This window comes from Nelumbo nucifera, chromosome 5 (genome assembly GCF_055504915.1).
Source record: "Nelumbo nucifera cultivar China Antique chromosome 5, China Antique-T2T, whole genome shotgun sequence".
Lineage (NCBI taxonomy): Eukaryota > Viridiplantae > Streptophyta > Magnoliopsida > Proteales > Nelumbonaceae > Nelumbo > Nelumbo nucifera.
The window spans coordinates 12,766,621-13,010,622 of record NC_142653.1 but is presented as its reverse complement, the minus strand read 5'-3'; the positions used below and the strand labels follow the sequence as shown (position 1 = coordinate 13,010,622).

The 244,002-nt window shown below is 37.7% G+C and overlaps 16 protein-coding genes, 1 long non-coding RNA gene, 5 other non-coding genes and 2 pseudogenes across 37 annotated transcripts; 13 read left to right on the top strand and 11 right to left on the bottom strand.

Moving 5' to 3' along the window:
• Positions 1 to 4,840: 4,840 nt before the first annotated feature.
• Positions 4,841 to 12,442, bottom strand: LOC104605339 (SNARE-like superfamily protein). The gene is made up of 6 exons (XM_010270066.3): positions 12,148 to 12,442; positions 11,958 to 12,056; positions 11,778 to 11,828; positions 9,646 to 9,819; positions 5,947 to 6,006; positions 4,841 to 5,003 (listed from the first exon to the last, which is right to left on the bottom strand). Exons 1-6 carry the CDS (start codon positions 12,148 to 12,150, stop codon positions 4,962 to 4,964), a joined length of 429 nt encoding a protein of 142 aa, XP_010268368.1. The 5' UTR covers positions 12,151 to 12,442; the 3' UTR covers positions 4,841 to 4,961.
• LOC104591190 (granule-bound starch synthase 2, chloroplastic/amyloplastic pseudogene) lies at positions 6,146 to 8,802 on the top strand (annotated as a pseudogene). The gene has a single exon (XR_016076143.1). The product of XR_016076143.1 is annotated as a granule-bound starch synthase 2, chloroplastic/amyloplastic pseudogene (transcript).
• Positions 12,443 to 14,333: 1,891 nt separating the features above from the next.
• Positions 14,334 to 20,446, bottom strand: HXK3 (hexokinase 3). Of its 2 annotated transcripts, none has more exons than XM_088887425.1 (11): positions 20,353 to 20,446; positions 19,806 to 20,170; positions 19,354 to 19,641; positions 18,701 to 18,851; positions 18,405 to 18,608; positions 17,645 to 17,719; positions 17,400 to 17,555; positions 17,037 to 17,132; positions 16,722 to 16,852; positions 14,824 to 14,905; positions 14,334 to 14,730 (listed from the first exon to the last, which is right to left on the bottom strand). In XM_088887425.1, the coding sequence occupies exons 3-11, from the start codon at positions 19,620 to 19,622 to the stop codon at positions 14,398 to 14,400; spliced, it is 1,497 nt and encodes a 498-aa protein (XP_088743551.1). In that variant the 5' UTR covers positions 19,623 to 19,641; positions 19,806 to 20,170; positions 20,353 to 20,446; the 3' UTR covers positions 14,334 to 14,397. The 2 variants fall into 2 exon arrangements, with proteins under 2 accessions (XP_088743551.1, XP_010268380.1); XM_010270078.3 differs by having other exon boundaries at positions 18,426 to 18,608.
• A 4,451-nt stretch (positions 20,447 to 24,897) lies between these two features.
• Positions 24,898 to 27,256, top strand: LOC104605356 (WEB family protein (DUF827)). Its single transcript, XM_010270090.3, has 2 exons — positions 24,898 to 25,401; positions 26,449 to 27,256. Exons 1-2 carry the CDS (start codon positions 25,249 to 25,251, stop codon positions 26,956 to 26,958), a joined length of 663 nt encoding a protein of 220 aa, XP_010268392.1. The 5' UTR covers positions 24,898 to 25,248; the 3' UTR covers positions 26,959 to 27,256.
• Positions 27,257 to 41,274: 14,018 nt separating this feature from the next.
• On the bottom strand, positions 41,275 to 46,143 carry LOC104605364 (putative LRR receptor-like serine/threonine-protein kinase At1g51880). 2 transcript variants are annotated; one of them, XM_088887360.1, is made up of 9 exons: positions 45,884 to 46,143; positions 45,264 to 45,755; positions 43,121 to 43,593; positions 42,888 to 43,020; positions 42,337 to 42,405; positions 42,162 to 42,233; positions 41,962 to 42,033; positions 41,695 to 41,859; positions 41,275 to 41,598 (listed from the first exon to the last, which is right to left on the bottom strand). In XM_088887360.1, exons 2-8 carry the CDS (start codon positions 45,461 to 45,463, stop codon positions 41,700 to 41,702), a joined length of 1,179 nt encoding a protein of 392 aa, XP_088743486.1. In that variant the 5' UTR covers positions 45,464 to 45,755; positions 45,884 to 46,143; the 3' UTR covers positions 41,275 to 41,598; positions 41,695 to 41,699. The 2 variants fall into 2 exon arrangements, with proteins under 2 accessions (XP_088743486.1, XP_088743485.1); XM_088887359.1 differs by having other exon boundaries at positions 41,275 to 41,601; positions 45,884 to 46,141.
• Positions 46,144 to 46,832: 689 nt separating this feature from the next.
• LOC104605373 (uncharacterized protein At1g24485-like) lies at positions 46,833 to 52,152 on the top strand. 3 transcript variants are annotated; one of them, XM_088888726.1, is made up of 9 exons: positions 46,833 to 46,984; positions 47,113 to 47,632; positions 47,834 to 48,303; positions 48,417 to 48,549; positions 48,935 to 49,003; positions 49,112 to 49,183; positions 49,323 to 49,394; positions 49,493 to 49,666; positions 51,866 to 52,152. In XM_088888726.1, exons 1-8 carry the CDS (start codon positions 46,909 to 46,911, stop codon positions 49,659 to 49,661), a joined length of 1,581 nt encoding a protein of 526 aa, XP_088744852.1. In that variant the 5' UTR covers positions 46,833 to 46,908; the 3' UTR covers positions 49,662 to 49,666; positions 51,866 to 52,152. The 3 variants fall into 3 exon arrangements, with proteins under 3 accessions (XP_088744852.1, XP_088744853.1, XP_010268416.2); XM_088888727.1 differs by lacking the exon at positions 51,866 to 52,152 and adding an exon at positions 50,459 to 50,969 and having other exon boundaries at positions 47,113 to 47,560; XM_010270114.2 differs by lacking the exon at positions 51,866 to 52,152 and adding an exon at positions 50,459 to 50,969.
• Positions 52,153 to 52,546: 394 nt separating this feature from the next.
• LOC104609516 (uncharacterized protein At1g24485-like) lies at positions 52,547 to 56,107 on the bottom strand. The gene is made up of 8 exons (XM_088886937.1): positions 55,941 to 56,107; positions 55,297 to 55,816; positions 54,622 to 55,088; positions 54,389 to 54,521; positions 53,578 to 53,646; positions 53,408 to 53,479; positions 53,230 to 53,301; positions 52,547 to 53,127 (listed from the first exon to the last, which is right to left on the bottom strand). The coding sequence occupies exons 1-8, from the start codon at positions 56,014 to 56,016 to the stop codon at positions 52,974 to 52,976; spliced, it is 1,563 nt and encodes a 520-aa protein (XP_088743063.1). The 5' UTR covers positions 56,017 to 56,107; the 3' UTR covers positions 52,547 to 52,973.
• A 7,713-nt stretch (positions 56,108 to 63,820) lies between these two features.
• Positions 63,821 to 66,204, bottom strand: LOC104605392 (uncharacterized). The gene is made up of 3 exons (XM_010270134.3): positions 65,522 to 66,204; positions 65,327 to 65,427; positions 63,821 to 64,832 (listed from the first exon to the last, which is right to left on the bottom strand). The coding sequence occupies exons 1-3, from the start codon at positions 66,031 to 66,033 to the stop codon at positions 64,195 to 64,197; spliced, it is 1,251 nt and encodes a 416-aa protein (XP_010268436.1). The 5' UTR covers positions 66,034 to 66,204; the 3' UTR covers positions 63,821 to 64,194.
• Positions 66,205 to 72,093: 5,889 nt separating this feature from the next.
• Positions 72,094 to 80,674, bottom strand: LOC104605397 (uncharacterized). Of its 6 annotated transcripts, XR_016076272.1 has the most exons (9): positions 79,935 to 80,618; positions 78,292 to 78,585; positions 77,783 to 78,001; positions 75,022 to 75,150; positions 74,463 to 74,727; positions 73,403 to 73,541; positions 73,220 to 73,299; positions 72,332 to 72,447; positions 72,094 to 72,243 (listed from the first exon to the last, which is right to left on the bottom strand). XR_016076272.1 is itself a non-coding variant. In XM_010270163.3 (6 exons), exons 1-5 carry the CDS (start codon positions 80,187 to 80,189, stop codon positions 74,509 to 74,511), a joined length of 1,116 nt encoding a protein of 371 aa, XP_010268465.1. In that variant the 5' UTR covers positions 80,190 to 80,618; the 3' UTR covers positions 73,072 to 73,541; positions 74,463 to 74,508. The 6 variants fall into 6 exon arrangements, 2 of the variants coding, with proteins under 2 accessions (XP_010268465.1, XP_010268448.1); XR_016076271.1 differs by having other exon boundaries at positions 72,094 to 72,447; XR_736615.3 differs by lacking the exons at positions 72,094 to 72,243; positions 72,332 to 72,447 and adding an exon at positions 72,906 to 73,083.
• A 5,270-nt stretch (positions 80,675 to 85,944) lies between these two features.
• LOC104605415 (2-oxoglutarate (2OG) and Fe(II)-dependent oxygenase superfamily protein) lies at positions 85,945 to 106,452 on the bottom strand. The gene is made up of 6 exons (XM_010270174.3): positions 105,912 to 106,452; positions 105,093 to 105,677; positions 89,669 to 89,754; positions 86,732 to 87,042; positions 86,522 to 86,593; positions 85,945 to 86,414 (listed from the first exon to the last, which is right to left on the bottom strand). The coding sequence occupies exons 1-6, from the start codon at positions 106,078 to 106,080 to the stop codon at positions 86,126 to 86,128; spliced, it is 1,512 nt and encodes a 503-aa protein (XP_010268476.1). The 5' UTR covers positions 106,081 to 106,452; the 3' UTR covers positions 85,945 to 86,125.
• Positions 106,453 to 121,322: 14,870 nt separating this feature from the next.
• On the top strand, positions 121,323 to 123,244 carry LOC104605423 (peroxidase 10-like). Its single transcript, XM_010270189.2, has 4 exons — positions 121,323 to 121,598; positions 121,750 to 121,941; positions 122,087 to 122,252; positions 122,583 to 123,244. The coding sequence occupies exons 1-4, from the start codon at positions 121,383 to 121,385 to the stop codon at positions 122,990 to 122,992; spliced, it is 984 nt and encodes a 327-aa protein (XP_010268491.2). The 5' UTR covers positions 121,323 to 121,382; the 3' UTR covers positions 122,993 to 123,244.
• LOC104605427 (Peroxidase superfamily protein) lies at positions 123,116 to 125,199 on the bottom strand. Its single transcript, XM_010270202.3, has 4 exons — positions 124,857 to 125,199; positions 124,445 to 124,636; positions 123,959 to 124,124; positions 123,116 to 123,730 (listed from the first exon to the last, which is right to left on the bottom strand). Exons 1-4 carry the CDS (start codon positions 125,082 to 125,084, stop codon positions 123,324 to 123,326), a joined length of 993 nt encoding a protein of 330 aa, XP_010268504.1. The 5' UTR covers positions 125,085 to 125,199; the 3' UTR covers positions 123,116 to 123,323.
• Positions 125,200 to 133,368: 8,169 nt separating this feature from the next.
• LOC148791241 (uncharacterized) lies at positions 133,369 to 133,787 on the top strand. Its single transcript, XR_016076167.1, has 2 exons — positions 133,369 to 133,475; positions 133,575 to 133,787. It is a non-coding gene; the product is annotated as an uncharacterized LOC148791241 (long non-coding RNA).
• An 8,992-nt stretch (positions 133,788 to 142,779) lies between these two features.
• On the top strand, positions 142,780 to 145,457 carry LOC104605435 (uncharacterized). The gene is made up of 2 exons (XR_002023144.2): positions 142,780 to 145,222; positions 145,355 to 145,457. It is a non-coding gene; the product is annotated as an uncharacterized LOC104605435 (transcript).
• Positions 145,458 to 149,739: 4,282 nt separating this feature from the next.
• Positions 149,740 to 160,639, bottom strand: LOC104605448 (Thioredoxin superfamily protein). 5 transcript variants are annotated; one of them, XM_088888861.1, is made up of 3 exons: positions 160,071 to 160,591; positions 154,489 to 155,456; positions 149,740 to 150,186 (listed from the first exon to the last, which is right to left on the bottom strand). In XM_088888861.1, the coding sequence occupies exons 2-3, from the start codon at positions 154,958 to 154,960 to the stop codon at positions 150,173 to 150,175; spliced, it is 486 nt and encodes a 161-aa protein (XP_088744987.1). In that variant the 5' UTR covers positions 154,961 to 155,456; positions 160,071 to 160,591; the 3' UTR covers positions 149,740 to 150,172. The 5 variants fall into 5 exon arrangements, with proteins under 5 accessions (XP_088744987.1, XP_010268532.1, XP_010268535.2 ...); XM_010270230.3 differs by lacking the exon at positions 154,489 to 155,456 and having other exon boundaries at positions 160,071 to 160,622; XM_010270233.3 differs by lacking the exons at positions 149,740 to 150,186; positions 154,489 to 155,456 and adding an exon at positions 155,692 to 156,172 and having other exon boundaries at positions 160,071 to 160,636.
• Positions 160,640 to 174,366: 13,727 nt separating this feature from the next.
• SQN (peptidyl-prolyl cis-trans isomerase / cyclophilin-40 (CYP40) / rotamase) lies at positions 174,367 to 190,890 on the top strand. 2 transcript variants are annotated; one of them, XR_736620.3, is made up of 10 exons: positions 174,367 to 174,735; positions 177,384 to 177,884; positions 178,253 to 178,340; positions 178,489 to 178,541; positions 188,704 to 188,808; positions 189,315 to 189,390; positions 189,798 to 189,835; positions 189,920 to 189,992; positions 190,141 to 190,171; positions 190,651 to 190,890. XR_736620.3 is itself a non-coding variant. In XM_010270252.3 (9 exons), the coding sequence occupies exons 1-8, from the start codon at positions 174,565 to 174,567 to the stop codon at positions 189,971 to 189,973; spliced, it is 1,086 nt and encodes a 361-aa protein (XP_010268554.1). In that variant the 5' UTR covers positions 174,367 to 174,564; the 3' UTR covers positions 189,974 to 189,992; positions 190,651 to 190,890. The 2 variants fall into 2 exon arrangements, 1 of the variants encoding a protein (XP_010268554.1); XM_010270252.3 differs by lacking the exon at positions 190,141 to 190,171.
• A 4,896-nt stretch (positions 190,891 to 195,786) lies between these two features.
• On the bottom strand, positions 195,787 to 203,131 carry LOC104605479 (ARM repeat superfamily protein). Its single transcript, XM_010270261.3, has 8 exons — positions 202,860 to 203,131; positions 202,412 to 202,738; positions 200,682 to 200,965; positions 200,219 to 200,347; positions 197,772 to 197,894; positions 197,319 to 197,426; positions 196,636 to 196,814; positions 195,787 to 196,120 (listed from the first exon to the last, which is right to left on the bottom strand). Exons 1-8 carry the CDS (start codon positions 203,005 to 203,007, stop codon positions 195,997 to 195,999), a joined length of 1,422 nt encoding a protein of 473 aa, XP_010268563.1. The 5' UTR covers positions 203,008 to 203,131; the 3' UTR covers positions 195,787 to 195,996.
• A 5,213-nt stretch (positions 203,132 to 208,344) lies between these two features.
• On the top strand, positions 208,345 to 208,913 carry LOC104605487 (blue copper protein 1b-like). Its single transcript, XM_010270268.2, has 2 exons — positions 208,345 to 208,558; positions 208,654 to 208,913. The coding sequence occupies exons 1-2, from the start codon at positions 208,345 to 208,347 to the stop codon at positions 208,911 to 208,913; spliced, it is 474 nt and encodes a 157-aa protein (XP_010268570.1).
• A 2,470-nt stretch (positions 208,914 to 211,383) lies between these two features.
• Positions 211,384 to 211,465, top strand: TRNAS-AGA (transfer RNA serine (anticodon AGA)). The gene has a single exon. It is a non-coding gene; the product is annotated as a tRNA-Ser (tRNA).
• A 445-nt stretch (positions 211,466 to 211,910) lies between these two features.
• TRNAS-AGA (transfer RNA serine (anticodon AGA)) lies at positions 211,911 to 211,992 on the top strand. The gene has a single exon. It is a non-coding gene; the product is annotated as a tRNA-Ser (tRNA).
• A 278-nt stretch (positions 211,993 to 212,270) lies between these two features.
• TRNAS-AGA (transfer RNA serine (anticodon AGA)) lies at positions 212,271 to 212,352 on the top strand. Its single transcript has one exon. It is a non-coding gene; the product is annotated as a tRNA-Ser (tRNA).
• Position 212,353: 1 nt separating this feature from the next.
• LOC104605495 (organic cation/carnitine transporter 3 pseudogene) lies at positions 212,354 to 214,641 on the bottom strand (annotated as a pseudogene).
• Positions 214,575 to 214,656, top strand: TRNAS-AGA (transfer RNA serine (anticodon AGA)). Its single transcript has one exon. It is a non-coding gene; the product is annotated as a tRNA-Ser (tRNA).
• A 10,667-nt stretch (positions 214,657 to 225,323) lies between these two features.
• Positions 225,324 to 225,868, top strand: LOC104605502 (blue copper protein 1a-like). Its single transcript, XM_010270295.3, has 2 exons — positions 225,324 to 225,501; positions 225,609 to 225,868. Exons 1-2 carry the CDS (start codon positions 225,324 to 225,326, stop codon positions 225,866 to 225,868), a joined length of 438 nt encoding a protein of 145 aa, XP_010268597.1.
• The last annotated feature ends 18,134 nt before the right edge of the window (positions 225,869 to 244,002 follow it).

Sequence of the window (244,002 nt, the reverse complement as noted above, 5' to 3'; positions counted from 1 at the left end):
ACAAAGCAGATATGGGTTAGAATTGACTTGGTTTGAACTTTGAAGATCCGATTGGATTAGGGAACGAGTTGAGGCCTTGAGGGCCTTGAGGCTTTAAATTTTAAAACATTGGATTGGGCGGAACCCGAATCAACCTGGCCCGAGTTGCATCTCCCCACATAAATCAGACTCGTTTCATCTCTCCAATTAAGCGGGCATTTTCCAACGTTAAGTACTTAAGTCGTTAATTGTTTTCTTTATTGCAGTGGAAGGAAATACTTGGTTTCTCTGTTGTGATTTTAAGAATATTGGCACCTCAATTAGTTGAGTAATATTGTTTTCATAAAAAAAAAAATACAAAAAACAAACAATCCATTTTAAAACTTTGACATTGCCAATCGGAGTCTAAAACCCGATTCAGCAAGATTTTAAGTAGAATAGTTGGTCCAGTTGACATTTTTACTCAATACTCGGTATTGGAAATCACTATCTTGTATGGGGTGCCAATGAATACAATTAGGAACCAGCACCACCACCTCCATCATAGTCCAAACTACATTTGCATCCCTAAAAAATATCCCATCCCATAAAAACAACTATTATAATATCACATCTCCGTGAAGTGTTAACACCTGTGAAGGTTTGATACTATTAGGGCTGTAAATGGATTAGTTCCACCCGACTACCTCAATAAAACCAAAGTGAGTATATCGGTTATGGTTTTATGATTTTGTTCCTACTAATAATTGGGTTAGTTCTAATTTTGCTTGTTCAAAAAGATTCAAACCTGAATCCATTATTTTTTTAATAATATCTAAATTTTTCTTAGTTTCCTTGTAAATTTTATTATACTTTATGTCTAAAAGGGTGATAACACAGTAATTTTCGTTAAAAGCACTTGTAATTTATTAACATATAAGTAATTTACTATTTTATTGTCATTTTATTAGATTATATTATCAAAAATCAAGTTTTAAGTTATCATTTACATAATTATAGATTTGAGTATAATTGGATTTAGGTCTAATTGGGACAGACCCGATTATCCCAAATAATATTTGGGACAATTTTGGGTCTATGGTTTTGCCTCGATTAATAATCAGTTTGGGGATATACAAGCTATCTCGAACCAGACCTGATCTGTTGGCAGCCCTAGTAACTATGGAGCATGGAACTGGGTCAAACAACTAACGCCTACTATGAAAGAAAAGTGAGTTCAACCTGATACTGAAAGACTAATAACCAATCAACCGGTATTGTAAAGGTGGTAATCAATCAGGTGGTATTCATCAAAATTCATTGGGGGTGTTTCAATTGATCAAAGTTCTTCCAGTACATTTCTGGTATTATGGATATACGGAGAAAAATATAGGTAAATTACAAGTAGGCACACTATACTTGAGGGGTGGTAATATTTAGCCCCCACCCCTGAAGTTCTAGATTCCATCACAATGTCCTTGGCCCACTGATGGCATTGACAATGAAATAAAATTGCTAAATTGCCCATTCAATATTCTAAGGATTCACAATAAATATCAAAATGATGAAAATAACCATTTTAAAGCATGAATTGTTCTCAAGGTTGTTTAAGAATTAATCATTCTTAAGTCATTCTCAAGATGAATTTTGTCAAAAGAAAGTTGAGAGAAACATGATATGTATAATACAAATATAAATATGTTTACCCCAAACAAAGCTATAGAAAAGCAAAGTAAAAAATGCAAAATGGCATCATTATGACATAATGGTAGTTTGGGGTTTTAATAATGTCAAATAAAATATTCTATGAAATTACCACATAGTATACCAATGATGAGGGCAAAGTGTTGGAATCCAAAAGTTTGGAGGGTCTTTGTGGCAAAACAGAAAGTTGAGGGAGCTAAGGCCATGTTTGAGAGTGCTTAAAAACTAGTGTTTATTTGGGCCAGAACCACACCGTTAAGCACTTATTGGTGTTTAGAAAATAAGCTCAAAATAAGTGTTTATTTAAAAAAAATGTTTATTTTTTAAGCCCAATTTTTCAGTTTTTTTGAGTGCTTATACAATAAGCACTTATTCAAATTTTTCTTCCAAAATGATCCCTAGTTAAATTTTAATATGCCACTTATAAAATTATTCCTAGTTGAATTTTATAAAAGTGCATTCATAAAAGTATTTTTATAAAAGTATATTCATAAAAGTATTTATTGGAGAAAAAGACTACCAAACACCTAATATGAAATAAGTACTTATTTTTTAAAATAAACACTTAAAAAAATTGGATGTCAAATGCAAATTAGTACTTATTTGACTAAGCACTTAGAGTTCCACCAAATCAATTTTTTGAACAAAACCAGACCATTGACTAGGTGAGTGAAAATATTGCAACCGAAAACTTTTTCGCTCCTTGCAACAGTGAAAACTTTCAACCAAACGGGAAATGACATTTCTTCCGCAATAAACTAGATGACATATGCATCTGAGTTATCTAGAACCAAGCAAATTCAGTCAGCTACTCAGCTCAGCTAGCTGACTTGAGCAAATATCGTCAAGAGTTCAATTTTAGTTGACAACCAAGAATCTCGCACACGCATTTCATCGAATAACTTGCAATATTTAATGGAGATGGAGAACCCACTTATAAGTAATTTTCCGATCTGTGGGCAACAGTCAGCCCCATTTGGTGTGTCTTTCTATGCGACTTGTTGGCTGTTTAGAAGTTTGGGAGTCTTTATTTCGGTCTTTTCTTGTTTATACCCCAAAAAGATGCATAAAGCCCGTTTTAGGCTATTTTTAGGAAGTTCTAAATGGAGTTTTTTGACTTTTTTTATTATATCTTTGTGCAGAAAGGCGCACTTTAACCAAACAGTCTTCAAACTGTTAGGATCTTAATGGAAATCTCACATCATCTTTTGACCATCAAGTCTGGCAGAAGATCTTTAAAAAAAGACTAGCCAAACAGCACCTTAGTTTTAGCATAACATGTTGTTTGACTTTTTGAAAAATCATACTGACAGTAATCTTGAGATGTATGGTTCAGAGTGGTCCAAAACTTGACATGTAGCATTAGTTAGGCATGAAAAACGATAGAATGAATTAAAATAATTTTTTGCAAAAATATTAATTTCTAATTATTATAAAGTACCAAAACTTGAGAAATCAGAAAAAATAATTTTGGAGGATAGGGGTGTCTGTCTAGAATAGGAGGATCCACATTGAGAGATAGATTTTAATTTTAGGCTCAGTTTGGAAAGAGTACAAATACAAATATATATAGTGCAAATGCATATAAAATAATACAAAATACAAGGTTTTGCACTTTACAAATTTGTATTTGTACTCCTTCCAAACTGAGCCTTAACATTTTTAGTGAAAAGAATAAAAGAAAGCCAACTCCTTGTGCAAATATAGGGAAGATTAGCGCTCAATTCATTTGGCTGGACCAACAACAAAAGCTCAAAAATGATCAGAAGGCAACTCTAAGTTAATGATGTAGACCAACTACATGGTTTTGCGATAGGTACATGGGACCAAGGTTCAAAATATCGATAAGCCCGATACGCTGGTATGGGCGTATCAGGCGAATCGATACAGGTTTTGATGCCTTCTTTTTTTTTATTTTTTTCGCAACCGGTTCAAGGGGGCCGGTTTAGGGCTCCTCCACCCCCTGAACCGGTCAGACCCTCGATACACCCACCGTAGGGGCGTATCAGAGGGGTCTCAGAACAATACGTATCGACCAATACAGGTCAATACGTGTTGATACTTTGAACCTTGCATGGGACTGACAACCCGCAGGCTACCAAGACACAAGAATGCCTAGAGCCTTTTTTACCAAAAGAGGAAAAATAAGTAAATGAAGTCATTTGACACAAATAACCCATGAAAACTTAGTTCAAGCACCAAAAACAGATATTCGTTTTGGCAATTGGCACCATGTTTGATTCACTTCTTTGGGCCTCATTCTCTTAATTCTTGCTCATTCTAGACAAGAATGAATAACATTAGAGTGTTTGGTTACAAAAGTCTTGCCAAGGGCCACATCATTTTTAGAATGAAAAATCAACTTCATAGCACAAATATTGAGTAGCTTGCAGCATGAAAAATAATCATGCCCCATCTTGCTCATTTCATTCTTTGAGGAAACTCTGCCTACAAAATTGTTGCCATAAATGTTAAATTTTGCAAAAGTACTTTTACATGAAAGCACTTTTATGAAAGTACTTTTTTTGGAAGTGCTTTTACAAAAGTACTTATATAAAAGCACTTTTGCGAAAGTACTTTTCAAAAGCACTTTTACGAAACCATTTTATAAAAGTACTTTACTAACACTTTTATGAAAGTACTTGTATAAAAACACTTTTATGAAAGCACTTTTATAAAAGGACTTTTACAAAAGCACTTTTATGGAAATACTTTTACGGAAGCACTTTTATGGAAGTACTTTTACAAAAACACTTTTAAGAAAGTATTTTTACTTTTGCGAAAGTACTTTTACAAAACATCTATGCCAAGTGGTAAACATTGACTATTGGAGACCTAGGCTAGAAGTTTGTGAATATCGACAGCATTCTTTTTTTTTTTTTTTTGAAGAATGAAAATGAGCAACATAAGGACATTTGTTAGTATGGCAAGAATTCACTTTCAAGAAAAAGTGTTTGGTTCATAGCAATATTTTCTCATTCTGCCTATTTTTACCAATTCTTTTCCATTTTAGAAATTCATCTTGGGTAAGAATGAGAAAGAATGAGCTACAGACAAATTACAAAAAATCCTTCCGCAATAACAAACTAACCTCAACTTCAGCACACATACATATATGCAACCACTCCCATGTATTGCCCCTCGCACCTCTCACTGCCGATAAGAAAAGAATGAAAAATTTTGCACATATTTCTGAAATGACGAGACTGATATAGCAGGGAAGTTGGATGAATAACTGGGCAATGAAGAAACAAGGCCAAACAAGCTCCTGAATATCCTTCTCTACATAATGAACCCTCTCATTCTTGTTTTTCCAGCTCCCCCATTCTCTCTATGATTGCCTGCAAGGTTTAACAATACATTCGATGACTTTATATAATTCCACATTATTCAAAATTATCACTCCAACTTGGAAAATATAATGCTGCCATAGACCCAGGGGTACATAAAGCCTAAAACAAGCTTTTGACTTTGGAGCCATTAAGTCATTGATCAAAAGTGGAAATAAGTTATACTGGCTCTAGTCGCATGGCAATTACATCCCAAGGTTACAGCATGATTTACCCTTCACAAATAATGAAAGTAAATTGTTTTTTTTTTTTTTTTGGATGACTAAAGGTGTTTTCGACAACATGGTTGTTTTTGAAGGCCCCTAACAAACATATATATATATATATATAAATTAATTTAGAGAAATGAAAAGCCTGTATACGTACAAGTGCTGTGTCTAGTCTAGAGGTAAGGAGTCATATCTCTACCCTTTAAGTTTCCTTTTATATTTCTTACAACTGAGCCCAAAACATTTGTTCCCTCTCCACCTCTTACTTTGCTAAAGCATCAGCCTAGCTATTAGCTTCCCTTGGAATCCACTTAACTCTCACCTTCAGATTTCTAGTTAACCATTTTAACTTTTTAACTTCATTACTGTAGCACCATAAAACATCCTCTTTCTTTTGCAGCCACCCTACCACCAATTTTGAATCTCCTTCGATAACCAGCTTCTCCATGTTCATCCCCATTGCCCCATTCAATCCTTCCATCGCATCCAACACTTCAACCTTTAAAGAGTCTCCTGCATCAATCAAGACCCACAAAGCCACAATATTCCCTTCTTCATTCCTGAAAATCCCCTCTCCCCTCCTGATAACCCTGGGTTACCCCTATTTCTACCATCAAAGTCGGAATTAACCTAAATTGTTGCTCTTGCATTATCAAGCAGTACGGATTTTTAGAAGTAAAACAAACAACTCCATACTAGTGAATACTGGAAAAAAGCTTAAATACCTTCTTGCTTGTTTCTTGAAGCTCCCCAGCAAGAATGAATTCATCGAGTATCAAATAAACCTGCCAAAGACATGGAGAAAAATAAACAAAAGAAATTAGCTGATGAAAGAACAAAAAAGTAGACAAATTGTTTACATGTCAGAAAGATGTCAGTAATAGATCCAATATAATTCTTAGTAAAAAGATAAGATATTCCAATTAGAAAAATGTAAAGAATGTCAGCATCCATGTTGCCCAGATGTGGAGAAGACACCACCAGGAAACAAAACATTTTCTTAACTAGATTGAATGAATGGGGAAGCTCATTGTGACCTCATAATGAGAACAGGCAAAATTGATGTGTTCTGATTTCCAAATTGGCATCTTATAGTCCTTTGGGTATGCATGTCCTATATGTTGTAACAAATACAGGCATGTGCCATGAAAGGCAACAAAGTCAAAGGCCCTTGTTTCACCATACAGTGTATATTCACCCAAAATTCTGTTATGGACACACCGACCGGCAGCGCACTACGGCGCAGTCATAGGCAGCAGCACGCGCAGCAGGCCGCACAGCAGCACGCACCGCCTGGCAGCACGCAGCACGCACCGCCCGGCAGCATGCAGCATGCAGCACACACCGCACGGTGGCAGCACCGCGAGATGCGCGCACCGCCCGGCAGCAGCAGTAGGGCGGGGCCCACATGACAGCTCATCAGGGTGGGTCCACACTTATCTTATCACATCAACTCTGCTCACCAACTCACCGTCAACTTCACCATCCCTTATCCCTTATCTTATCTTATCCTTATCTTATCTTAAGTAAGAGTTGTGTTACTATTAGGAGTAGGTAATTAGGAGTTTGAGTTTGACTTGGATTACCCTAGCCTAGCCGAATCCAACAAGGAATTACCTTCTGTAATCTCCTATTTAAGGAGCTACGAATTGAAATAAAGCATTCAGTTTTCCAGTCAAGAAAAGAGTGAGGAGAGTTCGGGTGGTCTCTTGGACAAATCACCCATTCGGTTTCCCACAATAGGGTTCTGCACGCAAGGGAAGGCGCAAGGGAAAGCAAGGCTTTCTCCCCGTGGACTGACCCGTGACAAGATCCTATTCCCGGGCCCATAACAACTTGGTATCATAGCCAAACGTCACGGGCGATATGGAGCAGCTATCATCCAAGGTCAACGAACTGGAACATAGGCCAGCAGAAACCAGCATGGAGGTTCGTGAAGTCAAGGAAGATGTCCGGGAGCTGCGACGCCGCCTGGAAGCATTCCTCTCCAACAAAGAAAGAAGTTCTGAGGGAATCGCCAACACAAACAATCGCCGTCCGGACTGGGTAGAGGCATCCAACGAACAGCAGATCGCTGCCCCTACAGCCGCAATTATTCCCAAGGATCAGCGCACGGAGGATGAAACTGTAAGGTCTCCTCCTTTGGCCGGGGACAATGTCACGAACATTATATTGGTACTTGCAGAATGCGCTCCTTTGTCGAAGATAGGTGGGCTTGCCGATGTTGCTGGGGCTTTACCGAAGGTTTTGGCTCGGCGTGGACATAGAGTTATGGTTGTGGCACCACGGTATGGTAACTATGCAGAAGCCCAAGAAACAGGAGTGCGCAAGAAATATAAGGTGGATGGGCAGGATATGGAGGTAACTTCCTTTCAAGCTTATATTGATGGCATGGATTTTGTGTTCATGGACAACCCTATGTTTCGCAATATTGAGAAAAATATATATGGGGGAGGCCGAGAGGATATTTTAAAACGCATGGTTCTCTTCGGTAAGGCTACTCTTGAGGTTCTCTTCTGTAAGTATACCCGGTGCGTTCCTGTGATCCACAACATAGCACACCGGGGTCGTGGTCCAGTACGCGATTTTCGTTATGTGGATCTTCCACAAAACTACTTCAAACTACATGACCCAGGAGGTGGGGAACACTTCAATGTCCTTGCAGCTGGCCTGAGAGCAGCAGATCGTGTAGTCACTGTAAGCCATGGTTACGCTTGGGAGCTGAAAACTAAAGAAGGTGGCTGGGGTCTGCATCAAATAATAAATGAGTGTGATTGGAAGCTGAAGGGCATCATGAATGGGATTGATTCAAACGAAGGGAACCCACAGTTAGATGTTTACCTGGCATCGGATGGCTACACCAATTACTCTGCGGAGACTCTTCAGACTGGCAAGCCTCAATGCAAAGCAACTCTACAAAGGGAGCTTGGTCTTCCTCTTCAGGAGAATGTTCCTCTGATTGGGTTCATTGGCAGGCTTGACCATCAGAAGGGTGTTGATCTCGTTGCTGAGTCCATTCCTTGGATGGTGGACTAGGATGTGCAACTAGTCATGTTGGGCACTGGGAGACCTGATCGGGAACAGCTCCTCAAACATTTTGAGAGTCAACACCATGACAAAGTCAGGGGTTGGGTTGGTTTCTTTGTGAAAATGGCCCATCGAATAACTGCTGGTGCAGACATCCTACTCATGCCTTCTAGATTTGAGCCATGTGGACTAAACCAGCTTTATGCACTGAGCTACGGGGCAGTCCCTGTTGTTCATGCTGTTGGTGAACTGAGAGATAGTGTGCAGCCGTTTGAACCATTGGCAGAGTTCCAAGCCACGTATCCGGAATTCAAGCTTGAGGACAAGCTCGTTGTCCAGGAGGGGTATGATGTTATGGACACACCGATCGACAGCGCACTGCGGCGCAGTCATAGGCAGTAGCACGCGCAGCAGGTCGCACAACAGCAGGCACCGCCCGGCAGCGCCGCATAGCAGCACGCAGCACGCACCGCACGACAGCAGCACCGCGAGACGTGCGCACCGCCCGACAGCAGCAGTAGGGCGGGGCCCACATGACATCTCATCAGGGTGGGTCCACACTTATCTTACCACATCAGCTCTGCTCACCAACTCGCCGCCAGCTTCACCATCCCTTATCCCTTATCTTATCTTAAGTAAGAGTTGTGTTACTATTAGGAGTAGGTAATTAGGAGTTTGAGTTAGATTACCCTAGCCTAACCGAATCCAACAAGGAATTCCCTTATGTAATCTCCTATTTAAGGAGCTACGAGTTGAAATAAAGCATTCAGTTTTCCAGTCAAGAAAAGAGTGAGGAGAGTTCGGGTGGTCTCTTGGACAAATCACCCATTTGGTTTCCCACAATAGGGTCTGCACGCAAGGGAAGGCGCAAGGGAAAGCAGGGCTTTCTCCCCGTGGACCGACCCGTGACGAGATCCTATTCCCGGGCCCATAACAAAGTCCCAGACTAAGTTGATCGATCTTTTTCTTTGTACTAGTGGAAACAGAGAAACACTTAAAATGTTGTATCTTGTTGTTGTTGTTGTTGTTTCGTTTTCTGTATTTAAATTACTTTATCAATTACAAATGGAAGATACACATGCATGCGTGCAAGCATTCAGCCACATGTGCATGAAATTCAATAGTTTTTTAAGTCCAAGGTCACATTAGAACAAGTTCAGGATGTACTACACTCATTACAGTACTGCATGGTATTTATTGCCTATGCCCTAATTTCTCCAAAGGGTCAAGTTCTATTATTTCAACATTAAGACTTAAAATGCTTACAACCTAGTTTTTTTTTTCCTTGGTGCATACAATCTAGTGATTTAATACTAAGCAAGAAAGCCCCTTCCACTTGAACAGATAAAAGAGAAGCACTCAGTGCAAAGCAACAGGAGTAGCACAAAGCCACAAACCTTGTGAAAATTGAACACCAAATCCAGCTCACACACATTGCTAAAGAAATGGTCCAAGATCTCCACAAACAAATGGATGCACTCCAAGTATGCTAGCTCATTATCTGTGATGTCGACACACATTGAGAAAAACAGTCCAGCATAACGCCTGTAGATGATCTTGTGTGTACGAAACTGCAAGAATAAGATTTACTCAAACTTAATGGTATCTTAGAAGAAATTCAAAAAAAAAATTGTTTGATAGTTAACTGAGGTATTTTTTGCATCGTGTAAAAGTAAGATATTTACAAATGCATCATCATCATCATCTAAATCTTATCCCAACTATATGGGGTAGGCCGCATGAACCCTGTTTCGCCAATCCATTCTATTTAATGCCATATCCATTGTTAAATTATGAGAGCTTAAATCATTTCATGCTACTTCAACCCATGTCCTTTTTGTCTAACCCTAGCCCTTCTATCCCCTTCAAGGCTTCAACTTGTAATAGATCACTTGTTCTTACAAGTGTTGTAAGTGGTCTTCTATGCACTTGACCACACCATCTTGGTATACTTTCTCACATTTTATCACCTATGGGGGGTATTCCTAGACTTTATTTCTGATCATATCCTTCTAGTTTTTTTCAGTCATCCATCTTAGCATATGCAATTTTTCCACACTCATTTTTTTTAGAATATTGTTTTTTGACTGCCCAACATTCTGTGGGTGGCATCCTCCTCAATCTCTCCCTTGTTATGAATTATTGATCCAAGGTAGCAGAAAAGGTCATATTGAGTTATCCCTTAGTTCCAACCTAAGTGTACAAATGTATCGTACATCCCAATATAGGTTGGAATGCTCCACCTATCCCGTTTTACACTAAACTTTACACTTGAGCTCAAAAGAACTGATCCCTTTTCATCCCTTGTTTGGCTAAGGGCTAAAACATCATCCAACCCATTTGCCAACCTTAATGCAAGAAAGATATACTCAAATTCATGATGTCTTAGTTAGCATGGGAAAAAAGAAACCCTTCATGATGTCTTAAGTAAATTCCAACAGGAGCATGAATCAGAACCTTGGTAACATTGTTGAATAAATCATCATCCAAGCCTTATCCCGACCATATGGGGTAGGATACATAAATCCTATTTTGCCATTCTGTTCTGTTTAATTCCATATCCATTACTAAATCGTGAGTGCTTATATATGCTATTACTTTAGAGGCAAATATGGGGCCATCTATTGTAAAAGAGGGAATCCATCAAATGATCAGTGGTAAAAAGGAGACAATTCTAAACAATGTTGCATAGGCATAACCAAAAAAGAACATACGTACATTTTTTTTTTCTGTTAAGTACTATTAAATACACTGTTAGAAAACAACAACAAAATTAAAGAATTCATAATTTGTGTTAGTATAACAATGTACAGTAGTGACTAAATATAGAAAGAGATTCACCACTCTATTCCATTTGTATTACATGAATGCAGATAGGAAATTGATAGGTATGAACACAAATCCACGTTCTTAAGCTAAATAAAACCATGTGAATCAATGTGATTTACAATGTACTAATGACCATGAAACATCAAAAAATAGCGAAAATTATTTTTTGGAAATAGTGAACCAACATGGGATCATATTTTCCATCAAGTAATAATGTAGGTGTTGCAATCTGCAAACAAAGGTACTTGTTTTAGCATCATCAGGGAAGAATTTAACAAAATGTAGCTCCTAAGGATTGCATTATTTGGAGATAAAATAACCAACACAGAACCTACCCAGTTGGTGAACTTTCACTCAATCAACTACATTTTTTCCTATAAAAATTTTGGTATGATAAAATAAAACTAAATAAATAAAATACTAAATTAACAATTCACAATATAACTTCATAAGAAGATACAAAAGCTGGAACCTAAACATTATAGGCATCACATCTTAATCCAAGAATTGTCAATGGATTACTGGATTTAGTGCAGAGTTTCTAGCAGATTCACACAAGTTTTTATTGTTTATTTCTAATTACACACTAATTCATCTGGCACAATAATTCCAGGTCACTGCTCTAGTCAAACGAAAAATCACAGGATTGTTATTAATTATTCTTTAAAAAGAAAAAAAAAAAGATGAAAAAAGTGCATACCTCCACAAAATTGGTAAATTTTGGATCCCTATTGACAACCAGCCGATGGACCTGAAAAGGAATCAAACACGGACCCCTGAATAGTTTTAGTAACTTCTTTTCGTATCAATGAAGACTTCAGAAAGAATTAGAAGGAAAAAGTCAACCAAAATGGTTAATGAACAATCAATACAATCCTACCTCGTACTCGACTTTGTGCTTCTCAGATTCCTCAAGAGGAACATAATACTTGGCAAGACGGGTCTTGCCCTGCCTGTTCTGGAGCAATATAAATCGGATCTGTCATTAAAGAGAAACAGAGCAGAATTTGAGACCTTTAAAAGCTTCTGAAAATCCCCTCCACAACCAAAAAGAACGGAATCGGGATTACCATTTCTGAGAAACAGACGGAAAAGGCAAAAACAACAACAGATGCCTGCAGCCTGCAGCGGACGAAGATCTAGGGCACGGAAGAAGAGCAAAGTTGACTATGGTTCTTATTTTGTTTGGTTTGGTCTCCTCTGTCAACGAAAACTCGTCACGCGCCTGCGCCTGACTATGGTCCGGAAAATCAATGTTGGCATGGATCGAATCATCGAATGGTTCTCTGATCAAGATATCAAGTCAATGCATTTACGGTCCAGAACCTCGGCTGGTGCATCCAACGGTTGATTTTAGTTTCAACAAGTTCCCTTCATGTTTCGGTTGAGTACATGTAAACCGAAGGAAAACGAATTTTCCCGAAAACGGCTGTTTTGTGGTGTTTGGTTGTAAATAAATTATAAAATGGGTGTGGCAATAAACAATTCCCCCTCCCCCCCCGCCCCCCGCGTTTGGATGCATGTAAAACAGAGGAAAATTAAATCATATACCTAATTTTTCTGTTATTTCACACAACTTGGAAAATAAATCTGACGCTGAAAAAATTAACAGCCGAGCTGAAAATTTGACTTCATGGTAAGGCCTGTTCGTTTGCTTTAAATCTGACATCTGAAAGTGTAATAATTACATTAAGAGATATATTAGTACTGGTGAATTTTTTTTTCTCTTAATTCTAAATGTAGAGAATGTTGCTCTTAATTATGAAAATGATCAAATATCCATTTTGCCCCCATATATGAGAGGTTTTGTTTGTCTTTTTGGAAGTATCATTGGAAAACAAAAAAGTTGTATGATTGAACTTTTAAGAAATAAGAGATAAGAATAAACGAATAACCAATTTTCTCTTAAAGTTAAAAGATTACTCTTAAGAGATAAGAGTTAAGAGGAAACGAACAAACCCTTAGTAATTTCTTTAGAGCCACTCAGTCTATACAACTCAATCAATGTTGAAACCCTCCCAAATGGGTCAAAAGTCATTCTATTATACCAACAAAGAGTATACAATTCCACAAATTTAGTATTGTGTCCTAAGTGGAGGGGCACCAAATGGCCATCTTGTCAAATGGATCATGGGCCATGGTGGGATCCAGTCTCATGGTGAGAAGTACGGTGTTAGATTTAGCATGTGTTTGATTCCGTTTATGTTTATTGAATAAATGTTTGTACTTTATTTGCTGGTAAAACCGAAAAATGCAATAGTTGCAACCGTTTATGACAAATAGGCGCCACTTCAGTGTAATAGTGAATAAACGCTTGGCCGATTGTGGAAACTTCAAAATATAACTTCTACAAACGGTTGGCATGCACATAAACCAAAATTTACTTTTTACATTTTCAATGTATGCAGCAGAGCAAGAGAGAGAAAACGATGAGATGGCACGCCTATGTGGCACCACCAATAAACGTAAACGGAACCAAACACCCTCTTAGTTGGTAGAGGGTTGGAATGTGTTTTGTTGGTAGAAGATCTCAACTATGCATGACTGGGCCAAGAGAATGGGATTGGCCTGTTAAGCAGATGGGTCGACTCCAAAATATGAAAATAATTTACCTATCAAAAGGACAAACCATTTTATGTTGTTTTCACTCTTAAGTCTAGATAAACCATTGTTTCTTTTCATGCTTTACTAGTTTGATTGAGCCTTCCATCCAATGAATACTGAACACAGTATCCATTGTAATCAATCATCACTCACATGGATCAATAACAACAATGGCCACTGTAATAGTTGCAACTTGCAAGCATTGTAATGGTAAGGAAGGTCTACCTTCATGAATGGCCTTGCTGTTGTTTCCAAACAGTGCAATATGCTAGAACCCATTGGATTCAAATCCACATAACACTCGATTCGCCTTTCTGTACATAATACACGCTCTGGTTGGATAGAAAACCAAATTTCAGAAATGCATTTCTTCTTGGCTTCTATAGGAGCAGCCTGAATTACATACACACTTCTCTTTCATATGTACATATTGAAGTTTCAGTTTGCTACTATAGAGGTGTGTCCTGCTTTAACCCATTTATTGGATTCGAATCCACTTAAATGTGCAACCATGCAATTACAAGATATCAAACTTTGCTGAACATGAACTCATGAATGAACTCACTGCATTATATTTCATTCTGTCTCAGTGGTAATTTATTGATGCTGTGCCTGATCAATTTCCAAAAGAATTTTGCTTGACAAGAAAAAAATGCATGGAAAACAATGAAAAGTAATACTTTATTTAATGACTTAGTTAATATTTGCACCTAGAATTAGTGTCCGTATTTGGAGTTTGAGGCAGCCAAAAGAGCTGCTCCAATTCCAGATCCATCTTTTGAGTGCTCTATGATTACATTCTTTGATATTTCAGACCCTAGAAGCTCTGTGACCGCATCTTGGAGATAGCTTCTATACTGAGGATAGTGCTCATACAAGCCTCCATCCATTGCCACCACTGTCCTTTTCCCAAAGACTACACCTTTGGAATCTTCTTCCATCTTTTGGAGAATGCCCACAATTCCTGCTCCAGCCAACCGCCCACCCCGCTTCACGATGGTGTCACAGACTTCCAAGACAACTTTCCTGGCATTTAAATTCGAAGCCACCTATTTGACAACCATAATATCCCATAATCAGTACATGTCTTAATGTAAGTATGTAGCTAGAGTCATAAAACTGAGGTAACTGTTTAGATTTACCCCAATGGTGTTGTTTAAGATCAATCCAACTGCTTCTAAATCATCAGAGCTGTCTTGTTGCATGGCACAAAGGTCGGGAGTCCTATATAGCAACATCAGTAAAATAGAGAGTTGGTGTAAGGAGGAACTTTGGCAATTCAACAGAGAATTAACCATAAGGAGAATAAGAAATTGTCACATAGTGGTTTTCATGCTTATATAATTTGGAGGTTCTTTTTTATTTGTTAAAATGTAAAAGAGTTGAAAATAAGATTTTATGGTCTTTTACTCCTTTTACATCAAAATAAACACACCTTAAAGGAATTTATAAAATTCAATGAGGACTTTATTATTATTTATTTATTTTTTAAACTCTGCGATTTAAACATGAAAACATGTTTCTGGTGTGGAAGGTTATCAACAAAAAATCAGGAAATATAAGAAGCAGCATTTTATAAAAAGTAGAGGAAATTTTAGCTTAAAGACTGGTGACCATGGATAGACAGCCTGCCATACTTTGTTATTGCGAAGGAAAAATAAAACATTTCCTTCTTAAGTTTTCTTTTGGTTTCTAAATCTACCACCAAAAACATATAATTGAATTTAAAATCCTAAGTTGTTGGCATTTTCATCAAATCAGATAATAGAACCATGTGGAGAGTAATGTATTTGATAAGCTCATAATGAATAAAACTAGTCGCCACTCCATTTTCTTCTTATATGGGTGGCTGTAATTGTTTAGCATCAGTCCCTTGGGCCCTGCCTTGACCTAATTCTCAAATAGACTTTGAAAGGACAGTGTGTCCTCTAAACTCATATCACTGTACACCAAAAAAATGACTTGCCCAATATAGAAGCAGAGAAAAGAAAAAGGAAATAAAGAAACAACTTGCAATAAATCCCTAACAAACTTTTTCATTTTGGATTGTTAGGAATTCTTTATATTAATCCGTTACCTCATTTCGCCTATATGAATGTAGTTAGTCAATTCTTGATCAATCTTTAAACAGGGTACATAAATTTGTGAAGAGTCTCCCAGTGTAGAAAATGAAACAAAACAAGTAAATAAAATATAGAAAAAATAGCATGAACCTTTGTATCCTTTTTTTAACTTTATGGTTAATAAATTCTTGATTTAACTTCTAACTATCATTACAGTAATGTCTATTTGATCATTAGTCAATTAAAATTTTATTCTTTACATGTGAAGCAATCTAACTTACCTGCCTCATATCAGGCTAGCATTTCCTGTTCATTCTAATAGAGGGGACCTCTTACATTTTATGTCCATTATTTAAGACCATGTATAAAGCACGTCCCTTCCTGCTTGTGGTATATAAAATATATGGTTCATTGGGAAAACAATTGGATGTGAATGCCACTGCCACATTAGATATGCGAGATATATATACGTTACTAACAATATAATAGAAAATCTAAGAATAATTATTAGTCACTAAAGGTTATTAAGTATGCCTTGTTTTAATTATCAGTTCCACAAAGATAATTATTTTATAGATTATTAATTATTACCTTACCACCTGTTATCTAATAGGGTGACTGTGTGATAGTTTTCCCTAGTAAAGGAAACAAGTCATCCACACAAGAAGTCAATTGTGACACTTGACAATATTATTCTGGTGAAACTGTTACAATGTGTCAAGAACTGGCTCTCTGATTTATGACTTCTCAAGACAAAACCAAGAACAACTTTCTTCTACTTGCTACAGCTGAATAATGCTGGTTATTCAAGGCTGACAGACATGCAATAGTGGTTTGCAAGTAACAAGCAACTTGACTCCAGTTGCATTTAATCTTGAGTGACAGAAGTCAACAATATGATACGATTCATCCGGATCCGCTAGATGATAATACTAACAAGTTATCCTCAAATAGAGTGAAATACTTTAGAAACTTACCTCAGTATGAAAGGTTTGGAGAATTTTTCTGGGATAGCATCACCAAATAAATCATCAGCTTTTGCCATCTTGTAAAGAATCCTTCTTACAATTTCACCAAGGTACATACCAGAGATTGTCTTCTCAAATATCTGTATTTTTAAAGAAGTCAAAACCATTAAGGTGGTGTCCTCTAATACGAATGATTTTGTTTTTTAAAACAAAACAACTGCCACATAAATAAAAACAACAAAAACAAAATCATGCACATTGGTGAACAGTCCTTATCTAAATTAGGCAAACTAGGAACATTAAGACTCAGAACATAACTTTTACCTGCTCACCAGGATTAATGCTTGCAGCGTCCATATCTCTGTCAAACTCTGTTAAAGGAAGCCCATTTGAAAATGCTCCCCACTCAGTATTGATAATCTGGGAGAAAATTCATCAAACAAAAGTTGAAGTTGAAAAAATCATTGAATGACCAAACCTCTAAGATGCGATAAACTGATGCTTTATCACAACCAGAACCAAGTAAGGCATGCATCGGGATGATCCAATACCCTTTGATATTATAGCATGACTCAATGGTCATATCAACTCAGTTGAATTGGCATAGTTGTTCCAACTGGGAAATGTTCTAATCCTGGCTATGGACTTCCTTGCAGATATACTGAAGGAAAAAAATTGCATACTCACAGTTCTTCTAGAATTCAGTGTCTGATCTGGCAGCTTTGGAATAGCATCCATCCGTTCCACATAGCATGCATTAGTTCCAGTGCCCAAAATAACAGCAACCATGGCATCATCATCCCAATACCTTGCTCCAGCAAGTGTTCCAACAGTATCATTGACCTGTGTTACAGGAAGTGGAATATATTGGCCTTTCTATGCATGGTTGAGTACTGGCCATTCTACCCAATGCTAACATGGTTAAAACTCACCAGGGCAGAAACTCTCATGTTTAATTCCTGCCTTTCCATAGCTTCATTCAAGCAAGCAACTACATCTTTTCCTGCCTGTCAAAAAAGGGAACCTATCTATCAGTTACATGGCAATAGAAGTTACAGTTCAGGAATATTAATTGAAATTCTAGCCATGAAAGAAAGCTAAAGTGACCTTGGCCACAAACATAATTGCAATTTTTTAGTGGATGACTGTAATCAAAATGGTAGATATAGCATCGTTTGAAATGCTAAGAACTCAATACTTTTGGTGTTTGGCCTCAAAAGGTATCACAGAACATTGCAACAATTAACCTCATGGGAATCCACTAAAACTTCATCAACCATTTGGAGCAGAGTTTCTCATCAAGTTGGCACATAAAATTTAAAATTTATTTTTATTCCCTACACAACTAGTTCATAAATCATGCTTCCTTGTACCCCATTCTTTTTTTTTGGTAAAATTCCTTATATTCCATTCAGAATAACTAATTATTGTGAATTCATAACCCATCAGGGATTTCTGTATTCTACTATAAGCAATGTAGCTAGATTTCTGTATTCTACTATTAAGTATTGGCACCTTTTCAGTTGTAAATAACACTAGGATCTAATTTTTTACTGCTACAAGTCCTCAATTTTCTTGTAATGCTACCATAAACAGATTTACCATGGCACACAATTAATATCAAGTATAACACTAAAAAAGGTTCAGAAAGCCATACTATGGCCCGATTGATTATTCATTTATATACATAACTATAAAGTTAGAATTACCAACAGTTCCAGAGACAGCGAAACCCTTGGTCCACTTGATTAATATGCCGGAATCAATGGATGTTTGTTTCACAGGAAAAGAAAATGTAAAACCAATCTCTCTTTTCCTCCCATGGGGCAGGCAGAATCTCCCACCTTCCTTTTCTACAAATCTCGCCAGCCGAGAGGCAATAAAATCGAACAACTCCTGCAGTTTAAAAAGCAAAATCTGCTAAAGGAAAAGGGAAAAAAGAAATCTGAACATGGAAAACAAGCAGAACAAAATGGCAAAGTACTGACCTCAGAGGTGCCAAACATCAGCTCTTCAGGAATCGATACTTGCTCAAATTCAGTGTCAATAACACGCTCCTCCTTTCCTCCTAATTGCACTCGTAACACCCGGAAGTTTGTACCACCAAGATCCAAAGCGTAAAACAAGCCCTTTTCGTTCCTTTTTTTTAATCCAAATAAAAAAAAAGTCGAAACAACATCACCATCAGATCTCTAACAAGTCGGAAATGCATCTCTCTTGGGTTTAGAGAAAGAAAACAAATTAGATCACTAATTTGTTAGCACTGAGAGCCAAGCTTTATCAAATTCGAATCTACCTCTACCATTTCTTGTCTTTCACAATTTATAAAACAATGTATTTTCTTGATCTTTCTTCGCAGGGAAGTCCTTTTATTCACTAAATTACAAGTATTGCTTGTTTTGTTTTCTATAAATCCTGACTTGCCTATAATCTTGTATTGCAGAGATTAAAATTACAAATCTTCTTTAAGATTCAATCGCAGAATAAGAAAGCAAAGAACTACAAGCACCAATATTAATAAAATTACAGATCTTCTTTCATAATTCAAGGAAAAAGATCCATCATGAAAAACTTAACTCTAAGAGGAGCAGAGAGGAAATAACTTGAACAAGAAAGAATGCACTCCAACAGTCTAACATACCCAGTGGGCAAACTATTAACGTAGCTGAGTATCATCTTAAGATCACTGCCGCCCTCAACGGCAAGCCCAGCTCGCATATCAGCAGCCATGGCGTCTGCAACGTGGCGCAAAACAGGTAGAGGCGTGGCGCAGTTCTTTTGTAGATCGGCAAGGATCGGGGTTACTGAGATGCCGCTAGATCGCAAGGCCATCCTTGGCCGGAGCCTTCCTGTCGGAGAGCGTGTGGGGGAGAAAGACCCCACGATGGTTGAAGTTGCAGCGATCGACATTGTAGCAGGTAGTTACAACCTATGGAAGAGAATGGACAGAGAAGAGAGAAGAGAGAAGAGAAGAGTAAAGAGAAAGTCTTTGAAAGTGACGTTGAAACTGAGAAAAAATTGTAAGGTTCCTCCTCATTTTTCCTCATTAAGGAAAAAGAAGTTAAATTTCAGTTAACGGATTCAGATTTTTACCGGTTTATTTCCCACTTTCTTCTCTCAATTTTTTTTTTTTTTTGAAATTCAGTACCACCGTCAGGACTCTGGAGGGGATTGAGCTTTGAAGTTCGAAACAGGGGACGATTGTGACAGCTCTGTTCTGTTCTTGTAATGTCCGAATCTAACCCAAGAAGGTGGTGGGGACGAGTTGCGCTCTTGATCTCAGCTCGACCTTGTCGCAAGCGGTTATCCTGAGTTTCCAAGGAGGCGACCTCTCTGCCGATTTCGCGGCTGAAGCCCAGAGGAATTGCAATTCAGCGCAAGAAGTATACTCTTATTACGATTTTTCAAGCTTTCTGTGATTCATTTTTTGTTGCGTTGGTACGTGATCTCACTGAAACCTAATGACAAATGTAGAATCACCAAATTGTTGTTTCTAGTTTCTACTTTTTACAGTCAAAAATTCAAAATCTCCTGTAAAAATGAAAAATTAGTTCTACTTTTATGATTTATATCCTATTTCGATAAATTTTTACCAACAACTATTGATTTTTTTTTTTAGAAAAAGCACGATCAAGCTTACCAAAAGAAATCAAGCGCCTGTATAAACTTTGCTAGCCACGATTACAGTCTAGAGATGAGCAGTTCTGTTATTCTTTGTATTTAATGGTAAAAAGAAACATTAATCTGCCAAGTTCTAAGTATATATAAATACTACGAATTAATACATGCATCCCGAAACAGTTGGACGACCCCCAAATGTCACCTAAGTGATGATTTAGAGTCCTACATCGTAGTTCGTCTTCGCTTCGACCTCACGATCTCTCTTTATCGTTGATTTAGCGACCTCGACCATAACTTAGGTCGGCTTGCAGCATCTCGTCCATGGTCGATTTGTAGCACCTCGTCACCGACCGAAGTAACCTCGATGTAAGGCATGACCTCTCTCGAGGGCTTATCGATCTAACTGAGGACCAGGCGGTGACCTGCGAGATGTGCTCGCCAATAAATTCGGCACGCATACCTCGACACTCCTAAGTTTCTTTGAAGTTGGCCCACGCACTGAATGTTCCGGAGGATGGTCAACGTGCATAGTGGTTACCTTCGAGGATTTCGGACCGGTAAGGCACAACCTCCCGAAAATCTCGGATGCAGTGCGCGAAACCTACACCAAACAATGCCTATATAAAGGCACCAACCGCAATGACACAGGGTACGCGTGATTATTCTACTCACTAGCACTCAAGTTCTCAAGCATTCAGCTCGCATTCACAGCATAAGTACTAAGCATCAGAGCGACCTTGCCAAGTTAGCTACCCCGGGTTCTCTGATCCATTGTTTTGTAGAATGATCCAACTCGTTATACGACTAAGGTCCAAATCATCTTCCAGCTAAGAGCTTCTAGATCATGCATCATCAGTACCCTTTCTAGATTTTTTTTTTGTCTTAAAAAGAATAGTCTATGTATAACCTTCCTCTAAGATCTAAATCATTCCATACTCAAATTTGTGTATTGCATATTTGCATGTATGGATACTTTTAATTTTAGAAGGAATTCCGATTAATCCTATTGCATATTTGCATGTATCGATATTTTTTAATTTTAGAAGGAATTCCGGTTAATCCTATGCTGCGATTATATATAAATATTCCCTTTATATGAAAGAGAATAGAAGGAATTCCGATTAATCCTATATATCTCCAACTCTCCATTTTCTTTCATATAAAGGGATCACTTCATTTTATTTCCTATCCTATTTTTTCAAAAACAAATAAGACGGTCAAATCAAAATCATAAAAAATAAATTCAGCTTATTTATCATGTTTTTTAAAATCGGATTGGATCAGATGGTTGAATCGGAAAAAACTGGGAACTGGTCAGGTGATTCGTTCCATTCTACTCTAGAACCATTATTTTGTCAAAAACCATTGATTTAGTCAATAAACCGCAGATCTAGGCAATCGAACCATTCAAACCGTCCAATGATTTGACCATTTATTTATTTATTTTTTGTTAAAATGAACTGTCCATTCGATTTAAACGATTGGACTGTTTGACCCGAAAACCGGACCCCTGACCAATTCAGTTTTAAAAACCTTGCTATTTACAATCCATGCATTTACGCCAATGCAAATGCAATTCGCACTAGAACCAAACTGAGCCTAAAAGGAAACTCTGTTTGGATCATTAAAGGGAGGTGGGTTTTATTTTGCCTTAATTTTGCAAAAGTTATATATTAAATCCGAATCCTAGGTAATGTTTTAGAGGATAGCTAAATGGGACCATCTGATGAACCAACTAAGGCCTGCTCGTTGGTGTATTAACTGATTTGTTCCAGCGTTTGTACGGAATCGAATCCTCTAACCAGGGGTAAGGAGGGTAGTTATTAATGGTGCATGGCACCGTATACCAAAAAAATCTGATGTATGTTTTTTTTTCTATTTTTGGTATGTTATACTCGTTTCAAAGTAAATGTTATAAAGTCATTTGTAAATCAAAATCTGGTAGATTTTTCATGTGTTTGGTTCTGTTTATGTTTATTGAGTAAACTGTGTCATATAGGCACTCCATCAACAACAGCCTCACTAATTGTTTTTATATGCCTCTTCCATTTCAGGAAGTTTCATTTTGGAGCTTAGGTAGGTATTTATTGGCACTTTGCTGATGTATAATAGTTTTTCTTGGTTTTGCAGCCACACAAGTACAAAGCGTTTATTCAATAAATGCAAATGGAACCAAATACCCTCTTTGTATATATAATTAAGATGCCCTTTTACATAGAATTGTCAATGTTGGATCTACCCGATAGAACAAAACCGACCATACCAATTATGTTGGTTTCCTAATTAATAATTGATTGAATCTTGCTGTTCTAAACCAATAAAGACCTCAATTGATTTTAAGCAGTATTTTTAATTTGCTATTTATCCAGTTGGGTGAACTATTTGAATCATCATCTAGTCGAGATTTTGGGTATGGTTTTAATAGAATTTGGAAATTGGTCAAAATTGTTGATCTAGTCAAAACTGTATAACCTGGGCGGTTGGGCCTTCAATCTGTTTGACCCTACGGCCAGGTCATGGGTTGCATACTAGATGTGTATGCAAACTTCTGGAAGCCATAACTTTGCGCTTCGATGTTTGATTGGGGTGAAAAAAAGCTTTTTTGGCCTCAAATCACAATTTTTTATATTTTTATAAATAAAAAAATTAAAATTAAAAAACATAAATTAAATATAAAAAATACATATATTACATGTAAAAATATAATTATATATTATTTATTAATAAAATACATGTTTATACATACCTATACACACATACATATTATTGATGTGACATGGTCTGAACTGGATGGTCGAAGCATGACCCACAACCTAGAGGCAAAAATGGTTCAACCTTCATGTTGGTTTTAAAACACTAATTATAAGGTCCCCTGATTTTTTTATAATTTTTGTTCTATTTTATGTTTACAATAATAAATTTCATAGACAAAATATAAGATAAATTTAATTAAGGTTATATTAGCAAAAATAAAGTATTAAGTTGTTATTATCATAAACACTTAAGTAATTATAGATGTTAAATATACCAAGTTTGGTGATCTGGTCAAACCCAATTGAGTTTGGATTTCTTGCTAATAAAATATGTTCCAACACCCAACCAACATGATCGGACTCCACACATTTTGAGTCTGTATCACCTGCCAATAGAACACATTCCAACCCTTTACCAACATGATCTCACACTGCACATCTCATACATGGTAGGTTCCACTTTTATGGTGGGTCATAGTCTCATGGTGAGATGTGTGGTGTTAGGTCAAGTTGGCATCTGTTTGGCATCGTTGTCGTTGCTCTAGAAAGTGGTGACACATCAGTGCCACAGCGTAAAAAATGATACTCTAGGAAACACTTGTTTATTTGGAACCATTTTTTTTATAAAAAACGGTGCTCTAAGTCACGCCTTAAAAAGTGAGAAGGCGTGGTTTGGAGTAACGCTAAATTTGGCGTTTCCTAGAGCTACAGTTTGTTGCTGCCAAAAAGGACATGAGGTGGCAGTGACAGAGACATAACGTGGCACTAGATAATAGGTACCGATGCTGAAAATGTTTCCTAAAGCATTGGTACCAAACAAAAAACGTTGCTGTTGCTCCAGGAAATGTCCTACCTAGCAGTAATGTTTCCAAACAAAAAAGGCACCGTTTTCTGAGAAGACGGTGCTTCCAACCCACATATCAGCAGCACCGTTTTCTCAGCATCGATGCCAAACATATACTTGGTAGAGGGTTGGAACGTGACTTATTGGCAGAACCCAATTTATGAGTTCGGCTTTAGTAAGGGCAAAGCCCATTCGAACAGCCTTTATTGCCTTGCATTGAGGAGATCGACTTCAGTCAGAGCAAAGCCTGTTCGAACAGCCTTTACAACCTTTCATCGGGAATATTTTCGTACTTTTGTGCTTTATTTCATGGGGAGATATTCCCAATGCAAGGCATTGATGGCTGTTCGAATGGTCTTTGCTCCGATTGAATCCGGTCTCTGCATTGAGAATATCTCCATACTTGTATGTTTTATTTCATAGAGAAATATTCCCAATACAAGGTTGCAAAATGCTGTTAGAACGGTGTGGGCACAAATTTGCCCTGATAGAAGCCGATTTGCCAATTTATACGTCTCATACATGACAGGTCCCATTTTTATAGTGGGTCCCAATATCTTGGTGAGATGTGTAGTGTGAGATAGGTTGGTTGGGTGTTGGAACGTATTTTGTTGGCAGGAGATCCCAGCAACTCGACCCTATTGCCCCAATTAATAATTGGTTGGGTTATGGGTGGTCTAATCTTGTAGAACACAGGAACCGATCGATGATTAATAATCAATCCATGACTGATCCATCCCCGTTCTCAACCAATTCCAATCCGTTTACGGCTCTACTTTTACATGTGCTGATCCGTCGATCACTTCTTTTAAGGCCGGGGAAGAATGAGCAAAGTGCTTTGCATTGACAGCCAACTTTAGAACTTAGCAAAGAATCTAAGCCCAAAGGACAGATGGGAAGAGAGCAGAGAACCTCAGAACCATAGACAGCATAGCTTAAAAAGCCAAATGAAAAAAAAAAAAAGAATATCGATTTCCGTCGGGCTTAGGTAACAAGTCTCTCTCTCTCCCACAGCACCTGTTCCCTGTTGGTGTTAAAAGTAGGCCCTCCGATATGTGGAATCGAGACCGTTTACCGACCGACTTCACCTTCAGTTAACAGAATTCCAGTGAAGTGGACGCGAAGAAACGAAGCCCATGATTCTATTTTGCCCCCTTACCCACATCACTAAGCTCCCACTTCTAACGACCCCTCCCTCTCTTCCTCTCTCTCGTCAACATATAAATAAAACCACCGATATCGCCATCTCCATTCTCTATCTCTCTGAGATAGTTGATGTTACAGTGACCAAGGACGGTCCTCTCTGTGCATCATTCATATGGCAGCGAACATGGAGAGCGAAGAGGGAGTGGTGGTGATCAGGCGGGCAGAGATCGATACGAGAGCACCATTTAGCTCTGTTAAGGAGGCCGTCATGTTGTTTGGAGAGAAAGTTTTAGCAGGGGAGGTCTATGGCAACAAGCTCAAAGGGGTAAAACACCAAAAACTCCTTAAATCAACCTTTACGCTTAACTAGTTTCAATTACTATATATCATGATTCATTGATTACTACACTCATTAAATACAATTGTGAATTTGTGATAGCGTTACTTGATGTCCATTTAATTCAATCCTTGCTCATACAGTGTGCTCCGTTCTTTGTAACAACTTTTCTTTTTCCTCTTCCTTCCCAAAACCCAATGAAATATAACACTTGGTGGTTTTGGTCGTAGGATTGGCCATTTCTGTTGATCTTCTTTTTCTTCTTCTTCTTCATATCCATTTGATCAAGCCAACTTGAGCTCACCTGCCATGAACCCAACAACAACATTCAGCCAATTTCAGGTCTGGGCTGGATTGAGATGTGTAAAATGTTATCCATAGTTTCTTCTACCTTAATACAAGCTTTCTTGTGGCAGAGCTCTGTACTTAATTTGTGATAGAAAAGTTATTGGGCCTTCCTTTATCATGTGATCTACAATCTACATCATGTGGTCCAACTTCCTTTTGTCTTTCACATAAATACCAGATGGTAAGTACTTTTCTAGAAGGTTTAATTGTACTTTAGCAAAGAATCAATGTCTTTGTCTGGCTTTGGATGAAAGAGACGCCAACCCACGTTACTTTGTTAGATGAAACACTTTTCTATCCTTGTAAGTTACGAGGAAATGTAACTTATTGGATCATGCACCCACATCAGGAAAGCAGTTTGAGTTTGGTTTGCCACTTCTTGACCCGAATTTTCAATATCAAATAATAGGCGAACTGGGTTCAGGCTAGTTTTCCTGACCCGCCCGTTTATACCAGGCCTGCAACTTAAACGGGCCTGGGTTGTTTAAAATTTAAAGGGCCCCAGGTCCAGGCCCAGGCCCATGCCCGATACAATGGAAATTCTTGATTTTGTTCATTCTTCTTTTAGCTTTCATGATCAGTCTCTTGGCAATGAACATGAACAATTTCCAAAATTTGAAATGAAAGCCCACACTGACAAATGAGTTTTCTTCTACGAGTATTTAATTACGAATGGTCTTTGTTAAGATGCATGATGGAGCAAGTGAGAGTGGTCATGGCCAATCAAGGCTTGGAACTGTCACGGCAGAGCTGGAGGAGACGAAGCAGAACCTCCAGAAAGCAAGAGAAGAAGGAATTCTAATGGCGACCTGCCTTTCATCCCTGAAAGAAGAGCTGGAACAGACAAGGAGAGAGCTGGAACAATTGAAGGCCAAGGAGTCCGAGAAGCCGCCCATCTACTTGGAAATGGAAGACCTCAAGTTTGTGGAAAATGCGACCAGGGTTGAAGTTGATACAGTACCACCACCAAGGAGAAAAGAAGAAGGAACAGAGTTCCACAAGAAGAGATATGTTAAGTTCGCCAACCCTCCTTCTTCAGTGGCTCATGTTATGGTCCCGGAGGTTGATCAAATACTGGAGAGACACCCATCTTTGAAGAAGAAGAAGAAGAAGCCATTGATCCCTTTAATAGGTGGTATTTTCTCTAAGAAGAAGGGAACCCAAGAAGGTGCATCGCCCAAAGCTCCACGCCCTTAATTAAGTACATAGGTATACTGGGGAAAAAGATTCAGGAAAAAGAGAAGAAGAGAAGAAACTCCAATAATTCTTCCATGGGAGAAATATTTTCTTTTCTTTTTTTCTCTTTTGCTATTACTATTTTGTTTTTTTTTTTTGATTAATTAGAGGATGGTTTACTTTAGATGGCCATAGTTTGGACTCAGAATGGGCCTTAGAAGTTAGAATGTACGCGAATATCCATGTTCACATGAAAGACGAGAAACTCGTTCAATAAAGTATGCTGCTACTGCAGAGTGCAGACAAGCTTCTTCTTCTACTTCTTCTTCTTCTTCTCCTGTGCGCGGGTCCTGGCTTGATTCACTGACTTAACTGGGCCTATAAACGTATTTCAAAAAGACCATCAGCTCATGGGCCCGCCTTTGTCCATCTCCAAGGCTCGACTATTCACTAATTACAATCAAAATCATCTGACAACTATGGATGTGGGTATGCATTTGCAAAATATAATAGTTCTATAGATCAAGCGGTTGTGAAATTGTGATCAAGAAATTTCCGAAATAAAATGAGCGGGAGAATATTGGAGAAATACACTCATGGAATAGCAGCATTACATTCTTTTTCTTTCCAGCTTAACAAGTTTACATACACAAAGATAACAAACAAAGGAAGCAAGCATTGAAGAACTAAGTAGTCCAAACTAAGCTCACACTTCTCAACCACTGTAAATAAAAATTAGGCATTGATTTGAATATCGTGATCAGTCATGAACATGCATTGTTTCAAACAAGTGAATCAGATTTTCTGCCACCCGCGATCCCCTCCTGTGATGATCTATTGAAGAACTCTATGCAGTCGGCAATGGCTTCGTGGTAATGCGAATTTGGCGAATAGTGATACGAGCTGAAGGATGTCTTTGGAGATTCAAATCGGTCTCCTGCACCTGCAGCAGCTCTTTGACGACGACGAACTCTAGAAGATGCCTGGGATGGGAAGGGATAAACGACGAAACACATTAGAATTTTCCGAAAGCGATCAAAGAGCTTCATGGCGGAGAGGTTCAGCTTTGACGAAACCCTAGCGTTGGGGACTTGAGCTTCACCCCTTATTTGTATGACAAAGCTCTCCCTTTGAGGCCTTCGCATCTCTATGAAACAAATTCTATCTGGGAACTGTAAGCCTGTGTAACGTTATCATGTCTGCCATCTGTTTATGAGGATATAAAACGAGGGAGGTTTTCCAAGCTGAATTAATTCTTAATTTCTTCATTAATTATATGAGAATGGAATAATTAGAAGACAAAACCCATATGCCCAAATCATTAATGCAGGCTTTACTTGTTCTTTCCCAACAGTTTGTTTACTAGCATTGTGGGTCATCTTCAATTAAAAGTCATAGAAGCTGATCTGCTTTGTCCCAGGATAACTAGTTGGGAATCTTAACCAAACTCTAGGTTTTATTAATTAAAGGAGTTGTTTGGATTAACCTTCTGGAAAGTTCTCTCTTTCTGTGAAGAAGCATTTGATTTTATCATTAGATATTGCATCATAAACTATTTGAGGTTATTATGAATTCAAAGGTCATCCATAAGCTTAGTCTCAGTTTGGAAGGAGTACAAATGCAAATATGTAAAGTATAAAACCATGTATTTTGTATGTATTTGTAATGTTTTTGTTGTTTTGGATTGATCAATGCAAATTCGTAAGATGTGATAATTTGAAACATTTTGGATTGATAGAAGTGACTCCCAATGTGATAATTTATGTTTCTCATCAAATTGTATTGTGTTTTAAGAGAGCAAGTGATTCCAAACGAATGGAAAACAAATGAAATGGAAAAGATAGATGAAAAAACGAATGAGTAGGAGAAAAAGAAGCATATATACAAAAAAAATTTTAACATAGAAAACCCTTTTAAACTTGAAAGGAAAAAAACAAATGACACTAGTTGGGGAAGCTTCAATTATCTCTTTCAATGGTGCGATGGAATTACAGCCTCTTTGATCTCTAATAGAGGATAATGTAGCAAGAAGATGAATTATTCTTCTTTTCTGTTGCAGAGGCTAAATAGTTGTCTCAAAACAAATCTAAATAGTTGATACAACCTGTTCTAAAAGAATGAGAAATATAAATAAATGGAGGACAGGAGGGTGACAGTCTATATATCTTCCAATGCTTCAATCATTGAAGAGTTGTGAGGTCCTCGAAAAATCAAGAGTCACGGGCTTACGGAATACCAAAAGGCAGGCCCAAAGAAGATAACAAGGTTAGGAGGAAAAGCTTGGTTATTTGTGAAGACAAAGGGATGAGACCGTCTTCTGATATGGCTGCAAGTCGAGCCGGGTTAGGTCAGGTTGAGGCCAATCCTACTTCAACCCTAAGTTCTAACCCCTCAACTCTAATCTTAACTCAACCCGACTAACTCAATCCAACCTTAATCCTAACTAAATTCCTTCAACTCTAACTCAACCCAATCCAATTGTCTTCTCATCTCTTAAAACTTCATAGAATTTATCGATTTTAGAACTTAACTCAACTTTCACTACATATATTAATCCTATGTTTCATTAGTATTTGTTTGTTGACGTGTTTTTTTTTTGTTCTTTTAGTACAAAATTTAGAAAAACAAGTGTTACACATGACTATAGTTTATTATGAGTTATGACTTATGATAGGTTTTTTATGATCAAAAGACAACAAAGAAGAGATGAAGAAAAAAATTTTCAAAAGACATAAAATAATGTTATTAAGATTTTAGTCTTTCTCATTAGGATTAAGTGAAGTGATTATTTTAAAAGAAATACATGATACTATGTGGTGGGGGTTACACAAATATCATGCATCTAAATAAATCAATGTATGTTATATATTACATATAACATATATTTATATATGACATGTACTATAGAGTCGGGTCGGGTTGCCTAAGGAGTCAACCCTAATCCAACCCGAAGTAAAGTCGGGTTCATGAATTTCAACCATAATCCTAACCCGAGCATCAACCCGACCTGACCTGACCTGGCCCAACTTTTTTTGAGTTGGGTTAGGGTTGGGTTTAGGCCAACCCGACCCAAGTTGTAGCCTTATCATTTGAGGGGCTGTGGAAGTTACCATCCCACGTAAAGGTGTCAATTGACCGGTTTTGGGTTGGACCCCGTCCAGTCTAAAATCAATTTGGACGGATTGGGCGGACCAACAAGACATATTGGATTGGACCAATTCGGTCCAAAATATTTATTGGGTTGGATTGGACTTGGTCCATCCGTAACAAATTTGTATCGGATTGGGTTGGATTAAGCCAATATCTAATCTATTGATACAAGATAAGAATATGTGTCAATGGACCAGGTTTGAGTTGAAATCAATCTAAATCAAAATGAACTTGAACAGATTGGATAGTCCCGAAATTGAATTGGACCGGTTTAAATTGTTCCAAAACATTCATTAGATTAGATTGGACTTGGTCCATTTATAATGGACTCACATTGAATTGGATCAGATTGGACCAAATCCAGTCCAATTGATAGCCCTTATCCCACGAGGTTGTGGGGCTGCCATTCTGCAGGGTTGCGAGGTTTTAAGGCCGTGGATCAGCAAAGCTGCAAAGCCATCAGATTGCGAGACTAAGAACAACAATTCATCTTTCACATGAGGAGAGAAATCAAATATATTGATCAATCAAAATTTGAGGTAAAAACATCAATTGTACTAAACACAACCTATATTTCATAATATTAAATAGGGAAAATTCCCGATAGGTACCCTGTACTTTAGGCTGAGTGCCAATTTAGTACCCGAACTTTAAAATGTGACAATCTAGTACTCGAACTTTCGAAATGCGATAATCTATTACCTGCTATTAACCAGCCGTTAAATGTAATGGAAAAAGACATAAATACCCTTCAAGTGTCATTTAATTATCTTTGTCAACTTCCTATTAACCAAACCAAGACTAGATTTCCTACACTCGTTTAGTATGCGTCAAGGTGCACTTCTAATGAGATTGGAACACGTTGATGTTCCATTTCTTCTTCTTTCTCCTTTGTTCCTCCCCTCCTCCCTCCTCCCTCCTCCCTCCTCTGAGAGAGTTTTCTACGTGGGCTATGGAATCATTATAAATACAAATAGTCAATCTGAGAAATGTTGCTTTGATGTCCTAAGCTTTCTTTGTGGGCTATGGGCTATGGGGGCGGTTCATTAGAAATACAAATAGTCAAACAGCAAGCCATTAGAAATACAAATAGAAAACTCAGGTTCTGACGAAGAATAAAGCTCAGGACATCAACTGAGGGGCGTTTGACTAACTGTGTCAAGAAGAAAACTGCAGTTTGTATTTCTAATGGCTTGCGTTTGACTAACTGCGTCAACTGAGGGGTGGTTCTGACGAAGCGCCTTGATGTTCCGAGGGGCGGTTCATTACAGAGAGTTTTCTTCTTCGTCAACTGCAAGCCCTTTCTGCTGCCTTCTTGTCCTGCTTCCTTGACATCATGCATCAAGTGTAGGACAACTGAACACAACCGATACAAGTGTAGGACCGGACCTCCATCTTCTTCCTCGTCTGCGTTCTCTTCCGCCTCATCTTCTACCTCCAGATTCTCAGGATTCAAGACTTTGCCCAAGTGTTCCTTTGTTCTATTTCATGGGCAACGAGCGCCCTTTTTTCACTTTCCTCTTCCACAGTTCCTGTTCCGCCTCCGCCGTAGTTTTCTTTCTCTCTCTTGATCAGGAGCGTTGAGTGGGCCATGGTGGCAGCTACGGTGGTGAACTGAGAACAACACCCCTCCTGCTGGCCAGCGACGAACCCTGGCTCTTGTGTTTTCATTGGTCTGGACTGTTGAGAGTTTGGCTTGGGCTCTGATTCATTTTTTTGAGAAAGAAGGATGAACAATGTGTTTTATTTTTAAGGGTAATTTTGATATTTTCAAAAATATTAAATCACACGTGAGGTCACATGACATGATATACATAACTGACGGTCTATACTAACTTGTCGCATTTCAAAAGTTTGGATAGTAGATTGTCACATTTTAAATTTTAGATACTAAATTGACACTCAACCTAAATTACAAGGTACCTATGGAGAATTTTCACTATTAAATATTGATGGAAGTCTCTCTTTTGTGGATTCTGGAACTGATGGAGGAGAACATAATACCAAGAAACTTCTCTTGATCCGTCGATCTGGAGATCTTCGGAATTTGTCGCAGGTTAATATAAATATATAATGCTTTTAGCAAATTAATGCAACTCCTACTGTGTAATGATTTTCGTTGATATTGTAGTCTTCTATTCGTTTTACTTTCACGAGACATGATTCACTTGGCATAATTACGTGTAATACTTTCAGTTCCGCTTTTTGTAGAGACGGTTTTCTATTACCACATTAATAAAAATGAGAATGGTTCATTGTTTTTTGGTAAAAATATCCTGATTTCATATTTCTATTTTTACCCTTATCATCAAAAGAAATATCCATTTTTACCCTTTATCAAAATATCAAAACACAGTGAGTTTATACATGTCAAAATGGCAGCAGAATAGGCGAACATGAGAACTACAAAATTTTCTTTTGGACACTTGTTAATGTAATGCAAAGTGTTCGTTCGATCTTGGATGATAATATTAGAAAGGGTTGATTATGCCAAGTCAATTGGTTTTGTTTCTTTCTCATCAAAATCGGTTTTATCGAAAGGCATAGTCGAATGATTTCCGGTCAGATAGGACAAGTAAGATGTCATTAACATGGTTCTGACATTCCAATAACATAAGGGTTAATCTAGCAAGTTAAGTATTCTACCTAATGTATTTTTAATTTTAATTATAATTTTTTTTTTCTAAAAATAAAGGAAGTTGTAGAAGTTATCCCATTAAACTTAGTCATGCATGTTTTTCTTTTTTTGAACAAGTATGGTTTGAATGCAAGACATTTTCCTTCGATTATGATAGTATTCTTTTTAAAAGACAAACTCTATATGTTAAATAATGTGTTTGTTCAATTTACTAACTGAAAAATCTAGATAAGGTGTAGATTGGGTGGTTACTAAAACGTACTCCATGCGTTTGCTTGATTGCTCCATAGACATTTTTCCATTGATTACCAATGTGGCAAAATAGAACTATTTACTTCAAATATCTAGTCCCAAATATCAATCCTCCAAAATTTGGAAGAATCTACTTTTTATTAACCAAATGGCACCTGATAATTTCCATCCACTGAAATATCATAAAAATAGAACTTTACAAGTTTTGGAACATATTTCAATCTCCTATGTGGTCCATGTTTCACAAGTTTTGTTGATCAATTTTTGCTCTATGGAGGGTAGCCCATTGTGATTGTTAAACGTGACTTAACTATAAAGCCAATTGTGGTTATTACTCCAAGGACGATGGTGGTATATGACTTATCTTCAAGTATGATAATAACTATAAGTAGATTAAAGGAATAGTAGTATTATAGGGAAAGTTACTTAAAGGGTAGGATTTTGAGATATACTCTTCATTGATATAATCTATTATTTTGCTACTAAGGCTTACTTTGAAATTCATATTATTTGACTTTGTAGATTTTAGGGGATTGCAGCCTTCTATTTTGTAAAACAAGGGATGAACCTAAATGGTTATTGTTTAAATTGGTTTTTCCATTTAAATTAATATTATCTATTTGAGTATGTTGATTTTAGGAAAATTTTGACTTCAACACTTTGAATTGATTACTTAGAGTTTATATTATTTGAGTTTGTGGATTTTATGAGACTATAATATCTTATTTTGTGAAACATAGTATGAATTGGTGTTTCAACATTCAAATTTATATTATATTATTTTTTAATTGACTACATGATTTTATCTTGCTTCAGGTTGAAAGGTTAGAAAGATCTCTTTTGCCTGTATTTTATTTTATTTTCTTTTATTCCATTGATGTGGACATTTCCTTTAATGCTTATTTCTTTCATGCTTATTCATAGGATCCAATAGGTTACTTCGCATTTATTTAATATGTTTTCCATTATAATTAATATGATTTAATCAGTCTTTATTTCTTTTATTTAATTTAGTTGATTTTATGATTGTTAGTTCATTATTAATATGCTAGGTCACTTAAATTATATAATTCCTTTAGAAGAATCTTTTTTAATTTCTACTAATTTGTATATTTGATTGGCTCCACAAAAGTTATATATATATATATATATATATATTTTATATTTTGAACATGAAATAAGAAACCAACTATGGAAAAATAATGCATGCATGTGGTCATCACTTAAATACAAGTTGTTATATCCATGCACTACTCCCTAACGCAATTAAACAAATTCAGTGTCATGTGCACCCAAATATGTGAATGTGCATATATTTACACATGCTTGGTCAAAATTTCAGAGGGATAAAGGCGTCAAAATTTAGTAAAGTAGAATTTAACATTGCATATATACCTCTTCCCATTCTTTTATATAGCCATTTGGTCATTAATTGGTTTGTGTCCTTTCTATCAAGTTAATTGTGGTTGATTTATTATAGTAGGTAGTAATTTGCTTTTTGTTTAGATAATTGTGGATTGATTAGTCTTAATGGCTTCCATTATTTTTTTTTTATCAATTAATGGCTTCTATGGATTATTCCTTCTATTTTGTAATTCTAAATCAAAATTCTTTCAGTAGAGTAGTTATTTCATTGTTTTTTTTTTTTTTTCCTAAAGACATCTCAATGTTGCCTACTTGAACAATAGGATGAGATGAAACTAAAACAAAAGATACTGTGTTGGGTATTTTTAGATCATAAGTGCCATTTGAAAGTGAAGTAATAGTTTGAAAAGAAATTGTTACATCCAGAAGTAAAATAGAAACAAATATTTGCATGTCCCATTGTTATGATTTGACACTAGAGGAGCCCATACCAGCAAGCAAGTGATATAGGGCTGCTCAAATCTTCAATGACCCAAAGGTTGTGAAGGAGGTCCCATGGTAAGTTCCTTATATTAGTAGAAAAATTTCTTAATATGAAGATCAATCGTTGTGCTTAGGAATTTTAGGCCCCATTTGGTTCATGCGAATGAATAGGGGTTTGGAATCGGAATCGGAATGAGGGCTATTCCAATTCCAACTGTGGTGGCAGGTCATGCTTTTGAGATCATCAGTTCGTGGAACATCAGATGGTGCGATATCATTGGTGTAAAAAACCCTGTTAATTTTACTTGATATGAAGTTCTATCACCGAATCACAAGTAGGAATGGCAACCGGGCGGGGATCATATTCCTTGTTTCCGATCCCGATTCTGAAATTAACCCCATTCCTGTCCCTAATCCATGTCAGGCATAAAATTTATCCTTCATCCTCAATCCCTAACGGGGATTCGAATTCTCGAGTTTTTTTAGATAATAGTGTTTTTTTTAAAACAAATTTACTTAAAATAAATAAAATGTTAAATTATAAATAATATTTTAAAAATGTTTTAATATATAATATAATAATATATTTAATATTTTAATATAAATAACATTTAATATATATAAAATTGGGATTGGGGCGGGGCATGGACCTCAATCCCCATCTCTAACCCCATCGAGTTGGGGAAGTCGAGTCCCTGTAGGGGATGAAGAAAATTTCCATCCCTAATCACAAGAGATTATCTAAGAAAGGATCAAAATCTCTACCTAAAAAGCATTTGGTTCAATTGGAAAAAGAAATGCTTCAGCTATCATCATTAGAATAACTATAGTATAGACGTGAAACAAATTAAATTATAACAATTGTCTCAAATCAATTCAATAATATCTCTATTGCCTTTTTTCTTATATGCCTTACAAATCGGGTCCGGATGTAGTAGGCACGTTAGGTAAGCACAATGAATGAGCACGTAATAGCTGTGTGACATATGTCATTGTTAATGTGCCTTTCATCCAAAAGTTTTTGTTCCGTTAGAAAAAAATATCTATTATGTTTTATTTTTTTATTGTTTTTTATTTTTAATTATTGACAAAGATAATAAAATAATGAATAATTTTTGTCTAACGGAGCAAAAACATTTGGACGAAAGGCACATTAATTGAGACATGTGTCATACAACTATTACGTGTTCACTCATTGTGCTTAGCTAACATGCCTACTACATCCGGACCCTTACAAATCATTTTAAAACCAAGCATTTGGCAACATTGTAATAGGTAGATAGAAACCACCGCCATGCTAGACCTTGCAACTGCATTGGGTGGGTCAGGTTTGGGTTGGGTCAAGACATTTTGAGTTGAATTTCGGTTTGGGTTAGCAAATGCTAGATCCTAACCCTAAATGTTTAGGTTAGGGTTAACCCATGGGTCAATTTGGGTCATCCTAAAAATAATTAAAAATTAAAAAATAAAGAAAAATACATGAAAAATGCCAAAATTAAAGAAATTAACCTTAAAATTTCAAACATAAAATAAAAACTTGAACTTTCAACAATTCAAAGGGTAAACGATAAAGAGCAAAGACTAAATAGTAAAGATTAAAAAGTGGAAATTTCTAATAACACAAATTGTCCTAATTAGACTTGGCAATTAGGTCAATGGGTTGACCCATGATCGAACTCAACCCAATCCAATTTTTTCAGGTTGGATCGGATCGGGTCATTTTCAACTCCAGGTCGCTAATTATAAAACCCTAACCCTGTTTTTTCGGGCTAGGTTGGATCGGGTTCATGGATTGGGTAAACTTTTTGCCAGGTCTAGCCATGCATCATAGCCAATGCTCACACCACTCCCTTGCAACCTCCAATAAAACACAGATAGGTCAACAATATTGATATTAAATTGGAAACATCACATAGAACATGACATCCAACCCTACATAGGGAATCTATTTCTCTCTCTCTCTCTCAATCTCTCTCTCTATATAATACGTGCACATGTAAATATTTAACATAAAATCAAAAGCCACAATGCATGCTTTAGGTGAGGTTGTTAATATATGTGTAGGCCAATTTTCAAAACTGGGCGACATAGCCCATATATATTTTTAACACATCACAGATTCCAGTCACAAGTCATGGGCCAATGGGTGGCACTAATACTGGGCCTTGTAGCTAGCAAGTTGCCAACTGCAACTGTGACATTTCATGTAATTAGATGCTGCAATAATGTACTATCACATGTAAAGAGAACATTTGCAACGCGACAAGGGCCGCCCCCTAAGCCCTTCCTTCAATCGATTAGCAGACTTGGGTCTCTGTCATTCGTGTTGAGTGGATTCTGATCTGATGGGCAAAAACCCTCCCTCCAAAGTATCTCCCAAGTCCTAAATATAATATCAGCCATAGATCGTTTTGCTATACTGCAATCTGTTATCTCCTTAGTGAGTGATGACTGATGGTGAGACCGTCTAACCTCGATGGGCAGAGTGCCGCCCATTTCATCCTTTTTTGAGACAACACGAGACTCTCATTTGAGACTGCACATAATAAATTGATCCACAAACAGGACAGCAAATTTAAATCGAGCGCGCAGTGGAGATTCACCTACACGACGTATCTCTGTCAAGCTATGTGCCACCAATCTTACTAACCCCCGGATTGCTCGCTTTCTCTCTGTCTCTCTGTCTCTCTCTCTCTCTTGTATCATTGTCTACCTATTTGCCACCCTTCTTTCTCAGTGATCTCTCTCTCTGTGACTCTGTGACTCTGTGTCTGTTTGTCTGTTTCTCTCTCTAAATAAGGCGTAAGCAGTAAACTAAATAAGTGTGGAATGCTCGACGTTCAACTGAGAGTAAATAACGGTTATTTTTTCGGTTGGTTGGTCGGTCGAATTGAATACAGGTATGGTGAAGGCCTGAATGCATTAATAGCTTATAACCATGCACATGTAAGCATGTGATTCTTATCTTATCAGTCGAGACAAATTGACCAAACATGCATCACTACCGTCCAACTACGCTTGATCATTAATGGCTATAGTGGCTTAATCGGCCTATATATATAAATATATAATGGTAGTAATGTCTCTCTCTGATCATGTCACAGTTTTAGTTCTATAACAAGTAGTACAAGAGAACACCCTTGTGAAGCCCAGCTGCAAAATTAAATTAAAAACTGAGTAATTACTAGTATGACAAGTTGGATTAATTGATGACGTTAATTACTGTCTTTATTTCAGTCATTCGATATGAGTCCAAACCCTTAATGCTTTCAGAATCCTTTTCTAAGGAGACGAAGAAGATGTAATGAGTTGACCAAGGATTGATGATTCTCTCTCTCTCTCTGTTTTTCGGTTTATTAATTTAAGATGTTTCTGCAGTTCGGTCGGGGCAGGTCCACACCCCCCAAAGCATTATTGATCCAAGATGCAGTTTTTTGGTCGGGCTGGGTTGGGTCAATCCGGATTGAGTCATAAACACTTGTAGAATAAGTCCCGACCCAGCAGGCAATATATTATTATTATAAGCACAAGCTAAGGGTTACGGAGTAGTACTGGTCTTAGATTCTTCCTACTTAAGGAGATAGAGGAGGAACCCAACCCACAACTAGCAGCTAGCTCAGTACTCCATCGTACAACTCCAATCTAGGAAGATGGAAGAAAAAAGGAGAATGGTGAAGAGTTCGGTCTGCATGCCTAGATTCAGTAGTCGACGCAGCAACAACAAAAGCAGCAGCAAACGGCCGCTGTCGCCCATTTCATTGTTGGAGCGATTTCGTGGAGCCGTCTTGCGTTTGATCATGCTGTCTTCCCTCTCCAATAAATCCACACAGCAAAGCGCACCAGCGGCAGCCAGTGCACCTCGGGCTCATTACTCGCACGACCCGCATCACAGCGAAGCCGTTGCAGACTGTATAGAGTTCATCAAGAGATCGGCGACGGCGACGGGAATATAGACTATCGTCATCAATCTATGTCTATGTTGTAGTGCCGTTGATATCACTGAGGTTGTGTTTTGATCCGCCTTTCCCAGCTGTTATGTGATGGCATTTGTGCATGAGAGATTTGTAGATAGAAGATAGAGTTATGAACGCCCATGAATTGTGAAATATTCGAGTAACTAATAAATCTCTTCTTCTTCTTCTTCTGGAACACATAATTTAAAGAAATTTAATCTAGTTTTTGATGTTTAATTCCTGTCTTTCCGTCGGAAACAAATGCCACAGATCAAACATCAACAACCCTGAATATTCTTTACGCCCCAGAGCTTTTCCAATTTGAATAAGAGGCAAATACCTCTGGCAACTCTATCAAACAGCATATGAGCAAATATATGCTACATATATGAATGGGAATTGTGTGTATAATTGAATGTACTACCTTGTAATTAACTTAATTAATATTTTTGTTCTATCTTTTCTATTTTCTTCCATGTATGTCTCACGGAGTTTTAGTAGCTAAATTACTAGGCATTTTGCTAATTGATTGGATCAAGTGGAAGATTCCTACTAACACATGCATAGATTGGTTTCATGGTGGTCCAAGCAGAAGGGTTTGGTTGGGTGAGCGGAGCTTGCCAATTTATTATGGACCTATTTGTTTGCAGTGCAAATTTATGGGAGTCCAATAGAGCTAGCCCAGTGCAAATTCTGCTGTACTGTCTTATTTATACCGGAGAATAAAAAATAAGAGGAAGCCTGTTTGTTTGAAAGGAGTAAAAATGGATAGTGATCCTTACTTTATATGATAGAGAATGAAGTTAGGAGGCAGGTGGTGCAGATTTTAGATTTTACATCAATTTTGGGTGATTCATAGCTATGAATCTCAGTTAAGGGTGAGATGCATAGCTACAAAAAAAGCCATATAAATCTGAATTGGGTGCAAATTTTGTATTTAATTTAGTGAACTTTGGTTGTTTGCACTAAAATTTGTCGGAAGTATAGGAGTGCAAATGAGTTGAGCCTGAATTTTGATTTAACTTTGTAATAAATTTTACTTTGTTTTGTTTGCTTGCAGTGTAAAGGGAGTAAAATAGAACCTGAAGCAAAATAATGTAAATTTCAAAACAAAAATAAACCAAACTTTGCAATTTATTCATTTGTACAAATTAAATTGCATTGCAAACAAACAGAGCAGATCAAATGAAGAGATGTTTATATGAGCCCACCACACATTGGGTACATGCATGTCAAATTCATGGGGAGATGTTCCCATTGGCGCCTGAATTCCCATGCTTTCATAGTGTGTGCAGAGTTTATGCTGGCAGAAAATGTCATTGCTATATATACGGTTTCTGACTTTGTGATATTCAAGGTTGAACACCGGCTAAATCTTTTTAACAAATGCAATAGAAAAGCAGGAGTCTGGACTGGGCTCAGACATATAATAACAGGCTGCTCCTAGTTCCGTCCTTTTAATTACTATGGGTTGGGCTAAGTTGTAAAATATTATAACACCATAAACATGTGAAACATACTCAAACAATTATAGACTATTGTGTTTGGCTAGAATCAACGCTCGAAAAATACAAGCCCAAACAATTTCGAAGTATGAGCATTATCAAGAAATATTAATATCAGGCTTATCAAAGCCTATTAACCTAACAAGCTAAACAGGGCCCAAATCATTTGCAAAACGGACCTTAAAACCAGAACTGGCCCCGGTTCACTGTTGAAAGATGAAGGCGAAAAATTGAAAGGTTTGTATGGTGTTTTCTCTCTTCTGTTCCAAATTTGTGCAGGTAAGAGATTAGGGGGAAAGAAAAGTATGGTATAGATGGAGTTTGCAAAAGAAAGCATTCAATTTAGACAGTTTAGATTAAGGAAGTGAAATCTGGGTTGAAATATTAGCAGAATAAAAAAAAAAAAATAGATGTGGACAGAAGACAGTCAAGAGGAGGAACCTCATGGCTCTTTTAATACAGGGATCTTTCAAAGGCTAGGAAAATTATCTGAATTGTCTAAGACTTCCTTTTAGGCATCTCAAAGAAGCCCCTAGAAAGTGCGGATCTGCTGACCACAAAACGCTGGTCACATCCGTGTGCACATAAAACCGCAGCTGCACAGTGGGAACATCTCCTTGTGAATGACAATAAAGACTTACCAACCTCACATCTAACCTGAACTAACATGAGAGTAGATCAGAGTTAGGTGTTGATGCATTGATGAGAATGGATTGTCCTGATCGACACTTGGGTTTTCACAACCACTAAGATGACCAAATAATTCAATGTTTAGATCTCGTGCAAACCAATTGACAACCAGATCAATGTAGTGCAATGCTTTGGGTAACCATTGTCTGTATCATAGGGCCTATTTGACACTTACCACTCATATCTCAGATTGGAAATGTAATATGATACATCAATGTGGTGGATCCAAAATAATCTAGGCATTAATTAATGTTCACATCATTCTGAGTCAACTCGGTAAGCTCTCTACTTCTATTTCGAGTTTTTGATTGGAATGGGGATTTTCACTTTATTCGTGCTTCTGTATAAATGAGTGTTTCCTTATCCTTACAGACTAGTGAAATGATTCGACAAAAACAAATTATAAAAAACAGAGTCACCTATAAACAGAATCCTATGAAAGCTGGGTTTTAATCTAAGCTTGATCCCCCTTGTATTTCTACAACATAATGACTATCTGAAGATAGTCTCTTCTGTTGAACCCCATTCAAGCCCATGCCAAATACATGTTAATCACCTCCTTATAGAAGCTTTGCTGGTGCCTCCTGCAGAAAGTGATTTGACTGACTCATCCTTCTTATTAGACCTGCTGGGGGAGGGGATCAAGTTTTCATTTCAGTAACTGTGATACGAGTTTATTTAAAAAAAAAAAAAAACATTCTGTGAAAGTAGAATTGCTGACCTTCTTTAAGCATAAACCATGAAGAAAATTGGAAATATGATTCCAAGGATTAGGAGCAAATTTTCACTCTTTATTCCCTGCCCACTGTTTGGAATAGGACTAGTATTATTCTGTGGACTTGAACATGACTTCCCCAACTCACATAAATCTGAATTGCCTGAAGTACTACAACAGGGGCATAAAATGAAAGTCAATTTACAACAATAAAAAGATGATTATGAGGATAGCGGTGACAACAATGGCTAGCAATAATGGCAATTCACTTACTAAAGCTGTATTGTGCTATTTCCTCCGAGCGACGAAGGTAATGATCCACTAAATTTGTTATTTGTCAAGTTCCTTTCACAAAAAAGGTCAGAATAATAGATCAGAAAATAAATCTATCTCTGATTTTGGACTTGCAAGGGAAAATTAACCCATAAAAATATATGTACAGAGGAAGCTTGCCCTTCTGTGTATATACTTACAACAGTGTCAAATGTGGAAAATTTCCAAGGAAATCAGGAATTTCTCCACTTAATTTGTTATTGCTCAAGTCTCTGCAAAAGGTACAAAGGGGAGCGAATTAGATAAAAGAAAATTAACTTTTCTGTTCCAGTTATTTATACTCTTAATAGTTCTTTGCTATTTAATTAGACTTACATTACTTGAAGAGCATCCATGGCACTGAAGTCTGGAAGAGGGCCTTGAAGTCCAAGGTTACCAAGAAGCTTGTGACAATTCACATTTCAGAAATCAAAAGCAAATCACAAACAGACAAACAGAGGTTTCAAATAATATTTTGGACCCAAATCCATGTCACTTGGTCCGGTTGCCTGAATTTACAAATAACATTTTGGACCCAAATCAGTCACCCTACCAAAATACTCTTATCATCTACCAAATAAGACATTAGCCAGAAATAGAATCCTTTTGGTAGCGGTAACTGGTAACAGGAGAGCTGGACAGGATTCCAATTCCATATTATAAAAGGGGCTTACTTGGGACATTTATCAATAACCTTGTGGCTGAAACATAACCACGAATTGAATATATAGAGAGGAACATATCGGGGCTTTTGCAAATGCCCCCCAAAAAATGATTCAGATTCTCCTAAACACAATTCGATAGGCAATAACTGTCGCCTAATACTAGCAGCAACGACAGTAGCAGTAAGGATTTCACGTTAGAGTTTGTGTAGAGTGAAGATTTACAGTTTTGATATTCGAGGCATCTTGTCGTTGCTACATTCCACCCAATCCCAAGTAAACGATTCCGGTAGACAGGGGTCACCCCTCCATTCTTGGAGCTTAGAAAAGGCACTCTGCAACAACGCTAGCGCTTTTACTGCAATCACCAAAGAAAAAAACAGCAGTTATAATGGGATTCCTATTGCATCTCATAAATTGAAGAACAGGGAGAGAGAGAGAGAGAGAAAGGGACCCACCGTCTGTGTCAAAGGTTCCATCAGTTAATTCAACATTTTTTTCGAAGAGCTCCATTGCATTGATTAATGGTGGCAAAGTTGAATCGCGGGTACGGGACAGAGAGAGCACTGTGGCAGAGGAAACGTTTATGTTGACGAAAACCTGGAGAGCAGATAGATAAGGTGGGATTATGGGCTGCTGGGAGAGAGGCACATTGTTGGTGTAAACGTTGAAGGATCGCTTCTGAGAGGAGTTGAGCTGAAGCAGTTCAGCGAAGTATAAATTGATGTAGAGCTCAGTTGAAGTATAATTTAATAATGAGATCCCATTCCCAGATGAATTTAGGATAGTCAATGCGGTTTGTAAAACAGATTGGGGAGGTTTGTCAGGCAGGTCTGCGGCTAATATTTGTGTGTCACTCCCAACTGAAATTGGCATAAGGTTGGTTCCTACTTCTGCTTCCCAATATCGATCATAAGGATCCTCTGGATACCTGTCATTTCCACCAAACTTTAATTTATCAGCACCGATTCTTTCTCACAATAATATTGCTTAAGCCATCCATGATCCATCCCCACGCTGTCTCCTTTAGGTTATCTTTGGTTTGAAGGAATATGCAGGGAAAGGTAAGGCTTGTACAGGTTTTCCTGTCTTTCCCTTCTTTTCCTTACCTTTTCCTGCAAACCAAACATAGCCTAATTGACGAAGGACACAAGCGTAACACGCGATTGATGGGCGCATAAAGCGTCATGATTTGAATTAAGCTACGGTGCAAGTCCTGGGCCGAGTTTAAGCTTTAACCCTAGCCCAATTTGTTAAATTTCGTCAAAAGGGTTGGATTTGGGTCTAGGCAGGCTTGAGCCCGATAGGAGTGGGGTTTGATCCCAGGTATGAGGTCTCCACTACAAATAGCCAGAAAACCTATCAACTGAGATTGCATCAGTTAGAAACACAAATGTATATCATAGGGTTGCCTTTAATACCTGGAAAGGCTGGGGTTGGGCTGCCCAAGTTGCGCCCCTAAAGTGGAATATGCTTTCTTTTCCAAGCTGACGTGATAAAAGGCTCATGTCTGTGTTCACAAGTGCAGTGTTTGGAAGGATGCTCAGGGTCTATTTGGGAGGGATTAATTAAAGATCCAGCTAAGCTATTCAGCTGCTCTCAAGCACTCCGGATAAGCTATTCTAAGAGGCTGAAGTGGACAGCCAATGACTGACCGGTTACAGTCAATTTGGTCTCTTTAAATTTTTCTCCAAATAAAGCTTATCTGTGTGGGGTCCACCTCGGAAAGCAGAATCCACTGTGATTAAGGATGTCAATGGGTTGAACCGGAATCGATCCGACAGGAAATACAAAAGACCCAGAACTGAACTAAATCCGATAGATCTAAATTTTAGACACAGAGTCGAACCGATTGATTCTTGGGACAATCGGGTCTGATCCGACGTACCCATTTATAATAAACCTGTTGATAATATTATATATAGTTTGGGTTTTGGGTGAGTTTTGCTGGTCCTTGTTCCTAATAGTCGACTATTAATAATATCCTATTGCTATTGCTAGTAGTCACATGAAGATAAATAAACACTACGAAGAACACAAAGGATTCATGTGCTTCGGCCTTATTGTCTATATCCGTAGGAGATACTAAACCTGTTTTTTTACTCTCCCTTCTCTCAATTAAGAGAAAAACCCATTTTACATCAAGAGCATTCTCTTTCTCTCTCTCTCTAGCCCTATATACCAAAAAAACTTTTTATATGTAAAAACCCGAGGAGACCACACCAACAACTGTTAGATGGTTAAAAAATAAAACACAACACTAACGTTGGGTCAAGTCTGAATTGGTTTGAGATTGGGTAAAACTGGTGCCAAACCAATAGTAATAAGGACAATATTTCAAGAACCGTAATTGATCCATTGGTTCCGGTCTATGTAACCAAAACCAATTTCAATGGGTTTGGATCCATCGGGTCCTCCCCCACAAACAGGAACTTAGACGTCCTTCCTGGAAGGAGCGAGGTGGCAATTCAATACCCAATAGGCACTTTGCAGCTCCTCGCGCTGGTAGCCAAGCACATACCTAGAGTAATTTGGATGGGGCAGTTGAAAAAAGGAGTACTGGATGGGGCAGTTGAGTCGGTAAAACAATATTATATATACCTGAGAAGCTGAGTGGAATTTTTCCCATAGTTTTTCCAGGTTGCGAGGAAAGCGTAATTTGGATGGAGGAAATCGTACATGCCAAAATCCAAGCTCCTCACTTCTATGGCAGAAATAAAGGGTCGTTGATCGGGATTTGTCATGGCCAGACAGATGCTTATTTCGTCCATCTTTGTCACGTACACTAACTGATAGTCCATTTGTTGCCGTCGAACTGAAGATCAAAAACTGGCGAAGATGAATTTCCGTCATAATTCCCGTAATGAAATTTTGCGCGAACAATGACACGCTCCCCTTTGGGTACGTCAATGGAATAACAGTTCCTCTTGTCCGAGAAAACCCTGAGAGTTCTGTACTCACGCAACCGCACCGAATCCGCATTTTCCACGGTTCGATTTTCACCGGTTTTAATGTAGGCATCATCTCCAACCCACCTGATGTTGTTATCATCAACATAAGATTCGGAGGAGCCGCAGTCTATGCTCACGAACACTATCAAAGTTGGATTACATGGAGAAGTAAATATCAGAAGGTTCAGAAGCAACCATAAAAGAAAAGAAAACTGCAAATTAATAGTTAGAAACTTAGAGGAGAGGGGTCTATAAATCATAATAACTTACCGGCGACTGCTGATACGGATAAACCCAATAAGAGAGCCCCTGCTATTACCAAAACACGAATCGAAAGATGTGCCATCATCGTAAGCAAATGGAAAGAAGAGACAGAGATTAGAATTCGAGTTTTTTTTTTTTTTTTGAGAGCTGTTAACACGGCAATATAGTCATACGGGTACTGAAACTAAGCGAAGTGCCATTCGTTGACTCCGTTCTGCCTTCTGAGTCTTGAGGAAGAACAGGTCATACTCTGGTCATGAGTTTGCCACGAAACTACAATAAATGGGTTGAAATGTCAACAGCTTGACATCTAATTCCCTCACTCAACTTCAATTTAAAAAAAAAAACGGGGGGCCGGGGCCGGGGCGGGGAATTTAAAATCCTTGAACTACCCTCGACTTTTCTTGCAATTACTAAAACTTCCGTTGACTTTGACCTTTCTTTAATTGACTTGGCGGACAAAAACCTAATCACCTAGTTGTTGAAATGAAATATAGTTTTATTCAGCATTAGCACATCAAAGTATTTTAGTGAATTGATATTGTTTATTGTAAAAGCAAAATTGGTCAATATTTCAACCAGTACCACTGGACTAGGTCTAATAAATACATTGGATACCATTCGGTGTGGAATGGTCAATATTTCAATATTTACTCTATTAGGAATAAGTTGATTGTACTCCACCTCAAAATTCTTCTGAATTTCAAAATTTAAAATAGCTCCATTCCATTCCCGTCCATAAATTGGCATCAATTCCGACTTGACACTTCCCCAATTATACGGGAGCTAAGATTTCTACGATGGATTGAACAGCAAAATCCCCTTTCGTGGTAAATTTCTCACACGACCACCGGTTCTCAAGTCAAGGCTCAGGTTCGGTAGCAGAGCAGAGTCAACGAATAACTAAAAAGAAAATTCAAAGTCTAGCTTGGATTGAGACGTCTGTAACTCTAGATGTATGAATAAATTGCCGTATTAACACTTAACAGCTCTCCAAAACAACTCGAATCTTCATACTAATCTATCTGATCATGGCATATCTTTTTGTTCGTGTTCTGCTAATAGCAGGAGCTCTCTTATTTGGCATATCTCCATCAGCAGTTGCCGGTAAGTTATTATGCATGGTTCGTAGAGTCCTATCTTTTATCTTCCATCCATTCATTTTCAGTTTGTTTCTTTAATGGTTTCTGAACCTTTTAAGTTGTACTACTTGTTCATGTAATCCAACTTGATAGTGTTCGTCAGCATCGACTGCGGCTCCTCTGAATCTTTTGTTGACGAGAACAACATCAGGTGGGTTGGAGATGATACGTACATTAAAACCGGCGAAAGTCATACCGTCAGAAACCCGGATTCGGTGAGTAAGCGTGAGTACAGAACTCTAAGGGTTTTCACGGGCAAGAAGAATTGTTACTCCATAGACGTGCCGAAGGGGGAGCGTGTCCTTATTCGTGCAAAATTTCACTACGGAAATTATGACGGAAGGTTGTCTCCACCAATTTTTGATCTTCAGTTCGACGGCAACAAATGGGATACCGTGGAAATTGAGGCTGATGAATGGGTTTACTACGAAAGAATGTACGTGACAAAGCTTGATCAAGTGAGCATCTGTGTCGCCATGACAAAACCTGGTCAATTACCCTTTATTTCTGCCATTGAAGTAAGGAGCTTGGACTTCGGCATGTATGGATACCTCGATCCAAACTACTTTTACTATTCAGATAGGACAAACTATGGGGATTCTACTCGTATAAGGTATAATATCAATTCACTGATACAACCGTCCGGCCGGTCGATCGGTCCTTTCTACAGGTTATGTCAGAGAATAAAAACCCATCCAGCGAAACCAAAATTCATGTTGTTCTTTGAAGTTGGAAACAATGGATGCTAACAAATTAAGTTCTTAGTAGCTAGCTATCGATTCTGATGCTGGCAATGTTTTGGTGGGATTGGCAGGTTTCCAGGTGATCCATTTGATCGATATTGGGAAGGAGAACTAGGAGAAAGCTTATTACCAATTTCGGTTGGGAGTGAAACACGAATCCTGGACACAGGCCTGCTAGAAAAGCCTCCCCAGTCTGTGTTACGAACGGCAGCGGCTCCCCGAAAGTCGTCTCAGATAGTACTATTAAACTATACCTATTCAACCGAGCTCTACATCAATACATACTTCACTGAATTGTCTCAGCTCAACTCTTCTCAGAAGCGATCGTTTACCGTTTACATGAACGATGAGTCGATCTCGAATCCCATAATCCCACCTTATCAATCTGCTCTCAAGATTTCCTTCAACATTAGCTTTAATTCATCTAGTACAGTGCTCTCTTTGGTCCCCACCCGCGATTCAACTCTTCCACCAATAATCAATGCAATGGAGGTCTTCGAAAAAGATGCTGAATTAACTGACGGAACATATTACACAGACGGTGGCTTTCCCTCTCTCTCTCTCTCTCTCTCTGATCTTCACGACTTACATACTTGATCTTTCTGATGAGATGCTAATGAACTGCTGCTGTTTTTTCTCCTGTGGTGATTGCAGTAAAGGCGCTAGCGTTGTTACAGAGAGCCTATTATAAGCTCCAAGAATGGAGGGGTGACCCCTGTCTTCCTGAATCGTTTAATTGGGATTGGGTGGAATGCAGCAACGACGCGATGCCTCGAATAACAAAACTGTAAATCTTCACTCTACACAAAACTCTACTACTGCCATTACTGCTAGTTTTAGGCGACAGTTTAGAAGAATCTGAACGAGTGAACGACCTTTGTATCTAGCTCAGCTTCCATGTGTCATCATTTTTTAGGGTGGTTTATTGCAAAAGCCTCCATACTTATTCCTCCCCATGCCTTCAATTCATGGTTAAGTTTCAGCCATAAGGTTATTTGATAAATTTCCCAAGTAAGCCCCTTATGTCTTAATTTGTAGATGATGGTAATAATATTTTGATAGGGTGACTGAGTTGGGTCCATTATTTGTAAGTTCAGACAACCAGACCAAAGTAGCTATGCTCTGTTTGTTTTTGATTTCTGAATTGCGTATTATGAAATTGTGATATATAGGCATCTTGGCAACATTGGACTTGAAGGCCCTCTTCCAGACTTTAGTGCCATGGATGCTCTTCAAGAAATGTAAGTCTAAATAGCATGGAATAACTATTAAGAATGCATGCAAAGAAATGATACCATGAAAAAAAATTTCTTTAATCTAATTTATGTTCCCCTTCGTATCATTTGCAGAGACTTGAGCAATAACAAATTAAGTGGAGAAATTCCTGATTTCCTTGGAAATTTTCCACATTTGACACTGTTGTAAGTCTATACAATATACATAGATGGGTACTCATTCGTATATATATATATTATATATAATTTTCCTTTGATCACATGTCCAAAATTAAAAGACAAATTTATTTTCTAATCCATTGTTTCGACCTATTCTTTATGAAAGGAACTTGACAAATAACAAATTTCGTGGATCAATTCCTTCCTCGCTCGGAGGAAATAACAGAATAAAACTTTAGTAAGTGAATTGCCACCCCTCATCCCCCATTAATTGTTGTGACTGTCACCCTTTTATTCTTATAATTGACTTTCATTTTACGCCCATGCATGATGCAGTACTTCTGGCAATCCAGATTTGTGTGAGTTGGGAAATTCATGTTCAAGTCTACAGAATGATAATAGTAGCCCTACTCCTAATCCAAGCAGAGTGCAGGGAATGAAGACTGAAAAATTGCCCATAATCCTTGGAATTATATTTCCAATTTTCTTCTTCGTCCATGCTTAGAGCAGGTCAGTACGTAATTCTAAGTTCTAACTTCTTGTAAATGTTCTTTTGTTTTTTCCTAGGCTCAGTTGGGAAGGAGTACAAATGCAAATACGTAGAGTGCAAAACATTATATTTTGTATGTATTTATATTGTACATATTTACATTTATACTTTTGAGCCTTACCTTAATGTGGATAGAGTATAAGTACAAATATATACAGTACAAATGAATTCAAATCAGCCCCTCACCACGTCCCACAGTACATCTCCGCTGTGTAGTGGCACTTTGGTGTTTGAACAATTGAACTTTCATTTGTTACGGGGTATTAGAATATGAAAATAATAGATAGCTCTACAATTACATCGGATACATATCCCATACATATAATATCATGATGTATCATTTACTAAAACATTCCTTATAGTTTCAAGTTTTATTGAAATCTACATTATAGTGTGCAACACATTTACCTTAATCGACCTACGGTCAAGAATCATTTGTATTGTTGTGATAATTAGATAAAAACATTCAAGTAAATAACGGTAGGGTAGCTCTATGATACGGTAAAGGTATGATACCTACGTATCACATTCCCATTTCCAAGGCTTAAATTCGGTAGCAAAACAGAGTCAACTGATGCAAAGTCAGCATTCCATCATTTTGAAATTTGAACTTTTAGGAGACCATTTTTGCTCTTTTATTTATTGTTACACCAAAAACTTTGTTTTGAATTTTATGTTTGATAATTTGTTTATCTTTACTTATTGTGCAATCTATACGCTTGACCTGCATGCTGTCGCTGCGGATTGGGTAGATCAAGTCATCAAGGCAAGATTAAAAAATTTATTATATGCGTGCAACTCGGTTTCAACTCTTGACCGGTTCTTCCTCACATCCCCCAAAGCACAAGTTGAGTAGCAAAGCAAGATCATCAGATGCAAGTCACTGTTATTATTTCATCATTTTGAATTTTTATGGGGCCAATTTGGCAATTTGCACTCTTAATTCAAAACCTAAGTTTTGAGATTTATGGTTCACAGTTTATATCTTTATTTCTACAATCTATGTAAGAACACACTAGATTGAACCTGCACTTACCAACTGCAGATTGGATACATCAAGGTAAGGTTTAAAATACCAATAGTTCCATGCATCCTGAAAAGGCAGAAGGGGTATATTTGTACTTTGAATCAAGGTTTAAAAAATCGATATGATACACTTTGTATTATATCGGATGTATTACATCGTATTTTTTTTCTTATTCCAGTCAGATTTGGATTTTGGCAGACCTGTCTTGCCGGGTCATGTTACCCCTAAATGTTGGACCCTATGTGGTTGGGTGGGATTTGGGTTGGGACACTAGCTGGAAGATCGGGGTAGGATTGAGACAAATCCATGCTGAATCTAACTTATTGGCATCCCTAAATATATAGTTCAGATATGAGATAAGTGAATGGGGATCTGCTCCTCCCACAGTAATCCTCATACCGACCTTACAATCACATTCCATCTTGTATTGGCAACATCTCTCCATGAATAATAAATACAAATACATAATATGTTTCTAATGTGCAACCAATTATGAATCAAATGGACCCTTAATTTTTTGAAAGCTAAATTCTAGATTTGGTTTGAGGTTTTGCTTTTTTGTAAGGGTACAAATGGATTTGATCATAATCCGATCAGAATCTGAAACTGATCATATTTTTATTGAATCCAGATAATCCCTCTATTGAATTTTCGGGTCTGACCATTAGATCCGATTGAAAAATTGGATTAGATTTGAATCACCCTTATCCGACCCGAAGGATCTGATCCAATCTAACCTATATTTATAAATACATATACTTACAACAACATCAGCAGAGGATCGATGGTGAAGTGGAGTATCGTCATTCTTAATTATTAGGAAGGCAATAGATCTGCGGAAGGGCTGGCCAACTTCACGCACTATAATGATGTTTTCTAATTCCTCAATTCCTAGATTATTAGGAGTTATTTTCGAGGTAGTTCCTCACAAATTATATATATATATATATATATATATATATATTATTTATATACAAATTGGACCGGAACATAATTCAGATGTTAGGTTATTAGTATAAGTGGCCATCTATTAAGGAGTTCACATTTACGCCTCACAATCTCCCACAACACATTTTCATTGTGTATTAAAAAACATTTTCCGATAATAATAGATGTTTTCAATATCTGACAGGAATGTGCTGTGGGACACTGTAGGGCGCCCCCTTGTGAGGCTCAGATTTGATTAATTAATTAGAAGAGAGCTGAAAAGCCTGAAATATCAAGTGTGGTGGGCCTCAAATTCCGAATGAAGTGTTTTGCAAAGGTAATTCTGTACCATGAACGGTGATAATCATTTGATTACCTTGGTCGATAAAATTGTATCTTGTGATTATTCAAGAATGTTTTTATGTCTAGAAGACATTAAATCTCTTCTAGACATGCATGTACTTTGGAGCCAAACAATGGGTTTTATATTCATTTGTTTTTAAAATTATCACATCATCAAGAAAATATTAATGACAGAGTTGGAACAGATTCTTTAACTGTTTTGTTTTTAATTTTTAAAATAAAAAATAAGTTGGTTTTGTTTTCAAAGACAATTCTTGTTTTTTAAACCATCAAAATGATAGTTTTCTAAACAGACAAAAAAAATTGATATACGGATATTATAGATTTATGAAACATGATATCGAATGACCACTAGATAAAACCATGAACTCTTTAAACAAGAAATTCAAGAATATGTTTCTGATTTCAGTTTTTACAAAAAAAAAACATATATATACAACAAAGAACATAACTCTCAATTAGAAAACCAATTCACATTTAAGAACACACCCCAAAAAGATGCATATAATTTGGAGATAGAGGCTTTGTTATTCTTGAGTTTGGGTTTCGTACTCAAACCTAATTCGCAGCACATTGTTGCCGTGTACGGTAACACCTACCATACTTATATATTGTCATTCATAGGAAGATGTTTCTATATAGGGTGCAAGTGATGTAAGGTGGGTGCATGTGAGGAAGATATTCGGATTCATTACTCTTACTCGGGTTTCGGGTATAACTGCATTGACATTACTCTTACTCGGGTTTCGGGTATAAGCTTAATTTGCATGAAACATTCAGCAAATTCTAATTAAGCAGAAGTACAAACAACAAAAAGTGATTAATTACAAATCCTTTCATCTGTTAGATCTGCTGAAGGAGGGGAAGAGGATATAGTTTTCAATATTTTCATTTAAGTTTCTCCAGAAAAAAAAAAAAAATTGGCAAGTTAGAATAGCTGATGACCTGATTCAATCATAAACAAAGAAGATTGGAATTATAATTCCAAGGATTATTATAAGCATTTCTCCACTCTTCATTTCCTGTACACTGTCTGTAACATTGTTGCCCTGTGGACTTGAACATGGTATCTCCAATCCACACAAACCTGGATTACCAGAAGCACTATAACATAGACATATATGAAAGTCAATAATAACAATATATAACAAAATTATTGATGATGATGATGATGTTGAATGAAAGAGATGGCAATTCATGACTTACTAAATTTTTATTGTGTCATTTTCTCCAAGCCAGGAAGGTATTTGTCCACTGAATTTGTTATTTGTCAAGTTCCTTTGACAAAAGAATTGGTCTCAAAATAATGGATTAATTAGGAAATGAAACTCTCTTGAATTTTGATTTTGCGATGTAAAATTGGAGTTTATATATAAAGACTTACAACTGTTTCAGATGTGAAAATTTTCTGAAAAAATCTGGAATTTCTCCACTTAAATTGTTATTGCTCAAGTCTCTGCAAAAGATTGAAGGGAAACAATATAATTTAGATTAAAGAAAAATTTCTAAGTTTTTCTAAACATAAATGCAGTTATTAATGTTGTTTTGACTTACATTACTTGAAGAGCATCCAGGGCACTAAAATCTGGAAGAGAGCCTTGAAGTCCAAGGTTTCCAAGATACCTATAAAATTTTATGCTGGGCATTATTCAGAGGTGAAGATACCATATAACCAAACAGACCAAATCAAACCGACCATTAATTTGGATTGAGCTGTTATTGATCACACGCTCTGGTGAAAATTAACGGAATACACAATATTTTTATGGATTTATTTTTGCAACTGATAGAGGCCACTCAAAATCAATGTTTCCATTTTTGAAAGATGACATGGCAAAGATGATTTAAAGGAAAAATAAAGGGGTTTTGATACTTCAGTCCACCTCTAAGATAAAAAAAAGGGTTAAGTATTCTGCAATCCAATGCAGAATTTTGAATGACAACTCCCCATAATCTATTAGTAACCCCTTTATAAACCGCTTACAGTCAGATTCATCCATATCACCTAAACCAAAATGTTAAAACAGGATCTGCTCCTCACATAGGAAGCCTTACACTGATATTACACGCATTCCGTTCCCAAAACGCTACCCACAGTAAGGGCTTTATGTCCATGACACGTGTTAGTGTGAGATATGGATTAACGTGTCATGCATAATAAGCTCAAAGATAAAGAGATAATTTGCATCGCGCACAATCAAGCGCGCCCTACATCATATCTCAACCGTCTATTGGGAACATGTCCTATGCAATTACGAGAGATGCTCCAGATACACGGTGAGATATACATCGCCAATGAACTCAAGTGTTTCTTAAACTTTTTCATAATAAAATCGACGTTGACGTCTGTAGAATGAATATTTACAGTGCTACTATGCGAGGCGTCTTGTCGTCGCTGCATTCCACCCAATCCCAATTATACGATTCAGGAAGACAGGGGTCACCACTCCATTCTTGGAGCTTATAACAGGCACTCTGTAACAATGCTAGCGCCTTTACTGCAATCACCAAACAAGAAAAAAAGCAGTTATATTTGGTTCATTAGCATCTCATCAGTAAGTGAAGATCAGAGAGAGAGAGAGAGAGAGGGAAAGCCACCGTCTGTGTAATAGGTTCCGTCATTTAATTCAGCATCTTTTTTGAAGATCTCCATTGCATTGATTATTGGTGGAAGAGTGGAATCGCGGGTGGGGACCAAAGAGAGCACTGTATTAGATGAATTAAAGCTAATGTTGAAGGGAATCTTGAGAGCAGATTGATAAGGTGGGATTATGGGATTCGAGATTGACTCATTGTTCATGTAGACGGTAAACGATCGCTTCTGAGAAGAGTTGAGCTGAGGCAATTCAGTGAAGTATGTATTGATGTAGAGCTCGGTTGAATAGGTATAGTTTAATAGTACTATCTGAGACGACTTTCGGGGAGCCGCTGCCGTTCGTAACACAGACTGGGGAGGCTTTTCTAGCAGGCCTGTGTCCAGGATTCGTGTTTCACTCCCAACCGAAATTGGTAATAAGCTTTCTCCTACTCCTTCCCAATATCGATCAAATGGATCATCTGGAAACCTGCCAATCCCACCAGAACATTGCCAGCATCAGAATCGATAGTTAGCTACTAAGAACTTAATTTGTTAGCATCCATTGTTTCCAACTTCAAAGAACAACATGAATTTTGGTTTCGCTGGATAGGTTTTTATTCCCTAATTACATATATAACCTGTAGAAGGGACCGATCGACCGGACGGTTGTATCAGTGAATTGATATTATACCTACCTTATATGAGTAGAATCCCCATAGTTTGTCCAATCTGAATAATAGGAGTCGTTTGGATCGAGGTATCCATACATGCCGAAGTCCAAGCTCCTTACTTCAATGGCAGAAATAAAGGGTAATTGACCAGGTTTTGTCATGGCGACACAGATGCTCACTTGATCAAGCTTTGTCACGTACATTCTTTCGTAGTAAACCCGTTCATCAGCCTCAATTTCCACGGTATCCCATTTGTTGCCGTCGAACTGAAGATCAAAAATTGGTGGAGACGACCTTCCGTCATAATTTCCGTAGTGAAATTTTGCACGAATAAGGACACGCTCCCCCTTCGGCACGTCTATGGAGTAACAATTCTTCTTGCCCGTGAAAACCCTTAGAGTTCTGTACTCACGCATACTCACCGAATCCGGGTTTTCGACGGTAAGACTTTCGCCGGTTTTAATGTACGTATCATCTCCAACCCACCTGATGTTGTTCTCGTCAACAAAAGATTCAGAGGAGCCGCAGTCGATGCTGACGAACACTATCGAAGTTGAATAACATGAACAAGTAAATATCAGAAGGTTCATGAAACATTAAAACAAAAAAAAAAAAAAACGAAAATTATTAAGTAGAAGATGGGTTTTATATGAAGGTTCATAACTCACCGGCGACAGCTGATACGGATAGACCCACTAAGAGAGCCCCTGCTATTACCAAAACACGAACAAAAAGATTTGTCATGATATCTAAGCTGCCAATGGAGACGAGAGATGGAGATGAACAATGATTCGATTTTTATTTTTTATTTTTTTTGTTGGAGAGCTATTGCATGGCAATAAATAGCATCACAGAGTGGGCTAATGGGCTTTGCCATTTTCATTTGCTGTATTTATTTAGTTGCTTTGGGCATGAGTTAATTGACACCGTTCTGCAACCTTGAGGTTAATCCAGGCTCCAGAAACCGCAATCTGCTCCAAGTGCACACAGAAATGTGGATAACCATGTCATTAATTAGAAAGGCTGCAGAGAAAGACATTGACCAAGCCAATACTTGCAGCTATACTTCATTAGAACTCTATATATTGTCATCCTCAAATAAAAGAAAGAAGAAGAAAACTCCACTTGTTTTCATGTCGTTGTCTTGATTCTGTTGGAAATACTTTTTCTAATCATAATATTATAGCCCACGGATATCCCTTGCGTGTCTAATGTAACCTAAGATGTTTTTCCTCCACTTTCATTACGTCAGTATATATTGACAGGTGCTCCCTTACAAATAAGTAAATAATTTATATAAAATTTCCAAAAAATTAATAAAATTTGATAATTATAATTATAAAAAATTTGATAACTTATGTATTCTATGTACATCTTCTAGAGCCCCGGTAAATCATTATAATTATTGTAATGTTTCTCTTCATATAAATTATTAAAGTGCCATTTCTCATGTATTTATATATCATTCATAGTTGATGCAGTTTTCGATTTAGTGTCATTAACATATTTATGTGATTTGTATATATTTTCCTAGTATATCCAAGCATTTTTATATCTGTTATCTGTATTAATGCATTTAAAAATGTTGAAGTATCCGATACAATACTCAATACCAATACTTTAATCCTTGAGTTTATTATATTATTAAGCAGCTATCTCAATTAGTAGATCATTTATCTACTTCTCACAGGATGAGGTTACAGGGATTTACCACTTAATCCAAAGCACTAACATCCCCACACAAGTTTGAACTAAACCATTGAGCTACATTGCTCATTTACGACCTAGGGGTCAACAACTAGGTTCAATTAATTGAATTTGGTTGAATTAAGGTTGAAGTCGCTTCAGTCAAATTTGTCAATTTGGTTTGACATAAAGCCATACCAAGCCTTACCTCCATATGCCACGGTTCTTCTCTTTGCTACACTTACCCCATTTCAGTATCCAAATCACCCAATGTGAATCCATGTTTCTTATACTTACATTTAGTAGGCCTTGTAATCAATTTTAAAAGGTAAAACATACAAAAATGTGTCGTAGATGTATCAAACACTTGTCCAATGGATTGGACTTAATAAGACAAAATAATTTTATTCTTAAATTGAATCATAGCCATGTTTATTTTACATGATATCCTTCCTAAGTTACATAAATATGACTCATGGCTCAAGAATTCTAATGTATTAAGTCCAATTAGGTTCATGTCTATTATAATAGAGTGGTTTCATTGGTAAGACCACTAATTTCTACATAAGGAGCATGTATGGGAATTTATCCTTACCCAACACCCAACTTATATGGGATTGATTAGCAAAGTGGGTTATGGTGGCAAACTTAATCTTAAATTAAAAATAGCCTTGCCTATGGAGAGGGAGCTCCTTATTTTTACAATCACATATATTGAAGATTTTATTCACTCATATCAAGATCAAAAGAGAAGAAAGAAGGAACAAAGCCCAGAAGGTCAAGCCACTACAAGAAGATCCTTTTTATAGAAGCATCTTTAACAATCCATCAAGTGTGAAGCTTGAAATGATGAAATCTATATCAACTCTTCAAAAGCATCAAATTAAAGAAATATGTATCAACATTTTGAGAAGCACGAAAAAAAATGTAACAACCATTTTTTTCACAGAATTTGATCATTAATCAAAGGTTGTTCACATCATTGAACAGAACCAAAGAGAGTTGTTCTCTTATATTTTTCTTTATTAAAAATCTATTTTATAATTTATCTTCATATTTTGTGTTAATCAAAATATGCAATTTGTATTGATAGGAACACTAGCAATATAAACATATATCGGAGTTGAGCCATCCAATGCAAAGTTCAATAATTGAAGTATCATACAACTAAGTGTGATGTTTGATAAGCACAACCCTTTTAAGGATATTGTCTGCTTTGAAAAGGTTGATTAGTTTTAAAATTAAGATGATGATAGGCCTCCGAATAAGCTGAGAAATAAGACGTGAACTTTCTTGTTTTGCAATTCATTAATACATTTTATTTTCCTCTCTATATCCTAACTTTTGATTGCCCTCTCCATTCTCGCTTCTACCCTATTCTGTAATTTTTGGAACGAATTATCATGAGCACCCCACACTCCACTCCAGCTTTGTATTAAATTCATCTCCCATGATAATTGATGTTGTTTAATTTGAGGTATTTCAAATCGAGGACACAATCAAATAGTCCTACCAATTGAATGAAGCCGAGGTGGAAGGATGAAGCCACACATTGAAATGTGCAACAAGGAGAAAGACTAGATGCCCTAAGAATTGTTCCCCAAGTAGGTACTCTAACGCTTAAGTCAATAAGGTATTGAAAGATGTGTCCGGGACGAACAGGCTAAAATAGCGTTGGTCCGAGCCAGAGAAATAACACAAAGAGGTATTCAAAGAGTGTCATTCCAAAAGTGTTTATTTCCTTGTTCGTGTGAAATACTCTTTCTTAATTGTGCTCTTCCATTAGGCGTGGCGCTGACATAGCCTAAAAGGGGAGCAACTACGAAAATAGCCACCTAACATCCCTGGCCAATTCAACCATCACCCGAACAATAATTACTGGAAATGTTCCCACTCTATGATGAGAGTTTAATCATTTAGCTCATCCACTTACATTGCTTCAATTAAAAAAAAATAAGGAACGAATAATAAAATACTAAAATGTACAAGGTTTTAGGTTGTCTTTTAAATCTATTTGTATTAAATTAATCCTAAAATAATATATGTTGATGCTAACATATATCATACATAAGTTGTAGAGAGCCTTTGGCCAAGCGAACATTTTTAAAAATTTTGTACTCCAACAGCCATTTTGGGATCCAGATGTCCAATACCTTTTTCCACCATTTTCATTCGTTTTGTGACGGGCATCCCCTTATACATGTCTAAATGCCCTTGCAAATGAGAATACAAGTGTTATGAGGCACTAAGTAGAAAATAGAAAATAAATGTAGTGTAGTGGAAAGGCATAAGAGGTTTGGACTAAATAATTTTGGCTTACCCGTGTATAGGGGTCGGAGGTTGGGTTTGGGTTACGTACGTGTTTCATGTTTAAATCACCTTACATGCACATATTTTTTTACATGAAAAATTTAAGTGAAATTAATTATTTGTATTAGTGAGAAATGAAAGGTAATGGATATATATATATAGTTAACGAATCTAAGTTTAAATGAAATGACGATGGAAATTTAACCTATGGTTGAATTCGCTGTAGTTGATGGGAATAAAAAGTATCATATTTTTATCCTTAAATATTTATTCTTTTACAATAAATTAGCATTTAATTAGACTCATTACTCTTGTATTTCGATTCAGGGTAAGCAAGAAGGTGACAGGAGGAAAACAAGGTTAATCGAACGATTTTGCACAATTTCGGCACTGTTCAGTAATCTGGACATAATTCTCACATTCGGACTCCGATTGAGATGATTCAAGATGCACCGGAAAGATATGGGAGAACTCCACAATTTTTATGTTCTGGGTTTTGACAGATTCAGTTTGTATTGAGGTCAAAATCGGGCCCAAAATTAGAGAAAATTTATAGAAAAACCCAGCCCACAACTGAAACCCAATTCGCAGAAGAGCCTTGTAGCAGCCAATTTATTGAAAAAGCCCAACTCGAATTCAAGAATAAAGAGTCCCATCATATTTATATTTCAAATGTAATTCTAGAAGGATAGGAGGATTGAGATTACTAGATAAGAGATAGGATAGGATTAGATCAAAACTGATTAGGACTTTCTATTTTTGAGGATAATCTCCTAAGAGGAGTTGGAGAGAGCCCCTCCTCTTAAAGTTATATAAAGGGAGGGGGGGGGGACCAGCTTTAAGCATAAATCAATCAATCAAGGAATCAAGCAATCAAGAAAGCAAGCAGTCCATCCATATTGGAAGCAAAGCAAGAAGGAGACGACAACTATGAGCGACTGAGCTTTTCTTTTCTGATTCAAGGGGGATTGTTGGTCCAATTGTGTCATTGTGAGGCTATGTGTTTAATTTAATTTCTTGCTTTTAATTCAAGTATTCGTTGATTCTTGTGCATGTTTTGATGAAAGTTAATGTTGATTAGTCTGATAAATTAATTAATATTGATCTTCCTACTGCTATCCATAATTCGGTGATCCGTAATTGTCACGAATAGTGGTACAAGTAGCAATTAGGTTAATAGCTTTTTGGGTTAATTGTTCGTGACAACCTTTGACCAATGTATTGGCATGTTTTAACCTAAAGGGAATCAACAGAACATGATTTAATAATTGCAGCTATCTCAATTATTTTTATTTTGGTTAACAGTTTTCACGGAGGTTATTGCTATCATTAATTGATATGGAACGCTATCATGCTCAGTCGGCCAATGATAAGTGTTGATCGAATGCTGGGTTTGGTCAACTAAGTTAGGAAAACATGAGGTTTATTATGGCTATCCTAATAAATCCGAAGGTTAAATGCTTGAATTGCAAGACTGCTGATTTTTACCTATGATTGATGACCAATTGACTCAATTCGAACATTTGGATCAAAGTTGGTAAGACTGAATATTCCTTATTATTTGTTATTTGCTCTTTTGTTATTTTAGAATTTTAATTATTCAAAGTTCTCACTCTTTAAATTGTGTATTTAGCTAAGAAATTAATTACTGACTTCCTATGGGATTCGACTTGATACCACTACTACCACGAGTTTATAGTAAGGTGGGACTAAAATTAATTTTGAGAGCTTCGACAACCTGTCAGCAATCTCTCAAAATTGACTGAATTGGACCATAGTTAAACCATCCAATTAGATTTGTTAGAGGTCAGAAACCAACCAGACCAGAACGGTATTGATTGGTTGTTTGAACCGGTCCAAACTGGATCAGACCACTGAACCTTTTGGTTGAGTTTAGGTTTGAACTAATTCAGGCCGGGTATGGGTTGACCTATATTTGTACAAACTTGTGCTTCAATTAATAATTATTTTCAGTAATTAATGCATTAATTATGAGTTAATGGGTTGTTTAAATTTATATGAGGAAACGTTGAAATTAATGAAAAAATGACTAAGCAACTTATACTTGTATCATTAGCATTTAACTTAATAGATAACCACAGTTCAACCCAACTCGACACATTTAAGTTGACTCAACGAGTGATTGAACTCGTTTTCAACCCGCACAAAGTAAATGGGCGGTTTCAGGTAGGTTCAACCGATTGGTTACGAAGTTACCACCTAATCCTAGATCTCAATAATTCATTCGCCCAATCCTTGCACGGATGGGGGATAGAGTAGGTGTTTAACAATAATTCATTCGCCCAATCGACACTTGTCAAGTTGTGCACGGAAGTGTAGAAAGAAATTGAGTAGGTTTTTAGCAATACAGCAATAGAGTGTTTTACAAGGCGTTTCATTTCATAATTGGGCCTCGATTTATAAGTGATTCATTTCATCCGTTTAAAGTGATTTTGCTTAATATTATAATATATTTATAATGATAATTGTGTAATATCTCAAAAAATAATCAGTTTTTTCAAATTTTAATATGACATCAAATTGCTCAAGTGATTCAAGAAATGGAAATTTGACGTTTCACGAAATCTCCCATTTCTTGACTCTCAAAACTAATCATTGCAAAAATGTTTTTTTTGAGAAATAGAACTGCCAAATGCATTTTTTTGCCGATTACATTTAGTTACTGATGCAACACGCATTACATTACATGTCAGCAGATTCAACTTCCAGGGGCCAATCCTACATCTCCATCGATGTCATGTGTTGCTGCACATGTATCAAATCTTTGCCCAATGAATTAAACATCCATAATAAATTTATATTGGATTAAGCTAATATCTGATTCATTAATATAAGATAAGAATATAGATGTCAATAAATCAGATTTGGGTTGAAACCAACATAAATCAAAGCGAATTTGATCAGATTAAACGGTCCAGACATTGAATTGGACCGGTTCAAAATGATTCAAAATAATCATTAGTTAACATTGAACTGCATCATATGTGCGCTTTGAATATTGACAGTGAAGTACGGGGAGAATGACTGATCAGCCGAATTCTTAACCCCACTCGAGGTACAGGTAGACTATGGGAGCTGTAATTTTAGAATTCGTACTTTCTCCCCATTTTTTTCCCCTCTATCCTGCGCCTTCATTCTGAATTCTGATTTACCGTTTGAGCCTTTAGTAGAAGAATTAATTACTTGTCCGTGTTGTGGAGATGGAATATAGATCAGTTGATAGGAGGCAAAGCCAGACAGACATGCAGTAAGCAATGTCAATCTCAATGGCCCATTGGTCCAATCATGCATCGACCTATATATAAAACATTCCTGTCGATCTCGAACCCGTGATCAGTCAGAGTCAGAGGCAGAGCTAGCCCTCAACGACTGCAAGATGCCACCAGTAGTCTCATTTGCTTTCAAGTTACATTTCTATGTCTGATAAAACTATTTTGTGAGCCTCCCTTACCTCTACGGTACCCACCACCCACTACCCGCTTTATCTATTTGTGTGCATTCATAGTACATAATACCTTCAGTTAGCAAGGAAAAGGAATTTTCATTGATAAGCATCTTCTCTCTCTCTCTTCTCCCTAGAAGCTCTTTTTGTAGGGAGCAAAACCCATCAAAAAGCTTTACAACGATGACCAGCCCAAGTTTTGTCCAACTGATCCGCTTAACCCTCTAGCTAATTAGTACATGTTGCAACGGGTGCTTAAATTTAGACAAAATATATAATATTCATACAAGTGCAAGTGTGTGACTTTCTTTTCTTGCTCCGCATAATACTGATAGTATGACCAAGCAATCAGCCCAAGTTTTGAGCCTCCCCTCTCTATAAAATTAGGATTTAAAGGTTGTACAAAGCCTGTCTGAACACTAAAACCAAGCAATCAATTATGTAGACTTGGTCATGTGTGTAGACAATTATTATATAAACTTCATTTCCCTTTATAGGGATGTATCTTTCACTCAAGTCAAGACAAGACACACATTGTATTGTATCATGGATTATATGATGAAAGAGAGATAGATAATATATGATGAAATTGATGTCCATCATTTCCCCGTGGCCATGGGCCCTTCTTTTCAAGCCTATTAATAATGATTGTCCCACGAAATCGTTTTTCTGGAAAGCCTCACCATAGCCATGCTCCCTCTTGATCACAGTGAATGAGGCACCATACATAAATCTGAAACCCTGATTTTTGGTTCCTATACCTATACCCAAATGGAAGACTTGGATTGAGAATGTTAACCAACAAGCCCAGCACACCCTGCACCACCCCCAGGTCCCACCCCTCTATAAATAAATACGTAATTGCAAGGGTTTTGGTTTGACCGTTTGAGCCTCCAGTCTGCAGAAATGAACTCTCCTCCTAAACCTGCTTTTAGCCAAGATACCCAATCTGGGACTAAGTGGCCCCGATCTAGACTCAGCCCAAAATCAAGCCACCTACTGGCAAGTAGATGTAGCAATCCTAACTATCAAGCTTGTCACATGCTTCACATAATCAAATTTAGAATAATTTGACAAATTATATGCTACTTGCCCTAAACCTTCACCTCCAGCACTAGATAATTTTAATATATGTTACAGAATTAACTGACATAATAAAAAACGTAACAAATGCTCGTTTGTCAATGGCCCAATCGGCCCATCCTGATTCCTGACTTATATATTTCACAAAACCCACATCATCACTTAGATTAGTGAAGTGGTCGGGTTCTTTATTACTACCAACTCCTTAACACGCCCAAGGGTTCTGAGCAGATGGGCCAAGACAAATCTCGGAAGCCCAATACTGTCGTCATGGAATTTTGTTACGATGTGAAAACGTATAACAAAATCCATTATGTACAAACAAGAGTTAGGTCAGCGCAGCTCAGCTAACCCTAAACCCTCTACTACTTTCTTTCACATTAGTTAAGGGCTTTGTATATAACCACGAAACAAGGAAGGATAGCCCTTGGATTGAAAATGAAAAGCTCCTCGTGATTCGTGTAAACACCAGCGTATCCAGCAACAGAGTCGCATTCGTACGTGGCGGTAGACATGCTTTCTTCGTCTGCCGGCGCATCATCCGCAATGCGCTTCACCCTCCCTGCTATAACCCGACACACCAGCATCGCTCTCCTCCCCTCCACACTGCCCAAACTGTCGTGCGCCTTCCCACTACTGGCGGTAGTGCGCACCCCCTTGCTATCGTGCACCTTCCCCGGGAACCCGTGCCGGATTATTGTGCACACACCACAGCCCGGTATGCAGCCGCATAGGCTGGTACTCCCGCGTGCTCCCAGCTCGCACGTTAGCGTCGTGCAGTGGAACCTGAGCAATTCGTTGCCGTCCGCTGCGCACCTGGGATTTTTCTTCGTGCTGTTGCTCACACGTGCCTTGACTGCGTCACGGCAGTCTTCGAACCGTTGGATTGTCCTTTGTGTGTTGTGGACCTTCAGTATCCGTTCGATCTTGCAGATTGGATTATCCTTCTTGAGCCAGCTCGACTTGAAGATTATCTCTACAATGTTACGGCCAGAGTCTTCAGGTCCCAGCTCCGTTACTGCACCATCGTTATGAGATTTTTTGCTAATTAATAAATAGTGACGGATCTGTAGAAATGTAGAATTACACTGGTACCCTTCATCGACTGAGATTTGTTAGTTCTAAAATTTAAACAATTCAAGGCCAACGAGGAGTTGGTAAACTGATGCACTAAATTTGAGAAAATGTAGTATTCTTATGATTCAGGGGAAAAAATCAGGAATTTAGGGTCATTAATCTTCATAAAAAACTTAATACCCATAACCCATCTGCAATTTTTGTCTCAATGGTTTCTCTATAAGAAACCCAGAAATTTCAGTAGAAAAACAACAGAACTTAATTTTAAGCATATGAGACTTGTGGTGTCATCTCATCTTTAGTTTAATCTCAAACTCAGAAGAAGTGATCTCAGGAAATGGGCTTCTAAACATGAGCTCAGATGTTTATCTACACAAAATAAGAACCCGGAGAGAGAAGCTGGTGATGAAGAAAAGATGCAAATTATGCACTTACCAGCATGTCTTATGCTCTGGTGAAGTTCCAAGCTTTCGATCTTCGGGAAGACCTCTCCACAGTCGGGGCAAGCACAGATAGTAGACCTCGAAGATGGAATCCTTTTTTTTTTTTATTTTAAGTTAAATTTTCAGTATATTTGTTCTACCTGGTAAATAATCCATACAACCAAAGGAAAAAGAATTCCAACAATACCTAGCAGGATCGACGATCATGTGACACTCGTAACACCCGGAAAGCTTTATCAATTGCTTTCCCCTGGACGAAGATGAATAAGCTCCACCACCGCTCGATCTCATTGAACCCGACGATGATCGGTTGGACGATGCAGTCACTGCTTTCCGGCTAAGAAGTGCAGTTTCCTGGCCCAGGCTGCTACTCTCCGGGGAGTTGTCAGCTCTGTGCACCACCCTCGTGTTCCCATGAACAACGTCTTTGAAGCTACAGATAGAACTACAGGAAGCTCCCAATTTCAAGTACCCACCTACGTTCCTGGATGGGTCGTGTACTCGTGATCCGACGATCTGTTTACATGTGAGGAGGCTCTTAATTTGGTCCCAGGATGAGAGTTTCTTCTGCTGCTTCCGCTTGCATTTGGGATGCTGCTGCTTTTCTGTCGAGGTGGTGTGGAAGAAAGTAGAGACAGCCATGAAGAGCAGAGCAAGAAAATAGAAGACAGAAGTTGCAGAACGAACTCTATCTTTCATGACCTCTCTGGTTCTCTCAGAGAAAGAGAGAATGGGGGAGATTCGAGACCTGAGAATGCTTTTTTATCGGGGGAAGGATCCAAGGGAGGAAGAGAGATGGTTGTGTCTTCAATACTTCGATTCTTTATTTCCTTTTATTTTTCCCTTCAGAAACCACTGTGCCTGTCTCATAAACAGTCTTACAGTTCATACTTTATAGCATGCACATGCCATTCTTTGGGGACCAATACGATCGGCTCGATCATTGGGTCTTTGAGTTGAATTAGTCAACACTGTAGAAAGAGGAGCCCTGATTGAACATTCACATTGTTTGGTTGGCATGGCCCCACTACTTCAGACGGCCACACATAAGCTTCTACAGATAAGATGTGTGCAACTCTTACACTCGGTTTTTTTTTTCTCTTCCTTCTTTAATTAATTAAAGTCTAAAAGAGATAATTTCTTGAATTACCAGAACACCCTTGGAGTGACATTGTGATCTGGGAAGAGACATTCGGACAATCAATCAAGTGACCAAATTGCCCTTCTGCAGCAAGAAGATTTCTTCTTTTCCTTAAAAAAAAAGTAAAAAACAGAAGGGGTTAAGAACCCTAGTTAGAGTCTAGGCTCCGGGGCCCGCGTAAATGGTGTACATGTTCTATAATGGCCCATCATAATGGGTCCCACAAAATTGTGGCCTCCCTTAAAAATCAGCGTAATCATATGATTTTTATTATACACCTGAAATCTGGATTCATGGCATTGGTTTGGAGGTTTCCAAAGATTTGTATTAAAACTTTATTCCGTCTCTCCAGTAGAACAAGAACAAGAAAAAGAAAAAGAAAAAGAAAAAGAACACCCTGGCAGTGATGTTCCAAGCTGATTTCCCGTTCCGGCTAAGATACTCTGCTCTGCAACATAGGACCCCCCCCCCCCCATAACCCCATAAGTTGACGGTTCCTAGCCCCTTTAATTTAATGGACTTAATATTCGACTATTGGGCCCTATAAACCTTTACTAGACAAATCTCTCCATAGTCCAACAAGTTCAGCAACATCAAATCAGATCAGACATACACAAAGCTGCAAAGAGATAACAACCACCATATCTGTTTCCACTATGCTTAGGATTCCTCCAGGGCCATACGCTACTGAAATTGCCCATTTTTATTTATATCTATTTTTACATATTTATGCCATTTACCGACAAATTGGTTCAGGATTCAAGAGGAAAATTGGTGAAAGAATTGGTCTATATGTCAAATATCTTGTCGGTCAAACTTGAGCTTGAAGCGAGGCTTGGGCCTAGGGGTGTGTTTGAGGGGAAGATCTGTAGTCATGGGTCCAGATTCCAAGAGCAGGAAAAGAAAAAGTGAAAGAGCCAAAGAGACATGATATAGAAGAACACAGAGTGGATTATTGCCATTCCTCCATTTTCTTCTTCTACCCACTTTTTCGCGTTTCTATCCGATATCCATTCCCGTGGTGGAAGAGAGAGGAAAAGCAGACGTGTCTCTGTTTTTCTCTCTTCATATTCCTACCTAAGTCTATTTCTATCCCTGCTTCTATCTTCACCCTACTCATAGCCTCATATCAAAACTCGATAGTCCAAGTTCGTCGCACTGAATCACGGATTCGTTAGAGCTACGTTGCAGAGGGACCCATCAGTGGCCGGTAGGTCCCGCTTAAGAAATTTCCAATCTGATTGCAAATGGGTTGTATTCCCTTCCCTTTCCCATGCATTTATACCACGTGGCATGACCACTGATGCAACTACATATCGCTTATGATCTGTCATTTTCTTGTCTAAAACTCAGGTTTGGACCGTCTCAAATTCATTTTGATTTGAATTGGTCCAGTCCACTGACACATATTCTTATCTTATATCAACGGATTAGATATTGGCTTAATTCAACTCAATTCGATGTAAATTTGTTATAGACGGATCAGGCCCAATCCAATTTAATAAATATTTTGGACTGGATTGGTCCAATTCAATATGTCTTGCTGGTCCATTCAATCCATCCAAATTGATTTTGGACTGGATGGAGTCCAATCCAAAACCGGTTCATTGACACCCTTATCCCTAATTAGGAATGGTAATGGGGTGGGGTGGGGGCGGGGACGGGGGAGTCCCCATTCCCATTCCCACAAAAATCCCCATCCCCGTTCCCATGGGGATCCCCATTTCCCGTGATTTTTTATAATGTTAATCATTTTGTTTTTATTTTTTATTTTATATAAAAATAATAAAATAATTAAAATTTATAATCCCATTAGAAAATATTCAACCATAATTTTTAAAATATTAATATATAGATGTATGTGTACATATATACAAATATAATGTAAACATACATATATACATATATATATTAGTGGGGCTCCCACAGGCAGGGATTGGGGTCCCGTGGGGCGGAGAGTGCTATCCTCGTTCCCACTAACAGGGATGAAAATTTCTCCATCCCCGTCTCCGCGAGGGGAAAATCATCCCCATCCCCACCCCATTCGGGGCGGATCTCCATGGAGATCGAGGGAATGGGAAAAATTGCCATCCCTATACCTAATCCCCATTTTAGGAATTTTAATTATGTTGTGTTCGGGTTTGGGCTTTGGCCCATTCAAAGCTTGCTCAACCAAATCCAGCCCAAGTTGCATCCTTTGGTCTTTGCTTTGTTGCATACAAGATCATCGGTTGGACCTGGTTTATAGGTTGGTTCATTGCATGGGCTCCTTTGCACTTTTCCGTCCATGCTCCATCAATGATTCGGGTATGGATGATGGGATCCATCTAAATAAATCCCTACAAGGCACTGAACCCGTACCCAATACTCTTTAGTCTTTTATAGTTCAAAGTATCGATACAATATATCCAATACGAGGTGTATGTATCGTATCTTTTAAAAAAGATATAGGCATTTTAGACCCCCAATTTTTTAATAATAAAAAGCATACTAAAAGTTTTCTAAAAAATCAAAATTTGAATAAAAAACTAAAAATAAAGAATTTCGTCCGTTTCTAAGTACCAATACGATACGATCATACTTTCAACCTTGGTCTTTACCCTCTTGCATTAGAGCAGTTGAAAGCCAAAGTATAGATAAAAGGGTAGGGTTGGTCAACCATTCAATCAACTAATAAAGCAGATAGACTGCAACCAAAGAACTAATTGAGTACATATTATATTAACCCTTGCAAGCATGAAACAGAAGGTTTGTTGGTTTTGGTTATTCCTAATTTTCACCTCTTTCAACCAATTAAGTACTCTTTCTCTCATCATAGACTGCAACCAAAGAACTAATTGAGTACATATTGTATTAACCCTTGCAAGCATGAAACAGAAGGTTTGTTGGTTTTGGTTATTCCAAAATTTCACCTCTTTCAACCAATTAAGTACTCTCTCTCTCTCATCATCACTGAACATGGACCCGCATGCTAAATGCAGAGACCCAAGCTTCGAGAAAGAGATGAATATCTGGACATTTCTTATATATGTTGGGACATTGGCAGATTATTCTTGGTGGATAAGCAGAGATGAAATTCCTTCCCGTGACCTACATCTAGCTAGGGAATGACAATGGGTGTGTCCTCGTCGAGGCCACAAGCCTCCAACTCTTCCAACCATATACCACTTCAGTGTTCTCTCTCTCTTTCTCCGTTCTTTAGAATGCATATGTACGTTATGTTCTTTCAGCAGCATATAGGCATCAATAAAACTAGAAACAAAAAGATGTGCTGCCAACTGGACGATTTTGGTTAAGATGTTGGTGAGAAATTTGTAAGATCCATGGGGATAATGGCATTCTTTGTTTGTTTTGTTATCAGGTTCTGCCAAAAATTTTCACCATTATTTCTATGAGATGTTGATGTTTCTTAATATTTTCTCTGCAAACTGCAAGCTTTCAATGTAAATTTTTCAGGTGGAAACATTTGAGCCACATTTCATTTCATCCCTTGTACAGTTTTTTTTTTTTTCAATTACATCACTACTCCTATAGACTTTTCTCAACCCTTCTAAATTTTGTGAATTTTTTTTAAACAAGAAAACAATAAACTTGAGGGTATTTAAGCTCACCACCCAATTATTGATTCAATTTTCATTTTTTTATTAAGGCTGCATTTGAAATTGATGTAAAACATTATCGGTGTAAATATTTATACTGATTCGATTTTGTCAATGTTTGAAAGGAATGTACAATCATGATCAATGTAAAATTCCACTCTAACTAAGTTTTGCATGCTTTTGATTGGTGTAGAGCTTTACTTTATAAATCAATATAAAACCTTATCACATATACAATTTTACATCAATTATCAATGTAAAATTTTATACTTTTTCAATTCACATTTTCTAAAACAATGAACGCTATTTTACGGTTCAGTGTAAAATGTACTTTTACACCGATAAATTTTACATCCACTCCAAACAAAGCCTAAAAAACTCAGTATAATCACACAGGGGCACCTTCAACACCAGTCAATGCATTGCACAAGTCTCATCTGACAATAGCTAAATATATATAACAGTTTATGTTGTTAACATCACAAATTTCCTCCCCAAGGTACCAACTTGTGCTTTTATTTTAATGTTAATTTGTTGTTTGTTATGGTAATGTTGACAAGAAAAGGATACACACGTATGCAATGGTGTGACTTGTTAGAAAATTACATTACAACAATGCACTCTCTAATCAACAAGTCATCTCAAATATATTACCGATTAGATATTTGTGTAGCAGCATATCTATTTGATGTTGATCAAATCCATTTGATGGTAATTTGCTCCGATAAAAAGTTTAGGCTGCGTTTGTTTTAGGTATAAATGTGAATCGATGTAAAACTTCACTGTTTGTTCATATTTATACATGTTTGTTTTCAATTTAAAAGTAAACCAATGTAAAACTTCACACCCAATCTGTTTTCTTTAGGCGATTGTTTCTAATGTAAAGTTTAAATAGTTGTAAACCATCTAATCAGCTGACTTTTTCATTTTAAACCAATCGACTGACTTTTCCATGAACTGACATTTATATTGATGATTTTTCCGCCAAAATCAAACGCAACCTTAGTGCTTAAAGCCTAAAGTGTACAAAGCCCCAGTTTTAAGCTTTGTACTTTGGGGCTTCGAAGTGTATTGGCTTTAACTTGTATATTTTTAAAAATAACTTTTATCATATATTCAAATGCTCAAAACATTTTTTCGCTCATCATTTTTGTAGAGTTCACATCTGCACCCCAGCCCCACAAACAGGCGCCCCAATGATGTCAATGTTCCCAATACATGGCGGGGATGCACTGTGGGACGTTGTAGGACACAAATCTGAACTGATTTTTGTACCGCCCAAATATGCAACGAAACAGAATGGCAAAACAGAAATGCATGTAGCCGATACCCTATAATTGGGACAAGGGATGATGATTATTTTTGTACCTCTCCAAAAGCTCAAAATCAAAAATTATCCAATCTAAGAGTGACCATATCTTATCATATTTTAAGGGCAAATGGTTTGATGAAACACTAAATTAAAGAAAAAAAGAAAAGAAAGAGTGACGTGGGTCACAGATGATAGAACATATTATTAAGAGAGCCCACCTATCTAGTTGGTGATGTAATTGTGACATAGATTAAATAGACATTTCTGCAAACACGGGTCAGATTTAAAAGGTATAAATATGAATGAATAGGGACAACTCCATTGTATCAAAGTGAGGATTGGGTATCAAATTCTTGATAAAATGCTCCCTAAAACAAGTAACAAGGGGAATATGATTCTTGACTGAATCAACAATCATCGTATACAGTGTGAATTGAAACATTTAGAATGACCTGAAACCAATAACTCTAACATGTTGAGATCATAAGAGCATTAGGCTTTTAGTTTGGAAAGAATATAAATGCAAATATGTAGTGTAAAACCTTATATTTTGCATTATTTTTTATGCTTTTACACTGTATATATTTGTATTTATACTCTTTTCAAACTGAACCTTAAGAGTAGGACGTCGGCATAAATTACTCATCCAAAAATTAATTTTCTCAAAATCCATCCAATTAAAACGATCCAATAATGTCTGAGCAATATATCTTTGTAATAGGCAGTGCCTAGAAAATGGAACTCCAGTTAGACGAGTTGAAGTCTGAGAAAAGTCACTCCAGGGTTTACATGTTCAACGATAGAAAACTCAAAAACCACTGTTGGATTTATCTCAGTGAAGAAGGGCCCAAGTGTGCCTGCAAATTGCTTGAATTAAAAACCCAAAAACACTTGGGACGGAAAACTGAAAATCCATTCTTCAATGGGTCCGGGGGAACTCCTTACAATTTGAAATTTTGAATCGCTCTAATGCCTGAAAATCCGCTTCGCTTGTTTATTCCATGCTTCTTGTTATTCTGGTAGGGCCTTTCTTTCCCTGTACCTAATTGCCGCTCCTCCCCCTGTTTCCAAATTAATTTGTCATTTGGAATTCTATCTATAATCTAATTGACCTTCCGCTTTAAGTTTTTATGTCCATTATATTGTGTTTTAATTCAGATTAGGGGAATTTTGGTTCGGTTGGTGTTTATTGAAAAAACACCGCAACATCAGCAACACATGGGCATTTATATTTATTGAGCATGAAACCACTGTTTCTGTTTGGTTTCACTGTTTATCAATAAACACTAAAAAGCATAAATGCTTGGATTTGTGTGCATAAAACATTTGAGAAAAAGTTAAATTCTTATTCCTCTAATGTTCAGTCATTTCTTGAAATGAAATACTTATGTGACATACTTTATGGGGTGTTAATCTAAGGTGAAAAAAAAAAACATTTAAAGTAAAGTTGTTAAAATAAATGTTTAAGACAATAAACAGCCACAAAACCCAACATATACTAAATCATCTAGCACGAGCACTATTATCAAATTCAAAACCACATGATGCCCTGGTGGAACCCTCTCCTTTGTTGTTAGGGTCAAGAATCAGACTTCAGATGTTGAACAAGGGATGGACCAAGGTGAGGCCTAGCTCATATGTTGGTAACGAAGATGGCACAGACAAATAATACGCATTTCTCTCTACCAATGTTCAAACTTCAAACATCACGGAAAATTAATCAATGTTTAAATAATAGTTTGAGAAAACGAGATAAAACAAAGATTGGCAGATATGATTTTTGCTCTTATGACACATATCAGCAGTTAGATCAAAGGCACAAAACCGACTCACATTTTAAGCAGGATTCACAGTCAGACAGACCATTAAACTAGAAACCCAATATCCTGGTTCATGACTTCAATATCCCTTTGCTGCAAAAGTTAAAAATAAGATTAGTCTGCCGGAAAATTCATGAATATTCAGGTGAACTGGTCGTATAGGAGTTGAAGCTAAGTTCAAGAGATGATGTACTACCGCCTTCTTCTTCGCTGGGTCCATACCGGCCGTTGCAGTCTCCGTCTTAAGTCTGGCTTCCCCGTGCAAGATCCGGCGATATCTTCGTCAAAGAGGGCAAGTGTTTCGGTATCTGGACTTTGTCAATGGTAGAAGGCTTCTGAAGAAGGGATGAAACACATTGACAAAGTTGCATATGCAAGTAAAATAGCAATTCAAACTTCCTACAGTTCGTCTCTTAGACATGAAGTAGCTAAACTATATAGCTTTTTTTCTGATAAAAATTTATAATTTAAGTGAATTTCTATAAATTTATGTATGAAATAATGTCGAGGTTATTCAGTGGAATTCTATATATTATATCCAAAATTAAGGTAAATGTGGACCGGAACTGTAGCGGGCCATGCCAGAACGGCCCATGTAGTTTGGGTGTGTGGCCAAGCATGAGCCCGTGGCCCGTGACCCGCAGATCTTGAGCTGGCATAAGCCCAAACGGGCCACCACCGGCCCACGGGCCAAAAAACCTTGGCCCAGGGATCGTGCTGTGCCTGGCACTGCCCTTCACAGTGTAGCTGGGGCGCCATGCCAACCCATACCAGCCCATGGGCGGCCCAGCCCGTTTCACACCTTTCCTCGTCATCCATGATTGATGTATCTCATACCTTCTCCACATTGCCAATGCATAATGAATTTTTAGATCAATAATGTTGTTAGATTAGAATAGGGCAGGAACAGAAAGTAAAACCGGGTCCCTTGGGGTCACAACTCACGGGTTAAACCAGTGAGTGTTTCAAGTTTCAAGTTTCAACCATTGAGCTATAAAACCCATGGAAACTATTAAAACCTGAAACCTCGAGAGCTGACTGGATCAATTCAATTAAATTTCTTTAAAAAATAAAAAAAGGTCTTATTGCCAATATCATAGACTAATATATGAGTCTATAAATACAACAGATCGACCTTTTAGTGGAAACCATGTCCATCAAAGTATCACAAGTGTGGCATTTCGCTTATAGACAAGGATTGATTATCTATTAATTATATTGCCACCCATATTCATCCTAGCCATTACATTACTTACATATCATATAAATGATGATGATGATTGCAACTCATTTCTATCTAAGTCACGGCGACGATGATGACGACGGCGACAACAAAGTTGAGGGAGAAGAAAGAGGTTCATGGACGACTGAGTCGGAGGAAACTGATATTGGATTATCCGCCAATTGCAGCATGATACTCCCCAGGATTTCCGTCAAAAGCTTTTTGAACTCCTCTTCTGCAACTGCCTTCCCATCATCCGCGTTCACCATACCCAACACCTCATTCACAACCTTATTCATCTGTACAATTTGAATGCAAGATAAGCTGTGACACACAAAAGCAAGCTTTGAAGGAAACAAATCTTCCAACTTGAATATCATGCCTAGTCGTCCTAACTTGATCTCTTCAGCTATGATTAGAAAGTATTAAATTTCCTTTGTTCAACATACAACCAAATGAGTAATATTCTCCTACAAGCGAAGTTAGAGATTACCAACCAAGAAACGAAGGATCAGGATTCGAAATCAATTGGTGAGTTGGTTTTTGGTCATGCAGATATCTGTCAGTGGCAGAAAGCAGATTGAGGTGGTTACCTGATCAACCACGCCATATGGAGGCAAACCAGCTGCTGGGGCTAGTCCATCCAGTGCGATACGCAGGTGCTTCTTGGAAATCATATGGTCGCGATCTTTTGGTACATCTTTTAATGCTTCATTCAACGTCTGAAAATCACAATCATTAGACTGGCATCTTAACTTCTAGTTGACACCATTAGGTGGGTTCTCCCTACCTTCTTCAAATATGCCACATCAACGCTCGAGAAAGAGGGAACTCACTAGGTCCTATGCTGCAAATTTTCATCGTGTTTTGGTGAACAAGTATGATAACCAGCTATTTTTTCGTGCCCAGCAACTATTGTTTGACAATTAATGAAATAAAAGTTACACTAGATTGACCCATCCAGTTTCCATGTGTAAGTCACTAATCAAGGTTTTAAAAACCAAAACCAACCCGGAACCAAAACCGTTTTCGCCACCAATTTCTGGGTCAGCAGTTCGACCGTCCAGTTCAAATGGACGACTCACTCCAACTTAAAAAAAAAAAAAAAAAAAACAAAAACCATTGAACGGTCAACAGTTCGACCGGCCAGGTCAACACGCCACTGGCCAAATCAATGGTTTTTGGGCAAGGACCGGGTTAAGGGTGAAACGGGACCGGCTGCCTAGACGATTCCTGAGCCAAACAGTCCAACCGTCTGGGTCAACGACTGTTCTTTGTCCTTTAGTGGACTAAATAGTTATATAAGAAAACATTTAGCTGTATAGTAACCAACCCATCATTCAATTCACACAACCTACTTAATAGCTTATTCTCCACGAGACAAAGCAGTAAGTCATTCGGTTCAACCACTTAAGCCATTTTCAAACAGTCCCCCACATAAAAATAATTCTGAATCTGTGCCTAAAGGCAACATAACTGTGCATATGAGAGCAATGAAGGTGTTTTATATGTTATAAGGAAAAGTTCATTCTGTGGTGGTATTTAAAATAAAATTAATAACATTTCAAGCCCGGCAGAACTATTTTATTCAAGCTTTTTTGTTAACACGTTATGAAGTCAGCATCTAAAATGGGGATTGTATTAATAAAAATATAGAAATGCAGGGCTTCTGAAGTTGAACTAATTTCTATATTTTTTTCTGAATAATGAACAATTTATAAAGGACAAATCCATACATTATAACGTTATAAAAAATGTCAGATGAAATGAGTCCATTATAAACGACTTTGTGCCACCCACAACAATGCTGCCTCTGTAATACCACATATTCAACTCTAAGGGATGCATCTTGGGCAGATTGGTAGGGCTGTTCATAAGAAGACCCAACCTGACCAAACCGACCAACCCGAGTCAGCCAGGTTTTCTTCAGCACCGGTCGGTTTCGGGTTGTAAAAACCGAAACTGACCCGAACCGAACCGACTTAGTAGTTAGTTCCTAGTTAGTAGTTACAACCTACTTAGTTCCTACTTAACTAAGTTGTCTCTATCCTAGTTACAACCTAACTTAATTTCTAGTCTTCTATTTAGGAATGACATTAATGGCAAGTATTGTAAGACAATTAGACAATGAATTTTTTTGGAAAAGTTTAAAGAAAAGAATCAAAGGATCCTAGTTTCTATGGTCTTTTACACCAAATAGGCAACCAATTACAATTAGCATTAGGTGTCCTTTTTTTCTTAGATTAGAAGGTTTCTTGAAATATACAAATTCCAGTCTTCTTTCTCTAATACAGTTTGACTTTCTATTTTCTTGATAACTTCTATTCTAACTTGGTCCGCCCCACTTAGCCCCTCAACTCAAGCACAATCTCCAATACAATTTGACTCTCAAGAATCAAAAATTTGAAATTTCAATTTATTACTATGGTTGAACTTAGAGCCGAAACCGACCCAACCCGACTCAAACCGACAGGGTCGATTTCGGTTTCAATTTCAGGTAACCCGACCAGGTCGGGTCGGTTGAAAAAATCTCAGTAAACCGACCCAACCCGACTCGTGAACAGCCCTACAGATTGGAACCGGACTAGAGGGTTAGAGCCAGCTGAATCCCAACCTTAAGGATTTAACAACTAGCATGAGTCATGGGTCAAGATGAGGTTAAGCCCAAGCTGATCAACCTAAGCTACAAAACATAATCTGGCTCTAACATAGTTGAGGATTGCTCATTGGTTGTGTATTAGTTTTCCCAGTTGTGTTTAGTCATCTTTTATGAATTTAAGGTTCCAAAATTTCTAGCCTCAAGAATACTATTGTACAATGGTGGACATGGATTCAGTTTGCCTGAAGATTCCTAACCCAACTTGAGCTAACTTTTGGGTAGTGCAAGGCCCAATTCAAGTTAGCTCGAGACAAGTTGCAGACAAGCAGTGATGTTACCAATGCATACAGAGTACAGACTGCATACCCCACTTTCACAGTGCGGATCCATAGTTTACTTTTCAAAAACCATGATGCCCAAGTGGTGTGAACCACCCAATCAGAGTCAAGATGAGGTCTGGTTTCAAATTACACCAATCCCAGCAAGCTTTGCTCCACCCCAACGTTTCACAGGGAACCCACCGTTTGTGTAGGTTTAGAAATACTAATTTTCTGATCCAAGCCTCTCACTGAACCGTTTAACATTGCAGCCACTAAGGGTACGAGATGGGTATTAAGTTCCTAACAAAGTAAATAAGTCCAATCCATACCAAACCCTTTCATTGCCATCCCTATGCATTAGGAATTTACCTTGACAAAGTAAATTTTGCCACTTATTCTTAGATGAAAGAAGAGAATTTAAATTGCGCTACTAACCTTGTCCAATTCAAATTTGTTTGATAGAAGTCTCTCGATGCTGCTTCCATCAAAGCTGTTTTCACTATGAGCAACAATAACGGGCTGTTCTTTGAGATGTTGGGTCACCCTCTCCACAACCTTCTTGAATTCTTGCAAGAAAGTGTCTTGTGAGATGGCTTGCTCCTCGTCATGGTTACCACAGGATTGCAGGGCCGGTTCCACTATGTTTCTCAAAACCTACAAGAAAGCCAGACAAAAAGAGTTAAGGAGTAAGTTCCCTAGGCTACCCCTATAATAGAGGCACAGTACTCAGGCTCAAGCCCAAATTTTTACACGGTTGGCCAACCTAAGACAAGCAACTCTTTGATTCGAGCTCACCATTTTCCAACTGAATATAGCTCAATCAAAACTAACACATCAACTGAAACTAAAATTCTCGAAGTTAAAGAGTTACTTGTCTCATACCAAATTCGTCAACTACCAATTGACCAAATTGTGAAATTAACAGGTATTTTAATGGCAATTACCCAAGAATCCGAATAAGGTGGCATGCCATGATCTACAGTGAGCTGCTCCAACACCCTAGTAATGTAATCGCGGAGGGAACTATTGGCAAGCTGTATTTTTGAGAAGATGGATATTATCTCTGGTTCAAACCTTGGACTGTTGATGAACTCAACTAGGTCTTCACCGTCAATCCGGAGAATCACAATTGGGTCCCGCTTCAACCCAGCTGCCATGCCTATTAAGATGTCTGATAGCACCTCTTTGAATACGGTCTTGCTTACTTCTTGTGTTCCATGTGTGAATTCACTCAGAACCTATCAAATACCAAAAAAGTAACCCATCAGTAGGCTCAGATGACTCTGAAATTTGCATACATATTTTAGTATTTTACTGTCATAAAATTTCCTGCTTATTGCTACATATCAAGAAAGAAAAATCTTCTAACTAGGCTGAACAAAATTTATCTAGACTGGCCTTACATGGTTCCGGGTTGCCATAGATGATTCTCACATTCATTTTGGAGCTTCACCGGTACAACCTTTTTTTCTTTCTTTTTAAATGAACAATCAGAATAGACAGTTGCAATCATTGAGCACATTGATATCCCAGGTGATACCAAGTCAATGGCGGATTCTAAATGTTTTGAATTTGGACATATGTCACTGTGGACACAGGACCCTGAATCCCATAACTTTCAATTATCTCACCTGTATACTACATGCAGTGAAACGGAACAAAATATGTGCTACTGCAATTGACGGCATCTAGAGGTAGCAATTTCTGACCCAATCCACCCATGAGAGCCATGACCCACCCAAACATGCCCATTTGATTATACTCCATTCTTTTGCTTGCCCCCTCTTCAGTCTGATGATTCTAATATGGAGAAGAATGGAAATGAACCGTATATATAACCATTTGAGGTTGCTTTTGGTTCAATCATCAATAGTGGCCACATAATGACAGTTTGTAGTTTGAAAAGAAGGCGATGCTGAAGGATTGATTCATTTGCAGACTCATCCACAAATGTCCTAATTGAGCATTGCTACAACATACTCTCTGGTGATGACCATGTTGGCCTAATCCAAATTCAGTATACAGTATACAGAGGGGTGGGTGGGTTGGGGATCCGGTTGGGTTAGTGGGTCTGGGTGCGTCGCCACGACGCCACACATTTAACAGTCATGCAGATGGACGGTAAATGGTTTGACGGGTGGTTGAACTCAACCAACACCCACACAATTGTTACCTGTAGACATGGCGATGGGGGTGGTGGTGAGAAACAGGTATAGGCGGCATGGCGTGAAACAAACAATAGCGGAATGTATTTGCCCTTGTCTGGCTTAGCTGACCAAGAATCCTCTATCTATCTATGAGAAGAGACTGAATTACAGCCAGTCAAGATGTAATCGTATAAACATATCTACAATATAAAACAAGCTGAATGAATCACATAGTTCATAGAGTTGGAAGTGCTGAACTGTAAGCTATATGATGGTCGACACTCAACAATAACATGGAGAAGATATAAGCTAGGGCCTAGCGGAGACCAGTTAAGGGATTAAAAAATTATCGTTTTAGTACGAGAAGAAACAAAGCAATTATTAATAAAGGATAGATTAGATTAGGGAAGAAAAGAAAGGAAGGAAGGAAGGAAGGTTACCTGGGAGTAGATATGATCAGAATCAGGAGTACCCTGAGCAGGGAGACCGAGAGCGGCGCCAATGCCAGCAACAGCGGGCTCCAGCTCCTTTGGGGACAGTTTACCGTCTCTATCACGATCCAGTTCTTGGAACTTATGATCCACAAAATTGCTGAAGACCTCCTTGTTCCCAACTAATTCCATAATGTTGGAACCGTCCAACACCTGACCCCCACCTCCACTTTTCTTCTTGGCGGTGCCACTAATCGTAGCCATGGGTTGGTATTGGTTGTTGGTTGCTGCAGCCTGCAGCCTGGATCCTGACCTCCTCCCTCCTCCTACGTCCTTTGGTCTCTCTTTTCTTTTCCTGTTTTTGCTCTTTCTAGAGGCTGAACCAATTAATGGCACACGCTGACCTTTCTTTTCTTGGAAAAAAGGTCGAATTGCTCGTCAATCGTCAGCTTCTGAAGATTGAAAATGGAAGCAAGCACCAAGGAGAGAATCTCGTGATCATCTGAATGAAACCAATAAAGATTAAAGAGAGACCCAGAAGAAAAATTATAATTTTATTTATTGGGCTTTGTCCTTTTGATCTTCTTTCTTTTGCCTTTTTCTGATTTCTTCTTCTGCATGTATGAGCTGTGAAAGCAAGGACGGCAGGACTCGACTGGCAACTGGGGAGAGTAGAAGAAAAATAATGAAAAGGGCGGGGTGGGGGGATTGAGAAAAAGAGAGAAAAGCTACTGCCCACCAAACCACTCAGTTTGTGGTTAGGACACGTGGGGCGGTAATGTTTCTCTTCTCAATTTTAGATTGGACTTTTGTCTCTTTTTTTTCCATTTTTTTAATCAAACTTCTGGATAAAGGATTAGGGGGAAGGAGCTATCGTACGATCGTACCGTAATGATCTTCAAAGTAGAACTGTTGGATTAGAATCCCTTATCTGAAAGGATTTGCAACACTCCAATCAACTGCACGGTGTTCTTCGTACAAATGTGTGTTGTTTAGATAACACCCAACCAATTCTCTGTGTTATCTTCGCTAAGTTTTAGGTGACGAGGCTTCTCCATGTTAGAGAGAGAACATGGAATCGGGTTGTTCGTTCGTTCTTAACACGTGGCAAGTTAGATCTGACACGGTGGTATAGTGTATCGCTGGAGTAAAAACAGTGATTTCTAGATTTTTTGCTTGCAGTCTATGGGAACATAGAATCGGGTTGTTCGTTCGTTCTCAACACGTGGCAAGTTAGATGTGACACGGTGGTATAGGTGTATCGCTGGAGTAAAACGATGATTTTTCAACAAGTGGCAAGTTAAATGTGACATGGTATAGATGTATCGCTAGAGTAAAAACAGTGATTTTCTAAGATTTTTTTATTGTAGTATATGGGATCAAGGATTAAAGTATGGGTATCCGGTATTGTATCACACAAATCAGATGAAGATATACTTTGAAAAGGCATGAATAATATAGAAATGCTTAGGGAAATGCAAACAAATCACATGAATATATTAATAATATTAAATCAAAAGTTGAATTATATAAATATATGAGAAATGCATAATTAAATAGGTTACATGAAGAGGAATATTAACAATAAACAATATCGGGACTCTATAACATTCAAACATCATACAATAATTATCGCTCTTCATTTTTTATAATTATAATTTTCAATTTTTATTAATTTTTAGGAATATTAATAAATTTAGTATTTTTACTTAAATAACAACTCTTTTATAAATAATAAATATATTTTCATTTTTAACAATAATGCTTTTATTTTACATATAATTGTAAATTAAAACAAATAAATTATTTAAGGTAGATAAAATAAATTATTTATAATTATCAATTTTTGTTAATTTTTTGGGAAAATTAAATCTTAAATTATTCATTTCAGTTTTTATAATTATAATTTTCTATTTTCCATTAATTTGTTGAGAATTTTTATTTATTTAGTATTTTATATAATAAATCTATTTTTTCAAATAATAACCATGTTTTCATTTTTAACATATAATTATGTGTAAAATAATATATATATATATATATATATATATATATATATATATATATCACCTAAGGTAGATGAAATATATATTTTTTAGGTTTTTTAATATTTTTGAAAAAAAAAATTAAATCTTAAATTATTTATTTCAATTTTCATAATACTATTTTTTAATTTTATTAGAGATGAAAAACAATCCAAAAGTACTCAATATACAGTTTTGTCAAACTAGGCACGAATATGCCTTTGTATCGGTGTGTATCAAATTGTATCCACCGATACGGTGTGATACAACCCTATACGGAGGCGTACTGTTTTGATACACATGACTCGTGGGATATGTATCCAATTGTGGCATATCTTGTATCCATGACCATGGATACGGATATGGTATGCCCCATATCAAGAGTATCGTATCGATATCTTAATCTTTGTATGGGATGTTTGGTATCGATGCCGTTTATCTGGTGATTTTTGAAAAAAAAAATATGGAGAAAAACGGGCACACATCGTAAATTGCATGATGTTTCATGCATTATCTTAATCTTTGTATGGGATGTTTGGTATCGATGCCGTTTATCTGGTGATTTTTGAAAAAAAAAATGGAGAAAAACAAGCACACATAGTAAATTGCATGATGTTTCATGCATCGGCTAGCCATTGTATCCTAGTTGTCATATGAGTTGTCCATAGCTAGAATGTTATGATGCTTCTCAGCCCACTGGAATTTCAAACACAATGGCAAGTAGGGTTTCACCGAATATGTGCATTTTTCTTCTTTGCCGCCGAACTATTTCCCCTTTCACTACTCAACCATTGCAATCGTTGCTGGAGGAGGTCGTCGGAGAAGGAGGTATTGTAATATTATTTAGTTTTTAGGTTTTCCATAGTCCATACTACTTTTCATGGGGAAACTTCTCTAATATTTTGCACTCATTACTTGTTGTGGCTATTGATGTTGTTTGATCCAAGGTGCTTTGAATTGATGATGCAATCAAATAATCCTTCAAATTGTACAAAGCTAAGGTGGAAAGACAAAGCCGCATACCGAGATCTGCAACCACAAGAAGAGTCAAAGGCCCTAGGAATTATTCCCCGGATAGGCACTCCGTTACTCAAGTTAGTAGGGTAAAAGGGTTGGTCAAGACGAGCAGGTTGAGACGATGATAATTCAATTCAAAGCCGAAGAGATGGTGTGAAGAGGTGCTGAGTGAGTGGAGAATTCCAAAAGTCCCTTAACTTGAGTAGAGAATACCATTTTATAGTTGAATATCCATCCATGTTATGGTTGGATAGGGCTTCCGGGGTCGTCAGGATGAGGTTATCCATCGAGGTCTTTGGGGGAGTTCTCTTTTCCCCGATGGAGTCCGCTTCCTTATTTGTGTGGAACACTCCTTCTTGGTCACGCTCTTCTATCATGTTGTTGATAATAACGTGGTCCGAAAAGGGCAGCCATGAAATCCTCTACATGGTGCCCTTGGCTAGCTTGACAATAACCAAGGTTTTAAAACTAAACTGGAGAAGGAACTGTTCTAGAGTCTGATTCTTGGCACTCATTGCTTGTTGTGGCTATAACTAAGGTTTTCAAAACCGAACCGAACAAGGAACCATTCTTGGGTCCGGTTCCTAGATCAAATGGTTGACCCATTCAAACTAAACAAATGGCCCATTCTAACAAAAAAATAAAAAATAATTAAAAAGGCCAAAAACTGTTGTCTGGATCAACGATTCGACGACCCAGATCAGCGATTCACTAACTAAATCAACAATTCCCAATTCTTCCGATATGGTCCGGTTTTGAAAACATTAGTTGTAACATCATTCGTCTTTTGATTTGAGTTTGGCTAATAATTATTCTACTAGTCTTGAATCTCATTAAATAGGATGAATATGTTATTGGCAAACTTGATGAAAAAATAGAATAAGTGTTAGACATTATTAGCATTTACTTATTGAATTATCTGTATTTTCTTTCTAAAGCATTTAACTTTTGTTAATTTCTTAAAATTTATCGAATATTCAAGAACAACCCATTTTGGAACTTCTTAAACCTAATTAAATTGGTGCTCATACAGCTTTAATCTTGTTCTTTTATTCCTTTATCTACTAGATAGGAATTTTATTTCGGTTTTTCTTGCATGACCATTGTGAAAGGAAAGGAATGTGCTTTCTTAATATTGAAGTTGAAGCTATCTTTGATCTTTCTTTTCCCTTATTAGTTAAATACATGGTAGAGGTATCATCTAATCTAGTATATGTAAAATGGAACAAAATGTGGGGAGATATTGTCCAAATCGAACGGTAGAATGAAACGTTAAATAGGAAAATATTATCTTTCCAGATTTCACCTTATAATGAAAATCCACTAAATTTTTACAATGCCATGGATGTATTTTAATCAAAAGATATTATCCAAATAAAACAGAAAAGCCAAAATATTAATTTACAAACCGTTAGGCCCAGATCCACATGAATTGGGCCTAATAGGTGATTATCTAAAAATTAAATATGGTTTATTACATTTTTTTTATTGAATCACTCACAGCTATTGGATAGGATGCCATTATTCATGTTGTGGTTGTGGATTTAATCCAATAACAATTTTAATTATTGGGTTTAATATTTTAGGCTAGATATTATAAATCAATCGTCCAATTAGTCAAGAGAATAATAACTGTACATACATGAAAAACAGTGATGGAAATCTCTTTACCAAACAGCATTTCCATTTGAAAAGCATGGATTATTGCCTACATGTCAGAAACACTATCAAAATAAAGATGGTATTTAATTGTAAAAAATGGATTAACAGGCATGGGCATTTCTTTTTTCGAAAATTAGTCCCAAAAAACGCCCACACTACCAAACACCATTTATAATGTAATAAACTGGCTTTCCTAATTTTCCATACTTGTCTTTTTCTCGACACATAATCGTTATCGTCTGAGCCTTGTACTGCACTATGCACTATAGAATCCTGTTCTGCTCTTCCATTAATTTACGTTCTTACTACTTTAGTTCATATCCTTTTCTTTTTTATTTACCACTCTGGACCCTAGCTCTGGTTGACGACCCCTTCAATCTGTAACTGATCAAGAGTCAAAAAAATAAGATGCCGAAATGTTCATGGATGGAGTCCCACCCATCCATATTAGATATCATGTTGAACCCGCAAATCAACCCCGTGGTAAGAATCGAGTGCGGTGTATATATATAGATTCCCCAAAAAAAACTCGTCATTTTGAAGTTTTCTGTTTTCCAACCGTGACACTCTTTTTCAAATGTATAAGAAAAAGATGTTATCTAATCCTTCAGTCCACAATCCACATCAGCCCCCATACCTCATCCAGTTTGGTGATTTCCGGCAACAAATATGGGCATTTGAAGTTGCTCTCTTCTATCTCTTCGCGGAATTTGGGTTAGAAGGCTCAAATTTTACGTTCAACTGCGCTATCCTACAACAAATGTATTATTGTCCATAAAAAGCATTTAAATCAGTCAAAATGTCCTGCATATTCAGAAAGCCAGTGTTTGGATCCGATGCAAAACAGTGCCACATGAGCATCATGTCTGAAATCCTTTTTTTAGACCAAGCCTGTTGTTTGATTATACGTTTTTTTGAAAAAACATTCTCATTCCACACCTTGAAAATCAGGAAAGGTGTGATTGCTTTTCAAGTATGCTGAGCTGATGTAGCATTCAAAAATACCTATAATGGCAACAAGCAACGGTCACAGGCAAAACAAGAAAAAAACATTTTCTGAGAAGATGGCATAACAATGCACCACAGTTTTCTCAAAAAAAACCTGCAGAAAACGGCATTGGTTCCAAACATAGCCCAAATCAATGATCTTAATCATCTTCAGGTGCACGTGCACCACATGGATAGTAGAGGCCCAGTAAACGATTCTTTTCCAAACGTCTTCAGTTCTTCACACTGTGATAAAAGAACTTGAAGTTGAAGGTCATTACATTACTCGTCTACATGTCAATAACTAACTAGGTGCCCTCAGTTACCTCTTTGTATAAAACAAAATCAACAGAAATAATAATTAATATGCCCAAAAATACAAGTTTGACAGGCCGCAGACAAACCTCTCTTTCCATACCCAATATATATGATACATGAAAGGAATTCCAACAGAAAAAGAAAAAAAAAAAAACTTGGGTTGGATAACCTGCAACAAGTTTGCATGCACCATCAATTACCCAAACTCACCCTAACCCTTCGCCTATTTGTAGGCTGTGACCGATTACGAGGGTGGCGTGGCTCTGAAGCCGTGCCTCTCCCATCAAAAGCCTTTTCTTTATCTGAAAAACCCTCTCTTACAAATGACTGACGTTTCATCTGAGACTGTGGCTTGGAAGGATTCAACTTCTTTGACTCATCTAAATCATAGGGCAGTGGTTGGATCCCTTGCAAGTCTGGTTCAGGAACGAAGTCAAATGGACGTTTCGATTCATCCATTTTCCTGAATGTGATTGATATCCTGAATGCAGACAATGGACAGAAAAGCAGATCAAATAAGAAATAATCATCCAGTCATGCAAGCACAAATACATTAGAGGGCATTATCCTGAACATATCAATACACACCTTTTGGTAGGAACCGCCGGGACACAATGTTTAGCAATGTCTGCTCCATTTCCATTCAATACAAGTACAGACCTGAAAAAGTGAACAAATCATGAATTTTGAAGGAAGAGGAGAGCATGTTGCAGACTCTATTACCATCATGAATGGAAGTTGGGAAAAAGCATGATATATGCAGCCAAACTCAAAACTAATATGTTTCAGCTTACTTACCCTACAGGCAGTGGAATTGCAATTGGACCAGAAAACTCGCCAGGGCTCACAACCTTTAAGCTGGACCCAAACATTATATTGCACTCACTAAGAAATGATACTGTGCAAAATGGACGTACAAAATCATGGTTGTCAATATGAGGTGGTATGCAGTCCCCTTCTTCATAGATGTTGACAATGCAACTGTCAGGTACACAAGAAGGAGGAATAATGTGCCATCCAACCAACCTCCTTATGATCACCTTGAAAAGATGAGGTATAGGATCTACAGCTACATCACGAAGAATGCCTGGTGGGTTCCCATTTTTATCCTGTCATCAGAATAAAAAGTTGTAAAATTGAGCTTTATTTTCTTAATAATACATGTATGTAATTCTTCAATGCCCTTTTCTACTGCTGATAGTTTCAGATCTAGGAACTTGACTAAAAGACAAACAGAAAGAATGTATCCATGCATATGATAGGCCCCCAATTAACCTTACGTATGCCAGGAAGGGGAAAGGTCAGCTTTCGGCTAAGGGGGGAAATAATTGAACATGGGGGCAATTATGGCTGGAGGGAATAAGGAGAATCTTGAGGCATTTATAGCTATGTCAGTTAGGAATTAGAAGAGTGTGGGCATTTATAACTTGGCCAGCTGGGCATTTATTGAGGGAGTCAGTTATGCTGTAAGAAGAGTATAAGAAGGGGCTTTGGGGGATGGGGGAGATAGGCTTTTGTTAAGTGAAGAATACTGTGAGTGATTGGGAGAGCCGGCGGTCTCTCGAAGAACCGACCAACTGTTAATGTTCTTTTCTTCTGAATGAATACTAGTCCCTTTGTTGATGTTCTAGTTGTGTGAATTCTGCTGTGAGTCTGAGAATTGTGTGTCAAGTTTCTGGGACATAACAGTGGTATCAGAGTGCGTCTTTCCTCGGCCATGGTGACAGCTAAGGAAGTGGCATCGCAGGTGGAGGGTTTCGAAGAACGCTTGACTTCTCTGCATTCTGAAGTGGATGGCTTACGTGATGAGATAACAGCTGGACTTTCGAAGATCTTGTCTCTGGAAGGAAGCGTTCAAGAGGTGATACCAGGGGGTTCTTCTGTTCCACTGATTCCAAAGCACACATGTGATGATGTGTTGATGGATTATGATGCACTCAAGGCTGTCCAAACGGGTTTAGGGACAGCTGCTGTGATTGTGATGGACAAGTCAACTGATATTGTGGAAGCAATTGCTAGGCTCTCTTACTTCTACAAGCATGAAAGTTGTGGGCAGTGCACACCTTGCAGGGAGGGGACAGGATGGCTGTGGATGATCATGGCGAGGCTGAAGGTTGGAAACGCAAAGCTTGAGGAAATAGACATGCTTCAAGAGGTGACAAAGCAGACACACCATCTGTGTATTGGGTGATGCTGCTGCTTGGCCTGTGCAGGGACATATCAGTGTGCAGTGTGCGTCCATCCACTATGCCTGGAGTTACTGGTTTGGAAGTGCTTATTCATTGACAGGGCCTACCTGATTTTGAAGATTCTTGGGAGCCTTTTGACTTGCTCCAAGACCAATTTCCTCATTTTAACCTTGAGGACAAGGTTAGACTTTGGGTGGCGGGTAATGATAGCCCCCAATTAACCTTACATATGCCAGGAAGGGGAAAGGTCAGCTTTCGGCTAAGGGGGGAAATAATTGAACATGGGGGCAATTATGGCTGGAGGGAATAAGGAGAATCTTGAGGCATTTATAGCTATGTCAGTTAAGAATAAGAAGAGTGTGGGCATTTATAACTTGGCCAGCTAGGCATTTATTGAGGGAGTCAGTTATGTTGTAAGAAGAGTATAAGAAGGGGCTTTGGGGGATGGGGGAGATAGGCTTTTGTTGAGTGAAGAATACTGTGAGTGATTGGGAGAGCCGGCGGTCTCTCGAAGAACCGACCAACTGTTAATGTTCTTCTTTTCTTCTAAATGAATACCAGTTCCTTTGTTGATGTTCTAGTTGTGTGAATTCTGCTGTGAGTCTGAGAATTGTGTGTCAAGTTTCTGGGACATAACAGCATACATATATAGCCAAAGCATCACCGCATTGTTATTAGTCCAAAAAATAGTGTTATGTACACTACAAGACTACAACCAAAGTGGTTGCAAGCTCAGACCAATCCACCAGAAAGAATCCCATGAATATCCAAACAGAAAAATGAAATAAAAAAATGCGGCATTGAATATAGGTGATGAATTTAGCCCAGAACTACTATATCCAAGAAATCCAATATGATTGAATAAATTAATCAACCATGATACTTGATCTTTTTGAATGGTCAATAAAAGGATGATATTCTTTGAATAATGATCCATTTATTTTGGTGGTTGTATATATCCAACCAAGTTTGTCCATTATTATCCAACCAAGCTGGTGTTGGTCATAGATCTTCTACAATGGGTCTAAAATGTACAAGGTTTAGTTCCACAAAGAGTTTCAACCAATTTCTCTGAGAAGACTAGGTATTACCATATTTAGTTAGTTAGTACCAATTTGGGAGAGCTATATGCCTGCAGCTTTGTGGCTTTCATGAACTTCATTGCATGGAAATCTGAAAAGCAATATTTGATGAAAACCATGAAAACCAATAATGGAGGTCATTCAGCCACTTAAATAGCTCTCACCTCAAGCTTCTTTTTGTAGCATTGACCCAGTTCTCTGTGCTTTTCCTTTTAAAATATTCCATATAAGACAAAAGTGTCCCTTTTTACTCTTCTTTTTATTAAATTCTTTCTTTTCATGCCACCATTAGCATTTCTGAATGATAAGAGCACCCAAGAGATCCAAATGTGCCCGACTCTTTCCAGCTGCTACTAACAGTATATTTAAGCTTAAGCCCTCCCAAAGAGGCTTTTACACTAGTGTAAGGGCAAATTGAATATTTCTGCACAAATGTATTGAGAGCCTTGTAATAGACAGCTTACAATAGCATAATTATAACAGCATCCAAATTGAATGGTCATACGTCCCTTGCCCCTCATCCACTTCAGTGGTGCAGTATATGTACGCTCTGCATGCAGATACAGAATAGGGTTATATATTTATACTGTATTTTGGCAAAAACGTTTACCCATGCTAGTCATTTCCATGTTCAAGATACAGTAAACACAAGTCCTTAAGAGACATGCTGGCATTTAAATTTTCGGAAGTCAATTCCATGACCAAAAAGTCATTATGCAATAAAAAAAATACCACTGCTATTGATTATGATAATCAATGATATTTTTTTGTCAGTAACTGAAAATTTATTCCATTAAAAGAAAAAGGTGAAAACCTCAATTTCAAGATAAAGGGAATGAGGAACAATATAAGAAACAGCCCAAGGCTATGCAAATACACAATATCTTTAATCACATGTTATTACAAATTAACTCCCAGATTCCCCTCCCCCAAGACTCTACTTGAACAAGCATCCAAGTTAGATATCAACATCTTTGCCTCGACAATCAAATTATTAAGATCCCAAGTACCTGAGTCTACCCTGAATTGACTGTTGAACCAGGTATAAGTTATAACAAAGCCTCCCAAAGCTGCTATATTAGGGCTTAATAGTGTTTACTCTTTAGGTCAGCATTTATGAGTTGATGGCCAAAGTATCATTAGGTTGTGTTTAGAAAGGGGAAGATGGAAAAGTATTGGAAAATATGCTCCTCACATGGATTTCGCTGTTCGGGTCTAAAAACAATGATGAATAGAAGCCAGAGATCAGTGGATCTTTTTTATCAAACTTTCCACCATTTTTCCTTTGTCTTATTGGGGAGGGGGATGGTTATTCTAGAATACATCCATTTTTCACTGGAATCACATGTTTCCACATCTACCCTCTAAATCTAGTAAATTCCTGGATAAATCCCAGCAACCAAATAAACAACAAAACATGAAATAATGAATAAAAAATTTTACATAATGTGTATGACGCATTCTCATACAGAGAGAAAAGTTAAGGGAAAGGAAGTCTGGACTGGGGGCTCCACCGCCAAACCCCCCCCCCCTCCCAAACACCTTTCTGATGCAGAGCCAAGCGAGGTAGACCCCCTTTCAGCTAGCATTTTGCATCATCATTAGAAATCTTTCATCAGAAAGAAACCAAAAAAATTAAATAAAATCCTCCCCCTCCTCTTCTTGAGGAGGCTCATGCCTAGGAGGCTTATGTATCTGACGTTTTGAACTATGCTTCATGCCTCCAAGTAGTGGAACACCTCACATGATGCCTCCATGTTTTAAAACATTGGTTTAGATCAAGGTTTTTAATCAGGTAGCTAGGATCCAATTAAATATGATTTTTTTGTGCTCAAACCAAGAGTTGGTCCAGAGGTTAGACAGCAAAGATCAGCAAACAAGTGCCAAATGATGCCTGCAACACTAGACTAAAACAAATTTCACCAACTGTGTCTTACATCAGTTCTGAAGATTGTTTGGGAATTGGGAGTTTTATGTTAGTCGCCATATATTGGCTTTGACCATCATGTGGAAAAGCCAAAAAGGTACTTTCAAACTACACAGTAAGATCTAATTTCTCAACTTCATAGAAGATTCCTGTTTATATAACAACATTTGATATGAACTTTTGTCCAGTCTTTCAAAAAGCATGGGAGGCATGCCTCCACATGAAGCAACGACAAAATACCTGGAGGCATGCGTCACCACAGAAGCATTGACAAAATGCCCAGAGCATAAATATGAATGGAAACATACAAGACATGGACCTCATATAGAGATTCAAAGAAAAGTATATGCATTAAATAAAGTGTGCACTTCTACTGCACCTCTATATAAAAGGGGTAGACCTCATATGTGTCACCCTTTCAACAAAATTTGTATTAAAAAAAAAAACAAAATATAAGGGCAGGGTAATGGATCATGCTTATTAGATTTATATTTGAAAGTGACAGTTCTATTGTTAGAAGTTGCAAAAATAAACTTCACAATTTTTCTTATTTTCCATTTATTTTAATTGTTTATTAATTAAAAAATGTGTTTGGAAGGCCTACGCACTACACCTCAGGATAGTGGAATACCTCATGTCACGCCTATGCATTTTAAAACATTTATGTTGTCATTAGTTATATTAGCTCTAAGATTAGATGTCCAGCCGTTTTTTATTGGTGATTAGATGTCTAGTCTTCCAAATTCAAAACTTTTTGATGAAATTAAATATGTTACTAGTATAGAAGTTTTTGTTAATTTTGCATTTATTAATTGATATTATATAAACATGGTAAGATGAAGCACCCTTGTATTAAGTTTAACTTATAGTGTTTTGATGTGGATAATACTAAGTATTAACTTGAAATGAACCAAAGTTCCTTGCCAAATCTTCAGGATCTTTCTTTTTTGTTTTTGGGTGGGGGTGGAAGACAGTTAAGTTACTATATCTCCAAATTTAAAGCACATGTATAACTGCATTATTCTCAGTTTCTACCTTTGGAGAGAGTTATCCAATCTTAACTATGAGAACATGATGTATCTAATACCACTTCGAAAGAAGCACTCTTGTCCAACCTTCAAGATAAGGTACAGGTGTCTTACTAGATTCTTGCACCCAAGGATTTTTAAAGGGGATTTCTTGCAAGTGTTAGAGTTGGCACTCAAGAGGGTATTTTAGTCTTTATATTCTGTTATTAGAAGTTGCATTGTCCCTTTTATCTTAGTTTAAGTTATGTGTCCCATACTTAATTAGGGATTTTTCTCTCCAGCCATTTCTCTCTATTCTCTTCCTCTTCTCTTACTCTCCTCTACTTTTTCTCTCTTGTTTCTGACCAACTGAACCAGTGCTAACCAAACCATTAGCATGGTATCAGAACTCTGGTAATCAGTCCAGAAATCAGACAATCTTTTTTTCTTGGCATCACCTATCAGCCCAATTTTTTGAGGATATCTCATCACGCACTTCAAGGATCAAGAAGGGACCAAAAAACGGTTGGTCATTTTTCTGTTTAGGAGGTAATCATGCCTCCGGTAGTTGTTGCAGTGTTTGTTTCAGTGGGATGTTAGAAACCCACTACTAGATGACTTGAAGAGGGCTGGTTGGTGAACAGATGTGAACAGGCCTTCGTATCTTGTTGTTGGCATGGTGTTTTAACCCCATTAGGAGTGGACTTCAATCCTTTAGCAGCATTTATCAACAGGTATGTGTAGGGAGTGACCGAGTGACTTTTTCTTTCCCCTTGGTGACTGAATGTGTGTGACAGCAGTAAATTTTGTTGCTGAAACCTGTGACAGTGTGTATTCTGGCAACAATTGACTACTGGTAGTATGGTGTAGTGAGTGCTGAATAGTATGGTGTGATATTGGTGATTGAAGATCTTATTCTCTTCAACCAATGGCAACAACAGGAGATAGTAGTGACAGTAAATCTAGTGTTATGATTCCCCCCAATTACCTGAATGTGCAGATGACATCCATCAAATTAAATGGTAAGAATTATGTCCCGTGGGCTAAGTCAGTAGAAGTTTTTCTTAGAGCCAAGAAGAAGGTAAAACATGTGAGAGAGGAAAAATCCTCAGCTAAATCTTAGGGGTGTAGTAAGTGGGAACAAGAGGATGCACAAATTATAACTTGGTTGTGGAGCATGGAGCCCAAAATTATGTGAACTTTATACTTTTAGATACAGCCAAGGAGATTTGGGACCATGCTAAAAAACTCTATTCTATATAAGATAATACTAGAAGAGTATATCAATTTTATCAAGAGTACTTTAATCTACAACAGGAAAATCAAAGCTTAGAGGAATATTATGCTACTATGAGAAAAACTTCAAAATGAGCTTAATGTGTATCATCCTTTGACATCAAATGTTAAAATTCAGCAGCAATGGGAACAACTTGATGTGACCAGGTTTTTAGTGGGATTGAAATCTGAATATGAGCCAATTAGAGCACAAATATTAGGTGGTTGTACTCCTCTCTCTCTTGAGGAGCTGTTTACCCGACCTTGTAGAATCTCTGTTGGACCTTTAGAATGCCATACCATCTCTAACAGGTCTGCTTTTGTAGTGGCAAGAGGGGGAGTTGTACTAGTGGACGTAGTGGAGGTCGAGATTTAGGGGGAGTTCATGGTAGAAGATGTAGCAATGGTCCTAAGAAGTGCACATATTGTGGAATGGAGGGACATACTGTTAATTTCTATTATGATTTACATAGGCCACCCTCTATATGGGCTAATCATGTTGTAACAAGTGGCAGTGGTGCAGTTAGTGAGAACCAACAAGCTAACCAACCTTCTACATTTACAAGTGTATCTGGGAAAGAAATGGTGAGTGTCCCACGTGATGAGTACGAAAGGTTTCTTCAGGCTTCCTCATAGTAGAACACAACTACCCTTACCCACTCAAGTATGGCTTGTTTGTTATCCAAACCTTCACATTGGATTATCAACTCCAGAGCTTTCGATCATATGGCTGAGACTCCAGGTGTGTTTTCCACATCCCAAATAGTTACCTTAGCTAATGATTCTACTTCTCCTATTTGTGGTGTTGGAAATGTTGACCTTACATCTTTATCTTTATCCTCTATTTTATATGTACCCAAATTCCCATTTAATCCATATTTGTTAATAGATTTATTGAGTCTCTTAATTGTTCTATCAACTTTTACCCCTCTTCTTGTGTTTTTCAGGATCTCAAGACGAGGACAAAGATTGGTGGAGGGCATGAAACTAGTGGATTGTATTACCTTGATGGTAGTGGAAGTGGTCCAAGAGTAGCACTCCAATCTTCTCTCACTCCTCTTTAGTGGAATTGAAGGCTTGGTAATTCTCAAGGCACTCAAGTTACTTGTTCCATCATTGAATCATATTTTTTCTTTGGATTGTGAGTCGTGTCAGTATGAGAAACACCACAAAGTTCCCTTGGTCCTATAGTCGATAGTCGGGTTTTGAGTCATTTTTCTATGGTCCATTCAAATGTTTGGGGTTCAAATAAAATTGTGTCGTATAATAGTTACAAGTACTTTGTAATTTTTGTCGATGATTGTTCAAGGATGACATGGCTTTATCTTATGAAAGAAAGATGTTAATTGTTCTCTATTTTCCAAAAATTTCATGCTGAAATTCATACTCAATTTGGTGTTCAAATTAAAATTCTTTGTTCTAATAATGGCAAGGAATATTTCTCTACATCATTTCAGCAATATTTGGAGCAACATGGTGCAATTCATCAAACTTCCTATACTTACACACCACAACAGAATGGGATGGTTGAAAGGAAGAACCGACATTTACTTGAAAATACTCGGTCCATTATGCACAAAATGAATGTTCCCAGATGGTTTTGGAGTGATGTCGTACTTACATCATGTTTTCTCATTAATCGGATGCCCATGTCTATCCTTAAAAGTCATTCTTTGTTCTCGGTCTTATTTCCTACTCTATCTCCTTTTCCTCTTACTCCTAGAGTTTTTGGTTGTGTATATTTTGTTTATGATCTAGGGCCTAGGATGGACAAGTTGGATGCACATGCTACAAAATGTATCTTTCTTGGCTATTCTAGAACCCAAAAAGGGTATAAATGTTAAATCCTAATTCCCAACATTCATTTGTTTGTCTAGATGTCACTTTCTTTGAATCCATTCCCTTCTTTACTAGTCTTGATGTTCCTCCCTCACCTCCAGTGTTTCTTCTTCCAATTCCAATTGAGGACCCCATCCCTACAATTCTAGTTGTGTCCCAACCTTCATTTCCTCTAGTGCAAGTTACTCGCAAACGAGCACCGGCTCCTCCCCCAGGCCCTTCTTCGTCGATGGATCCAATAGTTGTTTCTCCTCCTCTTGACCTTGATCTCCCCATTGCATTGCACAAAGGTAAACACAATTCTACTTCTAATCCCATTTCTAATTATGTTTTTTGTTTCCCACCTCTCTGCTTCTCATCGCACGTTTGTTTCCCTTTTATCCTTTGATTATATTCCTAAAAATGTCTAGGAAGCTATTGCCTCCCTTGAGTGGCACCAAGAGGAACTATCTATACTCGCACATAATCACAGTGGGAGCTTACCACTCTCCCTCCTAGTAAGCATGTTTTAGGATATAAGTGGGCATACATTGTGACAGTGATTTAAAAGGCACACCTGAGGCGCGCCTAGGCACACAGGCAAGGCACATTTCAGGGTATGCACCTTGCCTAGGTCCTAGGTGCAGCCTTTTCAAAAGGCACATCCCTAGTGCGCCTAGACGTACACCTGATGCGCCTTGCGCCTCAGCCCAGGCGTGCACCTTTTGAAAATTTGACACATTTTTGCATTTTTTGAACGCAACGACTGGGCCGGGGGCGCCCGTGCCACGCCCCTCGAGGCAAGCCCAAACAAGTCCATGTTAGGTCTTACCGGAGCTCTGAGAACCTCCAATTTGGTAATGTTGTTCATCATTCATCCTAATAAAATGTCTTCTTAAAAAGCAATTAAAACTATAAAATCATTATTTTTTGTGCAAAAACTAAGAATTTAAGACCTAACATGGACTTGTTTGGGCTTGCCTCGAGGGGCGTGGAACAAAGGTGACTTGTAGAATCAGGAATTTAATATGTTTTACATTACATTAGCTAATTGAAGTAATGCAATTGAATGAAAAAAGAGAATAGAGTTTTTACATGCTTGAAAATGTTTTATATGTTTGATTTTATTTTTAAATTCTCATTTGAATATGTTTTACATCTTATGTTTATGTATTTTAATTATAGATAATAGGTTTTTTAAAATATTATTTTAAATTTTAGGCTTATATTTTTTATTAATATTATGTTTAATATTTTTTGGCTTTTTTTAATTTTCTGACATTTTTTTTACTTTTTTTAGCATTTTTTGTATTTTTGCTCCTTGCTTCAAAAAGGTGCATGCCTCACGCGCAAATTGACCCATGCTGCCTTTTTTGCGCCTTGCGCTTTTAAAACACTTCACTGTCAAGCACTTACCAGATAGCAGGATAAAAAGGATGAAGACCCGATTGGTTGCTAAAGGTTATTCACAGTTGTATGGAGTCAACTATATAGAAACTTTCTCTCCAGTTGCCAAGATTGGATATGTCTGGGTTCTGATATCTTTAGCAGCAATGCATAACTAGCCTCTATTTCACCTTGACATAAAAAAATGTTCTTACATGGTGATCTTTTTGAAGAGTTGTATATGGAGCAACCACTAGGGTTTGTTGCTCAAGGGGAGGATGGTTAGTTACGGTAACTTAAGGAAGCAATCTACAAGCTGAAACAATCTCTACGTGCTTGGTTTGGTAGATTCAATGAAGTAGCAAAAGACTTTGGTATGAAGCAGTGTAAGTTGACCACTCCGCATTCAGCTATGAGTATGAAGCTAGGAAGATTTTGTTACTGGTATATGTAGATGATAAGTACAACACATGTGAATTCAAGGAATCGGTGGGTAGATTTGTTTACAAAAGGGTTGAATCGAGGAAGAGTTGATTACATGTGTAACAAATTGGGATTATATGACATATACTCACCAGCTTGAGGAGTGTTAGTGTCAGCAGTCAAGAGAGTATTTTAGTCTTTATATTTTGTTATTAGAAGTTGCATTGTCCCTTTTATCTTAGTTTAAATTATGTATCCCATACTTAGTTAGGGACATAAGAGTCTTTGTACATCAAAGTCCAAAACATATAAATAAGAAGGTGGTCAGCTAGGAGAGGGTGATTTTTCTCTCTAGCCATTTCTCTCTATTCTCTTTCTCTCCTTCTCTACTTTTTCACTCTTGTTTCTAACCTAGAACTGAACCAGTGCTAACCGAACCATTAACACCTTTGTAGAGCACTGATCAAGTACAATGGTGCTTGCAATTTTCTTTCCTTTTTTTTTTTGAAAGTAGAATTTTGAAGTTTGGGACCTTGGTAGTTTTTAATTCAAGTAAAGCTGAAGTTCGATATGCAAATTCCTCCTTTTAAAGAGACTTGTTGAAGATGATAGCATTAAGTAAATGATCAAAGCCCAAATCTTCTACCAATCCATAAAGATTAGCTACTTTAAACATATGCTATAAAAAGAAACCATGCCAATGCATAGGAGTAACTTGTAGATTTATATGGGGGTAATGGAGGTGGTTTTGTAGCTAAGCAATGTTAATGCCCCCTACAATGTGTCCACTCTACAGACTACAACACAATGACCCTTAATTGGTACCTTTCATGAATAATGTATAAACCCTTAGGCTAAACTCAAGGTTGACCTCACCCCAACTGAGTTGCACATAGTTGTCAAGGATATGCCTAGATGGGCACCTAGGCGATAAGGCGCTAATGGAGGGTCACCTCGCTTTATCGCCAAGATATTCTTACACAGTGCTCTTGGATACTCTAATATTCTTAACTTTTTGAGATTATTATAATAATAATAAAATAGACATTATTAAACTAAATTATTTGGTTGAAGTATAATAGTTTCTTTTTATTAATCTTCTCATTTGTTATGATTCAATCAACATGTATATTGCCTTGAACCCGTGAAGACTTCAAAACTTGAACTGATAAACATGGAAGAACCCAAAATCTTATCCAATCAACATTCACCACATTGATTATTTTCATCATCATATACTTCTTTCACCCTTCCTTTCCTTTTCTTCTTTTCCTAAGACAAAAATAGAGGCTTAGCCCCTCTATTTTCTGAAATTTTGATTCTTTCTTCCATTTTTTTCATGAATATGTTGATTTTTTATGTTTCGAAAGAAGCTTATACTTTTTTTTTTTAAATGGTAAGGTAATTTTATTGAAAAATATTGAAGATACAAGCAGAAACCTGTCTAGAAAGAGACAGACCAGAGTGTTTGAAATCTGGATTGATAGAAATCCAGGAGAGCAATTTACTGACTGCACAATGCACTATTTCCTCTAGACTTTTCACTTTATGACAAAAGATTCTGTTGTTTCTTTCAGTCCAAATGGACCAAAGGACAGCAGCCGGGATAGTTCTCCACACCAATTTTCCTCTTTTCTTCAGATTTCTAATCTTCCAACAGCAGAGAAAATCCTTCAAAGACTTCGCCATGACCCAGCAAATCCCCACGGCATTTAAAAAATGATCCCACACCTGGGCAGAAACTGGACAATGAATACAAAGATGGTCTGTGGATTCAGGTTGTAACCCACAAAGACCACAAGAAATATCTGAAATCTGCAAACCTCTTCTTTCTAAGTTGGTTCTAGACAGGCATTTATTCAGGGCCATAGTCTAGACCAGGAAATTGACTTTTGAGGGGCTGATTGGGTTCCAAACCTGCTTACTTGGAAAGCTCACTGCACCTGAACTGCTGCTAAGCTTGAGGGCCATTAAGCATTTGGTTTATTCGCTTAAAAACCAAACTGAATAAACCGAAATTTTAAAAACCGAAATAAAAATGAAAACTGAAACCGAATTACAAGAAATCTGAAATAACCGAAACCAAAATTTTTGGTTCAGTTTTTTATTATTTTGGTTAAAAACCGAATTTAATTAATATATATAATATATATTATTATATATATTATGAAGTTGAATTTCATTATAATACATTATATATAATATATTAATATATAATAGCATATTATATATTAAATATTACATATTGTATATTATATATTACATATTATATAATGAACTTCAGTTAATTTGGCTTTTTCGGTTAATTGAATTTCTAACTCTGAAAACCAAAACTGAAACCGAAAACCAAAATCCCTAAAAATCGAATTAATCGAACCAAATTACCCAAAAACCGAAAAAACCGAAACCGAAATTTTTGGTTTTAAACGAATAATGCTCACCCTATTGATTTGACTAAGAAGTAGCTCTATACTCCACTTCCAATTCCATTCATCTTCCCAACTAGAGTCAATACTCTGAGCTTGAAGTGTTTCCAGCAGGCTCAAGATCTCATCCATTTCCCAATCAAAGAGCCTTCTTCTGAACTGGGGGGGATCCAGGTCACAGCATTACCCGAGATGGTATAAGACTCAGCAACCAAAGCATTTTGGTTAGTAGCACACTGAAACAGAAGGGGAAAGTACTCAAACAAAGAGTTCTCCAAACACAAAGGATCCTTCCAAAATCTGATTTTGTCACCTCTGCCTACTTTGAAGCTTAAACCCTCTCTGAAAATGGAAAAAATTTTCATTATGCCTTTCCAAATTGAACAGCCCCAGTTTTGGAGAGGGTCCCAAGATCTCCAGTACTCCACTCCACCCCATATTTGGCAGCTATCAGATTTCTCCGCCAATCTCCTCTTTCTGAGGCAAATCTCCAAATCTATTTACTAAGAAGAGCCAAATTAGAGACCTTAAGTTTCCTTAAACCTAGTCCATCTTCCTCCAAAGGGAGGCAAACCTGCTCCCAGTTGACAAGGTGAACCTTCTTTTCTTCTTCCCAACCCCTGCAGTCTGCACAAGAAATTTCCTTGTAGATTCTCCAATCTCTTAGCCACCTTAGCTGGGATAGGGAAGAGAGATAGGAAATAGGTGGGAAGATTAGAGAGGGTACTTCTTAAAAGAGTTAATCTTCCTCCAAAAGAGAGATATTTTGCCTTTCCAAGAGGAGAGCTTTTTCTCCAATCTTTCAATTACTAGATCCCAAATAGTTGACGAAGAGCATTTTGCATCAAGGGGTAGCCCCAAATATTTCACAGGAAGAAAATCCACCCAACAAACCATCACTCTGGCACACTCCTCCAAATTAGGCACTTGACCAACTGGGATGATCTGACTCTTATTGAGGTTGACTTTCAGCCCAGCAACTTATATGTTTCTTATGAAGATTATAGACAATATATAGAAAAAGATGGTTGCTTCTTGCCATGGAACCTTAGAAATTACCCTAGGATTCATGGTTTTTGTATAAAATAACCTATCAACTAAACTAGGTGACTATTAATAGTCAAAAATAGAGGCTCACCCCTCTATTTTCTGAAAGTTTTATTCTATATTCCATTTTTCATGAATATGTTGATTTTCTATGTTTCAAAAGAAGCTTATACATTTTTTTTTGAAGATTATAGACAATAAATAGCGAAAGATGGTTGTTGCTTGCTATGGAACCTAAGAAATTACACTAGGACTCATGGTTTTTATTCAAATAACCCACCCATCACCTAGGCAACTAGGCAACCTTGTCTCAAAACCTTGAAAACTATGCCTCTAAGATCCACTCCCTTTGACAATCAAGAAATAGAAAGATAGCTTAATATGTGGACCAATGAGTTCGCATGGTCACAACACTTTTTTTGACCCTCCAATAAAACATGGTATGTTATCAACCAAATCACCCAATGAGTATTTGCTTAGATGATTTGGTATCGATGTGTTCACATGGTCACAATACTTACTTGCAACCCTCAAATAAAACACATGCATGTTACTACTCAAACAAAAATCCAAACTATCTAGTGAATGCATCCTACTATTACTATCCCAAATGATACACTAATAACCGGCTAACATATGCCTAGAGTCTACTATTTTTCTATGACAATTTAGAAATACCAAGGTAGTCTAACATGTTGAACAATGAATTCACACAACCACAACACTTTCACGTGACCCTCCAATGAAACACAAGCATGCTATTAATGAAATGAAAAAACAAATCATTGAATGAGTGCATGCCTAGGTGAAGAAATACCAAGGTAGTCTAACATGTTGAACAATGAATTCACACAACCACAACACTTTCACGTGACCCTCCAATGAAACACAAGCATGCTATTAATGAAATGAAAAAACAAATCATCGAATGAGTGCATGCCTAGGTGATTTAGTTTCAATGAGCTTGCAGGGCCACATCACTTTCTTATAACCCCACAACAAAACACAAACATACTAACAATCAAATGAAAAATCAAATCACTCGGTGAATGCATACTTTTTCCCTACCCTAAATGATACAAAAACAACCTACTAACATATGAAACAATAAAGACTACCTCTAAGGTCTACTACCTTACTATGACAATTAAGAACTGCCAAGGTAACCTAATATATGTTGTGATGTGTTCACATGGTCACAATATTTTCTTGTGGCTCTCCAATAAAACACTAAACTGCTATCAATCAAAAGAAAAACCAAATCACCTAGTGAATGCATGCTTGGGTGATTTGATTTTGATGAGCTCGCGTGGACATAACACTTTCTTATGACTCTTTAATAAGTCACGAACATGCTAATAATCAATTTTAAACCAAAATCACCTTGTGACTGCATGACTGAGTGATTTGATTTCAATTAGTTTTGCATGGTCACAACACTTTCTTGTGACATTCAAATCAAGGTTTGAAATGCCGATGTCAGTGGAAATGTCGGTCATCCAAATATAAGAAACATGTTGGAAATGTCGGAATATCAGATGGAAATACTGTAAAAATTATAGATATGGTGGAAACTTTGTAAAATGTGCAAAATATAAAATGTTATTTTATGAAATGATAAAAGAAGCATAGGCACACCTTTTTAAATTATTATCTTATTCTAAATCATTAAACAAAGCTAGAAAACTAAGGTTATAGACAAAAGAGTATATTCTAAAGTTTCCCTATAAACCTTAAGATTCGGAGCTTCATGATAGAATGAGTTAAAGCCAAATTTGAACTCATAGAAAATGTAAATGGTTGTAATAGATTAACCAAATAATCTATTACACAAACAAAATCTAATATTTAACTTTATATTTGAAATGAATATTGAGTTAGGTCAAAGTGGTAATCATATAAGTTAGGTGGACAATAACTTGCTACTTTACAAACATACAATATTGTTACCAAATTATGTTATAATACTATCTCTTGTACTCCACATAGTATTGGTAGTGTTCAATGGGGAATATGTTAATTCCAGTAAAGCTTCATGTTGCTACCCATGGAAGTGGAAATGGAAATATGTCATGGAAACTATCTCTTGTACTCCACATAGTGTTGGTAGTGTTTATTGGGGAAATGTCGATTCCAGCAAAATTTCATGTCGCTACCCATGGAAATGGAAATAGGTCGTGGAAATATTAGGGAAACTAGGGACATTTTAAACAATGATTCAAATAAAACACACGCATTCTATCAATCAAATGAAATACCAAATCATCCGATGAGTGCATACTTGTTGCTACCCCAAGTGATACATGAACTAACTGCTATCATAAGAAAAAATAGAGACTATTTCTAGAGTCCACTACCTTACTAAGAATATCAAGAAATTCAAAGATAGCCTAATATGTAGTATGATGAGTTCACGTAATGATAATACTTTCTTATGGCCTTCAAAACAACGTGGACATGCTATAGATCAAAAGAATAAACCAAATCAATCAATGAATCCATGCTTGGGTGATTTTGTTTTGATGAGTTCACATAGTCACAACAATTTCTTACAACCATCCAATAAAACACAAATATGCTACTATCAATTGAACAAGATGGGCAAAATGGAAGGGTGCATCTAGACTTTTATGTAATAGGCAAATACCACTTGGATTAAAAGGGGAACTCTATAAAATAGTTGTAAGGCCAACTACATTGTATGGAGCAGAGTGTTGGGAAATCAAGAAACAAAATGTCCAAAAAATGAATGTGGCAGAAATGTGAATGCTAAGATGGGTGAGAGGAAAAAAACTAGAAATGATAGGATTAGAAATGAAGTTACCCGTGGGAACCTAGGAGTAGCTCCAATAGGTGATAAAATATGAGAAAGAGAGAGAGTAAATTAAGATGGTTTGGTTTGGGCACGTGCATAGAAGAGCACCAATTGCGCCAGTTAGAAGAAGTGATTTGTTACACATTGAAGGGGCTAGAAGAGCTCGAGGTAGACCAAAAAAGAAATGGGTAGAAGTAGTAAGAACCGATTTAAGCACTAATAATTTAATAGGGGAAATAGCTTTAAATAGAACGGATTGGTAAAACAAGATTCATGTAGCCAAGCCATAAAGTTGGGATAAGGCATGAATGATTTAAAACCAAATAACCCAGTTAAAGCTTGTATGCTATTGTTACACCAAATGATACAAGAATAACCCACTGTCATATAAAAAAATAAAGACTACTTCAAGAATATTACCTATGGCAATTAGGTAATACCAAGGTACCTTAACATGTAGAGTGATGGCTTCACATTGTCACAACACTTCCTTGTGACTCACTAATCAAACATGAACATGCTACCACTCAAATGAAAAACCAAACCAACCACTGAGCACATGTCTGTTGTTGTTACCCAAAAGATACAAGAAAAACCTGCTATCATATGAAATAAGATACTACAAATAACTCTTGTTGAAATCTCTTTGATTTCATTTAAGAAAACATCGTATCTCCAAAGACCTTCCTAAGAGCTTAATAGTGTGCAGACAACCTTGCTAAAGATTTTTTACATCCTTCCCCTTTCTTTTGCAATAAAAGTTATCCTTACTAGTAAACTGATGTCTCTCCTAAATACTTTCTAAGAGCTTAATAGTGTATAGACAACCTTACTAGTTTCTTTTTATTATTTTTCTTATTTGCTAGGGTTCAATCAACATGTATACTATCAACATATATATATATATATATATATATCCTTAATTAGGTCTATATACCTATTTGGAATCCCTTTCTTTTCTAAAATCTATCACACTATCTCTTTAGGGACTTTGTCATATACTTTTCTAAATCAAAGAACACCATATGAAGATCTCTCCCCTTCTCTCTAAACTCTTTTATCAATCGTATCAAAAGAAAGATAGCTTGCATGGTTGATCTCCCTATCATAAACCCAAATTGGTTTGTCATATACTTGTTTCATGTCATAACCTTTGCTCAATTGTTCTTTCCAAAAGTTTCGAAGTGTGGCTCGTGAGTTTAATCCCCTGATAGTTATTACAACTTATATATATTGTCTTTGTTCTTAAATATAGGAACAATACTTGATTGGGGAGACAAGTAATGCACCTTTTCAATTATAAATTACTTTCTTCACTTGTACATAAAAAAGTAAAGAAAATAAACTTTCACTTGGCCTACAAAAAAGTGCATGCGTGACTCATGTCAAATTTCACCAATTCTGATGTTTTAAATCCTCAATCCAAACATATTTCAAAGATCCAATGAATGTCAGTCAAGGAATGCCAAGATAAGTGAGCTATCTAACATATTCGACACACAACTACCACAAGCATCAAAGGCCACGGCTAGCACAAGACTGTCACAGAATCCTCAAACCAGGCACTTCATGCGGACACATTAAAGTATGATTTTCATGAGCAAACCATATTCAGTCTTTCAGATAGATCATAATGAAGACATTAGGAAATATATCAAACTGACCATTTTACGGAGGCGTGTGGGATGTTAATAGCACAAGATACCGGTTTCGGGAACCATAAGAAAAAGTTACTTCTATCTACCAGGAAGAGAGTTTAATTACCTCTTAAGTCTCCTTTCTTTCCCTTCTCTTGGAGGACATATACAAAATTAACTATCCTCTTCTGTTCTGCAGCACTGAAAACACCAGTGTGAAGCTCAAGACCATCAAGAATGTTAACAATCTTTCCGTTGATTCTCTCCAGGCAAATGAAATCCTTCTTCCTCTGGACATTCATAAATCTAAGGTACTCTCTTCGCTCCCTTGACAAAGAAGGCTTTCTCTGCACGTTGGATCCTAACTCCACCTTCTCCGGTGGAAGACTTTCAGTCCCCGAAGAATGCTTGTTTCCTTCTTTCTCTACGTCCTCCCCCTCCTCTTCCTCGAGCTCGTCCTCTTGTGCCATATCGGCCCAAGACATGCGTGCAGTTGGAGTAGTAATTATTGCAGGCTCGGATGGCGTTCCATTCGACGAGACATCTTCAATATGTTCTGACCATCCGTTGTCTCCATCTTTCCAGCTCCCGAGCGAATGATTGTCGCAATCATCATGATTATCGTGGGATTTTTCGTGCAATTCCGGCTGAGTTGGATTGGAATTAGCAAGATTTTCGTCCGAGTGTGAGTGCTCGGGATCAGCAGAAAGCTCTACAATCCAAAATCAATCAGCACCAAAAACTCTAGTCAGAGAACTAGAACATGGTTAACAAACAGACTAGTGTCGGTTTTTAAAATAGGAAGGAGAAAAAAAAAAAAAAACTAATTGCCGCGCGTAATAACAATTCACAAATGAACCGTAAAATTAGATACATGGAAGTGAAGTCACCTAATTTCGACTGAGAGACAAGGGAAAACAAGTAGAGAATCAAGGAAAGATTGTACCTGGATCGATAGAACGGACACGATCGGAAAGGATGTGAGTACAATTGGGGCAGAGATCTCTGGTGAGGAAGGGAAGCCAAGTCGTGAGAAACTCGGCTGCGATCTGCAGTTCTGAGGTTTGATAGTTTCGGATGAAGGGATCGTCCATTCGATCTGGAAGATCGTTCATCGTCTCCGTCAGTAAGTCTGGCTGTCTGTCTGTTGGGGTCGAATCAAAGAACAAGACAACGAAAAGTGCGAAGGAGAATCGCCGATGAGGATGAGATGATTAAACGTAGTGAGGTTGTGACTTGTGAGAATTGAGAAAAAGTCAGTCGCGCTCTGTGGTGGTGGATTACTCGGTTGAGAGATGCCAGTTGAGGAAACAAAAACCCGACGACGAGACGAGCAAAAGACCCCGCCCGTCCAGGAGACAGGTGGATGGTGTGACTGCTTCAGACCTTCAAACTTGCTTACTTGTTAGTCCCAGCCCAGCAAGCCAAAAACGGCTGTTTGGCCCTAACGCCCTTACCAGTTACCAGAATTCTGTAGCAAGTTTCCTTATTCGGATTTTATCTCACCACGAAAAGAATATATCAAAAAACAATAATTTCATTTTCCTATTCCAACTAAATATACTTTCCATGGCTTCACGTCCGGACTGTAAAAAATAAATAAGAATATTTGTCGTCCTTGTATTGGCACTAATTCTCTCAATATTATTGTTACAACTATATAATAAAGTAAAATTTTGTGAGGTCGAAATAAATGGATATTCTTTTTTATGAAACAAATATCCTTCGCTATAGGAGTAAAATATTCTGTATAATTATTTTTTATAATATCATAATTTTACATATTAAATCTTAATAGTCTCATTTTTATTTTTTTAAGATTAATAAGTTATAAGACGGAATGCCTCTTAACCAAATTCATTAATTCAACAATGTAAAAAAAGATGAAGACAAACGTAGTGGCTAACGTAGATGTTAATGGCATATATCACATATCTCACCCTGATTGAACTGCCACATAGTCGCTAACGTGGATGTTACTTCGCCAATGTAGAGAATAGAGACGTGGCACGTTGCCATTCGCCAAGGAGGCAGACTATAACGTATGTTGCTGACCTCGAACAACGAGAAACATGTGACGAACGTTAGGCTTAACTTAACCTCCTCCGTACGAAGAGCGCCTTGGTCATGGAATCTCGGTTGAAGTCGACCTGAGAGCACGACGACACACCTGTAGGTATATATAAAAGCACGGTACCTACTCTCATCCGCTTCTAGCTCTCTATTTTTTTGTCAATAGTATTCAAAAATTTGATTTCGAATTTGATATTTGACATTATCAAATTGAATTCGAATAATTTGAATATCTAATCATTCAAATTTGGATATTTTATTTATATTGAATATTTAATCTGATTCAAATTTAGTCATAATCTAATTCGATTCAATAAATATCTGAATCTGATCGATTATTTAATCCATATATATAATATATAAAATATTTTATAGAATTTATATATAATTAAGTTATATAAATAAATTATATATTTATATACTTTATATCAATAAAATATTTATTTTATATATTTATCAATTACCTAAAATAATTAATTAATCAAATTCGATTCAAATCGAATATTCGAATATTTAATCGGATTCTAATTCAAATATTAATTTTCAATATCTGTCAGATATCGAATCGAATTTAGATATTGCCTGATCCGATTCGAATTCGATCCATTTACACCGCTACAGTCTTAACCTCTTTAGTTCTATTCAACTAAGGTGGCATTTGATAAATATAAAAATTCAGATCCGAAAAGTTAAAAAGATATTAAATGTATCTAAAATCTGAAAAAGAGGCATAGATGCTTTTCTACTTTTTAGAGGATCTGAGTCCATAAGTTTGTTTGTGTTGGATCAATCCTTTACCATCTGAAATTTACTTATTTTACTATTTTACCCTTAAAACATACTATTTGAAAATGTTGAATTCAATTTGCATTATCTCATAAAAATTAATTTTCAACCTCAAAATAATATTGAAACAATACAAATAATAAATAATAAATTAATAATTACTAATTAATGAAACAATTAAAATTAAAATATTTTTTAAAAATTAATGAAATAATTAAAAATTATTAGTTAATAAAAATAATTAATAATTAATAAATAACATAAGTAAAATTAATAAAAAATAATTAATGCTTAAAATATTAAAATAATTAATAAAAATATTATTATTATTCACTGAACCACCGCTATTGCGGTGGTGGGAAGACAGGGGAGAGAGAGAGAGAGAGAGAGAGAAAATACACTAGGAGGGAGAGCCGCCATTGCAAGTTGCAAAGGTAGTGGCGGAAAGACAAGGCGAAGAGAGAGAGAAGTTGATGTTTAGGTTTTTTGTGTTTGGGGTTATAAGGGGTAACGCATGTCATTTTCCAAAATATCTTACAATATTTTGGACAATGCATTGACTCTGAAAACATGTTTGAGCGCGTTAAGAACTGGCCCAATGTCTATTATTTTTAGATCTGAAAATAAGATCCAGACCAATTTTAAGAGGTAAAATCAAACATGCTTTTCTTATTAACTTGGGCATCAAATACTCCTCCCTAGAAAATTACCTTAGGGCTCTTAACCCCTATATATATATATATATAGTTGGATACACCTTAGCTCATTTCGCTCATCAGAGAAAAATAACTATATTTGACTATTTGAGTATGAAATTAGAATAATTAATGATTAAACGTTATAAAAAATAAAAAAGAACCATATTTTTTGTTTTGTTAAAGCATACAAAGATGAATAAAAAAAACAACTCAATTTTTTGGTGAAGTTCTCCTAAATAAGAATAACAATCAATATAATGCTATAAATCTTTATAAAAAAGGTTAGAGATATCTAAAAATATCACTTTGGAAGTAATAAAATATGGCCTAGTGGGCACAAGTTTAGTTGAGGATTTTTTTATAAAGATTTTCTTATATGTTAATTTATTGTAAGTGAAAATTTAAAAGGATCTTTCCCAAAAAACAAATACAGAATTATTCTTTTATTAAGCTTGAAAGTTATAAATTTAAATAGAAAAAAAATACAGATTTTTAATTAAACATCTGACCCATATAATGCCAATAGTCTGATAATTGTCTTGGCTTAACATCCAAACCACGGTCAAAAACTTTAATGAGATCTCTCAGCTCCTCTCATTTCAGCCTTTCTTGCTCCCTCGTAAAGCCATGTCATTAATGTCTTCTCCCTCTCTCGCAAAGCCACATCATAATGCCTAACCCACTATTTTGCATTCCCTAATTAAATCCAATCTGTGAGAGGAGACGTGATAGGGTAGGATAACAGGGCCATTATGCCTCTTAATTTTTTACCCTTCTTCTAATTAATCCACTCACAAATCTTCATTAGGCTCCGTGATTTAATAGAGTTAGAATCAATCACAATTCTAAATCGTGATTTTCATTCAACCCAAAATTAGGCTCCTAATGCATCTCACAGTCTTCCTCTTCCAAGTGAAACACCGACATCTTTTTTTCTCCAGCTCAACCAACTATTCAATCAAGAGAACCCATCCTGCAGGTAAGGCAAGAATTGTTTCTTCGTTTTTCTCCTTCTAAGCCATGAAACAAGGGCTCCGCCCCATTGTGTTTCTAACCTATAGTCCTCTCCTATTGCGGTTCAACCATAATTGGATTAAAAGGTATACTAGTGGCACTACAAAGTCCAGCCCATTGTACTCTACAGGTAAACAAAACTTATTGCCAAAACAGGGGAATCGCCTTTCTTCTTCTGGGCAGCAAAACAGGGGCTCTGCTCCATCGTGTTTCTAAACCACCATCTTCTCCTCTTGTAGTTCAATCGTCCTTTGATTCTCATGAAGTTCAGTTGGAAATCACTGCCAGCATACCTCGACCAGTTAAAACCTCCCCCACAATTGAGTCACTTTGTTAATCATTCAGTTATTGTTACATTTCACCCCTACTGTAAATCATTTAGTTCTTCTCCAACATACCTCCACTGTTATTGTTACATGATCACAGACTCACAGTAGGTCAGTAGCAGTGGAAGAAGGGTTGTGTTCATTGCACCGCAGAGGTATGCTATTACATTTAGCATACATGTGTTAGTTGGGACACATCTACTGTGATTGCCCATTCGAGCAATCACTGTAGATACAAAGTGGGCAATAGAGATTATTCAAATGGGTCAGATCTTTGCTCTGTCAGTCTCATATCCGACCCATTTTCTGTTATTTACTGCGTTACTGTGTTATTTTTGTTATTTGTTCTTCAATAATTTTTAAAATAACTTTTGTTTAGTTACTTTAGTCCCAAACAAACTTCTTAAGCTAGGCTTGTTTATCATAATTACAATAAACTGTTTAATTAAAAAATATTAAACATTTTACTATGTTGAAAGTAATTATGTTTTCCATTCACTAATATTTTCAGTAGTTTTAAACTTTTAATAAATTTTAAATTAAATACCATATTTATTAATAGAGAATGTTGAATATATTTTCTGAAAATTGCTAAAAATTATCAAAATTTACAAAAAATCTGAAAATCACCAAAAATTACTGAAATTTAAAATAATTACTTAAAAATTATTTTAAAATAATTACAGTAAATTAAAATAAATACTGAAAATAATTATTTTAGAATAATTACTGAAACTTAAAATAGTTATTTTGAAATCATTATAGAATAATTATTGAAAAGTTAAAATAAATACCATATTTATTCGTTATGGTATTTATTTAATTAATAGTAATTAATCAATTAATGGTATTTATTTAATAATTAAATTAAATTAATTAATTAATAATCTTCTCTTTGGACCCAAGTAATTAGCGTATAATATAAATCATAATTTTAGGAATCCAACCAATCTTCTCTTTGGACCCAAGTAATTAGCGTATAATATAAATCATAATTTTAGGAATCCAACCCAATATAATAGATTAATAGGAAACCAATTCCTACATAGTAGGAAATCTTTCCACCTTTCAAACTCTCTCATGATCTCCTCTATCCGAATATAGTAGGAAATCTTTCAACATTTAAAACTCTACAGTCCATTATCTCTATTTATCTTTTACTCAATACAATAGGAAAGCTTTGTACAATTGAGTTATAACTCTATCTAATCTCCGGTTCCAATACTATCGGTTCCGTTCCCATAACGTCTTTTCACTCTGTTGTACTCTTCCCATCTCTTTACTTTCCCGCTCTCTTTCAGTAGTTGATTGACAGAAGGTGACCGAGTAAATCCAATTGAGGGAAGACGCGCCATAGCTGATGCTGCATTTGCATTTTGTTTGTTACATTCTGTCATCTTATTCTTCTGTTCTTTGGAGCACAAGTTAGGATATGTTTAAAAGGTTTTCTGGCAAAGTTTTACAAAAGATTTGGGAATTCTTGGGGTTAATTTTTCTTGGTGCCATTAGAAGGTCCAATTTTTTTTTTTTTTAGTTCAAAGAGAAGTTAATTAAATTAAATTAACTTGAGTACCTTAACTAATTTACTTACTTAGCTTAATTAAATTAAGTTAATTAGTTATAACTAATTAACTAGTAGTTAGTTAACTTTGTGTACGCCTAACCTGGGTTATTTAATGATTTACTTTTATTGGTTAAAGCAGCAAATTATTAATTAAGTTTCTTCCATATAAAATCATATATAAAAATGATACAAATTAATAAAAATATTTTAATAATTTTTATTAATACAAGATTTTTTATTTAAAAAGAAAGTAAATATAAATTAATACATGCTTAATTTTAGTTTCAAAATTAAATCCTATAATTTGATAATGGAACTACAATTTTTTATAAAATTAAAAAAGTAATAAAATTATTAGTTTTACATTCAATTATTATTAATTTAAAATCCTTTAATCCATTTAAAATAATAAAAATTTAGTAAAATTTAAAATAATATAATAAAAAATAACAACTAATACAATTAGGAATGTCAATGTCCTCTTTTTTGGGATGCAACTTGGGTGGGTTGGATTGTATTAAGGGTTAACCCAATCCTAAGTCTCAAACCTCGAGCTTAGGCTTGGCCCAACTCAAAGTTAAGCTCGAGTTTACCAACGTAAGCGCAATTTCTACCCTACCCGATGGGTACCCACCCCAATGGGGCCGGTTTTTGCTTGAAGGATGGGTTTTAGGGCAAGTTGGGTTTTGAGATTCTACAACCTGTACGTTACGAGTATGGTATGGTACTAGGCTAAACCCGACCCTCTGATCCCCAACCCACATGTTGTTGGAAAGCATATAAACATTTGTATACTAGGTGTTGAATTTAATAATATTTTGATTTTGATGTGAAGGACAATTGATAGTTTATGTGTTTTTTTACTTCTTAATCAAATATTTGGAAACTTAGTTGTTTATTTATGTTACTTCACTTATTTATTAGTTATATATAATAAGAAATAATAGAAAATTAGATGTGGATTCTAAACCCTATCACCCCTATCCTTGAATGTGGGGTCGAGGAGGGTTTTACATTTTCATTTGCGGGGAGGGTTTGGATTCTCAAAATCCAACCCACTATGGGTTTTGCTATGGGTATGGATTATGAGGTTTAGGGAGGCAAGCAGAGCCTAGAATTTACAAAACCTTTCTTGAACCCACTCCTTTGCCATCTCAACATGAGTTAGGCTTAGACTTGGGCATATTGATCTTTGTAGCTCAATTTTCATGTAAAATAGATTGATAATATATAGATATGTATAATATAAAATGTTGGGTAGGCTTAGATTTCATAAGATCAGTACCCAAGGCCTCAACCTAAACCTAGTCCCATTTTAGTTAGGCCTAAACTTTTTGGCTTCAAAAACTCAAGCCTAACCTATGCAAAAGTTTTGGTTGAATAGGGTTAGGCTTGGATTAGGTCCACCCAACTTTCACCCTTAGCTCTTTTTGCCTCAAATTATTTTAACAAAGCCTGTATACCGCATGGGGCCCCGTTAGTAATTAACCAAACCCGAACAATCATAACCGTGAATAATTTATAGGTGATTAGGTGGTAAAAAATCACATAATCGTATAATGACGTAGCCCATGGAAAGCAAATGGAATAAGGCTGCATTTGGCATTCCTATTTTAAGGACTTATCTCCTTTTGTAGTTAAAAACTCATTATTCATAGGGGCATTTTAACCACAAAAAAAAAGATACAAGTCCTTAAAATAAGGAATGCAAAATGCAGCCTAAGTATGTCTATCCATCAATCTATATTATGTGACCAAATGACCCATGGTTGAATTGGTCACAAGGCATCCCTCTCACTATCCCACAGTGGAGGCATAGAATCAAACCGACACATCTGTAGTATGTTAGTTGTATGGTTGGCCACTGGTCGGGGTGTAAACAGATCGAATTCGAATCAGATCAGGCAATATCTGAATTCGAATCTGATTAGAAAATCCGATATCCAAATTCAATTTGATATTCGATGAATATTGAAAATTAATATCCGAATTCGAATCCGGTTAAATATTCAAATATTCGATTTGAATTGAATTTGATTAATTAATTATTTTAGATAATTAATAAATATTTTATTGATATAAAGTGTATAAATATATAAATTATTTATATAACTTAATTATTATATATAAATCATATAAAATATTTTATATATTATATAAAAATTAAATAATCGGTCAAATTTAGACATTTATCGAATTGAATCAGATCATATATGAATTCGATTCTGATTAATTATTCGGTAAAAATAGGATATCCGAATTCAATTAATTAGATATTCAAATTATCTGAATTTGATTCGGTTATATCAAATATCAAATTCGAAATTGGATTTTCAAATACTATTGACACCCCTAGCCACTGGCGTACCTCTTGGAATGTTAAAAGATGAAAAATAAATAAATTTTGAAAATTTCTATTATATTTCATTGAATGCCATAATTCATTGATTAGATTGAAGATAACATATTTAGACATGTATTATAAATATTAATCTTATATTATATATTATATGGTGTTATTAAAATATTGTGTCTTAATTTTTGTGACTTCCATGAAAAAGGAAAATATGATATAAATACATGCATATAAAAAATGATGAATAAGTATGATCCACCGTTCAATTGGTATCTATAAAAAAGATTCTCTTTAATGCCACAAGAAGGTAACATTGGGGCGCATTTTCCAGTTTCAGCCTACTCTCTGTATTTACCAAGTTATCCAGTAGTCACATCCATTGCCAGATCTCCGATAGTAATACAATAAGCTCAGAAGGCATTGATATTGGAAATTTATTGCTGGTTCCTGCTAATGGCCGACTGCAGATTCTCGTATGGATAATGATTTTTACCATACCACGGGTATTTCCTATAGTGCGTTTCTTTTTCTTAAAGAATAGATTTTGTGGTGGGAATGGGTTTTGGGATTCTACAATTTGTATAGGTATAGGTAAGGTATATTATTAGGCTAAATTCAATTCTCCCACATCCGCATATTGTTGGAAAGTATATAAGAAATTATAGGAAATTAGATGTGGGTTCTAAACCCAATCCACTCGTACCCTTGAATGCGAGGAGGGTAAGGTCCGTGAAGATTTTGCATTTTCATGTGTGGGGAGGGTTTAGATTCTTAAAATCCAACCAGATATAGGTTTTAGGGTGAATATGAATTAGAAGGTTTAAGGAGACGAATAAGGTCTTGAATTTACAAAGCCCTCCCTGACTCTCTGTTGACATCTCTAATTTTCAGTGTGGATTGAAATGTGGGAAGAATTTGTGGGTATTGATAAGCTTAAATACCCATTTAGACTTTTAGTGGGGTTAGGCATATAATCAATAGTTATGGGTGGCAATTTGTGTTCTCGTGCTTGTTACATGTTGAGGGCAAGAATATTTGAATATATAGGTTGATACAAATACAATATGATTAATTAATTGTATTAAATTTTTAAATTTGAACACGATATATTTATTACATGTGTAACACAACACAACCTGCATGACACAAATTAATATAATTAACCTATTTAATTCTTTATTAAATGGCACATATAGCCTGAATTAACACAAAATCAACCTAATTAATTAATTTAAATTAAACAATAATTAGATCTAAATAATAAAACAAACATTTAATAATGCATTATCTAAATAAATCCATAAAAAAACATTCAATGCCATACTTACCTACTATAACAATATTTCATCCAAATATATATACACTGGAAACTTTGGGTCAAAATCGTGTTCATGTATCATATCAAATATTTCCAACCCTACCGATGTTTATAAGATCACTACTCCTGATTGGGTTACGTAGCCTGATGTACACACTTCGTTTGTAGCAGATCTCACCCAAGGAATGATAATTTAATGGTTATATTGTAACAAGAATTCCAAAACATGCATTAATTGGAATTTCTTAGATACAAAGACGCAGCAAAACCATCACAAATGTCAATTATATGACAACATCCACACAGATTTTTTTTTTTCATGAACATCTAGAATTGAAGATTGTAATCTTGACAATTCCACAATTGCCTGATGCATAAAAATCTATGAATGGTGATATGTTCTTATTTTAAGCTAAAATCACCAAAGAAACACAATTTTCTACCATCGGGTGGCTGTTGTGTCAATGAAAAGGGGAAGAGAACACTGTGATACCAAGTTTTCTCCATAGCTATGTCGCAGCATGGGTTTGATCTCCTGCCCACAAGAATTCTGTTCACGTTTATTTATATAACATCGTAGTCACAAATGAGGAACATCTCATCCTCTTATATAGTATTATGCGTGAAAAGATGTTTCTAATACATGAAGATAGTGTGTTGTGGGGAAACATGGGCAGAATTCTTATGGGCAGGAGATTGGAGTCCTATTTTGAATGGTTCAAGCTTAAGTCGAGTTAGAGGTGCAATTCAGGTTGGCCCAAGTTAATATTTTACACTACTTCAAGGTCAGGTCTTCAAGCCAGGCCTATTAAAATTTTGACAAAACCCTAACCTAAGCCCACTCAAATTAAAACCTGATTTTGATATATGTTTGGTAGGTTCTTAGGAGAAGCCACTAAAAGTAGCTGCAATGGAAAGCCCATTTCTTGGCTGAAGGATATCATATTTGGGCTTTGATTTTCATCAAACATTATTTTTAAGGTATCCAATGGGACCCACCTTGCAAAGCAAAAAGGCACCACTAAAAAATGCTTTCAAATAATGCCGTTTGGGAGGGGCTGGGCTGAACATTTACCAAACATTGAGACTTTCTGGATTGACTATCTATAGAGATGAAGTGGGCAATCCAAAAAAGTGCTATTTCACCAAAAAGGGGAATCGGATTTCAATTAACTAAATCAAAAGTTGGAATTAAACTATTTCAATTTTCATTCCAAACCGGCAAACCCCTATTCCCGTGAACCAAAAAGACCCTAAATCCTCAAATAAAATGCATCTTGCGAATGACCCAATAGTTCAGCTGGTCAGCATTCGTCTCTTTGAAGAAGGTGTGTGGGCACAAACACCAGGATACACAGGCTCTCCACATAGTGTGAATGCTAGTTAGCCTCTGTGGGGACCAAAGCCGCATCACATGTACCGAAAACAAATAAATATATGACAAGCAACTTGAGGCAATTAATCACATACCAAGTAAACGGTACATTAAATAAATACCATTACATCGCACCATAATTAATTCTTCTTATTTTCTGTACTGTCTCCATTTCCAAGTAGATAGCACATTAATTCTACTTATTTTGCATCTTTCTATCTCCAATTAATTCTTCCTATTTTCTATTTCTCTATTTTTTTGAAGTTGTAAGGTGTCAAATTGGTTGGTTATTGGTAACTGGTTGTGGCAAAAAGTTTGGAATCAAATTCCGCCTGCACCAAGGTTGGTGGATGAGATGGGCTATTGCTGTTGTATAGCCTCATAGAGCCAAAACTTAAAAAGAACAGAAAAAGAAAAATTTTAGCCATGCATAAACTCGTTCTTTCAATTTGAAAACTACCAACATAAAAGGGTTTAGTTTTTAGACATGCATAAGTTCATCTTTTCAATTTGAAAACTACCAACATAAAAGGGTTTAGTTTGAATGGGACCTGATTTGATTTAGTAAGTATGCATTGCTATGAACACACTTGATGATGGGTGATCTGATGTTCCTTGTTGGAGGATAGCTCGGATGCTGGGTTGGTGAGGCACTTAGTCGAGCTGCAAGGAAATAATATCAGAGTGACAGAGTAAATGGGTTGCTTTACCAGGGGTGGATACTCCAATACTTAAGTCAGTAAAAAGTATTATGAAAGCTAGAAGGCAAGAATGCAAGTGTATTTGGGAGCAAAACCGTGTGTACCTTCTTTGATCAATGGGGCACCTTTCTATAGACGATGGTTCTGTGGGCTTCATGTAGCGCGTCTGAGATTCGGAGGTGGTTTCAGTCCCGAAATTGGATTCTACGTAAAGCGATGATGTTTATCCAGTTGCCTCCGAAGTGGGCGAGGTGTGAGTTAGTTCCATCAATGAGGCGACGTGATCCCAAAGGATTTAGAGGTGATAATCCACTCATGAAGGAGGTTGCCCATCATGTCGTGCAAGTTGCCAATTGGGTCTTAGTCAACTCGGTGGAAGTAGGTTGCCTCTTATTCTGACCTAACCCTTTTCAGGGTAGGGGCGTTCGCTGGTCGGCCTGTCGAGGTGGAATCAAGGCGGTTAAGTCAGGTGCGATGTGTCCAAAGTGCTTCCGAAGTCATTGCCTATATAGTGCAGAGATGTCATGTGATGATTCCAAGGTGCCATGTGTCACAATACTACTGAAGGGCCAAATCACCCCTCATCGACACTAATCACTCAATAAAAAACAACTGTCTCAGAAATTGTTTCAGATCATTTTCAACGGTAAGCTGAGGGTATTTATGAAACAAGTGTCAAGGAAGTTATTGAATGCTTAATTAGGGTGCTTAAGGATTCTACTTGCCTGATTTGGACTCAGTTTGGACGTGTCACTACGACCTTGAAACTAAAACTTCTCTCATATAAAAAAGGAAAAAGATGTGAAATTATAAACATTCTAGAGTCAGTTGCTATTTTATTTACCTTTGATCATAGCTTCTTAAGCTTTGATTTCTTGCATAGGGGGCATATAATCTTTTTCCTACCACCAAGGTTCAAAATATTGATACATATCGGGAGCTTTCTGATATGCCCCTATGGAGGGTGTATTGGGGTTTTGACTAGTTGAGGGGGTAGACGGACCTTAAACCGGTTCCTCTGAACCAGATTTGAAAAAAAAAGCTACCGATACTGTTCGATACACCTCCACTGGCATATATGGCATATTGATATTTTGAACCTTGCCTACCACACTCCCAAATAAATAACCCTTTTATTTCCTCCATTCTTTTTCATATAAAGTAGGATCCACTTTATTTTATTTCTCAGGCTCAGTTTGGAAGGAGTATAAATACAAATATGAAGAGTGCAAAACCTTATATTTTGTATGTATTTATATTGTATATATGTGCATTTGTACACCTTTCAGAACAAATAAGACTAAGTCAAATTTGAAGCAAAATCAAACTAGACTATCGGCTTATTCGTACTGACATGTATTTATATATACCAGGGCACTGCAAACAACATGAGCCTGAATTGCCAAATGCCACTTACTCGAGTAAATGCACTTATCCAGGTAAGTGTTTCTCAAGAAAGACTTAACTGGATAAATGCATTTACCCATGTTCTTTTATTTCTTATACAAACAAGACAATAACCATTTTAGACATAGAAATCCATTATTATAAGGGGTATTTTTGTCTAATTCAAGTGTTGACAACTTTCCTGCAAGGTGGAAAGTTATTTATCCACCTATGGGTATCACTTACCCAAGAAAATAAACTTTCCCTGATCCCCACATAAATCTGAAAAAAAAACATGGGATTACGATTGTTTCCTACTTTCCTAAAAAGTGATTCTAAATGGTTGTGGTTATATGATTCCTATCACATAACACGACTATATTTAAGCATAAAAACTTTAATCAAATAAAACTCACTTAGCATACCGAGTGACCACGAGTACACATATTGTTATTCCAAGCATTTTAATTGTTTAGGCTCAGTTTGGGAGGAGTGCATTAGTCACCATTCACCATTCAAACTGATTCAGCCCTATGTCAAGCTGCTGGACTTGGTCTATCGGTTGAACCTGATTCAACCCCATTTTTCAGAGGGATTTTCAGCCCAACTTTAGTTTAAATGCAATCGGGGGGTTTATTTTGTAATTGTACTGACAAATATCTGGTCATCATCTCAGAAAATCGCTACTAGGGGAGGCAATTTCTGTGGCCTTGGCTGTTGGTATGGGAGGAAATTTCTAGCAGAGCCCAGCCCAAGTCTGACGCAGATGACCTTGGCTGTTGGTTTGGGCCTAAATACCTGGGCAAACGTCGATCATGTATATTTAAATGGCATGATGCATGTATTTAATTCAATGTTATCAATTTCTCGTTGATTTGGCTGATTGAACTGTTCAAACCATTATCTGGTTAGAATTTTAAGTCTGGTTTAGTCAAGACTTGTAAGATGGTCAAAACAGTTGATTTACACAAGAACTGTTCGACCCAGCTGGTTCAACTGTTGATCTGTTCGACCTGATGAATAGGTTGCGGGTTGCACACTGAATACATGCAAACTTTCAGAGGCTATAAGTTTGCACTCCATTGCCCTGCTATTTTCGTGAAAAAAAAAACATTTTTGACATCAAATTGCAAATTTTAATATTTTTTATAAATAAAAAAATTAAAAACACAAATTAAATATAAAACAATACATATAACATATCTAAAACGTACTTATATATTATTTATTGCTAAAATATATATATTTATACATACATATATATACATATATACATGATGTGGCACGATTTGAACTGTTCGACCTGACTGGATGAACTGGTGATCTGTGACCCTGAGACAAAAAACAGTTTAACCTCTGAGTCGGTTTTTAAAACATTGATTTAATTAGCATGTACATAAGATTGAAAAAATTGAGGATAGACTATTTATTAAAACACTACATTGTTAAAACAATTTATTTTTATGTATATACTATTAAGCCTACAAACCTAAAAGGGCATATAAATTTGAACTTCACGAAACCAAAACGGACCAAAACGGATGGTTAAGCAGTGATCAAGTGACCCAGTGGCCTCTCTGGTTCCTACTCAAATGACGGTTTTTACATTTTGGATGGGCTATGTGTCCAGTTACCCGGTGAAACCGTGATCCAATAAGGAGAATTCTGGTTTTTTGTTCGGTCCAAAGTTTTAGGTTGTAATGTGAAATGGACCTGAATCTGATAGACCCCCCTAACAGGGTATGCTTGGCCCAGTCCATTTTGCGACCGACAAATTTTTGCCCAGATTGGCCCAATTTGAAAAAATGAATCCAGATCCGCTACCAATAAAACACTACCAATACAGCTTCCAACATGATCTATAGCCACACCATTACCATCTCAAACATACAATCCCATCAATTAAAACATCAAAGCATAGGAGTATGAACATGTGCGGCTATAGATCATGCTGTATTGTTAGTGTGACTAGCATTTTGTTAGTAGCAGATTTGGGCTCTCTCTCTCTCTTCATGGCAGGTGCCCATAATGGATGTAGGGCTTTGACTGATAGATGCATTTTACTAGTTCCCATTACCAGACTCACCTAAAGTCCACTAATGAATAAATAACAATTACACCATTAGTGCCTCTGGGTTTTAATATAATTGTTGATAAGGGTATCTGCCTCTAATTCCTGTACCTTTTTATACTTCTTTCCTAAAAGCTATCCAGGTCCAAAAGTTATCGCTCAGGCACTGCCTCATGTCACACTTTGAAGACCAATTTTTCAACGCATTTGAAAGTTTAGTCAAGCTTAAGTAGTTGAGATTACTCTAGTAGTAGTAGTAGTAGTATACTATTAATCTATTCCTTTTTCTTGTTTTTCTGGACAGGCATCAACTAACTACTCATCCGACAAGGGGCGGCCATAGGTTGGCCGGACAACTAGGGTTGGCTTGGTAATGTATCCAAACCTAAATGGGGATCGGACATCGGACCATGTGACATTGGATTTGGATTGTGGTCCGTTCAATTCAAAGGGATAGACCAATAGACATGGGCGGGTTGATGGGACGGGCCCAAAATTTTTAAGCCTCGTCGCCTAATCGATGCACAATTCTCAACCCTCCTTTCTTTCTCCCATTAAGGAAGGAGGTGGATTTGCACCAAACTTCAGTGATTTGGACATTAATAGTGGCAATGCCACTCTGTAAACGCCAAGTGAAAAGCTATACAATCCTTCTGGGGGCTCTCTGTATAAATAGGCCTAGTTCCTCTCCTTATTTGTCACACCAGTACTGGTTACAGCATCAAAATATTTGTCATATATTTGGAGCTATGAATCCCAAACCCTACGTTCACTCTCTCTTTCCCTTCTTTGTGATCTTACTCGTCAATCCCCTTGTCTTCTGCCAACTTGATTACAAATTTTACGATGACATTTGCCCAAACCTGACAAATATCGTTAGATATGGCGTGTGGTCAGCTATTAAGAATGAAACTAGAGTGGCAGCTTCTCTCCTGCGATTGCACTTCCATGATTGTATCGTCAATGTAAACTACTTCTCAGCTTCTAACAATTTCCTCATCTGTCTCCTCTCCTTCTCAATTGCATTCAACGTCTTACGCCCTCTGAATGTTTTCATTTGGCACTGATCATCCCATCTTTCGTTGCTTGCCCATTTGGATTTTGGAATTAATGTAGGGATGTGATGGGTCTATTCTACTCGACGACACCAGCACCATGAAAGGGGAGAAGAGCGCAGCGCCAAATCAGAACTCAGCTAGAGGTTTCGAGGTCCTCGACGCCATAAAGGCTAATGTAGAGAAGGCCTGCCCATCAATCGTCTCCTGTGCTGATATATTGGCACTTGCAGCAAGAGAAGCTGTCTATCTCGTAACCAACACTGCTCCCTGTTCATTAATCATTTACGAAGATATTAAGCGTGATGTGATCTGCATGCAATGACCACGACTACAAAGTATTTCAGTTGATCTCTGTTTACGCTAATAAATTTTCTTTGAATGATTCCCTTTCTCAGACTGGAGGACCTTATTGGTCGCTACCGTTAGGCCGGCGAGACAGCACGACGGCAAGCCAGAGTGCGGCTAATGAGCAGATACCATCCCCTCTGGAGCCCTTAGAGAATATCACCGCCAAATTTACGTCAAAGGGTCTAGAACTGAAGGATGTTGTTGTGCTCTCAGGTCATTTGTTACATCCTACAGCATCTACGTTTCTATTAGCTTGATTCAAATTTCAATGCGTATCAATTAGAATATTGGAGGTATATATAGAACAAAGGTTATGAGCCGACCGGTCTAGCCAAAATATACGGTTTGGCCATGGCCAAACCTTTCAGTTTTGCGCCAGTCAAGCCAGACCAGACTTACCCAAGGGAGTCATTTCTTCCTCCCTTGTCCAAGTTTTGATCCATCACCCATGTAGCTTCAGTAAATTAAGTTCTACTAAATTAATCTACTACGCATGCATAAGCTGTCAAAGCATTGATATATAATTATATTGGCTCTTCACAGGTGGACACACTATAGGGTTCGCACAGTGCTTCACGTTTAAGCAAAGGCTCTTCGACTACAACAGCTCAGGCAAAGCCGATCCAACACTAGAGTCATCATTTCTTCAGGGTCTGCAGAGTTTATGCCCAAACCAAGCTAGCTCAGACAGCAATTTGGCTCCTTTGGACCGTGTCACAACAAACAAATTCGACAACGGGTATTTTAAGAACCTCTTGAACAATTCCGGACTTCTCCAATCAGACCAAGCTCTGATGGGTGACTCAGACACTGCATCCATGGTGAATAACTACAGCAAGTCCCCATATCTGTTCTTCACTGACTTCGGAGCATCCATGGTGAAGATGAGCAAGATAAGGGTTCTTACTGGCAAGGAAGGAGAAATAAGGAAGAATTGCAGGGTTGTAAACTAAAATGGATGGTCACATACCTAACTAAGCTTAAGGTTAATTTGTTTGAAGTGTTAGAGACTGTAACTGGTAATTAATGAAGATGTAATTTGTACACGTAACATGTTAAGTGAATCCATGAATGCATGAATATAATAATAGCGTTGGCTGTGTATTGAATGAGATCGATGAGTTCATAGATCTCCTGCTTGGGAACATTTGAAACCTACAGTTCATTATATTTATTGATGAAGAGATTGATTAGAAGCTTACATAGAACTCTGTTCAGATTGTTCAAACATGCATACTTGGTATGCTTAGTGGACTAATATACTGTTACAGAGTAGTATTCATTTCAATTCACAGATCCACATTTCTTCCTTATCTGTCCCTTGTTTCCTGTGAGCACACCGAGATTGCCCATCTTCACCATTGACTCTGCAAAGTCTTTGTAGAACAGATAAGGATACTGGGTATAGGAATTAACAATGGAGGCAGTCGTAGGGTCATTCATAAGGGCTTGGTCCGACTCCAGAAGTCCGGAACTCTTTGCCAGGTTGCTGTAATATCCGTTATCAAACTTGGATGCACTGGCCGAGTCCAAGGGCGCCAGATTGCTGTCTGATCCACCCTTTGGGCAGGTACTTTGCAGATTTTGGAGGAGCGTCGAATCAAGCGACTTGTCGGGCTTTCCAGAACCATTGAAGTCAAATAGTCTCCGCTTAAACGTGAAGCACTGAGCGTAGCCTATGGTATGTGCACCTGTAGTGGACAATAATCCTCAGCTTTACCAAGTTCGCATTAAACAATGGATTCTGATCACTCAGAAATCCTGCCTACTGACTCTTTTCCGAGTTTTATTATTCAGTGTCAATTTTACCAACTGAAGTATGAAGATAGAGTTAGTAAAATGACAGACCATACATGAAAAGCAACTGAAGAATTATTAAAAGATGGAAGAGTAGATTCAGTGGGAGAAGGGATAAGAACCTGAGAGCACCACAACATCCTTCAGCTCAAGACCCTTGGAGGTGAATTTGGCTGTAATATTGTTTAAAGACTCAAAAGGTGATGGTAGCTGTTGATTCGCTGTCTCTTCACTTGCAGTTGTGCCATCTCGCCTACCTAATGGCACAAGCCAAAAAGGTCCTCCGGCCTATATCAAAGGCAAGAAAGAAGAAAAAAAAAACGTTAAAACATAGCTGGAAAGTTCCACCAAGAAAATCAGATTGCGCTACTCTTCTACTCTAGGTTGCACTCGCACAGCTAGCGCCATGTGCAACTGATTATCCATTGAAGTGCTACTTGAATGTGGTGAATTCGTGACTAGTTGTTTAACATTTGATTCAGTTCAGTGGGCTTTTCACTTTCTTCTTTAGTACTTACTAAAAACGATAGAAAAAAGGAAAGAAGTAAACATTAAGTCGATCATCGACCAAGTTCAGTTCGCAACTATAAGAAGGAAGAGTTTCTTACGACGACGACGGCATCTCTCGCTGCAATAGCCAATATATCAGCGCAGGAGACAATCGATGGACAGGCTGCTTCCACGTCTGCCTTTATCTTTTCAATGACCTCGAACCCTCTCGCGGAATTACGATTTGGAAGTGCATTCTTTTCACTAGTGAACTTTGCGGTGGCATCCAAAAGCACAGAACCATCGCATCCCTGTTGATGAACCCAGCAGGAAAAAGAAAGTAAACCTACTGTAAGAGATTTATCACACTTCATATATATGAACATCATCAACTACTTCACTCTCCAACTATCAGGCCATTAATCTGTGATCATCTAAACCCAAATAATACTTTACAGTTTTATAGTAGAGCTAAACTAATTACTACATAGGATGTGAGTAATGTCAAGGTGTCAAGAGAAGATAAGTTACATTGACCAAACAATCATGGAAGTGCAATCGAAGGAGAGAGGCCGCTATCCTGGTTTCATTCTGCACAGCAGCCCAAACACCATATTTCACGATCCTGAACAAATCGGGGCATTTGTTATTGTAGATGTAATAATCAAGTTCGCAATGTCCGACTGGATTCAACGACAAAAATAGGAAGAAGAGAAAAGGTATGGTTAGAAGAACTGAGGATGAGGATTTGTGATTCATGGTGTGTGTAGAATGTGATAAAGTTTGTTCGAATACGATTGATGCTAAGTGTTGGGCACTACTGGGGATGCGGTGGGTGATTTATATGCTAACTTGCTAGTGGGCTTCGTAGGCTTAGGCATAGATAGTGGCGACGCCACTAGCTAGAGAAAGCCAAAACTTCCCAACTCGAGACATTGTTTATTGTTTGTTTTCATGGACAATGGGATTAGAAATCTACTACTTGGAAGTCGAAGCTGACAATGACGATCGACCCAAATGTGTTGCATTTGATGACAAATCCATCAGAGATGAGCTCACTCATATTTCAAATTGGAGCATGCACCATTGCCATTTACTCAAGCATGCTGAGGTGGGGCAGAAATATCTCTCTGATTGGACTTATCAACATATACAACAGTTTTAGGCAGGTGGGGAATACCTTTGTAGAAGAAAAAGATAATGAAAACTTATTACTTTTTTTATATATTTGGGTGAAAAAAGTTGCCATAACATTTGGTGGGGAATCTAACGATGATGGAATCAGAAAAAACAGGGGATTTTCAGCATTTTTTTTATATTCGAGCCCATTTCTCATTCTAAAATAAAATGAAGCATAAAGCAAGAATTATTTATCCAAATGTTTCAATAATCAATATTGACAATATAACTCAATCATGCCTAAGAAAGGACAAAATTTTAAAAATAAGTCCCATAGCAGTAAACCAAATATGGCTAGGAAATTTTGAATTATTAAATTGTTGCGTAGGGGGTGCTCACGGTTCAGTTAACCAAATCATGGGGCACTTTTTGTAACTGAACCGGTAGTATCGGTTTTTTAAAAATCGGTAATCAAAATCTATCGGTTAACTGGTTGACCGGTTTGATTAACCGTCAGTTTTTTTATTTTTTATAATATAAATTATAAAAAATATATATATATATATATTTATATATAATGCATATTTATTAATTCATAATATATAAAAATATATATAATATACACAAATATATAGAAATCTATGTATACCGGTCGATTTGATTAATCGTCAGTTTTCTATATTGGTTAATCGAAACTAAACCAACAGATTTGATTCACCAATTTTTCAGTTCGATTTCGATCGATTTATCAGTCGACTCAGTTTTTTGGTTTTCTTTTGCTCACCCCTATTGTTGCGTTGTAAGTTGCAAGAGGAACCACTGCTTAATTGAAACTCCTTCTTGCGTTCATTGACACCAGTCTCTATAAAAGTGAAAAAAAAAATCTGAATAGAATGCCAAAAAAGGGATGGCACGTAGGATGTTTGCAGACAATGGAACTGCATTTGCAATGCAATAAAGATATTGAGACCACAAAAAAACCGAAGAAAAAAAAAGTAGCTTGGCACTCTCAGTTATATAATGTCATATTCCAAACCAAAGAATTGTAGAGAAATTTTGTTCTTCATCACAATTGAAGTATGAAGATCACAGAGTTTTCCTTAAACCCAACATTTACTAGGGTGACCACCATAAATTTTTAATAATGGAGCTAAAAAGGCTTCCTAGAAAAACAATAATAATAATGGAACTCAGCAGAGAAGTCCTAAGAGGAGTTTGGATGGGCTCCCCACAGCCCATTTCCCACATTCATTCATGCATTGGGAACATGCCCTGTGCGGCTGTTCGTGTCATGGGGAGATGTTTCCAATTCACGGAGGGATGGGTTCTGGGGCACCTGTGGAATGTGCACTGTAGAACTTAGATTCAGTACCCACAAGCCCATACTCACATCGTCCTCACACCCACTTGCAGCTATGTATTGGGAATATCTCCCCAAATGGAGGGGGGAGGAGGGGACGAGACACTCTCCTATCAACAAACTCTTCACATACCTTCCCACAAGACACTATTACCATGTATTGGAAATATTTCTCCATGAAAATGACAAACTAGATATTCCAAATACAGTGTTGGGCATAAAAAGTTTGCATGAATTAACTTCTATATATATATATATATATATCCTTGCGTGAATACATTTATCACATATGAAAATGGTATATAAACATCATTTACTAATATTTTTTTCAATTAACCACTCTTCATGGTCATCATCCTATCTTTCCCACTCTTGACATAAAAAACATACTTAATAATTCAATACATATATGAATAAGAATAAATAAATCACAAGTGTATTAAATCAACCCTAACCCAACCCAACTTTATATGTCAGATTATCATTTCCTAATCCTAATTAATGCTTTTGCACAACTGATATCAAAACCCTGAGATTACGTTTAAGGGTCAGTTTTGAAAAAGTGTAAATACAAATATGGGCTCATTTGATTCACGGGAATAGGGATTTGGAATCGGAATTGGAAATCAATCGAACCCTATATTCAGCGAAGAACCTTGTATAAAGTATTTCTATACATTGCATTTGCATTGCTACATATTTGTATTTACATTCTTTCCAAGCTTAAATCTTTGTAAATTTGCAACGAAGAATTCCATAGTATTCCAATGTCCAAACACTAGAGGGTATTTAGAAAAAACTGAAAATTTAAAACATAAAAAGGGCATAAATAGATACTTGATTAAAAAACGAACGGTTTATACTTTATAAGCAAGAGCAAGCATTGAAAAAGTCAATCAAAGAAAAAACTAAAGAAAAGCTGCTTCATGGATATAATCCTGAGTACCATCTGACCAAACCAGAATTGTCCATTCTTGGGTATCTATTCATAACCATGATTATACTTTTCAAACGTAAGACCCCTTTTTTCTCTTGGATCAACCAATCTAGCTATTTAGTCTTTGCAAGCCTGATGAACTATCATCATCACTACATATTTTCTGCCAACGAAAAAAATATTCTCGAAGAAGACCATTCATTCATTTACATTGATCCTGCCCGTGACTCCTGTTATAGGTTCTTCTCTCTTTCTGTCTCTCTGTCCCTCGAACAATTTAAAATATGTCAGAACCACCACCATCGTCCTATTACTGCACAAGTGGGCATATGCAGGCAGATGACAGATATCTCTCATCATCTCAGCCTTTTTCTTCTTGCTTCCAAGTTGACTGATGACCCAATATTTGAACATATATAGATTCGGAGTCTTTCCATTTCTTCAACTCTCATTTCAACATTAACATCCATCTTATTAGGTTGTGTTTGTTAAAAGAGGTAATTTTCTTGAGGTAATTCTAATTTCTCAAGAGAACAGAAAATGCCCAAGGGTTATTACTTATACACCCCCCCTCTAGCTTCGTGCATTTACTGTACGGTAGGTTTTGGGTCCCATTTGAATTGGGGGAATAGGGGTCTGGAATCGGATTATTCTGATTCCAACTGTTTGGTTGGGTGATATTGAAATTTTATTCTCATTCTTGCTCCCATTTGGAGGAATGGTCATTCCTTGTCCCTCCCTTGACAATAAAATCTCATTCCTTTTGATTTTAATTCTTATTCCTATTCTTGTCTGAATCAAACAGACTATCAGAACGGACCATTCTGATTCCCACTGTAAACCAAATGAAGTCATAGTAAATTTTTGACACTGCAGGGGGTGTTTCAGTAAATGAGCCTTAATAATTTTTGTAAAAAAAAAAAGTATTATCAGGGTCTGCCTCAATTGAAAGATTCTTTTTATTTCCTAATTTCACCTTGTGCTACTTAACTTCTGCTTGTAAGTCTTTGACACTGTTGACTGTTCATTTAATTAGGACACTCAAAAGGCCAAATTATCCTTCTAAACTATAGAAATTTAACTGTAGTGTCTACAAGCAAATCAAAACTATAAAAATTCCCTATTTTTTATGTATAAATAAAGAGATAAGATTCACAAATTGAAAAAAAGAAAAAAAAGAAAAAGAAAAGAAAGGAGAAAGCCTGACAACAAAATCCACTCTGCCCACCTTAACCATAACAACAGTAAAGAAATGGATATGACTCGTTGGATTTACAGCTCTCGTCTCATATTCAAACCTCAAACTCTCGAAGCCATTTCTAATTGCACTTTTGGTTGGAATAATCTTGTTGCCCTCAAAGCAAAAAAGCAAATAGTAAGTCTGTATTATTCATTTCGTTCAATCAGCAACCGAGTCAAATTTGGGATTTACAACAAATAGCTAGTCACACACTTTTGAATTAAATGCCGGAGCCACACCACATATTGCATTGTGCATCATCCTTAATTCATCCCCCAAATGTCTGGTCGACTATTGGATTTCAAACAAAAAACCATGGATCCTTTTTAATTGTCTGAAAGATTAGGTGAGTATTCAAAATATGTAATAAAGTAATTATAAACTAGTTAATTGATACTAATCCATTGATAATTGAATAGAGAATAGTGTCATGTGCAACATACTATTTGGTAGTCAAAGTATCCAGCATTGGTTGTCCAGATAAAAGAAAAGAGTAGGGGTTTATCATTTTACTTTTTGACTACTGTTGAGAGGTAGAGAGAGTTGTGACAACTTTTCTTTAATTTTCTTGGATCTTGTTGGAACATCCCCTTTTTGCTTTCTGTATATATCTTTATCTGCAACTCACTTTTTTTTTTTTTAAATATTATGAGTTCAATCGGGTTTTAGGCTTCTAGGTGTTATTAGCTTTTTCTCCAATCCAGAGTCCAGACTTAATTGATAAGACTCAACTCACAAGGGTGGCAAGTGGAACAGGCTGCACGCCAACAAATGCAAAGAGTAAAAATACAAATATATAGAGTGCAAAATTTTGTATATATTTTAATTCCTTTCAATTTGAGTTTTCAGGCTCAGTTTAGAAAAAGTTACAAATATATATAATATAAATGCATAAAAAATAATATAAAATATAAGGTTTTACATTTTATATATTTATATTTATATTCTTTCCAAATTTAAAAAAAATACAAATACAAATATATAGTATAATTACATACAAAATAATACATTTTATGCTTTGCATATTTGTATTTGTACTTCTTTCAAATTGAGCCTATGGCATAATCAGTGCTTAATTTATAAGAATAAGTGAATTGCAATCCACCTCAAAAATCTAAAATTGCAGCCCCTTTCTAATCTACTAGTATTCCCCCCTCCCCTCCTCCCGCTTTCCTCTCTCTCTTATATACCGCATCCTACCTATAAATTTGACATCAATCCATGATCAGGATTTAATCCACACCCTAAAAATCTTAAATCCACCCTAAGGGTGAATTGAAATATAAAAACCCCTAATTTATATCGATCAAGCTCAACTGTCCCAATCCAATTACCAGGAGAGGGACAGACGAGCACCACTATATATCATCATGAAGACCTGACCTCATCAAAGCACTCTAAATGGAGGTAGCATTTCGTATATATCAACTTGCGCCCTATAACCACGATTCCACGAAGGTGAAATATTGAAAGCAAAAGTGGGCCCAATACACGTCACGTTGATTATAGTAGCTGAAACGTGGGCTGCTCCAGAGGCCCACAAGCTAGCTGCCTAAGTTCAAAATACCCTCATAACGAATGATGGAAGGCCTTCCGGCTAGAAAAAAATTTGGGTATGTCAATGAATGAGGTTTGGGTATGTCAATCTGATTCCATACTGTTTATGTTGGATTTGATTCAACTGGAAGATCCGATCAGATATTATAGAATTTCATTTAAATTTGAATTTTATTGGTAAGTCCGATATTCGGATTTCATTCGATCTGACCTGTTTTTTTTTAAATAAATAATTATTAAAAGAAAATTAAAATATATTATTTTAAGTAAAATAAAAATAAAAAAAATATACAACTATTTTCTAATTATTTTCATTATATATATATATATGTGTGTTTTCTATAAAAAAATAAATAATATAAGAAATTTATAAAAATATATTTATAAATAAATAAATAGCATATATATACATATATATATATGTATTATGTATATTTTTATTTATAAATATATAATATATATTGGATCAGATCTTCTCGGATCGGATAGGGGTGATCCAAATCCCATATGAAGATTCAAACAGGGGTGATCCAAATTCAATCAAATAGGACTGGATCTCGGATTGGATCGGATCATAATCCAATCCATTTGCACCCCTATGTTCAAATCCTAAATCGATTATAAATCGGGACAGAATCATTGACCCAAAACCATCCCAATTGATAATCAAATTTAATGGGTAGGCTCGATCATACTAACAACTAAAATTATTAATATAAATAATAATTTAGAACTTGATTTTGAATAATATAACCTTAAAAAGTAAAATAATAAATTATTTATATGTTTATATATAAAGTGTTTTTAATTAAAATTGTCTTATATATTATCTATCAAAGTTATCACTTTAGATATATAATAAAAATTGCAAAAACACTAAGAAAATTGTATATATTACTAAGAAAATAACTGATTTGGCCCGTTTGGATATGAATTGATTCAGAACAAATGAAAACCAGAACCAACCCAATTATTAAACAGGACAAAATCAGAACCAATATAATAAATTTAGTTCATTTGACCAAAAACAAACCATTGAAAGAACTAAAGTTGTTTTTGGTTTGAAGAAAAAATTGGGAGAGGTAGGAAAATCTTTAAAAACCTTGTATAGATTTCCCTACCTTTTCCTTCAAACCAAATATAGCCTACAGAGATTCAACTACTGGTGTGGAGATGTGGTTTGATGGCCTAAGAGTGTAAAATATGGCTAAAAGAGTACCTCAAAGGATCAAGTACGTTCGCAACTTCGCATTCACGTGGAATGGAACTCCGCTTTGGACTGACTGGAAAATAAGGAATTGCTTTGAGAGGAGAGCTACCTTCGTCAGGTCCCTTGGGACTTTGTCTTGGGTAGTCTAAGCCTGACCCTAGCCCAACCTAACTTAAGCCTATTTATATATTTAAGTAAAAGTATTTTTTTCTATTTATATATGCGAATTGGGATCTGTTCCTCACACAGGGCGTTTCACAGGCACATCTTACCGTGCATTGAGAACATTTCCCGTAAATGTGTGAGGAGCAGATCCGATCTCTATATACACATGTAAGAAGAATCTGAATTCACATCGCCGCCCCACACCACATTCTTGCCGGGGAACATTTTCCGATGATGACATCATTAGTTCTAATACTATTTCGGGAGATATTCCCAATACACAGTAGAGATGTGGTGTGGGGCGGAGATGTTAACTCTAAGAATCTATGATGCCGGACAATCATGATGCTATAAAGGATTTGTCTTGAGTAGTCTGCACTATCCTATTGCGCTCACAAGACTTTTAACTATTATGAAGGTTTTTGGTATTGGAGCCGTTTCTCCTAAATGCCTCCTCTAAGGTGTTTTTTGGCATCATGGTGTTGCACGACTGTTTCTAGTCCACGTATGCGTCACATAGGCGTTTAGGCTCCAACAATCAAAAATCATATTTGGTTAGACCATTTACGGTTAAAAATGATAGGAAACGAAAACACATAGGAATCCACAAAACTCAGAACTGCTCAAAACACCAAACTAGTGTTTCTCCCAATGCCAAGGTGACGTGGCTCTGACATGTGTGCTGAGTTGGCAGTTGGAGAACATTATCCAATGCATCGTGATGTACTGTTGTTTCTTTGGATGTTTCATGTAAGGCAACAACTTGGGTCAAGTTAGCCCGAACCCAACCCTGAAAAGTTGGGTTGGGTTGGGTAGGGTTAATGCTCGGGTTAGGGTTAGGGTTAAGGTTAAAATTTATGAATCCAACTTTATTTCGGGTTGGGTTAAGGTTGACCCCTTGGACAACCCAAACCCGACTATATAGTATATATCATATATAAATATATGTTATATATGATAATACATTGATTTGTTTAAATGCATGATAGTTGTATAGCCACTACTACATACTATCATTTATTTCATTTAAGATAATCACTTCACTTAATCCTAATTGGAAATACTAAAACCTTTGATAACATATTTTATATTTTTTGAATATTTTATTGATTATCTCCTCTCTCTTGTTTGCCACCCATAGTTTATTGTCCATAAAAGACCTATTATAAGTCATCATAATAAACTATAGTCGTTTCAAACATTTTTTTTTCTGAATGCTGTACTTAAAGAACCAATAAAAACATCAACAAACAAATACTAATAAAACATATGATTAATATATGTAATGACAGTTGAGTTTAGATCTAAAATTAATACGATTCTACAAGATTATAGGGGATGGGAAGAAGGTTGGGTTGGGCCCAACCCGAAGTTGACTTTGGATTGGTTAGATTGGGTTAGGATTGAAGGAATTTAGTTAGGGTTTAGGGTTGCAGCTTTAGAACTTAGGGTTGGCCTCATCCCAACCTAACCCAGCCCGACTTATAGCCCTAGTTTTATGGAACCGAGCAAACAATGAGCCTTAACAGGAGAAGAAACAGTGTCACCGCTCATTGCTTCAGGTTTGGAGCTCTCCCTTCTTCCATCCTAATTCTTGATCCTTTTTTTTTTCTTTTTTCTGTTTTTGTTTACATTAATCTTAAGATTATTATTTCTAGCAGTGATATTGGCGAAAGGGGTATCGAAGAGAAGAACTTCTAAAGAATATAAGAAACTCCACCGCAGCCGCAGATAGAGTTCATTCTCATCCAGCAGATGGGTGTGTTTTTTTTCTTAATTTCAAGTATTGTTTGTTGCCATGTGAATGATTCTCTCCTTTTTTTTATGAAATTTTTTGTCTATTAGTATATAAAACATAGTTTCGGTGCTTTTTAGCTCTTTATCTTCTATGATTATTTTCCATACCCTGTTTTTGTATCTTTCGTGCTTTGTAGCTTCAGTTCCTTGGGCCCTCACCATTCGTGAACAGTCGAAAACCCCATTCTCCCATAACTTTGTGATATCTACTCTCTATTATATGGATGTCAGCTGTCATCCCATCTCATCGTTGTTCAACAAAAAAACCAGAAATGAACTCACTTGAACTAACTCCAATGGTGACAGGTAGTCATTTCAGTTTAAGGTTGTAATCCAGGAGATTACACTTCCAGCTTTTGGGAAGGAGTCCAGTTCGGTAGTTGCCTTGTTGGTTTGTTTTTGTTTGGGTGGTGAATTACAGATTTACAGTAACTGTGTTTTCATAGATAAAAACAAGTCATGTTATATAGATGGATTGTTTTCTTTATAAAACAAACATGATTTCGTCTTTGTGCTAAAATCCTCACCAGGTAAATCTGAGATGGCAAGTCACCTTTCTCTCTCCATTTATAACTAACGCTGCATTTATCACAGAACAGTAGTCATCATAATTTCCGTGTTTCTTTGTAGGTGTCAAGAGATTTTATAGGAATTTATTTTAATAATGTGTATTAACGATTAATTCATATTGGAATAAAACAATCTAGGCAAGTGTTGACAGATTTTGGCCGTTGGATATATGTCTTGATAGATTTTAGCCGTTGGAACTCCAAACGGTTGAAGCTAGGCAAATGTTGTTCGTAGATTGATCATCAACCTACACTGGTACATTATACATGGGATACATTGTATCATACAACAACTTTAAAAAAACGGTTTCAACCCAACAGAATATAGGTAAAAACTTTGCATTTTATCCTATGTGGCAACAACAGTGCCAAACAAACAAAAAACTGTTCTGTGGCCGTTTCTAGTGAAGTATTACACTGTGGTTTCCTCTGACAAATACCTCGCTAGAAATATCCACGATGCCAAATACCTACTAAGTTATGGGCATGTAGGCGTTGTTCTTTCTCCCTCAATTTTTCTTTTTTGGCTGAGTGTTTTAAAGTCATTTAAAAAAAAGAAAAAACCTTATTTCAAGTCATTCCAAACCCTCCCTCCCTCCCTGCCTATTTCTCTCCAAACCCCACATATTTTTTCCCTATCTCACTCTATTGCTATTGACAAAAACCCTGGGAAAAACAAGTCAATTACATTGAGTCCCCATTTGTTTTTTGGTAAATCATTTATCCAGTTAAATGCACTTACTAGGTAATTATTTATTGGGAGTTATCCAAGTAAGTGCATTTACCCATGTTCTTTTAATTTTCAAGTAAACCATTTTAGTCATAAAAAGTCCATTATCAAAAGGGGTATTTTTGTCTCATCCAAGTGTTGATAACTTTCTCAAGATGGGAAAGTTAATTCACTCACCTAAGAGATGGGTATCACTTGAAAAATAAACTTCCCCTGGCCCCCACATAAAGAAATAAATAAAAAAAGATTATGGATTTCTTGTTCAATGAGATTATAAATACATTGACCAAATTTCCTCCTCTCAAAATCCCAAAAACAAAAGCCTTGAGAATTAAGTAATGCTTACCAGATTTAGGATTGCTACAAAACCTATAACTAAAAGACATAGCGGTCCTCTCACCCCTCCTATGATGTATGCATTTCTTACTTTCTATAATATAATTGACTTTTTAATTGTTTTAATATAAATTTTTTGACACATAATCCAAAAATAATTTACATAACACCCTCCTCCCCACAAAGAAAATTCCTAGCTCCATCACTAAGAGTGAATGAAAAAAAAAAAAAAAGTTATTACCCTTTTTTGCCTTTATATCATCAAACCCACACCAAACAATAGTATAAAACATGTACCAAACTACCAAATCCATAGTTAACTTACCGAATTACAAGACTTGATAATTGTCAAAAAAAAAGCAAATATCAAATATCCCCTGCATGGTCCACCGTCCACGTACATGTAAAAACGTTAAATCTTTGAATTTGCACGCGAGCAGCCATCAACCCATCGTCATTCCCTTTGCTTTGCTACTTGGATCCTGAATGAGTGCTCGCCTGGACCCTTCATGTCTTAAACACATTATATGGACTCCTGACCAATTAGACCTCTTACAAAATTGAACATACAGCTTGGTCCAGTACTCCAGTCAATTTATTGGTTACATCAACTCTGGTCAATCCACCAGTACCGCAAGTTGGCGTCATTTGATTCATGATTCCACTGTTCTGACCTCTCTTGTCTGATTATTATAAGAACCAATGGGACCCAACCCATTCATCCATTAGTCCCATTTAACGGTTGTCTGACGAGCCAATTGAAATTGAATCTTTTTTTCCTTTTAAATTTGAAAGGCCAATCTTGATCGATTCATCTCATATAAAGGATTAATGGAATCCAATACTGAGTAGTACTGACCACCAGAGTACAGACGTCGCAAAGATCAACCCTCCCATGTCCGACGAAGGTGCGTTTTCGTTTTCTTATGCACTCTCACAGTGCAATGTTTTGTTTTCTTGTTGGAACCCCACCACACGTCGGTGTTGAGTTGGAAAACATTAAAGCCGGACGACCGGGTCAGGTAACAATTTGCCTGACATATGAATTACCGAACTCGTTTTGTTGGAGAAAAAACAAGCCAAGTACTATTTTGGACCAGTATTCGGTTGGTCTGCTTTTTCCAAAGGAAAATGAATGTTGATCAACCTTAACTCCAATCGGATTTATGATTACTTTGGGCCAACAAAATAAAGATTAGGGCTGTTCATGAGTTCGTTCAAACCGATCAACCCGATCCAAATTGTCGGTTGGCAGGTTTGAACTTTTGTAAATCGATCAAAATCGACATTAACCAATTATATAGATATATTAATATTATATGTTATAGTATATATTAATAGTATAATATATATATATATATATATTAGTATTTTTTAATTTTTAAAAACATGAAAAGTCGAATTTAAAAAGGAATGGGCATGGCCCAAAAGGTCCCAATCATCAGACCCAAAAAGTTGGACTTCAGGAGAGTGGACATGGTCAGTAGACCCAGTGTTTTCGAACCATCGTTGATCCAGACAGTCAGACCATTTGGCCCGAGAACTGTCCAAGCAACTGTTTTTGTTTCACCCTTAACCCATTTCTTGGCCAAAAATTATTGACTTGGTCAACGATTCCCTGAACCAGGTGAACAGTTTTGACCTTTTTATTTTAATTATTTTAAATTTTATTTATTTTTAAGTTGCAACGTGTCATTCGTTTGGATTAGACAGTCGAACCAATAACCCAGAAGAAGGTGGACAAAGCGGTTCCGTTTCCGAATCAGTTTTTGAAACATTGCGTAGACCAATTCAATCAAACCTAGAAACCAATCCAAACCGATCCATCATGATTGTGACAGTTTTGTCTTATGGTCAGCAGATTTACCTATTCACCAACCCGATGATACAAGATCGAGTGAAAGCGGGAGATCAGAGAACATGTTGATCTACTCAATTTCCTTGTAAATTGATGGAGAAGTCTAATCGGATATGTTGTATCGTCCAATGTTTTCCAGTTTCTGCCAGCCATCTAATTGGGATCAGCCACTGCTTCGGTTAGAGGTTATGTAGTGGCAGGAGCAATGGAAGAAGAAGAAGAAAAATGAGAGAGATATGAACAAATGGGAATTTTAGGGGTGTTATGTAGTGTGGATGATAAGTTGGGGGGTCTATTCTTAACCACACCTCACCATAGTACAATAGGCATTTGTGGTCAAAATTTTGGTGGTTTGTCTGAATGACAGCACACCTACATAGGCATTTTGCAAGGTCATATATGGTTTAGACCACACCCTATATTTTGATTTCGTGTATCTCATTATAAAATGTGTGGTGATTTATTGATCAAGAGTAATATATTTCTGGAGTTTTCAAGCAAAATGTAAATCTATAATATGAACTAATTTAACATGTGATAAAAATAATAGTGATATAATTAAATATTTAAAATAAAATAATTATAAAATAATATTAATCAAATTTTTAAAAAAGGATTAATAATAATAATTAATATTGATAATAAATTATTCAAATAATAATTAAAATTTAAAATTAAAGAAAACTAATATTTATAAAAAAGTATACACAAACCTGAAAAAAGATGAGCCTACGAAGCATAATGACCAACGTTGCGGCTATAGTACCCCGTGGCATGGTTACAACCACAGTTAAATTTTGCGGTCGATGTTTTGGACATGATGTAAACCACATTATGACATATTGGATTTTAGGCCACACCACACCATAATCGAACACACATGAATGAAGTGTGGCATGGTTTGCAATCCAATCATGCTCTGCCTTAATTGAGACCCATAAATAACACTTAATAATATTATTAATTAGTTATTAAAAAAATAATTATTTTTGTTTTTATTATTGTTCACATGAAAATGTGCAAATCTTAAGTAGGACCCATCTGTAATTTTAAGTAGAACCCATTTATATATATATATATATATTAATTCATACATTAAATATTTTTTATTTTATTCTTGATAACATATGAAATTTAACATGTTACGAGTTTCAAATGGGACCCCACCTATAAATTTTCAGAGTTTTTTGACTTCACCATTTCTTATTATTATATTTTTTGATAAATGAATATCATTTCTTATTATTTTATTCACTGTTTAATCGATATGTCAATGGCGTATCTAACAACTTAGTTTGAGGTTTAAAATGGCCACCCTTTTTAATTTTCTTTACGCTTAGTTTGAAAAAAGTACAAATGCATATATGTATGATAAAAATACATATAAAATAATACAAATTACAAAATTTTGCATTTTAAATATTTGTATTTGTATTCCTTCCAAATTAAACCTTAAATAGGCCAAGAAAAAAATTAGAGAATTGTTGGTGACAAAAATTCAACTTGAAAATAATAAAATTCTATTTATAAAAAATAAAAACCCGATCCAATGCCTGAATATGCTAACAGGTCTACAAATTACCATTGAGTCATGGAGAAACACACACCAATTCGCCCCTGATTCATTAGTATCCTGTTATTAATGAATTTGATCTGAGGTTTTGACCAGCTAACACGAAATATAAAATAGCCCTTTTGCTAATAAACTCAGTACAGATGAAAACCCACACTCACCGATTAATATTTCACTTGTATATTAATGATTCTTATGATCTCATTGAGGCTATGCCTGATGCGCATTAATTACCAAATGCATCAATGACAATGCCTTCTTTGACCATGGCATATAATGCAGAATTTTGAGCCTTGATAAATGGTTTAGGCTGGAATTTTTAAAAATAAGTGTTTCTTCGAAATAAGTGTTTATTTGGGTTATTAAGTATTTATTGGTGTTTAGAAAATAAGTCTAAAATAAGTGTTTATTTTAAAAATAAGGTCTTTTTTAAGTCCAAATTTTTAGCTTTTTTAAGTGTTTACATTTATTCAATTTTTTTTCTTTTAAAATTATCCCTAGTTGAATTTTAAAATACCACTTATAAATTATCTCTATTTGAATTTAGAAATATCACTTATAAAATTATCCCTAGTTGAATTTTATAAAAGTATTTTCATAAAAGTACTTTAATAAAAGTATTTTCTTAAAAGTGTTTTTGTAAAAGTACTTTTATATAAGTGTTTTTATAATAGTAATTTAATAAATATTTTAATAAGGGTATATTTTGAAAATTTGAAAGAAAATGAATGACAAAATACTGAAATAGTGACAAATGCATATTTAAGTGCATATTGGAATTCCTTCTCGTCGAGCCTCTCGGTCTGTCATTATACCGCAAGAAGTAGAAAGAATTACAAAGACTACCAAACACCCAATATGAAATAAGTGTTCATTTTATAAAATAAACACTTGAAAAAGTTGGGTGCCAAATGCAATTAAGTGTTTATTCAAATAAGCACTTATTTTTAATTTAAGCACTCCCAAACATGGGCTTAAAGCAGTTTCATATGCAAATATCACTAAGTGATGGAGGCCCATCTCATCATATGGGCGACAACTCATGGGAAGAATTCAAGATAAGCCAAAGAACTCAAAGAATCCAAGATAATTCAGGAATTCAAGATACATCAAGAATTCAAAAACCCAAGATTATCAAGACTCTTCCAAGATTAGCAAGATAAGGCAAGACTCTTCCAAGACTCTTCCAAGATTATCAAGAAAGACTCCAAGAAGCATCAAGATTAAAAAGATAATCCAAGATTCATGCATCTAGGGAGATCGGACGGTGGAGATCAGGCAAAGAGGAATTCGATCCTATCTAAATTAGATGTTTTGATCTATCCTAGTTGTTCTTTCCCAGTTCTTTTATAATTTCCAGTTCTTTTACAATTTCAATTTCCAAATGTATTATAAATACTGCTATTTTCCAGTTAATGAACACAATTCATACTTCAGATTTTCAGATTTTCTTGAGTTCTCTTCTTTGAGTTTTCGCCACCTTTTCTCTCTCCTAGAGAAATCGGTGTTATTCGCTAGGTGCTAGCGAGCGCCCAGTGCTTGCATAGCCAGCTCCGGTTCTCATTGCTTCCACGCTGCGTCACTAAGCTAGTAATATACATTCACTCACTACAACTAAAGGGTCTAAGACAACTTTTTGAAGTAATTTAAGGATAGTCAATGGATAGAGCAGCTACATTGGGGTTCTACTAAAAAGGTCGTGTTTTGTTGCTTCTACTTCTTTTGGTCATGTAAGTAGAAATCAAAATCAGCTGCTAGATCCTGCAAAAAGTTGGCCCAACCCGTGAATCCAACCCAACCCAACCCGAAAAAACAGGGTTAGGGTCTCATATTTAGCTACCCGAATGTGAAATGACCTGACCCGACCCGACCCAACCCGAAAAAACTAGGTTGGGTTGGGTTGGGTCATGGGTCAACCCGCTGACTCGATTGTCAAGTCTAATTGAGATTACTTATGCATTGTTAGAAGTTTCTACTCTTTAATTTTTTCTATTTAGTCTTTACTTTTTATTGTTTACTCATTAAATTGTTAAATGTTCAAGCTTTTTATTTTATATTTGGAATTTTAAGGTTAATTCTTTTAATTTTGACATTTTTCATGTATTTTTTTATTTTTTTTAATTTCAGTTATTTTCTGGGATGGCCTGAATTGACCCATGGATCAATCCTAACCCAAACATTTAGAGTTAGGATCTAGCATTTGATAACACAACCCGAATTTCAACCCGACCCGAAAACAACCCAAAGTACCTTGACCCAATCCGAATCTAACCCACTCAACCCAATTGCCAGGTCTACAAGCTGCTCATCAGACCCCGTATTGATCATAGCGGAGACATGAGATTGAATCTCGTTGGGGATGGACTACCCCCGTTGTATAGCCCTTCAAAACATATCCAAAAAAACAAAAGCAAACGAGCTGCTCACGGTTAGCCTTGTAAAGGTCAAATGACCATATAATATCAGACCCAGTATTAGAATTAAAATATCAACATAGTCGATACCCTCGAATAGGTATCAGTGATTCAGTGTGTATTAATATGACTGATATCCCTTATTTTTTCGTTTTATTTTAATTACGTAAGCATCAGAGGGTCCCACCCATTATTTTAAGGTACACCAGCAACATGTGGGGCATATTGTATAGTGTTGGTAGGATGCGGAACTTGTTTTATTAGAAGTGATTCCGATTCCAACACTTGCAATCCCGCATCCTTGTATTGGGAATATATCGCCAACAAAATAAAAAGTATGAAGATATTCAAAATGCACGGTTATATGTGTTGTGAAGACCCTGTGAGAACTGAATCCCTAGCAATGATAGGATGACTCTGGATCTCTTGCCCACCATTACTCTGCCATGTTTACTCATATAACATCACAGTCACACATGATGAGCATCTCATTCTCTTATATAGTATTATGTAGAGGGAGATATTTTTAATGTACGGAGATAGTGTATTATAGATAGACATAGATAGAACTCTGGTGGGCAGGAGATTCTGAATCATCCCAATTAAGATTCAGTTCTCACAGCATCCTCACAACACATACAGCCATGCATTTGGAATATCTCCTTACTCTTATTCTGTCATTCAGGAAGGTATATTCCCAATGCAAGATGCAGGATTGCAAGTGTTGGAATCCGGATCACTGCTAACAAAACCTGTTCCAAAATCTTACCAACAGCATACATCTAGGAAATTAATCCAAGTTGGAACTTGTTCGGCTTTCATTAGGGCAAGCCAATACATCTAGTAAATGATAGATCCAAGTTGGAACGTGTTCAGCTTCTATTACGGCAAGTCAGTTTGAAGCCGGATTTTGCTCTGCTTGAAGCCGGGGTCGAACGTGGGATATCTCTCATGAAATAAATCACATAACTACAGAATTATCCCCAAGACTGTAAAAGCTGTTGGAACGGGTTTTGCCCTGTTTGAAGCCGGCCTCGAAGGTGATCCCAACTCAAGTGTTAAGAAATTTTTTTTCTGAGTACTGAATTCTAATTCATTTATTATTGTTTCCTTAAAAAAAGGTTTTATAGGAAAACTACCTCGACACGAATGGAAAGTCTTACATTTTACAGGTAATTCCATTCAATTCTCTCCGCATTAAAGATCAAAATGTAGGAGGGCTGGAGCCCGGATAATGATAGATCAACTCGATGGTCTATAAGTGGCAGAGTGAACCGCTTCCACATCTTAATATCATATTCGCCCCAGGATATGGATATCCCAATCCAACGAGAGCTGTACATGGATCACATGGTCGTCAAAACCTGCAAGAATCTACCGTACATATCAAAACCAGATTACAATACCAATCCATGGCTTTTCTTCTCCTGTTTTCTTTATCAAAATGATTAACAAGGCAGGAGCTATCCAGGCGTCAATGGTTACTGGTCAGAGACTGGAATCCATGTGAGTGAAACACGATGTTCCCCAACCTGAATCTATTGGGTTCCGATCCGTCGGTTGAGAACTCGAGAGCGCCGGAGGGTTTCGCTATGGCTTCTTTATTTTACGCTTTTCATTGACATAGAGAACAGAAATCTCGTAGAAGGAGATCCAATGCGCCAAATGCATCTGACAATGATGTTAAAAAATATTAAAAGAAAATTTGACTCAAAAGTATGTGATCTCACTCACTGTCTTCTGTTTTGGATTGTTCGAAGAGAGTCAGTGGGTAGTGTACGAAAAGTCTTTAGATCGAATGGTCAGGGCAATCTTATCGTACAAAGATCTTGAGATGCGGAGTAATCTCCTTCCCGTCGGTCGTACTATACCGGCCAGTCATCAGTGGACTATTGACTATTATCAAGTGGGAAGAAAGAAGAAGAAGAGCAAGAGAAGGCTGTTTAACCTGTAAGAGGTCTACACTCTATACTCTACACTCTACAGTAGGCAAGGCATAGGCCGCACAGAACATCTCTGTAGCCTCTCTCTCTCTCTGTGCTCATGCTCCTCCAACGCCAACCATCCAATCTGGTACGTCGTAGTCTCCCGATGCCTGCGCACATGGGCATTGGCGCACGTGTCGTCGGTTATCCTACGTTAGGTTTTGTTTTTTGTTCATTGTAGTACAATGGAATTGATTGAATGAACTGAATGTGGATTTTGAACACGCAACACGGAGATTCAGAGTAGTGCGCATTACGCACACCGCCAATTGTAGAGACTACCGGTACTTAGAAGAGTGAGGAGATCAAATCGGCCCCCACAACGTCCCACAGAACATCTCCTTCCTGTATTGGCATCAAGTTCCGATGATGACATCACTATTTCTATATCATCATCGGAAGATATTCCCAATACATGGTGGGGATGCTGTGAAACGTTATAGGGGGCAATCATGTGGGGGGCTGATTTGAACTTGTGAGAGATGGCACAAACAATACAAAGGCAACGCAAATCGCAAATGCAATCCCCCGAGCAAAGCCAAATGAGCCCCATATGAATTCAGCCGTTCAGCGTGCCTGTAATTGGTAATTACTATTGGTTACGAATTATTTTAGTTTTTTGTTTTAAAAATTATAAATAATTTGGTAATACTCAAACACCTGTGTTGTTTTTTATTAAAAAAAGGAAATTTCCCAAAATTCTCGCAGGGAGACTTGAGATATTGATATACCCAGAAAAAAAAAATGTAGTTAATGTAGTGTAGGCTTCTGAGTTCTCTCCGCATCCGACCGGGAGGAGAGAAAGAGAGCAAATCGGTTTGGTTTGTTGATTTTTCGAGCATGTTTCAACTTTCAGCTATATATATATGTTGATGTTGTTTTCGATGATTTCTTGAGGTGCCACAAAAAAGTCCCCAAAAGGCTCTTCGATTTGAAAGGAGGGTTTTTCTAGGGTTTTAGCCACCGAATTTTCTTACTTTTCTACACCAACTTTTTCTTTTCATTATATTTTACCGTTTCCTTTTTCTGGGGCTTTCTTTAAAACTACTGTTACGCCTTATTGTTTACAGTCACTTCTAGTTTAATGGTAGCTGTACCTCTCTCGGCTCTCACAGTCTCACTATTTCTGCTCTCTCTTTAACATAGATTAATGGGTGGGGATAAAAAATTCTCGCGAATTCTAGGGTTTATAAGCACCAAATAAGACCTTTTTACGTCCACCCAACCCCATTTTCAGAATCATCAAAGAAACTGTTTTTTTTTTCTTTTATATATATATATATATATATTCGTTCAAACCTCCTAAATCCCATCTATCACTTTCCCCGGTTTTTGTGAACCCCGGAAAATATTTTTTAAGTGGTTTATGTTTGTAGCTCTGCAACTTTTACTGTTCTGAGTTGCAGAACCTCAAAACCTAGAAGAATTTTGGTGTTTTGAACTGCTAGACCTAATAAAATCCTCATCTTTCTCTTCTCTTGTCTCTGTTTTGTTTACCTTGTTTGCGCTTTTGGTGCTCTCGGTCTCCGCAAATCTCTCATGTGCTTTTGTGCTTAAACAACAAAAACTTCCTGATCCAAGTAGCACTACACTTCAACGAGTCAAAATTTTCAGTTTTTTATACTTCCATTTGGAGGAAGAAAGAAAGAAAAAGTTGGTTTTCCTGAGTTGCAGTGAAAATGTCAATGCCATTAGAGCAGCAGCAGCCGCCACCCATGACTGCAAATCAGCAAGCTTTCAACAGTTACTCGAGTCACGGATCAATCGGACCTGTTATTGCCGTTCTTGCCTTGATAACGATATTGGGGGTTGTGGCCGGGATGATTGGTCGGCTCTGCTCGGGAAGGAGAATCATGGGTCATGGGGAATACGATATTGAAGAATGGTTAGAGACAAAGTGCGCCTCTTGCATCGATGGAAGGATCGACCCGCCACCTAATGCGAATGGCTCCGGCGACACCGTTCCAATAGCAATTCCACTGGAAACCCCTAAGCAGACAGGTCATCCTCCTCAGAACCCATCTACAGCTGTCGATTCTTGACATGGGTCCGTTGATTTTCCATCTTTACTGTACTCTCTTTAATTCTTACTTGCTCTTTTTGCTATAATTTGGTACATTTTTGTTCATTTCGTCTGTTCTAGTAGTCGTCTCATCTTTCCCTGCAATTTTCACCACAGTTGGGTTATAAATACGACGCGAGAATGAGCAGCACATGATGAGATATGGATGATGGACTTTTCCCTTTTTTTCATGGATGTAACATGTAAGAGAATTACAAAAGATGAGGGGATTTTCTCTTGTTTTCTTTTCTTTTCTTTTCATTTATTTTTTACAGTTTGTTTATTTTCTAGACGCCCAATCTCCAATTCACCATTACCACTGCTTACGAAAAAGAAGAAAAAAAAAATCACCATTACCACCAGCAGCAACCTCTCCTGGACTACTTATTAGACTGTTATTTTTTTCTGGGTTTCTTCGCACCATGATCATCGTCCCCATCATCCAGCAAGTTAGGCGTTACTGAACCTAGAAATTAGTACATTGTTTTGTTATTAGAGAGACTAGTAAATTGCATTAATGGCTTGTTATCTTGAGTTGCAGAACCTGTTACTTATCAGTGTTTGTTTTTACTTTTTACATAAAAGTCAATTAAGACATCGCAGAGCCTGGAGTCGTTTGATAACAGCTGAAACGACTAAACTGATCGACTCATTAGTCACTGCTTGCTTTGTATTGTAGACTTGTGCAGATGTAGTGAATATAAGATGCTTAATGACTGAGGCAGAAATTGGAGTGAATACCGTACCCTTAGGTCATTTGGTTGGTTCAGCCACTTAAAAGCTGCAAGAAAAAACACTTAACCAGAAATCCAAGTTTTAGGGTGGAGAATTGTGGGGTCGCCATGTAAATTTTGAGCGTTTGAAAACTGAAAAAGTTCCTAGGCTAGGCTAGTCATGACACGTTACTGAGAGTGTGAGATAAAAGAGTAAATTCACTAATGATTCTTTTAACCAAAAGAGGGGGATTGAGTCGATTGACCATTGAATGGATTAACGTTTCGTTCCCAAAAAACAACAAAGTTTTGCCCCCCAACCAATAAGGCTCATAACCTCTGTATTCTTTTAAAAAAGGAAAAAAAAAAACTCAGTATTCTGCGAATCTGTAATGGGTAATAAATAAATAAAATAAATAACAACCAACCGCAGTCCGCATCATAACAGCTGCTGTGCGGCCTTGTCTTGGTTTTAACGTACGCCTCTGGCACATAATGCCACAAGTGCAGATATAGATTAGAGGCAAATAAATAAATGGTGCCCACTAACTCTACCTATATACTCGTATTGTCATTCTTTCTGTTATTGTGGTTGATTTTAATATTTACAAAAATAAAACTGATTGTTGGACATGGAGTAATGGATGGATTCATGGGATATGGTATTAATGCTTAAATGACTAAAATAGCCTCCAACCTGGGCTGCTCACGTGGTTCTAGGCATCTTTCCCATGTGACATGCGCAGCTTTTGTCGGGTAAACTGCGGCCCTTAAAACCTCCAATCAGTTATCAGTCCTCCACCATCTTCACCTTCACCACGGTTGTGCTTTCCGAGTCCCGACGCCTGAGTCCGGACTTTGATTACCTTCCAAGTTCTAATCTCACTCTCAATTTCAATTTTCTAGTCTGCCCAGTTTTCTTAAACCATGATGGGTGGTGTTCGGCTTAATTTGTTTTTGGTTTATTGTCTTGGTGTGGGTCCTGTGGGATATACAAGTTTGACCTGTTGGACCCTTTAAGCGAGATTCATCATTTGGCCTTTCCACCAAGGTGTTGATGGGAATTGTAATTTTCTTTTCTTTTTTCCTTTGTGTTGAACTCTTAAATTACCTCTTTCTTTACTGTCTTCATCCATTTAACTGGTTGCTTGTGGACCACTTCTAGTTGTAAGTTGTAACTGAATCTGAATGTGCAGCACCGGTCCCAGTCCGAAGTTGATCGAACTTTGGGTTAAACAATAAAAAGTCCAAAAGAAATGGTTCCAACGGATTAACTTCGTTTTCTCTTTTAAGACTTATTAATCTAGTTTAAATGAGTGCCTGGAGCGATAAAGCTGAATGTCGACTGTGGTACTGCGAAATCTGGAGCTGATATTAATTTCAGTATCACAACCGAGAATGCATATATATGTTCAACCTACCCAAAAAATAAAATACTGCCAACTCTTACTGATTCTCTTAGGATTCATTCTGTTTGCAGCTTGAATTAGAATTGAAATGGTCTATTCCCATATTCTGTATGGTTCATACAAGAATGTGAATGAAAAATGAAATCAGCAGAAATAGGATTTCATTCCAAAGGAAAGGGCGGGGAATGACCAATCCCTCAAACGAGAATGCCATTAACCCATTACAGCAGGATTGGGAATTGAATTCCAATTCCGCTCAACCAAACAGTTGAAATCGGAATAGCCCATCAGATTCCAATTCAAGACCCTTATTCCCTCAACCAATTGGGGGGCTTACTGTTGAAAGTTCAGCAACGCTGTAAGGCCTAAAAATGGCTCTCTTTATTATTGAGTACGATGCTCAAATTCTTCTAAACCAACCTCCTGTTAGCGGAATCCATTAACCCACCTTGAAGCCTAGCTGAGTAGCTGCTCTAGTTGCCAACCTGTACCGGGAGGTCAAGGACTATTACTTGGTCCACTACTACTCCATTCTTGTACAAACTGTAACGACCACCATTGTACGTGACAGCCATTCAAACACATTGAGAAGATATAAGCATTAAGCATTCATATACATCGCACATTTTCTGTGAGTGTCAGGGGTTCAACCAGAATGAGAATATAACACTGGGTTGGTTTTCATTTGAACTGGTGTAGACCTATTTATCTAATTAATGGGAGGTTAGATATCAGAAGAAAATTTATGGTAAGAAAAATGAAAACCGGTTCAAATGAAACACATGCAATGACACATTGTTAAAATTAATCTTTGGAGGGAGTACAAATACAAATATGTAGAGAGCAAAACCTTATATTTTGTATGTATTTGCACTGTGCATATTTGTATTTATGCTCTCCCCAAACTGAGCCTAAGGCTCCATTTAGAAGAAATACAAATGCAAATATGTAGAGTGCAAAATCTTATATTTTGTACAGATTTGTACCGTACATATTTGTATTTGTACTCCTTCCAAACTGAGCCTAAATTGCAGAACATCTGCGCATTACTGAAAGTAAGATGTGAAACCACTGAAAAAGAGCACTGGTATTGCATTTACAACATAAATTGGAGCAATCAACGCATAACATCATCATTTTATCTTTATCTTCTTTCGTGGTGCCATGTATTTCCTGAATCAACAGATTCGTAATCAAAGCCTGCTCAAGGAAAACAATGCAAAGCACACAGATTCTGATACGAACTCAGGAAATAGGTAGCCAGACGTGCACTATGATGCACCGTTGGATTCTATTGGTCCTCCACTCCGGATAAGAATTCTAAATCATAATGGCTGCCATAGACTAGTGGTCCTAGGTGTCTGGGCTGCGTTCAGGATAGGGATGACCATTTATGGGCATTGCCATTAGGCTTGGGTTCTACAAATCCTTAATCAGGGGGTAGAACTAGGATTTTTTATTGAGGGGGGCCAAAACCTAGAAAACATGGATAGAGGAGGCCAAAAGTTAAGAAACATGAGTAAAGGGGCTAAAATAGAAGTGAAACTTAAATAAATTTAAAGGAAATTTTGAAGGCATAAGGGGGGGCATGGCTCCCCTCCGCCACCCCCTTGGCTCCGCCCCTGCCTATAATTCAAATTCGATAATAGAATCCTTTTCCAACAATGGATTCCAGCAAGATGATGAAATCCCACCAACCTAAATAACACCCCTAAACATGGATTCCAGCCAGGCCCATTACGCTAGTTTGAATGGGATTTTACCATTTTAGAATGTTAAAAGCCAAATTGTGATTTTTCGAATGCTATCGCCTACCAAGCAGGTCCATTTTTTCCGTCATCCACCTTTTCTCCGTGCCTCCCGCTAAACAAGTGAACCCACCTTACCTCTTCTCTCTTACTTATTTGTAGGGGTGTCCATGGTTCGGTTGGCCCTTTTTGTAAACCGAACCGGTGGTACCAGTTTTTTTATTTCGCCAAGCCAAAACCAAACCGATACCACCGGTTTCAGTTTTTGACTGGTTTGGTTCTTCGGTTTTTCGGTTTTTTATATTTATAATATACATTATATAAATATATGTATAATATTATATTATAAATAATAAATGATATATAATACATAGAAAATATGTGACATCAAAAATATTTATAAAATATATATACCAGTCGGTTCGGTTCACCGTTGGTTTTTTTACAAGTTAACCAAAAACCGAACTGATCCTTCAGTTATTCAAAAATTCCGAACCGACCGATTTGATTAACTACATTTTGCGGTTCAGTTTTCTCAGTTCGGTTTGGTTTTTCAATTTTTCATGGACTACTTATTTGATCACAATAAGATTTAAGTTAAATAGACTGAACACCACATTGACTCCAGAGTCTATCCAAACCAAGGATTGTGAGCAAAAGGTACCAAAAGGACTACATATTAAAACAGGACGAAGCTTTTGTAGACCATAGAGGATCATGCAACTTCGGAGGACAATGGTCGAATAGCAAGAGGAGTCAAAGTGTTACTTGTGGTCTCAAACTTGTGATAAAGCTTGGGACAAGCAGGCAACCAAACTAAAATAAATAAAGCGCGTTGTGATGGAAGGAATTTTCAAAGGATGCAAATTTACAAGAAGTTAAAAACTTTTTTTTGGTTTACCAGTAGCAGAAAGTGTAACATCGCCTTGATTTTTCTGAGGCCGCTTCATTTTGAGAAGATGAGAGAGACCAGCAACTACATGTAGCCGACTAGTTGGAACACCAGTCTTAGCTAATGCTCTCCCATATTTGTCCAAGAGCACAAAGCAAGGGACGTATCTGATGTCATAATAAAGGAGCTGCATATATGGAAAGAAATATTAAAAACAGTCAGTTATATTTTCGTAATCGACTTGTGTGTGTGCAAACAGTTTGAAATAAGAGATCATTCTTGCACTTGGCACTTGATCAGCTTACTTGCATTTTTAAATACTACCAAAACATTATGTCTTTAAGCAATCAGAGGGAAGTTATAAATTAGACTAGCATACCATATTATACATGGGTGAAGGGGTGCAACGGCAAAACCCAACATAAGCCTGATGTTTTACACGTGTAATTTTTTATTCTTGTACATGAAGGTGTATATATGCATTCATTTTTGTATACTGGTATTCTTATACAATGAGGAATGTTGAATGAGGATGATGATGATGATAATGTGTTCATTGTAAAATATTACTAGAATTTCACCAAAAAAAAGTAAAATATTACTAGAAGTCTATAACATGCATATATGATATTGTTTGTAAATTTGGTAGGTAAAGCTACAACCTGAACCCAACTTGAACAACCTGATTTTGGTTTGGGGTTGAAAACTATGGGTTGAAGATCGGGTTGCATTTGGGGGTAGCCAGGTAGGGGTGGGTAGGGTTGAGGTTTTAACACATTTGGGTTGGGTTAAGGTTGATCTCAAGTCTCAACATGAGCCAACTCAACCCCAGTTGCACTAGAAGAGAACTAATCTAAACAGTTCGAAACCAGAAGAAAATGAAGAAGAGAAACTTCTCATTCATCAAAAAACCAGCTACTAATAGTAGCTTACATGAGCTTATATACAAAATGAAGAGAGAGAAAACTAACAGAAAGAATAACAAACTTTGTAACTAACATTGCCACCTCATCATGAAATGCCAGCTAACTAAAACTAACTAACTAATTCTCTAACTCACTTAACAGAATAAATAACTAACTAAATGAGATACACTAAAATTACAGCAGCTGTACATCCCCCCCCCCCTCAAGTTGGAGCAGGATTGAGCTCAGTCATGCCCAACTTGGACAGTAGCTTGAAAAACTGAGGGCCTGAAAGAGATTTAGTGAATAAATCTGCCAATTGCTGATGTGTAGAGATGTGTTGAGGAGAAACCAATCCAGCCTTGAATTTTTCACGCACCAAGTGGCAGTCAATCTCAAGGTGCTTGGTTCTTTCATGAAAAAACAGGGTTTGCCACTATGTGAAGTGCAGCCTGATTATCATACCACAAGTTTACAGGAAGCTGAAGTGGGATGTGAAAATCATTGAGAATATAAGTGCACCATTGAATTTCACACACTGTTGAGGCAAGACTCCTTTACTAAGCCTCTGCAGAAAACCTTGAGACTGTGGTTTGTTTCTTGGTTTTCCAAGAAACCAATGCTGAACCAATATAAACACAATAACCAATCAAGGAACGTCTGGAATCCGGGCATGAAGCCCAACCTGCATCACAGTAAGCTTCAAGTTTCAATGAATTATCAACAGAGTAAAATAATCCTTTAGCTGGAGAACCTTTCAGGTACTTAAGGACATGTAAGGCAGCATTCCAATGATCCATGGTTGGGGCAGCAACAAATTGACTAAGTTGCTGAACTCCAAAAGTAATATCTGGTCTTGTAAAATTCAAATACAGCAACCTTCCCACCAATCTTCTGTATTTATCAGGATCAGACAACAAAGCACTGGATTTATTGAAAAGTTTAAGACCTTTAGGCAATGGGGTGGTTGCTAGCTTAGCACCTGAAAGCCCTGCATCTTTAATCAAGTCCAAGGTATACTTCCTTTGACTTAAGTAGGTTCCTTCTGAATTTCTAGCAATTTCAATACCAAGAAAGTACTTGGCATAACCCAAGTCTTTAATGGTAAAAGTAGAGTCTAAAAACTGTTTCACCTTAATAATATCCTTCTCATTATCACCTGTAATTAAAACATCATCAACATAAACCAGGAGAGCTAAGAAGGATTGATCTGACTTTCTGATAAAAAGGCAGTGACCATGAGAAGATTGAACAAAGCCATAACCCTTTAACTTTGAGCAAAATTCTGAATTCCATTGCCTGGATGCTTGCTTAAGCCCATACAAAGACCTTTTAAGCCTGCACACTTCACCCTGTTTAACCTTTGTATATTCTTCCAATGGAGTCATATAGACTTCTTCATCAATATAGCCATGTAAAAAGGCATTATTGATGTCAAGTTGATGGATAGACCATTGTTTAGCAGTTGCAATCACCATAAAAATTCTGACAATAACTATCTTTGCAACAGGTGAAAAGCTGTCAAAATAGTCAACCCCCTCCACTTGATTATAACCCTTGGCTACAAGCCTAGCTTTGTATCTTTCCACACTCCCATCCGGATTTAATTTGACCTTATATACCCACTTTGAGCCTATAGCCTTTTTTCCAGCAGGTAATGCAGTCAATTCCCATGTTTCGTTCTGTTCTAAGGCAACCAACTCCTTATTCATTGCATCAACCCATTCCTTTTTACCACTAGCTTGTTTATAGGATTTAGGTTCTTTAAATTGAGATACATTGCCCAAAAGTTGCATATATGCATGAGAAAAAACAGAATTGGATGTATATGGATATGTGGGAGGTGTATAAGGAGAAGGGTTCAAACACTGTGACTAAGAAGTAATAGCAGCAAGAGATGATGGATTTGTAAAGCTAAAGTTTGTGACAATGTCATTCAACCAAGCAGGTTTTGATTTTGTCCTAGTACTTTGTCTTTTAGGAATGGAGGATGATGTAGGTAAAGAATCAGGTTGTGTCTGGATTTCAGGTTCTAAAAATTGACTCTCTAGGTTAGGTTGAATGTCATCTTGTAATGCAGTGGAAGGGTCAGTAAAAGGAATAGGATCATTAGAAGGAATAGGATCTGGAGTGCAATTTTCAATATAAGAAATAAGATCATCAAATGGTAAAGGCAATGGAACATCAAGAGGTTTAGGATTAGAATCAGCAAATGAAAAAGTTGTTTCATGAAAAATTACATCTTTGGATGTAAAAATTTGATGAGTAGAAAGGTCATACAACTTGTAAGCCTTTTGTCCAGGTTCAAAGCCAATGAAAATGCATTTAAGGGCTCTTTAATCAAATTTGTCTTTGTGAGGTCTTGTATTGGTTGTAAAACACAAACGACCAAAACATTTTAAATTGTCATAGTTTGGAAGAGTGTTATACAGAAGCTCATAAGGTGTTTTCCACTGCAAAACAGAATAAGGCAGCCTATTCACTATATATGTAGCCATAAGCAAAGCATGACCCCAAAATTTTCTAGGTAGGTGTGCTTGATATAACAAGGATCTAGCAATTTGAAGGAGTTGTCTGTGTTTTCTCTCCACAACACCATTCTGTTGTGGAGTGTAAACACAACTTCTCTGGTGTAAGATGCCTAATTCACTAAGAAATGTTTGAAACTCATGATTTAAGAATTTTGAACCATTGTCTGACCTGAGGATTTTGACTCTTGTAGCAAATTGGTTTTCCACCATTCGAATGAACCTGATAAGAATGATAAATGTCTGGGATTTATGTGCCATTAAGAAAGTCCATGTGGCCCTGCTATAATCATCCACTATTGTGAGCATAAAGTGTGCTCCAACAATAGATGGATGCTTATAAGGACCCCACAGATCAGCATGCAAAAGATCAAAGATATGGGAAGTTTGAATGGAGCTAGTTGGAAAAGGAAGTCTGGTTTGTTTAGATTGATGACAGATTTGACAAGGTGGAAAAGTATCTAATTCTGTTTGAGCCATGAAATGCAAATGTTTCAAAGCATTAAGAGAAGCATGACCCAATCTTCTGTGCCAAAGGAACAATAAAGACACTGCTTTATTATTATTTGAAACAGAATCAATACAAGGAGTATTCAGCTTTGGCACAACATGTGCATTAGCTTTATTACAAAAATGAGGTGTTTCAATGGAAAAACTAGACTTATCAAGCACATACAAGGTTCCTATCAATCTACCAACAGCTATCTTCTTCTCAGTCCTCAAGTCCTACAGCAAGCAATGTGTAGGATAAAAGATAACTTTAATGTTAGAAGTTTTAACAAGTTTACTTACAGACATAAGGTTAAAAGTAAAACTAGGTAGGTATAAGGCATCTTTCAATGTTAAAGAAGAATGTAAATGGATATCTCCAATTGATTTTACTAGTTTTGTGGTTCCATCAAGTAGGTAAACTGGACTTTTGTGTAAAGGCGTTTTAAGTTTTGTAAAAAGGGTAATATCATTGCACATATGATGAGGCACCTGTATCAACAATCCAAACCCCATGTCCATATAAATCAAGTGTGTTCAAAGCAAAAGTAAGAGCAAAATTTATACCTGCATAATCTTCATAATGAGCAAGGCTAGCATGGTTACTGTTGACAATCATCTTCCCTTTGAGCTGCTTTGCAAACTCTTGCTGAATGAAGCTGGATAGCTGTTCTGTATCTTTCTCAGTCTTCTTGTCAGTCAACAAATCAAGTGTTGATTCAGTAGAATTAGCGGCATTAACTCTCTCAGCTGCTCTCTGACCCTTCAAGGTTTTATACCAATCAGGATAGCCATGTATTTTGAAGCAAGTCTCACAAAACTGGCTTTCCTTTTCTTTCTTGCTAAAATCAGACTTCTTGTAACTTCCTCTCCCTACACCTGGCTTTGGTGCATCTTTCTTGTAGTTCAAATTTCCCTGAGGTTTTGTAAATAAGGTTGTGCTCTCATTATTATCAATAAATGTCATATGGACTGCTCTTTGTTTCTCTACCTTCTGTAGCATAGAATATGCTTTGTTAACAGATGGTAATGGCTCCATGAGAAGAATTTGGTCATTTGCATTGTCAAAACTATCGTTAAGCCCATCAAAAACTGCATTAGCCTATTTGATGCAGTAATATCTGACATTAACCTTGTTGCACCACATTCACAATGAGGAATAGGCTGTAGGCAGTTCAATTCATCCCAAAACCATTTCAATTTTGTATAATACTGAGCCACAGACATGTTGTTTTGAGAGATTGAGCTTATTTCTCTCTGCAACTGATAAAGCATTGGACCATTGCTCTCCCCATATCTTTCCTGCAACTCATCCCATAATTCTTTGGCAAATCTAGAATATAAGAAAGCCTCAGCAGTTTCTTTCGACATTGAGTTCAAAATCCATGAAATCACCATGCAATTCACTCTATTCCATTGTTTATATAGAGGTGATTCCTTTTCAGGTTTCTCATAACTTCCATCAATAAACCCTAGCTTAACCTTTGCTTCAAGTGCAATCATCATCGATTTACTCGAGGTTAGGAAATTATTACCTGTCAATGAAGTAGAGACCAAAATCATCCCTGGATGATCAGAACTTTGCAAGTAAAGAGGATCTCCATTGTTAAGATCCTTCGACAAATCTATGTTCTCTCCATTGATCACTTGATCCAATCTAGGAGAATCTCCTTGATTCTCAGCCATTATCGAGTCTTCAAGCTCAAGAGTAACAATCGATTCAATCAAAATTCAAGAGTATCCACAGCACTAGATCTTGATGCTCTGATACCATGAACAGTTCGAAACCAGAAGAAAATGAAGAAGAGAAACTTCTCATTCATCAAAAAACCAGCTACTAATAGTAGCTTACATTGAGCTTATATACAAAACGAAGAGAGAGAAAACTAACAGAAAAAATAACAAACTTTGTAACTAACATTGCCACCTCATCATGAAATGCCAACTCACTAAAACTAACTAACTAATTCTCTAACTCACTTAACAGAATAAATAACTAACTAAATGAGCTACACTAAAATTACAGCAGTTGTACATGGCTTCACCTTCAATCTCAAATCTACTAAGAAAGAAAAAAGTGAGAATTGTCGCAATGGCTCATCCACCTAGGTACTAGGTCATATGGTAATTGTTTTTAACTTTCCATTTCCCAAACTTCATGTCATATAATACACAGTTGTTTTCCACCAATAGAACCAAGGCACACTAGCTTAAATGCTTCATAGAAACCAAGCCATTGTATATGATCCTCCTGGATGTGATAACCACAAATAGACAATTGAGCCACCAATATTGATTAGAAAAAACAATTGAACCACCAACTATTTATTTCATAAGCACCAAAAAAAAAATTGTTGCCCGCAACTTAACAACTGAGTTTTAGTAAACAGTTGCATGTGCATAATAACCTGTTCCTTCAACACAACATATTTCATGAACCAATTTTATCATTACTGTTTTAGTGAGTGTCAGACACTTCACATTAGTATGATTTTGCATGTCTATCTCTATCATACTTCTGCTTTATACCATTTATTAGTGCTTGACAGCATCACTAAATGGATGAACCATTACGTCCCAACTCCCAACAGCCATCAACATATGAAGTATCCAATTTGGTGGATCAATTTGATATCGGTATTTGTCAAATCCAGAAGGGGCAAAATAAACTGTTGCTTGATAATGACTCAAGGTTTCGTAAATAATTCTCAAAGTGATTAAACAACAACTACCATGAAAGCAAATTGCTTTCTCTGGAAGTCAGATACTAAAGCTCCTAGACTGCAAACCAAATGTCTAATCTAAATATGAGTGGGGTTTCTTCATAATCTGTGCATTAGTTGCTTATGGAGTTATTATTAAATTTGTGTCTGCATATTTTATGTGTATGGTAATGGCAGTGTTTTAAAAGCAAAAGGCGCAAAGGCCATTTTGTGCTTGAGGCGAGGCGCGCGCCTTTTTGAAGCAAGGCGCACAATTAAAAATAAAAAAAAAAGCTAAAAAATCAAAAAAATATATAAACTTAAGTTTTAAAATAAATGTTTTAAAAAACCTATTATATAAAATGAAAATACATAAACATAATATGTAAAGCATATTCAAATGAGAATTTAAAAATGAAATCAAACATATAAAACATTTTCAAGCATATATAACCCACAATCTCTTTTTTTCTCAATTACATCAAGTAGCTAATGTGACATATTACATTCCTAATTCTACGAGCTGCCTTTGTGCCACGCCCCTCGAGGCAAGCCCAAACAAGTCCATGTTAGGGTCTTGAATTCTTAGCTCTCACACAAAAACATAATGATTTTATAGTTTTAATTGCTTTTAAGAAGATATTTTATTAAGATGAATGAATGGACAGCTTCAAGAACCCCCTATTTGGTAATGTTGTCCATTCATTCATCCTAATAAAATATCTTCTTAAAATCCATTAAAACTATAAAATTATTTTTTGTGTGAAAACTAAGAATTTAAGACCCTAACATGAACTTGTTTGGGCTGGCCTCGAGGGGCGTGGCACGAGGGTACGGGGGTCCGAGGGTGTAGCCCCCGGCCCGGCCACTAGACTCAAAAAAAGGAAAACCGTCAAATTTTCAAAAGGCGCACGCCTGGGCTAATGGTAAACATACAGCTTCAAAAAAGAGATAATCCTTGCCATTGTACTTTATCAGCTTACATGCAACTATACCAGACAAGTTATGTGATTTGTGTCAGGCAAATTGTGCAATTATATCAGCATCACATCATCTTATTTTGTCACTTACTGCTGATGACTCAAACACTGACAACAGAGGGAATAACCAATATCAGTTACTATTCACCCTCAGTCTCATAGAAGTACGTTCATCCCTCACCCCGAACAAAAATAATGATATGATTAGTTCATTCCAGACTTCCCTGATTGAAGGGTGCAGCACTCTAACCTGTCTGCATCAATTGTATCTGGTATTTATTGCATTTCCAAGTCAGACACCAAGCCTACCTATGAGGTAGTTCCTGGGTCAGTCGGTCCAAGTGTCTAATCTTCACATAGGCCTTGAAACATTTCTAGCAAATCACCAAATTTTCTCTAGGGCATCTATAGGACAAACCCAACCTCCACTTGCAAAGCCTACTTTGTTCTAATACCTATGAAAACTAAATCAACTTCAGCCCTTGCAAGATGCCTATACTGCTATTTTAACATTCAAATTTAACCTACAGTCTAGATCCCCTGTGGCTACAGACCAGAACCATAATAAGAATTTTTACCCTTCTTTAGAAAAAATGGTTCAAATTGTCTTAACAGGATAGGCTCCAAAGGGACCAGTACATAATGACAAGAGAGGAAGGCACTAAAAGAAAACACCTGTTCAAAAAATGGTAGATGGAACTTATGATTTTCTCATTGCATAATCAAGTATAAACTGTCAAGTGTTTAACCTGTTAGCTGTTGTTCATCATCAGCCTAGTGTCTATCTATATGCATATGCATCTCTGTATGTGTGTCGTGTGGTCATTAATTGGACTTGACAGTGCTATTAACAATGGTTGCAAGTGTAGTCAGTTGGAGCCATTTGAACAAAGTTCGTATTTCAGTAAGTCAAAATTACAGTTGACATCATGAGAATCCTGAAATGTTAAAATTACCCATGACAGTGCTTCATGAATGTTTATTGAGTTATATATGCCAACACTATTAGCAAATGAAAATCCCGAAATGTTAATACTATGTATGGTAACTGACACATGGTACTTGAATGATAAAATGTTTGCACTCCTTGGGTATGCAAATAAGTGTGTGGGATCAGCAAGATGAGTCATGAACAGGTGTGCAATTATTCCTCCTTCTGTACTTTGAAAATGTCCAGTATTTTCAAAATCATCAGATTTTTTTTATCAATACAAAAAAAAAAAATCAGCAGGATTTTGTAACATATTTCTTTATTTCAACGCCAGAAAACAAAACAGAACAACATACAATTAAGTGAAATTGAAGTACAAAAAATTGACATAGTATTGGAATCAAATGAAAATACTAGTTGTTAATCCAAGACCTTTTCTATTCTGTACTCACAAAAGATAAGTAGTTTCTTATCATTCTCAGTAACAAGGGATTACCAATTATGAACAGTATAGCCTGCACATACAATACACCGTAAACAGTATAATCTAGGTATGCTGAACAAACCATGAGATCTTTCATTATCTGCCAAAAAAAAAAGGTCTTGATGATCTAATAAAGTTTAAAAATTAAAATAAGCCATGAGATCTAACAATCAGAATATCTATAAACATGGATAAGACCAAGTTAGTTAAATCACTTCTGGGGTGTTTGCTAATGTGACCCCCTCCCCAACCATCACCATCAAAATAGAATCCAAAAACTAAATCAGGCATCATTGCTACATTTTCATTTGTCAAGATGATCGAACACTTTTCTGCTTTTACAATTTCATGGGTCATAAGGGTCATGCCACCACTTTGAGATGCTGAGATGATCTTTATATGAAATCTTGCTGTGCTAGTAGGACAGTGCCATAAGCAATGCTAATAACAGCATGTGCCTGGTTGTCACCAAATACCCCCTCCCCCCCAAACGTTGCGAGATTGAGCTTCAAAATTGTCGGTAAAGCATGCTAATCACATATAAAAAAAATCCAGATAACCAACCAAAAAACTGAACAAGCAACTGAAATTTCTAACAGACGGATAAATCTAAGTTGACGTATTCTCCACTTCTACTGTAGACCACGGTAACCCATTCATGGCATGCTAATTTCATATTTGTTTAAGGATGGAGGATTATTACGTTGCTGCGTTTGTTTCTCCGTAAAAATGGACGTAAATGTATTCAGGTTGGCGTATTTTAGCTATTACTTCTGCACCTTTATGAAAACTTTGTTTTTTGACCCTTTCTAGTTTGTTTTGATGTAAATGGCAATGAAAATAAAGTTCCCGTTGTGAGTGACTAAAAGGAACGAAAAACATAGCTCGAATATATCAGCCTGAGATATCTTCCCCCCATTTTACGTTGAAAATAACGAACGCTAAGAAACCAATTTCCAACCTGTCTGAGTTAAAACCCTAGATCAGGAAGTGGAGAAATCCAAATTCACCACGAATTTAGATGAAAGAATTCGTGTGAAAAGTATACAAACCTCAGGTAACCATTTCTCATTCTCGGCGTCCGCCATGACGATGTTGAGCCAATCTGAATTTTTCTTCTCCATCTCCATAACAAGATTAAGCAAAGAATTGCAGAGCCTGCACTTGGAGGAGTAGAATTCAATAACTGTCGCCTCTTTCCCACTTACTAGCGCCAAAGCTAGGGCACGATGTTCCGCTTCTCCTTGTTCTTCGGGAGATAGTACCTTCTTCCTTGCCGTCGGCGTTGAGCTGGTCTTATTCTCATTGATCCCGACATCTAACTGGTTGGGCTTGAAGGAACTGAGCGAGGGATATATGCTTCTGGAAGCTGAATGGAACAGATTGATGGCGAGAGACCCAAGGTTTTGCAGTGAGTTGAAGAGCCAAGGAACGTCCAAGTTACATGTGTTAGGGCTTTTAGGGTTCTGGGGATGGATGTCCCATGGCCATTTCAAGCAGAACAGAGGATGTTTCGGAGGAATTCCCGTCATGTGCCGATGTGCGCCTTTTTTCTTGTGCTGGTAATCTCACCTGGACAACCAGTTTCTCACTTCTGTATCTATAGCCCAACGCTATTCCCGAACAGCTACATCCGGTCCGAATGTCAAACTGTGGTATTCGAATCCGATCCAACCTATATCATGCTGGGCCTGGGTTTTAGGTCCACGGCCCGGCATGGCATGACACGGCCCAGCCAGTAGTCCGGTATGGCACGGCCCAGCTCATAGCCTGGCCCAGCTCGTAGCCTGATCCGGCTCGGCCCATATATATTATTTATATATATTTTATATAAATTATAATTATATAATAATATATGGTATATAATATATTAATAAAACAAATATTTTATTTTATTTTATTATACTAATTTATTTAATTATTGTATATATAAGCAATTTTATACACAAAATTCATATAAAATTAAAATTTTAAGTTTTTTATCAATTTTTTTAAATAAATAGTTTTGGCCTGATGCACGGCCTGACCTGGCTCAAGGCTCGGCCCACGGGCCCGCAGAGGCCTAGGCCATGAGCCGTACCGGGCCGACCCCCAAATTTTTCACCAGGGAGGGCAGCATGGCCCACTTTACACCTAGTTATTTGTGTTTGAGAGATCATTAAATTCAAAATGTTTAGAAACTATTTTTTAACTTATGCATATATATAAATTGTATATAATTATAAAATATTAAATTTATCATATATAAACTTAGTATGATTGCATACAATATCTATATATACACATAATTATATTATATATAATATGGCTATCTGATTATTAATTAAATACAATTTATAGCTTCTAAGGGGGTGTTCTTTTTTATGGATTTTGAGAGGGGGGAAGTTGGTGAGTGGGATTTTGGTTCCCATTGAACAAGAATCCCATGTTCACATTTTATATTAATGTGGGGATCAGTGAAAGTTTATTTTCCTACTGGTAGGTGGGGAGGAAAGTTGCTAACACTTGAATGGGGCAAAAATGCCATTTTTAATAATGGGTTTTTATGATTAAAATGATCATTACCTTATTTACATTAGAAATAAAAGAATATGGGTAAATGCACTTACTCGGGTAAGTGTTTCCCATGAAGGCCATGTTCGCTTTTTAGTAAGTTACTTACCCGGGTAAATCCAATTACTTTGGTAAATTTTTCCCCGAAAACACTTATCCAGGTAAGTGCATTTACCCATGTTCTTTTATTTCTCATGTAAATAAGGCAATGATCATTTTATCCATAAAAATTCATTATTAAAAATGGGTATTTTTGCCCATTCAAGTGTTGGCAACTTTCTCCCTAGGTGGGAAAGTTATTTACCCACCTAAGAGATGGGTACAGGAAAATAAACTTTCCCGAATCCCCACATAAATCTGAAAAAATAACATGGAATTCTTGGTCAATGGGAATCCCATTGACCAACTTTCCCCCCTCTCAAAATCCGGAAAAAAAAAAGAACACCCCCAAAAAACTTATCCAATTAATTACATTTATCCAAATAAATAAACGAGACCTAAGTTCTAACATCCAAATTCAGGATAATTGGGATTGAATTGAAGTCAGTATTAAACTTTCAAAGCCCATTGACTATCTTATTCACAGACATAGTTTTAAAAAGCGCCAAGGTCGTGAGCCATTGACACATCAAGGCCAGGTGGAGGGTGGAGCCAAAACACCTTGCCCCTCTACCAACAGCTACGACCTCTATTTTTGAGAGACTCACGCTCACCGCCTTGCACCTCAAATTGGTGCCTCATATAAAAAGCATTAATGGTAGAAAAAGAAAAATATCGTTATAAATTAGTTTTAATATTTTCTTATAATATTATAAATTGATTTTCTTACATTTGATTTTAAGAAGAAAATCATTTTTCTTAAATTTGATTTTAAGAAGAAAAACATTTTTCTTAAAAGTTTGTTTCATTTATCATTCAGAAAAAACAAAAAAGGGATATTAATTAATTATAATATTATAAATTTATTTTCTTAAAATTTAAGAAGATTAATCATTTAGTTGTTTATAAGTGAAATAAGTAGAACTATACTAAAAAATTCCTCATAATATTTATTTAAACAAAAAAAATGTCATTTGTTTTTTCGCTTAGTAAATGTACATGTTAGAGTAGGGTTGCTTTTTCCAAAATCTAATTACATTGAAAAAAAAATACTTTTATACAAACAAATTTTGTTTTGGGCCGGGGCTCCGTCCCTGTACCCAGCCAAGTTTGCCCCCAAACACCTTATTTGTTGCATAATGGGGAGGGGGGTCTGCTCACTTGCTCACCTCCACTCCACAGACCCCTCCTTCCCTTTTACTAGTTTTAATTATTAATCGTTTATAAATTAAATTGTATTAAAAATCTAAATATAATATATATATATATATTAAGTAAATATATTTTTATTTAGAAATAACAGGTTATATACGTAAAAAAAATCAATAGAATGTATCACATAAAAAAGAACATGATTTAATAAAAAATTAATATATTAACTAATTTTAGCACGTATCTATATATTAACTAATTTAGATCAATTGAATTATAAACATAAAACAAAATTAAAAAACATTAGTATTATATTAAAAAGAATATGTATGCAATAAAATAGAAAATATATTGGCTATTAAATGAACTACATTGTGCCTATACATACATACATAAAAATTATATTTATACTTTGAAGCTTATGCCTCAAACCACCTCAAGGGTCAAGGCTTACGCTTTGCCTCAATGGGATTTAAATGCCTTACCTCCACTTTTAGCCTTTTAAAACCTTGTTCACATATCAAGACCCTGTACTGATTTAGGTCATGTTCATTTACTAGTGAATAAGCCCATTAACCAACTTTACAATGTTCTCTTTTGCATTAAGCAGTAGGCCCCATAGTAAAATCAAATTTACTTACCTAGTTAAACCTTACCTATCTCCTAAGTGAGTAAAATCACATAATGGGACAACTTTTTTTCCATTTTAATACTAGCTTTTTTTTTAGCTTATAAAAAAATAATGATTTTTTTATAGGTAAAAAAAATGTCATTCTATTACTTAAGTGGGAATTGTGAGAACCAAAAGAACATGAGTAAGTGAAATTACCCATGTCAATATTACACATGAAACATTTACCTAGGTAAGTACATGTACCCGAGTAACTTACAAAGTTGTAAACGAACAAGGCCCTATTATCTCTTGGACTATTGGTTATTGCAATTTAAGCAAATAAACATCACCAATAGCATTTAGTTAGGGAAAATGAATAAAAAATGCCCTTGAATACAAGTTCACATTAGGGGTGTACAATCAGCCGATTCGGTTCAAACTTATGACGTAACCGATTATTCGGTTTTACCATTTCCTCCAACCAAACCAAATTATATTTTAGAACTGAAATGACTCTAACCGAATTTGGTTTAGTTGGACCATGGTTCCACATAAACGACAAGCATTTAATAAGTGTTATTAATGAAAATTAAAATGGCCCCAAAACCCAATGGTTTTAATTAATTAACTATTAATTATTACTAATTAAAGGTTAAAATGACCCCAAAGCCCATTGATTTTAATTAATTTACTATTATTAATCAAAAGATAAAATAGGCCCAAAGCCCTATGCCAATGAGGAATCGACAAATTGGCCATTCTCATAAATAATTAATGATTAATGAACAATTAATGACTAATAAATAATGAATAATGAGTTTTAATTAACTGTTATTAATTGTTCATTGGGAAATATAATAATTAATTAGCATAAAGCATTAATGTTTAATATATTCAATTAAATAACAACATTAATTCGACTTTTGCTTCTATTCGGTTGAAAATTCAATTCAACCAAACGGAAACTAAAAACCATTTTTTTAAATAAAAATTGAATCGAAAGTCGAGTTAACCAAACCGAACTAGCTTATTTGATTTGGTTTGGTTCGGTTTTTTGGTTTATCAACCGAATTTGAACACCCCTAATTCACATCAACTACTTTGGATACTGTGACCTCTCAAATCAATAAAACATAAACCAATGCATCAGCACTTGCAATAAATCCAAGTTATTACAACTGATTTTTATTATTTCAAAAGCATATGTTCATATTTCATTGGAGGTTCCATGCAACCAGAGTTGTAGCAAATTTTTTCTTTCTTGCATGCATTAGATATTAAATACCTTATGTAGTACATATTAGACATTAAATGCCTAAATTACCATTTTCAGACGACTTTGCCCTTTCCTTCGTTGTCCTATTTTTTTATTCAAATCAAACACATTGTAAGTAGTTAAGTGAGACACCACCATACCATAAGGGGTACATGAAATTTAACATTAATTTTGAATTATATAAATGGGATACATCCTACATCAAGTGGGGGCATGTGTCAATAGCTTACCATATTATATGTTTTAAGGCGTACTTATGTATGATACGACATGGCATTTCATATGTAGTGAGTGTGGTGAGTTAATACATGCATGCCCCACGAGTTTAGCATTGGGAGGCTATTTGCATGACACTTTCCTATTTGAAGGGACACCTAGGTAGAGGCATGTTGTTTGCTGATTATGGATAATTGAAGTTAGAGATTTACGATGTTGATTGGGTAAGGTGTCTAGATAACAAGAGATATACATCAGGGTTTTGTACTATTATCGAAGGCAATTTAGTTTTATGGAAAAGTAAGAAACAAACAGTTGTGGCAAGGTCAAGTGCATAAGCTAAATGCATAACCACGACACATAGTGTTTTAGAGCTCCAATGGATCCATTCCTCGTTGGGGGAGATTGGTGTTCAAGTCGAAAAACCTATGATGCTATATCGTGATAATCAAGCAGCAGTTAACATTGCCCACAACCCAGCTCCACATGATAGGATGAAGCATATAGAAACTGATAGACACTTTATAAGGGAAAGGGTGACATATGGAGAAGTTTGCTTGCGATAAATTGCTAAAAACAAACTAGAGCATGATCTACACAAGTTGGGAATATGTGACATTTATTCCCAACTTGAGGGTGAGTGTTGAGTTTGAGGTTGATATAACATTTTTTTTACAGTTAAAAATAACTTTGTATTGAGAGGAGATAGATACAAAAGAGTGTATAGGAGGAAGAAAGGAAGGGTAGTGAGAAAGAGAAAAATGTTCCTGCTGTGAAGTTTTACACCAGTTTGCAAGTTCATGAGCAGGAACATTGAAAGTACGGTTAATATGTACAAACTTTAAACTAGAAAGGAAGGAAGAAAGATAAATTCCAAGTTTCAATAATTAGTCCCAAAAGATGCCAAGATAGATCATGTTGTCTTGTTAAAATCGGATTATTTTTGTTCAACTGTTGTGCTACCAGAAGTCCTTGATGTAACGCAAAAAGTTCTTCTTCGGTCGAAGACAAAGTTCTCCTACCTCCTATAACATGTAGACACTCCAATTGATTTGTTAAACATATAACTCCATAAGAAAAATAGAATAAGATATTTTTCCAGCATATGTGAAGATAATATAATCAATATTTTCATTAAGAGATAAGTGTAGTTTCAGAGAAGGAAGATGAACCAAGTTTGTAGTAAAAGATTTAACACGGATTTGATTACAAATAGAATTTGTTTTATGGATGATCCAAATATTAGAAACAATCTGAGCTTTTAAAAACTTTTTCATTTCGAGCAAACTAAATATAACATAAAGCAATTGCATACCAATTAAGAGCCATGATCAAATCCTGCTTACTATAAAATTTTTGAGATAAAAGGATAATACAATCAGACCAATTTTGAATGTGAGGAGCATTCAGATTAATGTTCAAAGGGGAGGTAAAAAGAATTGATTGAGTGAAGGAGCAAGATAGGAAAATATGTAAAGTGGAATCTGGTTGAGAATGACAAAAGACACAAGATTGGTCTTGATTACCATTTAAATTTTTTTTATTTAACAGGAAGGTAATAAAAAATCATGCACCAAAGAAGGAGCTAGTAATGAGGAGGACAAGTAAAGCGCAAAATCCACTTAATACAAGATTGAATAGGAGTATTTAAAGATGGTAAACTATCCTGTATTAGATTCTCATAAGCAGCCGAATTAGAAAACTTGCCAGTAGGATGTTTAGTCCAGATCCAAGTAGTGGGGATATTTTGTGGTAAAATAGGGGTTCTTAGAATGGCAGTGGCTTGAGAATCATCAAAGACTAAAGTAATGACCGAAAAGTTCCAAGTTCCATGAAGAATTAAATCATTAAGTTTTAAATTGGATAATTCAGTAATTAAAGGTTGCTTGATCATATAGAAATTACGACTATTTTGGATCCCAAGAACTTGTGAAATAGGACTTGTTGAATATTTTGAAACTAGATATTCTGTTTCATGGAAAAGTAGTTGAAGTTTTTTGGTTGCAGGTTTCCAAATGAAATAGCTGGTTCAAGAAATTATGTGGGGGAAAACTTCATTAGTTGAGAGATATTTCGATTTCCAAATTTGGACCCACCATTTATGCTGCTCATCGAGGTATTTCCAGGCAAGTTTTTTCAAAAACACTAAATTAACTAGCTCAATCTCTTGAAAACCTAAACCTCCATGGGATTTATTAATAGTAAGTTTAAACCATGAACACCAGTGATAAGGATGAGGTTTAGAGGTTGTTTTTCCCCAAAAAAACTTTTTATGGTAGATATAGTTTTGTGGGGTAATTAGATTAGGGTCATCACATGGCTATTGATGGTTTGGAGAGCATATTGGACAAGGACTCTCTTAACTGCCTAACTAATTGAAGCAACTTTCCAATTACTGAGTTTGTTCCTTAAGTTGTCTAATAAAAAGGGAAGCTAATTATGTTTTGAACGACCCCAAATCAAAGGAAGCCCTAGATATTTGGAGTATTCAGGAAGGTTTTTCATTTGGAGTTGTCTCCTAATCATGCATTGATGTCGATGGTGAATATTCTTGCTGATGTAGATTCCCGATTTAGCAAGATTAATAAGTTGTTCAGAATAATTATGAAAAAGGTCTAAAATACCCTTTAAATTATCCACCTAATCTCTATGACATCTCATAAATAAAAGAATATCATCGGCAAAGAGTAGATGAGAGATAGAAGGGGCTCAATAAGAGAGTTTAATGCCTTGGACTTGATTCTCAGCTTATACTTTTTAAATAAGACGAGTAAGGCATTCTATGGCAAGGATGAAAAGATAGGGGGATAAGGGGTCGCCTTGTCTTAGACCTCGGGAAGGGATAATTTTACCCTCAGAAGAACCATTATGAGAACAAAATAGGAGACAGAAGAGAGACATTCAAAAATAAATTGGCGAAAATTGAAAGAGAAGCCTAGGGCTTTGAGGACTTCAATAATGAAGGACCATTCCATTCTATCATAGGCTTTCACCATATCTAGCTTAATAGCTACGTAACCTATACCCCTTTTATGATGTTTCAGGAAGTGAAACATTTCATGGGCAATAATGGTATTATGTGTCATTTGTCTGCCTGGGATAAAGGTTGATTGGTTGGGAGAAATGCACTTGTCCAGGATAGTACAGAGTCTTTTACCTATAATTTTTTAAAGGATTTTATGGATGACATTGCCGAAATTGATGGGGCGTAAGTCTTGTACCTCAGTACAATTATCTTTCTTTGGAACAAGACAAATAAAGGTGTGATTTAGTCTTTTCAAGAGTTTCTTGTTCTAAAAAAATTCTTTAGCAAAGTTAGTGATTTCTATGCCCATTTCCGACCAATATTCTTTATAGATTAGGGCAAGTATAACATCCGGACTAGGGGATTTAAGACTGCCTATACTAAAAAGAGCCGACTTAATTTCTTCTTTAGAAGGGACGGTAGTCAAAAAATTATTATCCTCAGTGGTGAGGGTAGGGAAATGACTTTCGAAATAAAGGATATGTCTGAGGAATCTTGGTGAGTGAAAACGTCCGAGCATAAGAAAGAAAAGTACTGGCAATCTCTTTATGGCATGTAACCCAAGATCCCTGGTTATTTTTAACTCATTGAATTTCATTCATTCTCTGGCGACAAATAGCACTTTTATGATAAATAATGAGTATTCTTGTCTCCCAGATTTAGCCATAGCTGTATAGATCTCTATCCCTAGAAACATTCAATTTGGGTTTGAATTTCATCATATTGTTTATATAAAGAAGTTAGCAAATCCTTATCCCAGAGATTAGATTATTTTATTTGAATAATTTGGGACTCCAAGTGGCTTAATTTAGTTTGGGAATCAATCAACTTTAATTTCTGCCAATTGATTAAATTATATTTGATCCGATCCAATTTGGTGGTAATTTGGAAGTTTGCATGCCCTATAGCAGGACAATCCCAACCTTTAATGATTTCAGATCAACAAGACTCTTCAGCAAGCCACATCTCATAAAATCTGAATGGTTTAGGATATTGGGTTACTTTTGAGGAAGAATTTAAAATCAAGGGGTGATGGTCTGATCCCCAACGAGCTGTCAAATGTAAGGAAGCATGAGGAAAAGCAGAAATCCAATATGGGGTTGCTAGACTCTGGTCTAAGGTACAATTGATTGGGCCCACAATTATTTTATTGGACCAGCTAAGATGGCCCCCTTGAATATTGATTTCCATCAGATTCTGGTCTAGAACCATGTGACAATATTGAGATGAGGTAAGCCCAGGGGTTCTATTAGAAGTTGAAGGATCCTGAATAGTCACGTGATTAGCCTCATTAAAATCTCAAATTAATAAATAAGGTAAATCTAACGATTGAAGATCGAGATGACGGCTAGACCAAAAAGTATTTTTATGAGATTTCACCGAAGGTCCATTGATACATCCTAACGACCAAGTATCTAAAAGAGGAGGTGAAGAAATATTAAAAAAGACATACATGGATATGGTGACAAAAAGAGAAGCAGTATTTAGATTCCAAAAAATAGCTCTTCCTCCTATCGTCCTTTAGGTGGAATAAAGAAAGAGTTAGCAAACTTGAGGTGGTTTGCTAACAATTGCATTTTGTCAATAGGGATTTTAGTTTCACAAAGAAAAAGAAAATTAGAATGATATTCTTTAACTAAAATCCCTAGACCTTGAACTGCTTTAGGACATTCTGCCCCTCGGCAATTCCAATTGATGATCAACATTGGCTGTCTTATGGCTATTGCAGGCCAACCACCACCGCCTTTTTCAAATAAGAAAGAAATAGAACGAAGCTCACATGATTTGTACGATCTGTCAGAGGTGCAACTGATGTCAAAGCTTCAATAGTCAAAATTGAAGTATTATTGGGCAAAACCAGATTGGATGGAACTATGTCCAGGATCCTCTCTGTTTGATTACGTTGGTTGGAGGATTTTGGTCTATCATAAATAGGTAGAGCAAGAGAGTCATGTATTTCCAAATGCTGCAATAGGTCTATACGAGGACGTTTTCCCCGAGAAGAGGAGGCACCCATAGGATTCGGTGGAAAAATATTGTTGAAGGCAGATTGAGCATGGAGTGCCATATTGTAGGTCTCTGGGGAAACTCGAAGGGCAGATGCAGCATGGGCGATAGTATTGGTTTAGGAGGTGCCTGAAGTAACCCTAGCTAGGGTTGAATCCGTAGGATTAGGAGGTACTTGGGATGGAGAGGAAGGTGAGGCTGGTGATTCAGAGATTGCAGGGGACTAAATATTTTGAACTGGGTTAGGGATGTGTACAAAGTCTCGGAAGGAGGGGCGGTGCTAGATTCTATGAATTTGGATTTCAACCCGAAGCCAGGGCCTTGGAAGATGCATGGAACGGCCATTGAAATATTGTTCATAGGTTTGGTCGGTGATGTAGGGAAGGGGCTGAAAACAACGCCGGTACATATGGCCTACTTTACCACAGAGATAACAAGTATTGGGAAGGTCTTCATATCTGTAAACTACCCAGTGGGTAGCACTGAAGAAGGAACTAGTATTAAAGGGCTGGTCAATTATTACTAACACCTTAGCTCTAATATAGTTTCGAATAACAACAATTTGACAGGAGGGACCTATACGTTCAAATATTGGACGACCAACATCTATGGAAAGGATTTCATACGGGATATCATGTAACTGTACCCATATCTAAATTTGGTTAAGATGCCATTCTTATTGCGATCGTCCTGGAACCCAGGGTTTCAGGATAATCATTTGGCCATCTAATATCCAAGGTCCATTGTCCCGAATTAGAACAAAGTCTTCTTCATAACGAAATTGCAAGCGGAAATGACCTCGTTGGAAGGGAGCTAAGAGGAGACGAGTAGCATCAAGACGCCACATGTTATAGAGACCTTCTTCTAGTTCTGATAACTTATCAGTTAAATGAGGAAAAATATGACAAATAAAAGAGAACTACCAATCTTCATGAAGGTTTTCAGGAATATGGCGACAGATATCGATAAAGTTGATACTAGGGATGGGTTTAGCTTGAAGCATGTTTTGAAAAGCTTCTTTTAACGCATCAATGTCTTCCATAGTTAAGGTAAGAGGGTTGAGAAGGATAAACCAGAGGAGGAAGAGAAGAAAATAATAAGAGTGGTGAGGGGTAAGCGATGGAAGAGAAGAAGGAAGGGTAAGAAAATAAGTGAAGTAGAAGAAGAAGAAAGAATGATTGCCGAATTTTTGAGGCCCGAGATGATGATAGTAAAACACAAGTGGTAGATGTAGATTAAATAGGTTATAGTAATTAAAAGAAGGGACAACCGAAAAGACATTCGAGAATAGAGAAATAGAAGGGAAACTAAAAAAATGAGGATTAAGAAACGATAAAACCAAAAGAAACTGGATTCTAACCATAATGAGTAACTAGGAAGAGAACTAAAAGAAACAAGAAAACTTGAAAAACTAAACAGAATAAATAAAATGAAGCAGAAGATAGAAACTTGTTCATTTAAAACTAATAGAATAACTAGAAAATATACTATATAACATAACAATAGTAAAGAGCTAAGTTATCAAAGAAATATAAGAAAGCAAAGAAGAAATACTTCCTGCAGTTTAAGACCTCGAGTATCAGACCATAAAGGAAACTTAGGATTGCAGAGCTCCACTCTAAAAATCTGATATGAATCTTTCCAAGAGTTCATCAGGCAACTTCAGTTATTTTTTTCTCTCTGTTGAAAGTCTTTTGTTGGTTGCTTTCATTTTTTTACTTAAATGTTCAATCAAACACAGTCTTATTCTAACAATATTAGGTTGATATAACTTGTTTTTATTTACATAGCATAGTTTGAGAGTTATTGGGCCTTAGGCCCATTAGTTTACGTTTTAAGTTAAGTGTTTTTTTCGTTTTCTTTTTAAAGTTCTCACAAATAGCCAACTTACTAAGGGCATACTAATCTTTGTACTCTTTTATTTATGAGTACATAATCCAATGAAAGGGGTGATCAGACCTAATTATGCGATTCTCCCATTTTCTTTTATCCCTCTCTCTTTCTTAGCTGAAACCTTTTATTCTATTTATTTTCTTTTTTCTTTTTCTTTTTGCAGTTTTTTATATCAATAAGGTTGTTCAAACCTTTCTACTAAAGCAATAAACTAAAAAAGAAAATACATTTGATATATTATTCTTTTATGGTCAACCAAAACAATTTTGATTTCATGTTTATTGTAAAACAGTTTTCTAAAGGTGGCTTGCTTTATGAATTTTAAGAACTATATTGATGCATTTCATGTTGGTTCGCTTATTCCTCCATGAAATGATATTATATTTGTAGGTAATTTTAGTCTTTTTTTTTTTTGTTACTTGGTTAGTCTTTTGTTAACATGTAATTAAGGTGCAACTTGGGTGGGCTTGGATTGGCTGGTTGGGATTTTGTCAAATTTGAATGGACCTGGGCCAGAAGCAGTGTAGAATGTTTGAGACCGGCTTCAGTCAAGGCAAATTCATGCCCACACCATTCTAACAGCCTTTTTCAACCTTATATTAGAAATATCTCGTCATAATATAAAGCATACCAGTATGGAGATATTCTCAATGCAAGGCAGAAAAAACTGCCCGAACAGAATTTGCCCTAATTGAAGCCGAACTCATAATGTTTCAGCCCAGCCCGAGTTGCATTCATTTTGATTGGACGACATTAAAAAGATTTGAACTCCTATTTGTTTTTCATCCCAGCCCGAGTTGCATTCATTTTGATTGGACGACATTAAAAAGATTTGAACTCCTATTTGTTTTTCATCCTTTATAATTTGCTTTGATGTTAACCATGAAAAGGGAAAAAAGTTCATTGAAAATTTTTCCTTAGAGAACATGTCATATCTGTATGCATATAATATTCAACACAAAAATGATGGTGAACACCGAACAGAGTGATTTATACAGCATAACAGCAATTGGTTTCGTTAGTCCTACACTACAGCTGCATGGGTCCAAAGAAAAGTTGGGCATGTCTTGTCATGCTTAAATCGTCTGCAGTTTTACTTGTAACATGGAGACAATTGTTATATGCCACGTCACTTCTGTTTCATATCGTGGTAGGCTGGCTGGCTGTGTCGGCTGCCCAATAGGGACTCGATGAGATGGCGCTCTTTGGACAAAATACACAAGTGGGAAGGCAGTAGAGAGAAGCTGCGAGTTTTTGAATATAAAATTATGAAATCTGAACTAAAAGGTTTCACCCGGATCCAGTTTTGACCATTTTCCCCACACCCATTTACGGTCGGTCCGATCATTTACAAATTCCAAACTTATCATATTCAAGTAAACCGGGTTGAAAAACCCAAAATAGAAATCGTGACTCAATAGGATAAGACTTAAGAGAGTAATTAGGGCAAATCCGAGAAAAAAATATACATATGAAAAGACAAAGATAACCTTATACAATGGACGGTAGAGATGTTTCCGATTTATAAAATGAGATGTGTCCAAAGACCATGCCACATCATTACTTATATATATTAAGTATATATGTATATATGTATAAATATATATTTAACAATAAATAATGGATAAATATGTTTCAAATGTCTTATATGTATTATTTTATATTTAATATATATTTTTTAATTCAGTTTTTATTTTTTTTATTTATAAAATATTAAAATTTGTAATTTGAGGCCAATTTTTTTATTTGCAAAAATAGCGGAGAAAAGCGCCTACATCACATAAGGCCACATAGATCTTGAAAAGTTACAAAAAAGAAAAAAATTCCGATAAGATATTAAAATGCAAAGTTATGACCTCCAAAAATTTTATATAAATTTCATATGCATTCAACTTGCAACGGCAACCCGATCACTAGGCTGAATGAATCAACACTTAATCCAGCTGAATTGATTGGTTCTTAACTAAATTAACAATTTTGACCATCTAACGGGTCTTGACTGAATCAGACCCGGAATTCCGGATAACGGTTCGACCGACCGGGTCAAAGGCGAATTAAAAACATTGAATGAAAAAGTTATCATTTACAAGACGAGAAGGGGTCGGGGTCGGGGCAGCAATCAACGCAATAGCGGGCGACAATAGGATAGTTGGAGGCGCTAACAAGGATGCGCACAGTGCGCATTTTCTACACCACTCTGGTTGCCTCCTTTTGTCATATACTAGAGAGTGAATGCTACAAGATTGCAACGGTGGGTTGCTAAAAAAAATACACAAGTAAAATCATCGTTGACAAGGACATTTAGAGATGCCAGCTGGCGACCAACTGAAAATCTGAGTCGTCCTCTCACACACTCCTTTTGTCCCCCCACCACCCTTCTCATCCTTCTTCTCCCGCCGTACATTTGCAGGGAAAAAACTGAAAAAGAGGGGGGAAAATAAATAGGTGTAGCACTGTACGCCGCGCATATTAGAGTAAGCCCTTAATAAATAGTGGGTGTTTGAATTGAATATTGCAGTGAAGTGGGAGGGGCAACTCGGAAGTCTCGAAGCTTCAGCAGAAAAGCGAGATTAGGGTTTTCTTTAGCTTTATGCGATAAACTCCATCATCCACTCTCGAAGCAGCAGCAGCAGCAGCAGCTTTGAGCGTTTGCGCGTCTGTGTGAGAGAGATTCAGAGAGAGAGAGAGATAAAGTGAGAGGGAGGGGGAAAGATGGTGAATCCGCGGTGCTTTTTAGACGTAAGCATTGGAGGTGAGCTCGAAGGAAGGATAGTGGTGGAGCTATACAAAGATGTGGTGCCCAAAACGGCGGAGAATTTCAGGGCTCTCTGCACCGGCGAGAAGGGCATTGGTCCAAAGACTGGTGCTCCTCTCCATTACAAGGTTTTCTTTTCTTTCTCTGTATTTCTCTGTTCCAACTTTGCTGGTCTCTCTCCTTTTCCAAAGAAGAAGAAGAAGAAAAAAACTGGTTGTATCTCACCGTTTACCCTTACTTTTGGAAAGAATATAATAATGAAAAAGTTTTTTCTTTTAAAGTTCGTGATTTCCGGTTAGTCGAGGGGTATTACTGTCCTTTTCAGCATTGAGGGAATTGTTGGCTTGACTCATGAATTGTCTGCAAATCATTTTCTTTCGATATTCAACTTCTTTTCTCCTTCTCTTCTCGATATTTTGCTTCTTATAACAGTATTTTCTTTGAGGAATCAATGAAAAATCATAGTTGTTGTTTTCCTTTGTCTGTTTTACTTCCACATACATTTGTAGTTTCGCCGGATTCGACCGTAAATTTGTTATTGATATTAGTGTTGTATCGACACTGCAATAAAATATTCTCTGGATCTTTAGACAACAATCCGGTATTGGATAATTTTTGCAATTTATAATTCGAGTTGAAGCAAGTGTTCATAAGGCTTTCATTGTGATTTGATATAAATATATAATTAGCAGTTCAGCACGGATTAGCTTACAGGCGTATTTGGTTAGGAGTACTTCCTCTCGAGTTCGTTTTTGTACGGAAAAATTGGTCGCACAGTTTTTCTTTTCATGGTTAGGAAAAAAACAAATAGACTAAAGGGGAAATTCTTGAACACGTGGAATACAGTAAAGACTGAATTTGTATTTCTGTACCATCATCCTTTATGTCTAGCAAATTTAGCTGCTTACAGTTGAAAGTTGAAACTACGAGTATGAACAAAATCACGATAATCCATTCCATTTGGGATTTCTTTTGGATGGGCCAGACTGCTAGAGTTATATGTTTTTCAAGTTTCAACTCGATGAAGCTTAGCATAACATAGTTTTTCCAAAATCCAAACATTAGGCTATTCAAGATTGACTTTGACCTTTTCTTCCAGATATCAACTTTACTCTGATTATGATGTTCGGAACCCCAAAATGAATTTGATTTTCGCTCTTTAATCCCATCCCCATGGCAACTTATGTTTGCTTAATGCTTTTGTTGGATGAAGAGATTATAAACTTGAAGATACAGAAATGAGCGAATGGAGTGGGCTGAATCTGCCAAATAAAGTGAGAGATTGTACATAAAGAGTAAGGATCCCCCAACCCCCACCCCTACCCCATGAGAATGGATAAAAACCATAGCCTCCATTCTACTCCCCAAACAGGTACAATCTAGAAAAAAGGTCATTTGAACATCATTGGATACTTCAAAACCCAAGACACCACTTTCCCCACAACCATTTTTAAATATCTCCTCCATGGCTCTACCCAAGAGCTTTTGTTTTCAAAAACTCTTGCACTTATTGCTATCCAAATAGTCCAAATTGTTGCAGCCAGGATGGAGCGCTAGATATTGCCTCCCATTTTTGTTTAAGCCATTTACCCTCCACCTAGTCAGCAGTTTCATAACTGATCTTGGAAAAGACCAATGTAAGTTAGGTGCTCTGAGAAAGCGAGTCCTAAACTAGGATTCTCCTTATCTTTGCTGCTTCTCGTTTCTTCATCTTAATTTATCTTGTAAGGTCGGTGGGTTTGGCGAAGGAGGTTGGCTTCGAAAGTCTAAGAACAGTGGTGAATTAACTGGAAGACTGGGGAAAAAGAAAGGGGAGAGAAGGAATTGGCGTAACCCCTGGAGGGGCTGCCTACATACCCTCTGGCAAGGGATTGAGCTGCTGTAGTTTGCTTGTTCTGGAATCTTGGTGGGGAGAGGTTGAAGGCGGTGGAGGAGAGAGAGTAGTGAGGGGACCCTGAGCGATACACATGATTTCCTAGGTTAATTATTAGACCAGACCAAATTGGACTGAGCTGAGTGGACTTAGCCGGGTCTATGGTGGTTTGTGACTCTATGCTCTTACATATCCGTCCAAAAAAATTTAATTTTATGTGAAAGGTAAGTGGTACTGCACTGGATCATTATTTTGCACAATTGCACTGCACCTAAGGAAATAGCATAAGAATGACATGTTTATGCCTTCTCCATTGAGTGCCCAGGTTTTACATAGGTTCATTTAATTTTCTTTTACTTATGGTGGGATTTAATGAGTTGGAGGAGGTGACAGGTTAGTCTGCTCTGCTCCCACTATTTGGCTACTAATTACTAAAATTTTAATATTTTTACTCATTAATAAAGTTTATGGTTCTTGAATGTGCTATTTGTGTTCGATGATTTTCAGGTTTGAAGAAAGGACTAAATTATAACAGACTTAGAAGTCATTAGCGCCATGCAATATCTAAAATTGATCTGGTGCTGTCTTTGGATAAAATGGTTGTTCTTTAGTGGGTTCCACATATTTATGGCTTATGACTTGAAATATTGCCATTAAAAGGGAAACTATACGCTCCTGGAGTTGTTGCTATCTTTAAAAACATATTAGGAATTATGATCCATGATTACATATCATCTGTATTTTACCTTGCTTTTTGCTTTAGTTCTGAATTTAATTTTGTTAGTACATGCATTGTTTGACCTTTTTCATTGTCATGTAGATTAAATATTTTCTTTTTTTAGTCATATTGCTAGTGGCTCTGTCTCATCCAATTTGCTAATTATAGTTTAATGTTCATTTTAGGGTGTTCGTTTTCATCGCATCATCAAAGGTTTTATGATACAAGGTGGAGACTTATCTGCTGGGGATGGTACTGGGGGAGAATCCATATATGAACTGAAGTTTGAAGATGAGAATTTTGAATTAAAACACGAGAGAAAAGGAATGTTGTCGATGGCTAATTCTGGGCCTAACACCAATGGATCTCAATTTTTTATTACTACCACACGAACTTCTCATCTAGATGGAAAGCATGTTGTATTTGGGAAAGTAATTAAAGGAATGGGTGTGGTTCGTTCCATTGAGCATGTTACTACTGGTGATGGTGATTATCCCACAGTTGATGTTATTATTGCGGATTGTGGAGAAATTCCTGAAGGGGCAGATGATGGAATATGCAATTTTTTTAAAGATGGTGATACTTATCCTGATTGGCCAGCTGACCTTGATGAGAAGCCAAATGAAATTTCTTGGTGGATGACTGCTGTGGACTCTGCCAAAGCTTTTGGGAATGAACACTACAAAGTAATTTCTGTTAACATTGTCAAGATGAACTCTGTTTAAGATTTTGTTTATTTTTAATGTAATACTTACTCCTGATGATCATCTCAAGATGATGTCATGGAAAACACCTAGAGTTCAATCATGAGGCACAATGTATTAGGCATATATGCCATGGTAATTAGTTTAGATTTAGACTTCATTTATCATGTTTGGCATTATGGCATATATATGTTTCTTTTTTTTTTTCTGAAGTTGATTTACTTTAAGAGCCAGTAGGTGATGAAGGAATTTTGGAAATGGAATGTAGTTCCCCCCTCTTCCTCTCTGATTCTGTATGTCATTTTGAGTACTTTTTCTATTTGGTTAATCTCAATTATTACTGCATACAGAAGCAAGACTATAAGATGGCTCTTAGGAAGTACCGGAAGGCTTTGCGCTATTTGGATGTATGCTGGGAGAAAGAGGACATTGATGAAGGTGAGGCATTTTATTTTTCTGGTAATATTGGGATATATGCTGGAGAGCAATATCCTTTTTTGGGGGGTTGGGGATTGTTAGTCCATGTTATTGTCATTATATGCCCTAATTTCTATCTGATGTGTATTTTTTTCCTGTCCTTACACAGAGAAGAGCTCCTATTTGAGAAAGACAAAGTCACAGATTTTTACAAATAGTTCTGTAAGGCCACAAACCATTTGAAGATTTTTTTTTTTTTGGTTGAAATGATAGTTCCATTAAAGAGAACGTGAATTGCAAATTGAGTGGATAAAAAAGAGTTATAAAAGAATATGCAATGATAATTGTTCATTGTATGAAAAGATGAGAACCATCAAAACAACTTCTGGGTAAAGTAGTTGTCCATGTGCAATCAGTTTGCCAGAAGTGCAAAGTTTTTGCTCTTGTTTATTGAAGTCAAATCATTAGCATCTATACTGTTATAAAGTGGATACTTGCCTTGGTTTTGGTACAAATTATAAAAGTTAAATTGATTATATGGTGTCAACTTATATCTTTACCATTTACTTGCACACGTGCATAGCATGTGCCTTTGCACTAGTCATGGTTAAGCCTTTTGCAGATAATGTCAATGTCAAAGGACCTTGGGTGCAACTTTTAGGCTTCCTCATTTTATGATCAATGTTAGCTGTGAAAATCTTATATACTGGCATGCACATGGAGTGGTTCATTTCTTTTTTCCTTTCATTTTCAAGAAACCATGGTGGATACTTCCTAAAATGTATTCTGCTAGAACCTATTAAGTTCTTTTTCTATTAATTATTTAACAGGATTGACTGAGACACGTTGATAAATTACACAACTGTTTTTTGATCAGCTATGATTTCTGTAATTTATTCCTAGTTCACTTGTAAGCTTTTGGGAGGGGCTGCAGCTCTCACCTCTCCATGTGATGTTGTGTGAAATTACAATTCTAAATTGTTTTCTGAATTAATAAAATTTAACTATTACTCATAAAAAACCAAAACAACTGAACAGATTTGAAAATTATCTGGAACACCCACACCCACATATCTATTAGGGAATTGGCCAGATCCCCCTGGATTATATACATGTTCACCTTCAATGCCTCGGATCTTCGTAGGCCCTCACCATCATCTTTGAGCCAGCTGATTACCATATGAAAGTCTCCTTATCTCCACATGCTGAATCCTTAAAACTGTTATAACTCAAATACTTTGACAACAATGTTTTTGTCCTAGTCCTGAGAGAGTCAGACCAGTCAATAGGGTCTGAGTGATCGTTTGAGTGCTTATATTATAAGTGCTTATTAATAAGTTGACAGGGAACTTGAAGTGTGTCTAAATCTTTTGGAGAAGTTGGAAAGGGTGAAGCTTTTAGCCCAATCTAGGGATGAGTTATGGTGGAAAATGTGTTCAAATGAAAAGTTTACTGTTAAATCTTGTTATTCAGCATTGTGCAGGAAATAGGTGGACTTTAACCAAATTGAAGGGGTGTGGGGTAACCCTAGAGCTGTGAAGTGGGTTGGCACAACCCAACACAATTTGGGCCTGCTGGCAGGTGTTTTGAGGCCCACCAGCTGGCACGACACAACATGAACAATTGGGTTGTGCCTGCATAGCCCATGAGCTGGCCTGGCACTGTGCTCATATATGAACAAATGAACAATTGTATACATTAAAATCATATTTCTTGATTATCTTGTTAATTTATCTTAACATTTTTATTTTTATTTTTTCATTTTTTTTTCCAAAAAAAATCATGTTTCCCATGACCCTGTCTGGCACGGCCCACCAGGGCTCGGACCATGGGCTATGCTGGGCTTCCCTTTTGAGGGATTCCAGGCCAGGCAGGCAAGGCCCACTATAGTGCAATCTGCATGCAAATGTGGGAGCTATAGGTAACTCGGTTCTTCCTAGGATGTAAGCTTTTGCTTGGTTGATTGCTGTGGACACGATTTTGATAGTGAATCATTTGAAGAAAAGAGGATTTGACATGACTAGCATTTGCGCACATGTTATTTGTATAAAGAAAATGAGGAATCGGTCTGCCAGCTCTTCATTTCATGTAAAATCAATGGGTTCTTTTGGAAGCTCTTCACAATACTTTTTGGGGTTAGGAATTTTCAGCCGAGGACATGTGCAGAGATTTTCCCTATATAGCCAAGATTTGGAGGATGTAAGATGGTCAGAGTAATTTGGAGCTGTCTTCCGAATTACAAAGTTGTAATGTAGACAACTGACAATCTCTAGTTTAGTTTTTGTTTTTTGTTGCCAGGTGCTTAAGTAAAAACCTACTAAGATTGTATCCTTTTTTAAATGAAATTTTAGTTCACTTATAAAAAAAGAGTGCTTTCAAATAGGCTAAGTATAGGTATTTTGAAAATTACGAGGTGGGCCATGATGGGTGAGAAATATGTTCACTTTTTCAAAAGCGCTTAAAAAAAGGTCAACATTTTGAGCTGTTTCAAAACAGGCTTATTTCCTCAACTGCTTATCTGGGCTTATTTCCCAAATACATATAAGTGCTTATTGGTGTGGTCCCAACCTAAAATTAGCACTTTTTCCAGAAAGTTCTTAAAAATAAGCACTCCCAAATGGGGACTGAGTAGGCCAACAAAACCGCCCTTGGTACATTACCAAAAGCACCTCCAGTCCTTGCCGTGGAGGGTATTAATTTTAATTGAGAAGCTGTGTGGATCAGTAGATGTTGATGAGTTTTTTAGGGTTTGAGTATCTCCAGATCATGCCATCTATAGGGAAGTCCAAGTCAAAGATTAAAATGTCGATGGTGGTGGAAATATCAGTCACCCAAATATACGAAACATGTTGGAAATGTCAGAAATACTGTATGCAAATATTGTAAGAATTATAAAAATGCTGAAAATATTGTGGAATATGTAAAAATATAGAATGCTATTTTATGTCATGATAAAAATGCATAAGTAGTCCCTTTTAAATAATTATCTTGTTCCAAATTATCAAAACTGCATTATTAGAGTGAGTTAAAGAAAATCAGAACTCATAGAAAATGCAAATAATTCTAATAGATCAAGCAACTATTTATTATACAATAAAAACTAAGATTTAATGTCATGTTTGAGAAGAATTTCGAGCTGGCTCAATGTTTTAAAAGCGCAAGGTGCATAAAAGGCGCAAGGCACAAGGCGAGGTGCACAATTAAAAAAAAGCAAAAAATTATAAAGCATAATATTTAATAAAAATATAAACTTAAGTTTTAAAATAAATGTTTAAAAAACCTATTATCTAAAATTAAAATTGTTGAGTGGGCCGACTTGTGTTTAGTTTATTTCCTTTTAAATTAAGATGTTGTTGGGCCTTGGGCCCATTAGTTTTTATTTTTTAAAGAGCTGTAATTACTTAGGTTGAGTTGCCGCCCTACTAAGGGCATCTTTGTAATATCTCATACTTAATTATAAATAGAGTGACGGGCTGGCGGCTAGGGTTAAGTTAGTCTATCCTAGTCGACCTTCTTCTCTTTTCTTCCCTTTCCTCTGTCTCTTGCTGAAATCCCCAACTTTCTACTCTTCCTTTCACAAGAAGCTTGGCCGAAATCAGCACATAAGGTTTTCTACTTGGTATCAGAGCGGGTTGAAGGTTCTTGAAGAGATTCGTTCCTGTAGCCCTAGATCGGCCGACTGCATGGAGATTTAAGAGGCTGATCGAAGCTTTCAGGTAAGCCCAGTTTTTGGATTTTCTTGGTGGATCTGTATGCCCTGTAGCTGGTTTAGGGTTTCTCATCAGAATCAGGAAAAACTGGAGAAAGGGGAAGAGTCCTGATTTTGTTGGACTCTTCAATTTTGACCTAGGTAGTGGCACCCTATTTTTTTTAGGGTTCCTCTCGGTTTTTTGTAAGGGGCGATTCAAGTTCCATGTGGTTTGGAGGCCTCTAAAGAGGGCGATTTCTTCTTCTCTCTCTTCTCCCCATCTCGCCGAAAAGGAATCTTTCGTGGGAAGAAAGTCCAGGACACCAAAGGAGTGTCGTTGGTTCTAGAAGGTATTCTGTTTATTCTTGTTGCATTTTTTAGCTGTTTTCTGTACCTCTTTGAGACACATGGAGGGACACAGAGTTGAATATAAGCCCGAGAATGAAATGAGACCAGTGAAAGGAGGTGCTGGAGACCCCTTCGGAGCCAGAACCATTACTACAGTTAGGTTGGATGGTACAAATTACTTGGAATGGTCTCAATCTGCAAAGATGGCCATTGGGGCTCGTGGAAATTTGGGGTATACTGGTGAAGAAGTAAAACCCGAAACTGGCAACTCCCGATGGGTGCAAGAAAATTATATGGTAATGACATGGTTGTGTAATTCTATGTTGTCACATATAAGTAAATACTTTTTATGGGCAAACACTGTTAAGGAGATATGGGATGGGGTGGCAGAGACCTATTCATAGAAGGAGAATGTTGCTAGGGCTTATCAACTAAGAAATCAGATTATTGCTACTAGGCAGGGAGATAGATCTGTTGCAGCTTATTTTTCAGTCCTTAAGACCCTGTGGCAGGAGATTGATCATCTAGAGACCTTTGCTTGGGAAACACCAAGGATGCAACTACCTATCAAAGACACTTAGAGAAGTATAGGGTGTTCGAATTCCTTGCTGGAATTAACCCTGAGTATGACATTGCACGACAGCATCTTCTTTCCAGGGACAGTGTCACTCTCTCCCAAGCATATGCATTCGTGTCAGGGGAGGAGTGCAGGAGGGATGTAATGATGAAGAATCTCATGACTGATCAGTCTGCTATGGTAAGTGCTGTTTCTTCTTCAGGTAGCACAGGTGGAACTCACTTTACCTCCCTTGCCCACACAGGTAGTCCACATGTCATTGCAAATTATGTTTCTGCTTCAGGTAAGGAGAGATCTCCTTGGATTATAGACTCTGGAACCTCAGAGCACATGACCCATTGCTCCACCATTTTCTCCTTTTACCAGCACAATTCTGGCAGAGATAGGGTCTCCACAGCTGATGGATCCCATGTTCCTATTGCTGGTAAGGGATCTATCAAGATTAATGATTCCATTTGTTTACCCTCTGTCCTCCATGTTCCTAGATTGAGCACCAACTTGTTATCTGTTAGTAGTTTGACTAAGAATCTGAACTGCTCAGTAATTTTTTCTCCTGGACATTGTATTTTGCAGGATCTGGATTCAAAGAGGACGATTGGGAGTGGTCGTGAAGTGAATGGAATCTACCTTCTGGATATTCCAATTCACCAAAGTCATCATGTTTGCAAGGGCAGTGAGTCAAAACTTGTGGATCAGATTATACTTTGGCATAATCGTCTGGGCCATTTGTCTTTTTCTTCTTTAAGTTCTTTGTTTCCAAAACTGTTCGAGTCTGTAATTCTGTCAAGGTTGAAGTGTGAAGGTTGTGAATTTGGAAAGCATTGTAGACACTCTTTTAAACTGAGTAATAAAAGATGTTCTTCTCTTTTTGATGTTATTCATTCGGATGTGTGGGGCCCTTATTATGTTCCCTCTATGGGCGGCTATCGCTATTTTCTCCTGTTTGTGGATGATTTCTCTCGATATTCCTGGATTTACTTGATGAAATCATGTGATGAGGTACCATCCTGGGTGAGACAATTCCATCAGATGGTATTAACACAGTTTGGAACTAGAATCAAGATGTTAAGATCTGACAATGCTAGGGAATATTTTGAGAGACATCTTGCCTCGTATCTGTTGGAGTATGGTGTTGTCCATCAGAGTAGCTGCTCCTACAGGCCACAACAGAATGGTGTTGTAGAGAAAAAGAACAGACACATTGTTGAGACGACAAGAAGCATGATGATCACAGCGACAGTTCCGGTTCGTTTTTGGGGTGATGCTGTTCTCACGACAGTATATCTGATTAACATGATGCCTTCTCGTATACTTGGATTCAATACTCCATTCAACTTTCTTTTTCCTCAGGGGGAGATGTTTCATATTCCTCTAAGGGTGTTTGGGTGTGCCTGCTTTGCGCATATTCTTGGTCCTTACCGTTCGAAGCTTGATCCCAAGGCAAAGAAATGTGTCTTCCTTGGATATGCAGAGGATCAAAAAGGGTACTGCTACTATGATCCAGTCTCTGGGAACTAGTTTGTTACTATGGACATCACTTTTTTCGAATCTACATATTTCTTCTCAAGGAATCCTTCTCAGGGGGAGTGTTTTGGGGAAGTAAGTCAGCAGTTTATCCCTCTCCCAGTTCCAGTTCCTGTGCCTACTACTGTGCCTGACAACCATCCGATGTCACCTACCTTGCCCCCCCCTTTGCGTTCCGTCTCACAATATTACTCACGACAGATACTTCATAAGGAGGTTGATTCCACTACAGCAAAACTCACACCACTTCCTGTCGATCCCTTGGAGACTCCAGATTCGGTTGGTATAGATCCAGGTATCTCTCTTGATCCCTCTACTATTTCAGTTTCCATTGGTCCTACTAACACTGTTATAGATAACCTTGATCTCTCTATTGCTCTTAGAAAAGGGAAGAGGAAGTGCACTGCTCATTGCATATCACAATACTTATCCTACAATGGACTTTCTCCTTCCTACTGTGCTTTTCTCCCTTCTCTTGATTTCGTGTCTATACCCAAGGGTGTTAGTGAGGCTCTCTCCAAACCTGAGTGGAAGGCAGCTATGCAAGAAGAGATGGAGGCTTTGATTAAGAATCAGACATGGGAGATTGTGGACCTACCAGAAGGCAAGGAGACAGTTGGATGCATATGGGTTTACACAGTAAAGCATAAGGCAGATGGAAGCATAGAGAGGTACAAGGCAAGACTTGTTGCAAAAGGATACACACAGACCTATGGCATTGATTATCTAGAGACCTTTGCACTAGTTGCAAAGATGACCTCTGTTCGGATACTCCTTTCTCTTGCTGCCTCATACTCTTGGCCCTTGTTTCAACTGGATGTGAAGAATGCTTTCCTAAATGGGGATCTGCAAGATGAGGTGTATATGGATCTTCCAGCTGGTTTTTGTGATAATGCTAAAGAGGGAAAGGTATGCAAGCTGAAGAAGTCACTATATGACTTGAAACAATCCCCTAGAGCATGGTTCGACAGATTCAGAAAGGCCCTGATTGTTTTTGGCTACACTCAAACTCAATCTGATCACACCTTGTTTGTGAAGCGCAGGGGATCCTTGGTGTCAATCCTAATTGTTTATGTGGATGATATTGTTGTTACTGGGAATGACCTGAGTGAGATTGATAGTCTGAAGAGGAACCTGCATAAGGAATTTGAGACTAAAGACCTTGGAGAACTGAGATACTTCTTAGGCATTGAAGTTGCAAGATCGAAACATGGAATTTTTATCTCTCAAAGGAAGTATGTCTTGGACCTCCTCCAAGAAACAGGGAAACTTGGAACAAAGACAGCTAGCACCCCCATTGATCAGAACCATAGAATCAGTGCATTAGAAGGTGAACCGGTAAAGGACCTTGGGAGGTACCAAAGACTTGTGGGTCGGCTACTATACTTGTGCATGACAAGAACGGACATCTCCTATGTAGTAAGTGTAGTGAGCCAATACATGCATGCTCCATGAGACCAGCACTGGAAGGCAGTTGACAGGATTCTTGCTTATCTGAAGGGACATCTAGGCTGAGGCATATTGTTTACTGATCATGGACAGCTCAAGCTAGAAACCTATACAGATGCGGGCTGGGCAGGATGCCTCGATGACAGAAGATCAACTTCAGGAGTGTGCACCTTAGTTGGGGGCAACCTAGTCTCATGGAAGAGTAAAAAACAAACAGTTGTGGCAAGATCAAGTGCAGAAGCCGAATATAGGGCCATGGCACATGGAGTTTCAGAACTTCTCTGGATCCGTTCTCTATTGGAAGAAATCGGTGTTCAGGCAGAAGAACCTATGATGCTATACTGCGATAACCAGGCAGCAATTAATATTGCTCATAATCCAGTCCAGCATGACCGAACTAAGCACATTGAAGTAGATAGACATTTTATCAGAGAAAGGGTAACTTCTGGAAAAGTTTGTCTTCCATACATTTCTTCTGATCTGCAGCTTGCTGATGTCTTCACAAAAGGCGTTGCAAAGAATAAGCTGGAGCATGATCTACGCAAGTTGGGGATGTATGACATCTACTCCCAACTTGAGGGGGAGTGTTGAGTGGGCCGATTTGTGTTTAGTTTATTTCTTTTTAAATTAAGATGTTGTTGGGCCTTGGGCCCATTAGTTTTTATTTTTTAAAGAGCTGTAATTACTTAGGTTGAGTTGCCGCCCTACTAAGGGCATCTTTGTAATATCTCATACTTAAGTTAATTATAAATAGAGTGAGGGGTTGGCGGCTAGGGTTAAGTTAATCTATCATAGTCGACCTTCTTCTCTTTTCTTCCCTTTCCTCTGTCTCTTGCTGAAATCCCCAACTTTCTACTCTTCCTTTCACAAGAAGCTTGGCCGAAATCAGCACATAAGGTTTTCTACTAAAATACATAAACATAATATGTAAAGCATATTCAAATGAGAATTTAAAAATGAAATCAAACATTTAAAACATTTTCAAGGATATAAAACCCACAATCTCTTTTTTTCTCAATTGCATAAAGTAATGTGACATTACATTCCTAATTCTACGAGCTACCTTTGTGCCACACCCCTCGAGGCACGCCCAAATAAGTCCATGTTAGGGTCTTAAATTCTTTGTTTTCACACAAAAAATAATGATTTTATAGTTTTAATTGCTTTTAAGAAGATATTTTATTAGGATGAATGAATGGTCAACATTACCAAATAGGGGGTTCTCGAAGCTTCGGTGAGTGAGCGAAGCGAGGCGTCTACCCTAAAATGTGGCTCGCCTAGGCTATAAAATCATTATTTTTTTGTGTGAAATATCTTCATTATTTGGTAATGTTGTCCATTCATTCATCCTAATAAAATATCTTCTTAAAAGCAATTAAAACTATAAAATCATTGTTTTTTGTGTGAAAACTAAGAATTCAAGACCCTAACATGGACTTGTTTGGGTTGGGCTCGAGGGGCATGGCATGGGTGCTCCGCCCCCGACCTAGCTGCCAGACTCAAAAAAAGGAAAAAGCGGCAAATTTTCGAATGGTGCACGCCTGAGCTAAGGCGCAAGGCACACCACTACACCAGGCGTACTCCTTTTGAATGGGCTGTACCTAGGACCTGGGCGAGGCGCCTACCCTAAAATGCGCCTAGGTGCCTTTTAAATCACTGAGCTGGCTCAAAGTGGTAGTCTTGTTCGTTAAGTGGGCAATAACATTGCTACCCCATTGTATCCAATATATTGTTACTAACTTGTGTTACAAGGCTTTCTCTTTGTACACCATAACATCAATAGCTTTTAATGGGGAATATGCATATTCTAATAATATTTCATGTCCATATCCATGGAAATGGAACTATGTTGTGGAAATATTAGGACTTTTATGGAAATTTTAAACATGTTTCAGAGACTTATATGCTTTACACCTTGTAGTCATCATCTTTGGAATTTTGCAATCAGGTTGCTGGATAATTGCTGGAAGTCTTTTTTCCATGCTTAGGGTATTTGGCTGGATGATCTTTATAGATTAACTCCCTTGCCTGCATTCAACAGTTGTGTCAATTGGTTATTTGATAACAGTTGGATGACTGTCAATAATAGAGTAAATTTGAAGAGATGGTAAATACTAAAAGCAATATTATCTTCAAAAAAACTAAAAACAATATGTAATGCTTGTTTTTATATTTTGTTTGGTAAATACTAAAAACAATATGTAAGCAATATTAATAGGTCATGCATCATATGCTAGTGGAAATGTTTGGGTGTTTTTACCACCTTTCCATTATTTTAACACTAAAATCCATAAGTTTCTAGACCTTTATTAGTGGTTTAATTTTATATCATCTATCTAGATGACCTGTGTCATTTCCATTCTACAAGAAAGGGATGTGATGTATCATCCAATTATCTTTAGTAACATGTTTAGACTGATAATGCCACATGCAAATTAACTTCTAGCCTAAATTACGATGAGAAAAAATATTTATCAAAAAAATTTATGATGAGAAAAAATCTGAGGGTGTACTGCTGAGTTTACCATGTTGGTCACTTTTGGGAATCTGTATAAATGTGGTTTACTTATAATGGATTGAGTTTGTGGTGAAGGATTTTAATGGATAATTTTGTTACTTGTTATGGTGTAACACTTTTCTTCCATGCAATTATAAAATGATTGTTTTATGGATGATCCACTCATGGTGCATCTTACTTTTTTTTTTTTTGGTTTTTTGGTAGTGCTTTCATGGTGCTTTTACTGATGGCATTGTTCAGTGTCTCGTGTCTGACTAATTGATATGTTATGGTTGCTTAGGCTTGTAAGTTGAAGTTGGGAGATTTGAAAGGAGCATTATTGGATACTGACTTTGCGATGCGTGACGGGGAGGATAATGTGAAAGCTTTGTTTCGCCAAGGCCAGGTCGGTATCTTCTGGCAATAGTGGATTTAGTCACAAGCTGAAGCAATTAGAAACCAATGAGAAAATCCACCGTAAGAAGCAAACAAAAATGAAATATAGGATAATATATGGAGGAGAGAATCAAGGAAGGTGTCAACTCTAAATCTGTTAAAGGTCTGAAGGGGAATAATAGAGAGTCGATTGTAAAACAAATCAAGTTTTCATATGGGGAAGAATAACAGTCCATCTCATGCATACATACATGCATAAATCTCTCTTGTGAGCCTATAACTACCGTTTTAATGCATGAATTGTAACTAGCAGGATCACTTCCCTGTGGGGTTTGCCTGAATTATTTTTTATTCTCTCAACCTGCTTTTAGAATTTTGTAAGTATTGTAATAAAAATAATTTCCAGTTATGTCTGGGTATTGAAATTAATGTTTTAATGAAGACATTAAATTTCATTTTTGGTTGTTTCAGAATGGTTTTTATTGCTTAATAACGTTGGTCTTGTTGATCCATCAGGCGTACATGGCACTTAATGATGTAGATGCTGCAGTTGAAAGCTTCAAGAAAGCGTTAGAGTTGGAGCCAAATGATGGTCAGTAACTTAAAATGTTTCAATGCTCCTTATTCATAATGTTCTAAATATTGTAAAATTAAGGTGAAATTCAACAGTATTAGTCCTTGGGAATCCAGATTGCAGACCATGAAACGGATGACTACACAATTCAACACTGGAATTTTTGCTATTTGATTTTAAGTCGTGTTGAAACAGTACTTCGAGTTTGTTGTTTCAACAACTCTAAGATTATGTACAATTGAGTCCATGGTAATATAATGTGCAAGGCCATCAAATGGGCACTCTTGACTACCGAAATCGAACTTGTAGCGAAAAACGTTGTGTAAATTACTGTTGGTATAACTATATTCATAGAGGTGGAGGTTTGGACCGGGGGTTTGCATCGTGCCTGAAATTGATTGCTAACTTCTAGTTCCACTTTGCAGGTGGAATTAAGAAGGAACTTGCTGCTGCAAGGAAGAAGGTCAGTGAATTATGCCATTTTGAAACATTCAAGCAGTATATGCTTATTTTGAACCTCTTTTTTAAGCTTGAAATTGGATTTCAGATTGCTGATAGGCGTAATCAGGAGAGAAAGGCTTATTCCAGAATGTTCCAATAGCAGTTTATGCATTCTTCTGGTATGTTAGATGCTTTTTGGCGTCACTTGATGTTGAGTCTGGCTTCCCTTTGGGTTCAAAATACCTAGTATCATTTCTTGAACTCATTGATTCTTCAGATTTATATACATTCTGAACTGTAAACTGGTTCCTCCTTTTACTGTTGCAGTCTTAAGGAGGCTTGTTTTTCTGTGAACCGGGTAAATCCATCAACTGAGTCTTATAAATGATTTATTGGCAGTACAGGAGATTGTGAATTTGTGATTGTTACACTTGATCCTGTTGGATAATTGCAATACTCATTTCGTCTTCGTAATGTTAAATCCAAGGTATTAAATATCGACCCAGAGGCCTAACCGCTTTGGGCTGAACAGTTCAGCCCATAACATAATTTAAATATTTAAAAATAAGATTTACCAATGTCAGTGGTTCTCTAACCAAGTCAACCATGGTTTGAAACGGAACTGGTTGCTTGGCTGGTTTCGGTCCGACTGTCAGTGTCAACCATGGTTTGAAAACCACGGTTAAATCCACTAGTTTGATATTTCTCTGCAAAGTTCCACCATATTGGACTTCCCCTGGTTGTCTGTCATTTATTATTGTGTAGGTTATATACCTGTATATTTCTAGGAATACTTATAGTCTCTTGTCTGATAATAGTTTCATTTATTATCCACAGGTTTTGAACAGGGCGAAGGATAAGTACCAGACCCCTTGAGTGAATACAACATACACAATGCGAGCTTAACACATTTTTGTTTTAGACGGTTATTATGTGTTGAAAAGAGTACGTTAAGTAGTGTCATTGGTCGGCAGTTGATTTACCATGCGTATAAATTCTGTAATCATCTAAACAGTTTTGCTACAACTGTGCGGAACTACTTATTTGGCATAGAATGGATCATTTCTTCTGGTCCAATTTCTGATTGTAGTTTTGTCACTTTATGCTGATCTTTTTTAGACTCTGTCGAGTCGAGGATTACCTGGGCCTTGTAGGTAGTAAAACTGATGGCGGTCGTTTTTTATATTTATTTAATAGCAAGGAAAGCAAATTACACACAAAGTGGGGTAGAAGTGTAGAACGACCCCAACCATTCGTGCAAAAACATACAAAAGATCTCTAGGACAATTGTCGAATGCAGACCCCCCTGCACGATCACGATATGCCTGCATCAAGAAAGAATACTGTCATCACCCACATGGTTGAGCCTTGTTCAGAAGACGATTTATTCTGATTTTTGAGCCAAAGCTCAGCAAGCTCAACTTGAGGGCAACCCGCATTGATAGGACTGTCAATGGACCGAGTTCGAATTGGACCCCGCCCGGATCGCAACCAGTTGGACCGATTTGGATGGTCCGAAGTGTTACATCAGATTGGACTGGTCCAAAATTTGATTGTCCAGTAAATTAGTGGACCTAAATGGACATAGTTCAAATACCCAATGTCCGTTCAATTGTCCACTTAATCTTTTCCCTCTCTCTCTCTCTCTTCGACAGCATAGCAGAGGTTTGTCTCTGACAATGGTTATGCATTCTCTCTCTCTCTCTCTGCCAGAGAGAGTTTTTAGATGATCTCTTCTTTAACCGATGATAGACGATCTCTTCTTTAACCGATGGCATACTACAGATGTCTCTCTCCGGTAATATTACAGAGTGCTTTCAAACGATTTCAGCAACGATTTCTCCTTCATCTCTGGCAACGGTTCCAGCCTGAGGTGTTCTCTCCCTCTTCTGCAACGATCTCTACTTCATCTCTCTCCGACTCTTTTTTTTTTTTAACAATTACAGAGAGCATAGATACAATAATAACATTCCTAAACAAATCCTTGTTTCTAGATCACAAACACAAGAAAAATTTAGAAATTCATCAAAACCCCTAGTGGAAGCTTCACTTGAGAATCCATCTTGTGCTCGGATTGGAGAAAGCAAGTCGAGAGAGAAGAAGTTGAAGGCCGCTCGCTCAATGCTAACGTGCACCGAATGGTTTCTATCATTGTGGAAATTTATTTTCTTTTTATATTTATATTTTCTATTTTGATACATTTTTAATAAATGTTTTAAATACCAATCCGCAACCGGAATTGCTTTGGCCACTGGTTTTTGGGCCAACAGTTTGATCTTTCGATTTAAATGGATGGCTCATTCCAATTAAAAAAAATAAAAAATAATTAAAATAAAAATGACAAAAAATGGTCGAACTGGTTGATGGTTCAACCGTCCAGGTCAACGGGTCATTGACCAAATCAATGCTTTTTGGCCAAGATACGGGTTAATGGTGAAATAGAACCGGTTGCCTTGATGGTTTTCGGGCTGAATGGTCTAACTGTCCAGGTCAATGATGGTTCATAAACCATGTTTTTAATATATTTCTATAAATTTTTATACAATTTTTTTTTATGTTTCATTCAATTTGGATCGGATTGGAACCAATACAGTCCATTTGCATTTTAACCGGACCAGTTTGGATCTAGCTTGTATGGGTTTTGGATTGGATTGGATTTGGTGCATTTGTAAATGCACCCGATCAGATTGGACCAATTGGACCAAATCTAGTCCAGTTGACACCCTTAGTTATTGATGAATTTTTTTGTTAGTAAGGATGAATTGGACTTGGATTGGACCCAATTCGATCCATTTGGATTGGAATGGATTGCAGCAAGTGTTGTAGTATTTTATATATTTTCTGGATTTCTCATGTTACTGTGGTGTTTGGTCCAATTTGGAATGGATTGGATCCAATCCAACCCATTTATATTTTAATTGGATTGAACTGCAGCAGGTATTATAGTTTTTTTTATATATATTTTTCTAAAATTTTAATGTTATTTTGGTATTTGATTCAATTTGGATTGGATTGGACACAATCTAGTCCGTTTGCATTTTATTTGGACTGGATTGGACTTGGTTTGTTGGATTTGGACTGTATTTGGTCCAATCCATTTATAAATGGACCAATATTGGATTGGACTAGATTGGACCAAATCCAGTCCAATTGACAGCCCTATGCATTGATTGATTTGTCTACTCTCCATATCTACCTTTTGTTGGATTTTAATCTCATAAGAGATTAAATCCAATGGGTTTGATTGGTTAATTACATGAGAAGTTGTACATGCACACTTGTTTGGAAAATTAGTTTTTTCTGTTACAAAACCTAGTTTTGAACTTGCCTCACATTGAAAAATTTATAAGCTTTGTTTTCAGTATTTTAATAGGAGTTGATTTACACTCCTTAGAAATAGTAGAGAGTATGGAGGTTTGATATCGCGCAACGGCGCATGCGCGCGCACGTGTGTGTGGCGCAATGAAACGCTTTAGAGGCGCACTTTGCTCGCACTCGCGTGGCTCGTGAAAGGCGGGTTTGGTTTTGGTGCGATGCTGACCGTTGATGAGATCAACAGTCATGATTCGGTCGGGTGTGATCAAGAGACACATTTCAAGGTGCCTTCTCTGAACCAGCACCTACTTTTTTTTCATACTTCTTCATAAACTATTTAAGGAACATGAATCAGATTTCAAAAACACACATTTTTGAAATCCACTTTCTCTCTCTTTCAGTCCGGTCTGGTACAGTCTCACAGAAGAATTTTTCAGAGATTCTTCAACTTTACTGATTGCAGATTCTCGCCCAAGGCTCTATTGTATTCTGGGAACGGATTTGCCTGTAACCCAATAGCAAACTCAGTGAAACTGAGTGGGGACAAATAACATTCTAAAGACAATATCTTTAGACACACCTCAAAGCTTCTTCTCCAAAATTACAATAACCCCATTCTCCAATACTTTTTCCGATTTTTATTTGGTATGAAAGATTTCGTGACAATTGACAAATTTATGTGATTTTTACTTAGTATGAAAGATTTCATGATAATTGACAAATTTATGTTGCATTGGGCTGGTGCTTCCACTTAGCCCCTCGTCTTTTACGATTCATGGTAATCTTCACGTGTGAATTGTACTATGGTTAGTTCATCCTTGAATACCTAATATGAAGTGCCCCTCGTTGCTTACTCATGCCTTGGAGGCTTCTCTCTCTACGCGCGTGTATCGATGTCCACAGTTTTATCTACCTTTTGCAATTCGCTTGATCTACGGCAGCAGTTCTGACAGTTGTTGAATTTCTTTGCGCCTTTTTTATTCTTCCTTCATCGAATATCGAATTGATGCACGCGTTAGTATACTCGAATTGGGATTCAAGCTCCCACTATTGTGGATTTCGATACTCGTCTTTTGGCATTTTTAACACCCAAAACGACATATTTATCACAGATTTTCTAACCGACGACCTTCTTACATGTAAAAGTGTCAATGGATCGGTTTTGGATTGGACCCTATCGATTGCAAAATAAATTTGGAGAGATTGGAAGGACCAATAAGACATATTGGATCTAAAATATTTATTAAATTGAATTGGACCTGGTCCATCCGTAATAGATTTATATTGAATTGGGTTGGGTTAAGCCGATATCTGATCTATTGATATAAGAATATATATGTCAATGGGCTAGGTTTGGGTTGAAAATTGAAACCAATCTAAATCAAAATGAATTTAAACAGATTGGATGGTCTAGACATTGAATTGGATTAATCCAAATTGGTCCAAAACATTCATTGGATTGGATTCAATCTGATCCATTTATAATGAACTCACATTGGACTGAATCAGATTGGACCAAATTCAGTCCAATTGACACCCCTAGTTACATGGAAGGCAGCAAAGAACAACCTTTGTTCATCAATTACTACTAACCACCCATGATCCTGGCATAGGTGGTTCCCACCGAGTGCCATCGTTGGCAGCATCGTATATTGATGATTGAAAACCTGCGGGCCGATAGACGAGCCGAAGCATTCTTGAACCAATTCCGTGAAACGTTCAGAGGAGAGGGAACCCCTGCACTCTTGCTAGCCGGTAAAAAGAACTTGGTAGACCCAGTATCTATTCTGAGGGGTTTTGATATGTTTCGGGTCTGTTGTAAAAAGGGTCTGGTGATCATCTAGCGTTTTCAATTGAAGAAGAAACTCTGGATAATATGAGAAAAGGAAAGTAATATGCATAAAGATACTTGTGCGGAGAGATATGAAACAGACCAATCACTATTTGTGGGTCTCTAGTGTTATGGTCTAATGAAAAAACTAGAAGAATAATATCTTCCATAATCCAAGGTTTAAAGCATTGGTACTACAAACTATAAAGAAAATTGTAAAGGAAATTTCTAGATATAGTGAATGCCTGAATGGATATAAATGAATGGTTAGAAAGTGTCTTAAAAAAACAGAAAAAAGATTTATGACATATGTTGATTTACCAAAGGAAACTCATGAACTCAAATGCATTAATAAACCTAAATCCGTGGCTTAAAAGAAATGATCATAAATATAAATACATGATAAACATGTGTTAAGTTTGAACTAATAGGTACATGTGGAAAATATTTGGAAATGATCGGATCAATCATGTCTGACACGCATATTAAATCGATATAAATATAAACATCAAAATGGTCTATATTGGTCGGTGCTTATTGATAGATTGCTGATAGCCTGGTACTACTAAAACACCAAAATACCGATGGAATGACACTGAAACTGGGACTAACCAGCCGGTAGATGGTTGATAAGGTCTCTTGCTGGTTGTAGCGGAGACTTGAGATCCAATCTCACCTGCACGTGGATTGGGGGATGGGCTACCCCATTTCTATAGCCCTTTAAAACAAATAAAAAAAAGTAGAGATTTGATCGGATTAATCATTGATCTCAAGTCCCCGCCACAACCAGCTGGAGAGGAGAGATCTTAGCAAGTGAGAGAAAGCTCTTTGAAGTGTTTTAATCAATGAAATTCTTGCATATTGCATGCAAAAGCACACCTATACGAGTGATGTACACTGACACAAATCATTTGTTGAAATTTAAACTGAACATGATACATTGTTTTCCCGAGAAAAAACTGAAACCACTCTAGCAGCCAAAGATAACGAGTGAAAATGTTAATATCATGAAACATATAGTATAAAAAGATATGGCACTATGAATTATAGTTATCAAGTCCCAAATCCCTCAGTGCATCGGTAGCAGCGTCTTTGCAGCTCTCGTGCTTTTCCTTGGCCTTCCTTATGATCTTCTCAATCCCGTTACTGAGCAATACATTTCTGCACGTGTTGTTTTTAGGGAAGAGGGATGAGTTAAAATGAAATATTAAATGATTGCAGTGGAGAATATATGATTTTACATACTCTATAAAAGTGTTTATCCTAAGAAGTGCATCTAGAAGCATCCATACAGTATCTTCTGGTACCATATCCCACACTGGTATGCTAAGCATGTGCAGGTATCTGGTTATCATAGGTTGATATGAGCCAATAAAACTGTGGGGAAAGTAAATAAAAAAGGAAAAAAGAAAAGCAAGAATGCAATTAACTATTGGGAAATTTATGGTTTGACCCCCTCATAAATTTTTATTGGTTTTCTGAATGTATTTTCCCAAACCCCCCCACCCACCTATGCTAGAGTACCCCCTCGTATTGTGATAGGTTCCCCCGTGTCGCTGTTTCAAACTGTACAAATTCATAAAAGTTTATGAAGTGGAGGAATCAACAAAAACCCCTAATTATTTTAACAGCAAAATGGAAATGCTATTGCGCATCAGGCGCTACCTAATACTTGCCTGTTTTCTGGGTTTCTAACCACAAGATTGCGGATCATGAGACATGCTTGCTTCTGCATCTGATGTGCTTCAGGAAACTTTTGCATGGCTTGGATTGCAAGCTCTCCTGCCCCAGCTTCAATGGCAGAAGCTGCATTGTCTGGAGACCTCAAGGAAAGTGTGCAGATGACCGACATAATCTGACCCATTAAAGAGAAATGCCAATAGATGGTTGCAGATGATACAATGTGATAAAAAATGCATATAAACAAATAATCTGGACAATCGTGTCATGGGGATCCTCCCCATGTCTATTATCTATGCCCTTAGAAAAGGGGGTCTATTGCTATTGTTGTATTTTCAATTACTGAAAAAGCACATAATAGATGTGGGGAACAATTTGATTAACTCTGTTCTTTCCAATGGAATTAAGCAAGTGCTGTCATTGTCCAAAGGATATAATTACGCTTGCTCAATTTTTTCTCCGAAGGAAAGAAAGCATGTTGAAGAACCACTCCAATTTTTAGATGTTCTCCATTCAAGAAGCCCAGTAACTAGGCTGGCACAGCAAGAAAAATTCTTTAATGGCACGACATCTAAAATTATAACTTGGATAATACATAGGTTTAAATAAGTTGGAATGCAATCAGTGGCAGCAATCATGGTCTACAGATGCTTTAGTATGCAAACGTGTAACAACATACCTCTTGCAAAACAGAAGGATCATCAGGAAATCTGCAAGAGAGCTTCATTAACCTATCCATTCCCCTTTTCTGGACTATGGTAGTTTTATTAACATCACTTCCTGCCAACTGAAGACAAGTAACAGCCAATTAGAAGTAACTCAAATACTTCAATATGTGGTTAGGCATTCATATCTACACTATATGTTTTAGCAAGTTTACTGTTTTCAAACACTTTTTTTTTTATAATTACTGTTTTCAAACACTTCAAAACACTATATATTTTGTTTACAAACACCCTTTTTGGCCAGGATGTCCTGTTCTTTGGTTCTTGTATTTTGACATCCATGTAAAGTCCCTTGTGGTATTTGGGTTGGAGATCCTACTGCTGTATGATTTTAGTGTTGAAAGAACTAATGAATACTTTAGATAGCCTGATGTCCTATTCTAGAAAAGCTATTTCTGATTTCAAACCTTAGACAATAGAGAGCAAAAAGCTCTAGCAACAGTTTTGTTATTTTGTTCACCACTGTCATCAATGCACTGGAGAATTGCATCAATACCGTCATTTTCAGCAATTGATCTACATATTTCATCCTGCAGCAAGAACACAGTTTGAGAACCAAGGAAGAGAACAACTAAAAACTGAATATATAGCTCAATGAGAAAAAAAACTAATTAAAGTTAAGCAAAATAGTTTGTAGCAGACTTAAGTCAGAGTCTGAGCAAACTGAAGGACAACAGTAATGTTCTAGTGTAAAACCATGCCTTAAAATATTGCCAAACCAAAACTTAGGAACTTTTGATCTCACTGATACGTTTATATCATTATGCACCAACCTTATAGAGGTTTCTAACTTTCTATTGGAAAATTTCTAGTGGTCTTTTGTTTTTGTTTCATAGATAGTATGCCAACAGATAGAATTTATTCAAGCTTTATCTTAGCAAGATTGATTTTGTAAACAAGTAGGGATAACAGATCTTGATGTTCAGACTTCACCAAACAACAAGTGATAGCAACTTGACAAGGTTTTCCAATACCATTTGAAAAAACAAAAAGGAAACACAAAATGAATTCAAAGAAAGCAACACATACATCAGTGAACAACACCAGATATTATGTCCATAAGATCAATGACTTAAATAATTTTAATATAGTTGATAATTCATAACTATAATTAAGGGCCTCACATTCCTTGGAAATGTTATTGGAGAGTTTGATATGCTAGAGTTAGTTTATGTTGCAAGATATTAAGCCAGAAAAATGATAGATGAAACTGACTTCATATTGGGGGTTAGAATTCCTTTTCTGTGGTGAGAATGGGAAACCATATATCTTAAAGATTCAGAAAGAGGAAAGTTGATAAAAAAGATAGAATTAGAAGAGGAATGATGCCAAAGAATGGCTTGGAAGCTGATTTTTTCATGGGTTAGTGCTGTGATGAATCCAATTAGCCAAGCATCATGATGCAAAATTTGTTGGCTTAGGGCAAGGTGCCAACCAGCTGGTTGGTAAGGTCTCCTGCTGGTTGTAGTGGATGCTTGGGATCAAACCCCGCCTACACCTGGGTTGGGGGATGGGCTACCCCCCGTTGTGTAGCCCCTTCAAAAAGAAATAAAAAAAAATGTTGTCTTAGGATGCATCATTTTGCATGTCAAACAATATGGACAACACTAGCACCTTCACAATATCAATCTACATATTTCTCACTTGTGAAAAGCTAATAAAGAACAAGAGTTATGGCTTCTCAATTTCTTCTGGGAACAAAAGATTGTTTTTCCATTTGAATGTTCACATGCATATCTTGGTATTTTCCTTTAAATTGTATAGGTATTAACAATTCCATAGTAATTTTAAGAAGCTTGACAGTTAAAATAAGAGAATGCTTAACTTTGCACATGAATCATCCAAAATACCCACGGAAGAGCAGCACTGATCTCCCAAACCACTCCAGATAAAAGAAACAAATGTTACATCACCAACAAATTCTATTTATAATGCTTATACCCACTGCAGAGCAGCACTGATCTCCCAGACCATTTTATTTCCAAAATCACTGTCCAATGAAGGCTACAATTCATCAGAACCTAGCTCCCAATGAAGGCCACCATTCATCAGAACCTAGCTCTTCCTACATCTTTTTCACCATGGAATTAATTCCTAAACCCTATTAATGTTCTACAGAAGAAACTCATCAAGAAACACCTTTAATATTTCCACACAATTTCCCCATCCAATGATCCATCCTCTAGGTGCTTAAGGGAGATATGTGCTATTCACTTTCTCTATTGGGCAGAGTATTTCAAAATCTGGATTTCCCAGTCAAATCTCTTCAAAATTTCTATCAAGCAAATTGGCAAAATTGGAGATGATAAAATCATTCCCTTTTCTGTTCTATTTCTTTGCATTGGGCCACTGAGTAGGTGTTTAGGCCTTAGAGATGCTAAAGAGCAAAGACGATTATTCTTTGTTTTTTCTTTTGCCAAGGAGTCTTCTCTTAGTAGTTTGGTTCTTTTTCTTTTTCTTTGTCCGATTCTTTTATGTTGAAACCTCTGGCTGACAAATGTGAGAATGTGGGTTCAAGTCTAAGAACGACCACTCTGTGCGAAAAAGTGCTGAAGCAGGCTAGAAAAACGTTCATTCACTTTTTTTATTGGTAGTACTCTCTTCAGCTAGAAAAGAAAAGACATGATATCTCTAAACATATAAGAAGAAAAACTTCCCTTGGTAATCAGCATAACTTCAAAATAATTAACATGTGGCAAAATTATTAAAATGAAGAAAGACTATAAGAGAGTTTATATGAATTACAATAGCCAATAAGACTACATTAAGAGAGTTCTAACAACAGAAGCAGAAACAGGTAAAACATTAAAATATAGTAATATAAAAACTAGAAGAATTTCAAAATTAAACTTACATTGACAGCAACAGCCTTCAGGGCAATGCTTGCCGAAACTAGACTAGGTGAACTTAGTCCTTCAGAAAGTGCTTCTACAAGAGCTCCTGGAATTCCAATTTCAGCAAATTTTCGAGCATATCCATAAACCTGTTGTTTGATGCATTTGTTCATTACTTGTAGGGAATTAACTGCTACTTGGGTGAAAATGAACATAAGGACCAAAAAATTTCAAGAGTGAAGTAAAAAACTAAAAAATATCCAACCTCTATTTTGTTCATCCAACGTAGAATATCAACAAAAGTAGGACAGGTTTTGAAAAGAAAATAAAATCACCTTGTTATTTCTTTATTGTTGATAAAAAATAAATCACGGTTTTGCAAGTGTCGCTTGGCATTGTTAACTAAATTTGAAAGGGGAGTAAGGCAGGAAGAATAAGATCTTCATAATATAGATGGACATTTTGTATGTATCCTATACTTACTTGAGAAGCCACAACACGGTTGTCATCAGGTGTCAAGAGGATGCGTATGGCATCATATAAACTTTGGATGTTTCCCTTACTCTGTGCCCTCATAATTTGGATAAGAAGCTGCTCAATTTTTAAGTCCATGAATGATTCTTTTAGGATCTCATTTCCAGTTGCAGCTGCAGCAACTATGGAGAAACCATTATTCAAAATGCTGATATTTTGAACATTGGAATTTAAGATATCCACCACGATCTTAGGTCCGCTACTCTTTTGAAATGTTTCTCTACTTTGAAAATCTGCAAAAATGAGACAAGTACATTAGAATAGAAAGTTCGCAATATCCATAAAAAAGAAAGGTGGCACCATTCATATCTGAAGCTCTGAAATTCACACATGGAACTGACTAAAGACTTTAGTACTCTACCCCTCTAGGTACTAGTTCATTTCTAATAGAAGATTCTCCCTTAGTTCACTTTGACACATGGAAAAGATAATAACTAATACCCTTTCCTTTCTGCATTGTTGATTACCAACTCATCTAGACATATTTCCGATATATATTGCTGATTGCTCATGAAATTTTGTAAATGGACGCAAGTAATTTACTCTATATATCTAGATTGTAGACATGCATGTCTAAGTATTACAAAATTCAGGTTTGCCATGCAGTGCATCTCATATAGCCCCATCAAGGATGTAGGAAATGATGAAAGGCCATTACACAATTATAGTGTAAACTATCTAGGGTATTGGGATGGGTGGACCGAATATGGAACTAACCTTTGGCATTTCCTGCATAAAGTGGTCAGTACCAAAAAATGGCCCCTGATGCAGGGAGTAAAGAACTGTATAAAAACCAACATTTTATGAAGACCTCTAATTCTATTCCCTGGGTGCCTTGGGGACAGAGACAACATAGGCACTTCCAATTGATGTTGCATCAGTAATCAGGCGACCATCCATGGTTCTATTTCAGTAAGTAATAACTACCAAGTCCAAGGTTTACAACTTAATTTATTCAATGTTTCACATGTATAAGGAAAATCTTTGTGCAATGGATGGAAGGAGGAATAAGTATGAAGATGGTCCAACAGAGGGCATTTGATTGGGATCTTTACCTTCTCTGTAATTAGAGGAACCAATGGTGGGAGAATGCTATGATAGAGAAATAAAACCAAAACAAAAGATCTGCATATTTTCTCAATTAATATTGCTGGTGAATTGCTATGATCTGCCTTTTTTTCTAAATAACCTATCAGTTCCTCTGTTTTTCCTTTGCCATTTCATAAATTCTGTTCTCTTTGTAATCCTTTATTATTGTATGGTACATTCCCTTTCCTTTAATAATTTTACGCATTTCCAGTAACCAAATGTCAAGATGGGCATAGTAATTTTCCTAGTTTTCTGAACAATATGAATCACATGGAATTCATGGTCTTTGATCTAATTAGTAGTTCATAGACGTACTATCACTTACCTCGGTGAGCCAAAGTCCGAAAAGGCCAGCATGTGGAACAGTGGAAGACCACAGGTTATTCAGTAGAATGCAGAATGTATCCAGTATTTTTCACATAAAACCAGTATTTTCCATGAGAAATTAGACAAATAATATGAGGCAGTTTCAAAGCACAGATAAATACACTCGCAGACGTACATATATACAAACAAAAAGACAAAAAGACAAAAAGGGGAAAAACAAGAAGAAAAAAGATTCAATCACTTATAGAAAATGACTAATGTACCATGGAGTAACGAAGTCAGTGTCTTTAACGCAGACACAAGAGACCGCCCATGTCCATTTTGAAGTTTAGAGCATATAGAACAAACCAGCTCTACTCCTCCATTCCTTGTGGCGATGGACACATTTCCCGATCCTTCAATGGAACAAAGCTCGCTTAGTTTATCCAGTAACGACACCATGTCATCCAGATCCTTTTCACTGAATCCTGTGGTCGACGGCTCATCGTCTCCATCCCTATACTTAGAATTAATCTCCTTCAATGCATCTAAAGATTGGAAAACAGGGTTGTCTTTCACGCTGCTAACTCCAGGAATGCATGTGATGATACCTGTAGAAATTCAAATTCATAAAAGAAGAATAAGATTCGTTAGGGTTTTGTAATTGGATCCGAATTACTCCATTGTTACAGTTTTAGAAGATAGTCTTAATAAACGGGGAGGGGGCCTAACCAGAGAGGTCGACACCCTGTAGGGTTAAGGTTTCAATGGCGTCTTGAAGGGCTTCGGCGGGATCCATCCCGAGATCGTCCACATTCTCTCTCACAAACTCATCGAAGGCTTCCTGTGAGATTGTACGAACATTCTTCGATGTCCCCATTGTTTATCCCCTGCTTTGCGAATTGCTGTGAGTCTGTCGACTGTCGAGAGTTGAAGCTGCAAGCAAGAGTGAAACGAGAAATTTTGTCGTTGGAAAAACATTTATTTAAATCCCCGAAACGTATGATTCGTAGCGTACAATTATAAATGGTAGCCTATAAAATAGTTACACGATAGGACGATTTACCATGTCCTGTTTGGATGGTCAGCTCCTTTGCAAAAGCTATGCACGGTGGATTTTGGATGAGAATGGAATATCAAAGTAACGAATTTGATGTATTAGCAAATATTTAATATATGGTTTCAGCGTAAAAAAAAAAAAACTCATTAGTGTCAGCTCTAATAACATCAGGGCCCAAATCCCGGAGATTCAGGGAGGTATTCAGTCCGCAAGATTGATACGGCAGTATTTAGGGTCCGTTTGGTTCGCGTATAGGACCGGAATCGGAATCACATGTTTGGTTTAATCAGGAATAGGAATCGGGTTTTGATTATTGTTGCTGGGTTTGTTTGGAGGTGAAACCGGAATCAACTTAAAATTTTCAAATTTTGTATTAGTCTATTTATTATTTTATTATTATTTAATAATTAATATCTTAGTATTTATCATTAATTTATAAATATTTTATTATTATATTAATAATATATTTATTACTATATTTTATTAATAATTTTATTATTTTATTATATTTGATTATTATTTTCTTATTAGTTCATTAATTTTTATTATTTTTGTTGGTTATTTAAAATTAATTTATTATTATTTAATAAATAATATATTTGCTTTTATTAATAATTTATTAATGTTCTATTGTAGTGTTATTATTTTATAAATATTTACTAATATTTTATTATTATTTTAGTTATGAATATACTCTTATTATTATTATTATTATTATTATTATTATTATATTTAATAATTAATATCTTTGTTTATTATTATTAATCTATTAATATTTGATTGTAGTACTATTGTTTTATTACTATTTTGTTAATAATTTCTTATTTTATTATTAATATATTAATTTAATAATATTTTATTATTTTATTAATATTAAGATTGTGGTGCTTTTTGTCATGAGTTCTTTGCTTCTTGATAGACTCTAGAATGGGAATCCCATTCCTTGGAGGGACTGGAATGGTCATTCACCCCCCCCCTCCCCCAAGCCTTTTAGGGCCTCCAATTGTAACCCTTTGGGAATCTGACTTTGTATGAATATATTTGGATCTTCATTAATAGGATTGTAAATTTTAATTATTTTATTTTTAATTGTAAATAAAATATAAAACAAAAACAAAATGATTGATATCATAAAAATTCATGAGGAGTAGGGGATCTTGGTATGGATGGGGATCTCCGTGGGGATGAGGATGGGGATCTCCGTGGGGATGAGGATGGGGATAACCTCGTCCTCATCAGCAAGGACAGGGACAATACGAGGATAGGAATTTTCATGGGCACAAGGATGGGAGCGGCTCCTTATCCCTGCCCCGCCCCATTGCCATCTTACTTGTGCAGTTGTGCACAACTGGTTGCATATCCAACCACAAGTGAACACAAGTTAGGGATGAGATAGATAATATTATTTACATTAAATACATATATAATATTATTTGTATTTTAATTTTTTCCTTTATTTTAAGTAAGTCTATATTCTAAAAAAATAATTTTAATTAATTAAAAATTTCAGGAACTAGTGTCCCAATGGGAATCCTATCCTTGTCGGGGATTGGGGATGGCAGGTAACTTTTATCCTCGATGGGGATTGGGGTCAAAGATGGGAATGTGGTCCCTGCTCCAAACTTGCCCCATTGCCATTCCTAACACAAGTGGTATCTTGGACATATTTATGAAAATGTTGGATTGAATTTGGCTACATCCTTATTCGGTTCAATTACCAAATCTTTTTAATTTGAACCTGACCCAAAATTCACTATTTGTATTTTGATCGTATTTGGATGTGATGCTAAATGTATATATGTATATGTATATATTATATACATTCTTTTTAACTTATATGTCATGTATAATAAATGCATACATACATACATACATACATACATACATACATACATACATACATACATACATACATACATACATACATACATACATACATACATACATACATACATACATACATACATACATACATACATACATACATACATACATACATACATACATACATACTAGGGTTGTTTGTCAATGGATCAGTTCTATCTAACAAAACCAATTAGGTCAAGTTAAGTTCCTGGTTAATAATTGGGTTGGTTCTAGTCCTTGTTCTAAACTGATTAAGACCGAATTTGGTTATTGAGTTGATAATATGTAAAGGTTTTCTGAGTTTTATTGTAATTTTTATTATATCTTCGAAATTTGATAGATACTATATAATTGGGTCAATCAGAATCTAGCGTATTCTAATTGAGTTCAGATCATAGTCGAATATTAAATTGTATAAATGAATTAGACTAAAAATAATCAAAGTATCTTATTTTATTATTAAAGTGTACTAAATATGACTTTAATATTATTTTTTATGAATAAAACAAATTAAAAATTACTTGTATGAAACTTGAACCCATTACAGTTTAATGAAAATACATCATCCAAACCAACTTTAATATAAATTGTAAGTTTATATAAACATATATATTAATCGAATCAAATCAAGCTATATCGAATTGGATTGGACAGGGGTAAATCTATATTTGATCTAATTATAAAGGAATAAGATTCAGATCACCCTTGATGTAACCGTTTCTGGTCACGTATCAATTTTTTTGTGATGTATCAATTTTTTGGCTAAGTACCTTGTCATTTGACCTTCTCTCAGGTGGCTTGTGATTCAAAGGATGGTGGAGCTCCCTGGTGGTGAACTGCCTGGTGGTGAGCTACTTGGTGGCGAACTCCCTGGCGGTGAGCTACTTGGCGAGCTCCCTGGTAGTGAGCCACCTTGATGGGCTGCCGAGTGCGCTGCCTTGGTGGCGAGCTCCTTAGTGTAGTGCAACCCGATTGCCCTTTGCATGAGATATGCTCCTCTTTGTAGACGACGGGAGCTAAGGAACTTGCGAGAACTGAATTAGAGGACTCGGGGGTGTTTACCCAGTGGGTCCACTCCGATGGCTAAGTTAGCACTTTGATAGTAGAGAGCTTGAAGATGATATTAGAGAGCTAGAGAGCAAGGGTTACCTCCATTTTTCCTCCCCTCTGGGGGGTCGGAGCTCTTATATAGCGGTGTTCTGACGGATCTGGCGTAACCGCCTTTGATTCTCTATCGCAGTCGTTACTTGCCAGGGCTGGGCTGATGGGCGCAGGTAACCGTTGCAGAGTATGGCCCTGCCAGACAAGGGACATCTCTCAGGGCTAGTAGGCACGATGCCGCTTGGCGAGAGACGTGGGCGCAGGTCTCTAGATTTGGCTAGTACGGTTGTCAGGTAGGAAATCTTCCTGCGATACGCCGAGCTGCTCTGCAACGAGCTACTTTGCACCGAGCTGCTTTTCACCGAGTTGCCAATAATGTGCCGAGGTGCTTCTACCCAAGCTGCCTATAAGTGGCTAGTTGCTTGTGGCGAGCTACCTGTAGTGAGCTGCCTGTAGGTGATGAGCTGCCTATAGCTAGCTCGAGCTGTCTAATTGTCAAGAGTCTGCGCTTAATTGGCATGAGGTGCCAGGTGTCATAATTTCACTGGAGGGCAAAATCTGCCCTTATCAAGCCTTAATAAAATCAAATTCGTTTATCTGACACCATTTGCAATCCTGAACTTATCCCAAACCGGACCCAATTTATTGACAGCCCTTTAGATACATGCATCCATAAATTTTAATTGGATTTGGATTTTAATAGGATCTATGTCAATTTTTTAAGGGCCGGATGTCATATTTTTGGTTGGTAGTAACTAGAAAGTTGAATACCTCAGTGATCTCCAGTGAAATACGAATACATCGGTGTTTTAATTCGAGATCGCATTGCTTGTCGCAGAACACCTCAGCGACCTCCAGTGAAATAGGAATACATCAGTATATGAATAAATTCAATACATCACGTCAATTGTATTTTCATTTCAAACGCTCACATTTCATTAGGGGTCGTTGAGTTGTCCTGTGACGACTGGTGAGTGGGGGGAATAGCCGAATAGAAACAAAGAAAAGAAAAGTGGGCTGGGCATAAGTTCTTCCTGGTCCAATAGGCTCAAAGGGCTAAGGAAATAAGATTCTAAGTCTGATGGGCCAAAAAGTTCAGCCACTGTCATCCGATCCAGAATCCATAGAGCGAAGTTTCCTACCCAAATGGCCAAAGCCCAAAAGATAATAACCATGGATCCTGATGTCATGCTTAGCAGATCTTCATCTCATAACAAACGTTCTTAATGGAGCACTATTGACTCCTAAACCACTAACTTATGATGATCAAATTTGTTTAGTCAAATTTCTCAGTTTCCTAAAAAGAGAACCGTTTTTCAATTAGTTGATGTATGACATAGTGATGTGGTATTACATATGTGCATTATGATGTCCACACGTAATCAACCAACAAAAAAGAAATAAACCCTTTTATTTTGCTTGCCGTTGCTGGTTGCAGCCACCAAAGGAACGCTTCAAGCTTTGGACCACATTAGCCATGGTGGCCCAGACCATGGGCTTTACCTTATGGTGATGGGGTACTCGATTATCAAAGGCTAAATTGTATCAATGGACCGATTTTGGATTGGACTCCGTTTGGATGGATTGGACAACTAATAAGACATATTGAATTGGACTGGACTTGATTCTTTTGTAATGGATTTATATTAGATTGGTTTGGACTGAATCAATATCCGATCCACTGATAGAAGATAAAAGTAGAGGTATCAATGGATCGGATTAATCTGGGTCGGAATTAATCTAAATTAAGACCAATTTGAACAGATTGGACGACCAGACATTAAATTGGACCATCAGATTGGGTTGGACCTGATCCATTTGTAAAAGACTCATATTGGACCAGATCAGGTTGGATCAAATCCAGTCCAATTGACACCCTTAATTGTAAGTGGAAGACTGTAGCAAGTGAGAATGCAAAAGTAAAGGAAGCAGCGGACTCTGACTCTCTGAGGTCTACCAAGGAAAAGAAAGAAGGGAATTGATTCAAATTATGAGTTTTAGATATGTTATTTCCTCTACAAAGTCTTACTCCCAAGTTCCTACCTACCAAATTACAAAGTGGTGTAGGCCATTTTGCACTTGCTTTATGTTCCTCCTTCACTATAAATAGCCTCATCATCTCATTACCTTCGGTGCCATCTTATTCCACGTTCTCTTGGGGAAGGGTTGAAATTTGATTTGAGCTGAGATATGGCTACCCGATACAATAAGCTGGGTATTAGTCGCGCAGGACTCATTCTCCTGGTAACTGCAGCGTCCCTCTTGACAGGTTGTATGGGCAGGCCCAGCAAGGCCAACAGGCCCAACACCATCGTCGTGGGCGGGTCCCAAGGTTGGCGTTTCGGCTTCAACTACACAGACTGGGCCTTTGAAAATGGTCCCTTCTACCTAAACGATACTTTAGGTAAGCGGTTATAATGTTATATATATTTTCAGTTGAGGCTCTGTTCATTTATAATAGTACACTGACGATACCTTGTTTGATATGTGTTGGTGTAGTGTTCAAGTACGATGCTCCCAACAGCACCACCTTCCCTCATAGCGTCTACTTGCTACCAGACTTCTGGAGCTTTCTGAGATGTGATTTGAGGAGAGCGAAGCAGGTAGGGAATGCTATTGCCGGCGGTGGAGACGGCTTTCGGTTCGTGCTCAACAGGTGGCAGCCTTACTTCTTCGCTTGTGGAGAGCGCAATGGGTTCCATTGCAAGGCGGGGCTGATGAAGTTCGTGGTCTTGCCGTTTCCTCGTTGCCATGGTTGACGGAACGGGAACGTCCAGGGAAGAAGCAGTGCCGTGCCGTTTACCCCATGATTTCCAATATTACTTTTCTGGCTAGTTTTGACTTTTTGACTTTTGCGAGGAAATAAAGTAATAATGCTATATCTAAATAGATCAATTAATAAATGTGTGTGCGGCTTCGGTGTTATTATAAAGAACTTATACATTTTCGAATACCTTCTTTGGAGACGAATCACACGATGACCCCGTTTTACTTGTTGATGCTATCCTTAAATGTGTTGTTCTCTTTAATCTTGACTATTAAGATTTAACCTTAATTAATTTACCCTTTAGAAGCGAGACTGAACGCTGGGTGGGTATATACTTTAGCAAGTTGGAATTGCGTTAAATGAGTCTGGTTTGCAGTTGGAATTAGAATTGAAATCGAAATTTATTAGAATTGAAATTAGAATTTCTCACAATTTATTTGGTTTAAATATGAATGAAAATGAAAATTGGTAACACTAGGAATAAGATTTTATTCCGAAGAGAGGGGGAGGGAATGACCATTCTCTCGTGGGGGAATATCATTCCACTAGGAATGAGAATGAGATTCTAATTCTATCTAATCAAACAGTTAAAACAAACAGTGCCTTAGACAACACGGGGACTTGGTCAATAGAATTCTTTTGATAAAAGCTGTAGGGTCTTTGAAAAATATATATTTTTTTCTTGGATAAACTTTTAATTTATTTTTCCAAGTAATAACTAATAATTGTTACCATTCTCTCCCACGGATAAAACACTTACCCATTAAGGAGGAAAGTTGGCCAAACTTTTGTGTGAATAAAATGTATCTGCCAATACACAAAAGTCAAACATCTTTTGGGAAAATGTTTCACTTACCTAACTATCATTTACCCGGGTACATATGTTAAATGATAGTTAAAAAACTGGGCCTAAGAGAATGTTTGGCTGGATAACGAGATATCTTTGGTTCCTATGCATTTTCACTATTTTCACCTTTTTAAGATGGATATTAAAATTACTTCATCCAACATTGAACTTCTGTTACCTATCCATTATCTCCATTAGTAAAAATGAGAATGGTTCATTGGTCATCTTCAAAAGACCTCGATTTCATATTTCCACTTTTACCTCTGTTACGAAAAGACCTTTTCATTTTTACCCCTTGTCAAAATTAACACCCAGAGAAAAAGTCAGTTTATACATATTAAAATGGCAATAGAATAGGCGAACATGAAAGCTACATATTTTCTTTTTAGACACTTGTTGCAATGGATCTGGTTCAAGTTCGATGATAATGAAAAGATCGATTATGCCAAGATGTTTCTTTCAAATTTTTTTTTTTTTCTTTCCCATCAAAATTGATTTTATCGGAAAGCATAGTTGAATGATTGCCGATCGGGTAAGACAAATCAGATGCCATTAATGTGTTTCCGGCATTCCAACAGCTTGGTCTATTATAATTACTTGATTCGATTGAATGAAAACTATTGAATTCGAAGATTGGATAAAGGGAAGGCTTTAAAACTTTGACCAGACGATACAATTAATTTTATTCCAAATCCAGACCCACTTTTTAAGGGAACGGAATAGTAAATCTAATGTATGTTCTAAATTAAAGATTCATATAGACCAGTAATGTGCGGCCAGGATTTAATCTGCCTGATGCCAAATGGTACGATTTGAGGCCCGTCAAATATTCCTACATCAAAATCAACCTTAACCTTACACTGGTGGTGGCCAATCTTAGGCAGTGGTTGGCACCTGAACATCATCAACTGTGGACGGGGCCAGCCAGGCTCGGGGCACCCAAACCTTTTTTGCCTCTGGGTTGTGGGCCACTATTTCAATCGGCCAGGTTAAACAGTTCAGGTCGTGCCACATCAACGTATATGTATATATATGTATAAATACATATTTTATTAATTAATAATGTATAATTATGTTTTAGATATTATATATGTATTATTTTATATTTAATTTATGTTTTTTAATTCTGTTTTAATTTTTTTATTTATAAAAATATCAAAAATTACAAAATTGAGGCCAAAAAAGGGGTTTTTTTTCACAAAAAATAGTGGGACAAGGCGCTTATGGTTCATTGGGACTCATAGATCTCAAAAAATTACCCAAAATAAAAAAAAACACCTCATTTAAATATCATAGTACAAAGTTATGGCCTCTCAAAGTTTGTATACATAGTATACAACCCATGACTTAGTTATCGATTAACCAGGTCAATAATCCAACTATCCTGATTGGATGATTTTTGACAAAATCAATAATTTTAACACTTCTTCAGGTTTTACTCAAAATGGACCTAAAATCTTGATTGAGTGACGGTTGAAACAATTCAACTAGCTCGCAAAAAGTACGTTGCATTGGGAACATGATAATTTACAACACATTTGCAAGTGATGCGGAGAAGAAATTCAAACTATTTAATGTTGATTAAGTGACCAAACATATTTATTGTCATTGTTCGGTGGGCGTGCCGGAGTGGTTATCGGGCATGACTAGAAATCATGTGGGCTCTGCCCGCGCAGGTTCGAATCCTGCCGCTCACGGTACTTCATGTTTCTTTTGGATTTTCATGAGTGATAGGAGAAAAAGAAAATGAACAAAACAAGTGATAGGGTGGATCAATGTTTGTCATTAATCGGTGGACGTGCCGGAATGGTTATCGGGCATACTAAAAATCATGTGGGTTACCCGCGCAGGTTCGAATCCTGCCGCTCACGGGTACTTTATATTTCTTTTGGATTTTCATGAGTGAAATGAGAAAAAGAAAATGAACAAAAAAAGTGATAGGGTGGATCAATGTTTGTCATTGATCGGTGGACGTGCCGGAATGGTTATCGGGCATACTAAAAATCATGTGGGCTCCCCGCGCAGGTTCGAATCCTGCCGCTCACGGGTACTTTATATTTCTTTTGGATTTTCACGAGTGAAATGAGAAAAAGAAAATGAACAAAAAAAGTGATTGGGTGGATCAATGTTTGTCATTGTTCAGTGGACGTGCCGGAGTGGTTATCGGGCATGACTAGAAATCATGTGGGCTCTGCCCGCCCAGGTTCGAATCCTGCCGTACACGGGTTCTATTTCCTTTAAAAATGTGCAGTTTTTAGTTCTTTTGGATTTTCATGATGAAAATAAAAAAATAAAAGGTTATGCAGTGAAAATACTAATGCTGTATTTAGTTGCAATGCAAATAATTTTATACTAGTGCAAAACCTGTCAGTGGAAATGGTTTGATCGTAAATTCTGATTTATTTTTAAATTACTTTTGTATTTTCACGAGTGGAATGATAAAAAAAAAAGGAAAATAAACAAAAAAGGATTATAGGGTGGATCAATGTTTGTCATTGTTCGGTGGACGTGCCGGAGTGGTTATCGGGCATGACTAGAAATCATGTGGGCTTTGCCCGCGCAGGTTCGAATCCTGCCGTCCACGTTTTCTATTTCCTTTAAAAATGTGCAGTTTTAAGGTTCTTTTGGATTTTCACGATGAAAATAAAAAATAAAAGGTTATGCAATGAAAACTGAAAATACTAATGCTGTGTTTGGTTGCAATGCAAAATCATGGCAGTGGAAAATGGTTTAATTGTAAATTTTTGGGTAAATTATAAAGATTCCTCCGTATTATAGGGTTTGTGACGAAGATCCTCCTATGCTTTGTTTTGCGATAAAGAACCCCTGTATTATGACCGTGAGACAAAAACCTCCTTTAGCCTGCCGTCCCAAAAAAATGAGAAATTTGCCTTTACAATATTTTTTATTCCTATACTACCCTTGTAAGACAACTTTAACCTCTTTTCGTCTTTTATACGTTTTCTCACCTTATTTCTGCCTTACAATCATCATGTCATAAGAACCCATCTTTCCTCCAGGCGGCCACCAACACCGGACTGAACACCCCGCCGAACACCAGCGCCTGCCTAACCATCAACAATGCCGAGTTCCTCATACTCGTCGGGAGCAACGCGCTGAACATCGTGCACACGCTAAATAAGCTCACCAGCTCCACCGCCACCTGCAATTCCTACCGTGACTCGCCCACCACCACGCACATTATACTGCAAATCCCACTTATAGTTGTGAACACCAGCAGCCAACTTCTCATGTTCACTTTTCTGATAAGAAAGAACGTCAGCAATGACGATGGCAGCTCTGATTAGGCGTTGAAGGTGAACGCTCAAGTAGAGACTGAAGGCCAGGTTTCTGACCCCCAAAGGCATCCCGTAGTACACCATTCCGATGCCAAAATCGACGGTCATCACTGCCATTAACCGTCGAAAGGCCCATTTTTTCTCAACCAATGCCTTGATAGCAGAGTAGAGATTAGCGGCGAACGTCTCCGGTACAATGGATATGCCGGAGAAGCTCACGCTTAACCTGAAGCTACTTTGATTCCTTGTGGTTATGGTTCTTAATGTCTTGATTACTTCGTCTTTGCGTCCTTTCACCAGGAGCCATCTCGGTGATTCGCGCACTGCAAAGCGGATGAGTATACAGTAAAAGATGGCTGGCACGGACATCCACAGATAGAGGGTCCGCCATGAAGACTCTCGGTTGATGTAAGCCATGGCCGGTAACGACAAGAAAACGAATATGAATAAGAAGAATCCGATGATACCCACCTTGCCTCGCCATCGTTTTCCGACGATTTCCGTCGAGAGGACGAGCGCACAAGTTCCGATCGTAGCGCGACCGAACCCGCTAACGAATCTCAAGGCGACGTAGACCCAAATATTGGGAGAAAAGGCCATTTAAGTAGAAGTTACAGACATCATCAGAAATGAGAGGACGAGCATGTTCTTGCGACCGAGAAACGAGTCCACCAGCGAGGCAGCCCACGAAGAATGACGACGCCGGTAACCCGACGATGATGGGGCCGGCGCAGGTGAGGTTCCATTCCGACAGGACGGATGTCCGTGACGGCTTATCCCAGGCCCATGCATCCTTGGGAAGTAAGCAGAGTTGCAGGAGGGGTCGTCTTGGCGAGAGCACTGCCAGGTGAGCTCGGCGTCGATGAAGACGCCGATGAAGGTCTGCTAGGCGATGGCTTGCAGGAGCTGAGCCCACCCGAAACTTCCTATACACCGTTCGATGGTGTCGTCTAGAGAGGGAACATGCTTCTCGAGTCGTGGGTGTTCTTCATATGTAGGTGTGTTCGTCTGAGGTGGCCACATTACTGGGTCCCACATCATATGTACTATGTAGGTGTTCGTTCATGGTGGGACCAAGACGAGGAGCAAGACGTGTCCAATCCATACTCGGATAATCCATGTCCGAGTTGGAGTTGTACACTGCATAAGATTCCCACTTTTGAACTCGAAAGTTCTTGGAGATAGAGATGAAAAAGATGGTCCCACATGAAAAAATAATGGGTGGGCGTCTATTTCCTCCAAATTGACAATGTTAATTCGACTTGTGAAGGATATTTTCGTCAAATAACATTTTCTATTTATCGATTTAACGGAGAAGGGGGTCTTTGTGTCATGGTTATAATACAAGGGGTTTTGTACAAATCCTATAGTATAAGGGGGTTTTTATAATTTACCCTAAATTCTTATCTATTTTCAAATTTCTTTTGGATTTTCATGGGTGGAATGAGAAAAAAGAAAATAAACAGAAAGTAGTTATAGGATGGATCAATGTTTGCCATTTATCGGTGTGGACGTGCCGGTGTGGTTATCGGGCATGACTAGAAATCATGTGGGCTCTGCCCGCGCAGGTTCGAATCCTTCCGTCCACGGGTTCTATTTCATTTAAAAATGTGCAATTATTATTTATTTTGGATTTTCACGATGAAAATAAAAAAAATAAAAGGTTATGCTGTGAAAATATAATGTAATGTTTGGAACCAGTGCCATTTCTTTCTTTTCTAAGAAAATGACATTTTTATTTGAACCATTACTGTACTTGTGTATTTTTCAATGCTATAGCAAATCATTTATAGCGATGGTATAAGCACGTTTCTGAGAAAACGTTAATTGTTTTTTCTTTTGGAAAACATCCAACAGATAAAGAGGGTGTTTGGTTTCGTTATTGAGTAAATAAATGACTACCCGTTTCAGGCGTGCACATAAATTGCAAATATCGATACATATAGATGCAATTAATGAGGCTTTTGTTAATGGGGCATCTATTTGGTAGGGTTTACTCAACAAACGTAAACAGAACCAAACACAAAATTTTTCCCAGCACAAAAACTCTTATATGGTGCTGACATGGCACTGCTTTTTAGGAAAATGGCATTGATTCAAAACATGCCCTACAACAAAAAAAATTTATGGTAATGAAAGTGAATATAAGGTTACCTATACCATGCGGCTAAATTTATGACCACATGGCATTTCAAAACTACTTTGAATCTGGGAAGCTTGTTCTTGTTTTATAGATCATTCCCCCTCAGAATTCCTAATGCGATCCTAGAGTTCAAGGAAGAAAGTTTCCCAATTCACAGGGATGTTCAGATGTTATTTATAGGGGGGGTGGGGGGTGGTGATAAATACATTCCAGGAATCAATAAACAAAATCTGAGGAGAACCATACTTGAAAAAGGTCTTGTAAAATCATCTAAACTTCAGTAAACCAGTTTCTATTGTTGAACAGGACATAATAGGGATCTCGGATTGGGATCTGATCCTCAAGACCGTTCCTTATACAGGCCTCACAATCACATCCTACTGTGCATTGGGAGCATCTCCCCCCATGATTAATAAGATACAAATATGGGAGATGTTCCTGATATACAGTTGGGACATGCTATGAAATAGGTGTGAAGAGTGTGCACTGTGAGAAGCAGATCCAGGCTCTGAATCTCATGAAAGTAGAGGGTGATATAGATATTGAATTGGGATTTGCAACGCATAGACCACACTCACACTGACCTCACAATACATCTTAAGTGTCTTGGGAACATCTCCACGTGATTAACACACAACTACGGGGATGTTCCTGATATACGGCTGGGACGTGTTGTGAGAGCACAAATCCAGACTTATGGATATTTGTGACCTGATGTATCACCTCATAACATGTCCCAATTGTACATTGGGAACATCTTCGGTACTTGTACGTTAACATTGATAAGTGATCTGAGATATGCTCTGTTGAACCATTTAGCTGGAGAACTGGACTAAAAAAAATGAAACGCAAGGAAGGATTGCACATATCCACATCGGTTTTCATTTCGTGTCAGGATTAGACTGTTGAAATAAAAACCATCATCATCATCCAACACTAACTTCACATTCTCCTTTAATGCAAAATAGGAAATAAGAAGATTTATATAGGGGTGCAAGTCAGGCAAGTTAGGCTGGGTTTATGGTCAACCTAGATGCGGCCCTAAAACTTGGGCTTAAGGCCCAAGTCCAAGGTGAAGCCCGATTTTCCCAACCTGAATCCAGCCCACACTATAATTTGATGTACTTGAGTTCAACTCAGGCTCGAACCTGAGTTTGGCTCGAGTTGGTTAATGAATAAATATGTATATATACACATATATTTATGTATATATGTAAATACGTATGCAATATTTACATATATACACATATGTATGTATAAATGTATGTAGTTGGGCTAGGTTCGGGCTACCTAAAGGCTAGGCTCGAACCCGGTTTGGGCTACCGAAAATCCAAGCCTAGCCTGTGTATAATTCCAGGCTGGGCCAGTTTGGTCTTGGGCTAGGCCCACCCAAATTGCACCCCTAGATTTTATAAATGAGTAACTTTGGGCTTACCGTGGTTTATAGGGCTGTCAATCTTGACCCCAACCCATTTGACCCACCCACCTTGCAACTTACCCATACCCTTCCATTCTGTTGATGGGTCTATATGGATCGAGTGACCCATTAGGGTCAGGATGGGCTGGGGTCAGTTGGGTGAAGGAAGGGTTGAAACTCAAAATAGGGTTAGGAGTCTCGATTGAAGTTTGGTTCTTAGTAGCTGACGATCACCAGTGATTTCTTCTTCTTCCGGAGGTATGCTCGATAGATCTCTCTCTGCTCTTTCCGTCATGGCAGAAAGGTGGAAGGTTTTTCCGTTGTTAGAGCGTGGAGTGGCATGTTCAAGATTAGATTTACATTAGATCAGGTTCAAAACCAGATTTGTGTTCATTGTCGCAATGACAGATATGGTTTTAAACCAAATCTGTGCTCAACGTGAAGAGAGGGCAGTGACAGATCTGGTTTTGAACTAGATCTGTGTTCATCATGAAGATAGAGCAGTGGAAGATATGGTTTTGAACTATATCTGTGTTCATCGTGAAGATAGGCGATGACAGATCTGGGTTCAAAACCAGATCTGTGTTCAAAACCAGATCTGTGTTCATCGATTTTCTTATATTAAAACATAAAAAAATCTATCAATTTCCGTAATTTCCCTACGTTTTTTATGTTTGGTCTTCTTGTACTTTTGTCATTTATTTGCAATTTTTTGCTTGATTACAATTTTTGTTGTTTTTCTTGCAATTTTCATTTTTTCCATTTTCTATATTTTCTTTGCATTTTTAGTGTATTCTATAATTTGTAATGCTTCATAATTTCTGTTGTTTTGTTTTCGCAATTTATATATTTCTTGTATTTTTGTTATTTATTTTCGATTTTTGTGTTTGTTTTCTGTAATTTTTATAATTTTTATGTAATTTTTATTTTTCAATTTTTATATTTTTCTAAATTTTTACATTTTCATAATTTTTTGACATTTATCCTTTAATTTTGTATGTTATATACAATTTTCTATTTTTATGTGAAATGATACTTTCATTTAATTTATTATTATTTTTTCCTATAATTTTTTAATGTTTTACGTGAAACATATTTATCATTTTTAGTGTTTTTGAGCATTTTTATTTTAATTTAAAAAATATTTTTTTGAACTTTCTATCACTTTTTTTTATGTTTTCTTTATTGATATATACATTAGAGTTGGGTCAGGGTGGGTTAGGATTAGGGTTGGTTGTGACCTACTATTATCAACTATTTTGGTTGGCAAATGTGTTAGAGGGTCGGTATGGGTGGATTAATACTCACCCCTAGTGGTACGTCCGTCCTACTGAAACGGAGTTAGTTCTGGGCTATAGTATATGGTAAATATGCTTTATAAGATTTAGAATGAACTAGACGTGAACGCTGAACATTGAAACTACAAGTTGCCGCATAATTAAGTATGTGTTTGGTTCTGTTTACGTTTTTTCATTCAATGTTTATACTTTATTTGTTGAGAAAATCGAGAAAGGTAAAAATTACAATCGTTTATAACAACTAGGCGCCACTAGGCACCGCATCAGTGTAATAGTGAAAAAACGCTTAACCGTTTGAAGAAGTTTTAAAAAATAATTTCCTCAAACGATAGTCATGCACAAAAACCGAAGTCACTTTTTCTTATTCTTGATACGTATAAAAGAGCATGAAAGGAAAACTGCTGAAGTGGCCCCTATATGACAGCGTTTATTGAATAAACACCCATGAAACCAAACACCCTTATTTAAAATAGTTGAGGGTTGAGAGAAAAATTCACACATCGGCTTACGCCTGGTGGGTGTGTTTATATAGATTTCAATTGAATACATCCTATGTACATGTGGAAGAAATATACAAGTAGATGAGTCCTAATAGAAGTCTAATAGTACAAGAGATAAAATATGGAGGATAACATAGATAAGCCCAAGATAAATTTGGAAACGCAATTTCTAGGCTTCCGTTGGCAGTCTAATCCTTATCAGCCCCCCTCAAACTGAAGAGGGGTTTTGCAACTTGAAGTTTGGATCGCAGAAAAGCAAACTCTTGAGAAGGCAGTGGCTTAATAAGTATATTGGCTAGCTAATCTTTTGATGAGATAAAGCAAACCTCAAGTTGTTTGGAGGATACTTTTTCCCGTACGAAGTGATAATCAATTTCTATATGTTTTGTACGGGTATGAAAGACAGGATTGGCCACTAAATAAGTGGCGCCAATGTTATCACACCACAAAATTGAAGGTGAGGAGGGAGAAACCCCAATTTCGTATAGTAGCGAACATAACCAAAGGACTTCAGATGTCGCAATGACAACATTGCGATATTCAACCTTAGTGCTGGATTTTGAGACAGTGCTATGTTTCTTAGAAGCCCAAGAAATAAGGTTGTCACCAAGAAAGATGTAGTAGCCACCATGAGATCGTTGATTATCGGGGCACCCTGCCCAATCAGCATCAGAAAGGCATGAAACCTACAAGAAGAGCTCGGTGTGAAGCATAACCCATGATTGATTGTAGCTTTCAAGTAGTGTAGAATTCACTTCACTAGAGACCAATGAGTAGTTGTGGGCTTGTGCTTAAATTGACAGGCCTTGTTAACAGAGTATGCAATTTCTAGCCTAGTGATTGTAAGATATTGTAAAGCACCAACAATGGTGCGATATAAAAAGACATCTGGGAAAGGTGAGCCATCATATATGGATGGCTTACATGATGATGCCATGGGAGTGGATACTGGTTTAATGCCATCTAGATTGGCCCGACAAAGAAACTCATGTATATATTTGTGTTGGGAAACAAAAAGAGACCAGATTTGGTTCTAGTTGCTTCAATGCCTAAAAAATAGCTGAGGGGGCCCAAGTCTTTCAGAGCAAACTCCGTAGCCAGAGATGAAATGGGGGAGTTAATAGAGGTTTGCTTGGACCCAGTGACAATGATGTCATCAACATATACAAGCACTAGTAATGTGACATCTTTGGTTCGTTGTATGAATAATGAGGAGTCAACCTTTGAGATGAAGAAGCCCAACTTCAATAAATATTGTGAGAGACAATGATAGTAGGCCCGTGAGGCTTATTTGAGCCCATAGAAAGACTTTTTGTAATGACACACATAATCTGGATATGTAGGATCCTTAAAGCCCATTGGTTGATCCATAAAAACATTTTCATCAAGAGACCCATTCAAAAATGCATTTTGTACATCTAATTGGTGTAAAGTCCAATGATTTGAGATGGCAAGGTTAAGAATAGTTCTTATGGTGGTGGGCTTAACTATTGGGCTAAATGTTTCAAAGTAATCAAGGCCCTCTTGTTGATGAAACCCTTTGGCCACAAGACGGGCTTTGTAACGGTTAATAGACCCATCAGCTCATCTCTTGATCCTATAAACCCATTAGGAGCCCAACACATTCATGTGAGGTTGTCTAGGAGTTAAGGTCCAAGTCCCATTTCGTAAAAGAGCATTAAATTCATCTTCCATTGCTTGGCGCCAATGGGCATGTTTGGGAGCCTCAGAATAACAGGTGGGCTCAATTGAAGCCTTAATAGGATGTTTAGATGCCAAATATACTTTGGGTTTTCGTATACCACTCTTGAGGCGTGTTTTCATATGATGTGTATTGAGTGGATTGATGGGAGGGCCAGAGGTGATATTTGCATGATTATCAAGTGAACTAGGGGGGTCAAGTCCTCTAGAAATAAGGGGTATGACTACAGTCAAGTGATCATAATGAGAGTGTGTTGTGGGCCATAGCAATATCCAAAATGTGGGCCTTCTCACATGTGGATGGAATGGTAGTTATTTTGTGAACAGTGGGCTGAGAAGTAACAATTGAGGGCCCATCTAATAACACAAAAGAAGATTTAATAAGAGCAGCAGTTAGTTGCATAGAAGCAAATGGAAATGATTCTTCAACAAACACTACATAGCGAGAGATATAAAGGTGCCTAGTGAGTATGTGTAGACATCGATAGCCATGTTGTTGGAGGCTATAGCCCAAGAATACACATGGTATAGATCTGAAGTCCAGCTTGTCCTTGTTATATGGTCGCATGCATGGGAAACGTAAACACCCAAAAATTTTTAAGAAAGAATAATTTGGCTTCTTGTGAAATAAACATTCAAGAGGAGATGTACCATTTACTGCAACACTAGGTAGCCGATTCATCAGATAAACAACAGTTTGAGAGGCATCAAGCCAAAAATGTTTGGGCATGGATGCCGTGGCAAGTAAGGTCAGTGAAATGGCTTCAATTTGTCGATGCTTACGCTTGGCTCTACCGTTATGCTCGTGTATGGGGACAGGCAAATCGATGAGCAATGCCTTCGGATTGAAGAAATTCATGAAACTTAACAAACTCACCACCCATATCAGATTGAATGGCCTTAATTTTTGTGTCAAGTTAATTCTCTACAAGGCGCTTAAAGTTAATGAATATAGAGAGGGCATCAGATTTGTGAGACATAGGATATAGCCAACAATAACGACTGAAACCATCAACAAACAAAATATAATATCTATAGCCATGAGGAGAAGCTATCGGGGCAGGCCCCCAAACATCTGTGAAAACAACCTCTAATGGTGAGCATATTGTAGTAGAATCAAAATAAAATGGTAGTTTTTTATTTTTGCCCATTAGGCAAGCATCACAAAATTATAACTTATTATGAGAATCTATTGGTAGACAAAATCTATTAATAATAGAACGAACCACCTTAGGTGCAGGATGGCCCAATCTCCTATACCAAACATCAATATTTGTGCGCTCTCCAACAGCTGAAAATGGTGAATGTGTATCCATGTTATGTGAATTGGAGAGCTTGTAAAGGCCGCCTTCATTCACCCCTTGGAGAAAAACTTTCTTGGTGAGAAGATCCTTCACACAAAAGACATGATGATGAAATTCAAAATAGACATTATTGTCTGCCGAAAATTGACCAACTGATGATAAATTTTTGGTAATATGAGGAACATGCAAAATATTTCTCAATGCAAATTTCGATATGAAGAAGGAATAATAGAAGAACCAATATGTTTTATAGGCAAACCTGATCCATTGCCTATACGAAGTTGATCGGGGCCAGTGTATTCTGAATGCACATTCAAATTGGCAAGATCAACTGTAAGGTGGTTCGTTGCACCTGAATCATGGTACCAAGCTTCACCACATGATGAGTCAGTAGATACATGAAAGGCTTGCTTCTGTTGTTTAAAATTTTCTCTTTCAAAGTTCTTGTCAAACTTTACTTGCACTTAAAAGCAGAGTGATTCTTACCCCAACTGATATGACACTTGTATTGAGGTTTAGAAGATTGAGGGTAAGATTTGTTGCCCTTAGAAAAATTACGAGAATCATTTATGTTGTTGAAATTAGCATTACCCCTTACAGCCATATTAGCAATTGGGTAATTTGAATCAAGAGAACCATGCGAGCCTTTGATTTGACCCAATCGAATTTCTTGATTAAGTAACATACCTTTGACATCCTCCACTGTGTAGGCATCAACTCGTGTAGTGACAACAGTAATAAATGATTCATATTCTAAATCGAGCCCACTAAGAATAGTGAGAATATAATCTGTGTCAGAGAGAGGCTCACCTGCTGCAGCAAGATTATCTGTGAGATTCTTTACTTTTTGAAGATACTGAGGAACATAGAGAGCTCCCTTCTTCAAACTACGCAATTCAAAATGAAGTTGCATGACCCGAACTCTTGATTTTGAAGCATACAACTGCTTCAAGATTATCCATACAGATCAGGAGGAGGTGCACCCAATAACATGTGCAAGTATCGATTCAATGATGAGACCAAAAAGAACCCTCTTTTTATCCCTTAATATTCACTCTTTTACATTTTTTAACACTTAAATGAACTTATTACTCTTATATTTCGATTCAGGGCAAGAAAAAAGGCAATTGGAAGAAAACAGGGCAATTTGGATGATTTTGCACGGTTTCGACAACAATTAGTAATCTGGGCATAACTCTCAATTTCGGACTCCGAATTGGATGATTCGAGAGGCATCAAAAAGATAAAAGAAAGACCCACAACTTTTATGTTTTGGGTTTTGACAGATTCGGTCTGCATCGAATACGAAATCGGGCCCAAAGTCGGAGCAAGTTCACAGCTAGGCCCATTCCACAGTTGAAGCCCAAATCGCAGAAGAGCCTTGTAGCAGCCCAAGTTCTTAAGGCAGCCCAACTCGAATTCAAGAGCCTAGAGTCCCAATTTCGAATGTAACCTCCAGAAAGGGAGTCTTATTAGATTTAAACTTTGAATGTAATCCTGTAAAGATAAGAAGATTGGATTAGATCACTAGATAAGAGATAGGATAAGATTAGTTCAAAACAGATCAGGACTTGGAGTTAATCTCCTAGAAGGAGTTGGAGAGAGCCCTCTCCCTCATCTATATAAAGAGGGGGCGGACCGGCTCTAGGCATCACTCACTCCAAGATCTAAGAGATCATCAAGAAAATCAAGAAACTCAAGAAAGCAGTTCGGCCATGGAGAAGCAGAGCATGGAGATTGCGCAGATCATGAGCAACTAAGCTTCTTTTTTTCTGGTTCAAGGGGAGAGGTTCGATTGTGTCATTGTGAGGTTCTGTAGTTAATTTATTTTCTTGCTTTTTAATTCAAGTATTCATTGATTTTTGAGCATATTTTTATTGAATGTTAATGTTAATTAGTCTGACAAACTGAATTAATGTTGATGTTCCTACTGCTATCCATGGTTCGGTGATTCGTAATTGTCACAAATAATGGTACAAGTAGCAATTAGGTTATTATCTTTCTGCGTCAATCGTTCGTGACAGCCTTTGACCAATGTATTGACATGTTTTAACCTAAAGGGATCTGATGGAACAAGATTCAATAATTGCAACTATCTTAATTATTGTTATTTTGGTTTAACTGTTTTCACAAAGCTTAATGCTATACCCAGTTGATTAATGATAAGTGTTGATCGAATGCTGTGTTTGGTCAATTGATTTAGGAAAACACAAGATTTATTTTTAATTGCAAGAATGCTGAAATTTACTTAGGATCGATGGCCAATCGATTCAACCCGAACCCTTGAACCAGAATTCGGTAAGACTGATTTTCTCTTGTTTGTTTAGTTTGTTATTGTTTTCTTATTCTTTTAATTTTAGTTATTAATTTTTTTCACTCAGTTATATTATCCATTCAGCTATGAGATTATTATTTAGCTCCCTGTGGGATTCGACCTAGTATCACTTTTACTACAAATATTTTATTGTGGGACTAGTACTAATTTTGAGGGCTTCGACAACCCGCCATTCAGTAAGTGTCATAAGCAACCAACCCATTAATTGTTGATCTTGCTGCACCCGGTCTCGATAGGCCGAGCTTACGGTGACTTCAATAGATGCTTCAATAGTGTCAATGTGGTTGCCTTGCTTGGGCGGACATTTTTCTATGCCATCAACGAAACCAAAAAGATGGCTTCTTCTCAAAATTGGAAGAATGGATGACTTCCAAAGCAAATAATTGGTTCCATCTAGACGAACAACAAAGGTGTTTAGAAGATTTAGTATCCTTCCGCTTTGGGTAATAGTTTGACTCTCAGATGACCTGGAGTGGGTAATGGATGGAGTTGACATGGTGTTTTGATGTAGGTCTGATATGGCTGATACCATAAAATAGTTGAAGGTTGAGAGAAAAGTTCACACGCCGGTTTACGCCTGGTGGGTGTGTTTATATGGATTTCAATTGAATACATCTTATATACATGTGGTAGAAATATGCAAGTAAATGAGTCATAAAATAGTATAAAAGATAAAATATGGAGGATAACATAGATAAGCCCAAGATAAATCTGAAAACGCAATTTCTGGGCTTCCATTGAGAGTCTAATCCTTATAAAGTCAAGTCCATCGTGTCTCGAGCGGCTTGCCAAGGCTTGGGGCCCATCAGTGAAGCCGACCCATAGATGCTGACGCCATGCTTAGCAAATGTTCATCACAAAGCACTCTATAGTCTATTCTACCAAACATGGAAAGAGTATAGAATTCGCCCTAACGTGATCATGTTTTTTAATTCCATAAAAACAGCGAAGTCTTCAGACTTTGGAGTTTGTAGAAAGTAGAGAGGCTTGGCTCAAACCAACTGAAAACTATCACCAACCCACATGGCGCCACTTCCTCTCATCCTTTGATGTGCTTAATTAATGGAGCACTACCAAGCGCCCTAAACGACTGTGGACTTGCAGCAGAACCAGAATGTTCGGTCTAAAGTAGAATGGATCAATGGATGCACGCCTAAAACTTGACATGATTAAGCCAAAACCGATCCGGTCAACTTTCTAAAATTGCATTCATACCCTTGTCTTGTCTCCCTATGTATAGATGAAAATAGGGGTGCAGAAGGGGTATAAGTGTGATAAGTGGAAGGCTACGTTGAATTCCAAGTATTCAATTTCAACCCAAAGCCCAAAGGAAAGGTCTTATTCTTACCAACCCATACAAAGAGCCAAATAGAAAAAAAAAAAAAAAAGTGGTTTCAGCCTTCTCAGGTCGTTTTACATGCTCTTACTTTACGTGCTGCATTTCTGATGATCTCTCCCTATATAAATACCTCATTCAGACCTCCTTGTCAACCGTCGATCCAATTTATACAGACTTGTCTTCTGAGGCTTATTATCGAAAGAGTTGAGAGCAGCAGAGATGGCAATGAAATGCAGAGCTAGTTATGCAGGAATCATCATCCTAGTAACTGCCTCAGTGTTGGCAGTTAGCATGGCAAGAAGGGTTGTTGTGGGTGGGTCTGAAGGTTGGCACTTTGGCTTCAACTACACCGACTGGGCTTTTCAAAATGGCCCCTTCTACCTGAACGATACTCTAGGTAATTAATTAAGCACTCAACATTCAATTCTTTTGGTAATGAACCTAGCTCATAGCTACTGAGCTATGTGGGCTGCTTCAGGTTGTAATGTTGCTTGTTTGTTTCAGTGTTCGAGTACGATCCGCCCAACAGCACCACCTTCCCTCATAGCGTATACTTGCTGCGAAACTTTTGGAGCTTTCTGAGGTGCGACCTGAGGAGAGCGAAGCTTGTTGGGAATGTTTCGGCGGGAGGTGGGAGTGGGTTTGAGTTTGTGCTAAAGAGGTGGCAGCCTTACTACTTCGCTTGCGGAGAGCATGACGGCATCCATTGCAAGGTGGGACTGATGAAGTTCGTAGTGATGCCATTTCCTCGTTGTCATGGCTGAGGAGGGATATACCCTTATTGGGTTCTGTTCTCTCTACTCTTCTCTCGCTCCATCTCATATTTTTGTGTCTGTATTACTCGTCCCTCCCTGTGAAGGACTTAAATAAGAGAGATTTTCGTTTTTTAGCTCAAGTCCATTTAATTTTAAGTGGCGCTTTTTGTAGGAAATATCTAATATTTATACCACGAGCCATGCTTATGCTTCTTTAACTAATCTGGCTCATGAAGTTGTTAAAACTTGGACTTTGCTGCTTACCAGCTTGAAGATTGAGCTGATCAGGCTCCCTTTTTTCAAGTTCGGAAGTAGCAAATGAGCAATGCTAGTTTGGGTCAACACCGACCCTTTAATTTAATATTTGTCCTTTACAGAGAGTTGTTCAAACTTAACACACAGAGAGGGAGAGAGGGAGAGAGGGAGAGAGAGTAATTGATAATTCTGACGCTTCATCTTTATATAAGGAAGCTCTCCAATGTCTGCAATCTGCCCTAACAATCACATCCTTGACCCCCCCCCCCCCCCCCCCTCATGATCTCCGTACGTGAACCCTCTTAATTCAGTTTCTAACTCTTCTCAATTGCATTCTTGTTGTTTTCTTGCATTAAATTACCATCAATTGCATTAATGCTATGTTTTAAAATTGAAAAATCGCCTTTTGGATTACAATTAGGTGATGTTTGGCATCGTTTCTTTGTTTTTGAAATCAGTAATTTTTCAAAAGAACCTCTCAGAGTCCATGAATCAGTCAAGAATCTGTGAGCCACTATTATATTAGTTACTGTTATCTAGCTACATATGAACACATGCAACCGAGGATGAGTCTGTACCTGCTGCTGGAAAGTGGTTTTTATAACAACTAACAACTACGGGTACACTAACTAGAATGGAGACCAAGATATGGTGGAGAAGGTGCATATAGTCTCCCTTTTTCCTTTGATGCTCTTCTAGCTGCTATGGAACTTTTGTATAGGAGAGTATTCGAGAAGCACTGATATAGAACTAGTTGATAAAAGCTTCTTGGAGGTCCATGATCACAAAGAATAGAAAAAAAAAGGCCCAAACAGGAACTAACACTTCAAACGACCATAACTCTTGATCAAGCTATCTGCTTTTGGCATATAATAGTATGTCAAAACAACCATCTCAAAGAGAACTATGTGCTAGCAAACGAATCCTTCAAAGAGAACTTGTGGCTTCAAGATATTTCTTTTTTTTGAATAGGGTAAAATACAAAAAACTCCCCTGAATTTTCTGGTTATCATAAAAACCTCCCCTTTAGTTTCATTTTAATAAAAACCTCCCTAAATTTTCAAAAAACTAAACAAAAACCTCCCTTTCGTCATTTACCCAGACCAGAAACGTAATAAACTTATGCAATTACCCCTGACTAATCTGCACGGCGTCATTTACCAACGCTGCATTTTAGATGATAAGTTGAAAAAATGCCCCTTACCATTTGTCCGTCTTCCTGAAAGGAACAACGGTGCTCCTTTAATTTAAACACACGTATTGAGTATCGATTGGGCCAAAATTGTTTCTCAATTCAGGGCTTATCTGTTACAGTTTACAAGCCATTTTCAAATTCACTTCTTGAATGGAAGCTCCTGCTCCTCTCTCTTTGTCTCTTTAATTGCACCACTGTAATCTGTAGTTTCCCATTCACTTGGGGCCGGGTGAAGCCTAAGATTGACTCCCATGTGATTCTTTCTGAGTTTACGAGCGAGCGAGTGAGCAAATGAGAGACAACAGATAGACATGCAGACAAATAACCAATGGCTGTTGATGATGCGCAATCCGGCCGGTCTTAGCTGTCAATGACCTTGCCTCTGAACTAAGTAGCAGGGAACCTGAAACGGAGGAGATGAGGAAGCTCCAGGGGAACCCGGTGTGAAGGCTTCGAAGCTCAAGTTAGAATCCTTCAAAGGCAAGATAAAACCAGATAGCGCAAAGTTTGCTTACCTCCTCTTTGGGGCGGTGGAGAGCTTTTTATAACCACCTCGCGCACTCACTCCTAGACTTTTATCAGGTCGGGTATGATTACTTCCGTGCTTCTGCCAGTTCGGGTGTCATCGCCTCTGCTGGGGCAGAACCGTCACTGCTCTTTTTGTCGGAGCCGTCTCTGTAACTGGAGATGGCGGTGGCAGGTGACGGTGGTAGGTGGCCGTTGAAGTGCGGCCGTCAGGCGTCAGATCTCAAGTCAGTCAGGTGCGCCGCCCCTGGATACGGACTCCTTCGGCGTCAGGTACGGTGTGGTTTGTCCAGTTCAATGCCCTGGAGGCGAAGTGCTTGGAGCGGTGTGCGAGGCGAAGTCTTGAGTTCGGATAGGGGAGTGTCCTGAACCGCCATGAGACGGGCCAGTTCGGGTCACTGCTTTGTGTGGCTCGGGGCCAAAGGGAGAGTTCAGGCTCCTCGCAGGGAGTTCGAGCTCTTAGTAGGGAGTTCAGGCTCCTTGTAGGGAGTTCGGGCACCTCTTAGGGAGTTCGGGCTCCTCGTAGAGAGTTTGGGCTCCTCGAAGGGAGTTCGGTCTCCTCGAAGGGAGTTCGGTCTCCTCGAGGGGAGTTCGGACTACTGGTCTCTTCCCTTTGGTGTTTGCACCCTGGGTACGCTGCTTCAAGTGCCGAGCTACTTGTTTTTTTTTTGCCACGTGGCGTAATTGCGAGGTTGGGCCAAATCTTCCTTCATCAATTGCCCCCCACTCCTTGTGCTAAGGGTCTCGCCCTGGTGCGGGGAGTTCGCAAGGTGTCAGGTAGATTTGCCCTGCACTTTGAATCTCGGTTCTGACGGCGCGAGGTGCGTTGTCAGGGTTCCTTGGGTTTCTTCGAGCGTCTAAAAGGCGGGAAGCGCACCGGCCTGCCTAAACGCTGATGGATGTGGCGACGCGCGCTTTACTTCAAAATTTCAAAAAAGCACGCCACTCGAGAGGCGCGATAGCGGGCGTCTTTTCAAATTTGAAAAAGATGTGCTGCTGCCGCTTTTATTGAGGAGACGTGCGCTGGCGTTCCGTCAGTTTCGAAAAGATGTGCGCCGGCGCTCTGTCAGTTTCAGAAAGACGTGCGCCAATCACGTCTCGTTCTCCGGGGACGTCCAGTTAGTGCGGCTGTAGGCCATCGGATTGGCTTTGATCTAAGCCGTCGCTTTTCGGTCACTGTGAGTATAAATAGCTGGGGGTGACCCCAGTTGCTGCCACTTCTGTATTTTTCTCGAGCTCGCGTTTGAGTTTCAGCACGCATCCAGTTCGCGTCCAGGTCTTTTCAGTTCGCGTTCAAGGTCTTTCGCTTGTCCGAGCTCCTGTGGTCTACAACCTTTTTCCGGGTGAGTACTTTTCTGGATCCCATCTCACTCCCCGATGTCTAGCTTGGATGGCTCAGATAGTCCTTTCAGCGGGTCTGATGCAAGTTCTACGAACCGAGTTGCATCCCCTGATAGCCCTAGCGAGCTGGAGGTAGAACCCGAGGAAGAGTTCGAACTCGTAGGCCGAGGCGCTTCGGGTAGTTTGGCGTCCACCTCTCGTCGGGGTCGGATGTTAGACAAGTTTGGTCTTTCGACCATGACGCCCGAGGGGCTCCAATCCCTCATTACCTACTATAACTTGCCTGGGGAGTACGCTTATTTCATACCTTCGGGTAGCTTTCCATGGGAACACGGTCCTTATGAGATTATGATATTCCGGGAGTAGCTCGCCGCGGGGCTGCGATTGCCTTTCCATCCCCTCCTTGTCGAAGTCTTGAACCACTTCGGCGTGACGGTCGGCCAGCTTCACCCGAACTCCATTTGAAATTTGGTGGGGACAATCTCCTTATTTTGCGAAGAGAGCTTTCCGTTGGATTTGGAGATTTTTTCTTCAATCTTGGTGCTTAAGAAGCAAGCGGGTCCCCTCCCCGGGCGTAGGCGGGCATACTACCTGTCTCCTCGCCCGGGTTTTAAGCTTTTACATGAGCTCCCCAACAAGGTCCCAGCATGGAAGCGAGACTATTTCGGGGTGCGAAGTGTGCTGGGGTGTGGCCGTTTCAGACCGGGTGGGGGATGGTCTTTCCTGACTCCGGGGTCACGCTTGACAAAGAGACGGCGAAGGGCCTCCGACAATGGGCGCGGCTTGGGCTGATGTGTCAACAGCATCTGACGGAGGCCAAGCTCATTGCGGCCGGCCAGAGTTCGGGTAGGTTCTTCACTTAGAGATTCTGTTTTGCTGTCTTTCTTGCTTTTTACTGATGTCGAACTTCTTTTCACAGGTGTGATGGATTCTCGAGGGACCCGGGGTGGGCAATTGTTCCAAGGCATGAAGAGGAGAAAGCGGGTTGCCAAGCGAACTCGCACCGAGATGCCCCAGGATGCGGAGCCCGAGGTGTCGGACTATCTGCCAGAAGATCTGCCCAGGGAGCCCGAGATGGTTCCTCCAATGCAGGAGCCGGCAGGGGGCCCTTATGCTGAGACTACCTACACAGGGGCTCCTACATACTCCGGTGCTCCTGCTTACTCCGGGTCTGCTCATACGAGAGCTGGGCCCTCGGGCTCGGGGGCCCCAGGGGATTTCAGGAGTGTGTTGTCGCCGACCCATGCTCTTCAAAAGAGTAAGGAGGCTATTTTCCCCGAGGAGGTCGCGGCGTGGACTGATCTCCCTCTACTTCAAGTGGCTTGTCATGCCGTTACCCATGGCATGGTGGTAAGTGTTCTCCTTTTTTTAGAGCTCTTTGGCTTTCGTTTTGTTGGTTCTTTTGATCACTCGGTTCCTTTTGGTAGGTGAATTCTTCTATTCACGCCTTGGCGGCTCAGGTGGAGAGGAGCTCGAGGCAGGTGCGAGTTGCCAAAGAGGCTCGTCGCGCTGCTGAGGAGGCTGCTCGTGCTGTCGAAGAGACTGCTCGTTTTTCACGGATCAGGCAGGCGAGGTCTCAGAGAGATGCCGAGGCCATGGGAGTGGTGGTGAAACAGATGGCGGACTTGAGGCTGGATCTGCAGCATCAGGTCGAGTACCTTCAGGAGGACATCAGGGAGAGGACGCAGATCTTTGCTCCCCAGGTGTCCGCCGCACAAGCCTTCATGAGTGTCGTGGAGTACGAGCTCGGCTTTGGCATGTCGCAAGCAACGCAGGTAGGGGAGTGTATAGGATCATTGGAACAACCGTTCATCTATTATGACGTATTTGGCTGCCTGGCACTGCACCCTCTTGGCTGCATTGCGGTCTGCAGGGAGGGTTCCATCTAGCAGGAAGCTCACGAGTGGGTCAATCCAGCTCGGCTCTGCTTCAAAGACGGGAGCGACCTTTTTTGCCCCATCGAGAATGCTGGGCCGAGGTAAGTCCTCTATGTACACAGTTCTCATGGCGTTGTGATTCGTGCTGGCTAGCTGGGACAGGGCGTCGGCCTTAGTGTTCTCTGACCTCGGGATTTGCCTGATGAAGTGTGACTGAAAGTTGAGCAGAGCCTCCTTTACTTTTGCCAAGTATGCAATCATAGTGAGCTCGTGTGCTTCGTACTCGCCTGTAACTTGGTTGACCACGAGCTGGGAATTACTGCAGATAACTACGTGCTTTGCTCCAACCTTGTGTGCTAGGTTCAGCCCGACTATCAGTGCCTCGTGCTCCTCATCCCAGTTCGCGTTTGGCCTAACTAGGAGAGATGCTACACTGTCTGCTACTTTACGGGGTTCAGACTCTATTGGCTTGGGAGCTCCAAGCTCGCCCGAACTGGGGATCTCGGGCTTGACCGACTCAGGGGCTTCGAGGCTAAACGTGCACTTGGCGATAAAATCTGCCAAGGCTTGGGCCTTAATAGCAGTTCTTGGCTTCTACTGGAGGTCGTATTCGCTGAGTTCGATGGCCCATTTCGTCAGTCGACCGGAAACCTCGGGTTTGAGTAAAACTTGCCTCAGAGGTTTGTCAGTCAGGACGATGACGGTGTGAGTCTGGAAGTATGGGCGGAGTTTCTGAGCTGCTATCACCAGTGCATATGCTAGTTTTTCTATCTGCGGGTATCTTGTCTCTGCTCCCTGCAAAATTTTACTTAGTAGATGGGTCGCTGGACCCGGTCTGCTTCTTTTATTAGTACCGAACTTACCACCTCGTCGCTTGCCGAGAGGTACAGTTCTAAGACCTCGCCCTCCAAGGGCCGGGCTATGGTTGGCACACTAGCGAGGTAACTTTTTAGCTCGTCAAACGCGAGTTGGCAGTCTTGGGTCCATTCAAACCCTTTGCCTTTGATTGCTTTGAAGAAAGGTAGGCAGCGGTCTGCTAATTTGGACATGAAGCGGCTTAGAGCGGCTATGTGGTCGTTTAGCCTCTGAACTTCTTTTACTTTCTGGGGTGGTCTCATATCTAGGATGGCTTTTATCTTGTCCGGGTTGGCCTCAATACTGCGCCAATTGACAATGTACCCTAGGAATTTGCCCGAGGTGACGCCGAAGACACATTTGTTAGGGTCAATTTCCTGCTAAATTGACGCAGGATTTAGAAGACAGAATCTAAGTCTTGTATTAATTCCTGTGAAAACTGTGTCTTGACGACCATGTCGTCTACATAACATTCTATCTTCGTGCCAATCAAGGGCCGAAACAACCTATTTACAAGTTTTTGGAAGGTCGCCTCGGCATTTTTTAATCCGAAGGGCATGACCTTGTAGCAGTACAGGCCGAACTCGGTTATGAAGCTGGTTTTTTCCTCATCGGACTGGTCCATCCTGATTTGGTTGTAGCCCGAGTAGGCGTCCAGGAAGCTTAGCAACTCATGTCCCAAGGTCGCGTCCACTAGGCGGTCAATTCTGGGGCGGGGGAAGCAATCTTTCGGGCAAGCTCGGTTCAGGTCGGTGTAGTCGACGCACATGCGCCACTTGCCGTTCGCCTTTTTTACCAGCACTGGGTTGGCCACCCAGCTCGGGTAATGGACTTCCCTTAAGATGTCTGCTGCGAGGTGCTTCTCGACCTCCTCGTCGACCGCCCTCCAGCGCTCTGGGGCTAAGTTGCGTTTCTTCTGTCTAACGGGTCTAACTACAGGGTCTGTATTAAGTTTGTGAGTTATCAGGCCGGGGCTAATACCGGGCAAGTCGGCAGTGGACCACGCAAAAATATCTAAATTTTGAAGTAAAAAACTCACCAGTTCGGTTCGTAGGGGTTCCTCGATGGAAGCACCGATCTGTAGTGTGCGAGTTGGGTCCATGGCCGAAGTCGGGACTGCGACCGTTTCCTCTGTGGGCGAAGCTCGTTCCTCGCCTTGCTCCGTAGGCCGCTCCAGCTCAAGGTCTTCGGCCACCTTGGTTTTTCCCTTCAGGGCGGCAACATAACACTTACGGGACTCGAGCTGGTCGCCCCGCGCTACCCCCACACCGAAGTCTGTAGGGAACTTCATGGCCAAATATTAGGTGGAGACCACCGCCCATAGGATATGCGTGATTAGCCGCCCTATTATGGCATTGCATGGGGAGGGGGTCGCGACCACCAGGAAATCATGGTTGAGTCTGACCGCACAAGGCCATGTGCCGACTTCCACAGGTACTGTTATTTTTCCAAGGGGCCTGACTTCCTCTCCGCTGAAACCCACCAGAGGAGTGTTCGCGGGCTTCAGCTCGCTCCTCTGTAACTGTAGCTGGTCAAATGCTGATTTGAAGAGGATGACCGTTGAGCTGCCCGAATCTACGAGTACGCGTCTGACCTCGAAGTCGCTGATCCTTAGTTTAATGACAAGTGCATCATCGTGGGGGTAGTGGACCCCTCGCGCGTCGTCTTCCATGAAGAAGATTGGTTCTTCGGTCTTTGGTCTTTTTGGGGGATTCCGTTCCTCGAGGGCCGCTTCGTGAACTAAAGTCTCGGCTCCTGCCGAGGTACACCCTGCTACCACCGAACCTCCCACAATTACATGGACGGTTCTCCGAACTGGCCTCTCTTCCGTAGGCTGTCGCTGCAACGGTTCGACGGGTCCGCTACTAGATTTGGGGGCATCCTTTTCGTGCTCCCCTTGCCGACCTGCCTTATTGTTATTATTGTTATGCTGTACAAAATTTCTTAAGTTTCCGCGACGGATGAGTCCCTCTATCTCGTCCCGGAGATTATTACACTGCTCGGTACTATGACCGTGGTCTCTATGGAAACTACAATACAAATTCTTATTTCTCTCGTTCGGATTTCCCCTTAGGCGAGGTGGCCACTTCACGTATGGGGCGTCCTTGATCGTCATTAAGATCTCGGTCCGCCTCGTGTTTAGCGGCGTGTAATCCGTCCGAACTGCTACGGGAGCTCGAAACAACTGGTTTGGCTTCGGCTCCCAGGCCGGGTTTTTCCTGTCGACTGGGTTGGAGGGCTCGCCTTCCCTCTTTCTTTTCTTGTTCCCGCCTTCGGTTCGTTGGTTGATTTCTTCCTATGTCCTCATGAACTTGTCCGCGAGCTTGAGGAATTCGGCCACGGTTGCGGACTGGTTAGCTACCATGTGCCATTTGAAATCTTTGTGCGTTACTCCCCTTTTGGCCGCCGTGAGCTGCACCGCAGGGTCTAACCGCGGTATCTGCAAGCACGCTTCATTGAATCGCTTGATGTAGCTCCGGATGGATTCTCCTTCCCTCTGGACTACTCCGTAGATGCTTTCCTCTGTTCTGGGTCACCGTTTGCTGGTGACAAAGTGTGCGGTGAAAACCTGTACGAACTGGGTCCAACACTTAATTGACCCGGGGGCCAGGTTCCTGTACCAAGTGCGAGCTACCCCCTTGAAGGTGGTGGTGAAGGCTACGCACATGCACGATTCGCTGGCCCTGGCGTGGTGCATTTGGGACTGGAAAGCGTCAACGTGGTCATTGGGGTCGAAGGACTCGTCATACTTGTCCAAAGGTGGGAGCTTGAAATCTCTGGGCAAGGGGTCTGCCAGGAGTTCTGATGCGAGGGGGGAAGGAACTGAGAGAATCGGGGCAGCTCCTACCTCGTCCGAGCTCGTCTCTTCTTTGCCTCTGAGCTCTGACAAGAAACGGGTGGCAGTTCGGCCCCTTCGCCGGCGCCTCCGTTGAGTGGGCCTGGTACTGGCGCTGCTGGCCTCCGTGTTGCCGAGCTTGATGGGCCCGGAATGCTGGTAGTCTGCTGCCAGGGCGCCAAATCGGTTTTCCGTGAGCGGGAACTCGGGCTTGGAGCGCCGAGGTGCCGATCTTGCAGGCGAGGTTCCCGACCCGCCTGCGAGCTGCGAGGCGGAGATGATTTTTCTCTCTCTTCGGCCTGGGGACGAGGCCTGGCTGTTAGGGAGGTTCTGGGGCCGGGAGGCCTTTCCTTGGTGGGGGCGTCCATCCTGTGAGGAGGCCTTAACCGGCCTCGGAGCAGGGTGCCGTGGTGGAAGTAGTGGTTGGTTCAGCGGTAGTTGGGGGAATTGCTGTTGATAGTGATACTGGGAGATGTTGTGCAGTACTTGGTGCTGATGAAGCTGGTGTTGCTAGAACTGTTGCATTTGGGCTTGCATTGCCCGCATGCACTGCATCAGGTCGTCCAACCGGTTTTGGCTGGCTGCCAGGGGGACGGCAGTTGGTTCAGTAAAGGTGGTCTCAATAGGGGGAGCAAAGGGGATGCTCATGGCAGGAAGGTTTAGGGGCGCCATTGCTTGTGGCGCATTCAAGCTGGGAATCCCATCCACCGAAAGGGGGATGGTGTACTGTCCAACGCACACCACGGGGACTTGAAGTTGTTCCCCAGTGGTGTTTGTCTCCGTGCCATGTCCGGCGTTGTTGGAAGAAACCATGAGTGTTGGATTTTTTGAAGAAAAGAGGTTATGAGAGTTTGGAGGGAGGCTTTTTGAAGCGTATTCCGACAAACGGCGGCAATTGATGATGCGCAATCCGGCCGGTCTTAGCTGTCAATGACCTTGCCTCTGAACTGAGTAGTAGGGAACCTGAAACGGAGGAGATGAGGAAGCTCCGGGGGGAACCCAGTGTGAAGGCTCCGAAGCTCAAGTTAGAATCCTTCAAAGGCAAGATAAAACCAGATAGCGCAAAGTTTGCTTACCTCCTCTTTGGGGGGGTGGAGAGCCTTTTATAACCACCTCGCGCACTCACTCCTAGACTTCTGTCAGGTCCGGTATGATTACTTCCGTGCTTCTGCCAGTTCGGGTGTCATCGCCTCTGCTGGGGCAGAACTGTCACTGCTCTTTTTGTCAGAGCCGTCTCTGTAACTGGAGATGGCGGTGGCAGGTGGCCGTTGAAGTGCGGCTGTCAGGCGTCAGATCTCAAGTCAGTCAGGTGCGTCGCCCCTGGATACGGACTCCTTCGGCGTCAGGTACGGTGTGGTTTGTCCAGTTCAATGCCCTGGAGGCGAAGTGCTTGGAGCGGTGTGCGAGGTGAAGTCTTGAGTTCGGATAGGGGAGTGTCCTGAACCGCCATGAGACGGGCCAGTTCGGGTCACTGCTTTGTGTGGCTCGGGGCCAAAGGGAGAGTTCGGGCTCCTCGCAGGGAGTTCGAGCTCTTAGTAGGGAGGTCGGGCTCTTTTTAGGGAGTTCGGGCTCCTTGTAGGGAGTTCGGGCTCCTCTTAGGGAGTTCGGGCTCCTCGTAGGGAGTTCGGGCTCCTCGAAGGGAGTTCGGTCTCCTCGAGGGTAGTTCGGACTACTGGTCTCTTCCCTTTGGTGTTTGCACCCTGGGTACGCTGCTTCAAGTGCCGAGCTACTTGTTTTTTTTTTTTTTTTTGCCACATGGCGTAATTGCGAGGTCGGGCCAAATCTTCCTTCATCAGCTGTGTATGTGAAAGGCCCCATCTTTATTGGCTTGGTGTTGTTTCTGTTTATGGGGATCACCATCTACTTCAAGCTTTGGCTTATTGATTACAATTTCTCTTTTGAAGACAAAGATTGGATGAGGTTCGATTCCATCAGTTTAGTACTGGCATATATCGCATCAGTTTTCTTTAATTTTCTACTTTTTTTCCTTGTTTAATAGACTATGGTTGTTGATATTTATTTGCTCTTGTTCTTCTTTCTAGGTTTAGAAGTGTATCATCGACAAAAGAACGCCATTCCCTTTTCTTGAATTCTTTTCGTATGTAGGATGCCCTAACGATTAATTAGGGATAGTTTTGTAATTTTATACGTTTTCTATTTAATCAGTGAGGAAGGGAGTTTTTTGTTGAAATTTTAAAAAATTTAGGAGAGGTTTTTATTAAAATGAAATTAAAGGAGAGGTTTTCATGGTTGTGAAAACCTTTAGGGGAGATTTTTGTATGTTACCCTTTTGAATAAGATAGTGTTCTTTCGTTCACGTACATGCTCCCACTACGTCGAGCTCCCTTTCTTCTTCTCATTATATGCTCTGAAATTTCTTCCTCTACTTTGTGGGTTTATCTAGAGCACAGAATGGAGTCTTGGAGAATTTTCAGCTTCTTGATTTCAAAGATGGGGTCAAGGACAACTTGAGAGTAAGTGAAGATCACACGTTAGAGGCCCCGGGTATTATTCCAGAGGCGGAGATTCCGACAGTCAAGTTAATCAAGCACTTAAGAGGGGCCAGACCAAGCTTGAGATGAAAATTCAGACGAGGTCACTTGGGAGCAGGTATGTAGAAGAGCAAGAGTGAGCCAAATGGCCTTACCTTGAACTGGGCACCCTCTTTTATACTTGACCTTGGAGTGATGAAGGTAGTTATGGACAAACAGCCAGGATCTCATCCGGTTGATACCACATGGCACAATCCAGGGCTTGCCATATGTGCCTACATCAATATCATTCTAAAAGAGAATGATATGACAGAGCAAACACTATCTTTTTGCCTTTGGATATAGTTCCGAAGCTGTATTTACAGATGTAATTCTCATACTTTTTTATTGCCATTTATAAAAAATTACTTATTGCCATGTTTAAAAATATTTACCATGAATTATGCATTAAAACCAGAGAAATGAGAATTACAAATAAGAGGGCCTAGATCAGAATACAGAATAATTCTACAATTGTTACTCAGGTACCCAGGTCCCTGAAAAGGGTGGCCTCTACAATTATATGCAGAAAAAGGAAAACAAAAAGAAAAGCAAACCTCAGCAAGACCACCATATATTACCCCTTTTTTTCTTAATTTCTGTCTAACTCTGCTCCACTTCTCTTCATATTCCATACATATATCCACACATACAAACAAAGACTTTCCCATTGATTTCGGAGAAAAACCCGAAGACTGAAGGTGATAGATGATCTATACCAGTTATGATTCTGAAAATGGACCCCATAAAGGTAAAATGATAACTATTTCTTTTTTAATTCCTCTCTTGGTTGCTACAATATAAATATGTCCATCGGAAACCTGGGGATTTACTATTCTTGATTCCAGTTACGTATAACTATGGCAACTATATTGGTCAATTATCTCTGATATTAAGATTCTGATTCATCTCCTCTATATTTCAGATTAAGAGAACTTCAATATTAAAAGGAAACAAGAGAAATATGTATACAGCAGAGGAAACATCGGCCAAGAGATAAGAAGACAAGAGAAAAAGACTCCTCATGTTGACAGACCAACACCCAAATACACTAATATAAAGAGAGATCTTAGAGATCTTATTATGGAAGAGACAAGCCCAATATCAAATGATTTTTCTGTAGGTATGTCTTTAAGACTCAGTTTGGAAGAAATACAAATGCAAATATGTACAGTACAAATACAAACAAAATAATATAAAACACAAGATTTTGTGCTCTACATATTTGTATTTGTACTCCTTCCAAATGAAGCCTAAGGATTAGATTGGAAGGAATACAAATACAAACGGTACACTGTTAATACATACACAAGTAATACAAAATACAAGGTTTGGTATTCTCCTTATTTGTATTTGTATTCCTTCCAAACTAATACATACAAAGTAATACAAAGTGAAAATACAAAGATTCCTCAGTTTGGAAAGGGTGTAAATACAAATATGCACCTTACAAAACCTTGTACTTTGTATTTTTAAAGCTGCATTTGTATTCTACATATTTGTATCTATGGCTCAGTTTCGAAAGAGTATAAATATAAATATGTATGGAATAATTTTGCACTCTACATATTTATATTTGTACTCCTTTCAAATACAAAATACATAGTTTTGCACTCTACATATTTATATCTGTGCTCCTTCCAAATTAAGCCTAAGATTCAGTTTGGAAAGATTACAAATACAAATATGTATAGCACATATACATACAAAATATGAGGTTTTATACTCTACATATTTATATACTCCTTGGGTCATGTAAAGAATTGCCCTTTCTTGGTGTAGATGGACACTCTGAAACTGCTAGGTTTGTTTTTATCATTTATGTGAATTGTAGCATCTGAAGCAAAAGAAAGTTACCTTTAATAACCTACTTTTAATGTATAATTTTTACTCAACTCTTGTATTTAGCTTTTGAACCAAATGCAAATAAGAATAAAATCTGAAGGTTCATTATAAAGGATCTTGCCACATTGTTGCATGGCCCAGGCTCTAGGAAATAGAAGTAGTGATACGAGAAAGGATAAAATTGTTTTATCTGCAGGCTGAGTGGTTTTTGTATGCTCTGCTACACACAGCCAACAACTCAGGCAAAGCCATTGACTGAACGGACATGGCACTTAATAACCAATTTCGTTTCATGAGCACATAAGACCCCTGTCGTTGTAACAATTGGAGAATATATCATTTAGAAGAAAAGGAAAAATCAAAAACAGAAAAAAGAATAATGGCTGAACAATCTTGTTTTTATATATAGATATTGATTTGGGATTATTTAAGGGAATGGGGAAGAAACAATTAAGGCCATGTTTTGAAGTGTTTAAAAATAAGTGTTTATTCAAAATAAGTGTTTATTTAGGTGGGGATCACATCATTAAGCACTTATTAGTGTTTTGGAAATAAGTTCGAAATAAGTGCTTATTTTTTAAGTCCAAATTTCTAATTTTTTTTAAGTGCTCATATAACAAGCACTTGTTCAAATTTATTCTCCTAGGATTGTCCTCAGTAAATTTTTAGAATATCAATTATACCCTTTTACAAAATCACTATTGCAAAAATAATTTTATGAAAAGTACTTATATCAAAGTAAAGTATTTTTACAAAAAACACTTTTAGGAAAACACTCTTACAGAAGCATATTTATAAAAGTACTTTTACAAAAACACTTTTAGAAAAATACTTTTATATGAAAACACTTTTACGAAAGTATTTTTATAAAAACACTTTTGTAGGGGCACTTTTGTAAATGTACTTTTATAAAAGCTATTTTTATGGAAGTACTTTTATAAAAGCATAACAAAGAAATTTTACTTATTCACTCACTTTAGATTGGAGCTCTTGAAAAAACTGGATGCCAAATTCAAATAAGTGCTTATATGAATAAGCCCTAAACATGTTGGGTTGTAATCAGATTGGATGCAGCGCATCTGATCTGACTACTGAGAGGAAGAGGAGGGGGTCTGGTTCAAACTCATAAGTGCAAGCCCCCATGTGATAGTTGTGTATTTACATCTTACTAGCTGCTGTAGAGTTGGGTGAGTGGCTGCTCATGGCTGTTGGTTAAACAATTTCTTCATAGTCAGGATCCTATTGAGTAGTGGGTGAATTCAATGCCTAATGCAAGGAAAGAAGAGATAAAATTAAAAGCTCCTTGGAATTTATTGATATTAATACAATAATAAGCAAGAAATGACAGGATGAGGAAAAAAACATCGAAGAGGTAGATAAGAAGATGGACAAAATTGATGCCACTCCACGAATCACCGTCATGTTATGATATTAGATGACAGAGTAGAGAATAGTCTTGCTGCGTGGTGTGAGAGGGGAAGCAACAGAAATATCAATGGCCTTTCTGTTGGGTGCTTGAGGAGCGAAATTGGAAAATTTTCCATTACTTTTGTCGTTGTTGCACAGTTTATCCTCTTCAACGTGTGGTGGCTTGTAATACATCCGAGCCGTTTGAGGGCAGTGCGAATGAAACCGAGCCACGATTCTCACACCTGTATCCAGCATCTCAACGTATTTTCCCATCTCTTCTCGCTCTCTCTTTCCTCTTCTCTAAGTTACTCTGCGCTGCGTCTCTCTGTCTTCTTTGTTAGAGAGAGAGAGGGAGGGAGGTGGTAGAGAGAGAGAGAAAAAGAGTTAAAATTAAAAAAAAACGTCCCAAACTGCGAAGCCCATGAAATGGGGCTGCGTAGCTTGGGGTTTCCAGGAGAGAAGGTTACCAAGGTGGAGAACGGAGGTTGATTTTTATAGCTGGTTGGAAATGCCCTTTCCCCTGTTCATACTCGTCTAGTTGTATGGTTGGTGATGCTTTGCCGAGGTACATCATACACGTGGTCCCTTTGCAGTATTATATTTTTAGCGTGGGCCACGTGGTAAACTATCTTTCATCGTGATTGATTTGTGAACCAATGACAAATCGACTTTGTAGGAGGAATTCCATTCTACTGCATTCTCCAAATAGGATAGGAGTCCGGATCTGTTGCCCACATGCCCACGTTTATCCACATAACATTGCAGTTATATATGGAAAACATCTAATCCTCTTACATGATATTATGCAGGGGGAGATGTTCTCAATTCATGGATGGTGAGTGGCCACCTTCTCTTGTATGATAGTTTTCTTGTATACAACTCGTTAATCTTTTTTTGTACAAAATTTCTTAAATTACCCTTATGATTTAGCTAATTGATTAAGTGTACCCTTACTGTTTGAAAATTGACTAATGTTATCCTTACTGTTTCTGACAATTGACTAAGTCTACCCTTACCGTTAACTTTCTGTTACATATGATATCATGCGACTAATATATTGATAAAAAATTCCAAAAACACCCTTCCCACCATTCCTAAAAAATACCCTTTAACCTTTGTCTTCACTGGTTCACCCCAATAACCAGTTGGCTCGGCAGTCTTGACACGAGCGAATTCTCGTCGACGTCGATGTGGTTATCATTGATATCCCATGCTTGATGTCAAGGTCTTTATAATGGTGGACACGAGCAAGGACTTCATAGAGAGAAATGGTGTATTCCCTGGATGAACTGTTCTCTTTGGTTTCAGAAACCTGGGCCAGAAAGAGAGGGATGGCCTTTGAATCAAGGTCTTTCACGTATGACTTTAGTGCTTTCATTGCTGATCTTCGACTCTCTGAATCCTTGTCGAGGTTCTCTAGCTGTTGTAGGAGTACTGAACTCAGGTAACTACCCATTTTTGTAACTGAAACAATAGAGAAGCTTCTAGTTTAATTGAAATTTCAAAGCATAGAACCAGCTTTTGGCATAAAGAACTGAAACAACGAGGTGGGTTTGTATAGAAATCAAATGTGGAGATTTTGGAGAAAAAAATTGAGAAAATTAAGCGGATGGATTCTTCAAGAAATCCAATTACAGAATCTCGATTCATCTCATTGATTGTTTCTTTTTAAAGATTTTCCCACATGGGTTTGCCTCAATGATGAAAACACGAGATGAGTTTGTAATTCTATCGATTGGGGAGATCCCACGACTTTCACTTTGTAACTTATAATAACTTGTTCGTCGACGTGAGCAAGTTCTTGTTGACGAAGCCGAGACTTTGAAAAGAGGTGGCGCCATTGATTCTGCTGGTGGGTGTGAAGATGAAGACGATGTCATGGCTGGAGGGTTGGTTGTTGTTTGGAGCAATGGAAAAGATGAAGGATCACATATGTGTTAGGGGCCTCGTGGGTGTAGTGCTTGACCAACGGTAAAGGCAGCAACTTTCTGTGCCAAATCCACCGTTGCAACTTGCAGCGGCGGTGGCGGAACAAAGATAGTGAAACAGGAGGGGGGGAGAGAAGAGAGAGAGAGAGAGAATGAGAGATAAGGAGACGAGAGGTGGCGAGAGAGAGAAGTACCAAATCCGTCGCTGCAACTTGCAGGCAACGGCGGTAGTGAACTAGAGGAAGTGAAAGAGGAGGAGAGAGAGAAATAGCGAGAAGAGAGAGAATGAGAGATAGGGAGACAAGAGGTGGCAAGAGAGAGAAGTACCAAATCTGTCGTTGCAACTTGCAATGACGGAGGTGAAACAGAGGAAATGAAAGAGGAGGAGAGAGAGAAATAGCGAGAAGAGGGGGAGAGAGAGAGAATGAGAGGTGGCGAGAGAGAGAAGTACCAAATCTGTTGCTGCAACTTGCACCAACGGTGGTGAAACAGAGAAAGTGAAACAAAGTAAGTGAGAGAACCCTCGACATGGCCTTTTGCATTAGCTCGTTCATCTCTGGCTTGTCTCCGTAGTATGAGGACAATGGCTCACCATTTGCCTTCATGAACGAATCCTCTTTCGAATCCACCACCGCCTCGTGCAGGGTGGGCCACACCCTGGTGGTGTTGCAAAACATATACGAAGTAGGATAGACCCTCGTCAGTCACCAAGGTTTTTCCAATCTCCATAAGGGAATACTTGTGGTTTGATGAGCCGTCAACAATTTGCTAGAGGTTTTCGGGATCATCGGCAGTTCTGGCAAAGAGAATGAGAGGAAGATGGAGAGATAGGGTAAAATAGTCTTTTTTATATCTCCATTGATGAACATTAATGACTAAGAAGGATTAGTTAATTGTTAGAAACAGTAGGGGTAGTGCTAATCAATTTTTAAATAGTAAGGGCACACTTAGTCAATTAACTAAACCATAAGGGTAGTTTAAGAAATTTACCCTTTTCTTTTTTTTAAAACACCCGGAATTCTCCCACAAGTTGTAGAAGTGTAATGTGGGCTGTTCTGGCCTGGTACAATCCACATTTGCGGGCCACCCATAGTGTAGTGGGCTGTGTTGGGCCATCACGCAGGCTTAGGTGGGTCGTGCATGCTTGGACCAGAACCTCTCAAAAGGGAAGCATACGATTTTAAGAGAAAAATTGAAATTGAAAAATAATGAAAAGTTAAAATAAATTAATAAGATAGACAAGAAATTGAAAAAGAATCTTAAAATTTATCCTACATGATTTTTTTATATATACAATTGTTTATATATAAAAAATAAAATGAAATTAAAAAATTATAACAAAATTAAAAATACAAATTTATATGCACATATATATATATATATATATATATATATATATATATATATATATATATTATTCTATACATATATATGATATGCAGGCGGGGCCGGGCCATGGGTCGTGATCCACTTTATCCTATCACGCCATGCCGACCTACGGGCCTCAACTCAAACCTAGCACGGCCCATGAGTTTGAGTTCGGAC

What these genes read in the sequence shown, in the direction of transcription:
- LOC104605339 (XM_010270066.3), bottom strand. An exon ending in AGCACAAAGTCGAGTACGAG is followed by an intron (nt 11,829 to 11,957) that starts GTAGGATTGTAT and finishes ATTCCTTTTCAG; the next exon opens with GTCCATCGGCTGGTTGTCAA. An exon ending in TTCAAGAAACAAGCAAGAAG is followed by an intron (nt 5,004 to 5,946) that starts GTATTTAAGCTT and finishes TAAACCTTGCAG; the next exon opens with GCAATCATAGAGAGAATGGG.
- HXK3 (XM_088887425.1), bottom strand. Translation starts at nt 19,622, where the DNA reads ATGTCGATCGCTGCAACTTCAACCATCGTGGGGTCTTTCTCCCCCACA. An exon ending in GTTAATAGTTTGCCCACTGG is followed by an intron (nt 18,852 to 19,353) that starts GTATGTTAGACT and finishes ATTAAAAAAAAG; the next exon opens with GAACGAAAAGGGCTTGTTTT. An exon ending in TGATGTTTGGCACCTCTGAG is followed by an intron (nt 18,609 to 18,700) that starts GTCAGTACTTTG and finishes TTTAAACTGCAG; the next exon opens with GAGTTGTTCGATTTTATTGC.
- LOC104605356 (XM_010270090.3), top strand. Translation starts at nt 25,249, where the DNA reads ATGGCAGCGAACATGGAGAGCGAAGAGGGAGTGGTGGTGATCAGGCGG. An exon ending in ATGGCAACAAGCTCAAAGGG is followed by an intron (nt 25,402 to 26,448) that starts GTAAAACACCAA and finishes GTCTTTGTTAAG; the next exon opens with ATGCATGATGGAGCAAGTGA.
- LOC104605364 (XM_088887360.1), bottom strand. Translation starts at nt 45,463, where the DNA reads ATGGACTATCAGTTAGTGTACGTGACAAAGATGGACGAAATAAGCATC. An exon ending in ATGGATGCTCTTCAAGTAAT is followed by an intron (nt 42,234 to 42,336) that starts GTAAGTCTAATT and finishes TACCTTTTGCAG; the next exon opens with AGACTTGAGCAATAACAAAT. An exon ending in TTTCCACATTTGACACTGTT is followed by an intron (nt 42,034 to 42,161) that starts GTAAGTATATAC and finishes TTTTTGTGAAAG; the next exon opens with GAACTTGACAAATAACAAAT.
- LOC104605373 (XM_088888726.1), top strand. Translation starts at nt 46,909, where the DNA reads ATGGCATATCTTTTTGTTCGTGTTCTGCTAATAGCAGGAGCTCTCTTA. An exon ending in ATCTCCATCAGCAGTTGCCG is followed by an intron (nt 46,985 to 47,112) that starts GTAAGTTATTAT and finishes CCAACTTGATAG; the next exon opens with TGTTCGTCAGCATCGACTGC. An exon ending in GGGGATTCTACTCGTATAAG is followed by an intron (nt 47,633 to 47,833) that starts GTATAATATCAA and finishes TGGGATTGGCAG; the next exon opens with GTTTCCAGGTGATCCATTTG.
- LOC104609516 (XM_088886937.1), bottom strand. Translation starts at nt 56,016, where the DNA reads ATGACAAATCTTTTTGTTCGTGTTTTGGTAATAGCAGGGGCTCTCTTA. An exon ending in CGGAACCTATTACACAGACG is followed by an intron (nt 54,522 to 54,621) that starts GTGGCTTTCCCT and finishes TGGTGATTGCAG; the next exon opens with TAAAGGCGCTAGCATTGTTA. An exon ending in TTTTCACATCTGAAACAGTT is followed by an intron (nt 53,302 to 53,407) that starts GTAAGTCTTTAT and finishes CTTTTGTCAAAG; the next exon opens with GAACTTGACAAATAACAAAT.
- LOC104605392 (XM_010270134.3), bottom strand. Translation starts at nt 66,033, where the DNA reads ATGAAAGATAGAGTTCGTTCTGCAACTTCTGTCTTCTATTTTCTTGCT. An exon ending in ATGATCGTCGATCCTGCTAG is followed by an intron (nt 65,428 to 65,521) that starts GTATTGTTGGAA and finishes AAAAAAAAAAAG; the next exon opens with GATTCCATCTTCGAGGTCTA. An exon ending in CCAGAGCATAAGACATGCTG is followed by an intron (nt 64,833 to 65,326) that starts GTAAGTGCATAA and finishes ACGATGGTGCAG; the next exon opens with TAACGGAGCTGGGACCTGAA.
- LOC104605397 (XM_010270146.3), bottom strand. Translation starts at nt 80,189, where the DNA reads ATGGCTACGATTAGTGGCACCGCCAAGAAGAAAAGTGGAGGTGGGGGT. An exon ending in CTGATCATATCTACTCCCAG is followed by an intron (nt 78,586 to 79,934) that starts GTAACCTTCCTT and finishes GGTATTTGATAG; the next exon opens with GTTCTGAGTGAATTCACACA. An exon ending in ACAAATTTGAATTGGACAAG is followed by an intron (nt 75,151 to 77,782) that starts GTTAGTAGCGCA and finishes TGTGATTTTCAG; the next exon opens with ACGTTGAATGAAGCATTAAA.
- LOC104605415 (XM_010270174.3), bottom strand. Translation starts at nt 106,080, where the DNA reads ATGAACGATCTTCCAGATCGAATGGACGATCCCTTCATCCGAAACTAT. An exon ending in AAAGAAAGGAGACTTAAGAG is followed by an intron (nt 89,755 to 105,092) that starts GTAATTAAACTC and finishes ATCTGCATGCAG; the next exon opens with AGCGTACATATACTGCACCA. An exon ending in GCAATTCCACTGCCTGTAGG is followed by an intron (nt 86,594 to 86,731) that starts GTAAGTAAGCTG and finishes TCACTTTTTCAG; the next exon opens with GTCTGTACTTGTATTGAATG.
- LOC104605423 (XM_010270189.2), top strand. Translation starts at nt 121,383, where the DNA reads ATGAATCCCAAACCCTACGTTCACTCTCTCTTTCCCTTCTTTGTGATC. An exon ending in TCCATGATTGTATCGTCAAT is followed by an intron (nt 121,599 to 121,749) that starts GTAAACTACTTC and finishes GAATTAATGTAG; the next exon opens with GGATGTGATGGGTCTATTCT. An exon ending in GGATGTTGTTGTGCTCTCAG is followed by an intron (nt 122,253 to 122,582) that starts GTCATTTGTTAC and finishes GGCTCTTCACAG; the next exon opens with GTGGACACACTATAGGGTTC.
- LOC104605427 (XM_010270202.3), bottom strand. Translation starts at nt 125,084, where the DNA reads ATGAATCACAAATCCTCATCCTCAGTTCTTCTAACCATACCTTTTCTC. An exon ending in CGAGAGATGCCGTCGTCGTC is followed by an intron (nt 124,125 to 124,444) that starts GTAAGAAACTCT and finishes CCTTTGATATAG; the next exon opens with GCCGGAGGACCTTTTTGGCT. An exon ending in GGATGTTGTGGTGCTCTCAG is followed by an intron (nt 123,731 to 123,958) that starts GTTCTTATCCCT and finishes TGTCCACTACAG; the next exon opens with GTGCACATACCATAGGCTAC.
- LOC104605448 (XM_010270230.3), bottom strand. Translation starts at nt 160,550, where the DNA reads ATGACGGGAATTCCTCCGAAACATCCTCTGTTCTGCTTGAAATGGCCA. An exon ending in ATGAGAAATGGTTACCTGAG is followed by an intron (nt 150,187 to 160,070) that starts GTTTGTATACTT and finishes CCATATATGCAG; the next exon opens with CTCCTTTATTATGACATCAG.
- SQN (XM_010270252.3), top strand. Translation starts at nt 174,565, where the DNA reads ATGGTGAATCCGCGGTGCTTTTTAGACGTAAGCATTGGAGGTGAGCTC. An exon ending in AGATTTTTACAAATAGTTCT is followed by an intron (nt 178,542 to 188,703) that starts GTAAGGCCACAA and finishes ATGGTTGCTTAG; the next exon opens with GCTTGTAAGTTGAAGTTGGG. An exon ending in CTTTGTTTCGCCAAGGCCAG is followed by an intron (nt 188,809 to 189,314) that starts GTCGGTATCTTC and finishes TTGATCCATCAG; the next exon opens with GCGTACATGGCACTTAATGA.
- LOC104605479 (XM_010270261.3), bottom strand. Translation starts at nt 203,007, where the DNA reads ATGGGGACATCGAAGAATGTTCGTACAATCTCACAGGAAGCCTTCGAT. An exon ending in ACTGACTTCGTTACTCCATG is followed by an intron (nt 200,966 to 202,411) that starts GTACATTAGTCA and finishes TCATTTTTGCAG; the next exon opens with ATTTTCAAAGTAGAGAAACA. An exon ending in ATCCTTCTGTTTTGCAAGAG is followed by an intron (nt 196,815 to 197,318) that starts GTATGTTGTTAC and finishes TTAATGGGTCAG; the next exon opens with ATTATGTCGGTCATCTGCAC.
- LOC104605487 (XM_010270268.2), top strand. Translation starts at nt 208,345, where the DNA reads ATGGCTACCCGATACAATAAGCTGGGTATTAGTCGCGCAGGACTCATT. An exon ending in CTACCTAAACGATACTTTAG is followed by an intron (nt 208,559 to 208,653) that starts GTAAGCGGTTAT and finishes GTGTTGGTGTAG; the next exon opens with TGTTCAAGTACGATGCTCCC.
- LOC104605502 (XM_010270295.3), top strand. Translation starts at nt 225,324, where the DNA reads ATGGCAATGAAATGCAGAGCTAGTTATGCAGGAATCATCATCCTAGTA. An exon ending in CTACCTGAACGATACTCTAG is followed by an intron (nt 225,502 to 225,608) that starts GTAATTAATTAA and finishes TGTTTGTTTCAG; the next exon opens with TGTTCGAGTACGATCCGCCC.